Consider the following 249,600-nt stretch of genomic DNA (forward strand, 5'->3'; position numbering starts at 1 on the left):
TGGTCAGGGGCAGCAGCAGTGCCCAAAGCCCCCAGGCAGGTCGAGAGGGGCGCTCAGCCCTAGGGAGAAACACGGATGAAGTGCTGATACTCAGTGGCTCCAGCCTGTCCCCATGTGAAACCAGCGCACACTGACGGCGTGCACTGCAAACCTGGGCAGAAGCAAGCTGGCCACATTCCGGATCATAATTTGTCACATTTAGCAAAGGCATCTTTTTAAAAAATGTATTTACTTTGTTTGTGTTACTTTGTTCCTTTTAAAATGGTTATTGTTTTTCTCAGCCCCTTTGGATTTTGTGTTCTGAGCTCCTCACTGACATCCATGACAAAGTTTCAGGACAAATTCTCATTCAGAGCTGTCGGATGCCTGCAAGGGCCAGGCTGAAATCAGCACAGGTACTCTGCACACACACATCTCTGCAATACAGCCCTTTATTTCGCAATGTCCATCTCACCTGTACTGAGGGAAACATCAGGTATTTCTTGGTACCTCACGTTAAATCTGTCAGCTCTTAAATTCATTAGATGTTAAATTCATCAGATCACAACAGATGGGCTCAAAATACTAGAGACACTGGGCCAGTTAGCAGATTAAAGGTGTCCATGTTGGATACATCTGTGCTATACTGATGCTGCTTTTAAACAGAAAAAAATGGGAAATAATTCAGAATACCTTTACTTCTCTTAGCCTAGGGGCATAGGTCTCATCTTCCAATCATTTTCGGTTTTCTCTTTTTTTGCAATACAGGCCATGATCCAGCAGAACACCTTGGAACATGCTTTATTTTAAGATTCTGGATAATTGCTGTGCAATTGTACTTTGGGACATATGAGTGCCCTTTTGAATCAAGACCAAAGTCTTTTACTCCCAAACATACACACAGAATCCAGCATCAGAAGTTGGTGAATTCAGTTAGTAAGGAGGAATTTCATCTTTCAAAGTGTTTTGTGACATTTCATGCAAAGTCCTGCACTGCCAGTGACTTCACCACGTATTTTGCAGCTGTTCATAGAGAACCTCCATGCCCAAGGGGCAGATCTGGGCTGGGACAGACCAGAAACCCCCAGATCATGTCCAGAGGGGTTCAACACACAAAACTGCCTTCTTCCCTTCCTGTGGAGCCTGGAGAGGTCTGCTCCAAGACACATTTATGAACTCTCCATCTTCGGGCAGTGACCAACTCTAGTGCTGATGGCAGAAAAATAAATAAATAGATTTGATGTCCCTGTGGTGAAGAAAGTCTCTTCTTGGTGGCACAGAACATACCTCAGATACAACATTTTGCTTCCCCTGTCCCAGCTGAGGGCATGGATGCACTTGGAACAGGAAAAGCTACTGATGGTCCTGTCAGTGGGAGCTGCTGTGCTCCTCTCATGGGTGGCTGCACTTCAGCAGAGCATGAAAACACCTCTCTTGTCACTCAGCCCAACATGCTTCACTGGGTGTTCTGAGATCTGCAGCTCTTGGGTGGCAGGAACAATTACTCCAATTATCTGCCCTGTGACCCTGACTACCCCAAAACGAGCCACACACTCTCCATGGCATCAAGTGGCACAAACAGGGTGCCACAGATTGCCTTGGGAGGAAGGTCAGGGTGAATGGTGTGATCATCAAATCAAAGAGCAAGACACCCATAAGCAGACATACATATCTAATATGTACAGTGGTCATGGGTGCATTTGCACCATGAAAGAAAACATCACATTTTAGACCATAGAAAATGATCAAACTCCAGAATTTTTTAGTGCCAGGTGTCTCTAACTTGCCAGCAAAAAGAGCAGGAAATGTCCAAATGTGGGCTGAATGATGTAGTGCAGATGTCAGCTGGGGTATTCTTCCCTTCTCAATTTCAGACACAAAATGCAGGAGCATTCTTTTATTTTCACTACATGCTGTGGACATAAAATTATCTCAGTAGTGTTTGGTTTGGTTTGTACCTTTTCTCTCACTCTTTTCAGCTTTTCCAATAGCTTCACTAGTACTAAAACATGGAGCTAAGTTACAGCCATGAATTCAGTCAGCAGAAATTCCCAAGCCTCTCGGTAGGAATGACACAGGCTTTTGGAACAGACTGAGATAAGGCAGCGGAAGGAAAGCTCTGAACCCACCCAAATGCTCTCCACGTGGTCTTCAGGCCGTGGTCTGTGGTTTTTCACAACTGTGTGGAGTACTGCTAAGATATCTCCAAAAAGTGTCTAAGAAAGTTAAACCTGTTACCTCTGAGCTGAAATTCATCACTGAGGAGGTTGAACTTCTGTAAGAGAACTACTGGGGGGTGCACAAGTTGTTAAGAGGAAGAAATTGTTAGAGCTGTTGAAAACCATTGCTCTGGTTACAGAATCAGACTGCCAGTGAGTCTGTGCAGCAACTGGATTCAAAACATTTACTGCCAAAATTCAAGGTAGGTAGTGATGTGAGCACAGGAACTTCCCTGGGATGCTGCACGCTGGTAAAAATCAGCTGGCCCAGACAGAGTGTTGGAGGACTCTGCAGTATTCCAGCTGCAGACACCCACAAACACTACATTGGGCTGTATTAATTACTGCCTTACCCTGGAGGCAAAGAAGGAACTTGGGAAAGACATGAAGATGAGGATAATCATCATCAATAATAACATCATCATCAATAATAACATCATCATCAGCAGCCGTTTTTTTCCTTTGCTCATGTTCCTGCCCCCTAAAAGTAAGATTCAGGCTAGAACTGGGCTTTGGAAAGACTCAACTATTAGCAAGACTGCCAAAAGAAAAGTGTGCTCCTGCCACTCCTGTAACAAGGACTGGGCTGCTTGCAATCCAAATCATTGAAAAATAAAAAGAGAGCTGGATGTTGGTGCTGCCGACTCCTCTGGTGCTGTCAGGGTGGGGAGTGCAGAACATCTTCCCAGCAGTGTGTGGGGCTGGAGAAGGGGCCACTTCAGAACATGCACATCACTGGGGTTGTGTCAGCCTTGGTCACAGAACACGTCCCCTGGGAGGTGCTACAAGATCGTGGCTCCAGCAGCATCTGCACTCCTGGGGTCCTTCAGGCCAATGATGAAACTGTTGGTTCTCCTGGCCCCGTGCACCAGGGACACCACTGGGACTTTATCCACCTGATAGCCCCTGGCCACGAGAAATTCAATATCTTCCTCAGGAAACTCACCTGCAGGGATTTGAAAAGAGGAGTTGGTAACTGAAACCAGCGTTTGATGCAAATGCTGCTGGGGTCTGCAGTGGGGGGAAGCTGCCTGCAGCCCCTGCAGAAGGTTCCAGCTGGGCAAGCCAAGGGCCAGGGGCCACTGCTTTGTGCTGTGGGCTATGGGAGGATCTACACCACCATTTAAAGATGTGGGAGATTCTCCTCTTTGGAAGAAGGGGAAGATACGTGGTTGACACCAATTGTAGTTATTCTCCTTAGAGAACACAAGGCAGTGCCCACTCTTAGTTACAAATAAGAGTATTAACAATTATTAGTCAAAATAAGATGCAAGACAGCTCAAAACAAACAACAGTGAAGCATCTTGCCAAATGACAAACTTTGTGCTAAGTGTCCCAACTTCCCCTGCGTGTATTTCTTAATCTTCCAGACCTCGACCTCAGGTTGCTGCTCTTCTGCTTTTATTTGGCTCATTTGATGGTTTATAATTTCTGTATGAGTAGAAGTGCCCAAGGCCCCGGAGCTGGGGGTGCAGCTGGACAAATGGAGCAGGGACACAGAAGCCCCACTGGTGTTTAAGCTTTATATGTTGTGTCTTAACATGTATCTTGTTGATGCCAAATGTCCAAACTCACAAATTAGGACCTTGTGAAGTTTTAGATTTAATTCCATTTTTGTTTCCAAGTCTGCAGGGCACACTGCAGGACAGACCCTTTTTAGACTTTCCTCTGAAATGGGAAAGCCCAGGAACTTTGGCTATTTGGTGTGGAATGAGAACCAAATTTCACTTATGGTTCACTCTGGTGAAGTTTGGGGTGGTGTGAAGAACACCAAATAGACCACGACTTACAGTAACCAGGACAGGAGCTGACAGTACAGACTCCAGAGTGCCAGCACTGATGCTGTGTTTTCAGAACTGTCAAGCTACAGGCCTTGCCATAAGCCGTGCCTTCTTCCCAGCTGCTGGAATTAAGGGACATGGACTGAAAAGTGAAGGAATATAATTTATGGCAGTGGGAATAAAGTGCAGGAAGCTTTGAGCACATGTCTGGGTGAAGTTGAGGCTGCAGTCTTGTTGATTTGGATATCCTCAATGGCATCTGATCTCCAGAGGGATTTAAGGACAGGACAAGGCCACTAGCAGGAGGTGAGCTGGGACAGAGGGAGGGCTGGGGAGAAGCACCTGAAAGAGCTTGGAGAGGTGGTGCCGGAGGGGTCAGGGAGCATTTCCAAGACAAGAGGGATAGGATACGGCTCAGCACAGACTCCAAGCTTTGAAGAAGTCGAATTCTGATTTTTTTCTTCCCCAAAACCCTCCACACCCCTGGGGACCCTAGAACATGGTGACCTGTGGCACTTCCATTGCAGAGTACTAAGAAAATCCTGCTCTTTTCCTAAACTTGCTGGATTTGTAGGCTGCGCCCCACCCAGTGTCCATACTCACTGTCAACCTGCAAGGTGTTGGACTGAAGCTGGGGGTGAAGTCGACCAAGGGACAAACTTTCACTCAGATTCTTGTTAAATGTTAAAACATTTACCAAAACCTGCAAGAGAATAAATTATCCTCAATAACACAAGAAGTGATGAGAACAGGAGAAGCCAACTTCCTGAGCATCCCCCGAACTGGTGGCTTCAGCATCTGCACATGCAGCAGGCAAAGGAGATTTTGAACCATTTACTGAACTGCATGAATTACTGCAGGGGTGTGCACACACTGAGGTCCTTGGAATATGGCCTGTAAGTTGTTGGTTGTAAAGTAGGACATTTTCAGGGTAGCGTGGGCTTTTTGTCACATAGCTCTTGCTAAACTAGCAGAGTTGTGTGTCTGGAACACGATGTGAGCTCTAAGTAAGTGTTTGTCACAGCCAAAAGCTCAGCACATGACTTCTCCCAACAAAGCACTACGAAGCAGTTCTGGGCTTTGGTTTTGCTGAGTAATGCTTTCCAAAAGGTAAGGAAACTGGGACCCCTTCCCGTGCTTTTCTTTTTAGCAATCCTTTACTGCTGTACATGCAATCAAGCCATTGGCAAGTACTTCTCTTCATTAAAAACCATAAATTAAGAGGAACTGCCCAATTTATATCCAGTGTTGAGCAGGAGGAATTCAGTTGGGAATGCCCTAAAAGGAGCTTTTCATACAGAAAAGGGCCAAAGGGCTGCCAGTTTCCTGCAATTTTCTGAATAACAAAACGTTCCTTTTTTTCTTAATCATCCTTAAGATGAGTTTTGAACAGGTATTAGAATGACAAAAACCATTGTAGATTGTGCCAAAAGGCTTCTCCTCTACAATTATGAGTGGTGTCACCAGGAAAGGTGCAAGAAAAGTAAATTGGTAACCCTTAGAGATTTGAAAACACCAAAGTGTGGAACTGGTGACATCAAAGATTGAACCAGTAACCTGTGGCCACCAGTTCTGACCCAGCGTGGGCCAATTAGGAAGGGAAAGGAGGGGACCCTACTCAGCTTTGAGCTGAGCAGCTGCTCTGGGAGGACACAGCGCTGACCTGGACAATGCTGCTCAGGGCTCTGTCCCCGTTGCTGGCCCCCAGACACAGGTAGGTCCCACACATCCCCTCGGAGGGCCTCACGACGGTGGGCAGCAGGAAGGACCGCGGCCGCTTCCGAGGCTGAAGGAGGTTTTGCTGCAGTTGAAGAAAAGTCACACCAAAAAATGTCAACAAGCCAACTCTCCCACAGAAGGAACATGAAGCTCATCAGCCTCTTCCAAAGAACCACCCCAGCAAAGTGGGGTGGGTTCACAATGCATAAGGCAGCACTGAGGCCACCAGGGCAGGTCTGTATTCATTTCTTTCCAAGACCTGAAGACATTTTTCCTGCTACCTGTTACTTTTTAACCTGCAGAGCAGCAATTCATGAAGAGAGTCCTTAATACAAGTCCACACTTACTTAAAGTGCATCTGGGCTGCAGTGTTGTCTGATAGTTCTGCATTGCAATAATAACTGCTGGACATGGAGCCCTCTGTTTTCTCACTTTCAGTGGCTCATATAATGAAAAACAGGAACTTCCTACAGGCTGTTGTCTCTGTTATTAATAAGGCATTAAATTGCTTCCCTGTTGTGAAGATGAGAATAAAATTGGGGAAAAAAAAAAGGTAAATAAAGAATTTGTCATGTCATTCATTACCAGCCTGGGAATGGAGTGGTTCATTGTTTTATTTTGCCAGGAGAAGTCCAACATCTGGCTGTTCAGGAGGATTCCAGATGGTGTTATTATTCCACTGCCAAAGGGACGATTCAAAGAACTGAAAAGAAACACAAAGAAATTTCATCAAAATCATCCCAGAGATTTTTGTACACCTTGAGGCTTTCAGGGTTCCAACTTTCTGTGCCACCTTGTTTTGATAGAGATTCTTTGGTGGTTCTCTAGGGCTGGTGAGATTGAGAAGAGGCAGTTTCCATGCACTAAGGAGCAGGAGCCACATAGGCCACAGCAGCTCTGTCCCTCCCTGTGTTTGAGCATTCCTTTTGCTGTGATGGATCTGCCTCCATCAGTCCGAAATTTGCCATCACCTCTCCCCCAGGGAGCAGATACAGGCCACTCCAGCCATGTTTCATTGTGAGAGGGCTCCAAGATTGCACAGGGCAGAGCAGCAGCAGCCCACACATCTCAAGCCCATCTCTCCCATTCCTCTGCTGCAGGACTGACTGGGACAGAGCAGCCCGGCTGCTCCAGGTCCGGTGCCATCCTGTCCTGCTGAACCTACTCCCTCCTCCCTGCTCCCACTCTGAGCTCATTATGGAGGGAAGAGGCCAATCCTTTACCTCACCACGGCGACGATGAAGTCGTCGGGGCCCATGACGAGGACCTGGCTGGCGGCGGTCCCGCTCCCCAGGGGGAGCTGAGGCACGCGGAGATCGGACGGGAAGGACTGGGAGTCATTGATCAGCTGGCGCAGGGAATTGGCTTCTGATTTACTTCAGCAAGGAGGGAGGGAGAGAGGAAAGCAAGCAGTGAGCCTGGGGAGCCGGACATGTCCTGGTGTGTCTACACAGCTACGGCCAGGTGTCCCCGAGGGGCTGCACGAGGACAGGGAGCTGGTTTGGTTCACCCCAAGGAAGGAAGGGGTGACAAGGTGGCTCAGTCTGCACAGAGAGGCACTCAGTCTGCCATGGACCTCCAAAGGCTCTGTCTACTCCTGTTTGCCCTCACCAGGAGTAAACCCACCCCCAACAGCCAAGGTGACAACCCCAGCTGAATGCCAGGAGGAGGAGGACAAGTCCAGCCCAGCCCGGCCACCAGCCGTGGCTAAACGTGGCTCTGAGGTGGGAGGCTGGGCTGAAACCCCAGGCCCGGCCTCTCCTGCAGATCTGGGTGTTCTGCAAGGTCCCGAGCCCCACAGTGGGGCAGGGAGAGGCAGAAATGGCACATGTGGCTCTGCCCACAGGGATGGCTGTTTGTCCAACCCACACAAAGGGAATGTTTAGAGGAGTGGCAAAGTGGGAGGAACCCTCAAGCTCAAGCTGGCTCCAGGAAACCTCTGAGTGAGGACATCCTGTGACCCACCCCCAGAGCCCCGTGGTATCAGCTGTGATCCTTGTGAAAGAATGAGCCCTGGGAGGACACTCAGGGTCTGACCTTTCCTTCATAAAACAGAGGGAGAAAAAGCTCAGGGCAGAGCAAACCCGGGAATGATATCCAACCCACATATCCTGCAACTGCCACCGTGCCTGTCCTCCTCAGACATACCTCACCATGCCTTCTGCTGTGTGAGTGACAGACACGTCACCAGATGGATCTCCCAGGTTGCTCACCAAACTCAGGGCTATTTTTAATGTCTAAAGAAAGAAGGGAAGGAAAGGAGAAGAGGAAGAGAGCAACAAAGAGGAGGAGGAGAAGGAGAGGAAAAGAGAGGAAAGGAGAGGAGAGGAGAGGGGAGGGAGAGGAAAGGAAAAACATTTATGTGGCCCTGGAAATACAATTTCTGATACTCCAAACTGGAAGAGGTATCTGGTGTCCTGGTGTGTTGGCTAAAGCTTATGAAGAAAAATGACCAAAAGCCTGGGTTCTGGGAATACCTCAGTGCAGAGGGCTGCCACATGTGGGTATGGGAACCAAAGAGCCTCAGTCTGGCATGGCAAACTGTGCTGGGGGAGCCAAGCGAATCCAGCAGCATTTGTACAATCACAGAATCACAGAATGGTTGGAGTTGGAAAGGACCTTAAAGCTCATCACATTCCATCCCCCTGCCATGGACAGGGACACCTTCCCATGTTGCTCCAAGCTGCTCTTGAACACTTTCAGGGATGTGGCAACCACAGCTTCTCTGGGCAACCTCTGCCAGCAGCTCACCATTCTCACAGGGAAGAACTTCTTCCCTATATCCCATCTAACCTTGCCCTCTGGCAGTGGGAAGCCACAAGTGCAACGTGCCTGGCAGGAGCTGATGCCCAGCTCAGTGGTTCAGCTTCATCACCAGCTGGCAGACAGGGTCTCCAGGATGCCATTTACTTTCTATTTCCATTCCTGAGTGGTCACCACAAGAGCAGAGATCAGACTGAATCCCAATGGGACAGTGGGTGCTGGGCTCGCTGCTGCCTCGGAATCCCAGCTCGGCTGGCCCAGCACCAGTGCTGAGCAGAAATGAGCTGTTCTGCTCCCCAGCTGCTGCCCAGCTCCTGGCTGTAAACCATCCAAAGGGTTTGAACAGAAAGCATCAGTCCCAGCACACATCAGGGAGTGATGGTGCAAAAGGAGGAAAGGATCTGGTTTCTCAAACATGCAGAATCCTGCCTAAGTCCATTGAAAATGGGAAGGTGCAATTTCAAAGGACTGGGATTACAGCACAGCCAGGGCAGAGCCACAAGGAGAGAGAGAGAGCTGCTCCTCAGCCAAGCCAGCCTGTGCCGAGCAGAAACACACTCAACGTTCAGCTTGCAGGTCGAGCCATGCTCATTCAGGACTCAGAACAGCCCACTCCCCTGCAGGCAGCCAGTGAGATGGCACTGCTGGTCTGGAATGTGCCACACAGCAACAGCTTCTCCTTGGTTATCAACTGTGTGGAGAGTAGAACATGACAAACCTCTGGAGAAGGCAGCATTTCCATGGAGCAGTATCCACTGACCACCACACCATGGCGGGGGACAAGGGCTTGGTGGTCAGGGAAGAGCTCCATGGAAACATGCAGAGCACTTCCACCCCTGAGGTTAAGGACATCTTGGTCCTGGTTGTCCCAGGGCTGGATACCTGATGCTGCCCTAGCACTGTGATGCCTTTTCCAGGTCTTAAAATCAAGAATCAAACATGGTTAGAAGGGAAAAAGGGGTTTTACCTCTGTATTTGCTTTAAGGATCCTTAGGTGCACACATCCAGGTGGAATGTGCCAAAATGCACCCTGCAATGCCCACCCACGATAGATTGGGTATCACATTATAGGTGTTACTAATTAGCATATCTATCAAAGATTCCCCAATGAGAGGCTTGAATGAGCCCCTCTCTCTGAGGAACCTTCCCCTGGATGGTTCTATCTTAGTTTACAGAATATGCTCTGGAGGGGACCTTGGGGTCCGGGGCTTCTAAGATGTTTAGTCTCCTAGCTTAACAAAATAAGTCTAAGAATGTAGGCTAAAAACCACTAAGAATACAAAAAGCTATAAAAGGTATATAAAAGGGGTATCAAAGAAAGGCAAAGAATCACCATGGCATCAACTGAGCCTCAGCAACATGTTCAGCTGTGGGACCCAGGCAATCAGGGTTACACATCTCCCGAAGTGACTGCCTTGGAGCTGGAGGTTGCTGCTCCAGGATAACCAACAGGTGAAACTCTTGGCAGAGCAAATAGACTCACCCAAAGCTTCCTGAAGAGAGCTCAAATATAACTCATGTGAGTCAACCTTCTGTGCCTCTGCACAGTGTGCAACTCCTCCAGTTGCTGCATTTTTGCTGAGACACTTCCAAGCACCCATTGTCCTGTCTGCTACAAGGATGTGGTTAAATCCCCGATTAAAATTTCCAACTCGTAAACCCCATCTGTGGATCTGTGGAGCATCTAAGAGCATAACTCTGCTTACAGAGCAGGAGACAGAGCACTTGCTCAACCTCCTGGGAAGCTGCAATGTTTTTGGTAGGACAGTCTAAATGCTGGAAAAATTCTGGACCACAGAGATCAGGAGGTGGGCAAAAATGTGTTTTTTTAAAATGTGGAGTATTGGTCAGTTTTCCTTGTCATCACCATGTAGAGGCTTTTGCTTGCAGCACACCTTGCAGTGCCCTTGGGTGCTCTGCAATGGCCAGGGCCACTGGAGCTCAGAGGTGGAGGAACTTGATGAGACCACCCTCAAGTGCTGTGGGGTCATTCTGCAGAGATGACTGTATACGAGAAATGGACAAAAGCAACAGTTTGTTCTCAAAAAGCTCTTCCCAAGCAGGAAGGATCCTCCTGCTCAGCCTCTGAGACAGCAGCACTGCTCAGTTTTACACCTTAGCAATCTATTTGCTCATTCTCCTCTGGGAATAACCTACAAACATTTTTGTACAACCACAAAATAAATAAATCATTCTCTAGCAGCACAAGCAATTCAGCCAAATGTTGAACTTCCTCTTACCTCTGCAATCCAGTGCAAGATATTCCCTCTGGATCCTTGACTTGTGATGTTAAAGCCCTCAAGGATGTTCAGTGCTGCGATCAGGGCAGGACCTGCATGTGGAGGTGGGGGAGTGAAAACAAGGTGACCTGTGGAGGGAAGAGGAGAGGAATGAAGCTGCTTTTGTCAGACACCATCCAGTGAGAACACTTGTCCATGAGTTGTGTCCTTGAGGACAGGGAAACCCTTCCAGATTAGAGGGGAAATAATAGAAAGAGACACGATTTGAGAAGGGTTCCCCAGAACATCCCTGTTGTATCTTTCTGTTTCTTCATGAAGGATGAATGAAGCCCAAACAGGGATGCTTTTTCACCTCTGAAATTCAGTTCTTATTGGTTGGCTGTTGGTTTGTAGACTGCAGTATGGAAGAATGGAGATAGAATCAGAGAAAACCAGAATAGTTTAGGTTGGAAGGGACCTTAGAGGTCATCTAGTCTCACCCCCTGCCATGGGCAGGGACACCTTCCACTGTCCCAGGCTGCTCCAAGCCCCGTCCAACCTGGCCTTGGACACTTCCAGGGATCCAGGGGCAGCCACAGCTGCTCTGGGCACCCTGTGCCAGGGCCTCACAACCCTCATAGGGAGAAGTTGCTTCCTAACGTCTAATCTAAATCTCTTCTCTTTTAGTAGAAAATTATCCCCCTTGTCCTGTCACTATCTGCCCATATTAAAAGTCACTTTCCCTTGTTTTTATAAACCCTTTTTACATACTGGAACGCCACCTAAAAATGAGTTTGCAACATTACAGCTACAAGGAGGGTAAATACAGGGACTGCAAGAAAATGATGACATTTTAGAAACTTCTTGCATAGTTAGCTTTTCTCCCTTTGGGAACTGTCTTTAACTGTAGGTCCAGCTTCTACTGAGACGTTGCCTCAAGATGTGACCATGTTGCATCTTTAGACTTTCAAGGGAAAAAACATTTCAAACTCCTGAAAATTTTCTGAACCACCCATGACACATCAGTGTCAGCAGGGAATAGCAGGAAACTCCCTGGAAAGCCTTTCTGCAGACATCTCAGCACAGCTTTGACTTCAACTCTTGTTCAGTGCTGTTGCCACCCCTTGTGAGGTGAAGAGAACTTTTCCCTGGAGCTGCATTGCAATGGGTGAGGGTGTACCTCGATAGATTGTGTGCACAGGATCCTCCACAGTGACACTGTAATTGCTGAAATCTTCCTCCACCAAGACTCCTCCGTAGTTGTGGACCTGCACGAGAGCAAAGCAGTGCACACTGAACAGGCTGGGCCAAGGCTCTCTGTGCTCCTCGTGCTGGCCCAGGGGAGCACACCCCTCACTGTCAAACACACTCCACTGAGATTCCTGAGCCAAGTGCCAGGTTCCTTCATCTTCCTTTCTGTGCTTTCACAGCCCTGGTGACCTGGCTCATTGTTCAGCATCGCAGGAAGGCTCTGCACTCACCTGCAACAGCTCACCCACCCCAGGGGTGCTCCCAGGACATTCTGTCTGCCTGGGAAGGTGGGGATTGGCCCTGCCCTGCAGCCTTCCCTGCCCTGGCTGGCAAGCAGGAGTGTGTTAAGGGGTATTGAACACTGCCAGGATTATGGATCCAGGAGATATGGAGTCCAGGTGTGGCAGGTGGCCATCACTAGAAATTTCAACTAAAAAATCACTGTTCCCACCCTATTTGAAATGATTTTAGCTGACAGTGGGTATGCTGTAGCCTTGGTCTTCCTGTAAGACTCCTGTCAGAGGTACAATTTACCAGGGTTGGTAATTTTCATGAACACAGGAAAGACGGGTGATTCCCTCCACGCAGGTCTTCTGTGACTGAGTCATGATGGAGATGGGGGAGGACCATCAGAGGGTGATTTCCAAACACAGAGCCCACAGATGTCTGAGGCTTGAGTGGAATGAACACATTAGAGATTCTTGATGAACTATTGAAGGAGCATCATTTGAACCACGGTGGCTCAATAAAATGGTGCCCTGACCACCCTGACTGCAGCCACACAGAAGAAAGTTGTTATGGTTTGTTGGGGGCTTTTTTTACCAGAATTACTTTGGTTTTGATATTTTTTCCAGAGCACCTGTACCAGGAGTTAAACTAGGGCAACCCCAAGTGGGACCAAGCCTGTCTAATCCTCTGCTTTCAAGATTCGCAGGTTTCTTTTTCTAAACCATCTTCCTGGAGTCTGTATCCTGCAGTTCCACTAACCACAACAACTTGTTTCTCAACAGCCTCTCATTCTGGGGAAAAAGGCTTTGTCACCCAAATGAACAAAGCCCAGAGGGGGCTTCAAACTGGTTTTTGTTTTCCATCCAGACTGTCCTGGTTATAGAGGAAATGGACGTTTCACTTCTGTAGACGGTGGGAATGGGCTGTGTGTCACTGACACCACCGCAGGGACAGGAAAGGAAAAGGAGGCCTCTGTCCCCATCATTGTGCTGGCACCTGGCTTATCCCCCGTTTGTCACCTTAAGCAGGTGGCAGCCCCAGCCTGGCAGGTGACAGGGACAGTCCTGGCTCACCTCGGAGATCATCTCCTGGGTCAGGTTTCCGCTGTAGAAGGCTGACACCCCTTCTGCCCCCAGCAGCTGCAGCACGGCCGCGAGGTCCGGCCGCCGGACGAACATTCCAGGCAGCAGGGGCTGCCCATCGGGCAGGAAGAGCTCGTGGAATCGGTCAGAGTAGTTCAGGTCCTTCAGCTCACTCAGGGCTTTGGCTGCAGGTGAGAAGGGGAAGGACATCCAGAAAAAGCAGGGGTCAGGAAGGCGCAAAGGACCTGATGGGGGCGTTGGAGGCCTGCTGCTGCCTCTGGCCCTACTGCAAAACTAGAGGGGAGCTGGATCATGGGTCCTTTGGAACTGGCAAAGAAACCCAAAGAAACCCCAGCACCCCTCCCTGTCTGGCCCTGGGCACTGCCCAGTGTGGCTGCTCTGCCCTGGCTCTGCCCAGCCACGGCAAAGGGCTCCAGTTTGGCTGCCACCACGCTGTCCCCTGGCAGACTGTGGCTCACACATTGTTCAGCTCCCAGTATCATCCATCTCCAGGAGCACAAAGCCCTGATTTCCCTGACTAACTGTGGATAGTAAAAAGCTAGGAGCAGAGGAATTTTCCAGCTGCTACATCTTGTGAAGTTTTTCTTTCTCATGCAAGCAAGCTGAAAACAGTTTTAGGATTTTTGTAAATCAAGACTTTATCTTGCACCTGCAAACTTGTTGTCCAAGTTGTTTTGGTACATTGGAGAAAATATTTTGAATGGGCGTTGTGGAACCTCCACCTATCCTTCTAGAGGGTGGGTGGTCAAGTGACCAATGGGGTCATGCCACCCTTGCAAATGAAGCTATATAAGCTGATTTATATCATTAAATATAGCCATTTTGGCCACTTATCCTGAAATTGGACTCATGTTGTTTTTCACTGTTCTCAGTACAACAGCAACAACTAACCACCTACATGCCCAGCTCCCTGCACAGTGAACTGCCCTGTACTGGGCAGCTGCCCACCAGGTACTCACCCAGGTCGTGTGTGACATTAAAGCCGTTCTGGGCGACACCGGCCGTGAGGCCCAGCAGCTCTGACCATGGGAGTCTGCCAAAGGAGAGAGGACAAGGAGAAACGGGCCTTGGAGGGGTGCAGTGGGGCAGGGTGGTAGGCAGCAAGCACAGGGCTCGGCTCTGCAGTCAGGGGCTCCTGGAAGACCAGGCTGTGGGGCCAGCAGGGGCGAAAAGGAGCACCGAGCTTTCAGAACTTGTGTTTCTCCTTAACAGGATCATCTCAGTGCTCCAGGATGTGCCCCAGAGAGGAATGGCAGTGCATGGATGGGGGAAGGGGCATCTCAGGAGCAAAATCTCAAGCCAGGCTCCGGTCCTGAGCAAGTCATTCAGTTCCCTCCCTATCCCAACAGAGCACCAAGGACAGGCACACCTCTTAGGATGCAGCTAAAGAGAGAATGAAGAAGCACAGACATGAGAGGCAACGTGCTGCACCCCTAACAGAACACTTATGGTACATCTTCTTAGCCAAAATCTCACTTTGCAGAAAACATGACCTGATGCTGAATTTTGTCTTTTGTACATGAAATACCAAAAAATGAACATCTCTTTCAACACAAGCCTCCCGGTACTTAGCTAATGGTTTTGAGTGGTGGCTGAGAACATGGCCTGATGGCAAGGGCTCATGGGGACCCCAGGGCACAGCCTGTGCCTCGTGTCTTACCTGCCATGTAACTGGTGTGCCTGGTGCATTCCTTGGATCATGCCTGGCACCCCCACGAGCAGACCTGGCTGTAAAATAGGAAGGACAAAAAGGAAGAGAGTAGTCTCCTTTCCACGAGGACACGGTCCCCAATTGCAAGTCAAGGAGGTGCAAGTCATGTTTACTTTAGAATTACCTGCATAGTTAGGAGAGGGGAAGAGGTCTGTAGCAAGCCACTTTACTATGGAATAAAAGGTTTTGAAAGGAGAGAGGCAAATTCAATCTTGTTTTCAACCCAGTTTGGTCAGGAGAAATAACTCAGCAGAACAACCTGGGATTATGCTCCTTCCTGGGGCTCTTGTTCTCCCAGCACCCTGCTGCCACAGGGACACGCCTCTTTACTCCCTAAAGCTCTGCAGGTATTTTGGGGCTGATAAAGAAGTATTTCCCCTAAATTCTCCATGTCTGTAGGGCCTAGGATCTCCCATGATGAGAGAGAGACCTCCTGTTACTTTGCTGGGCATCTGCCCTTTGGCCTGAAATTTGGAGGCAGGAGAGCTGGAGACAACAGCCCTGGAGGCAACGGCTGTGGGATACTGGTTCTCACCTTGGTGTCCTGCAGCAGGTCCTCTTCCAGTGGGATGCCCAGGGGAGCCACCTCACGGAAGTCGATCACCCAGCTCCTGTTCTTGCGGATGTCGTGGACCAGCATCACCCCGCCCCTGTGGCGAGACAGCGTCAGGGCACGGCCCGGCTGCTCCTGCAACAGCCGCTGCCGGAGAGCTCGGGCGGCACTGCGGCCAGGGCTGGTCCAGGGTGACGAGGGTCACTGTGGCAGGTCACCAGCCGCAGCAGGGCCCCGGGGTGGCTGGAAGAGCAGGAAATGCTGCCGTCCTTCCCTAGGGCATACACCAGGACAGCCACGGCAGGGTCGGTGTGGGACACAGGCAGCCCTGTGCTGAGTCTGGTGAGGCTGGAGCAGTCCCTGCCTGCCTGACCAGGGAGCCACTGGCTCTGTTCCAATGCCAAGGTGGGACCATCTGGGATTTTCTTTCTAATCTGAGCAGTTTTGCAACAAAAGAGGGTTTTTGCTTACAGCAGCAATGGGTGGTGCAGCTGGAGCAGTGATCAGGTGGCTGCGGTTTATGCAACGCTCCTGAGCCCTCCTGCAGAGCCAGGAGCACCAGGCTGACGTGGATGCCACCCCGGGTGTGAGGGCTGGGAGAAAGCCACCCCCTCCCCCCCCCCACCCCCAGCAGCTGCCTGGAGCTGGGCTCGGGCTTCAGCCTCAGGAGCAGAGCTTCTGGAAGGCAGGACTCAGGCTCTGGAAACACTGGGACTGAGGCCGGGGTGTTTGCAGCTCCTGGCACACTCACAGCAGAGCTCACCAGCCCTCTCGAGCCTGGGGCTTGGATGATCCTGGCAGTCACTACAGCAGAAACAAATTTCCCTGCCTGGGGGTCTCTGTCCTGTGCTGGCAGCACGGTGCACAGGAAGGGTCACTATGGCAGACTGTGGACACATCACTGCCTGATGTCAGAGCCCTGGCACCACACCCTGGGCCTGGCACTGCCACGGAGGCATTTCTCAGCTGCAGAGGGACTTTTTACAAGGGCAGACAGTGACAGAACAAGGGGGAATGGCTTTACACTGCCAGAGGGCAGGTTTACATCAGGTATTTGGAAGAAATATTCCTCTGTCTGAGGGGGAGGTGGCAGGGGCACCATGCTCTGGTGCAGGCTGCCCCATCCCTGGAAGTGTCCAAGGCCAGGCTGGATGGGGCTTGGAGCAACCTGGGATAGTGGAAGGTGTCCCTGCCCATGGCAGGGGTGGAACTGGATGGGTTTTAAGGTCTCTCCAACCCAAACCATTCTGGGGTTCTGTGAAACCACTCACTTGAGGACACCTGAAGACAAGAGCAGGGGCGAGTGCCCCACACTTACCCTCCCAGCCCCGAGGTGTGGGGGTTGACGATGCCGGCGCAGAGGGCTGAGGCGATGGCCGCATCCACCGAGGAGCCGCGCCTGGCCAGCACCTCGGTGCCCAGCGCGGTGCAGCGCGCGGCGTCCGTCACCACGGCGCCGCGGTGGAACAGCTGCCGGACAGGAGAGGGTTGTGCTGGGCTGTGCTGCTGGTGCTGCCCAGATCTGCACCCACCAATGTGGGACCTGAAGCCTGGGGCCAGTGCCGAGGCCGTGGCTGATCCAACAAATGGCAGTGGGAACCGTATGTCCCCTGGCACATCCCCGCTCCAGCGCAGCTGCAGGTAGCCACGGCCACCATTTCAGACAGCTTTCCACACTCTGTGTGCCACTCTAAGCTGGGGGCCACGTCTCTCTCTGCCCCTCACAAGCCCAGAGCTGTCCCTGTGCTGCAGCCAGGCAGCCACTGGGAATGGGGATACAGCGGCAAAGAATGCAGCATGCCCCCAGAACCACAGCCTGTTCTCATCCTTGTGCCAGTGCTGTGCTAATGCAGTCACACGATGTTTTAAAGAGTTGATTTCATCCCTGTGGCACAAATTGCAGCATCTCAACATGAGCCAGGCCTGGGGACATGCACAGACAGAAGGGCCATGGCAGCACACGGAGATGGTGATGGTGACTCCTGGCTGACCGTTACCCCAGCAGAGGTTCTGCAGGAGGATCCAACCCCGTGGCCATGCTGCCTTGGCTCTGCAATCAATCACTGGGCCGTGGGACAGATTAGCAGGAGGTTCACCTCTGTTTTCAGCTATTTCCCTGCTTGGTCCTGGATGAATCTTCCAGAGGTGAATCTGGGCATGTATGCCCATAATCCATAAAACTCTGTCCAAGTGGACAAGATGCCTACTGTTTAACCAAGGATTATTTTCTGAAAGCACTCCCATCTGGCTCAAGCCACAGCTGGAGTCACAGCAATGGGGCTGTCTGTTCCCCACTAGCAGCACCCCCAAACCCTGGCCACGGGGCAAGCTCTGAGTCCGGCTTGGCTCTTCAAGCACAACCTCCAGGCACAGGAAAAGGCTTGCAAGCCAGTTTGGGGTGGAGCTGGGGGAGACTGAGCACCCGTGGCCTCATTGACACCAGCCATGGCTCCCCAGTACTCCCCTTGCCGAACTGCTAACCAGGAGGAAAGTTAGGGAGCTCTCCCATCTTTGGAGCCAAAGCCCAACCATAAAGCCACTGTTTTGTCTTACCTGAGGGTCCCCAAAATAGATCTGCATGATGAGGGCCACGGTGACGCCCGTGGCGAAGGTCAGGCAGGCGGTGATGATGACAGTCAGCCCGTCCTGCCGGCAGCTGCAGTCTCCGGAGAAGGGGTCCTTGCTGGTCTCCTGCAGAGGGGACGCGTCCTGGCTTCCCATCTCCGAGGAGGACGAGGGCAGGCGCTGCAGGCGCGCAGACTTCAGGAAGGAGTCTGGGTCTTTGTGGGCAGCAGGGAGGAAACAAGTGTGAGTTATTGAGCAACTCGGGGCTCTTATTGCAGTGTTTATCCAGCACTAACATTACACTGAGCCCCTTCCAGCATGGCTATCACCTTCCCTATTGATCCCAGCTCCCAGGAGCCTTTCTGGCTCGGATACTGCTTTGGGTCATTTTACTGATCCCTTCCTTTAGCTCTAGTTATTCCAAACTGACTTCCCTGGAGATTAAGAGAGACAAAAACCCCCTGAATTTTACTCCATTTCAGTCCATTCATCAGTCTTCAGTGATAGGCCCACTCCTGTGCTCCATTAGGAGGGGTTCTTAACACAGCAAACAGGTCTCTGAAATGCAGCGAGACTGAAGAAGAGGAAATTAAGATATTAAAAAAAATGCAGCAGCTTTACTTGGAGCTGTGATAGAGCTAAAGCATCTGAGCAAAACAGAGGTAAAGCAAAACATTTGGCCTGTGCACAGAAAATACCTCTAGGGAAGCAAGGGCAGAGAGGAGCAAACCTGCAAACCAGAGGCCTTGGAACATCCACTCGCTCCGCTGCAGGAAGGACTCTGCTTTAATTCCTTGCTTCCTCTGGCAGATGAGGCCCACTGGGAAATGAAGCCGCACACTGGACACCCGGCTCCAAGATGGCAAAGCAGTGGGGCAGGGGTTTGCTGGGCCTCAGCAGGATGAAAAAGTCTCTTTTTTTGCTCTGAAAGATGCCTTGAATCTCTGTGAGTGTCAGCTGCTGCCCTTGTGCTGGGAGGACACCGGCTGAGGATGCCCTGCCCGTCCCAGTGGCTGCCAGGCACATGGAGCTGCTGGGGCAGCTGTGAGGTCGTGCCCATCTCTGCTGGGCTCTGAAGTGGACCAAGTAGCTCAGGGCATCATCCAGGGCTCCTGGAAGAATTTTTTCGGGGGCTGCAGTGCTCTGTGCATCCACAGTAGGAAAAAGAGGAGCACCAAGTGGAAAAGACAAAATGAGAAGCTTGTCCCTCCATACAGGAGATGTTTCCTGGGTTTGGAAGGGGAGAGGGGAGTGAGCAGGAAAGCCCACATCCCCCATCAACTGCCTGTCCCTCTGCTCTGGCAGGTGGTATTGCCCTGGGCACTGTCAGCCCAGTCCTTGCCATGGCATTCACATGACCTGGCTGCAGCTCTCCTGCTGCTCCTGGGAATTTTAATTTCAGTGATGCTGCAACCAGGAGTAAACTCCCACAGCCAGGGAATCCCCTCAGGGTGAATTTAATCTCGTTTGTGCTGTGGTGGTTTAGGAGTGGGACTGGGAAAGGCTCGGCTTTTCCAGACTGAGCCTCTGAGCACACACTGAGCCCCTCATGGGCTCTTCTGGTCTAAGTGAGCTGGACTGAGTGGGAGGACTGGCTGGTAGCCCCGGTGGGGGCCACAGCTGGCCTGGCAGGGGCTGCCATTGGGGTGGGGTGTCACATACAGCCCCTGGCACACCCAAGTAAGGGCCCAGCCCCACCTGCAGGGAAACAGTGAGCAGTGAGTGGACTCCTCTGCCCAATCCCTCCAGGACACCATCCCTCCCCTCTGGTGACAGGCCAGCCCAGCACAAGGGGACATGAATACCTAGGAAGCAGCTGTGGAAGAGGGCAGACCACGGCCCTCCCACCACGAAGTACCTCCATTCTCTGCTACAGACATCCTATTTTCAGTCTCTGTGACCACTGGTGTTGCAATAGGGACAGCAGAGCTGTGGTTTGGGGATGGGAGCAGCTGGAAGGGGTCACTTGGGAGCAGCAGGAGCCAGGAGCAGCCTGCACAGCCAATGCCAGCGGCCCATCCCACCATCAATGTGCATGCTTTGAAAGAGAAGCCACCAAACCCCACTTGGCTTCCGTGGGGCCATGAAGGAGACGTGGCTTCATGGGGGAGCCAATGCTTTGGAGAACCAGGGCCACCTCAGCTCTGGAGCTGCAGCAATGAGACAGCAGAGACTGGAGCTGCTGGGGGGCTCTGCAGGTGCTCCTGCAACAAATGCCAGGAGAGCAGCAGCTTCTCCAGCTGCCCCACCTGCATGCATTGGCACAGCCAAAACTCCATCAGATTCTGGGTGTGTGACAAGAGGCCTCGTGCTTCTAGGAGAGTTGTTCCCACACCCCTGCAGGCAGCGGCTTCACCTCGACGGCCAGCAAAGCACAGGGTGGGAATGGGCAATGGGAGCTTCACCCGTGGGCACAGTGGGACAGGGCAGAGGGCAAGGGGTGCCTGGGGCTGTGCAAACTTGGGCCTGGGGGCTGACAGGCACCCGGATTGGGAAGCAGCCCCGGGGGGGAAGGGCAACTCCGCTTGAAGAAACATGATGTGGGGGAGGAACAACATTTCTCTCAACTATGGAGGAGGAAGCAATCAGTTAAAAATAGGCAGAGGATTTTCTCAGGGATCAAATGATCACCTGACTTTATTCCAGCTGAGCACCGGAGGGATGGAGCATCCCAAACCGAGGGATGCTCGAGGAGCATCCCGGATGGAGAGATGCTCATAGAGCATCCAAGGAGACCATGCACAAGTGGTCCAGGCTGGAAGGCCAAGCTGGCTGTGGGAGAGCACATTCCAGGCTGCCCTGGGAAGCTCTGTGCCGAACCCCTGGATCTCTGGCTGCCTTCCGTCCCTCGGGGTGAACGCGGGGCCGGGGCACAGGGACGGCGGGAGCCCGGGGAGCCTCGCTCCGGGCGCGGGGCCGAGGGCCGGGGGGTGCCGGGGGCCGCGGGCGGGCTCTGCCGCCGCCCCTCACCCGTGTCCTGCTCGCCCAGGAACGCGTCCTCCTCCTTGCGGGCGCGGAGGCCGCTCTCGGCCGCGCCGCTCGGCTCCTCCTCGGGCAGCCGCGGGAAGCTGGTGATGCTCATGTAGTCCACGGGCGAGCCGGCGGCCAGGGCCCGCTGCCGGCCCGGCACCGCCTCAGCCGCCGCGGGCACCGCCATCGCCGGGTCACCCCGAGCCGAGTCACGCCGAGCCGGACGCCCCGAGCCGAGCGTGTCCCACAGCCGGGCCGGGCCGGGCCCAGCGCTCCCGCCCAAACGGAGCCGCCCCGCGCCGGGCCGGGCGGGGCCGCCGGAAGGGGCCGGGCCGGCAGGGGCGGCTCCTCCCCGGGGCTGGCGGGCGCTGGCGGGTCCCAGCTTCGTTTTGTCCTGGGTGCTGCCGGGGGCAGCCAGGACCGGGACCCGGGACTCGGGACCCGAGGCGGAGGGGAAGGGCCGGGCCCGGCTCCAGCCGGGGCTGCTGCGTGGCCCGAGCTCCCCTTCGCCGCTGACCCGCACCGGGCGGATCAGCCCAGCCCCACCGCACCGGGCGGGTTCGCGTTCCGGGCCGAGCCTCCAGGGAGCTGCATCCGAGACTCCTCAGTCCTGCCTCCCGAAGGCTGAAAGAGTTTTCCAGGAGATGTGCATGGACATGATGTCGCCGCCACAGCCAGCCCGTAGCAGGGGGCTCACATGTCACTCCTTGTCGCGGGGCACGGGGGCACCCGGTGGGACCCTCAGCGAGCGGTGCCGTGAGAGAGCCGGGTGTCTGCTCTGCCACAGCCGTCCATCCTTGGCTGCTCGTGCGTGTGGCCCTCTGGGATGAGCGCCGCAGATCGTGGTCCCCTCCGCAGCACAGCGGGTTTGGGTTGGTGTTTGCAGGTGCAGCTGGCCAGGCTCACCTGGCACTGGTGGCTCCCTGCTCCTGGCTCCAGCAGCACCGGCACAGGTGTCAGGAGGGGCTGAGGCTGCTGGGCAGCACAGGGAACCAGCACAGAGCCGGGGGGAGCCCAGATGGGGGCACAGGACCAGCCATGCCTGGGGCAGGCCTGAGCTGTGGTTACCAACAGCTCCCTTTTGGCAAAGAGTTGTGGTGGACATACATGCGGGAGTGGTATGCGGTGTGGGGGTGGGCTGGTTTACATGGATGTTTCTGAGATCAAACTGGCTGAAACATTTATTTTTTCCCACTACACTTCTTTCAGAGATTGACCTAAAAACCACCAGTAAAATAACTGGAAGATGGAAGATGTTGTTTCTTATCATGGTCCAAAAAAATGGTGAAAATTCCTTATCCCTGCAACAACACTGGGCTCTCTCTCGACTTGGCACATACACTTGGTTCTTTGGCTACCAGATCTGAAGAATCCATCTACTGCCCCTATGTATCCTGGACATCTGTTGTTTTGGGAGGCAGAGCATGCGGAGTGCTGGGCTGTTTGGCTCTGGGGAGGTCACCTGACAGGTATGTGTCCTACTTTCTCATCCTCCAATGAGCCAGCTAATCCCCTGCGTGAGCAGCTCCACTGGCTCGGTGTTCCTCAACGCAGGGACTTGTAAATCTTCCTTTGCTGTGGCACTGGCAAGGTTTTGGTTGTGCCTTCAGCAGCCCGAGGGCGTCATGGCCATTGCCAGCTATAGTAAATAAATAAATAGGAATAGGGATAGGAGTAGGAGTAGAATAGTTTGGCTTTTGCAAGCCAGTCTCAGCCTGCTCCACTTTCAGGCATCTCTCCAGTCTTCCTATCCCCAGCAGCTGGAGGGGTCTCTTCCCCATCACTGCATCTTCTCCAGGGCCAGGAGCTATGTCCACACTGCATCCTCTTCCACCCACTGCCTGGCAGAGGATCAACCCACCAACCCAGCCTCTGCCTCTGTGGTGTTTATGACAAACCCAAACCAATTGGCTGTGGCAGGAGCAGCCACCTCAGCCCCTGTGACCTGCCACCCCTTGGTCATGTCACGGCTGGCTCCAGCCTGACCAGCCCCTGCGGCTGTGGTGGGGCAGAAGGTCAGAGCCCTGGTCAGGGAGGGTTAATGTGACTCTGTCCCATTAGATCAGATCCCACGAGGCTCTAGAAGGAGCCACGCTGGGGGCAGTGGAGTTGCTCCTGAGAGCTGCGGGTCAGCAGGGGTCAGCAGGAAGCTCCTCGAGGCTGAGAGCCCTCAGCTCATCGCGTAGGGATTGTGCATTCCAGGGTACCCTTCTAAAGTCTTGAGAATTCTTACAGTCAGGTAGTTCCAATTCTGTTTCACAGCACGAATCTGTATTCAAATGTTGGCTGAGGTTTAATTGGTTTATCTAGTTTAATTGGTTTATAAAAGAAGTTTATTTGAATGTTACAAGCTTTGGGACAACTGTGGGCAGCTGAAAGCTTGGAAATCGAGCTGGGGAACTGCAGAGATGGTGACACCCCGTGAAGGGGACAGAGACTCCGTAGGGGGTGCTGCCACCCCAACAGGCACTGCTCGGTGCCAGTGGCAGGTCTGGCTGGGCTCTGACAGCTGGGATTGGCAGGACGTGAGATGCCTGGGGGCACAGCCACCCTCCAACAGTCCTTGGCACCCACCCCAGTTTTCTCCCTTTAACACCCACAGTAACTTGCATTAGTTGTAGCACATCCTGTGCCTGGAGCCCAGGGACCACCAGAAACTCCTTTACCATTTCCACCCCACAAAACACTTGCTGCTCGCCTCTCAGCAAGGCTAGACCAGGGGATACCTCTCTCCTTCCTGCCAGGGACTGGCTGCTCTTTGCTGAAAGCCAAGGTGATGTTCTGCAGGGAGCTCCACTGTGGGCAGTGCAGCCTCCTCTCTGCACCCCCGTGTGAGCTCCGTAAGGATACAGCTCCTGCTGGAACTGTATCCCGACAGCTGGGGCTCCCACAGCCCAGCTCTCCAGTGCAGGAAGGACCTTTTTCTCCCCAAGCTGAGGCTCTATGGTAGCACTGACCCCCTCCAGCCATTGGCTCTTTCCCACCAAGGAGTGGAGAGAGCAGAGCAAGCTTGTTGCACCAGGGCAGAACTGTGAGGGCAGGGGTGCTGCCCAAGCCCTGCCCTCCCACAGCGTTCCCTGCTCCTGTCAGCCACTGCTCTCCTGTCCTCCCAGCACCAAACCATGCTCTCTGCTAGACCAAATCTCTGCAACCCCCCCCCCCCCCCACTGTATTTACAGTTCTCATCGTTTGCAAGATGCTTGGCTCCCATCTCCTGGCTGCCACATTCCCTTGAGCTTCTTAAAATTAACTCCTTCCTTTGTGAGCAGACACCAAAGCCTTAGTTCTGTTGCTGACCAGCACAGGGGATACCAGCTCCTAGCCCCTGAGGCACCCCTTAAAACAAGAACCTGAAGAGATAAAAACCTGCAGCTGAGCAACAGCAATCAGTAAATTCTTTACAAGGAGCCTTGAAGAGATCGAGAGGCCAATGTCTGTTCATGGTCATGATCCTCCTCAACAGAGAATCCCCCTCAGCTCAGGTTCAGCTTCCAGCCACTAGAACTGCACCGAACTGTCCAAGGAAGTGAGCTGGTGGGAGCACAGGGAAGCAAGGAACAGAGCAAAGGGGCAGGGAAGCAGCTCTGCACTCTCTCTGCATGTGGTACAGCAGTGCTCCTAGTCCTGCTCCAGGCCACACCTGAGCACTCTAGAATGAGCAGTGGCACAGGGCAGGGACAGTCACTAAAGGAGCAGAACAGCTTGAACAGGCAACACTCAGCTTAGCCTGCTTAGCCGAAGCATGGATCTAAGCATTAGCTACCACTGCAACTGCTTCTGGCCTCTTCTCCAAGTGCAGCACAAGAGACCTGAGAATCCCAAAAACTTTACCAAAATATCCAACTCTGAAAGGAATCCCACACTCCTACCATTTTACAAAACATCAAAGACCAGAGGACACAGAAGTTGCACAGTGGATTATTCAGGCAACATTTATTGGAGCATTTCAAGTATACAATGGTTTTACTGATGGCTGTGAGCAGCTAAGATGCAGACAGATGCCAGCAGGAAAGGGTGACCTAGAACTAGCAGGCTGTGCAATTCTCATGGGAAGTTAATGATTTCAGCTGATAGGAGAGGAAAAGAAAGTAGCAGACTAAAAGTTTGAGCAAGTTTGGGGATAGGGAAGAGAAAATAAAGTTTTTATTTGAGATCATTTACTTAAATTGGCCACTCACAAGTAGCAGAAGCTGTCTGCTATTGCACTCGTCCCTTGGCATCCCAAGGACCTAAAATAACCAGGGCTGTTTCTTCCACCAAGAACAGACAGATTTTCCCTGGTAAAAACGGAGGCTCGCTCTGGCTCAGCACTTGGAGATTGAGATCCCTGGCTTTGCACTCCCAGTGAGAGCCAGGCTGTGGCACTTCCACCAGCGAGGAGGCAATGCAGGCTTGCAGCAAGAGCACACTAAACTATCAACCCCTCACTATAAGGCAGCAGTAGGTCAGGACTCTTTCTGGGTGCCTGAGCTGTTTAGAGAAGCAAGGGCCATATGGCAACAAGACTACAAGGTCCTCTGACAATAACAAGGACTGTGCGTGTTTCCCAAGAACTATTTCTGAAAGACACGTTCTTAAAAAATATCTTAAAGCAGAGACTCCCCACTGATGCACCAAAAGGGCATGGCTAAGGAGGGACTGAGCTATGAAGTGATCAAGCACCTCCCAGACCAGAGGTTGTGTACTCTGCCCAATTTGCAAATTGGTACTTCTGCATTTAAGATAATAGCTGCCTCGATTGTGTTTTAGTCTCCTGCATTTATGAACAAGGAGCAGTTGAATTCAAGAGCTTAAAACCAAACTGAAACGCTAACATTTAACAGGGTATATCCAGAATGACTCCTTGGAGACTACGAAGCTCTGAGGTATGTGATGGCAACTTCATAGTCAGGCTGGCAGAGTGCAGTGGAGCTTCTAAGCCTCCTGAATACATCTTGGTTCACCAAATGGAGCAATTCTTCCTAGCAAAATCACTTAAAAATTTGTCTTCAGCAAAAAGCATTTAAAAATTCTGATCGACAACTGATTTGCAAGTAAAACAAAAAAATATTAGAAATGGTAACAACACAGTCTGTTTAATCAAATCAGATCTGGTTACTACAAAAACATGCTAAGGACGGCCACCAGCTCATGTCCTGGGTACTGCTGGGCCTTCTGCCCACGTATCTACAACTGCTTTTGAAACACTGTTTGTCTAAAGGACAACCATGGAAGACAAGTCAGGGTTTAATGACAGATTTCGAACAGAAGGGCATACATACATTAAATTAACAGAATTCAACCTTCAGCACACAGGAGTTTGATAGAGTTACTGGCTAGAGTCACAGGAAGTTCCAAATTTGAACAGTCTTGAACCACTTCCAAAAATTCCAATGGCTTTTTAATAGTTCCAATAATTCACAGGTGTATAAAACGGAGACAGGCTTCTCCAGCAGAAGAGTTGGGGCTCCTCCAGGCTACCCAGACCACTGGTACAGAGGAGAGCTGGTTTAACTTCCCCACTTTCCCACCAGTCCACTAAAGACTAGGATTTATTAGAACCTTCTCTATTTACTGACGACTGATTTGACAGGCAAATGCTGCAGACTGTGTCAATCATAGTGGATGGCAGTATAGAAGATTATCCAAACAACCTGTGGGAAGGAAAGGAAGGGAAGGTTATTTGGATGCCTCTGGAGAGGGCTCAGACACAGCAAACGAGCCTCGGGCCTTGCTCTCACTAGGGGACTGGGGACTGAATTCCAGCTTTGAGGTGGTCCTGGAGAGATCTTAGGATCACCACGTGCCACAAATGGTGGCGTTCGACTTATCTGCTGCCTGGGGCGCCCAGCCTTTCCACATTAAAATCCCACCACAGCTCCTCCAGTGATTTAGAAGCACCAGCAAATCAAGTGCTGTGATCAGAGACTTCGGGGAGGGGAGTAAGGGAAAAACAAAGACACCCAAAACACCAGTCCAGGTGTAACTAGTTCGAGATGGGATGGAACTCCAGGATATCTGGGACAGAGGATGGGAGTGGTTGATGCATCCTTTCCTACAGAGAAACCCCAGGTGTCAGCACTGTATTTCACAGGCAGCAGCCATTAGATTTTGAGATTTTCTTTCCCAATCACTGCCACTTATTCAATGGTGTTAACACAATCTGTCTTCTCTCACCACTTCACCTGCTCTTCTTCCAGGTCTTCAGAAAGTGCACCAACACAATTCACAGATCAACTTAAAGAAAGCAAGAGGCATTACCAGAAACAGTGCAAAAGATGTCATGAATCCCTCCTTCGTCAGCTCCCACGTCCCACCATACTCCTCCTCATCTATCTGCTGGAAGCTGCTGAAGTAGAGGTACAGAACACCAGCATTGATCAGGCAGAATCTGCAGGGAAGAGGTTAGGAACCATCATTCAGTGGCACAGGCTGCAGGTACCCCACATACCATACAGTGAAATATCCTTCATCAGCAGACAGGAAGCAAAGAGAAATTCTTTTCCTGCAATGCTTCCCAGGCAGCTCAGTCACTTCCTTGAAAGAGCCCCTGCAGGCTATTGAGACCTTGGCTAGGCAGAGACATTTGCAAACAGAGACTCCCAGAGCAGATCCAGCACCTTCCCAGAGCCAGTGTCCAGAGAGCAGGGCTGTGTCCCCACCTCTGCTGTCCCTGTTCCAGGCACATGTCAGGGCCAAACAGATTTTCAGTTCATAACTCACTGCAGCCTTCAGACACCTCTGGGGAGGTGACCCAGCTCACATGTCTTGTGGGGATTCAATGCACACACCCCCTTCCAGGCACTGCCTTCCCCACTTCAGCCCTGACTGGCTGAAAGAGCCACGTCAGGAAGCCAGGAGTGCTGCCGGAGCTCTGCCAGTGCCACTCTGCCAGGGCCACTCTGCCTGCTTGGGACCTGTGGCCTCTCATGTTCTGAGCAAACCTTTTCTTTCACGGAGCAGCTGCCCCTCTTGTCTGCTGATAGAACCTCCTGTCTGAGCAGGGCTCCTGGCTCAAAGCCCAGGAGGTGCACACCTTCCCCCCATGGATCCTTCCTGGGTGATCACACCAGGAACCCCGCTCCCAGCCCTTCCCACACACGCAGGACACACATACCAGGTAACTGAAACTCTAGTTCCCTTCTTCTGCCATTGCCCTTTTTAACAACAAAACAAATAATAATTTTAAAAAGTATTAATCAGGCTGAGGAGAAAGAAACTGATGGACATGTTATGATTTGGATGAATTTCATGGCAACCAACAGTCTGGAATGCAACGTTGGCTGTGAGACCCAGAGCAGGCAGAGCCTGCCTTTAGCCAGCCCACTGTTCACAGCACAGCCTCAAACAGGCTCCCAGGCCAGGCCAAATGTGGGAAAGTACACGAGACAGAAAAGGAAATAAACCTTACACTGCTATTCCCACGAATCCCTTCAGTGGAACTACTCCCCAGATGATTCCCAAAATAACCGCAATGATCTGCCGGAACCAGTAGATCACATCTAAAAACTCGTCCTGAGGAGATAAAGCACAAGAAAAACGTTGGCATTTATTAAAGCACCACACAATTAACAGGTGAAAATTCAGCATACTTGGATCCCCACTCAGAGTATAAAATACTGCACTCAGAACAGATAAAGCAGCTTAGGGCATCATGCACCCTGGACTTCTCAGCTTCCACATTAAACACACAGCTTTGTCCTCCGACGGGCCAACTGCATTGGCAAACAAGTCTCTAGTCCCCTTATTTACTAAAGGTGCAATAATAATCCCCCAGAATAAAAGTTTAAAGAACTGTTTATGCTTTAAGACTGTTCCACCCACTCTGCCCCAGGCGCTCAGGGCAACTCCAAAGCACAGCCATACCTCACTCACACCACGAGAACTGCTGTGCTTCCCGAGCAGCAGGGGTGTGCTCATTCCTTTTAGTCCAAGGCCCCACACTCCTGCAGCTGCTGCAGCCCAGCAGTGCTGGCTCACACTTTAGTAAGATTCACTTCAGCTGACGTCTCTTTCCTCAGCCTCCCCAGGACTGGGATTGTCTCAGCATTCCCCCAAACACCAAAGCCCTTGTGATCCCACCTAAGCCTGTGGGATGTGCCAACTGTTCCGCTCCGTGTGGAAGATGTGGATCCACGTCAGATACAGACATTTCTGCTGGTCACTGAGCTTGTCAGGCAGCTCAGCCTTCAGTTCACATCCTACTGTGTCAAAACATTGGCACAGCTGTCCCTGCTCCCCTGCTGACTGAAATTCCAGCTCCATCTGCCAGAGGTGAGGGGGCAAGGCCACACGAGCCCCACCAGTTCGGGGAGCAACAGGTAAGGAAAAAGTGACACAGATTCCTGCCTGTCCCCCAAGGAAACAGAGCGTGCGCCTTCCCCACGCCAAAAGGCACAGCCAAAGCCAGGGAGCAGAGGCCCTGGAACACGCGCTGTGTGCCCAGGCCGGGCCAGGGAGCCGGCAGGAGCCGCGCTCCAGCGGGAGCTCCGGGCAGCTGGCGGCTGTGCTGCTGGGAGGCGGCAGCAGGGAGAAGCACTGAGCAGGAGCACTGCAGCACACGGGAAAACTTCGGCAACTGGATTCTATTTCCTCTTGAACTATACAAGGGCAATTTTTATTTGATCCAAAAAGAGTTTTAAACCACAAGCCAAAAGTAACTGAGGTGTTTTAACCCTGTGTTTGCCTTGGCTCCACGCCCGAAGAGCTGGGCGTGCTGCGGCACCCGGGGCACCGGCCGGGCCACGTGCGGGCACGGGGGACGCGGAAACACGGCCCCGGTTCTCGGTGGGGCGGCGGAATGCTCGGAACAGGAGCATTCACCCCCCAGACACCCCGCCGCTCACGGCGCTGCGGGCACCGGGCGCCGGCGAGCTCCGCCACAGCCGCGGCACGGCCCGGGCGCGGCACCGGCTCAGCCCGCCGGGTCCCCGCGGAGGCTTCACCCGCGCTCAGAGACGACGGCTCCTCCGACACCCCCGCGGGACGGAGCCGCCGCGCCGGGCGGGTCCCGGCCCCTCCCCGAGCCCGCAACTCAGGGCCCCCTCCGGTGCCACCGCCCCGGTCCCACCTTGTCGTGCCAGGCGGAGTCGCTACGCAGCGCTTTGCCCCACACGGAGCCGCGCCCGGCCGCGCCGCCGTTGGCCACCGCGTGGTGCTGCGGGTGCGGCGGCTCGTCCCGGCGCCGCCCGCCGCTCATCCCGCACCGCCGGGATCCCGCACCGCGATCCTGCGCCGGGATCCGCCCGCCCGGCCGGAACCGGCCCCGCCCGCGCGCCGCCAATCGCCGCGCGCCTCCGGGACACGTGACTGGCGCGGGGCCGCCGCCCTACGGCGGGCGAGAGGGGCCAAGGCCGGGCGGGGCGGGGCGGAGGGGAGGGGAAGGGAGGGGAGAGGCGAGGCCAGGCCAGGCCAGGCCAGGCCAGACCAGACCAGACCAGACCAGACCAGACTAGACTAGACTAGACTAGGCTAGGCTAGGCTATGCCAGGCCATGCCATGCCACTCCCCAGCGAAAGGGCCGGACAGCAGTCGCAGTGTTACTGGGTGGGAGAGGGGGCAGCCCTTCGCACCCCTGCGATGTCACTGAGCCTGCAAACACGGCTGCCACGTGGGGATCTCGGTTCACAGCCAGGCTCTGGAGGCTCCACAGTTGCTTCCTGGGGCCATAGGGCCGGAGGGTTGGGAGTCCTTAGAATACTCGCGGTTGTGCAGCTTCTTACCTGGTTATTCATCCCCCCTTAGAGCAGCTGAACATATGGGGGCTGTGGATAGAGTTATCACATGTGCACTGCTAAAGATTTGACTCTTTTTTATATTCTTGCCTTCCAGCAGCAGTGGTACTCAAACCAGTTGCCCTCCTCATGGGAACGACTCCTGCATGGCGTGGGCAGGGTGTATGGCTGGGTCTCACTCTCTGTTACCCTCCTCAGTGTGTGATTATGTGTGCAGAGAGGGGCCTTACTGACAATATTCCAGGTGCCCTTGGGCAGCTGAGCTTGGCAGTGCTGGGGCCACTCCAGGCACTGCTGGGAGCCGTGGATCCTGTGGGGATCCTCGCCAGTGCCAGTGGAGCTGAGTCCTGCCCAGGTGCCCTGTGTGAAGCCCTTCCTCCCTCCCCTGCTGTGCACATCCCACTGGCACTGGCACACCGTGAGCTTCACTGTTCCTTTTTCCCCAGTAATAAACCCCAGGCCCGAGGTCCTGCATTTCTTTTTGTCTCACAGATCTGTAAGCACGACATGCTGAGTGTCTCCAGAGCCTGACTGCAGCTCCAAATGCTCCAGCAGCAGCTGCTTTGCTGCCAGCAGGACCTGGAGCCCGTGGGTGCAGGCTGACCCTGTGTGGGGTCAGCACAGAGGAGAAAACAGGCAGAGGACTCCCTGTCCCAGACCTCTGATCACTTCCAGCCAGGGCCATGTAATTTAAATACAGATTATGCAAGATACTTATGGACTTAACAAGTATCTTGCCCTGCTCCTGCAAGGCCATCAGGCCCCTGATCACCTCTAGCCCCTTGGGCATTTGCCAGAAGCCAGAGGCTGGTCCAAGCCAAGGGACCCACGTGGCATGACCAGGAAGGGGACATGCAGTGCAGGGTCATCGCTGTGTCTCTGGCAGATCCTTTGCCTCTGACCCCTACACCACGGCAGGGCCAGGCCGGACATGTCCTGGCTCCAGCCCTGCTCCCAGGACACTCCTCTGGTGCTTGCGGAGAGTGGAAACAGTCACAGGGCTGGAAACGCTTGCATGGTGATGAAGACACTTGGTCAGGGAACTGACCTAAAATTCCTACTCTTAAAAAAAATGGCTTGCTTTACTCCATTTCCATTGCCTGATCCACAGAGAGAGAGAAGCAAATTAAAATTGGGCTTGGAAGAGGGAGGCAGGAGAGGTGCCAGAGGGTACAAACAGGCCGCTGGTAAGGGATGTGTGTTGGCAGACACGAGGATAACATGAGCAGCCCTGGGCACAGGCAGGGGAAGGCAGGCAGGGCTGGATGGGGCTCAAGGGACAGCTGTGAGGAGCTGCCACGTGCCTACAGCCCCTCTTCACCAGCTCCCCTTGCAGGGGTCAGGCTGGACACTTGCCCAGTGGCGAGAAAGCAGGGCTCAGTGACGGACAGCAGCCACCCCGGAGAGGCTGGAGGTGGCTCCTGGGCTCCTGCTGGGCTCCTGGGAACACCTGGACCCTGCTGAGGCTGGGCTTCTCCAGCACAGAAAACTCTGGGACCAGCCACAGGGTGGCAGCTCGGGCTGGCTGACTCCTGGTGGATTTTTGGTTTTGTTTTGTGGTTTTTTTTTTTTTTGTTTTGTTTTGTTTTGTTTTGTTTTTTTTTTTCTTTTTTTCTCTCTTTTCTTATATTTTTTATTAAAAAGACAAACCTTCTGGGGTCCCCCTGTCCAGCTTACAGGCATGACAAAGGTTCTGTGCTTTCCCTGACTTGCCTCTGCCCTGGCATAGCATCCAGCAGCATTTTCAACTCTATTCCTGCATTTTGCTGGCTTCTGATCCCACAGCCTGGCCTTTGGAGGGGCTGCAGGCAGGACGCCTGCTTCCAGTGAAGGGTCAGGAACCTCTGTGGCTCCCCAGAGGAGGCAATGCCCCTGCACATTTCATCCAAGCAGCACAGGGACATGGGTAGGATGTCCCCAACTTGGGCAGGCTCTTGGCAGAGCAGGTCACTGGTCTTCTGAGCCAGTGGGAACAAACTCTGTGCCCTGGGCAGGGTCTGGCCAGGCTGCCAGAGGGCACGGCCACTGCTTCCATGTCAGGGTTGAAACAGGATTTTTTTTGCTTTTTAGCTGTTGTTTGCAGTGATGCCCTGCAGGAGAATGGCAGCTGAAGATTAGTTTGTGTCATTGCTCATTTCTGTTCTTCATCTGTGTTGCTGCAAGTGCAGCCTGTGTGCTCCATGCTGTCCCCTCAGCACCTCTGATCGGGGTCTGGTCCTCACCCTCAAGTTCCATCTCCATGGGCAGCGATGGAGCTCCTGGGAATGCTTAAGCAGAGCAGTCCTGCTCTGGCTGCCCACTCAGGGTTGGGTCCCCAGAACACTCCCTCTCAGAAGTGTGCCTGGTGTCTCCCTCTCCCACCTTCCTGCTCCTCTGCAGGCTGAATTCAGCCCCCAGTGTTGTGGGACCCCACAAAACAAAGACAAATCTCCTCTGGGATGATGTCTGGAGGGGCATCACCCTCCCAAGGGGGATCCCACAGGACCAGGAGCTCCTCTTGGTGCCTGCAGGACTGTGATGAGGCTCAGGACTGCTGATGGGAAGGAAATGTGAGCAAGACCTGCTGCCCTGGTGTCCCAGGACCAGCATGTGTGCTGCCTCAGGTGAAGGCTAGAAGCTCCCCAGCCCTGTTTCTCCAGGCTTTGGATCCCTGCTTGGGAACGGGGCAGTTCCCCAGCTGTTCTCTGCTCCAGGCCACTTTTTAGAGGCCCTTTGAGGGGCTGCTTGACCCTTCCAGCCACTGTTCCCTTTGCGTGGCTACAGGGACCATTGACAGAGGCCACCCGTGGTGCAGCCTGTGGACACTCTCTGGCCTCTCCACGGAACCCCAGGGGCCCTGGTCCTCCATGCCTGCCAGCCGGGACCTGCCGCGCCGCAGCCAGAGCTGCTCCGGGGAGCTCAGGGCGAACCACGGCCCGCGTGTCCCCGGCAGCGTCACCCGCGGGTGCCCGCGGCTCCGCAGGGCGCGGCATCCCCGGTGCCGCCGGGCGCTGCGCATCCCCCGCGGGCCGGGGGCACGCGTGGGCCGCTCCTTACGTCTATATAAGGCCGTCCCGCCGCCCCGGCCCCGCCGCCCCGGCCCCGCCGCATTCTTCTGCCTTGTATGGGCCGGGCCGGGCCGGGCCGGGACCCTGAGCCCGCCCGCCCCGCGGAGCCGCGTCCCGCAGAGCCCGCAGCTCCCGCAGCTCCTGCAGCTCCTGCAGCTCCTGCAGCTCCTGCAGCTCCTGCAGCTCCCCGCTCCGGGACAGGTGAGGCGGCGCCGCCGGGACCCGCCCCGGGACGGGAACGAGCGGCCGCGGGGGGACACGGGAGGCCCGGGCGGGATGGAGCGGGAGGGATGGAGCCGGAGGCATGGAGCCGGAGGGATGGAGCGGGAGGGATGGAGCCGAGGGGAGCAGGGGGAACAGCCCCGACCGTCCCGGGAGAGCAGGGGGAGTTGGCCCGGCTGCCTCGAGGAGCAGAGGGAGGCAGCCCCGCCGTCCCTCCACCTCTGCGGTGCTGGTGCCAGTGCCGGTGCCGGGGTCAGCCCTGGGAACGGGGCGAGGTGGCAGGCGGATCCCCGGCGTGCCCTGCCGGTCATCCTGTACCCGGGCAGCCTCTTGCCAGGCCCAGCAGGAATGTCCCGGTAAGGGCAGGCGAGGATTGGTCCTGAGCCAAGGTGTAGGTAACTGTCTGCAGTGCCTTGGAGCTGGGACATCCTGGCTTCCCCGGGAGTGCAGAGCTGCAGGAGAGGATCCTGCTGCCCATAGCTTCACCCACCTCCTGATCTCTCAGACTGTTCCAGTCTGGAACATCTGCTTTTGCTCCAAGTCCTTTTGCTGATGACCACAGCCAAGATCCAGATGCATGCGTGATACTTCAGATATCTCCCCGGTGACCTGGGAGCAACTTCAGGCAATAAACTTCTGTAAGGCAGAAAAACTTTATTTAGCTCATTTCCTTCAGCCTTAAGCACAGAGGGATGTTGTGTTTTGTTTAGTCTTTCCCATGAAAACTTGAGGTCCTCTTGGCTTCCCTCCCAGCGTGCCCTTTTGGTACAAAATGTTTCGACTGTGATAAAAGCCAGGGAAGCTCTAAAACATGGATGTGTAGGAGAAGGCGGTGGCCGGAGCTGAATTCTTTGGAGTGGAACATCCGCAAGTGTCAACAACCACCGCTGCTGACCAAAGATGGTCGGGTTCCTTCAGTCGCTGGAATTTTTTTCCTCTCTCCCTGGCAGGCTCTGTGCGTTTGTAGGAGGAGTTTGCGGTCACCTCCCCCCTCCGAGGCGCTGCGGCCACATTCCCCCGCCGAGGTGAGCCCCTTAATTCCCCTGGGAAAACGGCAAACCCCGGCCAGGGCACGTTATGCTGATTGCCCGAGGCCATGAAGACCTTGTGCCGGTGGTCCATGTCCCAGCCTCCCCGGGCATCGGAAGGTGCTGGGTGCTTGGCACACCAAGGGTGTCTGTGCCAGGGCTCCTCGTGGAAGGCTGCGGAACTTGTGCTTTGGAAGGGTTTGCGTGGGTCACATGGTGAGGTCCTTGTCTCCTAAACTTGGTGGGAAGCATCTAGTCCAGAAACCATCTGCTGAGCTTGCAGCCGAGCCCCGCAGCTGTGCGTGGGCCTGGCCAGGTCCCCAGTGTCTGGTGGAAGCTGGGGGAGGGCTGGGATGAACTCTGCATCCCCGGGGTCGCTGCACACTTTGCTCTGGCTGCCTGATGCTGCCCTGCTCCTTCCTCCCTGGAATCTGTGCTGGTGGCTGTTGCTGGACTGGAGACACAGCCCAGGGCTCGGGTTCTGCTTTCCTCTCACCTCCAGGCTCCCTTTCCCATCTCCAATAAGGCCATAAAAGGAGCAGAAGGGCAGCCGCCTCCGTTCCTGCAGTGCCGAGTGGGCTGCTCCTCCCGCAGCTCTCGGTGCCTCTGGCTGGCAGTGGGGCTCCCCTGGCACCAGAAACCCGCGTTGGTGAAGCTGAGCAGTGCCACATCCCACGGGCATCCTGAGCAGGGCTGTGCTGGAGGAAAGGGATGGTTTAACAACAAATGAAGCAGGGAAGATGAGCTGCTCCCTGCTCCCTCCTCCAGCGTGACACCCCGTGCTGCGGAGCAGCCCTGGGGCTGGGAGAGGAGCCTGCGGATGGCAGAGCTTTGCGGGTGGAACGATGTCCCGGCTGCTGCACTGCCCTGCAGCCTCCTGTGCCACCTCACCCCGCTGGCCCTCGTGCCACCCTGGAGGAGGGATGGGACCTGCTGCCTGTGCGGGGCTGCCGGGTGGCCGTGTGTGGTGGGGGGCCAGTGCTTGCCCACCAGTGAACGTGGCTGCTTCATGCTCGCTGGTGCTCACAGCTCACTCTGGGAAGTGGCTCTGGGCAGAGGTTTAACCACAGTCCCCATGAGGAGCCAATGTTTGCCCTGCAGGAGTGTCCCTCGGGACAGCCCACGCTGTTGGAATCACTCTTTCCCTCCCTGGCCCAAAGCATCCAGCAAAGGTACATCGTGCCCCTCGCTGCCAGAGTCTGGTGGAGGAGCTGCTGGAGCAGATGTCCCTGCCTGGCTGTGCCAGGGATGGCAGGGCAGCCCCACTGCAGCCTCGTCAGCACTTCCAGAGGTGGCTCCTGCTGGAGCAGCTTCTGAGGAGCCACCCTTGGGAAACCCTTGGTAGCATATCCCGGGAGATCATAGCTGCTGGATACGTGTGAACATCTCGGGGACGGGGATAGGCTGCTGCCTGTGCCAGAGGAGCTGCCCTGTCCCCTGCCTGCCACTCCTCCTTCGTGCCACCCATCCTGTCACAGCCTCCTCAGCCCAGCAGTGAGCTCCCACTGGGAGAGTGAGCTGGAGCAGCACAGGAGGAGCTGCAGGGGAGGGTGGAAGCAGGCAGAAGGGAGAAGGACGGGGCTGGGGCTGCCCTGGCAGCACTGCCATGTCCCTTTGGCTTGTCCCACCCTCCCCAGCACAGCCAGGAAGCAGCACCAGGATGGAGTTGCTTGCTTGGTTTTTACCAAGGAGGAAACACATGGCAGTTTATATTTCTGATAACAGTGGGTCCTTTCCTCTTTCAAACTAAACTATTTACTAATTTATGAACCCTTTAGGTTAGCCCCATGGTCCCTTGGGCCTGGCTCTCAGGTGGGGGAGGCACAAGCCCAGTGGGAGATCATTTTGCCTCCACTGCAGGAGGCTGGGAGATTGTTTTGGCAGGAGCAGTGGCAGAAAGACAAGGGAATGAGGGCAGCTGGTGAGCTGGGGACCAGATCAGTTTGTGACTGTCATGGTGTCACCCAGCACTGACCTCCTTGGCTCTGCTGCCCAGGATCCACAGTTCCTGGGCTGGAGCAGTGCTGGGATGGGCCTTTCAGCGGGCGGTGCCAGCAGCAGGACCGGTGTCCGTGAGTCTCCCTCTTGCTGAGGAGGAAGCTGGAGGTTTGGTGGCTGCACCACTTGTCTGAGCCAAGTCCACCCCAGCATGCAGGGCACGATGGCCAGGCATTCCCTGCAATGCTCTGGGAGCCAAGTTTCTGGGAATCCCAGAAAGCATGGCTTCGAGGACCAGGGCAGCGTGGCCATCAAGCCCTTGTGCAGAGCAGGGACTGCTTGAGCTGAATCAGGTCTTGCTGCAGATTCCTGCACAGAATCCATGCACAGGAACCTTTCCCCACACTGACTCAAAAATCTCTTCCCAAGTCCCAGGCAGCCCAAGGCAGCTGTCAAACAGCAGAGGTGCAACGACTGAGCTGGACCTTGGGACTGAGCATCTTTCCAGGGCGCATTCTGGATCAAACTGCAGATCCATCTGCTGTCAAAATCGTACTTAATGCTGCTAAGGAGCACTGTCTCTGTGGAGAGGCTGCCAAGCCATGCTGCTGCTGGTCACAGTCAGGGCAGGGTAAATATTTGGATAATATCAATTCATGCGGTGAGAGCAAAACTCCTGCTTATTTCTATAGTCTTCTGCTAATAATTCTGCTAATAATTTGATGTGCTTTGAAAGCTGAGCCCAGTGCCATGGGCCAGCAGCAGAGCTTTTATTTCTGGCTCTGACTCGGCCTGGTGGAGTTGTGGTGTTGAACTGAGCCGAGGGATGTCAGCAGCACGCGCTGCCTGGGGTGTCACTGCTGCTTGGCAGGGCATGCAGAGAGGGGCTGACCTGCTGCAAAGAGCTCTGTGGTGCTGGAGGAAGCAGCAGGCAGAGATGGACCGGGGAGGTGAGGTCTCCTGCTCACCCAGTGTGGGCACAGCTGGGCTCCCCAGCCCTGCTGCTCCCCTTGGCTGGCTGGTGACAAACATCTCTTTCCTGGGGACTGGGAAGGGATGGAGGGTTCGGGGGATGTGGGAGGATTCGGTGGCTGCTGTCAGGTGCTGGGCTCGGCACAAAGGAGGGAGCTGAGGGAGGTGTGGATTCCATCCTGGAATGGGGGGCATATGGGGGATGAGGGAGGACTCCTGGGGACATGGGGGATGTCCCCTGCAGATGAAGGGCCTTGCTTGGACTTGGTGGGTGCTCCCACAGTGGGATGAGAGCATTCTCAGGGTGTGGGAAGAGTGCCCAGCCCCCTCTGAGCTTGGCTGGTCACCATGGTGTGTTGGGCTGTGATTTGGCACTGCCTGATGCCCCTGGAATGTCCTTCCAGCACAGCCCAGCTCTGGGAACCTGGAGACCACAGCAGGCTGAGGACCAGGCTGGTGGTCCCCTACCCCAGCCTCTGCCTCTGCTACCCCTTGAGAGAATGATAGCAGGAGGGGAAGGAGAGACCTGGAGAGTGGTTCTGGTGTGGGGAGGGCAGGGGAAGGCTCTTTGAAGGCTGTTTGCTCTGCTCTGGTCCATGCCAGCAGCAGAGGATGTTCCCCAAGACCCCGTGGTCCCCCTGGGGTCAGCACTAAGGACCCAGCTGGGAAGCAGATCCCAGAGCAGCCCAGTCAGGGTGTCCAGCCCAGCAGGGACAGTCCTGGCCTGCAGCTCACTGGGGTGTGTCTCCATGAGATAGGATGTGGCTCCTGGATTGCTCCATCCCAGGGCACTGATGAGGAGCTGAGGTCCTGCTGCCCACCAGGCACGGGGCACACAGAGCACAGGACTGACACTCTGCTCTTCCACCAGAGAATCCCTTCAGGGCCCGTTCATTTGCCATTGCCCCTGCAGCTGCTCCCCAAGCCGGGCGCTGGCCTGGAGGAGGCCCAGGGCTGTGTGTGAGGGAGGAATGGCTGCGGCACAAACACGAGGGCTCGGAGCAGTGTCCCTTCCCTGGGCTGACCTCAGGCCAGCCTGTCCCATAGGCCAAGCTGGGCTTTGCTGCCATCCTGCTGGGCTAAGCCTGGCAGGATTCCCCTGGGAGAAACCTGAGCATCCTCCTGTCAGGCAGCATGGTGGGCATGTTGAGCTCCCATGGAGCAGGGTGTCCCAAACCCTGGCTGCACCCCCACTCTGCCAGCGTGGGGATGCCACCGACCCCCTGCTCGGAGACTGAGGGGGCCTGGATGCCATCCTGGGGTGGGAGTGGGCTCTCTGCTCCAGCCCTGTTCCTGCTGGGGGCCCCAGTTCTGGCTGGGCACAGGAACCCCCACCTTGGAAGAACCAGGTTTTCCTGCTGTCGTCCTGCCTCGGTGGTGCTTGGGGTCCGCGTGGTCCCTGTGCCATTCCCCATGGGACACACACTGCCCCAGCTGTGTCCCCAAAGGTGGGGCTGTCCCACTGCTGCCCCCCTTCTCCTGGCATTCGTCAGCACCATCCTCAGTGCCCTGCGGCCCTGGGGCTGCTTGGCTCCTCTCCCGGCTCTGCAGCCCGCCGAGGCCAGTGGTCCCCTCTCTCCTCTGCCTCGGGGCCCTTCCCATGGGCTCCCCGGGCAAGGTGGGGGGCACCTGGACAGGGAGGGCAGCAGCAAGAGGTCTTTGACCCACTGGGAGGTGGGATGGATGGATGGATGGATGGACAGACAGATGGAGGGGCATGGGAAGCAGTGGTATGTGAGGAATGTGCCTGGAGCAGATAACCCCTCCCTGCTGGCTGCTGGGTGCTGGGGCTGCTTCTGTGCCACAGCATGGAGGGTGCGAGGCTGACCCACCAACCTGGCAGCTGGGCTGGGCCTGGGAGAGCCTGCCAGAGCAAGGGGAGACTGGAGGGGCATGGCCACAGTGCCGGAAGTGTTGAGACATCCATCCCCATGTCCCCGGGACTGGCACCCAGCCCCGTGCTGGGCTGAGCATCTCTCCCTGTGCCCAGACATGCAGAGAGGACAGGCAGTGAGTGGGTTTGGAGGCTGCCTGCAGCCCCTGGGGGACAGTCCTGGGGAAGGGGAGCCAGTGAGCACTGCCTGCTCCATGACTGCCCACGGAACTCGTCAGAGCTCAAGTCCTGCCTGTCCCCATGTCTGACCCTATGACCACCTCATCTCCCTGTGTTGTCGAAGTGTGTGACAGCTGGGAAACTGAGGCACAGGACTGGAGGTGCCAGGGGCAGTGTGTCCCTGTCCTGGCCCCCCAGCTCAGCCTCCTGATGCTCCTGCCCCCAGGTAGCCCCCCAGCCACCAAGATGTCCAGCAAACGTGCCAAAGCCAAGACCACCAAAAAGCGCCCCCAGCGCGCCACCTCCAACGTCTTCGCCATGTTCGACCAGTCGCAGATCCAGGAGTTCAAGGAGGCCTTCAACATGATCGACCAGAACCGTGATGGCTTCATCGACAAGGAGGACCTGCACGACATGCTGGCTTCCCTCGGTGAGGACACTCTGCCCTCGTGCCCCGTGGGCCCCTCTGCCCCCAGGAACACCTCAGCAGCGAGGAGAGCTGCAGGGTGACCTCGTGCCCATGCCCAGTGCTGGACAGTGGCTGTGCTGGGATGCTTCAAAGCCTGGGGGAGGATTTCTCTGCTCCACCAGCTGAGCACAGATGGGGTGTTTGTGAGGCATCCAAGGGCAGGCAGCAGCTCTGTGTGCTGCTCACAGGCGCACTCAGGAGAAGGGAAGAGACCCTCGGGGCTGGAGAAGCTCTGCCCTGGGAGCAGCCACCAGCTGCAGCCATGGAGTGTGCGAGTAGTCTCACCCCAGAGTGTCACTGGGGCTGTCCCCTGTGGAACAAAGCCCTCCCGTTGCTCTCAGCTGGGGTGACACAGGCTGGTCTCTGTGCTGGTGAGATACCTGGACTGGTTGAGACTTGCAGGTCTGTGCCCACTCCCTGCCCCAAGCCATTCTCCTTTGCTGCAGACCATGGCTCCCTCCTCCCACTCCCGGCGGTACCTCCATTGCGCTTCGGGAGGTCTGTCAATGATTGACCTGGCAGCCAAACCTGTTCTGGAGGTCCTGCCCGACCATGGGAGGGATCTCGCTCCTCCTGGTGAGCCAGAGCTCTGGGAGCAGAGAGAGGCCGGTGCTGGGGGCACGGACCTCAGCAGAGCAGCTAAACCATCCCTGGTGCACCCGTGGTGGGAGCAGTGCCAGGGACATCAGCAGCATGAGGCTTGTGTGAGGAGATGGCTGCCCCTCTCCTCGGAGCTGCCAGGGGAAGGAAAAGCCATGGGTTTCATTCCAATAACTGCAAGTTAATAACTGCACCTCCCCCGAGGCAGAGCTTGTTCCCAGGTGTGGATGAAAGCATTGGGAGAGGTGCTGAGGGGAGAGCACTGGGCGCTGCAGAAAATCCATGTTCATGGGGTGGGTGAACAAGAACCAGCAGATCAATTTGCAATGGAAAAAAGCCCTTCCAGCTGTTTGCATGGGCTGAGCCCAGGGATGGGAGCTGGGGGAGCAGGGCCCTGCATCCACCCCCTGCCTGTGTCCCGCAGGGAAGAACCCCACTGACGAGTACCTGGAGGGGATGATGAGCGAGGCACCGGGGCCCATCAACTTCACCATGTTCCTCACCATGTTCGGGGAGAAGCTGAACGGCACCGACCCCGAGGACGTGATCCGCAACGCCTTCGCCTGCTTCGACGAGGAGGCGTCAGGTAGAGCACAGCCCCTCCGCCATGCAGCCAGTCCGAGGGCTGGCCAAACCCTCGGGAATGGTCCCCGAACAGCTCCAGAGCGGGGTCTCTTTGGGACAGGTGGGGAAGGGGCCGTGCTCAGCCCTCCTCCTGCCCCCTGCCAACGCCGTCCCCTGCCCTCCTTGCAGGCTTCATCCACGAGGACCACCTGCGTGAGCTGCTGACCACCATGGGGGACAGGTTCACCGACGAGGAGGTGGATGAGATGTACCGGGAGGCGCCCATCGACAAAAAGGGCAACTTCAACTACGTGGAGTTCACCCGCATCCTGAAGCACGGGGCCAAGGACAAGGACGATTAGAGCCCAGGGCCACTCACCCCTTCTGCCTCATCCTGTGCACACTCCCTGCCCCTTGTCCCCCCCTTGCTGCCCCAGATTCCTCCCAGGAAACACCTCCCAGGACCATCACTCTCCATCAGGACACGCTTGGAGGGGACACACTCCCATCACTGTGTGCCCATCCAGCCCTTCCCTCCCATCACGTCTCCCACCCACAGGCTCACCCACTGGGCCCCCCAGCCTGGCTGTGACCCCTCCCCCCCCTAGCAGCCATTGAACCCCTCAAAGCCACCATGCCACTGGTCCCAGGGCTGGGGTGAGCATCCCCCGCTGGTCTGCTGGGATTTGGGCTGGCTTGAGCCTGAGCGAGCCCAATTCAGGGCCATAGCACAGAGGAAAAGCATCTCTTCCTCTCCTCCCACACTCCCCTTTCAGGAAAGAACCCCCACTTTGTTCCTCCTCCCTGGCTGTTTTATGGCTTTAGAGCCTGAGATCTGAGGGATTCGGGAAGCTGAAGGGGTGTGTAAAGCCTGAGGGGTGTGACAGACCTGTGCTGTGTGTGGCTCCCTCGTGACCAGTGCCGTGCTGTGCCTGGGGCTTTGGGAAGGTGGGTTTGGGCACTGCACCTCCTCACCTTGCTGCCCTTGTCAGTCAGGGCCCCTTCCAGTGGGGCAGCCTGTTTTTGAAACCAAATTGCTCTCAAATGATGTAAAGTCAGCTTGAGCATCATTTTCTGCGTTAGCTGGTGGGCTGAAGCTCGTTCTGCTTCGCCCTCGTGTCGGGATGGGCTGAGACACTTTGGCAAGGTGCTGACCATGCTCCCCACATCAGCTGATCCAGGGTCCCAGGGGCTTGGCTGCCTTTCTGTGTCACCCTGGGTGGGTGGGAGGGCAAGAGACAGAGAGGGTAAGAAATGGGGAGGGGGTTTGTCCCCTTGGTTTGGTTATTTGTCACCACCCTGACAAGGGTGTGGGAGCATGGGGCGCTCCCACCTTGTGAAGCTGTGTTTGTAAAATGCTGCTTGAAGCCAGCCCATCTCCCTGCCCTGGAGGGAGGGATGAGATTCCAACAATTCTTTATCCAAAAGGGGGGACAAAACTACAAACCCTGGTGAGGGCATAGTGCATGGCAGAGATGCTCCCAGTGCTGGGAAGGCTTGGGTAGGGTCTGTGGGAGCTCCATGGGCATATGCTGGGATCAGAGGCATCAGAGACTTGCCAGGCCCCAGATGATGCTCTCTCACCTGGGAGATGATCCATGAATGAAAAGCTTCTCCTTGGCCCCAGTGCTTCTATTTTGTAGGCACTACCAACACAGGAAAAAGGAACTAAATTGTCAGATATGAAGGGCTGAACCTGTGATCTCCAGGGAGATCCCCAGGGTCAGGGCTTGTGCTCTGCAGCAGCAGCCCCAAACCAGCCCACCTCCAGCCTCATGGGTACCAAGCTTCTTCCCTAATTCCCTGCTGTGCTAGGGAAAACCTACAGTTGTCCCACTTCCAGAGAGAATTCCCAGGCCTGAAGGCTGCTGGAGGGTGGGATGCTTTATGAAACCTCCTTCACTGGGACACCCAGCAAAGTGAACATCCCACAGACATCACTTTGGGGCAGAGGAGCTGATGCTGGAGCTGTGGAGAGATCGTCTCCTGGGGCAGCTGCATCCAGGAGTGATTTCAGCCCCCCTGACCCCAAGGGATCACCTTGTGTGACCAGCCCAGATCCCCGCAGCACCAGGAGTGGGATGGACTTACTGCTGGTCCCAGCTGGGAGCTGCCACAGGCTCCAGCCTGCAGCTGTCAGAGGTGCTGCCTCAAGCAGCTCCCAAAACTGCTCGGTCTGAGCTGCCCCTTCACTGCCATGGCTGTGGTGGCACCGTGGGACTTTCAACCCTGAGGCAGCAAAGCAGAACAAATTTGTTATTGGACACTGGGGTACATGTGGGAAGAGTAAATAAACTTATTCCACTGGCTCAGGTTTCCCAGGCTGCCCCACCCCTGGAAGTGTCCAAGGCCACGTTAGACGGGACTTGGAGCGAGCTGGGATAGTGGAAGGTGTGGAGTGAGATGAGCTTTAGGGTCCTGTCCAACCCAAACCATTCTGGGATTTGATGGATCTCTGAAACCCCAGAACTATCTGGGCTCATGTGAACCTCATGAAGTTCAGCCAGGCCAAGTGCAGGGTCCTGCACCTGGGCCAGGGCAGCCCCACACCAGCACAGGCTGGGGCTGCTGGGTGGAGAGCAGCCCTCGAGAAGGACTTGGGGGTGCTGGTGGTGACAAATTGGATGTGACCCAGCCATGGGCACTGGCAGCCCAGAAAGTCAGCTGTACTTGGGCTGCATGAGAAGCAGCAGAGGCAGCAGGTGGACCAGACCTGACTCATTTCAAAGGTATTAAATAGCAGCAAAATAAAGACATTCATTTCAGAAGTGTTCGCTTGGGGCAGGAGGACACCAAGGTAGGCAAATAACCCCCTTTTGGTCAGTCTAGAAGAGCTGCTCCCAGTGCAGAAGTGTGTCCTGAGCTCGGAGGGCCCCTCCTATGTGTCAGTCTGTGCCCGTGGCTCCTGGGGCTGTCCCTGGCCCCATCCCCTCTGCAGCCTCCCCCCGGGTATTTGTCCACAGGGAGGAGATGCCCTGAGCCTGCTCTGCTCCAGGCTGGGCAGTCGCAGCTCTCTCAGCCTCTCCTCATGGCAGAGATGCTGCAGTCCCTCCATCACCTTGATGGCCCTGTGCTGGACTGTCTCCAGTCTGTCCCTGTCTCCTGTACTGGGCAGCCCAGCTCTGGGCCCAGCACTCCAGGGCTGCCCTCACTGGTGTGGAGCAGAGCGGAAGGATCCCCTCCCTCCGCCGGCTGTGACACAGCTCCCAGTGCAGCCCAGGACCCCCTGACCCCAGAGTGTTTGCTGTTCTCCAGTGCTGTGAGCTCCATCCTGGTGTCCCCACAGCTCCTCTCGCCATGTCCAGAGATGTAGGTTAGAGGAAAAGGGCACAGCAGTGCCTGCTGAGAGAGGGTCTGTCCTGCCCTACAGCCTCCAGAAAGGAAACAGAGCAGAGCTTCCCCAAGGGAAGGGGCAGGAGGAGATGGAGGGGCTGCAGTGCCCAGCTCCCAGGACCAGTCCTACTGGGGGAATCCCAGCCTGCAGCAGGTGCAGTGGCCCTGAGCAGGGAGCAGGACCTGCTGCTGGAGCAGTGGCCCCAAGGGCAGGGTGGCAGCAAACAGCCAGCACAGCCAACCACAAATCCAATTTTCCTTGCTAAAAATGCAGATTAAATATCAGAGGGTGGGCAAAGGATGGAGAGAGTCCTGTCTGGGAAGGGTCGGTACCCTGGGAGGCTGTCTGGGGATTCCATCATCCCCCTGGGGTTCCAAGCACCCCCCTGGGAGTTCCAGCTTCCCCTGGATTTCCAGTGCTTCCCCTGGGAGTTCCAGCTTCCCCTGGATTTCCAGCATCCCCCTGGGGTTCCCAGAATCCCCCTGGGTTTCCAGCATTCCCCCTCAGGCTCTTGTTGGCTGATTGTTGTTCAAATTGCTGAAGTTTAATAGTATTATCATGTCAATGGGCCTGGGCAGGGCCCAGCCTGGACGCGTTCGTGATGGGAAGGGCAGGGAGATGCACCACAGCCCCTTCCCTGGCCCCTCATCCCCGAGGCTCCTCACTCCCCATCAGCTGGGCGCTCCCCGGCTCCTGTGCCAGGCTGGGCTTGCCCAGGGATTTGGGCTCCTCCCGCGCTCCACTCTGGCACCAATGGGATTTTTCCAAAGCTGCTTCCACACAACCAGCCCGGGGAGCAAGGGGGGGTGGAGGGATGCGGGGTGGGGGGGGACTCGTGGCCCCGTGGGCGGGTGTTTGAGCCCAGGGACCATTTCCCGGTTGTATCAATTCGGTGGAAGACTAAAACAGCGTTTGCCAAAAGGTGGGAGCAAAAGTAGCCTGCTCAGGAGGACAGTCTTGCTTGGGCAGGACACAGACCCTGGGCAGCGTCCACGGGAGTGCCCGGGGGGGTCTGGGGTGTCACACACCAGGAACGGGCTGCAGAGGGAGCAGAGTGGGCAGGATGAGCCCACCCTGCCCGCTGATGGTCCGGAGTGGGCAGGAGCCAGCCTGGCGTGAGAGGGCTGGAGGGCCAGGGGATGCTCCCTGCCCCGGGGTGGCCCTGCAGAGGGTGGGATGTGCTGCCAGGGCCCCCACACCCCACCTGTGCTTCACCAGCCCCTGCTGCCTTGGCATGAATGCAGCAGTAGCAGGTCGGGGCACAGTTCCACTCAGGTCATGGAAGATTTAGAACCAACAAAACAAATGCTTTAAGGAATTCTCCTTTTTCTTTTGCTATTTAATCCCTTATTGCACGACACAATCTGCTTTTCCCAGACCAAAAATCAACCATAAAAGAAGGTTTTTTGTAGCTTTTTTCAATACATGAAGGGATTTCCATCTTTTACCCTGCGAGCAGCAAAAAGGGAAGGGAGGGAGGGAGGGAGGGAGGGAGGGGAGCTGCAGCACAGCCTGCAGAGGTGGTGGAGCCTGGGAGGAGGGAGCTGCCTCTGAAGCAGGGTGACATCAAGCCAGGTCTTCGTGGGGAGAGGTGGAGCAGGACCCGGTGGCCCTCGGGGTGCTGTGCCCCAGCAGCACACAGGTCACTGGGGGATGCACACGCGTGTGCTCAGCTTGGCAAGCACGAGCATGGATGTGCCCAAGACTGGGGATGGACATCCCGGGAAAGGACATCCCCAAGAGATCCCCCCCAGACAGGGGTCTCTGCGGGCAGGGCTCTGGGCTGGCTCCAGGACAGGGCCGTCTTGGCTTCCCATGGTGGCACCTTCTCCACCACAGGTGCTGGGATGTGGCACCACTGCTCTGAGCAGCTCTTCTCTCTTCTTCCCACTGATGAAGACACCGCTCCAGGGGACCCACGATGGACACATTCCCTTGGGCCTCACTGAGCACCTGGCAGAGGGTGACAGTGCGACCCAGCCCCACATCACAGAAGGGCACAGAGCTGTGCTGGGGAAATTCCATGCTCACCACACCTTGGACCAGCAGCACATAAATGGAGCAATTCGGTCTCCAAAACTCCAAAGGTGACCTTGGGCTCTGCTGGGATGGTGGAGAGACACAGGGAGAGCAGAAGAACTTTCAGAGACCTTGGCCAGCCTGATGGCCATGGCACAGTGATGGTTCCACCTGGTTCTTTCTCGGTCACCACCATTGCTTGGAAACACCTTCCTCTGTCACGGAGCAGTGATGTGCTGGGCTTCTGATTTCCCATCTGGCAAGGACCAAATGAAGCACTGGTGGAACTTCAGGGTGCTCTGAGGTCCCCAGGGCTGTCACCCACACCTGCCCCTGCACCTCCTGTCTGAAGGCCTATCCCTGTCCCCTGCCCACAGACACCAGTAACCCCTGGGGCTCAGCTACAGGATTCAACCAGGGGGAAGGAACTTGTGCAGTGCCCTGTGGGGTACCCCGGCGTGGATGCTCCTGGGTGGGAGTCCCAAGGTTGGTGTCCCCGGGTGGGTGTCCCCAGGTGAGCATCTCTGGATGGGTGTCCCTGGGCGGGTGTCTCCAGTGGGTGTCCCTGGTGGGTGTCCGTGGGGGGAATGTGCCCAGGTGGGTGTCCCCGGGACTGGTTGTCCCAATGTGGGTGCCCGTGGCTGGGTGTCCCCGAGGGTGCCCCTGTGCGGGTGCAGCTCCGCGGGGGGGGTTCCGCGGGGCCAGGCGGGTGCGGGGGCTCCGGGGCTCCCCCTGTCCCTGCTCCCTCCCGCCGGGGGCCGTGTCCGGGAGCGGGGCCGAGCCCGGGGGTGCGCCGGCGCCAGGTACCGGCCGGGACTCCGCGGGGCGGGGGGGCCCCGGTGCCCGGTGACAGCCGGGGGCGGGCGGGCCGGGGCCGGGGCCGGGGGCGGGGGGCCCGGCGAGTTCCTGCCTCCTCGGGAACAAAGGGAACTCTGTCTCGGCATCTGTCACCGCCGCCCACCCAAAACTTTCCGCCGCGCCCGGCTGCCCGCCCGCCGCCGCGGGACGGCCCCGCACCGGCCCCGGCACCGAGACCCCGGCGCGGCCCATGCGAGCGCCCAGGCGGCGGCGGCGGCCCGGGGGTGAGCGCAAAGATGGATCCCGGGGGGCGCGGGGGGAGCCTTTGTGCGGGACGGAGCGGCCGGGCCGCGCCAGCGCCGCCCGAAGTTTGCGGGAGCCGCGGGCGGGGGTCCCGCCCGCCCCCGCTGCAGCTCGGAGTTACGGCGGAGTTTGCGCGGCCGGGGATAACTCGGGGCCGGCGGCGGAGTGCGGGGCCGGGGCCGCTCTCCGGCCCCTCTCTCCCCCCGCCGCCCGGGGCCCGCGGCTGCCGCTGCCCCGCTTTGTGTCGGCGGCCCCGGCCCCTCGCTGCCTGTTGCGGCCGGAGGGGCCACGGGCCCGGCCCGCACCTCCCCGCACCGCCGGGCCCCGGCCCGCACCGCCGAGCCGAGCCCCCGGCCCGTGACAGCCGCCCCCGCCTCCATCCCCGCCGCACAATGACCCCGCGTGGTTCCTCTCCCACTCTCCAGCTCCGGCCTCTTTCTCCTGCTGAGATTGTTTTTGTTTTTAACTTCCCCTCCTCCCAACCCACCCCATGCTTGATTTTTTTTTTTTTTTCCCCCTTTCCCGCTGCGGTGCCCCCCGAGCCCCGAGTGCCCCCGAGCCCCATGCCGTGCGCTGGGCTCCTCCGCACCCCCGGGGCTCTGTTTGCTGCCCCTGTTGTCCCGCCGGTGCCGGTTGTTTGTGTCTCCCCGGGGGTCTCTGCCTCTGGATTCCCCCCCGGCCGGGCCCAGAGGGGTTGAGACCCCCGCTGGAGGCGGGGGGAGGTCGGTGGGAGGCCCCTTCCCCTCCCCCGACCGGACACCGCCTGATGCTCCATTCGGTTCCCCCTCTCCAGGATTCGGCCAGGAGGGTCCCGCGGGCAGCTCCACCATGTCGGACAGTGAGCCGGGGGACGAGGACGGCGCCACATCCCCCGACCCCTCGCAGTGCAAGAGGAAGAGAAGGGGCAACCTCCCCAAGGAGTCGGTGAAGATCCTGCGGGACTGGCTGTACGAGCACCGCTTCAACGCCTACCCCTCGGAGCAGGAGAAGCTCAGCCTCTCGGGGCAGACCAGCCTCTCCGTGCTGCAGGTAGGAGCCAGCCCCCAGCCGCTGGGGACAGCGCTGGGGACACTGCCACGCTGTGTGGGACAGGAGAACCCCACTGAGGATCCCAAAGGACTGGGCAGGCTGGGATCATTTGCCACTGAAGGGCAGTGAGGAGGCGAGGGAAGGGATGTTGGGGGAGGAAAGGCACCTGTGTGAAGGGAGGTCTCTTTGGGGAGCCGTCTGAGCCCTGGGGACCAGCTCTGCTGGAGCAGAGCATTCTGGCCAGCCAGAAGGTGGAGGGACTGGAGTGGGAGCAGGCTGAATACCCTGTTGTCAGTAAAAGCTGCACAGGTGGGAGGGTTTTGGGAGATGCTACTTTATCCTGTTCCCCTGAACACCCCCAGCAGAGGCCAGGATGACCACCCCCTGCACACAGAGCTGGGCAGAGGACAGCCCTGGGGCTGGGCAGGGCCAGGAGTTAGACTTGATGATCTTTGTGGATCCCTTCCAGCTCAGGATCTTCTGTGATTTTAACCAGAAGGGAGAGGCCGGGCTGGGCTTTGAGCCTTGTAGGCTGGTAAGTGCTGGCTGGCCCCTGGTCCCAGTTACACCAGCTGCATTAAGGGGAGCCCAGCTGGGGACTCCTGTCCAGGAGTCTCCCTGTCCTGCTGCTGGCTGTGGGCTGATGTTCTCCATGTGGCACCATGGCACAGGAGCCCTGGGCAGCAGGGGGGATGAGCAGCGCTCGTCCTTCCGCGCTGGCGTGCTCCCTGCCTGTGCTCGGGGTGTCTGGGAGGGCCTGCCTGTCGCTGCTGTCCCTGTGCTCCCTGCACAGGCCTGGTGCCCCGGGCCCCATCCCCCTCTCCCAGCCTGACAGGGTGTGGGCTTCACTCTGTTCTCTGCTTCTGGGGTGCAGTGGGGTGCAGGGCAGTGGGTTTGCTCCTCTCCTGGAGCTTCCTCTGTACCTCTCGCTCCTGTCCCTGTGGCTCAGCACAGTCCTGGCCAGCTGTCCCAGCCCAGACACCGAGTGTGGACAGGGGCTGTCTGCTTCCCCTCTTCCTGGCCAGCAAGGCAAACCTGCTCTTCCATTCTAATGTGTTTCTGGAAATGTTGGCTGTGCCACAGGTGTGTGTCCAGCAGCTGCTCCTGGACAGGCTGGAGCTCCTGGACAGGCTAAAGGCTGAGTGTCAGGGTAGCAGCGATGGGCTTGGGGCTGTGGGAACTGGACTTGTCCTGGCCCAGGTTGGCATGACAGTGCCTGGCACACAGGGGTTGCCCAAGGGCTCTGGTGGGACTGGCAGGTGCCCGGCTGTCAGTGCCCTGGGCCCCATGGGACCCGGGAGGAGGCTGGCACATGGGTGGGCTTGTGTTGAGGTGTGGCCTTGCTGTGTGCCAGCTGTTGTTTGCTCCAGGTGACCCCCACAGCCAGTGTGTGGCCCCTGTTCCCCCCAGGCAGGGGGTCCCAGCCCAATGGGTGGCATTTCCCAGTGCCATCCGAGACTGGGATTTCTGCCAGTCTGAAGGGATGCTGCAGGAATCCATGGGGATGCTCCCTCTGCCTGTTGGGGTGGAGGAATGGGACACTCCATGGTGTGGCCGTGGGTTTCAGTCTGTGGTGCTGATCTGACCCCTCCAAAAAGCCTCTGGAATGCAGGGCTCTGCCACAGCCACTGGCCAACCCCCCCAGTTGTTTCTCTGTGCACCCCCCTGCCCACTCCAGTGGCCTGGGGAGCTGGAGCCGGGCACTGGCAGCCAGGGAGCAGGGAGAGTGGGAAGCCATGTGCCTCCCTTGCAGAAATTCCAGAGCTAAGGAAGCGGCACCTGCTCCCACTGAGGCTTCCCGGACAGCAGCAGCTCTCCAAGCCAGTGCCCTGCTGCGGGATGGATGGGCTTTTCCTCCCTGTGAGGGGATGCTGCTCCCGCAGTGCTGGGGGGACAGATGCTGCCCAAAGGGACAGAGTGGGGTGTGCTGGTGGGGGGGAAGGGATGGCCCTGATTAAAAATCAATAAACTGCTTCAGAGGCAGAGCATGTCCCAGCTCTGTGACAGTGCCTGCTGTCACAGGGGCTGCGTGTGCCCGTCTCCGTGCCGTGTTCTCCAGTGGGAAGTGAATGCTGGAAGGAGCATGGTGGTGGGGACAGGCAGGATTTTGGGGGGTTCTCAGCACTGAGGAGTTGGGCTTTTTGTTGGGAGTCCATCTCTCTGGTTGGGGATCACAGTGGTGGATGGCCGTGGGATCACAGGATCATGTCAAGGGGGCCCAGCTGAGGCTTGCAAGGGAGGGGGTTTGGAACAGAAAAGGGAGTAAGACTGGTGTATTTGAGGGTTTTAATGCCAAATATTGTCTTAAAGACAAAAAAACGACAACTGACATCTTGCTGTGATTGAAGTTATGGCAAGTTCTCTCTCCCTGGGGGAAATATTTTCCATAGCTGTTGATTTAGGAAAGATCAGGCATTTTTTCCCTCCTGATTTATTCTCTTCTAATTGTTTTCTAGGAAGACGGGACTTATTTTAATGTAGCATTTTATATAAAGATGCTGAAACAATCCATGGCCAAGGCTCAATAATGGCAAAGGGCTGCCAGACGTGCAGCCTCTGTGCTGTGCAGATGTTTCGGGGAGCCTTTAGCGTGAGCTGTGACCCAGCTCATGGGCAGAGGCACGGGGAGGTGTCTGTGCTACCCTGTTCCCAGCCCTGTTAGGGGCTGAGGGGCTGCAGCTCCATCACCTGATGGTTTCTAGGGTTTTCCATCCGTGCTGTTCTCCTGCCATCCATCTGCTCTGGCAGCCTCAGTGCTCCCATTCGGGTTGGCAGCGCGTTGGCACCGGCAGCAGCGTGGAAACAGGGCTGCGCCCTAGGATGGGTCACCTGGAGAAGGAAAAACTGTCCCGAGCCTGGGGACCTGCAGGATGGGCTCCGAGCTGGCTGTATGCAATGCCACGGCCTCTGGCTGGGGAATGGCAGGAGCTGTGCTGTACCCGCCTGCAGCTGGGACCTTGGGGCTGCACTGGGGGACAGCACTGAGCCCCTCCTTCCCTGGGGGCAGCTCTGCTCAGGAGCCACCGCAGCTCCCGGGGCTCCGGGCAGTGGTGCTCTGGCTCGGGGGCGGCTTGGCCCCAGCAGCCCAGGCTGTTCCCGTTCCTGTGCTGCGATGGAGCGGGAGCTGTGGGGCGCAGTCCCGCAGCAGGGCTGCCAGGGCGGGGGGTAGCCGGGACAGCGCGCAGGGAGGAAGGGGCTGCCCCGGGCAGGCGGTGCCAGGCAGGAAGCAGCCGGTGTTGGGGTTTCCGTGGGTGCCAGCACTAGTTGTGCCCCTCTGGAGCCCCACGGGAAGGAGGTGCAGGGCTGAGGGGGGACCTGTGGTAGTCGGGATGTGTGGGAGCTGCTGCCGGTTCGCTCTGGGGCTGCAGCCCCCGCTGACCCTCTCTCCTCGCAGATCTGCAACTGGTTCATCAACGCGCGGCGGCGGCTGCTCCCCGACATGCTGCGCAAGGACGGCAAGGACCCCAACCAGTTCACCATCTCCCGCCGCGGGGGCAAGGCCGGCGACGTGGCCGTGCCGCGGGGCGCCGCCGCCGGCTCCGGGCTGCTCGTGGTGCCGCCCGTGGCGGCCGCGGGCTCCTCCAAGGTGCTGTCGGTGCCGGTGTGCCCGCAGGTACTGTGCCACCCGGCGCTGGCCGTGGTGAGCGCCCACAGCCCCGAGTGGGAGAAGCCCCCCGGGCCCGAGGCCGTGCCCAGGGCGGGCGCGGGGCCCGGCGGCAGCACCCTGACCCTGCTGGCGCGGGCCGAGGCGGGCAGCCCCACGCCCGGACTCTTCAACACGCCGCCCCCGACGCCCCCCGAGCTCTTCGGGGACGACTTCAGCAGCTTCCAGCTGCTGGTGGAGGTGGCCCTGCAGAAGGCGGCCGAGCTGGAGCGGCAGCGGCAGGGGGTGCAGCTGCCCCTGGCGCCGCACACCGAGCCCCCCGGAGCCTCCAAATAACGCCGGGCCGGGTCCCGCAGTGCCCTTCCCCGGGGGGGCCCGACCCTCCCGGCCTCTGCCTCACCCCCATCCCAAGAGCGGCCTCCTGCCTCCCGGCGGCTCCGGTCTCTCTCGGCAGCCAAGGCGGCAGAGGAAGGGCCGGCCCGGCCCGCCGGGAGATGCCCTGCCTGCCGAGGACGCTGCCCCGGCTGTGCCCGGGACCGTCGTGACCGGAGCTCGGCGCTGGCCAGAGCGGGCACTGGAGCTCCCCTGGAAAACCTGCTGATCTCTTCCTCTCCTGCGAACAAGGCTCCAGCCAGCGCCGTTTCCTCAGGGAGACAGAGAGAACCTGTTTTTTTAACGCTGGCGTCTATTTTAAGGACTGTGGATGACGAGCTTTGTCTCCCAAATCTCTGATCTCTTCTCCCTTTCCCCCCCGCCCCCCCTTTTGTTTTTGGGGGACCTTTCTGTTTCCCGGTGCTGGCCAGGGGCCCTACCTTGCCCAGGGAAGGGCAAAGGACAGATGAACTGGAAACATGGAGTCTGTGGCATTTTATCATGGAAAAAATAGAACCCTCCTCTTCCTTTTTAGGTTGTTCTGGATGCTGCCAGTAGAAATCTCTATGGTGCTGTTTAGAAAGTTTTTTGTTGAAACATTTTCCCTTTAATTGTGATTTGTTACATGATTATTACATTTTTTTTCTGTTTTCTTTCTTTCTTTCTTTTTTTTTTTTTTTAATCTATAAGCATTTCCACAACTTCCCCACGTTCCCCTCGAATTCATGCTGAATGTGTGCATGCTGTGCCCAGAGCAGTGAGCGCGTGGCCAAGCCTGGGCAGAGCTGAGACTGTGAATTTTGTACCCAACTTCCTTTCTTTTTCCTTTTTTTTTTTTTTTTTCCATAAAACCTTTGGAAAGAGGCGTGGTGCGGGCACGGCCATGTGCGTCCTGCAAGTGCAGCCGGGGGTTCCTGGGAAGCAGCGCTGGGAAGGCGCAGGATGGAGGTGTTGCTCCCGGTCCCGTCCCTCCCCGCCGCTCGCCAGTGCAGTGCTGGGGACCTCTAGTGACAAACTGGTGTGTGCTGGGAGCCGGGCCCGGGCGGGTCGGGGGCTCTGCGGCAGTTTTTGGGCTCCTGGCTGGGCGTCGCTCGCTGTCCCTGGGTGCGGTGCCGCGGTCAGGCACTGCTGTGCCCTGGGGGGGTGTCAGGTAATGACCGTGCCCTGCCCGAGGAACACCAATCCCGTGGGTAATTAGCCAGATGAGTTGATGACCAGAGGGGGTAAAGCTGCAGGACCGGGAGCTCTGCGACGCTGGGGGAGAGCACTGGAGGCAATGGGGCTAGAAGGGAAAAGCACTGATTTGGGGGACTGCTGTGTTCCCACCCCCCATTTCTTCAGAGGGAAGGTGCAGAGGAGAGGGTGCCGTGGGAAGGCTTCCCAGTAGTGTCACCTTGGCAGGTGCCCTGCGCAGTGCTGGGCCAGCTGGGGTGGGTGCTCCTCATGTGCCTGAGACCAGCCCCTCTCTCACGCCCACTTCCATTTCTGTGTCCAGCCTTCTCCCTTTGACACCTTTCCAGGGAAAGTCCTGAATTTTGGGACTCCCTCTTTCACCTTGTCAGCCCCCCGCAGCTCTGTCCCTTGCCCTAGGGGAGGGAGAGGCTTTTTGGTCTCCTGCTCTGGTCTTGCCCCAGTCAAACCAAAGTGGTTTCCTTCCCCCAGAGGTGTGCCTGCGCCAGGGGCTGGTGCTCCTGCCCTGGGATGGACCAGAGAGTGGGGAGGGCAGGAGTTATTGGAATTAAATTTATGGAGAAATAACAAACTACTGTAAATATCTTTTTGTTTGTTTTTTCTATTGTCAAATAAAAGTTTTTTTTAGTTTTGTTGGTTTTTTTAAAATATGAGCTGTGTGCCAGAGTGAACTGTGTCATTTGTGGGTGCCTCACTTGATTCTCCATCACCAGGAGAAACTCCTGGGCCACCCCGGAATAGCACCTGGGTGTCCCCCACTCTCCATGGGCTGCTGGGGCTTTGTGCTTGTGGTGAGAGATGTGGGATAGGGCACGTTCCCAGGGGAGTGGGGGGCTGGAGCCAGGGCAGGGTCTGCCAGCCCAGCTCGGGGGTCTGCTCTGTGCCAGGGGGTCGCAGCTGGGGACACCACAGCTCTGCTGCCCCTTCTGCAGCCCCAGGCAGCATTTCAGGGCTCCCGAGCTGCACAGAGGGGCCAGTGCCCCTTCGGACCCCCAGGCAGGTCGAGCAGAACCTCGGGGACCTGCTCCCCCCACCAGAGGCCCGCGGCTCCCGGGGGCTCAGGACACGGGGCCGATGGGCGGTGTGAGGGCACAGGGGTCACGCGGGGGAGGCACCGCTCTGACCCCCCCACACCCACCTCCATCGCCTCCCAGGGCACCAGCGGGGACTGGTGGTGCTGGGAGGGGTCCTCCAGTGGGACCCCCGGCCCTGTCCCAGCCCTGCAGCCCCCCAGGCCCTGGGCTCTGGCCTGGGCACACGGAACAGCCTCATTAATGTGACACTCTCCTGTGTCCCAGAGCAGTTTGGGTTGGAAGCACTTGGGCCCAGCCCCCTGCCAGGGGCAGGGACACCTTCCAATGTCCCAGGCTGCTCCAAGCCCCAATGTCCAGCCTGGCCTTGGACACTGCCAGGGATCCAGGGGCAGCCACAGCTGCTCTGGGCACCCTGTGCCAGGGCCTGCCCACCCTCCCAGGGAACAATTCCTTCCCAATATCCCATGTGTGTCCTTGATCTCTGTTAATGTGAAGCCGTTCCCCCTTGCTGTGTCACTCCAGTCCCTTGTCCAAAGTCCCTCTCCAGCTCTCCTGGAGCCCCTTGAGGCCCCGGAAGGGGCTCTGAGGTCTCTCCGGAGCGTTCCCCTCTCCACGTTGAACATTCCCAGCTCTCCTAGCCTTTCATGCTTCCCACGCCACTGCCGACCCTGCCCCCAAAATCCGCACGAGTGGGTGGGTGAGGCTCCGGGACGCCTCCGGGGCAGCTGCCGCCCATCGCTGGGGCAGGTCCGGGCTGTGCCCAGAACAGGGCAAGGAGCGGGGAGCGCTGCGCATCCCGAGGGACCCCGAGCCCCCGGGCCCCACCCCCGCCTGGTCCTGCCGGGAGCTGTGTCCGGGCCGGCCCCGGGGCCAGCCGCTGCCCCGCCCAGTGGGGGGATGCCCGGGCAGAGGGAGCCGGGCCGGGGCCGCGGGAAATCCCGCGGGAAGCCCCGGAAGGAGCCGGGAGCGGCTCCTGGTGCTGGGAGAGCGCGGGGCTGTAGCGCCCGGCCGAGACGAGGACACCTGGATCCCGGACACGGACACAGGACGGGGCCAGGGACCGGGATACGGGATACGGGATACAAGATACGGGACCCCGGCCCGGGCCAGGGACACCGCGCACGGCCGCGGGCACCGACCCGCCGGGAGCCGGGGTTGGGGCGAGCGGAGGCCACGCCCACCACCGACACAAGCCCCGCCCCCTCCCCGCAGCCTCACGCCCATTCGCCGCAGCGGCATGCACTGTGCTGTGATTGGCTGACAGGGCCATCCCGGAAGTGCTTTGATACACGGCCTCACCCCCTGTAGCCACTGGGGGCGGCCATTTTGTTTCACCCGCCATCTTATGGTAGGGCGCAGCCATTTTGTTAAACGTCATGCCGCTCTGTGATTGGCTGACAGCCATCTCGTGACACCACCATCCCCACGTGATCTCAGGCAGCCCCGTGATTGGCTGCCCGCGACCTTGGGGCTCAGAATGAACAGGTGGATACAAGGTACGGAGATGAAATTATTCATAAATGTGTTTGTGTTAAATATCTGTAACAAGTACTTCTCGGATTTATAAACGGTGTGTTTAAATATTTCTAACACATTTTTCTATGTGTGTTACACGTATTTATATGTATATGCATGTAGAATATGTAACTCTACCTCTATGTGTGTATGTATTTTAATATATGTAGGAGAATTTAAAATACTGTATTAATTATAAGATATAAGCAATATTAATTAATCTTTACAGCTTTGTAAATTCACTTACATGTTAAAATATATGCACATATATGTACAGAGAACATAAACATTACGGGCAGGCCCAGCCCAGGGCAGCAAGGATCGTTCCACAGCTCCGTAAGCAGCAGCTGGGAGGAGTAAATAATAAAAACAATAAGTTAACCCTCACCTTTCCTTGGTGTCCCCCCTTTCTCTGCCAGAGATCCCTAAAGCTGCATCTTTACAATCCGCCCCAAAACCCGACAGTGCAGCCCTGCAGTGTCTCTGCCCCCACGGAGCCTTGAGGTTTGGGAAAGGCCTCCAAGGGGAGCCCGGGCTGCTGCCAAAGCCCAACAGGCCCCAGGTGCCACCTGCACAGACCTTGCCAAAGCCTCCAGGGCCAGGGACTCCACCCCTGCCCTGGGCAGCCCTGGCCCCCTTTCCCATGCAGGACCTTCCCCCAGTATCGAACCTGAGGCTGTTTTTCCTTGGCCCCTGGGAGCAGAGCCTGACCCCAACCTCCAGCCCCGTTTGAATCCCAGCACAGCTGAGCTTTGGGAATTCTATGGTTGGGGGCAGAGACCTCTGAGAGCGGATTCATGGACAGCCCCAGACAGCACACAATGGGCAGCAGGCATCATTCAGGATTTCACTTTTATTTATTTTTTGCCTTCTGGATCACCAACACTCTCACTGAAACCTCTGGGATTCCACCTCCACCCCCATGACAGTAGCACACAATCTCCCAACTTGTTCAAACATGTGAAGAGGAAAAAAAAAAAAAAAATCCCCAGCGAGATCCCTCAGGATGGGACAAAAACCTTCAGTGTGAGAGGGTGGCAAAGAATCAGGGGGGTGGCAGCTCTGGCTCCAAGGAGCCAGACTGGAAAGGAGACCTACAAAGGGGAAAAAAAAATGGGCTAAAAAATATTTAGCAATCCTTCCTCTACCCAGAGAGCAGGGAGATAAGGAAAAAATAGTCATCTGCTTACACACAGGGTATATATTTTTACACACACTTGGACACACATCTAGATATAGTACATGTAAAAATATATGCTATACATCTGCCCACCCCCGCGGCGGCGTGGGCAGGATCCGTGTGTAGGAATTACTATACAGGTACTACTAAGTGTATATGTGCATATGTACACCCCCTCCTCCTGGACACGCTGAGCCCACAGCCGGGATGCTCCCGCAGCCCCCCGCTGCAGCAGCTCCTCTCTCCAGCAGCCATCCAAGGAAAATGGTGTTGGAAGGGGAAGAGGAGGGAAATCAAAGGGATGTGGCTCGTGCTCTGTGGTCCTTCAGCTCCGCTCCTGTGCCCGGAGCAGGGTCCGGCTCTCGGGATCCCCTGCGCCAGATTTATTGCACATTTTGCTTCTGGGCTGCATTTCAACCCCACATTCCACAGCCCCGGCGTCCTCTCCCTCCAACAAGCTGAGGATACGACCCCCTGTGCCCGTCCTCCCCCACCCCAACATTCCCATCCCAAGAACACAAAGCCCAGGAAGGCTGCTGGCTGGAGAGGGCAGCAGGAATAACACACCACAGGTGTTCTCTGCGGGGACAGCAGGGTCCGGACACGGGAACCGAAGCCATGCAAAGGGTGGGAGAACGGGAGCTGGAGGAGGGAAAAAATAAAGGATGAGAAGGGCAGAACAGATCTGAGGAGGAGGAAGAACACAGCATGGCAAGTGCTCAAGGCTTCGTGTTTTCTTGTCCTCTTCTTGTAAACAAGCTAATAATTCTCATGAGATAGAACAAGTAAAAAGACTGAAGTTCCAAGTCGAGGGGCTGGAGTTCCCAGGAGTCTGTCCAGTCCATTCAGCAACACCACAGCCGGGGAGAAAACGAGGGGCATTTTTTCTTTTTTTAAATTTTTTTTTGTTTGTATTTTTTCGTTTTTTTTTTTGTTAAAATCTTCATTACTTAAAGCTGAGAGAGAAAAAAGCCAACTCAGGAGCCCTTTTCAAGGATGGCTCATTGTCTCTAGACTGAATAAATCACACTAGTTTCGAGAGAACCTTTTTTTTTTTCCATTTAATGACTTATAAAAGCCGCGGGCTGGCCGTGGCCGGGCTCAGAGGCGGGTCTGGGCCTCGGGGACGTAGATCTCGATGCTGTCAGCGCTCTCGGTGGCCGAGTTCTGCCGCACGGACGCCGCGCGCTTGGCCGCCATCAGCCGCTTCCGCGCCTCCTGCCGCTGCTTGTCCGAGTCGGAGCCTTTGTCCCGGCTCAGCTGCGATTTGGACTTGGCCGGCTTCTTTGGCACTGGAGGGGGTGGTTTCTTCTCTTCCTTTAGGGAGACAGTAAGGAAAAACCCAGACCTGATATAAATGTGTGCAGCTGGGCGCCAGCTCGGCCCCGGCGGGGCCTTGCAGGAGGGGACTGGGATCATGTCGGGGAGAGCAGCTCTGGAGCAAGACACCCTGCAGCATCAGCTGCCCTGGTTTCTACAGTGAGCTGTTTGGCATTTCATGGAATCACAGAATGCCCTCAAATGGGAAAGGACCCACCAAAAGCATGGAATCACAGAATGGTCTGGGTTGGAAGATCATCCAGTTCCACCCCCTGCCATGGCAGGGACGCCTTCCACTAGACCCTGTCCAACCTGGCCTTGGACATTTCCTGGGATGGGCTGTGCACAATCCGGAGGTTGACAATCCACAACCAGGATCATCAAGTCCAACCCCTCCACGGACACACCTGCAGGACGCCCTGTGCCTGGCAGCGCTGTCCAAATGCTCCTGGGGCTCTGGCAGCCTCCGGGCTGGGACCATTCCCTGGGGAGCCTGGGCAGTGCCCAGCAGCCTCTGAGGGAAGAACCTTTTTCCTCATCTCCAGCCTGACCCTCCCCTCCATGCAGCTTCCATGGTACAGGGCTCTTGTGGAGTGGCCTGGAGTTCACAGACTGTCTGGTTCAGCTGCAGCTCAGAGCACAGCACAGGGAGTATGAAGACACAACTTAATGTGGAACTGCAAAATTTTAATCAGCCACCCTGTCCTGAGCCACAGTCCTCCCCTACCCTTATCTGCAGAGCCAGGACACCACCTCTCCTGCATTTCCCAAAGGTTCCAGTTGTTTTTTACATTACTTAGGCACCAGGGATAGTTAAACCCATCCACACAGTGCTGGGAACACTTGAGGCCCCTGCACCACTGCTCAGCACCCCAGGCTTCCTCCATCCAACACCTTTTTCCCTTGTACAAAACTGTTCCCACTATTACTCAAGAGGAATGGCCTTGGTGCCTTGCAAGGCTGTGAGGTGACTAGTGCAGGAAGGCCAAAGCCCTTGAGAGCATCTGTTTGCAGACAAAACCAGATCTCAGATACCCCAAATGTGTGCAAGGTACTCAGGCCACTTCCCAGTGCTCCTCACTCACCTTTCTCTCCGGTGTCTCTGCCAATTGCCAGCTATTAGCTTTGAGGTGGTACAGCTCGTCAAACTTCATGCTGATGTCTTCAATGGACAGCTGGAGGAGATCCCAAAATCCAGCCAAGTCCTGGGCTGTGGGTCTGGGATTGGCGTTAGGGTTCTAGAAGGGGAAGCGTTAAGAACACCCTTTCAGAAGGAACACACCCAGCAGAGCAGCGTGCACAGCACATTCACCCCTTTTACGTCTGCCTGCAAACAAACCCTGTGAGAACCCACAGGAGAAACCAGCCCTGAACATGGACACACAAAGCTGTCATTTACAGCCCACATTATTTCTGCCCAGCTCAGGAAGCAGGTCCTGACTGCACTTCTCTTACAGCAGAGTAATCCTGAACCAGACACTCAGTGCTGGCACTAACCCCACAGCAGGATCCAACAGCAGTGCCCAGCATGGGAATCAGAGCCACAACACTGGTTTCTGACACAGAGACCCTGATTTCAGGGTGGGAAATAATGGGAATGGACACCCAGCTGTGATACCTGGATCTGCAGCACTCCAAGGAGCCAAAGTGAGCTTTCATGAGAAAAATTATTTTGCTACATTTCCCCCCAAAACAACCTGAAAGCATCAGTACTTCTTGGGCTGGGTTGAAAAATTTTAAGTAGCTTGAATTTCTTCCAAGAACAGGATTTTTCCCAGTTCCCAGACAGCTGAACCACCACTGCAGGCCCTGGAAAGCATGGGATCAGATCTGAGCAGCTCACACAAAGCTCTGCTGGTGCTGCTGCTCAGCTGGGATCAGCACTTTATCTCCTCCTGCTTCTCAAGTCTCTCCAAGATTATTTTGCATGTAAGGAACTCTAAGGAAGTTTGCAAAATCCATATTACCATGAAGCCTGAGGGGAAAATCAAACCACAGATTCCATCAATCCCCATTAGCCCAGGTCAGCGCCGAGCAAGGGCAAACCCCTGCACTCCCTTTCAGAGATCAATTCCCAGTGACCTGGGGACAGTGTCACCAGCCACACACGCAAAGGGAGCATGTTTGGTCAAGAGCAGACTTTTCAAACAGTCCCCCCTATTTGGTCCAAGCTCAGGGGTTTGCCTCAAAAAGCCCTTCAGAAGCAGGAGGCAGCTCTGTGCTAACCCAGCCCTCCCCCAGCCCGGCACTGCAGGCTGTGGCTGCACTGGCTTTGTTTTCACAGGGACAGCAGCCTGTTAACACCTGACCAAGTCCCTGGAGTGCTGTTGAGAGGCACCCTCTCAGAAACCAGGAAGAAGAGATCCAGACTCACCAAGTTTTGTTCACAGAGGCCGTGGAATTGCTGGAACTTCTGTGACATCAGTAACTGTGCACTGCCCACTGCACTCAGGACTTTTCCTAAGACTGTGGGGGACAAAAAAAAAAAAGAAAATAAAAAAACCTGAGTTGAACAGACCATTAAATGTAGCAATGAGCTCCAGCATTCCTGGAGCAGAGAAACACTCGAGTCATCAGAAAAGCAGTTTCAGAGATCCTCAAGGCGCTAACTGCTGTCAGGAACAAAATGTTTTGAAACCACATTTGTCTGCCATTGCTCCTTCTGGCAGGCCAAACACAGACCTGTCTGAGGACATTACAACATCCAAGCTGGCAGAGAGCTCCTTAAACTGCCCTCAGCCCCTCAGAGGAGCCACCAGCACCACCTCAGCAAGGTCTGCTGGCACTTGCTAGAGATTGCAGCCTGCTCTCCCAGCCCTGCACAAGGGCAAGGTGACACAGGGACCACTCTCCAGCCTCCCTGTACCAGCAGGGATGAACACACAGGCCAGGCCTTTTAACACCCAGGACTTCATGGTGCTCTTAACAGTTTTTCCAAGCAGCCTCCGGGCATGAGCATGTTCCTCTGCTCACTAGAGGAAATACAGTCTGGGCTTTTCCCTTCCAGAGGCAGGCTCAGAGCCCCACAGCCCACAGTGCCTGCAGCTGCATCACCAACAGGGACCACCTGAGTCCCATCCCTGCTCTGCTGCTGCCCCTGAGCCTGCTCGGAGCGTTGGGAGCTCTTGGTGGGACAAGTGCACCCTGGGCTCTCTCACCCACCAAGGCTGTGGTTCCACAAGCAAGCAGCTTGCTGCTGGCAGTCACAGCAACAATGACATGCAGGTCTTGCTGTCTTTCCTTGCCACAGGTCAAGCCAGGCCAGCCCCGAGGCAGGGAGATCCCTGGCACAGCCTGTCCCCCTGGCAGCCAGGGCAGCACCTCAGGGAATCGGATTAGGGATTAGCTCCTGGAGCCCCAGCAGTGACAGTGAGCTAAAACTGAGCCTCACCTTTGTTTCACCTTTCTCAGGTTTTAAAAACATCAAGACCAGGCTCCACACAAAGATCCTGCCCTCTGCAGCCTCGTCACCCACTCCTGTCACTCTGTATTCACCAGAGGCACGACTCCCACTGCAAAAAGCTCAGGTTTTGCCAAGGCATTTGAAAATAAAAGAACAAGCCCAGCTGTTCCATAAAATCAACTGGCCTCATGTTCCCTGTTCCAGGCTTTTGGTGTATCCAGCACAAATTCAGTGAGGCTTTCCCATGTGAAGAAACCTCCTCTTTGCTATAAAGACAAGTTCATCAACTGAACTGAGCAAACAAGCTCCGAAGTCGTGTTCCTTCTGCCCCACTGCCAGCTAAGCTTTCCCCTGCCTGTTTGAGAGTAATGGGTGAGGCAGGGAGAGATCCCACAGCCTCCCTGAAAGCTTTTTCCATTTAACCTTTTTTAAGATTAAATCCATTTAAGCTTTCAGCAGTTTTGAGTGGTCAGAAGCTGCACCATCCCCTGCACGTCTTTTATGGTGCATCACAGCATTATTTCTTACTCCATTTGCTACAGGAAGTTTCATTACCCTTTCCAAGGAAAAATCATTCCTTGGCCCATCCTCATCTCCATGGTCTGGCTCTGTGGGCTGTCAGCAATTTCATAGAACCCCAGAATGGCTTGGGAGGGAAGGGACCTTAAAGCTCATCTCATCCCATGGGCAGGGACACCTTCCACTATCCCAGGCTGCTCCAAGCCCCGTCCAGCCTGGCCTTGGACACTGCCAGGGATATGGCAGCCACAATTTAACTGACCCAACTGCTTCTTGAGGGAGAAGCTGCCGGGCTGCTGCCCACACCCACCTTCCTCAGAGAGATTGTTCTCTTTGGTCTCCTGGTCCATCTGGCGGCACCAGCCCTCCAGGCGCTCGGTCTCCGCCTGCAGCAGCTTCAGGAACCAGAAGCCGTCCCGCCGGCAGGGCCCCGGCTGCGCCGGCTCCGACGGCGATGTGGAGGAGCTCTCGAGCCAGGGGTCAGGAGGAGGGAGAGAAGAAGGCTCCAGGGCTGGGTCGTTGTTTTCTCCATAGGAGAGGTTTCTCTTAATCTGTGAGGGCTTGGCTGGTTGCCTGGTGGAGGCATCAACACCAACAGAGTTGTTGTGCTGGGGGCACTCAGCGAGGCTTCTCTCAGATGATTTACAGCTGGAGTTATTGGGCTCCTGTGTGTCAGAGTCTGTGTCCTGTTTGGAGGACATGCTGCGAGAGTGGCTGTTTCTGGAGGGATCAAAAGCCATGGTTCAATAGCAGAGCTTGGCCTGGCTGGCCTCCCACACCAACAGCAAAATCCATGGCCACAGCAGAGCCTCTCCCTGCCCCTCCTCACACACAGACACACCACACACTCAGACAGACAGAATTATAAGGTTGCCTGCTTACTGCAATCGGCCGTTCAGACGAGAGGGCTGACGCATGTCTATAATTACAGCTTGGATTTTTTTTAATTTTTTATTTAATTTCAAGCTCCCATTGATTTGGCTGTTAGAGAACAAGTGCTTTTTGCAGTGGGTGTGTGCTGTGGAGGAAGAGCTCTCCGTGGGCCTCATTCAACACCACTCACTGGCACAAAGCAGGGAAGAAGGTCTAAGCACAAGTGGGGGAGGCACAATTTAAAATAAAAGGAAACTGCACAAGCTTGCGTCTCACTTACCGCCACTCGTCCTCTACCTGTACCCCGATGGACTGGAATTTGGTGGCTGGTGGAGGAGGCTCCTCTTTTGCCACTGGCTGAAGGCAGTCAACCTTATTGAACAAAAAAAAATACAGACAAAAACAGACACGAGAACTTGCGGCTGGAATCCACGTTAGTCGACCAGGAGTGTGCACACACACAGAGCATGCTGACACCACACGGGAGGGCTGGCTAAGGACAGGCACGAGGCTACTGCTCAGCTCTGCTCCCACCTCAGGATCAGGGCTGTGTCCTGCCAGGCTGCTGCTGCTGCCACCACCTGTGCCAAGAGCCCTGGGCTCTGCATGGCTGGGGCTGTGTCCCTGCGCCTGTGGCATCCCACACAGTCAAGGACCACGGCATTCAAGGGAGGACAGCGAGGTGATTGAGATTGACAGCAAAGCCTCTCTCCCAGGGATTGACACCCTGGATAAGAGGGTTAGAAGATTTTAGGAATGATATCCAGGTGACTTAGGAACCAACTCAGAAAAGGAAAAGGAGACGAACGCAGTCAGCCTCTCCAGTGTTTCTCTCCCCTCACCGCCCTTTCAGGTGTTCTGTCCCACCAGCCGTGCAGACAGGCCTTCACTGTCACCTGTCTGAACTGGCCTTGCTGTAAAGCTGATGGAGAACTGCACACACAGAGCAGCTCAAAGCTCAGATCCTGCCCTTGGAGCTGCCCAAGCTCCCGTCTGCTGGTAACCAGCACCTGGGACAGAACCAGAGCTCACAGCTACCTATAATTGAGAAACCTGTCCCAGAGGAGAGCACAGCCCCAGAGGATGCAGTTTTGCTGACTGAAGTATGGATTTACACTAGTCACTGGTTCTCGTTTGACTGCGTAATCAACAGCTCATTTGCATCTGCTCCCACAGAGTTAAATGCTTCCAGCAAGGGAAGCACCAACCTGCTGGGAACACTGAGCAGCAAGGAATTGCTCCCTTCTGCCTGCAGCCCTGGGACCATTTGGCACTGCAGCAGCCCATCCCACGTGGACATCAAGCAGAAGGGCCCACCTCTCAGGGGAGGCTTGTCCCAAGAACCATGGTGGGCAAGGAGCAGACTGCTGGGAAGCAATACAGAGTACAGGGCACAGGCAGACTGGCAGCAAGAGGCCTCTTCAGAGGGACTCATCCAGTTAACATGGCCCCTCTGCTCTAGAAAACATTTCAAATTTGTACTAGAAGAACTCAGTCCTTTCTGGGCTGTTAAGGGAAAGTGCTGCTGTCTCTCACCCTGGAAGCACTGGCAGTTACTCTGACAAGGCAGTGAGTGGCTCTTGCTATTCTAAGTGAGCTCAGATGCACACCCGGTCACAGAAAAGGCACACGCTAAATGGATGGGGTAAGGACATTCCTTGGGACGAAGGAGAACAAACTATTCCATACTTGTATTCCTATAGACGATAGCTTTCTTTTGGGGATATTCTCCACTTTAGGCTCTTCGTTAGTCAGAGTCCCTTTGTCACTTTTCAAAGTTGCATTTTTCTGAGGTAACTCTGGGGTGTCTCTGGCCGGAGTCACGACGCTGCCCCTGGTCACGCTGGGTGTCCTGGTGCTGTCCAAGCTGTCTGAGGAATTGCTGAGCCCCGACTGGCTGGTGACCTCACTCTTGTGGTCCTGGCTGTCCAGGTAGGTGTCCTGCGCCGACTCAGTGCTGCTCTGCACAGTGACAGAGATGAACGGCTTGGACGTGGTCCGAGGTGGGACGGGAGGTGGAGTCTTTTTATATGCCACTAGGCATGATGAACCTGCAGGGACGGAGGGGGGAGAACGGAGAACGCAGGAGACAGGTTGGAGGGAAAGAGATACAGTGAAAGAGAGAGAAAAAGCAGGTCAGTCACGACATCCAAGAGGAGCCTCCAAGCAGCAGCTGGAGGCAGAGGTGCAGAACCAGCCCACAGGCAGCAGCTCACGCTGGGGACCCACACCAAAGCATAGGGAAAGCGAAGGCAGAGCCAGAGCTAGCTTGCAAAAGAAGTCAAAAGGAATACCATGATGCGTGGAAATCTGGAAATGGAGAAGAGGGATAGAAAAGCCTCCCAAGAATGCTACAGGGTTTGGCAGGTGTAAGCCTCCACAGTGGGGAAATATTCTTTGGCTAAACCCTATGTTTTAGTATCCTAGTACGGCCAAGTGTCTCAGCTCTTTGTCCCATCAGTTGACAAGTTTCAGTGTCTGGATCAGGGTGATGGTTTTTCCTACAAAAATGGAAAGAAGCCATAAAATGTGTTAGATGTTGATGGCAGGAACACACATTTGAAACCCCTGACAAGCCCAGCTGCTTCATACCAGGGCAAAAGACCCAGGAGTGGTGAGGCTGCTATTCTGTGGCCCCAGATCCAAGTGGCAGCAAGGCTGGAGATGTGTGCCCAGCAGACACAGAACACACGTATCCCACACCAACCAGGACAGCAGCCACAGCCCCAACCTGCTCCTGTCTCTGGCTGGACAGGATGGAAACCCCCCAGCGAAAATACATGGAAAATACAAGTAAAATCCATGTGGATCCTGCAGCAGCCGTGTGTTTAGGCTCTCAGATTTCCAAGGATATACAAGCCCCTGAGGCCACAGTACCTCTCCAGCTGCTGTCCAGCCAGGACAGGCTGCACTGGGCAGGGTGTGGCCAAACACACTGACCAGCCACCTTCCTATACACAACTGACCCCCTTTATCACCCTACCCCTGTGCTCTTGGTCCTCCTCAAGTCACCAGACTCCCTTTCTTATCCTACCTTTGGTTCCTCCCATTAAGTCCTGTGCAATCCCAAGCTGCTTTTCCCCTGCACATCCCAGCCCTTGCCAGCAGCCTCCTTAGTCCCAGAGAGCTGCAGTTACTCCCCATGTCACACCTGCCTCACCATTTCCAGTGGAGCCAGAGCCAGTCCCAAGCATCCCTGGGAGCCACGTTCCCTGTGGGGCAATCACAGAGCTGCCCCACGAGCCTTATTGACAGTATGTGGACATGCCTGCATTTACACATCCTACTATTTACCATATTAAGAGCTAAAGCTCCACTTCAAAGGAGGAAATAAAAGGGAGGAATTACAGAGGAGGAGATCTGTGTTTCCAGCAGCATTTTTGTGCCCAGAGATGCTGAGCAGCACCTGGCAGAGGAGAAGTGAGAGGCCTATGCAGGGCTGCCAACCCAGCTGCCTCCAGCCTGGATGGGAGCTCAGAAAGCACCGAATGCATCCCAGTTCCCTCAGGCCACTGCACCAAGCCCAGCACAAACTGAGCAGTGTCCTGACGGCAGGAGAGCAGGACCCATCCCACCACCCGTCACTCTCTGACTCACATGGGTGAGGGGTGACCACAGTCCCCCTGCCAGAGCTGCCTGATGTGGAGCATCATCTCCAACAGCAATTCCTCGGCCCAGTCTCACGGCCTGACTCACACAGCCCATCTCAATGGGGCAGTGTAGGAGCAGCCTGACCAGAGCCATGGCAGAGGCAGCCCTGGATCAGCTGTGTCTACCCCCCAAAACAACAGGTTACTCCTGTTCCTGCACCAGGGCTACAGCAGCCACTGGCCAGGGCAAGCCAGAGCCACCCCAGCTGGCAGAGGTGAAAGCATGTCACATGTCTCTTCACGGACAGTTAAATACCTCCCCATGGCCCCTGCTCTTCTCCAGGGACAGTGCTCAGGGTGTCCTGCTACCCACAGCCCCTGTGACACAGTCCTGCTTGGAGCTGGACTGGCCACAGCCCTTGGTGGCTTGGCTGGCACGGTCACCAGGAGCTCAGCCCAGCTCCCCAGCTGCTGTGGCCACCACCAGGGCTGGGACTGGAAAGGAAATCGACGGCTATTTGACATTGAACAGCCCAGCCACGCAAAACAAGGGGAGGGCACAGCAGCACAGAGAGTTTCTGGGGCAGATCAGTGGTGTCCAGAGTCAGTAAGCCAGACCCAAAACCATTCTCCACTTACCAACAGACAGCACGGACACTGTGCTGCTCTGTTAAAGGGGAAAACCACAGTATCCCCCTGGCTTGTCCCTGGGAACCCTTTGTGCCACCTGGCTGGGCTGAAGGGCAGCACAGGCTTTGCTGGAAGGGAAACACCCGGGACCGACAGAACACACCCCTGCTCATGTATCTGTGCTCAAAGGGCTGACCACCCAAAAGTAAGTCTAAGGCTCTAAGAAACATTGCAAATGACAAACACAAAGGGATCAGGAGCTTTGAAGAACTGGGGATGCATTAGTTACTGCAATTGCAAATTAACCTCACTGAAGCCCGCTGCAAACATGAAACAGGACTTCTGACTGCCCAGAAAACTCAGAAACCAGACCTTGCAAGGACAGGCTTCAAAAGCCAAAGTCAGAGCAAGCCCACCCAGAACAGCCTGTCCTTGGCCCTCAACACAATGCTGAACTAAGCTTCAGTGCTTCCTGCATCTGTGGGAAACAAGAACACCCCAGTGTTTCCATAGGAGAATTGGCTCTGAGGCCAATCCCATCAGTGAGGAGCATTCCAGTAGCTGACTTACCCCTCCAAAGGGTTACAGCTCAGCAGGCATGGATCTGCTCGGGACTTGCTGAGGTCACACTATTTTAAAATCAGCTTGTGCTGCAATGTGGAATTACAGTTCCTGTGGGCACTGGAGCAGGACCTCACTCTGCAGGACCAGCAGCTCAGTTTGTTTGGGAACACCATCCCTGCTCCAAAAAGGTGTGGAACAACAGGAGAACACAGAAGTCATGCTTAAGCTTCCAGTTTTGCAGCACTAGGCTCTTCCTGCTCACACCATCTTCCACGGCTAATTTCAGCAAGCAGCTGGAATTCACAGCATGCTGTGGATGATTGATTTTGGGGAGGAGGATGTTTGTTTATAGTCTTTCTTCTGTAATTATTTTTAGAAAGCAGCACGTTTCCAAACTAGCACCTTGCACCTGCCCTCAGGGGCTTGGGCAATCCCTGGGCAGAGGAGCTGGTTGCAGAGCCTTACACTGGAGAGTCCCTCTGGACCCTCAAAAACCAGCTGGGCATGCTGGAATCCTCTCCCTCTCCTTACAGAGGCATTTGCTTCTTGGAAGACTAAAAGTAGAGTCATGAGGGAATGTGAAATTCAGTCCCTGTTCCCATCCCACCAGGCTGGTACCTGCTCAGTACCTGGCAGCAGCACCAGGAGCACAGCCAAGGTATTTGGGCACCACAATTGCCCTCAAGTGTGTCTGGCCTGAAGTGCCAGTGTTCTGCTGCTATTGCTGATTCAATACAGCCTGGTGACATTTCCAATCATTCCAGGAACTTCAAAGACCTACTCAAACGATCCTTATTTTTGTTAAATCACCTCAAAGGCCCCCAGCCACGGTCAGCTGTGGAGGCAGGTTCCCCTGCCCTCAAACATCAGCAGGGCTGGCTGCTATCCCTGTCCTGCTCCATGCATCCCCCTTTCCCTATGGGAAGGGCTGGAAGAACGACCTCATTTCCTCACACATGAAGCAGAACGCTCTGAAATTATCTCTCCTACAAGACAAGCTCATTTGCCTTTTAAATAGAACAACCATAGAATCATCTCGCAGCAAATGGCATCAGTGGCATTATCCCCTCGGAGATTCCAGCTGCAGGGCTTTGGGCTGCCCTTTGCCACAGGGTCTCCTGGCTGGAAGGAGCTGCTTTGGGAGGCAGTTTCCAATAGCAAAGGGAACTGGAACAGCCACATTCCAAGCGACCTGACCTCTGATTTTCATCAGCTCGAGGAACACTTCAAGGTTGGAGCTGTAGTGAACTGCAGGATGTTTTATTTGTAGAGAGTCCAAGTGAAAGTGAGCCCCAGTGACAATCTGCACTGAAGACAATCCGGACACATGGATTTTATGGTTCACAACTATTACTGTCCCTGTCTGGCTCTGTGGGGTCACATGCATGCACACACAGATGCACGGCTAGCTTCAGTATAAAGCCACTGACAAAGAGGCAGGAAGGCTCCTTGCGTGCATTCCAACAGGAGCATTTATTGCTTCCACACTGTTGAAGGCTGCAGAGGCAAATACCAACATGATCCCAAACCCCCCAGTTTTATCCAGGGGCGGGGAAAAGGCAGGACCAGGGAACGGGGACCAATGGAGAACTCTGGGGGAGTGATGAGGGGAAGAGGCTGACAGCCAACCGGGGAATCCAAATTGGGGTAGATTAACATAACAGAACAATGCATCCCAGGAGAAGCCTTTCTGGTCACCCTAACATGAAGTGGTTCTTGTGGTACTAGGGACTTGTCTTACTGAAAACTCTCTGTCCCTTGTAATGTGTGTTCACCGGCCACCACACACAACAATCACTTCAGACCTGATTTTTCTGCACACTGAAGGTCAAGATACCTGCACCAGTTAGAGGCACTGCGAGAAATCTACCCAAATTTTGTTAGTCAACAGGAAAATCATACAAGTCAGAAATCATAGAGGCTTGGGTTGGAGGGACCTTAAAGACCATCTTTTTCCATCCCCTGTCCTGGGCAGGGACACCTTCCATTATCTCAGGGTACTCCAAGCCCCATCCAACCTGACCTTGGGCACTGCCAGGGATCCAGGGGCAGCCACAGCTGCTCTGGGCACCCTGTGCCAGGGCCTCCCCACCGTCACAGGGGTGATTTTTTTCCTAATCTAAATCTCTCCTCTTTAAAACAATTTCTGCTTGTCCTATCACTATCTGCCCATGTGAAAAATCACATGGCTCCCATATATTTCCATCTAGACATGATGGGAAATGCCTGTGAAGATGCCACCTCTTGCTCTGACAGAATGACTGTCTTTAGAGTGCTGGAGGAGATTTAAAAGACGTTTTATAGTGGTTAAACAAAACTCCTGGAAAACAAAGTCAAGTGACTGCATTTGTTCAGAGAGGCAGTTTATGGAAATGCTATAAATACCTCCTGCCTCAGTGCCTTGCCTTTGTAAATCTCAGTAGCACTGATCTTTGAAAAACTAAAAGTCTCACCTTGGTACTACACAGAGGTAACAGACACCTGATGGTAACCACGAGTGGGCTGTGGGAGCCAGGGAAGGACCGTGGGCTCTCCTGTCAGTCCTCACTCCAAGCTGCAGGGTGACCCCAGGAGCAGCAGCATCCTGGCACAAGCAGCTCCCCACAGCACAGCCCAAACCATGTGCCACCTCTGTGGTGGTGCCCACAGAGCCCTGCAGAGTGCCCAGTCCAGCAGAGCCCTTTAACTCTCAGATGATCCCAAGAACACCATGAACACTTCACCAGCTGTTTCTGCTTGTCACAGAGCCCGTACACCAGCCAGGCTGTGCTTGTGAGTCAGGGGACAGAGAATTCCCCAGCAGCTCCTCCCAGGCAGCAGCACCAGGGAAGAGCCCTCTCACCTCTTGTGACAGCCCTGCATAAACCCAGCCTGGACACCCAAAGCACCTTGAGTACTTCTCGAGGAGGTCAGAGGAGAAATTCAACATTCCCCTTCTTATTGCCCTACCCATCCTCAGCTTTCATCCCCAGCACGGCTCAGGCAGAGCAGCAGTGCTTGGGCATGGCTGGAGTGGCAGCTGGGACAAGGGGACCACTGCAGGCTTGTCACTTGTCCCACCACATAACGCTCTTGTTCCCAGGACAGAGGGCCAGGCCTTGGGCTCTGTGCCACGGGACGCCCTCAGCCCAGCCCCGGGACTCCAGGCAGAGGCAGGAGCACCCCAGCAGTGTTAGGGAGCACAGCACAGGGCGGGTGGGTCTGCAGCAGGGACCAAGGAGAGGTGAGGGGCAGCGGGCTGGGGTCACACCCTGACACTCCAAGGCAGAAGTGTCCCTCTGACCACTGCAGCTGTTCCCGCCAGCAGCTACAGAAGGTGAGCAGCCCTCACTCAGAATTACACCCCAGCCACTTTTCCTGACCCATGGAAGCGGCCATTTCCCCCTGAACAGCATCAACTCACTTGTGAGGTAAGCACAGAGAGGGGAGACGCCCTTCCTGAGCACCACTGCTCCCACACAGGCTCCTCTGGGAGCAGCCTCCCCCCAGCCCCACACGTGCCTGACCCACGCTGCAGCTCCCCCTTGGCACAGCCTGCCCGGGTGTGCAGACTGCACTTCACCTATCTGGCATTTTGTTACACAAAGAAATGACTTCTCAGCTTTAAGCAAACGCCTTCCTCAAAGCCCTCCCTGAGCAGCCAGAGAGGCTGGCACAGCACTAAACAGACCTGTGCCAACAGCTCTTTGCTGCCCAGCTGGGAGACACTTCCAGCTGCTGCTCCAAGCGAGCGCACAGCTGTCAGAGATTTGTTACCCCCTGCTCCTGTTCAGGTCCAGCACACCTGTACACCCCAAAGGCTCTGCTGGCAGGACAGTATTTTATCACCCAAGTATCCATCTGGTACCTGGTGTTAGGAAAAAAGGGGCTGCCCTGCACTTGTCCGACCACTGCCAAGTACAGCAAGTTCCTGCATATCACTGAAATGAAAGGACTGGACAGATCTGCAGAAAAAGGACCTCAAACTCAAGGCAGCATCTCCCAAATGTTGCAGTCAGAAGCAAATACAGAAGCAAAGGGCTCTCTCTGAACATCAGCTCTGTGTGTGTAGACTACCAGTAGAGCTCTCATCCAGAAATGCACCACAAAATGCTCTGCACAACCATTTGTGTTCTCTGGTCAACTATGACTGAGATGCCCTTAGGGAGAGCTGCCACACAGGGTGACCAGGGACGCCTGGGGCAGGCACAGGGGCACTCAGGGCTGCATGAGCCCCAGCAGCCAGTTCTAACCATAGACCCAGTATTTTGGGAGGGAACATTTAACCAGAGCAGGAAAGGCTGATGGCTGTGAACTCTTTACATGAGGGACTTTGGATTTTTCAATATACCAGAAGTTTAAGCATCATGGAGAGGCTCCAGTTTCAAATTCCTGAGCACAGAAATGATAACGAGCACTGATACACTGAGAAATGTTATACTGGGAAGGCAAGGCAGGTTGCTTTTGTTAAAAAAAAAAAGCTTCTTGTAGAAGGTCACGAATTTAAAAGAGCCATGAAGCAACAGAAGACACCCTCCAAGAGTGCTGGGGTTAAAAACAGGGTACCTCACACTGCTGGCTCCTGGCAGCTCTGGCCATCCCTCTTTAGCACAGCCCGCTGCAGAGTCAGCAGGGCCACAGCAGATGCTGCAGGGGACGCCAGCCACAGACACTCCCAAACCCAGCTGCAGCAGCAGCTGACACTGGAGCTGCTGAGTGGGCTAGAGGAGATACTGGGATTTCTCCCCACCCTCCCAAAAGCGATTGTCAGGGGTTTTAAAGCGAGTTGAAGCCATGGTGAGCAGCTCCACCCTGCTCCAGCCACACATCCAGCCAGTGTCCTTCTGTCCTGGGGGCTCAGACAGATCTCCAACCCAGCCAGCACAGGGCAGCAGCCAAAAGAGCATTCGATGCCTCTCCCTGCCCCAGGGGTTAATTCACTAACAACCACCAAGGTCCCCAAACCCAACCATTCTGCCTCAAGAAGTCACCGAGTGCGAAGAGAAAAGCCAGAGCACGGTGCCAGGAGGAGCAGAACTGCATCTCTGATGGGTGGGGGTGCCTGATCCCCAGGGACGGGGTCCCTTGCCAGCTCACTGCCCAAAAGTGCTGGCACACACTTTTTCCACAGAGGGGCTGGACTGAAGGGATGGTCCATCAGTTCAGTGCTCCTCAGGGTGTGCTTACCCCCCCGCCAAAACCCTCACTAGTGAGGGCTGATGCTTTTCACACCAAAGAGGTGAAGCAGCAGTTAGTGGGAGCCCAAGCTTCCAGAGCCCTGGGGTCTCTGATCAGCAGCCACACTCCTGGTGTCCACCCAGCCCAGGACCCTGCACCAGGAATGCAGCACCAGAGTGCCCAGCAGCACCTGGACTGTCCTGCCAGGTGGGCACAACAGAGTCACCAGCAATTCCTCCTGTTGCCAGATCCTGCCTGGCCCCTCCAGCAGAGCCTGGGCTGCCAGAGCAGCTGAGAGCCCACCCAGGCAGGCCTGGAGCTCCATCCCCGTGGCCAGGCACAGCCCTTTCTCAGCCAGGCCCCTGGACACGGGCACCTTGTGGCACAGGGTGGTGAGCAGAGGTCATGGCAGAAGGGCCAGTGGCATTCCAATCCCATGGCAGGTTTCATAGGAGTGCAAGGCTCTGGGCAACAGGAGCCCAGCTGGGCTTTAAGGGCACACCATTTCTCCTTGCTGGCCTTTGTGCAGAGGATGCAGAAATGCATCCCACAGTGCTAAGGAGCCACCAAGCCATGAGGCCCAGGGCTTGCTGCATCACCCAGCAGCCTGTTTGCTACAGACACCTCATCCTCACTTCAGGACCTCCTCACTCACAGCTCCACAGGGCTCTGACCCTGGCCTGAGCCACGGCAGGCACAGTGGGAGGGAGCAGCTCCCCAGCTGCAGCAGAGTGGGGATGCCAGGATAGGGGCTGAAACCTTTCTGTGCACACAGGAACCAGGAACAGGGGAATAGGGAACACAGAGAACCCACACTGCCACTTGTCCTACCTCTGCAGAAGGCAAGGAAGCACTGCAGATACCCTGCCCACACATCTGCACAGAGCAGCCTGTCCTCTTCAGAGGGCCATCAGGAAGGGGCTCAGCTCTGAACTGTGCCACAGAGGACTGCTAGAGAGAGCAGGCACTTCCATCAGCTCCTGGCACTGGAACTGGTCACATGGACTTTCCTGCAGCCAGGGGCAGGTAAGAGAATGCAAGACTGGACAGACTGGAGCATACAGCACCTCACAGAGCCTGCCCAGCAGCTCAGCACGCCACCACTCCACTCCCAGGGCTCCAAGGGATACCAGGACCACTTCAGAACTGTATGGACCACAGCTTAGTGAGCACGTATCAGCCAAAAGCTCTTCAGACAGGGAGACAAGCTGTGCTGAAAGGTGCTGCCACAACAAGAGCAGCAATCTTTTCTGCTGATGCACTGAAGCATCATCCACTTCACCCTCCTGATGCAGAGACCTGTGCCTGCAGCATCTCACCCAGATGTGGCAAAAAAAGCTCAGCAGCAGCACAAGGAAATGTCCACTGGACTCGACCACACACACAGGTGGTCAGTGCAGCAGCACAACCACACAGTGCCCAGGGCAGCTCTAACACCATCAGCCAGCAGGTCAGAGACAAGAGGGGCCTGCTAGCAGAACAGGAGAGGGAAAACACAACTGCAGATATCCAGAGATTTGCATTCCAGAGAGTATTTCTCAGGAACAGCACTTACTGCAGGCAGGCCCCATCCCTCCTTGCTTTTAAACACTCACTGTGGCAGCCCCAAAATGCCGATTCCGCCGCCCTGGGACTGCAGGGTCTGTTCTGCCAACTGCACTCGGCAGCTTTGTGTCTGGGCTGGTTTGGGCTCTGCAGCCCTGAGTGTCTCTAGGAGAGAGGCATGGGACATCCCAGCCCATGGATAACAGGAAGAGAAGGGAAGGGAACTGGGCTGAACCAGGTGCCACAGAATTCCCATCCCACAGCAGTGACCAGTCCCTGCACCCCCCTCCCTGTTCAACGCTGCCCTTTCTGCAAGGTTTGCTCAGGGTTACCCAGCACAGACATGGAATTAGGGCACAGATGTAAACCAGACAGGAATTAGCCAGTGCCACCAGGTCACAGGCTGCTCCCCTTTCCCTCCTCCACATGGGATGTCATCCTGCTGCTCTGCAAAGCAGCAAACTGTGGGGAGTGGGGGATGCCTTCGGAGGACACAGGTAAGGAAGGATGGCAAACCCTCCATGCACCCACTGCTGTAGCCACTTCTAAGTGCACCGAGGGTATTAGCATTAATCATCAAGGTGTTTAGCATAATTAGGGAGGCCGATTTAGTTTTTCTCCAAGCTAGCAGTTTCTAGAATCTCCTGCAGAATTAAGTTCCACCAGCTAATGATGCACTGCATGAAATATCCTCTCCCTTCACCATCACTTCATGCACTGCCACATCACTTGGAAGATGGCATATGTGGATGCTTTTAACTCGCTTCCCTGCCACTGCAGAAGTCCAGGGAATCTCAACACACCTCCTCAAAGTCACAGCCAGTCAAAATCCATATGGCCAGAAATGGCTGGAAACCATGGCAAACCGAATCTCTTCTTGTCTGTGTCAGAGCTCAGCAGCTCAAACGGGCTATTTTAGGTTATGCTGATTGCTTGAAGCCCCAAATCCAGTCATTCCCAAGCATTTGCTCACGTGTCACAGGAGACACATCTCAAGTTCTCCCTGTACAGGCAGCAAGCTGCACCTTGAGCACAAAAATAAGTGCAATAACCCAAGTTTTGCCATCTCAGAAAGGTGAGCGCGTCAGTCCAGCACGGCACACACAGCACTGTGACCCTGTGGGACTCCCCATGTGCCTCCCTCTCAGCCCAGGGACCACCCCCAGCCCACCAGGAACCACTTTATCCAGGACTTCTTGAAGGCTCCAGGAACAGGAGTTGCTCCCCTACAGCAGAATCACACCTACAGCTCTGAGGAACCAAGCCCACAGCGTGGTCCACAGAAGGTTTTGCAAACACTGCCCAGTTGCTGAGACATTATTGGCACATTCCCACTGGTGGACAGTCCTGGAAGCTGGGTGGAGGGGTTACCATCATTTTAAGTGTGCCACTAAACACTGTTCACAGAAGAGCTGGCCAAGAGGGTGCTGAAAACACTGATGGCAGCCAGCAGCTTGTCAGCACAGAGTGTGATAACAGGAACAGGCCTGTGCTGATGGCAGCAATCGCCGAGTTCCCCAGCACAAATGGGGCTCCCAGGGAATTGCTCCATCCCCAAGAACAGAAGCAGCCAACAATTCTGTAGCCTACCTAAAATTTTGAGAAACTGCCACCATTGCTGCCAACAAAACCCCCCTCAAGGTAAGAATTAATTCCTCCATCACTTTGTTTAACATCAGGATTTTTATCACAATTCTCCGATACTGTATCCCAAATTTTACCTGATGCAGGATATCTGCTACTCTCCCTTGCTCACAGGAAGACATTCCGCTGTTTTAGGCAAGGGTGAGCACTCGGTGATGCCACCAGGAGCAGCAGAGGTGGTTTTCCCAGGACATTATGAAAAACCCTCCCCACACCCAGATGACGAGGGATTCTTTGTAAGCTGAAAACAAACCCCACCCTGTAGCCATAGGGCCAGGGAAAGCACATGTGTCAGCAGCTGGGGAGACAGCACTGAACAGGGAGATGGGAAGGCATCAGGCTGGACTCATCTCCCAGTGAAAAATTCCAGCCTTTAGCCAACACTCTTTCCACTTGGACAGTGGCTGTCAGACAGCCAGCATCGAGATTTACATCTTCAAAGCTACAATCATCAAGAGGTTTTAATAGCCAGATTCAATTGAAGCTATTTCCTCCCTTAAGTATGTACAAACCAAGATGTGGCAACACTATGCTAATACTGAAGAATCAAAGTCAAAATTGCTGGGAAACTTGTGTTGGCTGAGGCACAGGACAAGCTTTGCATGTTAGAGAAAGCTCCTCCATATTCTATTTCACTGTTTAACATGGCATTATCCATAAGATTTAAAAAAAAAAATCACATGAACAGACACAGAAAAGGCTGTAGCAGGCTGCTCCCTCTCCATTAGCATTAAATTTGACAGTGGTTCAGCTGTTGCAGCAGTCTGGTCTGTTCTGGAGAGGAAGGGAGTCCTCAGACACAGAGCAGGCAATTAAGCAAATATTCCAACCTTTTATTCCCTTTGGGTAGGGTGCCAGGAAGCTTTGGAAAGCCGTGCTCATTGCTTGCATTGCCGAGGGCTCCCACCTGAACTAACCACGGACCCTGCGGAGCACAGAGCTTTCCTCCCTGCTGACAGAGGCACACAGACGAGCAGTGCCATGTGTCCCCAGTGCCACTGCTCACACTGATCTCCCAGAGGCCAAGAGTCCCCAGCTCTGATTCCCTGAGAATTTCAAGTATCACAAGCACTCCCTGAACAATGGATACCCCAAGGGAGGGGGTATCCGGAGCAAACCTGGCACTTTTGGAATCCTTCATTTCAGGAATCGAGCAGGCATCTGACAAAAGAGCCACTGTGCAGCTCCAGCTCTGAAATCAAAGAGCACAGCAGATCCCAGGCATGCACCCAGAGCTTTCTCCAAGCACATCTGAGGCTCCAGTATCTGTGACCTACATAGCTTCCAGCCACCACCAAGTCTGCATCTTCACAGCTCGGTCTGCTTTTCCTGCAGGCTCCAAAACACCACGCTCCTGGTTCACAGGCCTGAAGAGTCCCCATAAGCTTTCAAGTTCAGAGCCCAGACCACCACTTAGCCACAAGTATGGGTAGCAGGTCTGGATTCAGGGGTGCAGGACCTGTTTGCCCACACAGCTGGCCCCTCCAGCCTGCAGAACCTGCCATGAAGATATTCCAAGGATCTGAGACTATGAACTAGGAAAGGGACACAAGAGAGGCCAGAGCACAGCTCTATTGACCACATCTAGTGAACTGATTCAGTTTTAGGCCACAGAGCTGAAGGCACTGGCTTAGTCATGCTGTTCCCATGGCACTGGGACCTACTCCCTTCTGTCCCGCTGTCTGGAATTCAGAATGTGACAATGACTCCCTGGCCTTCCAAGGAGCGTTATCAGCAAACCCCAGCCTCCAGCAAAAGCATTGAACGTCACCAGAGCATCCCCTGCTGCTTTCAGGAACCTGCTCACTGCGGAACAGACCATTTTCCTGCCTTGGAAGCTATGTGCCAAAAGCCTTCTTGGCTTCAGTTCCCACCTAGCTTATATTTATTCCTGTTTCCAAATTAGTGATCTCCTCTCCCTCCACTCCTTTGACCTTAGCAGTTGTATAACTCCAGCTACAAAATAAACACCATCCACACCAAATCCTGAAATCTTAGGGTGTTCTGCAGGATATTCCAAAATATTCCTCCCAGGACTTCACCTGCTAACATCAAGTACCAACCAGCAGGTGAAGCACATGCATTTTTGCTTTTCCTCATCTGTGGCTTGGCACTGGATGGTAGAGGGTGAACGGTGGGGTAGGGAGCAGGTAACAAGTGATTTAGAATGGCTTAAGAAAGGTGATGAGAATGATCCAGCCAGACTGTTTTGAAGGTATTCCTGTAAGAGACAGTTTACCAGAGGTGTCTTTGGAAGAAGCCACTTCTTGCTCAAGCACAGCAATGGGACCTTCTCACAAAACAGTGTTCACTTGTCTCCCAGAGCCTGAAGGGCCTCCAGAGCCTCCTGGAAAACACACCAGCCCAGCAATTCCATAGTCCAAGGAGCTCTAAACACATCATGAGCAGCCGTGAAAGATGCCTATCCACAATGCTCTGCTTTCCTGCTCCTCTTCAGTTCTCCCTGCCAGCACACTCACCACAAGGAGCACCGGGGCTCAGGAATGCCAAGCCCCTGCTCCAAACAAGCACCTTTGTCAGTTCTAAAGTGACCTAACCAGGAAGTGCAGCGGGGCCACAGCAAAACCACGGGATCTGCTGGACTCAGTCTAACAGAAAACATCAGTCCAAGTGACGCTCCTGACAGGAATTTATGGGGCTTTTGCTACAGGTCTTCAGAGTTACAACCCTGCCCAGGAGCTGTGTGCCAGCCTTTGAACACACCCAGAGGTTCAGCAGGCTGGTGATGTTCTAACCATGTCCGTACCCATCCTTCCCCTTGCTCCCAGCCCAGATCCCAGCTCTGGCCACAGCTCCAGCTCCAAGGCACACAGGGCGAGTTCTTCCTGCAAGGGCAGATGGAGGGAACAAATCAAACTGCTCCCTGCAGACACCTCCTCACCCAACCAAGGCCAAAAAGGGTTTTGGAGAACCAGCTCAAGATTTCTAAAACCTGACTACCAAGAGCTGACATACCAAGGAAATGATGCTGCCTTCAGTTCTCCGGGAAAAATCCCACCTCTACACTTCTCTGAAAATCCCAGCCAAACTGTGAAGACTGCCCAGGGCTGGAGTTATTCCTCCACTTGGCCATCTCCCCACACTTGGCCTGGGAACAATTTTAGACTTGGAATGCATTACTGCATTCAAGCAGCCACTCCTTGTCGTGCCAGTTGTCCAACCCCCAGACCAGCTGGAGGATGAAATTCCTAGGAATAGCGAAATGCCAATCTTTGGATGCAGGGCTTTCCAGGGCAGTCACCAGCACGGCCTCTGCTGTGTTCAGCTCAAAGGCATTGCTGAGAACAGCTACTGTGGCCTCCCAGGACAGAGTGACTGTGTCAGCTACTTGGCATTAGTCCAGCAAGTGCTTTCACCTGAAGTGGCCTCATGAAACAAGAACCACCAGCCAAAAATAACCCAACAGTGAGCACAGACACAGCCCCAGAGCAGCAGTGAGCTTGTGGGATACAAGGGTGGGATCAAGGAGCAGGTCTCCAACTATCTGCTCAAGGGGTTTGTTTGCCAGAAGTAATCCTCCATCAGCCTGTGGCAAAATACACCAGAACATGGTGCCATCAAGGGGGACACGGCTGGGAAGGACAGAAGGACACTGCTCTGCCCTTGTCACTCCAGGGTGAAGCACAGAGCACACCCAGGCACAGACCCTCAGCACACACAGTGGTCTCAGTGTCACCTGTACAGGGACTGTGCACTTGGGGTCACTTCTGATGCCGGTGACACCACACTGGGAACAAACCCACCCAACCCTTGCTGCTACATTTTCCTGGAAAGCACTTTCAAGAGAACACTGGGGGTGTTTACATAGCAGAGGCCCTGTTTCAGAGGAAGAGCTGCCCAGTCAGGTTTCTTGGATCTGGGCCGTGTCAGAAGCCTCAAGACACACGCAGTGGATACTGACTGAAGATGAAGGTCAGTGGAACAGGATGACTCCACCAGACATCTCCTCTGTAGGGCTCTGGCAGCCAGGCAAGATAAGCACTGTGAACTTGCTGTCAGCAAGAGACCGATCCAGCGGGGAGAAGTCCTGCCCAGTGCTGGAAATAGGGAGTGCTTTAACTCCCACTGCAGCCCAGGTTACTGGGGACCTGGAGCTCATACTGCAGGAATAATTGTCCTCCTCAATACACCTAAAAAAACCACTGCTCTCAGCTCTGTCACTGTATGATAGCAAGACAAAAAATGTCCTTTATCCCCCAACATCCTTTCCAAGGCCAAAAGCAACCACAAACACTTTTGAAGATAAATGAATGGTAAACTGCAGCAAGCAAAGAGGTGGGACAACAACGAGTAAGTGCCTTTAATTTTCACATCTGACTTCTCCAATGTTTCCAATGGCACAGAGCTGGTGAAGAGCTGGCAGCTCCTGCCTGCTCCAGCCTGTGCCTGGTCCCCAGTCCAAGGGGGGCTTGCGCACCCCAGAAACACGTGGGGCCCAAAGCGCTGCTGCCCTGCAGCCACTGCCCCACAGGGCCCCCACGCTGCTGCAGGGTGGGGCTCCACCTGCTCCAGGAGCATCCCAAACCCACTGCAGGTGCCAGCTGCTCTGGGATTAGCCTCTTGTGTCCTTTCAGGGAGGCAGGGCAGCTTGGCCAGCCCTTCCCACAGTGCCCATTCCCCACATGCTGTGGCTGGTGCCTCCAGCACCACCATCACACCAACAACGAATCCTGCTCTCAGGGGCATTTCTATTCCTGTCCCAGACATGCAGCAGACACAGGATGCCTATGAGATGACAGCAGACAAGCTTCATACCTACAAGCCCAAGGCTTGAGATGGGGAAGACAACTTTGCATTAAAGCAGCCATAGAAAAAAAGAACAACAACCTCCTTTTAGCAAGGGATTCAGTTCTATTCTTCAGCTGTAACCATGACACACAGCCCAGCTGAGGAAACAACACAGCAACACGTTATTTTGGATACTGCTTTGTAAACAGATGCGTGGCCAGTTATCTAATTGTGGGAACATGGATGTGAGTAGGCTTGGAGGGAGCAGCAGAGCACTTGCAGGGTTATTGCACTCACAGCAGTTTGCACCATCCATCTCCACCAGGAAATTTCCACGGACTGCAATGTCAGCAGCTTGTGCTGCAACACACCTGGGAGAATCTGTGAGGTGCCACCTCCCTTGGGTACCACAGCACTGTCCCCTCCTACTCTGGCCACTAACAGACACAACCACAAAGACAGATACAGGAGGTATTTCCTCAGCTAATTGTTAATTACATTAATTGACAAGACATCTGACTCAGCTGCTCTAGAGCCTGGTGGAAGCTGGGCCTCCTTCTCCCTGTAGCAGGAATGCCTTATCCGTGGGGAGAGGGTGTAACAGCAGTGAGGCACCTTACAGACACACAGGCCAGCCCTGGGACAGAGCTCAGGCCAGCACAGCCTCCTGACTGCAGGGGGATGTGCCTGCCCTGGCAGCTCACACCGGGCAGCCAGCACTGGCAGTGCTCCAGCACCACGGAGCCCACTGAGAGAACACAGGTGTTCTGCACAGGGTAACACAGCCAGAGCTCGTGTGACGGGATCCACAAACAGGGGACCGCAGTCACAGCTGCTGAGCTCAAAGGGAAAACGGAAGAGTAGCCCAGGACCAGGGTGGCACAGTACAGAACACTGAAGTGTGCTTGCTCTCCACACTGCCACACGAGTGTCACCGCCACAGAGCCGAGGGACAGCAGCAGAGCTCAGGGCTGGGAACAGCAGAGCCAGGGCCCTTTGCCTCCCACCTTCACCTGACTCCCTCGGTGCTGAGCTGCCCATGCCCAGGTGCCAGATGGGCACCCACAGCCCCCACCCCAACGCAGGGAGCTGGAGGGCTCAGGTCTGAGCTCTGTTACCATTCCACTCACAAAGGACAGAACATCCAGGTAACTTTTGGTTTCTCTAGGTCTGGAACCCATGCATGTTCCAATTTGCAATACAAATATTAGTATTGTGTTAGATTAAGTACCAGCTGTCCTGAGAGCCAGGATGACATCCCAAATCCAGCACACCCTCCCAGGCTGCTGTCTGGCAGGACACGTGCCTGGCACGACATCACCCCCCAGGACTATTCAGTTTGTTTCAGAAGTGCTCCCTGTTCAGAATTCAGGGACAGAGTTCAATGCTATGGCAGTGCTGAAGGAAACATCTTGATACAACTATATTGGGAGTTTTGGCTAAGCTGGCGAATTTTCCACAGGAGCACCAGTGCACCCCAGTTCTGCAGGCACAGATGTGCACACAGCATTTCAGTGAGTGGTCAAGAATGGACTGGGAGGCCGAGTACCCCCTTCTAAACTAAAAGCACCCTGGAATTCATCTTAAGGACTTCAGTCTGAGCTTTCTCTTTGCTCACTTCTGCAGTGATCTTACAGTATGAACGTGATTTAGAGGAGATTTTAACAGGGTATGAATTCACATGATCACTGGAAGCCTCGCCTCACCCGGCTGCCTTTTCTTCCATCAGTTCCATCCCAGGATGCCTGTCCTTTGCCTATCCAGGCAGCTGAGAAGTACTCCACCTCCTCAATACGTACAGCACTTCCTAAAGCTAGAGATGGGCTCCCTTGAGCAAATGATCCTGCAGTTCCTTATCCAGTCAGTTATCAGAGGAATAATGCTCTCAGGAAACTAAGGAGAGAACTGTGCCATGGTTTAATTCAGCAGCCCCTGCCAGAATGAACCACTGTGCTTTAGGCTTTGGTTCTTGCACACCAGATGTCAGGAGTTTTAAAACACTCAAGTTATTTGACACTTAGATTTCCCACATACAATGTATATTCTCTGTAAGGATCAGAACAGCCCTTGGTTACTGGCAGGCATAAGAGCAATAAAGCGCAAAGAGCAATGCCATGGAATAATAATTGCTTCTGCAGTTGAAAAGCCCTCAGGCCAGCTGGGGCAGGTTTAAGTCAGACTTTGTCCTGCCATGTCCCACCGGCATTTGGAGTGCGCAGCCCCTGGACAGAGGGATTGTTGACCTGTTGGCTCCCTGAAGGTACCAGGGAACAAGAAGACAAACTGAGCAAACCAGAAGGCACAACCTGAAACTCTGGAAAGAGACCACATGTCAAAAATCCCCAAACTAATACCAAGTGTAGGTTTCCCTACATTAAGATGACCCATCTGTCCCCCACTTTCCCACCCCTGTCCCCCTTCCTGCCAGTGAGCTCTGTGGGGATCTCTGTGCAGCCCACCAAGGTGAGCAACAAGCACCTGCTGCGCCTCAAGACCAGAAACACAACCATAAAGCACACACCATAAAGCAGCTGCACTCTGAGGAGCAGGTGCAGAGCTGGAATCACATCACTTGAAGAGTCATTTCCCGTATGTTTGAGAACACGGGCCCAGATTTTCACGCCCTGGTGCCTAACAGGATACCAGGTAGCAGTTCAGGTGTATTAAGCACTCTGCTTTATCAATACTAGAAAAATCAAACCTCCCAATCAGAAACTTCTTACTAAGGAAATTCACTTGCTTATCAGTGAGAGTTCATCATAAAGCTAGCTAAGGAATTTATTCATATATCTCACCTGCAAGAGGAAAAATGAGTTCTACCTTCAATTCTTAGTTACTGGAACATGCAGAAACTGTGCAGAGACCAGAGTTCCCATATGCACAAGTTCCACTGCAGAACATGCAGAGTTCCCCCTTCAGCAGCTCCCTGCTGGACTATTTCCTGCCTACATTTCTGACTGTAGTTGCTTGAAAACCCCAACTCTGACCTTTACCACTTAGAGATGGAGGAAAACAGCAACCAAGAGCTCAGAACTGCAGTCAGTGCTTCCCAGCAAGAGAACTCCACTGGCAGCCTTCCGAGCCTGTGCACTGGACCTCGACGTGTTACACATGGCCAGCTCCAAATCTAGGCAGCCATCAGCACCACGCTCCAAGAGCGGGGCCAGGTCTGGCAGGAATCAGCTGTGGTACAGATGGATGGCTCAGGGAACCTCAGTACAAGAGGCCAGCTGAACAGCAGCCACTGCCCCTTCAAATAAAGAAGTCTGTTGGTAACCTGAAGCCAAGTGCAAGAGAGAACACGTGGAAGAGGTGAGCTTAGGGGTGCCCACGGTGCAGCACAGCACACACAGGCATTCCCAAACCAGCACAGGCCAGCCTCCTCCTGAATGCATTCCCTCTCCAGGAAAACCTCAAAGGACTTGGAAAACCTGGGCATGGGCTTAAGCACAGGTTATGGCTTCTGGAGGTTACCTGGAATCCCAGAAAGATTTGGGTTGGAAGGGACCTTAAAGACCATCCAATTCTACCCCCTGCCACAGGCAGGGACACTTCCCACTGGCCCAGGCTGCCCTGCCTCTGTGGCCAGGTGTGCAGGCTTTCCAGTTTACCAGCCATTCCCAAGTTCCTGGCAATCCTGCCAACAGGATTAAGCACCAGCCAGCCTGAGCAGAGTTAAACTGCCAGCTCAGCTTTCAGCAGCAGGAGCACAGAGGTGCCTGACAGCACTGCCAGCTGTGCTTCCCTCCCAGCTTCAAAGTTTCTCACATCATTGCACAACACAGTGCAGCAAGGCTGCCTAAAATATGCAAATACTACTGACACACAAGTGATTCATAGCCCTGAGGTTTGTCCCTGGCTAGACAAGGAGATCTTTAAGACTGAAAGCAGCCAAGTGCCACCCTTGCCCACTCTGTGCTCACCCCACATCAGCACACAGAGTTCACTGAGTGTAAAGAGCTCAGGCACCTTGGCTCACTGAGGTATCCTCCTCCTACTGAGGGCTTAGAAAAGCACAGACAATACAAAGAGCAAATGCATTTCTCTCCAAAGCAGCAGGAAGGACTCTCTTGTCTTTTGCAACTCACTGACCAGCTACCAAGAGGTAAAGAGACACCAAGGGAAAAGTGCTGCCCTGTGTGGCAGCTGGCCCAGATGGGAACCTGAGGCTTCCACACATTGAGTAACTTCACTTTTCTACTCATCTGCTTAAGAGCATCTGCCAGCTCTCCAGCCTCTTCTTCTGTTTGCTTTGAGCACAAATCCACATTCGTTAACCTCCGTCTCTGGGTGATGCTTGCAGGAGCTGTCACCTGCATACGAGTACACCAGGCCATGGCTGCAACAGGATGAGGCAGCTCTGGTTTCACAGCCTTTATCAGAGATCACACACAACAATTTGATGCCTGCTGCAAGCCAGGACCTGGAAACAAGCAATCTGTTGACTTGCAGTCTGAACAAGCACTCAGTGTCACAACCCTGAACCAGCTCCTGCTGCAAGAATGCCTGAAACGTCAGCGCTGGGAAGATGCCCAGAGAGACTTGTAGCAATTTTCACTACTTTATCTTTCAGGCAGGAATGCCATTTCCCTGAATCTCGTATATTTTTGCAGTTACTCTGCAAAACTGTCAGTGTCCACTCACTCATTGGGACACTGCTTACCACCCTGTAGGTGACCATCTTCTGCAAAGACAGCTTTTAAAACTTTTTTAAATGACAGGTCTGAATTCCAGAGAACTCAGCAGGACACCACATTAATTTGCAGAATATTAGGTTTTATGTTTCTGTTCCCATCCTCAAGCACTCAGCCTGCCTTGGTTGGCACCTCAGCTTTTCCTTCTTTTCCTTTTTCAGAGGCCAACTGAGCTCACCTGAGGGCTTCAAGGAACCTGTAGGTTCCCAGGGAAGGGGTTTGGCACAGGGGCAAGGACATCACCCAATGCATTTGCACGGTTAAAACACTTGCACTGCAGCCCAGGGGGTCTGTGCAGCCCTGCAAGGGGAAGCAGCTATCAGTTAATCCTCTAGGGCCCAAATTTGGGGGGATAAGGAACTCCACAGAGTCTTATTCTGAGAGAATAAACCATTTCACAGTGACTTGCTCATGTAATAAAGGAATTTGATGAGGTTAACTGTTTAGACAAGCCCACGAGTAAGGACAGAAGGACTAGTTTCCTTCCAGGAAGCAACCTATTCATAGCCTTTAATGGAAATCTCCAAATACTTGGGAATTACTTGTTTTGCTGTGTTAAGGGAAACTTCATCTCACCCTTCCCATAGATATAGTTCTCTACACGCACTGAAAATGGACAACATGCTACAACACAGCTAAACCTCCACACCACGCACAGTTTGGAGGTGAGCTTTTAACTCCTTTCCTGAGCAGCCTCTGCCTGCCCACTGCAGCCATGAACAGCAGCAATCTCAGACCTCCATGCAGTTATTTTCTCCTCTACAGTAGCTGGAGTGCTGGAAATCAGAGCCAAGTAGCCTTGGAATGGCCTTGCAGCCACCAGGACAGATGTGACCAGTGTCAGGAGAGAATGAAAACACGTCCCACCCTCTGCTTTTTTAAGCAATGCTGGTTAAAAAGCAGATTTTAGTATCTTTAGCCAGACAGCAGCTACTTTAAAAACAGCAGCACTATAAATTAACATGATTCGAAAGCAACTGGCCTTTCAGCCACATTTTTCTCCTGAACAGGACTGCTATCAAATGTTTCAAGGAACAGACAAGGTGAAAAAAGCCTTTGTCTTCATGCTATAAGCTGTTGTAGCCTTTCATCCTGAAGACCTAGCAATCCAGAAGGGAAAAAAAAAAAAAAAAAAAAAAGATGAGTCCATCAGCAGAACTGCTGGAAAACAGTTTTGATCTTTTCAGGAAAACAGCCAAAATTTTCTCTCACGCTGAAAAAGTCAACTTGTTTCAGCTTCCACATTACATGAAGTTCTGTCCTTTTTGCCTGAATACAAGGTTGCTTAAAGCAAGCAAAGCTCAAGGGAGTTGATGTACTTGCCAAGGAAGTGTCAGCCCGGAGAGATGGCAACTTGGAGCAGCCCCAGCCAAAATGTGCAGGTGCCATGCACAAGGTCCCTGCTGAGCAGTGGGACCAGCATGCAGCACCAGGAGAGCACCCCAATCTCACCCAGAGACACCCCACAAACAGGGCAAACCCGCATGTCCATGCCCTAAAATCAAGCATTGCTGGCAGAACAGTCACAGGTCACAAGCTTCTGTGACAGGTATGACAAAGCCCCCTATCACACCAAGAAATAACTGCAAAGCATCAACTCCCTGCCTGCCAGGCCAGGCACTGCCACCACCCTGCCTCCCATTAATCAGGAGGAAGTTAATTAATATTTGAGTAGGCTATTACAGCTCGAGGCAGAGGATCGAGTACACTGTGCCATGCTCCCAACTAGACTCCTTACAAAAAAATTTAAAAACAATAAAGCTGAACACAAATGCACAGCAAAGACAGTACAGAACAGAATACATCCTCACAGTGTTCCGGTGACAGATCATGGTATTTCAGGAAATAGGAAGTCCCCATCGTTTTGGCAAAGGGTAGAACTAAGCCAAGAACTAAGCCCAATTCTCTGCTACATCCCCACCTCTGCTGAGCTCACACAGACCGTGTTGGCTCTCCTGGTCTCATCACCCAGCTCACCCCACCGGCTGCTCTCCACAGAGGAAACAGCTCTCTCAGAAGTGCTGCAAAGGCAGGAGACCCCAAAAAAGCTCTTCCAAGTCACACCCTGGTGAAACACCAGCTTTTGTGACTGATGTCAGGGCTGACAAAGCTCAGTGTACCTGTCCCCCAGCCCAGCAGCACCAATCCTGGTGCTGTGCCCAGGATGTGACCCAGTAGGTGCCTGGGTTTTTAGCACCACAAGCATTTGCCAACAGGGCCCAAGCACAGCAACTGCTGGACATCTGGGGCTTCCTGGCATTTAAGTGAGCTCAGCAACACACAAGGAGATGGAGACAGTTTTGAGAAGGAAGGTATATGAGATCTTTTCTGCCACCACCACTCTGGCAACAGCCTTCAAATCACAGCTGTAATTCAGGCTCATTTCAAAGCCCTGTATCTTCCCTGAAGTCTATTGAGCTGTTCTGCTTTCTACTCCAGCTATTGATTACCGGGGTGGATGGGGTGAGGGGGAACGTGACCGCTTTTCAGTGATGCCACATCTCGTGACATCACAACTGTCTCCATGGTGACACAGCAACACAACTGAATTGAAACAGGAGGAGGCCAATTAGAACAAGAAAGCTCTTTTGTGGCTGGAACCATAGTAATTAGCAGAAATAAGAGAAGCTGTTATAAAAAAGACATCGTTGTAACAATAAAACCCTTGCTTTTAGCTTGCTAGGTGAACCCCAAACTATATATATATATATATATATATATATATAAAATCCCTTGTAGACTGGAAAACCCATGATATCACTAGCTGCATTCCCAGCTTCACAGAATGCTGAGCACAGCCTGGATCCGAGAGATCACTTCTCATCTCCCCTCCTGTCAAGTTCTCCTCTCCACTGGAGCCTGCTCACATGCTTAGGAGGCTGCTCAGCCCTTCAGCTCAAGCAGAGCCCCCAAGCTGAGGTGCCTTTCAGCCTGCCACAATTAGCACACACACGTGTGCGGGGGCACACACAAAAGAAACCAACCCCAGGCCGCCAATCCACAGTGACTCACACCAGCTAAGGCTCCACCTTCAGGGATGAAGCACAGGGCCTGGAATGGATGATATGAACAAGAACTGGACCCTCTAAATATCTACGTTGTTTTGTTCTCAACCTCCAAATGAGAGACACACAGGAGCAATCTCAGCTAGTGCCAGTGCCAAATCCGCCTCCAGCTGATCTGCACTCCCCATCCTGGGGTGCACGCTGATCAGGAAGCACTTGCTGCAGTCCCAGAGATGAGGCAACTCTCTATTGCTCCAGAGTGGCCAGAAGCAACACACAGCTCTAGGAATTCCCCAGGGAGAGCAGCTGCTTGGAGTGTTCCACAGTCAGGCTCTCAGCCTGAGGCACCTCCACTTTGGCCATACATTCAGCCCATTAAACACCAGTGACACGCCGAAATCTCACCGTATTTTTCTTTTCTCAATCAAGCCTAAAAGCTGCAGCAGGCCAGGAACAAGCTGAGCATAAACTTCCCAAGAAAGGAAGCCTGAAGGTGTGAGGCACAGCACAAAGTCAGGGCACCTGGAGCGAGGAGAGCAGCACCCAACAGAGCCACTGGAGCACAGCAACTCTGCACACACTGGAGGTTAAACCTCCACGGGGAACGCTGCTTCCCACAGCTCCTGGGAGCGGCCCTGTTGTGCTCCTCTCCTGCAATTCCACGGGAAAGTGAGGCATTCACTGCTAGCAGGGCAGGCAGAGCACACAGGTCCCTTGTACTGGCACACTCATGGCATGTGGAGGCAGGGCAGCAATCTGCTTGGCAGCTGCTCTCTGATAAGAGGCACAGCTGCCTAAAACTGAGTCACCTTAGGGGAAAAAAAAAAAAAAAGATGCTGGAAAGCATCACACCGTAAGAATTAGGATTAATTAGATTTAACAGGTACCCTCAACCACAGCAGAAGCATTTTTCAGTCATAATCCATGCAAGTGAGCGTCTTTGTACACAACCCTTGTACCAGCCTCTGCATCTGTCAGGGGAGGTTATTTCACACTCAGCAGCAGAACATGAGGTAAGGCACTAACAGTGGCTGGGGTTCACCATTAAACATGAGCCATCCTCTGGCACACGCCTGAGGAACAGGACAATGGGACTTCCTCGAGCCACTGTCACCTCTGAGCACAGCTGGTTCAAAAAGCAGATACCTTCTGGCACACGGCTTCTGCAGAGCTGCACCCGAGTGGCTCCAACTTCCAAATGGTGGAGATTGACCCTTCAAAAGGCTCGTGTTCATTTTTTAGTACATTCTGGACTCAGTGTTCCTGCTCCACCAGCTCGTTCACCCAGAACTGCAATCACATGCACCTGCTGCCCGCACACACACCATCACCCACACCCAGAGCATGTTTGCTAACAGAGCAAGAACTAGCACAGAGCAGAAAACATGATTTTCTGTGTGAACCAGGCCTTGCAGCAGCAGAAAAAGCCATTAGCTACAGAAGGGAAAGAACCAGGCAGAGGCAGAAATAACGGCTTTGGAAATAACCAGCCTCTAAAGTTATTTTTAGAGCTGCCTCCCTCAACACCCAAGATATTCAGAGATGTTGAAAAAAAGAATATAAATCAAAGGTAAGCGCACAAATAGCACTGCCAGGAGAAAGCAGACAGTGCTTCAAAGTTACTGCTGCCACCAGCAGCGATGGCTGGCCTGGTTCTATTCCATTTGGAGCAGTCTCCTTAGCTTGGACTCTGCTGTGCCACAGAGAGCTCAGGGGACCCAACCCATGGGTGCTGGGCACTGCAGGATGGTGCCAGCTGGGCATTGCTACCTCTGGGACTGAGCACAGCCTGGATGGGGGAAAGGACAGGCAGTGCTTCCATTCCCTTTGGACAGCACACTGCTATCAATGAATCAATTAGGTTGGAAAAGACCTCTGAGACCGAGTTCAACCTGTGACCGAACACCACCTTGTCCACTAAACCACAGCTGAGTGCCATGTCCAATCTCTCTTTAAACATCTCCAGATGACCCCACCACTGCCCTGGGCAGCCCATTCCAGTACTTGACCACCCTTACCGGGAAGAAATTCCTCCTGATGTCCAACTCAAACTTCCCCTGGGGCAGATGAAGACTGCGCCCTCTCCTCCTGTCCCTGTTCCCTGGCAGCAGAGGCCGAGCCCGGCTGCCCCCTCCCCTTCAGGGAGCAGTGCAGAGCCACAAGGTGCCCCCCGAGCCGCCTCCTCTCCAGGCTGAGCCCTCCCCCGCTGCTCCATTCCCTTTCCCGGACAGCCTGGGGCTGTGTCCCTGCACACTGACAGAGCCCAGAGCGCTCTCGGAGCGCGACTCGGAGCTCTCCCAGCACAGCCCTGCCCCGGCCGCTCGCCGGGGCGGCGGCCCCGCTCCGGCCCGGCTCCCGCAGTGCCCCGGGGGCTGGGCGGCTCGCCGGGGGCGGCTCGCCGGGGGCCGGGGGCCCGCACAGGAGCGGCCCGGCTCGGCCCGGCCCGGCCGGCGCTCACCTCGCCCTACGGCCCTGCTGCAAAGCGCGGCGGCCGCAAAGCGCGCCCGGCGCCGGGCAGGGAGCGCCCGGGCCAGAGCGGGGCCGGGCCGGAGCCGCCCCCAACACCGGGACCCCTCCGGGGCCACCCCGCCGGCTCCCGCTGCGACCCCCGGAGCGGCACACTCCCCGTCCCGTTTGTGCACCCGTGCGAAATCCACTCTGAACGCGTCCTGCAAGCACTGGGCATCTCTCAGCTCCAGCCCAAGGCTCCCGGGGCCCAGCCCGCTCCTGCTGTCACAGAATCACTGAATCACTGAAAACACTTCTGAGACCACCGAGTCCAACCTGTGACCCATCCCCGCCTTATCATCAGCCCAGAGCACTGAATGACACGTTCAGTCCTTCCTTGGACACCTCCAGGGAAGGGGACTCCACCATCTCGCTGGGCAGCCCTTCCAATGCCTGACCACCCTTCCCATGAATAAATTCCTCCTAATGTCCAACCTAAACAGCTTAAGGACAATATCCTGTCATCCTGTTGCTGGTTGCCTGGGAGCAGAGGCTGGTCCTTGGTCCCTGCCCTGCTGCCCTGAGGATGCCACTCAAGGTGTTCTCCCTTCTATCTTTTAACCCTTCTATCTTTTAATTTCATCAGTCCTGACATGCTACAAACAGGAATTAAAGCTTCACACAGATGAACACCCAAAGCAGGGATCCCTTCTGGCCGGGGATGGCTGACAGCGAGCAGCATTCACAGCAGCAGGCACACAGGCATGGTCACAGCAGCCACAGCTCCATCCAAGCCTTTGTCTGCCTTCCCCAAAGCCCTGATTCCCCCAGTCAGCCTGGTTCAGTGTTTGACTCGTGCAAGAACAACTCCTGGGAGGGAGCAGGGCTTGGAGGGCTGCTCTGGCAGCCTCCCCTCAGCACCCAGCTACTCTGCAGCACTCATCTCCAGCAGGGCCCTCAACAGAGCAGTGATAAAAGTTAATGTGTGGCACCACACTGCTGGTAGTGCAGCAGAGAGGAGATTGCAGGGTGACAGCTGACACTGAACCTGTGCCAAGCACAAAGGCCAACAGCAGCAGCACCGTGGCCAAGGCAACAGGCTGCTGGTGAGCAGGGCTCTGCCTCCCAGCATCCAGGATTCCCCGCTCACAGCCTGGCTCGTGGCATGCTGTGAACCTCAGCACCACTGAAACCCAATACTTTGGAAATAAAGTAGCTGCTTTGTCCAGAACCAGGAGCTCAGGAGGTGCAACACCCCTGTACTTCCAAGGGATCAGATTAAACACTGGTTCAGGCACTGGGAGAAGTTCTCCAGCTCCATTCCACCAGCACTCATCTCCCCAAAGCCACCTTCTCCCCTGGGAAGTTCCAGCCCCGGCAGTACAAGGCTGGGCATCACAGCAGTCCTGCATTGCCAGGGAGCTTGCTGTGCTCAGAGCAGCAGTGCTGAGGGGCCAGAATTGCCAGCCTGGGCCTGCTGCTGGAGCAGCAGCTCAGGCTGGCAGCTGCTCAGCAGAGCGCAGCGAAGCCCTGAAGAGCTCCTGCACAGGAATGGTGTAACTCGGGTCCCTGTGTCTGGGGCACGCTGAGGGACTGGAAAGCCTCAGGGTTCAAACAAGGGGAAGGAGGGTTCCCAACACAACAGCCACTCCAGTGACCTGAGAGCCCAGGCATAGCGTGCTGGCCCATGACCTGTCCTGCACATGCTGCTCTCCCCAGAGCAGCACTGACCAGGCTGGCAGCCAAGCACGGACACGGCTCCTCACGAGGGCCTTCAGGAGGGTCGGGGGACTCCCTTGGGGAAAATTCCACAGCAGCCTTTGGGACACTTTCTCTGGCTTCAGACACAGGTAGATGGCTTACGTGTAAGGCCTAAGAGGGATGCAGCATCCATGCTTTAACTTCCCAATTTTAACTTCCAATTCAGTGCAGCTGTAGACATGCCCACTCAGGGTAGGAAGTTTAGGCTTGGAGATCCCTCCTGCACACAGCAAATGCCTGGCTGGGCTCTGTTCAAGTAGATCTCAACCACTCCCAGAATAGAAACAAAACAAGACAAATAATACTTAGAAGTTTGACTAATCTTATGAAAACAACTCACAATAAAAATTTCCTTTTATCAACTCTTAAATAGCTTTCAGCTTTCATCAAACATCACCTTGCACTATGACAGTGCATCAGTAGAAAGGCATAAGCAACTTCTGATCTCCACTTTAATTCCAGCTCTGACAGACCAGCACCACAGGTAAGAATTTACCTTTGAAACATTCACCACTCAAGTTTCTTGGTCAAACTTCAAACTGCAGAGACAAAACAGCAGCTTAAGCTTTGATCTCTTGGAACTAGGTGCAGAAAAGATCACCGCAGTGAAACCTTGATGTCTTAATGAAGAGCACTAAATAGGATACACAAGATTGATTGTCAACACATCCTTGATGCAAATACTAGTGCTAAGGTTTAAAACTTATGCACATTCACCGTTTCCTTTTCGAGCACTGCTGTCTGATGCACCGAGCTACAGTCTGGCTCGGGCGAGTTCCCTTAGAGACTGGTTTCATGTTCTTGGTGTTCCCAGAGGAGCTGACAAACTTGACCCTCTGAGACCCTGCAGAGCAGTGGGGATAACCCAGTTCCTGTGTGCCCTGTCTGCTCAGGTGATGCTGCAGCACCTATATGGGCATCGAGCACCCTGCCCGTGTCCCAGTAGGTGCACGTGCCCCTCTGCCTTCACCAGCAATTCACACTGCGAGTCTAAGCTCAGCACCAAGGAGGGAAGGAGGAGAGAATCAGAACTCAGCTGTGTTCCTAGATGTATAGAAATTTGGGAAGAGGCCTGGCAGTGCATAACCCACAGCCCTGTCCTCTATGGAAATCAAAGTGTCCAGTCCTGGGGGACCAGCAATGCTTGTCACCTTCTGTGACAGCAGACCAGCAGCCCATGCTGAGCCATGCAGACACTGGGACTGCCCTGCCTTAAGTTGCCCATTTAATTAGAGACCAGACTCATGTGGGCAGATGGATCTGAGCACTTACCTCACTGTTTTCAGTGAAAATCACAAATGCTTTTGCAATGGTGCCTTTTGCATTCACCAGCCAGACCCTGGCAGAGCAGAAGTGAAGCCCAGGGCTGAGGCCCAGCTCAGGACTTCAGCCGTGGGGCTGTTGTTCCTCTTGCTTCTCCAGGGGACAGAAGGTTGGTACTTAATGCACCCATCTGCACCAAAGGGCCAGCAATTAATTAATTCTGCAAGATAAATTGAAGTGGACAGAATTTCTAAATATTTTCTCCTCTCCTAAACTGGCCCATCTGCAAATAGTTTAACTTTTGACGGTTTAAAGGCAGCTTATGTCAAACCCTGGTGTCATTCTGCACCCCATTTCTTCCTCCAGGTGGGAGACCAGAAGAGAAGGGAAAGAAACTCATTTTTCCATGAGCTCTTCTGGAGAGACCCAAATTCACCATCCCCAACTCCAGCCACCACAGAACTTTATCTGACAGCCTGAACTCTAATCGCCTTTCACAGCAAACGGCAATCATACTTAGCACTGCTCCCCTCCCTTTTAAATCTGCTCTGATAGGAAACACACTGACAACTTTTCACTGCAGAAATTAAAGTGGATTTTTCTTGAACAAGGCCACCAGCCTGCACAGCCTTAATCCTTTCAACTCGCATATGTCCTTGTAACTTGCGCTGCTCTGAATCCAATTATGCCTCCTCAATCCATTAAAAAATATTTGAGGCTGTTGTGCAGGTTGCACAGAGCAGGAGTATCAGCTGAAGAGGCACAAACCCTGCTGCACTGAGGCTCTGCAGGCTTCCCTCTGCAGGTGTGCGTGAAGTGGGTTACAAGAAAAATTAAAGTGGCACAGAGTGACTTTCACAGAGTCCAGTGACTAGTTCACTCCAAATGATCCCAGTCTGGGCTCAAACAACAAGAAAATCCATACAGAGACAAGAACTGACACACAGCTGTTCGCAAACGCCTGACAGTCATTAGTTACCCATTAAAAGCTTTTAAAGTTCTCTTGCTCTGGCAGCATGCACAGCTAGGAACGCAGCCATGGAGCAGCAGAATAACCTGGAGCTGAGCAGTCAGAAGTGTCCACAAATCCAAACTGCACACACAGATTAAGCACCCGACTACCCAATGACTGACAGACAGAGCTGCGAGCAAAACAAGCTGACAACGTGTGCTGGGACACTGGCTACACTTCCACACAGGGACCTGTGGGGCTCCCAGCACATCGCGCTTTGCCAAATCCCATTGGATTTGACAGACAGACAACCCACATTTCACACAAACCAAGCTCTTCCATTATCACCTTTGCTGCCCAGGGTCTCCTTGTCCTTTCCAGGCTGGCACAGTGCACAGCAGTTACACTCCAGCACTTCCAGGGCCACACTACAGATCGTGGGGTCCCCAGCTGCACCCCAAACTTACACTGCCACGACAGAAGTGGGATGGAAGCAACAAGCTAGATGCAAAAATAGCATGTGGCAGTTCGGCATTTGCACCTTAAAGATGAGTTTTTAGGTTTTCCACACCTGCCAACAACAGACAAATTCTGCAGATAACCCTCCTCTGAATATCTGAGTACGGACACACATCAGTACTTTATCTGAAAGCCAAGCAGACTGAATTTGATCAATAGCTATGCTTTTCTTCACCCCTTCAAGAACATGTAACTTCATAGCACCAAACGCCTATTGGAAGAGCAATTACCAGCAAAGTAATTTGGACCCTCTGGAGTCAAGTCTGCCAACTTACACGACTTGGCAATCTGGCTTGTTATCATCCCACATGATCGGAATTTATTTTAGAATTCAATGCCACATGCTGTGGGGTTTTTTATTCTCCCTTTTCTTCTTTTCCTCCCGCAAGTGACAAGCTACAGCCTAGGATTCAGAGGTCCTAATTCCAGTCACATCTCAAAGACATTTCCTGCACACCCTGGGGTCAAGGTCTTTGCAGACTAACTAATATTAGTCCTACCAACAGCATCCTGCAAACAATCCTCCTTTTTGAGCCTCTTAATCAAGACCGGAGCGGAAATTAAGAGCTACATTTACTAACTGCTCACAACCAACCTTAACATTCCCACCCTCTTGCAAGGCACACCAACGCCGAGCTGCACCTGCGGTTAAATCCCGAGGGATTCAGCCTCAACTCCTGCACAGGGCGGGCGGCTCCAGGCTGGGCTACCACACCAGGTACCTTCAGCCAGGACCTGTTCTCCCAGGCTAAAAAAAAGAGACTTTTCAGAGCCAGCTCTGGCCGGGAGGTGCCAGCTCGCTGCGCTGCGAATGTCAGCCTTCAGCTCCGTGCCTCGCCCAGACAATTCCCTTTTCTTCTCCAGGGGAGGGAGAATCTGAACGCCTCTCCAAAGAAAGGGCCCGTGTCCCCCAGCGGAGAACGCATTTAGCGAGGCGCCGCTTCCTTCCCTGCGGCACCCAGGGACTCCTTCAGGGCCTGAAGCACCGGGCCGGGCACCGGCCTGACCCCGCACGGCCCCCGGGGGACGGGCACAGCGGGGCTGGCACCGGGGCAGCGCCCACCCCCGCCCGGGCCCGGCTCCCCGCGGCGCAGGCGGCATGCGGGGGAGGAGGAGGAGGATGGAGCGGCCCCCACACCCCAGCCCAGCCCCAGCCGAGCGGGGCGGCCCCGCCGCTCCCGCGGAGGCCCGGGACGCGCGTGGGAAGCGGAAGGGGCGGCGGGCCCGACAAGCGGCGGAGCAGCGGCAGCAGCGAGGGAGGAGGGGGCGGCACCCCCGCCCGCAGCCATGCAGGGCCCGGCTCGGCCCCCCGCTCGCGCGGTCACTCACATTGCCTCAGGAGCTCCAGACACAAAGCCATGGGAGACACAAAGAGGGGCGGAGGGGACCGGAGAGACGGGGGGGGGCGCGGGGCGAGGGCGCTCGGCCCGGCCTGGGTCCCGCGAAGGGGGAGGAAGAGGAGGACGAGCCGCCGGCGGGGCCGCTCGCGGTCCGGGGCCGCTCCGGCTGCTCGTGCGGCCGCCGCTGGAGAAGGGAGGAGACGCGCGGAGCCGCCGCCGCACTCACCGCGCCCGCCCGCCGCTCCGGCCGCGCGCCCGGGCGGGGCCGCGCATTAAACGGCGGCCCCGCCCCGGGACCGCCCCGCGCCCGCCCCCGCGCCCGGCACCGGCGCCGCCCCGAGCCCCGCCCCGCCCCGCTCCCACGGCCGCGCGGGGCCCTCCGCCCCGCCGGACACGCGGCGGCCGCGCTCGGCTCGGCCGGGACCCTCGGGACGCCGGGCGCTGCCGACAGGGGACGCGGGCGGGGACCGCCGCTGCCGCACCGCCGCTGCCGCGAGGGGAGCCGAGCGCTGCTGAACAAAGCGGGAGCCGCTCCCACCCCACGCGGGAGCTTTGTCTCCTTGTCGCGGTAGCCGCGGTGACATCTTCCCCAGCGCGGCCGCGGTCCCACCCACGCGCAAACGTGCGTTTGGCTGAAACATACCTCCCGTATCCCTCCCGCTCCAGCCCCCGGAGCGGGCGCGGTGGGACCCCCGTGGGCGGCGGGTGCAGGACCTCCTGCAGCATCGCCGAGAGGAACCCTCCGGTGCAGAGGGAAATACATGGGAAAGAAACAAGTGGGACGAAGAGGTTTCCCTTGTGGGTGTTTTCCCCTGGTCCCAGATTTGCTAGTGGAGTTCTGCCCCGCTGGGCACGGGGAGAGGGAGGGGAGCCTCAGCGGGTGCGGGCGCTGTGTTGGGGCTGTGCTTTGTGCCTCCCCTGGGGCTGCCAGAGCAGGGCTGGTGGAGAATGGAGGTGCGGAGGGGAGCAGGGCTGGCACAACGTGCGGGCTGCGGGAAGAACCTGCCGGGTCTGCACCCTGGGCACAGCCACGCAGAGTGCTGGAGGAGCATCCAGCTCTCTCCCTGAGATCCTGCGCCGGCACACGGAGCTGAGCGCAAGGCTCCCGTGGACCGGGGCTGGGAACAGCTCTGCGAGGGCAGAGCCACTCTGTGTGGCGGCCGGCCGAGACGAGCAGAGGGTGCCCACCAGCCCAGCGTGGCGTGGGCACTGGTGGTGCCCGGCCCTGGGCAGGGCTCGTGGCTGTGCGAGCAGCGGTGCTGCCGCGTGGCTCCCGCCAGCAGCACGTGTGCTGCCCCGGCCCCTCGCTGCTCCCATCACTCCTTGATGCTGCGATTTATTGATGGCTCGCTGGGCTCCCAGCACTCGGAGAAGGGGTGGTCTGCAGCAAGGAGCGATCAAAGCGCCGTGGGAAACAGCGCACTGAGCTCAAGCGCTGCCGGCTCCGCAGGCAGGGCTGAGCCGCCGCCGCCGCCCTCGGCATTCAGCGACCGAATTGCTGCAGATTTGCTGCTTCTGCTCTGGGAAGCAGCAGCACAATGGGGCTGAAGGACAATTTGATCACAGAGTCAGCCCTGAGCCTTGGGACCCTCAGCCTAGGGCCTCCCTACTCCGCTGCCTACCAAGGAAAAACGGAAACTTGTTTTCAGTTCAGGGTCTCCCAGGTAGCTCTGAGCTGCCAATCTCTTCCTGAACCCTCAGAAATACCCACGTCATGGCTCAGTAGATGGAAACGATAATGAGAGAACGTGAAGGAGAAGAAAAGCAACCCAAACCAAGACATACACAAAGAAACCCTCATTTGCCTGCACTGTCTGACATCCTGAAAATGCTCCAGGCTGTTTGCAGAGCCTCGATCAACCCCACCCAGCCCTGCTCTCCTGGCACACGTGTGTGTCTGTCTCAGCTAAGGCTACCGCTGGTTGCTGCTGGGCTGCCCCAGCGGTGGCACGAGCCCTGTGGCCATGGGAGCTGCAGAGGGGCTGAGCATCACCGACAGCGGGGACACAAAGGGGCACCCGTGACTGCCTGGTGTCAGGGCAGCTCTGTGCTCACCTGGGTCACAAGGATGGCCAGCATGTGGGGAGGCCACCAGGCCTTTTGACCTGAGGAGAGACCTCAGGTGTCTGTGTGCCTGGCACACTGCCCTCCAGCCAGCTCTCCTCACGGGCAGAGCACAGCACCGTGCACGGACTCCTGGTGCTGCCCTCCCAGAGGCTCTGAGTGAGCTGAGGCACCCCTTGGTGCTTTGGATTCTCCTCTCCCACGAGGACAGCACCAACTCCCTTTCCTGCTATCAAAACTGATAAAAGCAAGCAGCAAGGACTTGTCTTTCTGACCATACCAGCAAAGGGAAATGCTGACAGCTGCCTTTGTTTCTACTCCTTTGTAGATGGTCCCTGCTGGGAGCAGGCAGGCTTGGCCAGGACCTTGGAGCCGTGCTCACCTCCCCTGTGTCTGTGCCAGCACAGCATCACACAGTGTGGCTGCAGCTCCCCCCTTCCCAGGGACCTGGGGAAGTGGCAATTCTGTGGGCTCAAACCCGTTGCAGCTGCTTTTGGGTGCCAGACACGTGCCTGCAACAGGCAGCGAGCTCATAGCCTGGGTGCTGCCCGTGGGAGCGCTGAGATCTGGCAGCAAAGAGCACCAGGCACATAAAGACAGAGATGGTTTGGGTTTGGGGGTGGAGCCGAGAGCAGGGCTGTGCCCATGGTACAGCTTCCTGGGGAGAAGGGAGCGCTGGCTGGGCACAGGGCGGTGGTGGAGTTTCCATAATAACAAGGGAAAGATCAGAGGTGAAAAATGAACTGGCAAATGTGGACAGAAACAGCTGTCATGAATTTCTCTTTGTCCCACAGACACATGAAGGCATCACAGAACGTGCGTACGTGCCCTTTTTTCCTCTGCAAACACTGATGGAGCATCCAACAGAAATCTTTCCCTGGCACACACATACACACACACACTCTCCCTCTAATCCCTTTCCTGCTTGTATGTCAGAGGAAGCTATTTCTGGAACGTGAAATCTAGGTCAAAAAGAAGGAGAAAATCTGAAGGGAATGATAACAGTCCCTCCCAAAGGCCGTGTGGGGTCAGCTCAGGCCGATGGGATTAGCGAGGGGCCGCAGTGGTGCTTCACCCCTGGCTGGCAATGCCTCCTGGCCTGGTGTGAGCTCCCTGTGCCTTCCCATCACTGCTGCTTCCCCACACAGGAGAGAAGGCCATGACAGCTGAGAGGAGTGCAACAGAAACTGCCTGCCTACACAGAGCCCGGGATCACGGCACACAGAGGAGGAGAAGGAGGAGGAAGATACATGACTTTCCCAGAAGCCGTGGAAACGTCCCACAGTGAGCCAGCCCCTGGGGACTGGGCCAGCACAATGAGGGGTGCAGGCACTTTGTCCATCCTCCTAAGCACAGCCCTGCCGCCCCTGCAAGAGCATCAGTGCCAGGGGACTGGGCTGGCACCTGCCTTCTCCTGGGGCAGGGCAGGGTCCCCAGCAGAGCCATGGGCCCGGAAGCCAGCTCTCTAATTTAGTCATAAACAGGGAAACAAAAGCAATACAAAGAAGACAGGAAGCAGGTGAGAGGCAGAGGGCAGCTGTTCTGTCCTGACCTTTGGGAGTATCTCTCCCAGGTGGTGCTCTCCTGCCCAGCCTGGGCTTGGCAAGTTCTGGTATATGGATGGGCACAAGGTGTGTGCAGCCCTGGCCTCCCTGCAGCAGATCTGGACACAGGATAAAGAGCTGGACACCTGAGCTTTTTGGGAGCAGGATGCTCTGAGCAAGGGTGGTGTAACCAGATGGCACAAGGAGGACTGGGAAGAGCTTGGGTAGAACTGGCTCGGTGGGAGCTTTCCTGCTGTATTTGCTTGCTCACCTCTGCTTTCCTGTTTCCCCTGGACATCAAATATTCCACTCTGCATTACAAGCAGTCTATTAAACAAGCAATTCCCAGAGCTGCCTCTAATAAGCAGGAGCCGGGGCTGGGGAGCCCTTTGTGGTGCTCGGGAGCCGGCGCGGCTGTCACCGCACGCCTGGCAATTAGAGCAATAGGTTCCACTGGGGCTTTTGAGTCTCCGGCTGCGCAAGGCACAAAGCTTTGTTTAAGGCTGATCGAGGGCAGCTCATCATCTGTCTCGCTGGCTGTCAAATGGGAGCTAATTGCCTTGTAATGTGCCGGTGACACAGGCATCAGTGGGAGGAACTGGCGTGGCAGGGGTGTGACAGCTGTCAGGGCTCTCCCCCGTGCTCCCCACACAGCCGGCACGGAGCTTGCTGCCCCTCCTCCTGCCCTCTGACAGTGCCTGGATCCCTCTGCTTTAGCATCCAACCCCCACATGGCCCTCAAGAAACAAGAAGCCTGTGCTGGCCCCAGCACTGCTGCTGCTGGTGCCTCTTTAGGATGTGTCCCTACAGACACAAAAGCATGGTGGTCCCCATTCCTCTGGGCTGGTGCACGGATGCTGGAGGAAGAAAGGCGTCCCTGGGATGTGTTTGGGTGAGGGCTCTTAATTGTGTCATCCCAGAGCCCTGCATGGAGCAGAGGCCATCAGTGATCATTACACCTGCAGGTGACAGTGCACCCACTTCTCCCTGTTGGTCCAGGCTGATGCCACCGAGGTGCCACCTGCTGCTTGGGAGGCCCTTCTCCTACACCACCAGCCACTCAGAGCCTCAGAGATGCACAGAAAAGGCCCTGGGGGTGCTGGATGACAGCAGCTGAAAATGCACAGGTGGGCAAGAGGCCAAGGGTACCTGGCCTGTACCAGCCATGGTGTGGCCAGCAGGACCAGGGCAGTGACTGTCCCCTGCGCTGGGCACTGGTGAGGTCACACCTCAAATCCTGTGTCCAGTTCTGGGACCCTTGTGACAAGAAAGACCTTGAGGGGCTGGAGCATGTCCAGGGAAGGAAACGGAGCTGGGGAAGGGGCTGGAGCACCAGGAGCAGCTGAGGGGCTCAGCCTTGAGAAAAGGAGCTCAGGGGGGACCTCACTGTCTACAACTCCCTGACAGGAGGGGCAGCCAGGTGGGGATCTGGCTCTGCTCTCAGGTAACAAGGGGCAGGATGAGATGAAAGGGCCTCAAGTTGCACCAGGGGAGGTTTAGATTGGATATTTGGGAAAACCTCTTCATGGACAGGGCGGTCAGGCACTGGCACAGCTGCCCACAGCAGTGGTGGAGTCACCATCCCTGGGAAGTGTTCAAAAAACTCGTGGATATGGCACTTGGGGACATGGGTTAGTGGTGGGCTTTGCAGTGCTGGGTTAGCAGTTGGACTCAGTGGTCCCAGAGGGCTTTTCCAACCAAAGTAACTCCATGATTTGCAGGGGAACTGAGCCCAGATGGCTGATTAGGGGTGTGAGTGCTGTCCAGATGTGTCTCCTGCCTCCCACATCCTGTGCATGCACAACCACAGATGCTCCTCCCTGCTCCCCAACCCTCTGCCAAAACTCTTTCCCCCCACCAAGCCCCAGCAGCCAACGTGGAGGGCTGGGGGATGCTCTGGGAGCCAGCAGAACTGTGCAGGGTCATGTCAGAGAGGGGTGGCACCCATTTGGAAGCCCCCTCTGTGCTGTGCCTGCTGCTGCTGCCCGGTGTCAGCCTGGAACTGGCAGCACTGAGCTCAGCAGTGCTGAGCCAGCAAGGAGAGGGCTGTGGGACAGGGGCAGCCAGGTGGGAAGAGTGTGGGACAGAAGCAGAGTGGAGAGGGTGGCAGGAAGGAGGGACAGGGCTGAGCAAACAGCCCATTCATCCCAGGGGATCTCTTCCAGTTCCTGCCTCATCCTGTGGACCTTGACTGGGATGCCTCTGCAGCTGGGATGCCTCTGCAGGGAGATGTTAGGTCATGCCCATATCTCGGGGGGGGGAAGGCCTGGAGCCAGGCAGGAAGGCTGCCGGTGCCCCCTCCCCACTGCCCACTCTGCCCAGAGCTGGGATGTGCCTGTCTCCCACTGACAGTCCACCCCAGTGCTCTGCCAGCTTTGCCCACAGCAGATGAGCTGAGGCTGCTCTGAACTCCCCTTGGTGCCAGAGCTGGCACCGTCCCGTTGGGCCTGACCCCGGCTTCCCCATGGGGACAGGACATGCTGCCTGCACAGACAGCCCTGGGCAGGTGCTGCATTCCTCCTGCCTGCTCTGGCATCTGCCTTGCTCCATGTACAGGCACTACCATATCTGGGAACACCAAGGTATCACCTTTTCTAACCAGTTCCCAAAATTATCCCCAGGATGGCACCTCTCAGCTCCTCACACCTTGTGTTACACCTGAGCCTCACCTGGGGCTGGCCAGAGCCGGGAAGGGCACAGGCTGCCTTGGAGAAAATGATGCAAAGTGATGCAGATCAAGTGACCTGGAGCATCATGGAAATGCTGCCACGGCTCAGCACAGGGATGCTGGGGGCTCTGGGGCTTGAGAAGGCTCGTTAGTGCCTTGAAAACTCATGCAAGACCTGTTTGTACCCCAAAACTAGGGATGTTGGGGCCTCTCTATGTGTCATCACAGAGTCCCATAATGGTTTGGGTTGAAAGGGACCTTAAAGCTCATCCAGTCCCACCCCCTGCCCATGGCAGGGACACCTTCCACTATCCCAGGCTGCTCCAAGCCCCATCCAGCCTGGCCTTGGACACTGCCAGGGATCCAGGGGCAGCCCCAGCTGCTCTGGGCACCATGTGCAAGCACCTCACTAACCTCTAAGATCTTCCTGGAGCCTTCTCTTTTCCAGGTTGAACATTCCCACCTCTCTCAGCCTGGCTCTAGAGCAGTGGGCCTCCAGCCCTTGGAGCATCTCCGTGGCATCCTCTGGACTTGCTCCAGCAGCTCCATGTCTTTTTGTGCTGAGGGCCCCAGAGCCAGAGGCAGCTCTGCAGGAGGAGCCTCACGAGAGCAGAGCAGAGCAGGGGGAATTTGCTCCCTTGACCTGCTGGTCACACCTCCTTTGATGCAGCGCCCAGAGCCCGCCTGCCATTCCAGCACCCACATCAGCTGCTGCCCATCCTCTCGGGCACAAGCCCCCAAAAGTCATGGACAACCACGGCTGGGGATGCAGGTACCCGAACCCAGCGCCCCGCATGCTCGACAGCCCCCAGGCAGTGCCAGCAGTGTCCCCTGTCCCCCGCTGGCTCGCCCCGTGCCCCCCACGCCGCTGCACTCACTGCTGTTGGTGGGCAGGGTCCCTGCCTGCCGCTGAGGCTGGCCCGTGGGCGGCGGGGAGATGGAGCGGACGGAGCCCGTGTCGTCTTCCTGGGAGCAGCCCGCCTGGATGGCGCGGAGGTAGCTGTGGCTCCGGGATCGGAAGTAGCTGGGCAGAGGCAGGTCCAGCACCTCCGCAGCCGCCGACTCGGCCTCGCTGTAGGTGGAGTCGCAGACGGGCTCGTACTGCTCCCCCAGCTCCGGCTCGGGTGCCTGCACGGGGACAGGGGCAGCCCCAGTCAGCCCCCGCCTGCGGCCGCCCTTCCCTTCCCTCCTGCTCCTCGCCCTCCGGCCGCTCCTGCGTGGTCCCGCTCACGGCAGAGGGACGGGAGGTGCAGTGGTCAGTGGTCAGCGGTCAGTAGTCAGTGGTCAGTGCTGCTGGGGCACAGGGTACCCGGGGCTCTCTGCTGAGAGAGGGAAGAGGGGCCCCTCCTTGGAGGTGAGACACCGGCACAGTGCCTGTGGAACACCCCCTGTCCTGCTGCTGAGAGCACGTGTGGCCAAAATCCCAGTCCAGCCTTTGCCAGGGCCCCTGTCCCAGCACAGCTGGGACACCCCAGCCTCAGGTGTGAGACCCACCAGGGCAGCTTGCTCCTTGGGGGACAACACTGGGAGACAGCAGGGGAGAGGTGTGGGCTGGGGGACAGCCCCCACGCTTGCCTAGGCTGGTTCTCGGAATCCATGCCAGCCCCATTCCTGGTGAGGGCCAGGAGAGAGCTTGGCTGTGGCCAGGGGTGAGCTCTGCCACTGCCCCCACCTCCCTGCCCCCTGCTCACAGCTCTGCCTCACTCTCCTGTGGCAGCTGCTGGGCAAACTTGGTCTTGGGAGAGGCTCAGCCAGGTCAAACCAGACCCAGCCCAGAGCAGACTGTTCTGAAATACAGGTGAGATGCTGAGACTGGCCCTGTTGCCCACATCCATCTCTCCTGGCCCTTTCTTTCTCCTGGCACTCAAGGACATTGCTTCTGCCCAGCATCTGAGTCCATGAGGTTTAGCTCAAGAAGTTCATCTGCTTTCCCCCTAAAACTGACGGTCCCTAAGCCCTTGCTGGGCCGAGGACTCAAGCTCTCCAGCTGCCCTGCAGTGCCCAGGGCAGGAGTGCTGTCTCCTTCTCCTCTTTTCCTTCTCCTGCTGCTGGCCTGGGCATGGGCTGACCCCAGAGCCTGCCTCACACCCTGCTGTGGGTGCCCAGGCTGGCCCCAGAAAGCTCCGTGAGGAAGGATGAGAGAAATGCCAGTGGGACAATACCTGCTCTCCATGGGTAAATATCTGAGGGATAAGTGAGGGGGGTCCAAAGATCTGGAAGAAAGAGTTGGAGAAGGTTAAAGGCTAAGAACAGGGGAGCCCCTCACACAGACAGTCACTGCACAGGGACCGAGGACAAGGGGAGCGGGGCGCCCATCCCCTGGGGCCACCGCTGCTGACACTTCAGTACAAACTGCAGAGCTCGTAAGATGCCAAGCGAGGCCACACAGGCCCCTCAGACAGTGGCACGGACACGGCAAAGCTCCACAGGACACCTCAACCACGGGAGAAGCTGCTGAGCATTCGGCCTGCTGTGTGCACCATATATCCATGTATGCCCACAGGGGACACTGGGATCACACTGTGCTGGGACACCCCTCGGCACACAGGGGCAGCTGGACGAGGCGGCCGTGGCTCCCACGGAGCACCTCTGGGTAGCCCCCAGCGCTGGCCAGCACCTCACAGCCCACAGAGCCCGGGGCGTGGGCAGTCCGAGTGCTCCACGTGGGGGGAACTGTCCTTCAGCCTGCAGGGCTGGGCTGACCACCTCGCTGCTGTGTCCCCGCACCAGAAGAAGCCACACAGAAGCTGTTCTGCCTCCCCAGCAGAGCAAAGCCACGGCAGACACTCGGCAGACGGACAGACCCCGACAGACACTGCCCTGCTGTGGGAGCACGGCCGCCGCCTCCTCCTCCTCTCCGCCCTCAGGGCTCTGCCTGGCACCACCTGTCCAGGACGACCCCCTCGGGAAGTTCTAAGTGTACCTGAGGAAAGGGGCTTGGCTCTGGGGATGGGCCTGGCCCTCTTGCACAGGGCACAGCTCACAGTGGGGCTTGGCAGTGTTGGGGTCACCAGCTCTGTCCCCCTTGGTGTGACAGGGGGTACTGACACACACACCTGCTGATCCCCGGACTGCCAGAGGGCTGCAAGGTGGAGCTGGAGGATTTGTTTGTCAGAGTTGAGGTGCTTCCATGTGGGAAGACACTGGGGTCTGGCTGGACACACAAGGAAGGTGTTAGAGGTCACACAAAAGTGAGGGCAGGGCAGGAACTACCTCTGGCACTGAGATGGATGAGACCAGCATGCACTGGCGGATGAACCAGCTCCATCCTGGATCAACAGACGTGCAGTTTGTGGGAGGCCTCTCAATCCCAACCAGCTGCAGCTGAACTCTCTGGTTTTCAGGGGACAGTGGCAGAGTGCATGTGATGGCAGCAGCCCCACATGTGAGTGGGTGCTGCGGCAGTCGGTGTGCCCCCAGTATCCCAGTGCCACCAGTCTGGCTCTGGGCTGGCTGCCTGGGCAGCTCCTGGCACATGAAGGGCTGCTCAGACCCTTCAGCTCCAAGTCCCTCCTGATGTCTCCATGGGGGTGCTGCACTCAGCTCCTGGAAGCAGCTCTAGACATGGATAGAGCACAGACCCAGTCTCCAGCAGAGACCTGGCTTCAGCACGGACTGACACGCAGAGGACAAGGCCACAACAGTCCTGACCCCGCTGTGCACTGACACACCCAGCACATTGCTGCTGCTGCACGAGGGACAGGACTGACCACAGGGAACAGCAATGCCCAGCAATGCCCCTGCTCCCCCCTGGCTCCCCTCCAAGGGCTCCCACCGCTCTGGGGCACCAGGAGACTCCAGCCAAGGGGCTCAGAGCCCCCCACACCTGGATGGGAACATGGGCAGGACATGCCCTTTTACCTCCCTCACCCTGGGGCTCCTGATGCCCACCCCGCTGCTGTGCCCCCCTGCACACACAGAGCAGCTGTGTGGGCACATGTCCCCATGCAGACACACAGGGACAGACGGGACAGAGGCCCAGGGTGACTGAGCTCACTGGGCAAAGCTGTGGAGCCATTGCTGCCCCACGGTGAAAGGGCTGAGATGAGCACACGGGACCTCTGCAAAGGCTCGTCCCTGCACTGGTTATCTCCGGCCTGTGAGGCAGCTCCAGAGCAATCCCAGCCCTGAGGAGCTCCAGAGTAACCCACGACCACAGCATAGGGAGTTAGACCCATTTTGCATCGACTGCATCCCAAATGTTGGTCGGGGCATGAGCCCACCCTGTGGCAAGGGGTTTGCCACCCTCTGCTAGCACCTCACAGGCATCCTTGGCTTTGCCATGGGGCCCAGGAATATCCAAGAGAGACATCTCCAGCTGGCTGGCAGGACAGCCTCCCGAACTACGGGCACCTTGTTCCTGGGTCCAGTCTGCTGCATGAGGGGTGAGGTCCTGAGCTGAGCAGGGTGGCTGTCCCTGGTGACCCTGCAGGGTTCCAGGCTGCACACCACCAGGAGAGGTTGGCCCTGGCTCTGGACCCACCCAGTGGGCATGAGAGGCTTGCAGCAAGGTTGAACAGCCTTGCAGATGGTTCTGGGGGGTGACACAGTGAGACCCTGCACCCAGAGCAGCCCTGAGCTTCTCCCAGCACTGTGGGGCCCCCTCTGGGCTACCATACCTGTGGCAGAGGGATTTTGGCTGCACCAGCAGTGTGAGAGGAGGCAAAGCTGCAGGAAGGAGGTCTAATAGGAATCCTGATTAAAGAGCTGGCCATGACACTTTGGTAAAGCTGCCAGGAACAGCCTGTGCAGTTCCTGGAGCACAGCCAGTGCCTTGTTTTGAAGAGGGAAGAAGATGCTCCTTCTCCCCTGAGCTGGCCTCCTCCCTCGCTGGCCGTGCCAGCACAGTGGGTCAGCACTTCAGCACCTCACCTGGTTGATGCAGCTGGACTCGTTGACACTGTCAGAGATCTGGTTTGTATTCTTCCTCCAGGTCGGGAACTTCGGAGGTAGGAGTATCTCGACAGAGTCCCAGGCGGTCCAGGCTCCTGCCAGCAGAGAGAGGGTGTGAGGGTGTCCCCACGCAGGGGCAGTGCTGGGGCAGTGCTGGAGCAGAGCCAGACCACCCTGCTCATGGCCAGACCACCCCTGCCCACGGCCCCTCTGCCAGGCACAGGCAGCACGGAGACGATGCTGGGCATCGCGTCCACTGCCGGGCTCCTGGAGAAGGCAGCGCTTCCCCACCCTGCCGGCCGCTGGCTCGGGCGTGGCACACAGGGACAGGGCTGCGGGGTGCAGTGGAAGGAGAGGGGACAAGGTTTTGGGTTCTGCTGCCCCCAGGAATGCACTGCAGGTGTCAAGTCTGTCCAGCTGAGCCCCAGGGAGCATGTGGGATCTGTGCTGGCCTCCAGCCACAGCACCGCCTGCATTGCCGCAAAAGCAGGGAGAGGCAGGGTGAGAAATGACTTCTAATTTGTATTTTGTGAACTTTGCAACTGGAAACAACTGCAAGACACATATATTTACAGTTGTATAGAGGAACCCAAAAGATTATCTGGAAGAAGTCCAGTGGGAACCTAGCTGGAATGACACTGCTGCACGAGCAGGGGATCAGTATTTCCAGTGCAGCTTTCCTGGGAGAAACTCTGCCACGAGGTCATGGGGCACAGCAGCAGGCTCTGCACAGGAGGAGAGCAGGGCTCTCACTGAACCTGACCCAGCGCAGCCCTCAGCTGAGACCAGGCACACGGGGCTGGGAGGGATGGGGAAGGATGGGGCTCCCCTGGGGCTCTGTCCCACCACGAGACCGTGTGTGAAGGAGTGCTGGTCACAGGCTGGGTGCACACGGTGGGGGACATCATCAGCCCAGGACAGCTGTGGAGCCTCTCCCTCTGGAATTGCCTGTGATCCCAACAGAGGCCCTCATGGTGCCGCTTCCCCCACACCTGCCAGGGCCGTGGGTACAGAGGTCTGATCGTCACCTGCCTGGGGACAGCAGAGCTGAGGGCAGGCCACGCCCTGTGCAGCGCGTGGGCATCCCACAGGGACTCTGAAGTGTCCATCCCGGGATGGGATGGGATGGGAGTGGGGAATTGTCCCTTCTACCAGGGGACATGGAGGGGACACCCAGGCCACGCGGGGACCAAGGGCCATGGGACACCCCTCGCCCTATGCTCTCTGCTGACCGCCGGCTTTCCCTCGTGCTGAGGGTTTTGTCTGTGAGCTCGCACCATGAGCCAGCCACGTCCTGGGGTGGGCAGCGTCCCTATGCCACCCACCGGCCTTCACCCCGCCTGCCCACGGGGAAACCGAGTCACAGAGCGGCCGACAGGAGCAGCGGCCGACAGGAGCAGCGACCCTCGCAGAGGGACGGCTCGTGGCTTGCTCTGTGCCTTGCCCCGGCTCTGTCTGTCCCTGCGGCCGCCCCGTCCCAGCCACAGCCCGGGGTCCCTCGGCTGCTGGAGCCCGGGGCTGCGGCCAGGGCCGGTCAGCAGGTGGCGGCCGCGCTCCATCCCGCCGCTATCCCGGCTCCATCCCGGCGCTATCCCGGCGCTATCCCGGCTCCATCCCGGCTGCATCCCGGCTGCATCCCGGCGCTATCCCGGCTCCATCCCGGCTCCATCCCGGCGCTATCCCCGCTTCGGCTTCAGCCTGCTTATATTCCCGGCTCCATCCCGGCGGTATCCTCGACTTCGGCTTCAGCCCCGCTTTTATTCCCAGTTCCGGCTTTATCCCCGCTTTTATTCCCGCTCCATCCCCGGCTCCGGCTCCGCTCCCCGGCTCCATCCTCGGCCCCGGCTTCAGCCTCGCTTTTATTCCCGGCTCCATCCCCAGCTCCATTCCTGGCTCCAGCCCCAGTCTCGGCTCTATCCCTGGTTTCAGCCCCGGCTCCAGCCCCGGCTCTATCCCCGGATCCGGCTCTAGTCCCGGTTCTATCCCCAGCTCCAGTTCCGGCTGCAGCCCCGGCTCCATTCCCGGTTCTGGCTCCGGTTCTGTCCCGGGCAGGGTCCTGCAGCGGAGCCCCCTCCGCCCCGCAGGGTTCTGCCCCGCAGAGCTCCTGTAGGGACGGGCCCTGCCCAGAGCCCCCCGCGGCCGCATCCCTGCGGTCCCGCCGCTCCCCAGACCTTTCCCAGCATTGTCCCAGCTCTGGCTGCGCCCAGGGCTCAGGGCAGGCCACATCCCGATGGACGTGGTCTGGATGGACAATGCCCAGGGCAGAAGGAGCCCCAGACTCTCTATGTGGTATTTTTCACCAGAGACCCCATGACCCCACTCTGCTCCCCTGAGGTGGATGTGAAGGCTCGGAACAGGGATGGATCCAGAACAGGCATTTCCAGGGCTCCCCAGAGCTGATTTTGTCACCATCTCCCAGCAGAAAGCAGCACCTGATGTCAGTGTGAAGGCTCTGTGAGGGGTCCCCACACTGCCTGCATCCCACTTCCCTCTGTGTGCTGGGCCTCAGCAGTTCACCCCCAGTGGCTCCTGCTCCTTCCTGTCCCTCCGAACCACTCACAGCCGCCGAAGCTGCAGCATTCGGAGCACTGACAGCCCCCAGGTGCCTTGTCCCGGGATGTGCAGCAGCTGCTGAGGACAGAGCATCACTGCCCGGGTCACACAGAGCCCGTCCTGCAGGAGCCACCTCTGGCCCAGCAAAGCTCCTGCTCTGCTCCCCCGGCTTGGTCTGGTTCAAACCACTGTGAGTCTTCCTCCCTCGATACCTGGTGCCAAACCTCTCAGCTCCTCAGGATATCATCCAGCCCAGTGTGCCAACCTTCTGGCTGGTCACAGGGTCCCTGGAAACCTCTGGAGCAGAGCAGCTCCAGGCATAGCCCCAGCGGGCCGAGTGCCCTCAGCCATGCCCGGTGAGCAGCTTCCAGGTCCAAGTGGCATCTTGGCATTGGGATCTCTGCATTCCCCCAGAGCAGAAGATGCTCAGAGAGGAAATCCCCACAGCTCCATCAGAGGAGTGCTCTCCCCATGGCTGAAGGGACAGGGACCTGGAGCAGCTCCTAACACCAGGGCTACTGGGAATCACCAGGATGGGGAGCTCTCTCCGTTCCTCTGCCACATCTTCTCCTGTCCCGCTTGTCTCCTCATCTCTCTGTTAGAGCTGGGGTGCAGGAGCCCTGCTGGGCTCTGATCCCACACGGGGCCTCTGTGGGGTGCTGCTGCTGGCCAGACCCCAAGGGCTGCTCCAGGTTGGCCCTGAGGACCCGCACAGAGCTCCCAGAGGAGCTCCAGCGTTACCTTTGTGTGGTGCTCTGCTCACTCAGGGACTGTTGGGTGGCCTTGAGGTAACTCTGCCTCCGAGCTGCAGTTTTCGGGGATGGTTTGGGGCTGGTTTCTGAGTCTTCACTGTCGTCATCCCCCATGGCTTTGATGTAACTCCCGCTCCGCATGCGCCGGCACGGGATCTCGCTGTCCTTGTCCCGGGACAGCGTGTTGTTCCACTCCCCCTGAGGCACCTGCAGGAGGAAGAAGAGTGTGAGCAGATGTGAGGGATGGCACACGCCCATGATCCTGGGACCTGTAGGATCATGGGGAACTGGGGACATTGCTGGACCTTCCCCTGGAGTGTAGTGGGAATAAGCAACACAATTCCTTCACAGCCCTCCCTTACCAGTTCATGCCAGGCAGCCCTTGGCTTGGTGGCCTCTGTTTTAGCACATCACAGCCATTCCCCACCGCTGGACACCTCCATCCCAGACATGCTCCCACAGCCAGGACAAGCTGCACAATGCCAGGCATAACAGGGGGAGAGGGACAGTCTCACTGGGCCTGTGTGGGGCACTGGGACAGGGCTGGACGCGGCTGTTCATTGCACAGACCACGTCACTGAACATAAAGTGCTGTTGTGGAGCAGGGCTTGGGGGGTCAGAGCCCAGGCCTTCATGGGCTCTTTAAGGTTTCTGAGTTGAATGTGACTCTGAGTGGCTGAAATTACTTTCTGGAACCAAGTTAGGCTCTCACAAGTCCCTCTAGAGCAGCTTGGGCACACAAACCTTTTGCTGGCCTCTCTGCAGAGAGATGAGCAGCACCTTGGGCATGAAAAGCACTTCTAACCCCACCAAGATGACAACTCCATAGTTAATTTAAAGCAGACATGGCCTCTTGTTCCCTCACTAGAGCTGATGGTCCCACGGGAGGCTTGAAGCACTGAGCAGCCACAGTAGCCACCACCTCGCCTGCCCATCCTGCGAAGGGTTTGTGGTTTGGGGATTGAGGCAGAGCCAAAGTGCCCAGGACTGACCAGGACAAGGCACATGTGGTGTGGGACAGGTCAGGAGAAAGATGGGGAAGCCCGAGTTTCCAGGAGCAAGCCTTGGCTTTGTGGCTCACTTGGATTGCAGCTGGCCTTTGTCCGGCCCTCGAGGACACGGCCGAGGAGCAGCCAGGCCAGACGTGAGGATGCAGCAGTGTCCATGCCAGTGCCAGTGCCAGGGCAGCCCAGACTGCTCCAGCAGCAGCTGGGGATGCTGCAGGGAGCAGTGACAGGTCTTGTGCTGAGCACAGCTTGTGCTGAGGAGAGCGTCCACGCTGGCTGTGCTAAATGGAGCTGCTGGAGCTGCCCAGGGAGCCGTGGGACTGAGCAGCCACAGCTCACACAGGGCTCTGGGGACACAGGGCTGTGCTGCAGCTGCCATGAGCCACAGCCGTGTGGTGCCTGTTCCATCCCTGCTCCCAGCAGGGCTCCCGTGGGAGCCAGAGCCAGTCTGGGGCTGTGTGTGATGCTGCTGGGGTGCAGCACCTTCAGGTGAGGCTCAGCTCTGCAGGCTGTGTCCAGGTCAGGCTCAATCCACACACCACAGCCGAGGGCTTTCTCCTGCCCAAAGGAGCAGAGGCTCAGCCCATGTCCTGCCAGCCTGCCCCATGTGTCCACTCTGGAACAGACCCCAAACCACCCTTGGGGCTGCTTTGGTGACAGGCCCCCGCCTGGAGTGCGCCCATGACCCAGCACCCACATTCCTGGGGGATGTGGATCGGAGCCAAGGCTGACCCAGGTGTGTGAGATCCAGCTGGGGACCGAAGTGGAGCGAGTCTTCCACATGAGGCACGCACACTGGCCAGGCCTCCCTGGCCCACTTGCTGCTGGTGTGGATCTTGCCAGCCCTTTCCACTCTGCTCCTGCCATCTTCGTGCCTGGCCATGGCTCCCAGGCCGGCTGCTCACACAGCTGTCCAGCTCAGGGGCTGTGGGTGTCATCTGTCAGGTCCTTGTAAATAAATGCAAGAGCCGAGAACCCTTTCCCTGCCGGGTGTGAGTGCTGCCTCTGCCCCAGCCTCTGTCTGTACTGGTGGCCTTGAGGCCAGGAGGGGCCCTGCTGGCTCCAGCTGAGTCCTGCCACACGAAGGATCCCACAGGTCACTGGGATGCCTGGCTCCGACCCTTTCTAAAGGAGACAGGGAGCCTGAGAATCACTTTTTTATCTGTCACCTTGGTGTCACGGCTGGCTGGAGACTGCATTTTACTGCCTGCCTTCTCCTCAAGGTGAGCTGCAGCTCCTGCCTGTGGGGTCTGGGCCAGCATGGGGCTGGTGAAGGGCCAGGCAGGGCTGGTGAAGGGCTGGCAGGGCTGGTGAAGGGCCAGGCAGGGCTGGTGAAGGGCAGGCAGGGCTGGTGAGGGCTGGTGAGGGCTGGCAGGGCTGGTGAAGGGCTGGCAGGGCTGGTGAAGGGCCAGGCAGGGCTGGTGAAGGGCAGGCAGGGCTGGTGAGGGCTGGTGAGGGCTGGCAGGGCTGGTGAAGGGCTGGCAGGGCTGGTGAAGGGCCAGGCAGGGCTGGTGAAGGGCAGGCAGGGCTGGTGAGGGCTGGCAGGGCTGGTGAAGGGCCAGGCAGGGCTGGTGAGAGCTGGCAGGGCTGGTGAAGGGCTGGCAGGGCTGGTGAGAGCTGGCAGGGCTGGTGAAGGGCTGGCAGGGCTGGCTGCAGCCCCTGGCTGAGGAGGACAGGGCCAGCCAGCAGCCAAGTGGGCCATGCAGGACAGGGACTGCAGGACAGGGACTGCCCAGCTGTCCCTGTGCAGGGCCAGCGCTGGATGGTGTGGGGCAGTGAGGGTGCTGGGCTCAGCTGAGGACAGAGAGGGCTTTAAGACCTCAGGATCCTGCAGCTGCTCTGCTGCCACTGCTCGGGGGCACGGGCTGGGGGCTGCTCAGTTCTGCCATGGCTGCCGCATTTGCCCCCTGGCCTCGGACTCTCTGGGCACGGCAGCACAAAGACAGTCCCAGCGTGTCTCTCCCTGCTGGTGCAGCCCCAGCACTGCCTGCCCCACACGGACCTGTCCCTCTCCCAGGAACAGCCTCCCTGTGGCATCAGGACAGCGCCTGGTCCTGGCCAAGCTGCCTTAATCCTCTTTTCCCTGCCTCTCCTCTGCTTTGCCCCATGGCAAGGCAGCAGGACACAGAGCTGCTCTCAAGGTGCTCCACATTCCAGTTCAGCAGCCAAGGGGAAGGAATTCACCCTCTGAATCCGCTGCCCCACTTTGGAGCGTGTCCCACCTCTGCCTGCACAGAGTCCGCCGGGACAGAGTGGGACGAGTGTCTGTAAGTGTCACACCTGCAAAGACAAGCAGGTGCCCTCGGGGACCCGCAAAAGCAGTACAGGTCCTTTGGGTGCTGTTCAGAGCCCTCTGGGGTGCTTCTCTGCAGGAGGATGTGAGGAGCCCGTCCCATAGTCTGAAGCTCTGCGATGGGGATGGCGAGCCCAGAGCAGCTTCTGTGATCAAGGACAGACTGGACAGTGGCCAGTGCAGCCCCTCGGTGGCAGCAGAGTTCCTGGCAGGTGACACCAGGGGCTCTGAGCACAGCCTATGTGTCACGGCCAAGGGGGCATGAGGGCACCCAGAGCAGCTCCAGAGGCTCCTCACAGGCAGTGGGGCTCTGCTGCTGCCCTTCCTGCTGCTCTCCCAGGTGTGGCCTTGGCTCTGCCCATGGTGCTTTGGGTGGCGTGGAAGGGGGGGCACTAAGGGGATGCCCAGGTCTGGAGACTTCATGGGGACTTGGGGATGCACCTGCCCTGAGGCTGCACGGAGGTGAGGAGGGGGCAGCAGGGATGGTCTGCCAGGCTGCAGGATGTGGATCCTTCCTTGTGCCCAGTCGTGGTCCATGCGGTGCCAAGTGGTGCAGGGATGTGGGATCCAGGCACGTGTCCATCCCTGGAGCTGGGCTCCACTCAACCCTGCATTGTCCCCAAGGGCTGCCCAGTCACTGGCCAGCAGTGCCACCCAGGACAAAGAGGGGAAAGGGAAGGGGCACGGGGAAACGTCCCTTGGGCATCCCCCATCCCTGGAGCACGAACACAGCGGGGACTGGGGGAAGGGGAAAGCTCCACTCCGGGCTCTGGCAGGAGCTGCGGCGCTCCCTCCGCTCGGGGCACGTCAGGGGGAAGAGACTCAAGGAGCAAACGGGGTTCCACCACACAAGTGCCAGCTCTGCCATGCAGCCCAGCCCCGCACACACGGACATGCAGCACAGGAAGGCCCTGCTGAGCGCTCCAGGGGTGCATGGGCCATGCACAGGCTCCACTGCTGCGGGCACACTGCCAGGTCCTCGAGAAAGCAGGAGCCAGGCTGTCCCTCTGGCAGGGCACCCTCTGGGAAGGACCTGGGCTGTATTCCTGCCCCATGGCAGCTCGGTGGGGCTGGCGTGAGGTGCTCAGCATCGTGGAGCAGCTGGCACTGAACAGGCCACCCACTCTGGATTATGAATTATTGTCAGGGCTCCTGGGGGGTTAAGGATGCCCTGGTGTGGTCTGACTGTAGGTGGGGTTGGGGAGGCTGATCTGGATGATGCATCAGGTTAATGGTGACTGTTCCCTGGGAGCCCCCACACTGCCCGTCCCTTCGGTGCTGTCTGCGGATCCACAGCTCTTGCTCATTCCTGCCTGGGGCATCTCCCACCCCAAGGAGCTTCCCAGCCTCTTTCCTTGTGCTCTCAGCTGCATATGGGGCCCATGGGGACAGGGGGACAGGGGATGGGGAGCATGGCCTCCCTCCTTGGGGACTGTGCTCTAAGGGTGGAGCTGTGTCACCCTAGGGACTGATCCTGAGAGACCCCTACCCTGATGGGACAGGGCTGGGCCTGGAGATGGGTGATCACCAACTCCAACATCTGGGTATGGATGTTTCCAGGGCCTGGAAACATCACATGGACCCCCAACAGTTCCTGATGAATCCCCAAAATACCCAGACCCTTCAAATGGGGCAGGAGAGGTGAATAGCCCTGGGGGCTTACCCAGCCTGGAGGTTGCGGTGTCCTGTTTGTCTCCATCCCACTCCTCCTGCCCTCCCTCATGTCCCCTCACCACTGGGACCCACTGGGCATTTCTGCGTGGCAGCTGCCCCCTCTGCAGCAGGGCAGGGCCCCTGTGCCCCCCCAGGCACTGGGAAAGCAGATCCCTGCTGTTCCTCCCCACGGCACACGGAGGGAGTGGGCTCGCCCTGTCCCCAGGTGTGACCGGGGACATGTGGCCTTGCAAAAGGACGTTTCCCACTCACAAGCTCCAGAGGTGACTTCTCCATCACCCTTCCTGTGCCCAGGAGGGGTTGGGATACAACAACCCCATCCTCCCATGAGGTGCCTGAGCCCTGTGCCCCGATTTTGGGGCTGGCACCGGACACCTGGGGACAAGGTGAGCCCAAGCACCTGTGACCTGTCGGCTTGTGGGGGCACCGGGCACTGTGTTTTCGGGGCTGGGTGCCCGGGGTCTTGGTTCTGGTGGTGAGCTGCTGGTGAACTGAGCCCAGGGGCTGCCCCAGGCACTGGGGATGTTGGTCACACCCCGGTGTCCCCCAGTGCCCCTCCAGCCATGCCCGTCGTGGCTGTCGGCTGCTCCCTACCTGCTCCAAGTCCGGTGGCGCAGGCTGCTGCCCCTGGCCAGTGGTCCCAGGAGGATCAGAGTGGGAGGGAGCTGGGCAAAAGCTTCTCCTCAAAACAAGATCCCTACCTGGGCGCTGCCTGTGTCGGTCGGCCCGGGGCTGAGGGGCTGGTCCCACCTCCGCGGGGACTCGCTCGGCTGCCGCGGGGCACCCGTGTCCTCCCAGCCGAGCGGTGGGGCTGCCCAGCTGCTGGCCAGGCCCGTGCCACCCAGCTGTGCCCACAGCCCTGCGTCAGGCTGTCGAGAAACGGAGGCTCATTACATGGGGGGGAATGAGCAGGGCAGCCGTGCACCCCAGAGCCCAGGGGCTGTTGGGGCTGCCTGCCGGGCTCTGCGCTGCAGCCTGAGGGGAGCAGAGCCCTTGGAGAGCTTGGCTGCAGCTCTTTAACCTCAGATGCTTAACTGGAAGGAGGAGGGGCAAGGAAAAAGGAACCAGGCCAAGACGATTTTCCCTGCTGGTGTTCCTGATGCAGTCAGTTCAGTCCCGTGGAAATTTGATTTGCAGCCCTGGCCAGCAAGGTATTGGAAGCCGAGTGTGCTTCAATAATTCATCGCTTTTCAAAGCCTCTAAGCCCGCTGGGCACAGCCAGGGAAGCCCCTGGCACCTCTGCATTAAAAGGATGCTGGAGATTTACATACACAGACCAATCCCCTCCTCCCCCCACCCAGGCCTGGCTTATTTGTCTCCATTCCTCTCTCCAGGGCACAACCAGGTTCATGCCGTTCCAGCGCTGCTTTTGGAACCTGCCACAGCCCTGGAGCTGTCGGTGCCAGGGTTTCAAACCAGCATCAGCCATGCAGGCCATGCAAGCGGGGCTGGCAGTGTCCTGCTGCCCCAGCCCTGCCCCGCGGGCGAGCAGCGAGGCGCTGCCGGTCCTACCAGTGCTCCGGGGAAGCTGGGCAGAGCGGGGCTGACTGGGCACGCCGGCACATCCTTGCGATGCGTGGAGATAAGGGCTGAGTGTCAGTTAGTGCTGCTGACCTTCAGCCCCTGGGGGGTGGCACAGGGGTCTCCACGGGGGCCTGGCGAGCTGTGTCCGGTGTGAGAGGTGGCCCCTCAGCATTCCCGGCTGTGTGGGCACTTGGGAAACAGCCACACGTGGCAGCTACACCCCTGCCTGCCCAGGAGTGTCCCCCAGCACCTGCAGGGCCTGGGCAGGCAGTGGGGACACGTGGGGGGCCTGCAGGAGATGGGATCCCACCCAGCACAGGGGGTGGGGTGCCATGGCATGTCCCCTCCACCTCACATTGCCACTGTCCAGCACAGGGACTGGGGGTGCTGGGACAGCGCTGCAGCTGTGGGAGATGGACCCCATCAGCACCTGTGTCCCTGCAGGAGGAGTAGGGGTCTGTGCCCAGGGCCTTCCCCAGCCCTCTCCTGGCAGCGTGACCTGAGGTGGCAGCTGAACCATCTGGAGATGTTTGATAAGGTCACACGGGCGCCCACCGAGGGGATGTCCCTGAACTCCTGTGCTCTCCCTGCACGGAGCACCCCGTGTTCCCCCGCGGCACCCACCTGCAGGTAGTGGTAGGCCAAGTCCTGGTGGCAGGACTTGGATTTGAGCAAGGCTTTGTCGATGGTGGCGGAGGCCTTCTGGCACACCTCCCGGGCATGGCTGAGCGTCAGCGTGGACCAGGAGCCCCGCTTGATGTAGTTGGAGTCGTTGTTGATGGGGATATTGGTGCAAGGGGTGACCTTGAGGTCGTTATTGCTCTTGGAGGATTTCAGCATGTGCTCGCTGATGGTGTTGTAGGCGTGCATGAAGTACTTTGGCTGGCTGTGGTCGGGCTGCCGGCCCAGCGTCATCAGCCCCATGGGGTTGCGGTAGCTGCAGGTGTCGCTGTCCAGGTTGTCATCAGAGCTCCACCAGCCGGAGATGTTGGACCGGGTCCTGCGCTTGGGCTCGGAGGTCTTTGCCCGGTCCTTGCTCTTGCTCCTCCGGTTTTGCTTGGCGTCATCCGCCCCCTTCTTCCCGTTCACGTTGCCCTTGGTGGGGCCCTCCAGAGACTGGGACTTGGCAAAGAGCTTCTGCACGGAATGCACGAGGTGCCGGATGCGCCCCGGGCTCTCGCTCCGGTGCTTCGCGTCGCTCCGCTGGAACTGGAGGGTGCTGAAGCCGTCCCTGTGGATGGGCAGCTGCTTCTCAAACTGGTCGAGGAGGTTGGCAGGCAGGCGGTTGATCTTTGTGGCTTGGGCATGGCTCGGAAAAGGGTTGTCATCCGGGACCTCGAAGTGGGAGTTGTAATGGATGCGGGGGAAAGTGCTGCTGTTGGAGATCTGGTTGTTGAGTGGAAGGAGACAGTCCCCATGGACGGTGTTCTGGGCCGGGAATCGGGGGTCCATGGCGAAGGAGTCGGTGGGGCTGAGGAGATAAGGGTTCCTGTCCTGGGGGGCATAAAGAGAGTCTTGAGGGGAGTCCAGGTTTTCGGAGAGATGGCGGCTTCTGTTGTCTCCTAAGCCCTTCATGGTCCCAGGGCTTCCTAGACCATGGCTCAGGGACGGTGTGGCAGAGCCCTTGCAGACCTCCCTGCAGCTGGAGGAAGAGGACAGATGCTGAGAGCCCACGGGGAACCCCTCTGTCAGCCCACTCCTCAGCGGGAGCACATCCCCGTCCCCCTCTGAAAGCAAATGCCACCACGGGTAAGGGACAAAGGAGAGAAGCAGGATGGAAGAGGCAGGATGGGAGGGGAAGGGGTGTGAGACCAGGGGCTGGAGAGAGCAGGGCCCAGCAGAGGAGGAGGGGCAGGATTCACTTCCCACTGCAGCTGCAGCACTCGTGTGCCTCGGTGCCTGGCCACGGGCTGCTTCAACGCTGCTGCTGCTGCTCTGCTGCTGCACGGGGTTATTAAACAGCATCCCCTCCCCAGCAGCGTGACAGAGGCACTGCCAGCAGGGCCCTGCTCTGTCCCATCGGCTCAGGGGGCTGCAGGAAAGCCTGCTGTCAGAGCCCAGCAGCTCCTGGCTGAGCCCAGGCAGCCCAGAGCCGAGCACCCCAGCGCTGCAGGGTGCCCGGTGCTCCCGTGGTGGTGGATGCCGGGGCTGGCACCGCTCCCGCAGCTGTGCTAATGTGACACGATGGCAAACACCTCCTCTCCAGCCAGTGCTGCCTTCCTGGCAGGTTCTGCCCCGGAGCACGGTGTGTCAGTAGCTCTGTAAGAGCTGAGGTGTTTCCGAGCACTCAGAGCCTGACCTGAGAAGCTGTTGGCTGCTTGGCTGATGATTCCTGCTGTGCTGCACCACTCCTGGGGAGCTGTGCCACCTGTGCCACCCTCCGAGCCAGCCCATCTGTCCCCTCTGCCACAGTGAGGGGCTGGTGTTTCAGCAGGTACAGATCCCTGTGGGGTGGTGGGAGGGCAGCTGGACAGAGGGATCCCCCGAGGGATCCTCACTGAACATCTCCCCAGTGGTCTTGCCCCATCCTGCTCGGTTCAGAGGGATCCTCATCTTCACTGTGTTATACAGGGGAAAATGACAAACCTTTTGGGTTTGCTTAAAAGAAAAATCAGTGTACATTTGTATGAGTTGAGCTGTCAATCAATAAGTTGACTTTCCATACTTGAAACCTACTTGAAATCACGGAGTGTATAAATGAACTCCTGTTACCTGCTAGTTTAGTTTCTTAGTTCCTTTTTGGTTTAGTGTGAGTGTCACTTAAAAAAGAGAGTGACTTTTAACACATGCAGATGGCATGTCCCTGTGAGGAGCAGAGCTGGCAGTCTGTGCTCCTGGCCTCTCCCTTTCAGCCATGAATTGGTCTCCAGTCTTCTCGAGGAGCTTGTCCCCCAACGTGCAGCGTGGCCAGCAAGGTGGTGTGGGAGTGGAGGCAGTGACCACTGCAGGATGGCAGGAATCGACAGGCTTGTCTTCCTTCCTCACTCAGGGAAAAATGTATTAATAATGAAAAGCAGCCAGAGATTTAAATAATTGTTTGGAAGCACAGAAAAAAAAAAAAGAAGTGGAATTTATTCCATGGCTTGATGGGCTTTACAGTCTCCATTTAACTCTGTTGCTCCCAGGGGGTTGGCAGAGCCAAGCTGGGCTTTCTAAAGCTGCAGTGGGCACAGCCTGGGCTTCCCACCCTGCTCCGATGGGGACCCCACTGCCCCTCCCTGAGCCCTGCTCCCGAGGGTCCTGCCCACGCTGACCTCATGGGCACTGCCCACTGCTGCACTGGCTGCCCATGCGGGCATCCAGGGGGCCCCACACCAGGCTTGCCCAGTCCTGACCCAAGCCCTGGAGTGGCCCCATGGGGCGGCTCCTCCTCTCCTGCTGCTGAGTTGCTCCAGCTGCCTTCACCTCCAAGCTGTGCCCTGCCCCATGGTCTGGGCTGTGGTGCCCTGGGGGCTAAGATTTGCCCCTCTCCACCACACAGACAGTGCCCAGGCATTTTGGGGATGGGGACATGGCCTGAGCTGGGAAATGTTGATACCAAACCTGAACTTTGTGCCCGAACACCAAATGCAGCCTTAGCCTTGACTGGTGCCCAGCTGCTTCTGGTGGCTGCGGGCACCATCTTAATTCCTGCTGTGCTCTGCAGCAGCATCAGCCCCCCTGGAGCCCCCTGCCCATAGGACCCTCTGGGCTGGTGGAGCTGGGGTGGTGCTGGCTGGGAGGTGCCAGCAGGGAGGCTCCGGATGTGCCAGCTGGCACCCACAGCGCTCACAGAGCGGTGACAGAGAGCCGCAGGCGATGTTCCCAAAGGAAGCCCTCTGGGCACAAGGGAAGGTCAGGGTGTAGGACAGGCTCCAGGCTGAGCTACTGATCTGAATTCCAGGTGGCTTTGTACGGCCAAGCTCCACCTGCAAGCCTTGGAGGGGAAGCCCTGCAGGAGGCAGAAGCTCAAATCCTCCCTGAATACCACCCTGAAGCACCCAGGCTCAGCTCTGCCTGCCATGGTCACTCTCCCTTCTTTCCTTCTCCCAGCCCTGGAATCCCAGTAAAATCCTTCCCTTGGCCCAAGGCCATCCTGGCTCCGACAGCCCCTGTGCTTCTCCCATCACAGGAGTCAGGCTCCCTAAGGAGACACCACACCCTGATTGGATCACAAAGGGATGTCTCTGGATGTTGATCCTAAATCCACCCTTGCCTTCTGAGAGCAGTGGGTATTTGAAGCAGAAATCTCCTCCTAAGGCAGCCCGTGACTGCCTCGCGACAAAGCACCACTGCCTTGTGCTCACGGGGCTCCAGGTACACTCAAACTGCCTTAGAAATCAATAGAAAGAGGGAAATGAGATGAAATTAAAGAAAGGTAAATCAATGCCATGCAGTGAAGGTCTAGTGTGCACAGGAGGAGGAGAAGGGCCAGGGTCGGGCTGGCTCCGGGTGCTGGAGAGGCAGAGGGGCAGGGAGGAAACACTGAGGGGCTGGGGGATGAGTGGGAGAGGAGAGAAAGAGAAGGTTTTGGTGGGGCAGGGGCAGAAATGATGGGAAGGTGGGAGCAGGGGAGGGCAGGGAGCTCCCTCTTTCCCAGACTGGTTTCCCCCTGCCAAGGGGGGACACTGTATGGCAGAGTTCACTGCTCCCTTCTCCTGTGGGGCTGCCACAGGTCCTGATCCTCCTGCCTGTCCTGCCTGCTCCAGGATCCCTTCCCTTGCTGGCCAGGGAGGGGTGAGGTGCATCCCTGCTGCTGGGCATGTGCTGGTGCCCACCACGCTGTGTTTGCTGCCTCCTCTGTCAGCTGGTTTGCCTCTATGAGGGATTAAACTGTTTTCTTACATTTCAATTACTCTCTGCAATCCTTGGCACTTTCTTGAGACATGGGGTCAGGGAAGGGAAAAGTCCAACAAGATCTTCCGCACCATCTCTTAGATTTGGAAGGATGAAAAAAGCTTGAAACTAAATCTCTCAAATCCGTGATCAGACTGGGCAAGGGCTGTCTCCTAGGACAGCTGCCCAGTGTCCCCGCTGTGTCACCCAGCCCCAAGCCAGGCACCCCAGCAGGGGTGGTCAGCCCCGCCCCACAGGGGGGCACCAGGGTCATGGCAGGAGAAGACCTGTGGAGCAGAGGGTCACAGCAGGGGCTGCCAGGGCCAGGACAGGACGCAGAGCCCATGGAAAGGGACTGGTTTAACCCCATTACCTGTCTTCCCCTCAGTCAGTTTTCTCAGACTGCCCTTCCTCTTCCCAGTGGCTTTGCTGATGCTCAGACGTCTTGGAAGCAAAGGGGATGAACTGGCCTGACCTGACCTGACCTGACCTGATTTACGGCACTTTTGTGTCCCAGACCCCAGCCAGAGGCAGCTTCCTCTTGGGCCTGGCTCACAGCCTGCAGGTTTGGATGGGCTGCACCCAGCCCACCTCCAGCAGCCCCTCTGGCAGCTCCAGACACCGGGCAGGGGCTGGGATCACAGAACAGAATTCCTGTGTGGTTTGGGTTGGAGGAACCTTAAAGCCCATCCAGTTCCACCCCCTGCCGTGGGCAGGGACCCTTCCCACTACACCTGGAAAGTTGCTCCGAGCCCCAACCAACCTGGCCTTGGACACCTCCAGGGATGGGTCTCCAGCCATGGCAGGGACCACTGGCTGTGATCAGCTTCTGTGCTGGGGCTCTGCACCACAGGGGAATTGGGCAAACTGATGCCACTGCCCACCCTGCCCCCTCCTCTTTAACTTCTGGGGTGGATGTGGGTTTCAGGAGATGTTGCCCTATTTCTATTGTCCTAAATGTTGCAAGTCCACCTTAGATCAGCTTAGCCCGAGGGCACAGATAACAGGGCAGACTCCCTGCCCCCTCTCAGCAAGGAGGGAACAGCAGGAGGAGTCCCACAGCCACACCCCACTGCTGTCTGCTTCCATCTGTTCCAGGAGCCCTCTTTGCAGCTGGCTGGCATTTGCCAGCCCAATCCATGGCAGAGGCCCTGGGCAGGGCTCAGTCCTTCTCACCAAGCCTGGCAGATCCCAGGGAGCTCTGAGAGCACCCCACACTCATCCAGATTTCTGCTTCTTGTACGTGCACACTGGGACCGTAGCCAGAAGTGTTCCACAGGCATGTGGATGTGGCACCTGGGGACATGGTTTAGGGGTGAATGTGGCAGTGCTGGGTCAATGGCTGGACTCCATGGAGCCTTTTTCAACCTCACCGAGCCCATGGGGGCAAACACAGCTCTGTGTGGCTGTGGGGGTGTGTGTGACACAGTGCTGTGTGTGACATGCCCAGCTGTGTGGGCTGTGGGGGTGCACCTGTCACTGGGGTGCCCTGGGTGTTACAGGGCTCCTGCAGGACTGGGGAGCGCTGGGCTGGTGGCTCATTCCACCCGCCACGGGCAGCTCTGTGCTCCTCCCTCCCTGCCTTTTCCCCTGCCCTTGGCACACACGTGCCATGCAAGGGCTCCCTGTCCCCTCCCTGGCCACCCGGCTCTGCTGCTGCGGCTGAGCAATGCCTTGACCCAGAAAAGGGCACTTGAAGAGCTCTCCAAGTGGTGCTGAGGCCCTGGCACAGGGTGCCCAGAGAAGCTGTGGCTGCCCCTGGATCCCTGGAAGTGTCCAAGGCCAGGCTGGACAGGGCTTGGAGCAGCCTGGGACAGTGGAAGGTGTCCCTGCCCATGGCAGGGGGTGGGACTGGATGAGCTTTAAGGTCCCTTCCAGCCCAAACCATTCCAGAATTCTCTGGATCCCCGATTCCATGTCCTGCTGAGGCAGGGCTGGCCAGGAGCCACTTGGGTGATGCTCGGGAGAGGCTGGCAGCACACCAGGAGAAGCAGCAGCCTGTGAAATGGGACTGCTCAGAGCACACAACCTCCAGGAGGAAGCCAGCCCTGGACTGATGGGGCTGAGGGCACCCTTTGGGGTCAGCTGGTCCTGCCCTCTGCCCATCAACTCTTCCAGGGCTCCACGTCCCCCAGGCTCCCACGCAAACCCTGGCCCAGCCACCCAGGCTGGCTGCAAACACAGAGGCGGCTTTTATATCTGGAACCAGCAGCACGATAATAACGGGCTGGAATCGGGAGAGATGATTGGCAACCTGCAGGGGGAAAATGCCTCCCCTCTCCCTGCTGCAAGGAGCTGAAAGGATTTGTGTGCTGTGGTGTAGGTGACGTGGGCCTGCCCACACGCTCGGAGTCAAACGTTCCCTGAATTAGCAGGAGCTCTGGATGTGGCGCTGGCGAGGGGGCCGCCGGCTGCCAGAGCCCTGCATTAATGATGATTCAGAGTTCACAATCTGATCATGGCCGATAAAAATAGCTGGCTCCTGCTCGGAACAGTTCATTACACAACAGAACCTCCTCCCGCCACGCTGCTCCCGCTGCTGGCCCGGCAGCTCCATCCCGGGGCAGAGCCCATCCCCAGGGATGAGCAGGAGCAAGGTGCCCATCCTGGGATGGAGGCAGGGGCTCCTGAGCAGGAGTTAATGCCACCCACCGTGACAGTGTCACCAGGGGAACCCGGCACTCGCCGCACAGCAGTGCAGGGGACAGCGGCTTCCAGCATGCCAGGTGTGCCACCTATTTGGGATCCGTCCTTAGGAGATGGGGAATCCTCTAGAGCCTGCCCATTGCCTAGGGGTGTCCCAGGGCTCACCCAGCCCATCCTCACCGCCCTGCCAGGCGGCCATCACCAGGTGAAGCACAGCCCCGCTGGTAGCTGAGCTGGGCAGAGTCCGATCCCTCGGCCATGTCCCTGGGGAAGGATTTCCCCACATCCCTCCTCACGTGGGAATAAATGGCTGGTGCCCTTCGAGTGTGGGATCTGCACACAGCTCCTGAGGCCCCACAGGAGTCAACACCAGGGGTCTCCTGCTTGTTCTTCAGGCCAAGGGGTGTCTCTGCCCACTGGTGCACACTGGGGTGATGAGAGGGACAGGATCTGACTGGCACCATCCCAAAATGACAAGGAATAATTTATCTTACCTTAAGAGCTCTGAATACTACTTTTTTTTTAATCGACCAGCAAAACCAAACTCTGTGAAAGTCAAGGGCTGTGATATGACAGAGATTTTTGACTTCAGGTGTTGTCTAAGCTGGAGGAGCAGATGAACTCCTGAGAGAGACGGAGAACTTATTTCCACGTAGATGTCACGGGTAATATAATCAACTCTCCAGGGAGCAAAACCCCAGAAATTTTGCAACCTATTTGTCTGTCCCTAAATAGAAGTTTCTCAAAGTTCTCCGTGAGATAGGATTTGCTGTGAAGCAGGAAATGCAAAGCATTAAGTAGGTCAAATGAGGCAAATGAAACAGGTAAGAAAGGGAATTTTCAGGGAGAGAGTAGGACAGCTGATGAGGTGGCTGGAGTGGAAGGAGCAGGGCAGGGAGCTGGACTGCTGTCTTTGAAACCCACCTGCAGCCCCTGCTGCCCTGCAGAGCACTCGGGGCACAGGCTGGTGACCACATGGGCCATGTTCCAGCTTGGCTGGAAAAGCAGCTGATGAGAACATTCTGGCCCAAAGCTGACCTGCTCTGGCCAGTGCTGTTCAAGGGGTCTGGCGGGGGTGAGGCAGTGTCTGCACAGCCCCCATGGAGCGAGCGTGGGGTGCAAAGCCCTGGATGCAAAGCCCGGAACACGGCTGCCCTTGGCCTGCCTCTGCCCTGGCTCGCAGGGAGGGAGGTGTTCCCCCCTGCACCGAACCCTTGTGACCCAGGCAGCGGCAGAGACTCTGCCTGGCCTCCTGTGCTGCCACCCTGCCCAAAGCCCATCACAGAGAGCCCTCCTGCCTCTCTGTGCTGCCAGAGCCATCAGCAGCCCCAGCACCACGGCCTCAGTGCCCCTCCCAGGGCACAAAGACCACGCTGAGGAGGAGGAGGAAGTTCAGCCTGGAGAGGAGGAGACTGAGGTCAAACTTCACTGGAGTCTTCACGAGCGGAAGGCGCTGAGCTCTGCTCTGTGTGAGCAGTGACAGGAGCCAGGGAACGGCTGGAGCTGTGTCAGGGGAGGGTCAGGCTGGACATCAGGAAAAGGCTCCTCATCCAGAGGCTGCTGGGCACTGCCCAGGCTCTCCAGGGAATGGGCACGGCCATGAGGCTGCCAGAGCTCCAGGAGCGTTTGGACACCACACCCAGGCCCAGGCTGGGACTGTCAGGGTGTCTGTGCAGGGTCAGAGTTGGATCCATGATCCTTGTGGGTCCCTTCCAACTGAGCACTCTCCAGGATTCCCTGTCTCCTTGCCCTGTTTGTGGCAGAGCAGTCCCAGGATGCTCTGAACGGCCGTGGCTGTCACTGCTGCACCACCAGCTCTCTGCAGCTGAGCAAGGACGCTGCTTTGCTCCAGGGCAGATGTTCCCGTGTCCTAAATGTCCGCAGGGAGCCAGGCAGGGCCCTGCCTGCACTCGGGATACAGGATGGAGATGCTCTTTGGCACTGGGTTTGCTCAGTGCCTCAGACAAAGCAGCTCCTGTTGCCTGAGGGTCCCGGGGCAAAGAGGAGCAGGTGGGCAAAGCCAGCAGCTCCCTCTGCCATCCCTTCGGAGCCCAGGCTGGGCCCGTGCGCAGCTCCTGCGTGCTCGGAGCTCGGGAACACTTCCTTTGTCTCAAAGTGGGTCAGGCGGAGGCGTGACGTTACTATAGCAATGGGCAGCAGATTTCATAACTTTATTTTGCGAGGGGTGTGTTGCAGGATTCGCCGGGAGATGGAGGGAGGGCTGTCATTGCATCACCCTCGCAGCGTCCCTTTCCCAGCCCGCTCCTGCAGGAGCCCCCCCGGCCGGGTCTGTCCCCCCAGCCCCCTCGGGAGTCCCAAAGCCCCCCTGGGCCACCCCGTACCTCTCACAGCTTGCTGGGCTCGGGGTCTAGGCCAGACTCAGCATCCTGTGCACCGTGTGTCCCTCTGGGCTCCAGGGCTGTCCCTCATGAAGACCTGCGGGGCAGAGACAGAAGGGGACATGTCCTCAGGTCACAGGGGTCAGAGAGGGATCCTCCCGACCCACAACCCCGATGCTGCAAAGCCTCGCCAGCTCTGCCCGACACCCAGGCTGTGCCCAGCAAGGGGCAGACGGCAGACAGCGAGGCAGAGGCAGTGCCACGGGACAGGGAGAGATGTGGGAGTGGGTCCTGTGTCCCTCTGGGTGGCACGTGGACTGAGAGGATGAGCTGGAGATCAGCCAGGCGGGGAGGAGAACATCCCAAATGCTCCTTGCTGGGGGCTCAGGGCTGGGCAGAGCCCCTTTGCGGCAAAGGGCTCTTAGTCTTTCCTTGTTTCTTTATCATGGAATAGCCCCCTGCAGTCAGGAGCCGCTGACCTGGGCAGGGGGGACCCTGTCACTCTCTGTGCCTCACCCTGTGGGCTGTCCCCTTTGGGCTGAGCCCACGGAGGCAGGAAGGACAATCCTGGGGACAACCTGGCAGCCTCTGGTGTTGCCCTTGCTGTGTCCCAGCCACGCATCTGCCAGAGCCCGCTCGGACTCTGCCCTGTCAGCGCTGCTCACGGCAGCTCCCCCCAAACCCCTCCCATCTGGGCACTGGGTGCAGCTGAAGCTCCTTCCCTGCCACCCAACCACTGGAAAAATGCTCCCTCTTGGAAAGCCGGGTAAATAAATACGGGGAAAAACTCCAGTGTTTCTTAGCGTCCTCAAAACCCTACCGACCACACAGCGAGCACAGCCTGGGTTATCTAATCAGTGGCGTTAAATACTGCTTGGGGTTTGCATCGATGAACATGCCAGGCTGGTTTGTGTGCACACACAGCCTGTCTGCCCTGCACTGGGAGCTGCTGGGGCAAGCTGGGCAACTCCTGCTGCAGGGAAGCAAGGGGTGGGAATGGCACGGGAACCAGACAAGGAAACAGCCTTCCTAGGACAGTTTTTTCATTCCTAGTTGAATGGAGGAGGCCATCTGGGCTTGAGAAGGTCTGTGAGAGCTCAAAGAGGGGTGAAAATAGGTGAATCCCAGTTTCTTGGCTCGGATGGAAGTCTGGGACAAGGATACAAACCTCGGCAATTTTCTAGGAAAGCCAGATCTGGGTGCTGGGCTTGATTCCCACCCTGGTGATGCAGAAGATGATCAAACTGGTGCCCAGAGATGAGGCAGCAGCTCTTTGTCCCCAGAATGGAGAGATGGGCACTGCAGTGCCCCTGAGACCCCGCTCTGCCACCTGCCACCACCCAGCAAGAGGGGCTTTATCCCCAGGTAGCTCCCGCCTGGGGGGTCACACACATCCCGGGTGCCTGGTTATGGCACAGGCACTGTGTTCTCTCAGACACACCCTGCAGCCCTCCGAGAACCTGTCCCAAGGAAGCAAAGACTGGACAGGTGGAGAGGCACAGTGCAGGCAGAGAGTAAGAGGTCAGTGTTCCCTGCAAGGCCCTCACGAGGGATATCCCAACAACAGGAGAACGGAAAGCCTGGGCAGCTCAGCAGACTGGCCTCCTAAATTGGGTACAAACCCTCCTCACCGTCCCACCAGCCCCGTCCCCAGTGCTGCAGAGGGGATTGTTAAAGCAAAGGCACGTGTCCTGGGACAGCCAGGCAAGGCAGTCACACCTGTCCCCAGAGTTCCCCTGTCCCCACACCAGAACAGCCCTGTGGTGAGGGAGCTGGGAGCTGCTGGGAGCTGGGCTGTGGAGCCGGAGCCCGAGGCTGAGACAGAGGTGACGCACATGTGGCTTCACCCAGCCTGGGAGGCCTCTGCTGTGGCCCAAGGGACACCTCCCCACCCCAAACCCAGACACTGCTGGGCTCAGGGGTATCCCTGCGGTGGCAGGCACTGCTCTGTGTGACTGTGCCAGGATGAGCTGTGGCGGGGCCAGGTGCCACTGACTGCACTGCACTGGCACTGCACTGCCACCACCCTGCCCTCTCGCAGCCCTCTCCATGGGACAGGGAATTCCAGCTCCTGTGGGCTGGTTTGGGTCCACGATCCAGACAGCAGAGCCACCAGCACAGCCAGGATCCACGGCCAGTGCTGCCTCCAGTGCCAGCACCCACTTGTCTCTGTCACCCGCTGTCGCTGCCCTGCTCTACTGCCACCAGTGCTGGCATGGAGGGCAGCACCCTGGAGCCACTGATGGCCACCATGGAAGCCACCAGCATCTTCTAGGAATGCCCCCAGCACCCTCCTGGGTGTGCAGGTACCACCACAAGCACCCAGCACCCTGTAGCTACTGGGATGGAAGTGCCTGTCCAGTGCTGCCGTCACCCACCGTGCCTGTGCCTGTCACCAGCACTCCAAGGGTCCCCCAGGCCCCCAGGCACAGCCCAATCCTGGCACCCCTTGGCACATCCGATGGGTGGGAGGAGCAGTGCCCAGGTGCCTCCCGTCACCCAGCAGGTTCCTCCAACTAAGCAAGGCCATTGAAGCTCTGGAGGGAGAAGCGTTTTGGTGTGGAACACTGTTTTTCTCTTTGCATGCTGCTCTCACACTGAGAAAATGGCACCGTAATTGCTTTTAATTAATATCAGCATCAACGCCCAAGGAAATGCAAATGAACAATTGTGTCACCAGCACAGGCACCTGATGTTACCCACCAGCCAGACATCTCCATCATCCCTCTCTCCCTGCCTCCATCGTCCCCCTCTCCCTGACACTCTCAGGAGCAGGATGCTCACGGCTGTGCTGGGAGGGGGTGGGATGGAGCTGCTGCAGGGAAGGACAGGACAGGGGCTGTAAGCTCAGGGAAGGGGACTGCAGACCAAGGGAAGGGTGGGGAGCAGGGGCCAAGCTGGGGCCCTGATTTTCCAGGCAATGAGGGCACAGGATGCCAGAGGAAGCAGCCAAGGGTCCATCCAGGACCTCCTGCTCCCTGCTCAGGAGTGTCTTGCTGATGAACTGATGTCCCTTCAAGACAATTTTGGTGAACGGGGTCTCAGATGCTCTGCAGCCAAACCTCACTGGAGAATCAGCTGGTGATTTTTGTCCTCTTGGCCTAGGGGGGAGGCCACAGCCTGCCCTGCTGCAGCCTGGGTGGTTCTGTGGGGCTGGAGAAGGCCTTGAAGGGATGGATCTGGTGCTCCTGATCCCACCTCAGAGGTGGCTGCAGGTCAGGGATGAAATATGAATTATCCAGTGTCTGCTGGGGCCTCCTGAGGAAGGTGATGAGGTTTCAGCCGAGTGAGCAGATGAGGAGGGCAGGGAGGTCCTTCCCCTCCTGCCACTCCAAGGCCACACTGGTGTGGTCAGAGCCGGAGCAGAGCAAGGCCAGCAGAGCTGGGTGGGTGCAGGTGGTGCTGGGATCTAATTCTGGGGAAAATCCTGTGAAATGTTCCAGGCTCCAGCAGCAGCAGTTTGGGCTGGTCTCTGTGAGAAGAGAGGTCCCTCCCAGGCTGGGCCCTCACCTCCTGCTCCTTCCTGCTTCTCCTCCAGACTTGGAAGAGCCTCAGCAAACCACCCACAGCTGCTTTTGGTAAACCTGAGAGGAGATGAAGGGAACAAGCACAGTGACCTGGCAGCCAGCCCGGTGCTGGATCCAGAGCTCTGGGAGAAGGCTGTGAGTCCCTGTGAGATCCCACGAGCACGGCAGGGATGCTGCAGGGATGGGGGATGAGCAGGTCTGGCACAGGGGCAGAGAGGAGAGGGCGAGGAGCAGAGCACAGCCCCACAGGCAGGTGCCCAGCCATGGCAAGGGCTACTGAACACAGGGCTCCTTCTTCTGCTGTCACCCCTCCTGCTGTCACCCCTCCTGCTCTCGTGCCTGAACTCCTTCTAGCACCTGGATGTACAGACTCTAAGATCAGGTACAGACACTGCCAGCCCTTCTGAAACAGGCCATAACATCACAGTGTTAAAATCCAGCAAGAGAACTAAGGGAAATAAATAAATGTGGTCTCTGGTACCTCTAATCTCTGCACTGTTTCTCTGGGTAAAACAAACACATTCAGCTCATTTGGGAGTCCCAGAATCACCCGTTACACAGAGGATGTCTGGGGGCTGAGCTGGCAGCAGCACCTCCAGGGAAGGACAAGAGGCTGCTGTGGATAGAGGGGAGAGCACAGCTGAGATATGGCTGAGCACGAGGGGAGACATTTGTAGCCAGGATTAAGATCCTTCTGAGGAGGCATGAAAGGAAAACTACGTGTGTGAAAACAGCAGAGGGAACAATTGAGCAAAGGTGGGAAGAGTGGGAAGTCCTGCTGAGCTGTGAGGAAGGTGCTCCCTCCCCAAGGCCAGAAGGCTCCCACGCAGATGCTTTGTCAGCAGGGTCCTGTTGGGGCATGGGAGCAGGAAACGAGGTTATGGCACATGGAATGGGCCGCTCCTCTCCCTGCTCCCCTGACGGGAGCGTGTCCTGAACACAAGGACAACACCCACTGATCCTGCCTGAGATGGAAGGTGAAGTCAGCAAGAAGCTGAGGCAAAAGATCCACCCTCATGACTCCCAGAGGACAAACCCCACATCACTGTCAGCTGAGAGGGCCCTAACAGTGGCACTCCTTTATACACAGGGAGACCTGCCAGACCTCGGAGGCATCTCCTGAAGCAGAAAGACTTTGCAGAGAGTGACTCTGAGTGCCTGAAATCTGTTTCATTTGAAAGAAACATCACCCTCCCTTCTGCTAAGATCTTATATTAAATTTGCTGCCACTGATTTACTACATAAAGACAGAGATAACCTCTGCTCGACTCGACTGGTTCAGATCACATATTAGACGAAGTTGTTTCACTGGAAGAGTGGTCAGGCACAGGAACAAGTTGCCAGGGATGTGGTGGGGAAGTGTTGAAGAGCCACCCGGGTGTGGCACTTGGGGACACGATTTAGGGGTGTCTATGGTGGGACTAGGTTGATGGTTGGACTTGGTGGTCTTGAGGATTCTGTGACCTGAGATGGGAGCGTGGCCAGGCCAGCAGCTCCGGAGGGCAGGGGAGGGCACTGTGGGAGGGGTTACCCGTTCTCGGCATGGGAACAGCAGCAAACAGCCCCGAGATTCCCGGTGCAGGGCTGGGGGAAGGAGCTGGGGGGAGCAGAACTGAACTGAGCCTCTCCCTGCAGGCAGCGGGGGAACTGTGCCCCGGCAGGGAGGAGAGATGCTCCTACTGGGGGACTCCAGCAGGGTGGCACGTCCCCTCCTCAGGGCCCATCGTGAGGTGTGTGTAAAGCTGGGCAGCCTGGATGGTGAGGAGGGACTGTGCACTGACACCACACCCCGTGGACAGGAGCAACCAGTGACAGGGCAGGGCACAGCTGGGGCACAGCTGGCAGGGGCTGCGGGGACCTGTGAGAAGCTTCCTGTGGTGGAAGCCTTTCCTCTGAGGCCATGGGGGTGTGGGACAGACCCGACAGGACCTGAAACAGTGAGGGAGAAGGGCAAGCAGGAGGGACTGGGAGCTTTCATCTGCATGACATTGTGATGTAGAGAACATAACTGGTCCAGACAAGGCACTTGGAGAGAAGAAATTCTCAAAGTGTCTTCACTCCGCTGCCAGGGAGCCTGGATGACACACTCTGCTCACATATGGACATGGATTTGACCGAGTTGTGCTCCCGAAATCTGGCTGGGAGCGTCACATAATTGGAGTGTTACAACCAGCAAATGTTAAAATCAACAACTTCAGGGAGGAATGAGGGCGCAAAGGGACATCAGATGTCACGGCAGGCAAGGTCAGCAGTTTGAGTCATACCCACCTGTAAAGCTCTCAGATCTGTCCCAGCAGAGGCAGCAGAAGGTGCAGAATGCACAGGGCCCTCCCCAGCCTGGCAGCTGCTCTGCTGTGATCTGTGATCCGCAGGGAAAACGCGTTCCCTTGCTATGGGAGAGAGCTGTGCCGAGCACTGCATCCCAGCGTGAGCCCAGGATGGAGGTGCAGGACACGGTGGCTCAACAGCTGGACACATCTGTACAGAATGATGGCTAAAGCGAGACCCTGCCTCAGTCAGGGAAGGCAGCAGGAGCAGGGCTCTGGGGCACCCACGGTGTCTTACCAGAAAAGAGTCTGTTTATGGCAGCTCGGTGTCTGGGAGGATGCTCATAGAACCAGGGAGCCATTAAAACTGGAACAGCCCTCTGAGATCATCAAGTCCAACCCTTCACCCAGCACTGCCAGGTCCACCACTACGCCACGTCCCCAGGTGCCACATCCACATGTTTTTTGAACACTTCCAGGGATGGTAACTCCACCACTGCCCTGAGCAGCTGTGCCAGTGCCTCACTCCCCTTGCTGTGAAGAAATTTCCCCTAATATCCAGCCTGAGTGACTGTGGAAAAGAATGGAGGCGCATTGACCCAAATCCAGAGAAAGACTGATTTCCAGTCCTACAGCTGCGCTCACACCCAGCCACCGATGGTCACTGGCTCTGCTGGCTCTTACTCCAGCAAAGCCAGGGCACACAGGGCTGGGACAGCCAGCCTGAGCTGGAATGTGGCTGCAGAGTGAGGAGAAGGCCAGAGGTGCTGGCTCAGAGCCACCTCCTGTGTCCCAGCCTGTCCCCAGCCTGTCCCCAGCCTGCAGCCTGGCACAATCTGTCCTCACCAGGGAACCCCGGATCCTGCCTGGGGTCGGGAGGGGGACAGGCTGCAAAGTGCCCATGTCCTGACCGTGCTGGGAACCCAGCTGCTCTCCTCTGGCAGGAACACCTGAAGGATCTGTCCTCACTCCCTGTCCCCGACACTGCCTGTCTGCTGACAAGGGCCAAAGGGCAGATCTCTCACTGAGGCTGGGCACAGCCTGACATGGCCACACCAAATTCAGCAAAAAATCCCTAAACCAGGTCAGCCACACCACCACGGCCGTCAGAAAGCCTGACACCCGCCAGCACCCGGTGGTGTAGTTCTGCTGAGAAGCCCTTAACCTTGACAGAAAGGCTCCTGGTGTAACAGAGCCCGCATCACCCAGGGGTGCCACGGTGCCACCCGGGCGCCCCTGGGGCAGGTCCCTGCTCTGCGCTGACGGCCCGAGCCCTGCGCTGGCGTGGCCACAAGGGACGGAGCCTGGGGAGAAGCGTCTGAGGCACACGGGGAAGGGCAGCGCTGCCGGCTCAGCTGAGCTCAGCTGTCGGGGCTGCTCTGCTCTGCTCTGGCCGCTGTCACAGCCACGTCTCCGCCTGCCGCGCATCGACTCGTGGCAGCCCTCGGCATGCGCGGGGCTGGTGGCCACGGCGTTGGGCTGGTGGCCACAGGGTAGTGCTGGTGGCCGCGGGGTCGTGCCGGAGGAGGGGACACGCCGCGCCCGCCGGGGCTGCCCCTCGCCGCCGTCACCGCGGAGCTGCCGTGGCCCCTCAGCAGAGCAGTGCGGAGGATGCTCGTGCTCTGAGAGCAAGGAGAGCTCTGCAGGTGCTGCCTTGAACGATTACGATGAGTAATTCCCTTTCAGTCCTTTAATCAGTCACTTTTAATTAGCGTGCCAGTTGTTTTTTCCTTAGCAAACAGCTCTTTCAATGAGGGGTTTCGCTGCATCTGCTGGGTTGGGAAAACACTGCTCCCTGATGGGGCTGTGCGTTCATTCTTTGGCAGGAGCTTCCTCCTGTGCAGGCTGTGGGACTGGGCTCACATGCAGAGCATGGCACAGGTCCTGCTGGTCCTTGGGAAGGCCCTTGCTGCTGAGATGGAGGCATCCCTGGAGGTGCTCTGTGCTGGTGGCATCCTGGACATTACTTTTTCCAGAGGCCCTCTTGTAGGCAAGGACATCCTCCTCATCCTCACCCCTTTCAGGCTTTTCAATTTCCCCTTTGAAACTTCCTTAGCTCTGTGATTCTGGTATCTCAGGGCAGCAAGTTCCACAGGGGAATTCTGCCTGTGGAAAAGGATCCCACCTTGATTCCCACAGGATACTCTGTCCCCTGTTTGGGAACAGAGTCCCCAGAGCAGCTGCTTTCCCAGCTCCAGCCCCTCTGACAGACCCAGAGGTGCCCTCACCTGCAGAGGTTTGTTCCTCGTGCAGGTGTTTCCCTGCTGCTCTGGACACCTGGACACTGCTGGCTGTGGGTCACCCAGCCCCATCTTCAGAGCAAATACCCAGGTGCTGCTTCCCCTCCTCATCTCCACGTCACTGAACTCCTCCTGAGCTCATCCTACATCCATGTCAACATCCAGCTCTTGGGCCAAAAGCTCTGCTTTCATTTTCCCTTGAATAATAGCCTACTTTTGGGTGGGTTTTCCCTCTCCCAAGGTGGCCTTTGCCCTCTGCCCTCAGAGGACCCTGTCCCTGGCTCCTTTCCCCTCTGGAGCGAGGGAAGCTCTGTCTCTCCGAGGGGCTCCAGCCTCTTCCCTTTTCCTGCCCAGGGCGGGATGTCCAGGCTGGCCCAGCTTCCCGTGAGTCACCAGCAAATCCCAGCTTCCTTCTCAGGGCCCTGGCACCAGAGCCCTAATTACAGGGCAAGACTAGCGGAAACAAGCTTATTATTTACCAGGATAATGAAAATTAATCATGCCTCCCCCTCCCTTTCCTGGGAGAACAGTCACGGCCAAGAAAGCAGATTATAAAAGCATTATGGGCGACTGCTGTGCTGGGCTTTGGCACTGCCTGAGGGCTGTGGGCTGTGTTTGCAGGTCACCTGGAATCCAAGGGTTAAAGCTGCCCCCCGGTGCTGCCTGTTCTCCCTGCAGCCTGCTGCTGGGCACCGATGGAGCCCCGAGCCACGGCCAGCCAGGCTGGAGAGCCCTTCCCTGCTTTTCCAGGCAGCTGCTGCTTCTCCTGGAGCCTGGACCCCTCTGGCATCATGTGTCCTTGCAGAGAGCAGTGTGGGGTGCACAGGGATCCCAGCCCAGGGACTCCCAGCCCAGGGCAGTTCCCCAGCACAGCTCAGTTTGCTCCACACAGGCAGCCAGTGGCTCCAGGCTGCTACACAGGGCAGATGGAGGAAGACACAAGGACTGGTTCACGTTGCACAGATGTGGAAAACCAGAGCATCCTGCACCCACTGGAGCCACTGGTTCTGGAGAGAGTGCTGCAGCAGAGGGATGAACCCTGGCAAGTGCAAAACCTACCACCCTCGCTCAAACTATCACCCTCACGGAGGGGAAACCGAGGCATGGGATGGGGCAGGTCAGCCTGGAGGCAGGGAGAGTGCTCCAGCCTGCTGAACTCTGCCAGTGCCTGCCCCCGTGGTGCCAGCTGGGGAAGGAGGTCCCAGGGATGCAGCACTGCACACCCAGCATCTGGAGCTGAGCCCAGAGCTGCCCTGCCTGCCTGCCAGGCTGACCACAGCCCTCCTTTTCCAGGCTTAAAGATCTCCACATCCATGATCAGCCTCCCTCTCCCTGAGGCTGCACAGGCTGGGAGTGGGAAAAAGACAAGGAAGGGGCAGATTGCCTGGACCAGGATCTGGGATGGAGGGAGGGAGGTGAGGACCAGGTTCCAGGGCCAGGCTGGAGAGCTGCTCCCTGCCAGGCCTGTCCAGGGCAGCGCTGCTGGAGCAGCCCAACCCTCCTGCTGCCCACCACAATAATTAACTGTTGCTGTGGAGAAGGCAGGAAAATGAGCAGGAGGTCAATTTCCCATTTCCCAGTTGTGCACAACCAGTTCCAAGCACACAGCCTGAAAATAAATCTCCATCAGGCTCGTTACCTCTTAATTAACATCACCAGCTACAACATGTACTCCCCAGCCCAGGCACAGCCACTACTGATGTACAGCGAGATGGAGCCAGGGCTGGGCACAGCTGGTGGGAATTCTCCAGCTGGAAGTTCCAGCCCTGCTGTCCAACACGCTGGACTTGCCTCTGCTCCAGGATGGGGAGAGCTGCTGGATCTCCCCAGAACCGGCTGCGTTGGGGGCAGCTGGCACAGACAACTGAAAGAAAGTTGGTGAAACAACTGGAGTTTGTTCTCTTTTTGCATGGATTGGAATAAAGAAGAAAGGAAGGTCCTGTGGGTGAAACATTAGATTAGAGAGATGGAACCTCACCCGTGAGGAAAGGCTGGGAGAGCTCAGGGTGTTCTCCTGGAGGGGAGAAGGGTCCAGGGAGACTCCAGAGCCACATCCAGTGCCTAAAGGGGCTCCAAGAGAGCTGGAGAGGGACTTGGAACAACGGATGGAGGGACAGGACACAGGGAATGGCTTCCCACTGCCAGAGGGCAGGGATGGATGGGATATTGGGAAGGAATTGTTCCCTGGGAGGGTGGGGAGGCCCTGGCACAGGGTGCCCAGAGCAGCTGTGGCTGCCCCTGGATCCCTGGCAGTGCCCAAGGCCAGGCTGGACACTGGGGCTTGGAGCAACCTGGGACAGTGGAAGGTGTCCCTGCCCAGGGCAGGGGTGGCACTGGATGGGCTTTAAGGTCCCTTTCGATCCAAATTTTCCATGATTCTCTGGTTCTCTGCTTTTCGATCTCCTCCCCATCAGTGATTTCTCTCACAGGCTGTCCCCTCCCCTGGCCTGCACCTGGAGCAGCCCTGTCCCCACCAGGTGACCTGGCACAGGAAGGGCACAGGGGCTGCCACCATCAGTGAGGGGAGGAAGGAGTCAGGATGAAGGAATCCAGTTCTGCTCCTACCACCCTCCCACTTGGCACTTCTCTTCAAAGCACTGTGCAAACATTAACTAATTAATCCTCCCAGCGCTCCTGGGAGGAAGAGACATCGACAGGGCTCTGTTCTAGACACCTGATAAACAAAAAGGGGGGTTGGAGGAGAAGCCAGACAGGCAAAACCTGCAGGTCACGGTGGTTCCTCTGCTCTTCCTGCTGCTCATGGCAGGGCTGGGCAGGCAGGGGCTGTGCCAGGAATCATCCTGTGCTCCAGGATGAAGGAGGGGGCTGCAGGGCAGAGCAGGGAGGAAGAAGATGAGCCCTGTTGTCCTCACAGACAGACAGATTCTGTTTCCAACTCCAGCTTTGATGGAATTTTGTAAGCATCATGGAATTAGCTTAAATGGAAGGAAACCCTGACCTGGCTGTTGAGGTATCCTGGAGGGAAGTACTGAGAGAAAGCACTTTGACTTTAAAAAAAAAGGATTTTGACTTGCTCAGTTCGGCAGGTGAGTTCCCCAGAGGATCTGAAAACTCAAACCGTGGGTTTCCAGCCTGAACATCCCCAAACACTGCAGCAGTTCCCGTGTCCTTTAGCTGAGCTCTTTCTTCTCCACCCTCGTGTTTACCCAGGAATGCATCAATAGGCAGCTGCTGCAGCCCCTCCCTTTCCAACAAGCCAGGCATCCCCGGGGTTTGCAGCCTGGCTGGGATCCCTCAGGACTGGCCCCATTGGGATCCTGCAGTTAATGCTTCCTTGCCTCCATCCCTAAACCCTCCTGGAGCTCCCTGTGTGCCAGCATCCCACTCCCCGGTCCACGGGGTGTGCCCTGCGTTCAGCACTCCCAGCAGCCAGCTCTTGGGAAGGACCCTGGCTGCAGGAAAATCCCCGTGCCAAGGGATGCAGATCCATCCAGGGAACCCCAGCAGTGCCCACAGCCCTCTGGCCTCCTGGGCTTCTCCAGCCTGCCTATTCCAGGGGATCCCCAGGGGGCTGAGATCTGCAGGGCCCAGCCAAGGTCCTGCTGTTTCCCTGGGAGTTGAGTTCAACTGGTCCAGTCCAGCTGTTTCACGGAGAGGCTTGCCTGCTGTGCCCCAAATCAGAGCTGCTCAATGTTCAAACACAGCAGCACGTGAAGGCCGAAACCAGAGTCCAGGGGCTCTTCCCAGTCGCTGCCCACAGGTCTGGAGAGACACGGCCCGTCTGCCTTGGGTCTCAGTGCCCTGTGGGGTTTTCTGGAGGTGGAGAACCCTGGCAAAAACCTGCCATGGCACTGGCTGGATTTTGGGCTGGGCCTGGACCCACCTCACACAGCCAGACGCACTTGGCAGAAGGGGATGTGTTTTGTTCTGGTTCCCCTGCAAACAGCGGCAGATTCCAGGACAATTCCTCCTGGGGGCCCTGCACCAACCAGGCACAGCCCCTGTCCAGGGACACCTCACTGCTCCCCAGAACCACAGAGGGGTTTTCTTTGCTGGTGTTTTCCCCACGGGGCTGCTGGTCTGGTGCAGCACAGGAGAATCCCAGTGGGTACCAGAGGGGAAAGGGGAGGTGACATGTGCAGGGGTGGCAGGACAGCCCTCTGCCCAGGGTGGTAATGCTGAACATCCAACTTCCTCACCAAACAGAGGGATGAAACCCCAAATCCTGATGTTTCCAAAAAAAAACCCAGCCAGGAAGGACATCTGCCCCTAGCTGCCAGCACACAGGCTCCAGGCACCTGAGGCCCTTCCGGGGGAGCTGTGGGCTCTCCTCTTTCTCTCACAAGACATTTTTTAGCAGCTTGATCCCATTCTTGCCATTTGCTGACCCGAAGCACACCCACACCCAGCCATGGTCCCCAGGCACCAGCCAGACCCAGGGCAGCCCTTCTGTGTCCCCTGGGCAAAGCTCAGCCCCAGCACCACCACAGCCCCAGCACCACCATCACCCCAGCACCACCATCACCCCAGCACCGTCACCACCATCACCCCAGCACCATCATCACCCCAGCACCACCACAGCCCCAGCACCACCACAGCCCCAGCACCACCATCACCCCAGCACCATCATCACCCCAGCACCATCACCACCATCACCCCAGCACCACCACAGCCCCAGCACCATCATCACCCCAGCACCACCATCACCCCAGCACCGTCACCACCATCACCCCAGCACCATCATCACCCCAGCACCACCACAGCCCCAGCACCACCATCACCCCAGCACCATCATCACCCCAGCACCATCACCATCATCACCCCAGCACCACCACAGCCCCAGCCCAGCCCCAGGTCCCCGGGCTCAGACCCTGCCACAGCCCAGCAGCCTGGAAGTGCCAGCATCCAGGGCAGGCTGGTGGCAGTCACTGGTGGGCACTCAGCAGCCTGGAACAGTCACAAGGACTCTCCTGCAGCACTGGGCGAGGAGGGAGACGTGGCTGAGCTGCAGGTGGGAGGACAGGCTGTGGGATGCAGGAGGGATGCAGCTGTCTCAGCAGGCACACAGCTCCGTACATCACAGGGAATTCATGTGACCCCTCATCCCCAGCCTGTCCCAGCAGCTGGGGGAGGTTCTCCTCTCGGGGTGCTCGGCACAGTCCCGTAGAGGGACTCGGAATCCCGGGATGCAGCTGAGGTGGCAGAAGGGCTCCCTGGCTCTGCTGCTGCCCCAGGTGTCTGTGGGCACTCTGCACCCATCCCCATCTCCCAGGGCCTCAGGAGCTCCCTGTGCATCCTCCTCTACTCAGGCAAGTCCTCCCCGGGTCTGGGGGTCAGAGCACTGCTGGGGTCCCTCCCTGGACACTGGACAGCTGCTCCTGAGGTTCTGCTGGCATGAAATACCCGCCTGTAGACCTGGCACTGCTCTTCCCGAGCCAGGACATCAGGCAGGTGTTGGGCCAGCCCTACAAGCACAGTGAGTGACAATGGAGAGCCCCAGGCACACTGGGTCCAGGGACAGCACAGGACGGGGTGGTCAGAAACAGCCCTGGGCTCACCCCAACAGGGCAGGGACAGCTCCCACGGGCTGAGACACACCCGAGACACAGACTGCTCACAGGACAGGCAGGTTAGAAACAACCAAAGCCCTTTCACCCCAAATTTATAACAGATGTGCCTCAAATCCCTCCAGCAGTGCCTCAGAACCGGGATTCACAGCCCCAACCTACACTGCCACACCTCCTCCCAGCAACTCCCCCGCACCTCCTGTCCCCACTGTTGCTGCAGCACCTTCCACCTGGCCTTCAGAAAAAAGGAAAGGGAGAAAAGCAGCAGCAGAATTATCTTTTTTTGGGTTGCAAATTCTGGTTTGCAAAGCTGAGCCGGCTGCTGCTCCACAGGTGAGGGGGTACCTGGCCCATGGCCTGGAGCTGTTGGGCCTTGAGACCCCTCTGGATTCCCCAGCTTGGGTGGGGGGTGAAGCAGAGGGGGTGTTCTGTCACACAGCAACTCAGATCCAGAGGTCCAGAAGCCCCTCTGGAGGGGCACAGCATCCCCCACACACCCTGAGTCCGTCCAGAAGCTCCTCTGGAGGGGCAGAGCATCTTCCACACTCCCCGAGCCCAGCCAAGGGCCTCTCTCCAGCCAAGCTCCACATGCTGCGGGGCCACTTTGCACTTCCACAGGAAATTACCAAACCTTTTCCCCAGCTCAGAGCTCAGTTTATTCCTCCCCACAGCACTTTCTGGTGCATGAACACTCAGCGTGGGGTCACCATGCCCAGCTCCCACAGCACCCCAGCCTGCTGTCCTGTATTTAATCAGCAAAGCTCTGGCCTCCTGATCCCAGCATTCCCGCAGGGTGCTGAACAGCTTGGAAAATCAGAAGGCAGCAAATAAACCTCGACATGAGGTGTTTACAAATTCCTCAGTCTCTGGCTCTCCAGAAAGCCAAACGTGGCACCTGAACACCCAGCACTGATTGTCCTGCTCCCAAAACCACCTCAGTGCCCCTCTGCAGAACAGCTCCTGGCCTCCCAGAGCACAGCAAAGCTGGGCCACCGGGCAGGACAGAGCCAGGGCCACCTGCACGGCCGGTCCCTGGGGACACAGGTGTGCCGGGGGCGGCTCAGCCCCGCCCTGGATGTCCGCAGGGACGGATCCCTGGGGAGCACCGCCTGCTCCCTGTTCCAGCTGGGAGCCATCGCACCCTGCTCCAGGCCAGCCCCTCGCCCACCCCAGCCCTGGCCCGCAGGCACTGTGCCCTCTCCCGGAGCCCGGCACTCCCGGAGCAGGGCTGGCAAGGGATGATGCCGGGGATCCGGGTTCCAGGACTGTCCCCCGCCCCCGTGTGCTGATGCCCGCACACCCCTGCCCGCACTCACGCACAGTTGTGCTGACACAATTCCCCGGGCTGTGACAACGAGCCAGAGCCACCGCAGTGCCCAGGGGAAGGGGCAGCAAAGGAGAGGGAGACAAACCCCTTGGGAAGTCCCCAGGAGTGCTCAGGTGCCAGCAGCAGGCTGGGGACACGCAGCGTGACAGAGCCCCTGGCAGACTGGCTCCCTGGGATCGCTTGGGTGCCACTGATGGCAGCAGGACAGTGCCTTTCCTAAGCTTGGCACCGCTGCTGCCCCGTGGGCCAGTCCCTGTGTGTCCCTGCACAGGGCAAGGGACAGCTGAGCAGAGCAGGAGGAGACACAGATCCCTGCCTGGCCACTGTCCCAGGGGCTGCCTGCAGCCCACCAGCCTCGTGGCACAAAGGAGCTGGGGGCACACAGAGGAGTTGGGGGCACACAGAGGAGTTGGGGGCACCTGGAGGAATTGGGGACACCTGGAGGAGTTGGGGGCACACAGAGGAGTTGGGGGCACCTGGAGGAATTGGGGACACCTGGAGGAGTTGGGGGCACACAGAGGAATTGGGGGCACACAGAGGAGCTGGGGGCTCATGGAGGAATTGGGGGCACACAGAGGAGTTGGGGGCACCTGGAGGAGCTGGGGGCTCATGGAGGAATTGGGGGCACGCACAGCAGGGCTGGTAGCAGCAATTCTGAGGCTGCTGCCACCTCCCGCTTGTGCCACCCGATGTTTTTAATGAGGTGGACACTGAAAGGTCACACCTTCTTCCAGGGATGCTTCTGCACCTGGGCTCTGGAGATGTTCTTCTCCAAATCCCTTTTAAGTCACTTAAACCTTTTGGTGCCTCAATTCCCCATCGGTAAAGTGAGGCTTATCCCATTTCCTCTGCCTGGCTTACCGGGAGAGCTCATAAGCCCTGCAGGAGAAGAGAAGTCTGTGAATATGGATTTCTGTCTGCCTGGCACAGTGCGGCCCGGGCTCATTAGGGACTGACGTGCTCACTGTGCTGTATCTGGCAAGCAGAGGCCGATGTTGTGTGCTGTGGAGCTGGGAGGGGAGCAGGGGGGACACAACACACACTTCCCAGCCCCCTTGTCAATTTGATCCATTCCCATGTCACGAGGGTGGTGGGCTCAGCTCAGGCACCCACAGACACCAATTCACCTCGTGCCATTATCTGACAACAGACCTTTGCTAAGGGGCCAGGATGCGTGAAAAACACCCTTCCAAGGCAGGGTGGCTGCAGTACTCCTGCGTTCACACATACTTACACTGTGGAGAAGCACAACACCTCAAATGAAAGGGATGGTCACCTAAAAACACCCTCCTCTTGCACTTCCCCTGCTGCATCCCTGTGCCTGTCCTCCAGGGATAGCTGTGTGAGGATGGGAATAACCAGGGAGTGCCCTGAGGAAACGAGGTGGTGCTGCCCTCAGCTGCCCCTCAGACACCCCTGAATCACCCTAAACCACCACCCTCAGACCCTAAAAACTCTAAACCATCACAGCTGAACCCTTTGCTCCTCCCACCATGGGGGAGCAGCAGAAACTCTCCAAAAAGATGTGCAGGGTAATGGGGCTGCTGTGCCAAGGGCTCCTGGGGAAATCTGGGGATTGTGCAAAACTTGACAGGTGTGGAAAGTGAGGGATGCTGGCAGAAGGGGAGGAACAAGCACTCAGTCTGTCCTGCCTTCTTGTTTTCCTGTCTGGTGCATCCCATGCGGTGATCTGAGCTGGTCATGAACTGCAGGGCAGCCTGTGAGTGCAGCAGCCAGTGCTGGAGTCAGATCCTGGAGACACTGAGGGTCTGGGAACAGATTCCAAGGAGACTCAGGTAGGGATCTTTCCCTGAGCTGTGAGCCTTGGGAGGAGGATGAGCCTGTTCCTGCTGCCTCTGTCTCCCTCCTGCCCTGGCTGTGGGTGTGTGCCCAGCAGGGACCTGGCCACAGTGCTGGGAAGAGATTCCTTACCCCAACCACATCCCTGGGACCTACAGCCCACAGCACTGACTACCCAGAACAGTCCTGGCCAAGGACATGCTCAGAAATGATCCCTGGGGCAGGAGAGGCTGAGAACCCCATCAGTGCTGGGCTGGTGGGTGCTGTGGGAGTCCTGCAGCTCCAGGGTGTCACTGTCCCCTGGCACAGCAGCCCTGTGAGCAGCCCAGGGAAGCTGCTGCTCGAAGTGATGAGTGAATGTAAGATGAGGATTTATTGAGCTCTCCCTAGTCCTGCCTTTGTCATCAGGGCAGCTTGTGCCGCTGGCTGGAGTGCAGTGGCTGCCAGGCAGGGCGAGCTGACCTCGCCAGGAACTGCTCCAGAGTCAGGACAGCATCGGGATGCCACAGAGCACCAGCTGGAAATGGCTTCTGACCATGTCCTCCTTGCCCCTGTGCACACATGGAGGTGGTCAGGGACACCGGGTCCCTGTGGGAGCTGACGTGGCAGCTCATCACACGCCACTATCGAGGATCTTCCTTTCCCAGCTCTCCCACGGGGCAGGATGCTCCACCCTGCTTTCCCCAGGTTTAGCAGCAAGTGTCTCATTCAGGATTCTGCAGGAAGCACCTGGTGGACTTGGGAGGGCAAATTCATGTCCCCATAGCCAGGTCCAGCCCCTCCTCCAGCCTGTGGAACTGTGCCAGGGCTGATGTCCTTCTGGGAGCTGGAGGGGCTGGGACGGGGGAAGCTGCAGCTCTCTGCACTGATCCGTGTGCTCCTGGCAGTCCTGGGTGTCTGTGCCTGCATCTGCCAGAGAGCAGGACTGACAGCCAGCTCAGAACAGCTCCTGGAGCGTGGGCACAGCAGCCACAGTGTCACCTGCACGGCGAGACGAGGAGGTGATGCTGCTGGCTCCCACAGCCAGGAAAGCTGGGAGCAGGGCCCTGGGCCAGAGTGGGCATGGTGGGCCAGCATCCTGCTCAGAGGGTTGGGAAAGGGGTCTGTGCCAAGTATGGAGCCAACATCCCCCTCAGAGGGCCAGGAGAGGGGCCTGTGCTGAGTACAGAGCAACACAGCAAAGGTGAGAGGGAGGCCACACTCAGGGGACATTTCAGCCCTCGCCCACTCAGCAGCAGCTCCCCAGCTGTCCTGTCCTCCTTTTCCTGCTTCCTCTTGTGACCCACACATACCAAAGTGCCTCTTTGCAGACCTGCTACAGCCTGGGCTCCTGCTGAACGCTCTCACAGCCCACTGGGGACACAGGCAGAGGCTGTGGCACTCGTTAATGCAGCTCCTCTGCGGAAACACACAGCCAGGAATGACTGATCAGCAAAAAGCCCGAACAAACCCTCTGCAGGATGAGCGAGACAGAGCCACCCCCTCCCTCCACAGGGGACGCGTGTGCTCCATCCCCAGAACACGGGACAGGCCGTCCCCCCACTCGCCCACCCCACCGCTGCATCCCACTCCCTAAACACTGCCTGACTCTTGGAAGGCCTGTTTGGAAGAATTATTTTTCCACCAAGAGTAGGAAGTAGTTTTTTGGCAGTGGGGCCATGCACTCATCAGGGCTGCCTGGTCTCCTCCAGCTTGGGTGGGATGGAGAGCAGGACCAGGGCTGGGCAGAGCTGGGATGTCTGTGCTGGCAGCTGCCTCGGCTTCCCGGCCATCTGGGGTTAGCCAGGAACAGCTGTCAGTGCTAGGCACGGCCCAAGGCACTTGGAAGCACCAGAAGGAGTGTGGAAAAGTGCAAGGGGCAAGGACATGCAGTCATTCCCCCCCTCGCCTCCTTCTGCCTCCCCAGCAGCAGCATCCAGTCCTCAGCTCCAAGGGCTTTGGCCAGGGGCCTCTGTGACCCCCCTAAGCTGGGGGGTTTTTGAAGAAGCTGATGTTGGAAGTGGAGGCAGAGAAGTGACAGGGATGAACTCAGTGGAAGGCCGAGAGCATCATTTCTGGAGAGGCAGCACTGCCTCCCTCTGAGTCCAGCTGCACACAGCCCCCACTCAGGGTCCCCCACCCCAGAGCGACACCGGTGCCATATCTGACATAGCTGGGGCCTGGGTGAACACAGCTGGCCCTGGGCTTGGTGTCCCCACGACTCAGGAGCTTCTGGAAGCCCAGTTCATACATTAACATTTGCTCTGCTCTGAGGTCTCTGCAGGGCACAGCAGCAGGGCAGCAGCCACCCCCTGCTCAGAGCTCCAGTGCCTGCCAAGCCTCTGCCTTCACGGGGAGCTGAAGGGGATCAGCATCCCTGGGGAACAGCCTTGAGGCTCAGCATCCCTCGGGAACTGCCTTGAGGCCTCTCCTGCAGTTGCCCAACTGGCCGGACTGAGAGCAGGGTTTGAATGTGTGATTTGGGTCCCCTGAAGGCAGAGCCATCCCTGCCCCTGCAGCACCATCTCCTCAGGGCAGGACATTGGGGGTTACTGTGCCTCCTGCGCCTGAGCTGCATCAGAAGAAGCAGAAGGAAAGTGAACACTTCCCCCTCTCTCCAAATAACAAAAGAGCCCCAATTTTGGAAGATATTCCCCCCGAGGAACCTCAGCCCAAACAGGGTTTAATTCCCTGCTGACAACCCTGGCAGTGACTGCATCACCTGGCACCTGCAGGAGCCTGGATTGTCATTAGGGCCCCTGCACATGGTCCCGTTCTGGAGCTGACGCTGAGGTGCTCATCTGTCCCAATCCATGCAGCACACGCTCCTGGGCTCCTCCCCAGGATGGCACCGTGCTGGGACCCTCTGGGACACCATGTTTGCTGCCACTTGTGAGGTCCCTCACTGCCCCAGAGGGCACACGGACCCAGGAAAGAGTCACTGGGGCCACTGCCATCAGTCTGCCACCCGCACTGCCACCAGCCCCATCCCTGCCACCGGCCCCATCCCTGTCACCGGCCCCATCCCTGCCACCAGCCCCATCCCTGCCACCGGCCCCATCCCTGTCACCGGCCCCATCCCTGCCACCAGCCCCATCCCTGTCACCGGCCCCATCCCTGCCACCAGCCCCATCCCTGTCACCAGCCCCATCCCTGCCACCAGCCCCATCCCTGCCACCGGCCCCATCCCTGCCACCAGCCCCATCCCTGCCACCAGCCCCATCCCTGCCACCGGCCCCAGCACTGCCACCAGCCCCATCCCTGCCACCAGCCCCATCCCTGTCACCGGCCCCATCCCTGCCACCGGCCCCATCCCTGTCACCGGCCCCATCCCTGCCACCGGCCCCATCCCTGCCACCAGCCCTGTCCCTGCCACCAGCCCCGTCCCTGCCACCAGCCCCAGCACTGCCACCAGCCCTGTCCCTGCCACCAGCCCCAGCACTGCCACCAGCCCTGTCCCTGCTGTCAGGCCCAGTCCCTCCATCAGCCCCAGCTCTGCCTCCAGCCTCTCCAGCACACGGCCCAGGCAGGCCCTTTTTCTCCTGCAGACAAAGTCTGGCACCTCCAGGCTCTCAGTGGCTGAGCCCCGCCAGCCTCACATGGCCCACCCACCCCCTCCTCCCTGCCAGGGCTGCGGACATGGCCCAGCTCAGGCTGTCCCTGTCACTGCAGACTGAGTGAGCACAACAGAGCTGTGTGGGGAAAGGCTGAGGCTGGTCCTGCTCCTGGGGTCCCACGGCCGTTGTGGCACAGGCTGGGCTCCAGCCACAGCAGCAGAACACACCTGGCTGGCAGGGAGGTGAGTGATGCAGGGCAGCCCTTGGCCTCAGCTGAGAAACAAGGGACCAGTGTCCCGAAGAGCACAGGAAGGGATGGCTCCAGGGTCTGCTTCTTCCTCTGTGGGATCCCTGCCTGGGCCTGCTGTGATCCAGGAGGAGGAGAGGGATGGGAGAGGGTCAAGTGGCAGCAGGGCTGGGGAGGATGGGCAGCCCCAGCCCCAGCTGCAGCACGGAGCTCTCTGTGCCCTGTCCATGCAGGAATGCACAGAGCAGGTTTGTGGCATTGCCAGGGCTCGACAACCCTCACTCTTAAAGTGCTATTACAGGTTCCTTCTTGTAAAAAATACTTCTCTAGTACCAAATGTCCCTGATCCCTGTTAAGACGCCCAGTGCAGGTGGGAGGGTGGTGTCCCACAGGAAGCTCCAGCAGCTCTCCAGCCTGGGAGGCCAGCTCGGAATTCCAGAGGATGGTCAGGGGCTGTGTGACAGCTCTCTGGCTGAGATGCATCACCTCTGTGGGGGGGGCAGGAGAGGGGGACTCGGCGGGGATGGCTTGCCCTGATCTGCACCCCTGCCCCGATCCTGAATCCCTCCCCTGATCCTGATCCCTGCCCTGATCCTGCACCACTGCCCCGATCCTGAATCCCTCCCCTGATCCTGATCCCTGCCCTGATCCTGCACCCCTGCCCCGATCCTGCACCCCTGCCTTGATCCTGCACCGCTGCCCCGATCCTGAATCCCTGCCCCGATCCTGCACCCCTGCCCCGATCCTGCACCCCTGCCCCGATCCTGCACCCCTGCCCCGATCCTGAATCCCTGCCCCGATCCTGAATCCCTGCCCTGATCTTGCACCCCTGCCCCGATCCTGAATCCCTGCCCTGATCTTGCACCCCTGCCCTGATCCTGAATCCCTGCCCTGATCCTGAATCCCTGCCCCGATCCTGAATCCCTGCCCTGATCCTGAATCCCTGCCCCGATCCTGCACCCCTGCCCCGATCCTGCACCCCTGCCCCGATCCTGCACCCCTGCCCTGATCCTGCACCCCTGCCCCGATCCTGAATCCCTGCCCCGATCCTGCACCCCTGCCCCGATCCTGCACCCCTGCCCCGATCCTGAATCCCTGCCCCGATCCTGAATCCCTGCCCCGATCCTGAATCCCTGCCCCGATCCTGCACCCCTGCCCCGATCCTGCACCCCTGCCCCGATCCTGCACCCCTGCCTTGATCCTGCACCCCTGCCCCGATCCTGCACCCCTGCCCCGATCCTGCACCCCTGCCTTGATCCTGAATCCCTGCCCCGATCCTGAATCCCTGCCCCGATCCTGAATCCCTGCCCCGATCCTGCACCCCTGCCCCGATCCTGCACCCCTGCCCTGATCCTGCACCCCTGCCCCGATCCTGAATCCCTGCCCCGATCCTGAATCCCTGCCCTGATCCTGAATCCCTGCCCCGATTCTGAATCCCTGCCCCGATCCTGAATCCCTGCCCCGATCCTGAATCCCTGCCCCGATCCTGCACCCCTGCCCCGATCCTGCACCCCTGCCCCGATCCTGAATCCCTGCCCCGATCCTGCACCCCTGCCCCGATGCTGCACCCCTGCCCTGATCCTGCACCCCTGCCCCGATCCTGCACCCCTGCCCCGATCCTGAATCCCTGCCCCGATCCTGCACCCCTGCCCCGATCCTGCACCCCTGCCCCGATCCTGCACCCCTGCCCTGATCCTGCACCCCTGCCCTGATCCTGAATCCCTGCCCCGATCCTGAATCCCTGCCCTGATCCTGAATCCCTGCCCTGATCCTGCACCCCTGCCCCGATCCTGCACCCCTGCCCCGATCCTGCACCCCTGCCCCGATCCTGAATCCCTGCCCCGATCCTGAATCCCTGCCCCGATCCTGCACCCCTGCACCGATCCTGCACCCCTGCCCCGATCCTGCACCCCTGCCCCGATCCTGAATCCCTGCCCCGATCCTGAATCCCTGCCCCGATCCTGCACCCCTGCCCCGATCCTGCACCCCTGCCCTGATCCTGCACCCCTGCCCTGATCCTGCACCCCTGCCCTGATCCTGAATCCCTGCCCCGATCCTGCACCCCTGCCCCGATCCTGAATCCCTGCCCCGATCCTGAATCCCTGCCCTGATCCTGAATCCCTGCCCTGATCCTGCACCCCTGCCCCGATCCTGAATCCCTGCCCCGATCCTGAATCCCTGCCCCGATCCTGCACCCCTGCCCCGATCCTGCACCCCTGCCCTGATCCTGAATCCCTGCCCCGATCCTGAATCCCTGCCCCGATCCTGAATCCCTGCCCCGATCCTGCACCCCTGCCCCGATCCTGCACCCCTGCCCCGATCCTGCACCCCTGCCCCGATCCTGCACCCCTGCCCCGATCCTGAATCCCTGCCCCGATCCTGAATCCCTGCCCCGATCCTGCACCCCTGCCCCGATCCTGAATCCCTGCCCCGATCCTGCACCCCTGCCTTGATCCTGCACCCCTGCCCCGATCCTGCACCCCTGCCTTGATCCTGAATCCCTGCCCCGATCCTGAATCCCTGCCCTGATCCTGAATCCCTGCCCTGATCCTGCAGCCCTGCTCTCCCTTGGAGCAGCGCTCAGCCCCACTCCTGCCCCAGGATCTCTGGCATCCTGCTGTGCCATGGGCTCAGCACCGGTGCCATGGGCACTGCTCTGTGCCACCAGAGACTGCCAGGAATCCCATCCTGACCCCAGCACCGCCGTTCCCACCTGCATGGCACAGACGGACCACAGGAATGGGAACAGCCCCTGCAGCCCCCTCAGACCCAGTGCCCTGCTGAGGGGGTGGCTTTGAGCTGCTGAGGCTTTGGCCACAAATTCCCCCACAGCTGATGATTCCTTTCCAGTCCCACTCAGCTGCTCCTGAGGACCAGTCTCTCCTCACAAGCCCTGCTTTTCCTCATCCCCAGGAGTAACAGCCCCAAAAGAACAGTGCTGAGCTCCCTGTGGAGCTTGCTGGGCCCTGATGTTCGTGGAGCAGAAACAAGGGCTCCCTTCCACATGTGCACCACGCAGTTCCCCCTCACTGTAGGAACCCAGAGTGCCGAGAATATTTCTCTGCCCGTTTTTAATTAAAACAGACAATGGTCCAGCTTACAGAGATGAACCCTTGACACATTTTTGAAAAATTGGGGTGTTCGTTATGTATTTGGCATTCCTAATTCTTCTACAGGCCAAGCCATCATTGAGAGAACACACCATACCTTAAAATCCCTTTTGGATAAACAGAGAAGGGGGGAAGCAGAAGCTTCACCTCAGATGCGATTGAACAAAGCTTTGTGTGTTTTAAACTTCTTGAATAGCTCCCCCTTCTTGAATACTCCACCAATTATCAGGCATTTTTCAAATAGTACTCAGGCAAAATGGAGAGAAATATTCTCGGCACTCTGGGTTCCTACACTCACCTTCTCCACGCGTTCTCATGGCTCTTCCTGCTCACCTCTGGCTACTTTATCCTCGGTCCCCAGCCTCCCCAGCTGGTGTGGGCTGCATTCCTGAGCCCCAGCCCTCGGGCAGAGCCAGCTGAAGCCAGGACTGCCCAGGGCAGAAGGTGCCCCGTGCCAGGAGCAGTCAGAGGGGAGGGCACTGCTGGGAACCCACTCCACATGGACAGGGCGGCCCTGGGCTGCCCACAGCTCCCTGCATGGCCGAGGGGCTCCTTGCCGAGGCTCCCGGCCCCCGCAGACCCTGGCAGCTCCAGCTCCCTGCTTGGCTGCGTTTGGGAGCGTGGCCAGCTGCCTGCCCGCGGGTCCTGCCTGCCGAGCCCCCTGGGTGCCACCGTGCTCCTGCCAGCTGCGGGTCACAGCGCGCTCAGTGTCACCTTCCCTGCGCTGGGGCGGGCGGAGCTGGGGAGGCAGGAACGGCGCATCCGGGGGCGAGAGGTGCCGGAGGCTCTCGAACCTCAGATCCTGCACCAGCAGCAGCTCCAGGGACAGCTGCTGACATTCAGCGCCACAGGCTGGGATGCACGAGGTCTGTATTTGCACAGTTCGCAGCAGGGAGCTCGGGGACTTCTGTTTATTTTCACAAATGGGAAGAAACCCCCACATTTAGCTGCAGTCACTCCTCATTCCCAGAGCTGACCGACCAGGGAGCGGCTCCTTGGCTGTTCCCCATGACCCACGCTGCTGGCACAGCTGTACTCTGGTTGTAGCGATGGTGGTTCCACCGGGAATGCCCCTCTCTGTCCGTCCCAGCCCGAGCAGGAGGGGCTGTGGCAGTGGGAGCCAGCTGTGCTGTGTGATACAGAGCCCTGAAAGCCAGGACTGGGCTCCAGCTCAGCCCCTGCCCAGCCCGGAGTGGGGCCTCCCTTCCCCTGCCAGCCGGGGGGCACAGGGGTGTGACATTTTCATTATTATTATTTTATTATTATTTTTAGCTCCAGAGAACTAAAAATAACCACTCTGGTCCCCTAGCTCACACCACAACACCTTCACCGGGCGCCAGCCCTGCCGAGGGCTCAAAGCACTGCAGGAGCCAGCAGCAAACACAAGCAAACACCCAGGGATGGAGCTGGGGCGGCTCTGGCAGAGCCCTGCACTGTCCTGGTTTGTGGGAGAGCTCTCAGAGCTCCCCTGCAAGACTCAATCCCCACGAGATGCTGCTGATCAGGACTTGGCAGTGCTCATAAAACCAGCCAGCAAGACACCCAGGTGTCCCCAGAGCAGCCTGTGAGTGCCATCAGTGTCCCTGCCCACCATGGCCACTCTCCCTGCACGGAGGATGGAGGTGCTGGAGTGTTGCTCAGGCTCTGCCTTGATCTCCCTCTCAGGAGCCCCAGCTGATGGCAACTGTGCCTGGGCTCCCTGCAGCTCCTTGGGCTTTCTGCCATAACCCCCTGATGAGCCACAGAAAGTCCCCCCAGTAAGGAGAGCCCTTTGCCCTGTGCTCGCAGCTGGCCAGGGCCCAGGTGTTCCCAGGAGCCAGCCCACCCCATGGCACCGTGTCCCACGCTCCGTCCCAGCCCTCTGGGGGGCTGCAGGCAGGCACAGAGCCCTGCTGGGGGTCCCAGGTTGGGTTCTCAGCCCACACACCTCACTGAAGGATTTAGTGTTTTTGTATCTGGCCAACACTGTGGGATCAGTGGGATCAATGGGATCAGTGGGATCAATGGCAGGGCCACCACTGCTGATGGCTGAATAACATTACCTTACACAATTCCTCCAAAAATGCAGTTCTGCCTTGCTGTCTATGGGCAGGAATTTCACTCCAGGTGATTTCTCCCAGGGACTTAGCTTTCTTAGGTCTCCTCCATGAATCCACCAAGCAATCATGTCAGCAAGGCCCAGAGATGGCTGTGGCCATAGATCCTGCAGCAAATGGCCAGTAAACCTCTGCCCAGGGCTGTGTGTGCCCCAGCTACAGCAGGGAAAGGTTTAGTGAGAGCAAGGAGATGCTGGAGCTTGTGATTTCTCACGGTGTTTCACCACAGAAGAGATGAAGGACAAGAACATCGTCTTGAAGCTCTGGGGGAAATACACAGCTGGTAAACAGCAAAGGAAATGATCACCTATGGCCTTCATAGCCCTCGTCTCAGCAATTTCCTGACAGACTTGGGCTCATTTGTCCCTTCTGGTCGCTGTAAAATATAAGTATGAACCAAGCAGTGAGGGGAAGAGCCCTGGCACCACAGGCAAATGAGCCCTGGCACCACCACTGCCCTGGGCAGCGCCTTCCAATGCCTGACCACCCTTTCCATGGAGAAATTTTCCATAATATCCAACTTAAACCTCCTCTGGCACACTTGGGGCCGTTTCCTCTTGTCCTGTCCCTTGCTCCCTGGGAGCACAGACCAACCCTCACCTGGCTGCACCTTCCTGTCACAGGGAGTTGGAGAGAGCGAGAAGGTGCCCCCTGAGCCTCCTTTTCTCCAGGCTCAGCCCCCCCCAGCTCCCTCAGCCTCTGCTGATCAGATCTGTGCTCCTCAGGAGGGCCCTGATGGCTCATGCTGGACAGAACTCCCTCCCTCCGTGGGAGTCCTGGCAGCATTTGGAACCTCCAGAGCTGCCAGATGTGACTGACCCCTGTCCTGAACAGGTCCCACTCCTCTGTGTGCTTCCAGAGGAGCACAGACTGAATCACAAAATCACAGAATATCCTGAGTTGGACCCACAGGATCATCCAGCCCAGCCCCTATCCCTGCACTGACACCCCAACAACCCCACCCTGGGCATCCCTGGCAGCGCTGTCCCAACGCTCCTGGAGCTCTGGCAGCCTCGGGGCCGTGCCCATTCCCTGGGGAGCCTGGGCAGTGCCCAGCACCCTCTGGGGGAAGATTTCCTGATATCCAGCCCATGCCCCTCTGAGCTCCCCAAACTCCTGCGATCTATTGGGTCAGCAGCTGCTCAGAGCTGGCCCAGGGGGAGAGCTCCAAATTGGCTGGTGGTCAGACAGTCTCCTCCCTGGCCTCCTGTGCTCCCAGAGCACTGCCATGGCTCAGATGGCAGTGATAGATATTTGTAGATATAAATTTGGAATCAAAGACCCATGAGGTCATTAAAACCCCACTTTCCTCGCCTGGCTCTGGGCCTGCCGGTGCTCCCACCGCTCTCATCTGGGCAGGGGCAGCAGACGAGTTCCCCCAGCCCTGCTCTGCCAGCATGGGAAGAGGAAAACCTTGATTTGCAAGGAGAATGATGGATTTGTGAGGACCTCTGATAGCCTGGGGGACAGCGTGGCAGCCAGGGCCCTGCCAGGGGTGGCCACTGCGGGTGACAGGGATGGGATGGAAGGAGCAGAGCAAGGGAGGGAATGGCTCCCAAAGCTGTGCTTGGGGGCTGTATCTGGGGCTTTCAGAGCCAGCTGAACCTCTCCTGCCTTGAGGAGCAGCCTGCAGGCACACAGCCCTGTCCCTTGGGGCCAGACCTGGCTTTTGCTGCTCTCTCTTCTACTCTGGTCACCACTCAACCTGCCAAGCCCATCCCAGGAGGTCCTGAGCCCCCCCATCTCCAGGGAGCACAGGGATCCAGAGTGCCTCCCTCAGAGGGGACATTTGACTCCTTTGCCTTTACTACAATTTACTCGTAGACTCTCCCCACTTTTTCCCTCCTAGCTTGGTGTACCATTGCAGCTCCACAAGTACCAGCAGCCTTTGAGTTCCCACAAGATCTCAGAGGGACTCGTTAAGGTGACAGGTGAACTGTACCCAAAATGACCTCAGGACCAGGTGAAACAGTCTCTGAGGGTCAGAAACGTCCTCCCAACATAAAAGAAGCGTTGAGCACCCATTCTTCTTCCCGTGGGGTTCATATCCTGAGCATGTCTGTCATCTGTGCCCACTGAAAGGAGCAATACATTGTTTTCTCACTCTCTGTGGAAGTTGAAACCCTTTGGCCAGGTTTCCCTTATTTCACTCATTGTATTCATTTCTTGGACAATTTTTCAATGAAACCCTGTGCGTGCCTTGGCTCTTTGTGGGAAATGAGGATTTGGGGTTGGATGAACACTGAAAAGGAGGAAAAGAAAGAGAAAGAAACAAGAAGAAAGAAGAAATCTCTCACCATAGGGACCCTGTGCTGAAGTTATGTGTCATAAATTGTTGTGCCACATGGATTTATCTCTGATACAGGCAGTGTACAGCTTATGGATAAACAGGGAAATGTGGAATTAGGGGAAGGCTGAGCTCCTGCAGGTCACCACTGCTGCCAGGGCTGTTCCTGCTCCTGGACCCACTGTAGGGCCTTGCAAAGACTCTTCCCTCTACCACATCCTGCAGACAGGTCCTGCAGCCACTCCTGCTCCACATGCTGCCCTCTGGGAAGCAGCCCTTCCACAGGCCACCGTGTGTGGGGAATGCTCCAAGCAGCTGCTGCTGTTTCGGGGTTTCAGCAGAGACCTGAGATCCTGCAGCTCTGTCAGAGCTTTGCTGAAGGTGACCCGCAGGAGGAAGGGACTAAACATGGAACAGTGGGTGGAGGAGACAGGGGAGAGATGAGGGACGTGCTGGGGTCACGGTGACAGTGATGGAGCTGTCAGCAGTCTCCAGGCTGAAATCCCAACTAAATCACAGAACCACAGACCTTAAAGTTCATCTCGTTCCAAACCCCCTGCCACGGGCAGGACACCAGGTCACCAAGTGCTGTCAAACCTGTCCTTGAACACCTTCAGGGAAAAGCTCCAAGAATCAAACCTCAGTAACCCTCTGTGAACCTCCTTCCCAGGCAGATAAATGAGCTCCCTGTGACCCTTGTGCCTGGCAGGCTGTGTCCCTGTGCCCACCTCGGGGATGGGACAGGGCTGGGTCTTCCTGGGATGGGGCTGCACAGATCCCACAGCCGTCCTCACCATCCTCACCCACTCCACACAGGCAGTGCTGGAATGAATGTCCAACCCCACACAGGCAGTGCTGGGATGTCCGACCCCACACAGGCAGTGCTGGAATGAATGTCCAACCCCACACAGGCAGTGCTGGGATGTCTGACACCCCACACAGGCAGTGCTGGGATGTCTGACACCCCACACAGGCAGTGCCGAGATGTCTGACACCCCACACAGGCAGTGCCGAGATGTCTGACCCCACACAGGCAGTGCTGGGATGTCCAACACCCCACACAGGCAGTGCTGGGATGTCCGACCCCACAGGCAGTGCTGGGATGTCCGACACCCCACACAGGCAGTGCTGGGATGTCCGACCCCACAGGCAGTGCTGGGATGTCCGACACCCCACACAGGCAGTGCTGGGATGTCCGACCCCACACAGGCAGTGCTGGGATGTCCGACCCCACAGGCAGTGCTGGGATGTCCAACACCCCACACAGGCAGTGCTGGGATGTCCAACACCCCACACAGGCAGTGCTGGGATGTCCGACCCCACAGGCAGTGCTGGGATGTCCAACACCCCACACAGGCAGTGCTGGGATGTCCGACACCCCACACAGGCAGTGCTGGGATGTCCAACACCCCACACAGGCAGTGCTGGGATGTCCAACACCCCACACAGGCAGTGCTGGGATGTCCAACACCCCACACAGGCAGTGCTGGGATGTCTGACACCCCACACAGGCAGTGCTGGGATGTCCAACACCCCACACAGGCAGTGCTGGGATGTCCAACACCCCACACAGGCAGTGCCGGGATGTCCGACACCCCACACAGGCAGTGCTGGGATGTCTGACACCCCACACAGGCAGTGCTGGGATGTCCAACACCCCACACAGGCAGTGCTGGGATGTCCGACCCCACACAGGCAGTGCTGGGATGTCCAACACCCCACACAGGCAGTGCTGGGATGTCCAACACCCCACACAGGCAGTGCTGGGATGTCTGACACCCCACAGGCAGTGCTGGGATCTCGTGCTGTTGGCTGCCACGGAATCAAGGTGCAGGGGCTGCTTGCCAGGCTCTGTGGGGCGATCGCAGGCAGCCCGGGGTGAGATGGTCACAGAGGGACCCTGGCTCCTCTCCAGGAAGCTCTTCCATGAGTTCCTGGGGAGCAGTGTTCCCAGCGCCGTGCTCTGCAGAGCTGTGCTTGGCGTCACCAGGGCTGTTTGTTTCCCAGCGTGTTATTCACTAACTCCATTCTCCAGCCAAAAGAGCTTTGCAAGTAACAGTAAAAAAGGATGAATGGGATGGCGTGGCATGATTAACCAGGACCGTGAGAGATGGGCAGCACCTGGGCAGCACAAGCACCTGGCAAACAGGGCTCTGTCCCACATCCCATCCTCTGCTGGAGGGGCTGCCCTGAATCACGGAGTCATGGAATGGCTGGGGTTGGAAGCGACCTTAAAGCCCATCCTATGCCACCCCTTCCATGGGCAGGGACACCTTCCAGTATCCCAGGGTGCTCCAAGCCCCATCCAGCCTGGCCTGGGACACTCCCAGGGATGGGGCTTCCAGGGATGCCCATGGCTTCTCTGGGCAGCCTGTGGCAGTGTCCCGCCACCCTGAACAGAGCATCTGGCACCGACCAGCCCCAGCACCCAACAGCCCAGCAAAGCTGGGCTCTCACAGTCCCTCTTGTGTTGTTGTGTTCAGGTTTTTGATCTCCTTCCAGCAGAACCTCCCGGATTTATCCCTACTCTCCCCACACCTTGCCACGACAGTTGGGATTTGATGCAGTTCTAATCGTTCCGGACTATAAAAAACAAGCCCTGTCTTTCACTAGCATATGGTTCTCCCCGTACAACAACAGACACCAGAACTTTCAATTAAGTTTCTGGAAGCGGTGCTGAAGCACACATGACTCATTTCACAAGTGCACTAACGAGTGAAACGATCCTGCTTTTTGCCAGATCTCCACTCACCAGGAAACAAACAGTATCTGATGTCTTTCTTTCTTTATACACTGACGAAAACAACACTCTTCTCCGTCGCTGCCGAGCCCGGGTAGAGATCGCCCAGCTAAATATTCTAATATTTGATAACAGCCCTGCCAGCACGGAGCTGACTCATTCCATGGCATGTGCTGCTCCCCGAGGATTGCTCTCAGCACAGCGAACAATTAGCTGCTTCATTCATCCCAGCTTGAGAATGGCAGATAGTTACAGGACCACGGGCACGCTCCTGATGGGAGGGATTTATCAACACTCAGAGTTGTTGCTCCTGTAATTAATCTCACGCTATTTCCACACACACTCACTCACCCTCTGCTCCCACTCTGCTCCTGGCTCCCAAACACTTCTTTATGCTCAGAATGCCATAGAAATCATTTTGGTTTCTGGTCAGTGACATGGAAATGATCAGGCAAAATCAAGATGTAATTCAGGGGCTCTGCTCCCCAGCATTCCTTAAACCCTTCGGGGCAGAGCAGAGGGGTCCAGCCCCAGCCCCAGCCTGCACTGCCCGTGGGCCAACAGAGCCCTGTGACAGAGATGTCACACCCCCCTCCACGTGCCTGGCCCCGCAGCAGCCCAGGAACACACAGCTGCTCCATCCCAAGGGAGCTGCTGGCTCTTGGTGTCCCAGGGCTGCTGCCTCCTGCCTCTGGGGAGGAGCTCAGCATCCCTCTGGGCTGTGCTTCCTGGCTGGCTTGGCAATGGGAACCCCTGGCAATCCAAACCCTACCGTGCCCCTCCTGCCCGACAGTGCTCAGCAATCAGACACCTGCATCCTCCAGGTCACAGCGAGATAGCAGACACCAGGCAAAGCATCTCCGTACCCACATCCTTGCAGAACAGACAGCTCCCAGGATCTTCTGCCTCTGATTTTCTCCCTTCCAAGTCCCCAGACTCGGGCTCCAACTGGAGATTTATTTTATTGGCTGTTCATTGCTACAGTTATGGCCCGTGTGAGGATGGTGTCCTCAGCACAAATGAACACAGCAGAGTTCAGCATCCTCCTCCTTATAATTACTGCCCAACAGCTCGCCATGGAAACCAGGAGAAAGAGGGGATGCTCGGGAAGGGATGGGAAGGGCCATCCCTCGTGTCCCCAGGAATCACCCCAGTGGCTCTGAGGGTGGGACTCCAGGGTCTGTCAGGCTGTGAGGAGCCATCCCGTGGCTGCAGGGAGCTGGAACTGCCACCCCACTGCCAGGCTGGGCTGGCCATCCCCCTGGGACAGGGCAAACGTGTCCCCACAGCTGCCATTGCTGCTTTGGGGTCACACCCCAACCCCATGGAGGTGCTGCCGCCAGGGATGGAGCAGGGACACCTCTCACATCTCCATGGACACCATGAGGCCACCACAGAGCACACTGGCGTGTCACAGAACCCCAGCATGGTTTGGGTTGGAAGGGACATTAAGGCTCAGCTCATTCCAACACCCTGCTATGGGCAGGGACATCTTCCCTCAGGTGTCCAGCGCTGCCCCTGAGGGCACAGGCTGAGCCTGGCCCGGGCTGTCACAGCTCTGCTGTGCTCTCATCCCTTCACTGGTGGCTCTGCTTGTGGCCCACCCTGCCCTGCTCTCCCTGCAGCAGATCCCCCAGCCCCTGGTTGCACAGGCAGATATCCCTGATATCCACACTCCTCATCAACCATGCCAGCCAGGAGAGACAGGTGTCCCAGCAAGCTCCCAGCTGTGGCTCATCCATCCCAGCTTCCAGCACATCTTGATGTGTGCCAGGAACAGGGGCCTGGACAGGCACCAACCATTTGTGCTTCCCCATTTCCCAGATGCCACAGCCCTTGGGGCTGGCACTGATGTGCTGTGGCCTTGGTGCCCTGTGGCCTTGGTGCCAGGTGCCATCAGTGCCTGGTGCCATTGGTGCCCGGTGCCATCACTCCCTAGTTCTTGCAGTTTCTCTCCAGGGGCTGGACATGGACATGGGGCAGGAGACACCTCAGGACAGGACAGCTGGGGCAGTTCTCTCGTTATTACTGTCACTGGTGGGCTTGGCAGCGCTGGGTGATGGTTGGACTCGATGATCTTAGAGGGCTTTTCCAATCCTAATGATTCCATGATTTTGTGAGATGTTTTTGTAAGAGCTGCCCAGTCATGTCCCCACCACGTTCAGCCTTCAGCCCCCTCCTCCCAGAGCCACCACCACTCTCCTGGTGCTCGGGAGTTGGGACAAGGACCTTCTGCCTGCCCCACGGGCTGCCAAACCAAAGCAGCTCCCTCTGCCCCTCTCAGCACTGCCCCAGGGAATCTGCTCCAATGCAGGAGGGAAGAATCACAGAATCACAAACTCACAGAAACTCCTGAGCTGGAAGGGACCCATAAAGGTCACCGGGTCCAGCTCCTGGCCCTGCACAGGACACCCCCAGGACTCACATGAAATGATTCAGCTGCTGAGAGCTCTCCTGGGCCAGGGTGAGGAGCTGAGGTTTGGTGCTTGGCTGGAGCAGAGCAGAGCCCAGACAGTGCCCCTGCTCAGACCCTGAGCGCCAAGCCCGCTGCCAGCTCCCGCTCTCCTCCCCTGCACAGCAGAACCAGGGACCATTAGCACTGGATGAATGGGAAAGAATTGAAATCAGCTTGCAGACAATCCCCAGGCCGGAGCAGAGGCAGAATTAACCAGCTTATTATTTTTATTTAATGCCCGCATTGTGCCCCCAGATGAATAATTGGTGAGTGGGGCTCTGCGTGCAGGGCTGTTATGAAGTTTAATTCATTAGCGCTTGTAAAGTGCCTCGAACTCGGGAGATGAAAGGTGTCCTCAGAGCGCCAGGAGCTGTTCCAGCTCCAGCACTGCGGATCTTTAATAAGGATATTGAACGACTCCTCTGAGCCAGCACATTGCGTTTTAACTTCTTTATGGCTGTTTTTACAAGCAGGATCCTAGAGAGCCAAAAAAAAGTTGAAAGAAAAAGCCCCATCACAGTGCACAGAGCTGGCTCTGCACAGCCATGGACCGGCATGTGCCACCCTCAGCCCTGCCCTGAGGGACAGTCCCAGGGCTCTGTTCCCATCACCAGCCCCTCCACGGGGACTGGGAGCTGTGACACCTCTGGGGATGTCACTGGATGGGTGTTGAGAGAGGAAGGTCTGGGGGAGGCTGGGGGATGCTTGCCTGGTTTGCCTGCAGGGTCACAGCCCAGGGCCCTGGCCTGCGCTCCATGTCCTGAGTTTGGTGATGCAGGGGGAGGGGACAGTGGGGGCCACCTGGACATCCCTGCATCCATCCATCCATCCATCCCTCCATCCATCCCTCCATCCCTGCATCCCTGCATCCATCCGTCCATCCATCCATCCCTCCATCCATCCCTGCATCCATCCCTCCATCCATCCATCCATCCATCCCTGCATCCCTCCATGTATCCATCCATCCCTGCATCCATCCATCCCTGCATCCCTCCCTCCATCCATCCATCCATCCATCCATCCCTCCATCCCTCCATCCATCCATCCCTGCATCCCTCCATGTATCCATCCATCCCTGCATCCATCCATCCCTGCATCCCTCCCTCCATCCATCCATCCATCCATCCATCCATCCATCCATCCCTCCATCCCTCCATCCATCCCTCCATCCATCCCTCCATCCATCCCTCCATCCACCCATCCATCCATCCCTCCATCCATCCATCCATCCATCCATCCATCCCTCCATCCCTCCATCCATCCATCCATCCATCCATCCATCCATCCATCCCTCCATCCATCCATCCATCCCTCCATCCATCCATCCATCCATCCCTCCATCCATCCATCCATCCCTCCATCCATCCCTCCATCCACCCATCCATCCACCCATCCATCCATCCCTCCATCCATCCATCCATCCATCCATCCATCCATCCATCCATCCCTCCATCCATCCATCCATCCATCCATCCATCCATCCATCCATCATCCATCCATCCATCCCTCCATCCATCCATCCATCCCTCCATCCATCCATCCATCCATCCCTCCATCCATCCATCCATCCCTCCATCCATCCCTCCATCCACCCATCCATCCACCCATCCATCCATCCCTCCATCCATCCATCCATCCATCCCTCCATCCATCCATCATCCATCCATCCCTCCATCCCTCCATCCATCCATCCATCCATCCATCATCCATCCATCCATCCATCCATCCATCCATCCATCCATCCCTCCATCCATCCCTCCATCCATCCATCCATCCATCCATCCCTCCATCCATCCATCCATCCCTCCATCCATCCATCCATCCATCCATCCATCCATCCATCCCTCCATCCATCCATCCATCCATCCCTCCATCCATCCATCATCCATCCATCCATCCATCCATCCATCCATCCCTCCACCCATCCATCCATCCCTCCATCCATCCCTCCATCCATCCATCCATCCATCCATCCATCCCTGCATCCACCCATCCATCCATCCCTCCATCCACCCATCCATCATCCATCCATCCATCCATCCATCCATCCATCCATCCATCCATCCATCCATCCCTCCATCCATCCCTCCATCCATCCCTGCATCCATCCATCCCTGCATCCATCCATCCATCCATCCCTCCATCCATCCATCCATCCATCCATCCATCCATCCATCCATCCATCCATCCCTCCATCCATCCATCCATCCATCCATCCCTCCATCCATCCATCCATCCCTCCATCCATCCATCCATCCATCCATCCCTCCATCCATCCATCCATCCATCCATCCATCCATCCCTCCATCCATCCCTCCATCCATCCATCCATCCATCCCTCCATCCATCCATCCATCCCTCCATCCATCCATCCATCCCTCCATCCATCCATCCATCCATCCATCCCTCCATCCATCCATCCATCCCTCCATCCATCCATCCATCCCTGCATCCATCCATCCATCCATCCCTCCATCCATCCATCCATCCATCCATCCATCCATCCATCCATCCATCCATCCCTCCATCCATCCATCCATCCCTCCATCCATCCATCCATCCATCCATCCCTCCATCCATCCATCCATCCATCCATCCCTCCATCCATCCATCCATCCATCCATCCATCCCTCCATCCATCCATCCATCCCTCCATCCATCCCTGCCATCCTGCTCTGACCTCCTCTGGCACAGCCTGACACCTGGGGGAGTGGAAGATGCCTGATTTTCATAGAATCACGGAGTCATGGAATGATTCAGAGAAGGGACCTCAAAGCCCATCCAGTGCCACCCCTGCCATGGGCAGGGACACCTTCCACCATCCCCAGGGTGCTCCAATCCCTGTCCAGCCTGGCCTTGGACACTTCCAGGGATCCAGGGGCAGCCACAGCTGCTCTGGGCACCCTGTGCCAGCACCTCCCCACCCTCACAGGGGAGAATTCCCTCCCAATATCCCATGTAACCCTGCCCGCTGGCAGTGGGAAGCCATTCCCTGTGTCCTGTCCCTCCATCCCTTGTCCCCAGTCCCTCTCCAGCTCTCCTGGAGCCCCTTTAGGCTCTGCAAGGGGCTCTGGGTTGTCCTGGATCCTTCTCCCCTCCAGGTGAACACCCCCAGCTCTCCCAGCCCAGCTCCTGATGGTGTTTCCTGACAGCCCCATTTTTCTGCTCACTGCAGCCACTCGCTCTGTGGCAAAAGCCAGGCTCTGCCAAGGCCAGGAACACGGATCCTTTGGAACACGGATCCTTTGGAACACCTGCTTCTTCCACATCCATCTTCCTGCCGCTACTGCTGCTCAGTTATCTGGCAAGGAGCCCCAGCTCTGAGTGCACAGAAACCCTTCCCTGCCTTAGCCAGGCGGGAGAGCTTTCCTTGTCTGAGTGCCACCTATGGCATCTCCAGTTGCTGCTGCATTTCCCACCAGCTGCAACGAGCTTGGGAAAGAATCCTTTTAAAACGTCTCCCGGGGAGGAGAGTGAAAAGCACCAAGGAAGGATGCAGGACATGGCCGGGAAGGCAGTGACTTCTTCCCTTGAAGGAAAGATGGACCTGCAGAAGCGAAGGCCGTGACCTCCTCAGCTGCCTTCCACTCCTCCTTTTCCTAAGGCTGCTGCAGCCAGCAGAACTCTCCCGTTTCCCTGGGAGCCTGCGTTCCCAGACGGCTCCATACAGCACACAGAGCGCAGGGAGCACCTCCTGCCTCGGAACACTGGGAACAAGCCGTGGCCCTGCCCCTGCTCAGAGGAGAGGAGGACTCATTGTTTGCTTTAATTATCCCAAAGCCTCTTTACTTGGAGGAAAATAAAATATTTATCAGGGACTTGTGGCTCTGGCAAAGGAGATTATACTCAAATTAAATTTTTAGATGCCTGTAAAATTTAATTGGCCTTAGTGCAGGGCAGCTCCTGTCTCTGAGAACGAGAAGGGTTTCTCTGACCAGCACTCGGCCTTTGGAGATCTGACCCTTCCAGCATTCCCAGTGCTGCCCAGGAGTCAGCTCAGGCTGATGTGCCTGTGCCACCAGCTCCAGCCATGGCACAGCCCCTTCCCCATGTCCTGGGAGCGCTTGGCAGCTGTGGCACAGAGAGGTTGATGTGTGTGGGAGAAGATGGAGCTGCCCAGCGCAGCTGCCCAGCCCATGCCCAGCTCCTCTCCCATCACCTGATGGATGTGGCAGGTTCTCACGTGCCTCTGGAGGAGCTGACCTGGGAGATGTCCCTGGCTACTCTGAGGTTTTTCCACAGACAGCCTTTGGCCCTCTCCTAGTCCCCATTCCCTACTGAAATCCATCCTGTCCCCAAGCCTGAGCCCAGCTTGGCCCTGCCCTGGCAGTGTCCTCCCTGCCCAGGGTGATGTCCCTTCTGGGCAGAGGAGCCTTCTCCAGACATCTGGAGAAGCACATGGCCCGTGATGGGACGCTGTGGGGCCACCACGGTGAGGGGACAGGCACAGGCCCCCAGGGACACTGTCCCTGCTGGGAAGGGGCCCAGGGGCACAGGTCGGATTATAACGACTGAACCGCCTGCTATCCCACAGCAGCCTTGCAGGAAATCCCTTTTCCCATGTGTGTGGAGTGATGTGCTCCAGCTCTTCACTCCTGGGAGTGATGCTTTATGTACAAAAAAAGCCAAGGATGGCGAAACTGTGCTGCCAAAGGACGGAGAGCCACTGTCCCACTTGGGATGCTCCCGACAGATCTGTCCCTGTGCTGGGAACCCAGCTCTCCAGCCTCCTGCTCCTTGCTTTTCCCTCACACTGTGCTTTTCCCATTGTTGCTGACAGCTTTGCCGGAGCTTGGGAAACAGGATTTCATTTTGCTCTTATCCCCGAAGCAGAAACACACAAGTGCCACAGAAAGAAACCTGAACCACAACCTGGAAATCCAGAGGGAGTCAGGTCTGGCACGGCAGGGAGCACCCAGGAGCCTCACTGCCAGGTGAAATCCTACACTGAGATCAGAACCAGAGAGTTTGAAAACACATCCTACCCCCTTCGCGCTGTCCTTGGGCTCCCAGCCCCACATGTGCTCCTCCAGCTCCGCTGCTTTCCCAGTAGTTCAATGGTTTCCTTTTCCAGCCAGCTCTGTCCATGCAGGTTTTTCATTTCAGGATTAATGTCCCCAGCTCCAAAGGCTTCCCAAAGGCTTACCCAGCCATCGAGGGGGTAACCCTTCCCTCTCTGGCAGGCAGGGACCTCCCCAGCATCACTGAGGGAATTAAACAGAGACATCAAAGGCCCCGTCAGAGCCAGGGGAAGGCACAGACATTCCAAGTGCCAGCAGAGTGTCTGTCAGACTTAAAGAGAATAAATCCTGCAGAGGTTTCTCCTTAAGGAAAACGAGGATGGAAGCACGAGGGTTGCAGAGGGCTGAACAGGCAGAGTGCAGCAGGAGTGAGGTGGGGCTGGGGGCACAAAGGGCAGCACAAAGTCTGTCCCCACAGACACCCCAGAGCCACATCCAGCATGGGGGGGACCCTGCCGGCCCCGGGATCAGGCTGAGGCATCCATGGGGGACAGGCTGTGCCTGGTGTCCCTGAGGAGAGCCAGCTCCTGCCCTGGCATCCCACCAGAGCCCTCCTGCATTCAACCCAAGCCTCCAGTGCCAAACACACTCCATCCCCTTCCCAAACCCACACGTTCCATTGGATCCATCAGCCCATGGGTTGAATAGACGACACGAGGCTGTGGGTCCCTGTATACCATTTAGGGTATACAAGCTAGGCAGGCTCCAGGACATGAGGCTGCTGTGACAGGGACACTTCGGAGCATCTCACATAATTAGCACTTAATTGACTCCAACACCCTGACAAACTGTCCAAGCCCCTCGGTGTGTGTCCCTCGTGTCCCCACCAGCTTGGGCAGCTCAGACCAGCTGGGGCTGGCTTCAAGGGAGCTGCACAGGGAGCTGCATGGCTAACCTGGCCTCTGCAATCCTCTTCTCGTCCTCAGGGGAGCCTCTTGTCTCCATCCTTCCCAGGAGGAACACGTGGATATACCAGGGATGAGAGACAGTGACATGGTGGCATTTCAGGGGACTGAACACCAGAGACCCCTGATAGCTGCGGGGAGTGAAGGGGGTGGGGAGGGACGATGTGGGAGCTCAGGGCTCTGTGGAGTGGGATGGGGGAATGGGAATGGTGTGGGAGCCCAGGGTGAGGTGGGACAGGGGTGTTGGGAATGGTGTGGGAGCCCAGGGTGAGGTGGGACAGGGGTGTTGGGAATGGTGTGGGAGCCCAGGGTGAGGCAGGACAGGGGTGTTTGGAATGGTGTGGGAGCCCAGGGTGAGGTGGGATGGGGGATTTGGGAATGGCTGTGGCAGCCCAGGGCACTCAGTGCTGGGGTGGGGGGTACCAAGCCCTTCCTCCACGCCGGTGGTGAGTCCAGGGCTGCCCCTGCCAGGCTGGGCAGTGCTGGCAGGACCATGAATTCTGGTCATGGGCACCCTGAGCCTTGCCAGAGCCCTGGGACTCAGGGCTGTGGCAGGGGCTGAGTGTTGGTGAGCCCTCCCTGCCTGCTGGGAGCTGGGGCACCCTCGGAATAAGGGGTGCTCCCAGTCTGCGACTGGGGCCCCTCAGGCCCCACAGCACTGGCCAGACCACACGTCCTCCCCTGGCCCGTGGCTGTCCTGTCCGTGTGATCCACGTCCAGCCCCACACGGCCGGGGGGTGACGCTGCTCACGGAGGGGGGATGGGCCCGGTGGGCTGCGGGGCTGAAGGGAGCATGAAGGGATCCCAAAGGATGGGGGGATCCTCCCCAGTCCTGACCCCAGCAAGGGAAGGACGAAGGGTGCTAAAGATGGAGCCATCCCCCAGAACCCTCTGCAGACCCTGGACATCCTGCAGGCACCAACCAAGGGATGCCCGAGCTTGCACAGAGGGAAAGATCAGGAAGGAACAAGGAGACATCACGGGAGAAGAACAGAATCCTGCAGGAGGAGGGACAGGGACACAGTGGGTGCAAACCCCCAGCTCATCCCCTTCTCCAGAGCACCAGCCAAGCTCCCAGACAGCTCCCTGCTCCCCAGGAGCAGACCTGAGGAACGCACAGCCCGGCAGAATACACGGACAAACCCCAGCAATTATGGATGCAAGAACTGCAGAAACCTTTCTGGTTGATGGGAACCCCCAAATTTGTCCCAAGAGGTCACTCTGGTCACCACAGCAGTGGTGGCAGCCAGGATCTGTGCCAGGCAGGGAACTCTGCCAGCTCTGCTGCGGGCACCCCGCGAGCACAGGGCACTCAGCTCCGCATCCAGCGGAACACAGCAGCAGCAGCTGGAGATGGAATCCAATTTTCCAGGGAAAACAGGAACCAAATGGAACGTGGCTGCTGTGAGAACGGGCTCAGCCCCCGGTGAGCACTCGCTGGGCTCTGTGAGCTCTGTCACACCCCGGAGCTGGGGGATGGTGCTGTGCTTGCCCTCCTGCCACAGCCCCAAGCCGGCAGTGTGTGGCAGGGGCCGGAGCAGGAGTGCAGGGATCGGATCCCTGGGAGAGATCACGGATTGCAGAAGGACACAGCAAAGCACAGCCGGCCTCTCGCAGTCCTGTCTCCTACAAGCTCTTCCCCAAGTGCTTCCAAGCAAACTGTCCAGAACTGTGGCTCCAGGATGCCCCAAATCCCCCCTGGGTCACCCGGCCCGGGTTGTCCGGCACGAGGGAGGAGCCTCTTCTGTGCCCTTGGTGCCAGACACTGCCCGGGGGCACTGGCACACCTTGGTGACCGCTCAGGTGAGGGACCACCCCAGAGCCACCCGGGGCTGCCTCAAGCCAGGAGGGCATCCCGGGAGATCCAGGCAGGAATTCCCGATGGGTGCACACCAACTCTGGCATTCAGGGTCCACACCAAGACACCCCAGCCAGGGAGGAGGACAGACCCCACACCCAGGCCCCACTTTTCCCTCCCTGTGTCCCTTAACTCTGTCCCAGAGAAGTGGCAGGACATCAACAAGGAGGTGAAGTCCTGGCAGCAGCTGTGACACCCCAACACCATTGAGTGTCACCTGCAGGACCACACGGCCTGGGTGTGACCCGTAAGTATGGCATGGATGGGGGGTCAGGACCCACACGTGGGGATTTAGGGGGTGTTTAGACACATTAATGCGTGTTTGGGCCCCATAAATGGGGTTGGGGGAGCTGGTTGTGTTCATACATGGGGGTCAGGGAGTGTTAGGATCCGTAAGTAGGGAGTTGAAGAGTGTTTGGATCCTTAGATGGGGGTTTGAACCTCACAGATGGGGGTCAGGGGTGCGTTGGGCCCCACAGATTGGGTCTGGGGGGTGTTTGGACCCACAGATGTGAGGTTAAGGGGGAGCAGGGACAAATTGGCGTCAAACGGGCACTGGGCTCCATAGGTGTGGGTTTGAGGGGTGCAGGTGAGGGTTTAAGGGACACCAGATGTGGGGCAGAGGGGTTTTGTGACTCATTTCTAGGGGTCGTGGTGCACTTGGAGGGCACGAGGGCCATAGCCAGGCTCGGGGGCAGTTCTGGGGTGGGGCCTGGTGTGGGGCAGGGGCCACCGCAGGAATGGTGTGGGGCACTTGGGGCACATGTGGAGCAGGCAGTGACATCTCCCTGTCCAGCTGGTCATGGAGCACTGTCCGGGCCCTGCACCCTGTGGGGTGCCCCAGGATGCCCCAGAAGCTGCTGCAGGAGGTGGACACTGAGCCGTGCACGGCCAGCTCCGGAGCAGCCTCCAAGAGCTGGAAGCATCCGTGTGGGAAGGCAGCACAGAAAGGATTGCAGGTGGGAGCCCGGAACAATCCTTCACTGGACAAAACAGCTCCTAATCCTATTTTTATGCCGTGGTAGGAGCGTGCCCTACAATTCCCAGGGAGGCTCTTACAGGAGAGAGACGTCAGGCACGGAGAAGGAAAAAGCCGTCCCGAGCCCCGCAGCTGGAGGGAGGCAGGGCTGGGAGGATGAGTTACGGGCAGAGACTGAGGGAATTTAATTTGTGTGGCCTAGAAAGCCAGTGCTGGAGGGGGAACAGGATCACACTGTATAAATATCTAAAGGGCAGTTGTGTGAGGAAGGGGAAAAAAGTGACGCATGCGGCAGCCGTGGGAGGGACGTGATGGCCGAGCCGGGAACACTTCCCGAGGGAGCAGCGCTGGTGCAGCCTGGTGGGCAGCGAGCAGGGAGGGTGCCAGAGCCTGCCTGGGCTTCCAGGGCAGCAGCAGTGGGATGAGCAAGAAGCAGCCTGGCACAAGCAGCTGGTGGCCCTGACACGGCTGGGAGGCTGTGGTGGCACTGTGCCCACAGCCCCCGCAGTGGCCAGTGGCGACCAGACTTGCGAGGTGCTGCTCTGGCTGGCTCAGCACAGAGCTCCAGGTGCCCTGGCATAGCCTGACCTCTCCATTCCCTCTGCCACCACAGCTTCCCAAAGGATGGAATCATTAAGGTTGGAGAAGCCCTCTGAGATCATTGAATTCAACCCTTACCCCAGCACTGCCAGTGCCACCACTAACCCCTGTCCCCAAGTGCCACATCCACGTGGTTTCTGAACACTTCCAGGGATGGTGACTCCACCACTGCCCTGGGCAGCTGTGTCACTGCCTTTCCATGAAGAAATTTTCCCTATTATCCAATCTAAACCTTCCCTGGCACACCTGAGGACTGAGGCATCAAAAACCCGAATCCTTTCTAGCACGGAAATTCCCTGCAGAATTCCAGCCTGAGGCTGATCTGCTTCGCCTTGGCCATGAGGAACCTGCCCAGGCTGGTTTTGGGTGTCCTTGGAGCACACCCCCCCAGGCTGGGCTGTGTGGGACGAGCAGAAACCACGGTGGTGCCAGAACGGAGCGCGCTCCATCCCTGTCTATGTTCCTGCCCCTCTCCCCGCTCTTCCCTGCAAACTCGAGCTGCTTTTTACAATCACATTTGCTTTTTCTTCTTCAAAATAAAAAAAAAAAAAAAGGTTTTTCTCTCTGCCGTTGCCATGTGCAAACCCACACAAACACCAGGAAAAGCCGGCTCCGGCTCCGCAGAGCCCGCGCCCGCAGAGCCCCTGTCACACAGGCAGAGCCGGAAAACAGGAGAAAAATAGATTTTCCCTTCAGCCCTTCCAGACACATGACTGAGACTTATTATAGCAATAACAGGCACAGGGGGTTCGCAGAGGCCGTCCCTGCGTGTTCCTCCCCTCACTGATGAGCCCCTTCCTCCCCAGGGAAAATGGGGCAGGTTCTGTGCCAGCTGCCCCCAGAGCCCAGCAGTGCTCGGGAAGGATTCCCAGGGGAAGGAATCCCTCAGACTGGGGCTCCAGCGGGAAGGGAGCCATGGAGCAGAGCGTGAGGAGATGGTGCTCCTGATGAGGATGGTGGGGGTTGTTCAGCTTGGAGAAGGGAAGGATCCAGGGAGACCTCAGAAGCCACTTGCAGGGCGTAAAAGGGCTCCAGGAGAGCTGGAAAGGGATTTTAGATAAGGGATGGAGGGACAGGACACAGGGAATGGCTTCCCACTGCCAGAGGGCAGGGTTACATGGGATATTGGGAACTGGGAATTGTTCCCTGGGAGGGTGGGGAGGCCCTGGCACAGGGTGCCCAGAGCAGCTGGGGCTGCCCCTGGATCCCTGGCAGTGCCCAAGGCCAGGCTGGCTGGGGCTTGGAGCAGCCTGGGACAGTGGGAGGTGTCCCTGCCCATGGCAGGGGTGGCACTGGATGGTCTGTAATGTCCCTTCCAACCCAAAGTGTTTTAGGATTTACTGAGGATTCCCAGCTGGCTCTGAGCCTGGTGCACGTTCCTGAACCCCCAGTTTGCAACAACCCAGCACAAACCACAGAATCTGTGTGTGCTGGCACTGGCAGCTCTTCCTCCTCCTCCCCCTCCTCCTCCTCCTCCTCCTCCCCCTCCTTCTCCTTCTCCTCCTCCTCATCCCCTTCCTCCTCCTTCTTCTCCTTCTCCTTCTCCTTCTCCTTCTCCTTCTCCTTCTCCTTCTCCTTTCCCTCTTTCTCCTCCATCCCCATCCCCCACCCCAGCCCGGGGGACCATGGCCACACTCTGTCAGAGGCAGGAGCTCCAGCAGATCAGCCTTTGGGGTGATTATCCCTGTATCCACTTATCTCCAAAGGTTTTGAAACACAAGCACGTCTGGATGTGCACATTTCTGAGTGCATCCATAATTACCCAGGTTCCCGGGAGGAGGGGACACTGGAACTGCTGCCCAGCCAGCTGTGGGTCACCATGGACACCACATCTGTCACTCACTTCTTCCCAGGCCTGGGAAATAACCCAGCTCACCCAGCCCTTCCCCAGCGGGGTGTGTGCCCACCCTGAATTTTGCTCTGCCCCCTGCTCTGATGCCTGTGTACCCCCAAAGAGCGGCCGGGGCTGCCTCCCTTTCCAGCAGCCAGGGAAGGGGAGCACCCCCGTGCCTGGGCACGGCAGACAGCTCACAGCCCGCTGCTCAAGAGAACAGCAGTGACAGCAAAAAGACACAGGGCAGGTGTCAGTCCTCATTTAATCCCGACAGATCCGTTCCAGCAGAGTGGTAGATAACGCAGCTGGGAATGTCTGAGTGCCTGGGCTCCCACCAGCCCCGTGGCCCCAGGACTCAGAGCTGTGCCCCACACTGCCCTCGCACCCTGCCCTCGCTGGGAACAGAGCCAGGGCAGCACCCGCTGGGCACCACGGAACCACGGGATCCCAGAATAGTTTGGGTGGGAAGGGATCTTAAAAATCATCTCATTCCACCCCTGGCCTTGGACACTTCCAGGGATGGGGCAGCCACAGCTTCTCTGGGCACCCTGCGCCAGGGCCTCCCCAGCCGGGCACAGCTCCTGCCCTGCCCAGGGCACCCAGCCCTGCTCAGCACATCCCTGCAGGGCTGGTGGGAGGCACAGGCCTGACCAGGGGACTGGAGGCTGTTCCAAGGTCACTGCAGAGGGTGTAAGGGTGTGGGAAAATGAGGTCCCAGAGTCTGATCCACCCACGGGGATCAGCTGGACCCACAAAGTTTTTCTTGGTTGCACAGGAAGGGCTTCAGCACCTCATTCCCAGAGCCAGGTTACTCCGAGTCCCTCACTATGGAGCCAGGCTGGGAGAGCTCAGGGTGCTCAGCCTGGGGAACAGAAGGATCCAGGGAGAGCTCAGAGCCCCTTCCAGGGCCTAAAGGGGCTCCAGGAGAGCTGGAGAGGGACTTGGGACAAAGGGTCTGCAAGGACAGGACACAGGGAATGGCTTCCCAGTGCCAGAGGGCAGGGTTACATGGGATATTGGGAATTGGGAATTGTTCCCTGGGAGGGTGGGGAGCCCCTGGCACAGGGTGCCCAGAGCAGCTGGGGCTGCCCCTGGATCCCTGGCAGTGCCCAAGGCCAGGCTGGCTGGGGCTTGGAGCAGCCTGGGGACAGTGGAAGGTGTCCCTGCCCATGGCAGGGGTGGCACTGGATGGTCTGTAATGTCCCTTCCAACCCCAACCATTTGGGGATTCCATAACTCCATGACTCTCCACTTCCCTTTATCACTTTTCTGCACCTTTAACTCTTTCAGCCAACCTGAAAAAAGGGGAGCGAGCGACCTCGAGGTGCCTGCAGCCCCCTGTGCTGTGCTGGGGCTGTGGGGAGCAGGTCCCAGGGGCTGTGGGAGTGTCTGCTGCTCACCCAGGACAGCTGTGGGAGGTGGGACTGTGCCTGGTGGGACTGGCCATTCCCAGGGGTCAGGAGCTGGCCACGCAGGGCAGAGGGCAGGGGCCAGGCAGGGCCGCCCTGGGGGTGAAGGGTCCCGGAGGTGTGTGGAGGCTCAGGGGTGTCCCACCATACAGGGGAGGTGCAGGACAAAGGGATCAGCCCCAGGAGCTCTTCCAGGGGGTTTTTCTCCAGGGCAGCTGCCCAGGCTTCCCCAGCAGACATCAGCCCAGAGGAGCAGCCTTGGCTCCTCCAGGGCTGGGGCTGCAGCTGAATCCCTGCCCAGGTGCCTCCTGGATCAGGAATGATTTCTCCTGGCCTCAAGCCTGTCCTGAGGCACATGCAAAGCCCTTTGGCATGCCTGGCAGAGGTTCCTCAGCCAGGGACATGCAAAATTGGCCAAGATCAGAATCCTCCCCTTCCAGCCCAGCCTGGCTTTGGTTCCTGGCAGGGATTCAGCTGCAGCCCCAGCCCTGGAGGAGCCTTCCCAGCACGTCCCAGGATCCTGTGCACAGAGCACCCCAGGGTGCTGGTGGGGTGTGCTGGGCCCTGCATGGCCCCTGGTTCCCAGGCCATGGGAGGCGGTCAGGGCAGTGCTGGGTGTGGGACTGCTCCTGGCCAGCACATTCCACCCGCATGTCACCACGGAGCAGCGGGAAAGGGAGGAGTTCCAGGAGAGATCCAGGCACAGAGCTCTGTGCCAGCCCGCCCTGGCCCATGGGAGCGAGCCCTGAGGGGCTGTGGGGCTGGGCTGGGCTGGGCCAGGACGGCCCTGAAGGCCTGCACCAGGCACTGGGTCTGGATCAGGACCATGCAAGAAGCTCCAGCTCTTCCCTGCAATGGGGGATGCAGCCTTTGGCACCCTCGGGTTGATGCCATGAAGATTTTCTGCCTTTTCTTTTATACCCCTGTTATACCTTTTTACAACTTCTGTACTCCTACTGCTTTTTGCCTACATTCTTGGACTTGTTTGTCAAGCTAAGAGACTCAACATTTTAGAAGCTTCGTAGCTAGGGATCAGTGTGCCCCAGACCCCAAGGTCCCCTCCAGAACACATTCTGTAAACCAAGATAGAACCATCCAGGGGAAGGCTCCTTGGGGAGGGGGGGCTCACTTGAGCCTCTCATTGGGGAATCTTTGATAGATATGCTAATTAGTAAAACCTATAATGTTATACCCAATGTTAGCGGGGGGAGAGAAGAGAGACACGGACACAGGCATAGACTCAGTGGGGTACATCTCGATGCACATGACCTGGACGTGTACACCTAAGGATCCTTAAAAATAAATACCAAGGTAAAATCCCTTTTCCCCTTCTAACCATGTATGCCTCTTGATTTTAAGACCAAGAAAAGGAGGAGCCCTTCCAGGCAGGCCTTTCTCCAGGGCAGGACTGCCCCACTCACAGCTCCTGCCAAGAGCAGGAAGTGCTGCTCCCAGGGGCTGCCAGGCACTGAACAGGGTGAGCAGCCTGTCCCCAGCCTGTCCCCAGCACATCCCTGCACCCCAGTGCTCAGCCTGGGCAGGGGAGACATGAGCTCCCACCTCCTACCTGGGGCCAGAGGGATCTGTTCTCTTCCCACCTTAATTTCTTTCCCTGGCTGTGTCCACAGCCCCAGCACCCTCTGCCACTCCGTGTCCCCTGGTCCCAAGGCCAGGCCCCGCTGCTCCAGAGCCGGAGGTGAGCGGCCAGGGCGGTGCAGAGCCCCGGCCAGGAAGGGCTGTTTGAGCTGTTAATTAGATCCCAGGAAACCTCCTGGACGGCGAAGCTCCAGCCCTGCCACCCCCTCAAGACATTGTCCACGCCTGGATTGCTGCCTGATTCCCATCTACATAATTCACCCTCATCCTTCGGAGTGGCTCTGGCGGGGCTCAGCTCATGGCTCACTGGGTCTGATCCCCACTGCAGCGGCGCTAACGAGGCCGATGGCACAGAGCAGGGCCACATGGATGGCTCCCGGGCACGGAGTCCCCATTCATCCCAGCATATGTTTCCGAGCCGCTCTTCTCTTCCACCCTCACCCCAGTGCAGCACTGGGGGACACCGAAACCCATGGAAGGAAGAGGAGGGGAGGAAGGCTGTCCCCTGGGGCGGGAGGGCTCACAGCCCTGTGTCCCCTCAGGCCCCAGCTGTGGCCAGGGCAGGGATTGGCAGTGCTGGGGGGTCTGAGGGGAGCTGGGATTTTGGATGAGGGGAAGGGACAGCTCCTGCTCAGAGGCCTGGCACCTGGTGTCATCCCCAGGGACAGCCCATCTACCCCGACCCAACCCATGGGCACGACAGCAGACACCCCCTCCAAACATCCCGGAGCCTGGAGCCGCCCCATCTGCAGGATGGGGACAGGAGCTGCCCGACCCTGCCACACCTGCAGGATGGGGACAGTCCTGCCCAGGTCCCCACACGTGGAGCAGCCCCCCTCTCCTGCCCCTTTTCCCTGGTGGGCAGCTGGAGCTGAGCACAGAGCACCCAGCACAGCGTGGGGCAGCGCTGCCATCCCGACACTGCTGCCACTCCCTTGGGCATCCCCCAGCCCTCCAGCTGTGTGATGGGGCAGGAGAGGTGGGGGGACCCTAAATGCCCCCCAAGTGCCCCTGCACAGCCTGCCAGCCCTGGGTGTTGGGCAGAAGGAGGCAGGAGAGGTTCCAGAGGGGTTTCTGGAGAGCCCAGAGCCCGGAGGAGGACAGAGCCCTGTCTCGGGATGAGCCCAAGCAGCCACAGCCCCCTGTGCCTCCATAATGGGAAGACAGGGGCTCAGGAGAGCCAGGCACAGCCACCACCCTGAAGCCTGCTCAGCTTTAGGGGCTGCAGGAAAGGGCTTGAGCCATGAGCCAGGCCCCCAGTCTCTTGTGCCCCCCAAAGGCTGGTGGTGCCCATGGGAAGCAGCCCCTGCCGTGGCTCCTCGGGGATCTGCGAGCAGGGAAAGGTGCTCTGCAGAGGCACTCAGAGCCCAAATTAGCCACACTGGGCTCAATCTGAGATTCTGACAGCGGATGCCAAATTTATTTCCAAACGCACTGTGGAAATGTCAGCGTGCTGGTCGGAAGGAATTGGGTACATGCTCCCTTTTAAATAGCACCAAGCATATGGGAGGAGGATGATTAGATTGCTTCCAAGCTGCCAAATTTCTTTGCTGCAGCTAAAAATCTTCTCCAAAATGTCCCAGCCCACAGTGTTTCTCAGCACTGAAGTCTGTGCCGAGACTTTGCCATTGACAGTTGTGCTCTGAGCAAGAAAACACAGCCCTGCCGTGCAGTCCCAGGGGTCCCAGCTCTCCAAGGCTGGGGGGTGTTTCTGCCTCCTCTTGGAAGCCGGAAAAATTCCTCCCCTCCTGCCACCCTACCCTTGGGGAGGGGGCAGAGTTCCCTGTGTAGAATCAGAATATTTTGGGTTGGGAGGGACCTTAAAGCTTATCCCATTCCTGCCACATCCACGCAGTACAGAGGGGCAAAAGCAGCCCAGCAACTGCTGGCAAACCGGGAGAGCAGGGAAAGCTCCTTTATCTCCCTGGGCTTCCATGGAAAGGCGTCCTGCAGTGTCCCCAGCAGCTGGGACCCCAGTGCTCCCAGCATGGGTCCCTGCAGGTCCCACTCCGACTCGGCCAGCTGGGGAAGGAGCAGCGCACCCTCCACTGCCCAGGACGGGGTCAGGCCTCGTGCTCAGCTGGGTGTGGGGGAAATGAGGGTGGCAGGAGATGGGGATGTGCCCTGGGCTCCTTGCTCAACGCTGCAGAAGGGGTGAATGTCCCGTGTGGCCAGGACACCCAGAGCCCAGCAGTGCCATGGCATTCCCTACAGATCACCCCCTGCCCACCCTCAGCCTGGGGGCACACCCAGAGCCCAGCAGTGCCATGGCATTCCCTACAGATCACCCCCTGCCCACCCTCAGCCTGGGGGCACACCCAGAGCCCAGCAGTGCCATGGCATTCCCTACAGATCACCCCCTGCCCACCCTCAGCCTGGGGGCACACCCAGAGCCCAGCAGTGCCATGGCATTCCCTACAGATCACCCCCTGCCCACCCTCAGCCTGGGGGCAGACCCAGAGCCCAGCAGTGCCATGGCATTCCCTACAGATCACCCCCTGCCCACCCTCAGCCTGGGGGCAGACCCAGAGCCCAGCACTGCCATGGCATTCCCTACAGATCACCCCCTGCCCACCCTCAGCCTGGGGGCACACCCAGAGCCCAGCACTGCCATGGCATTCCCTACAGATCACCCCCTGCCCACCCTCAGCTTGGGGGCAGACCCAGAGCCCAGCAGTGCCATGGCTTTCCCTACAGATCACCCCCTGCCCACCCTCAGCTTGGGGGCAGACCCAGAGCCCAGCAGTGCCATGGCATTCCCTACAGATCACCCCCTGCCCACCCTCAGCTTGGGGGGCAGCAATGGAATCCACCACAGCTCACTTTTCCCAGGATGAGCAGCCCGAGGCACTGTGATGTCCCTCATCCCCACCTCAGGAAAGGGGTGACCTTAGGATCACCCAAACCTTCCCTGCCCCATGGAGGGACTGAGGAGGGCACAAACAACTGCTCTGGGCCTGGCAGGTGGGTGACACTGAAGCTTCTGCAGGGAGCAGAGCATGGTGGCCTTCCCAGGAAAGGATGTGACCAGCACTGGTTTCCAAATGTGGGGATGGTGCCTGCTCTCACCCAGCCTGTGGGAATTCCTGCCAGTCCTGAGTGGAATTCCTGTTCCAGTGAGGACCAGACACACACTGTCCCTCCAAAACCAACCTCCACGAGCCACCCTCACCCTCCCAGCAAGACCTGAGGGGACCAGGAGCCATGTCCTGCCTTTGGATGTGGGACTGACCTGCGACACCTCGGGGTCCTTCCCCCTGCCCAACACCCACCCACTGGATCACAGACCCCAAACACTCCCTGTCCTTCACCTGCGCTACCTCCCCATAGTGCTCTCCATGCCTGGGGCTCCAGGACAGGCTCACCGTGATGCCAGCCATGCCAGCCAGCCTGTCCTTGCTCAGGGCTGAGGGAATCCACCGTGGGAAGGAGGCAGAAGCCCCAGAGCAGTGGGGAGCAGAGCATCACTTCCACGGTCCCTGGGCAGAGCTCTGTCCTCGGGGCACAGTGCCCAGAGGGTCCCCACGATCCCACCTGGAGGGTGAGGGTGCAAGAGCTGGGAACGGCCCAGGATGTGCCACGGGGCAGGGGCAGGAGCGTGGAGCCCAGGCAGTGGGAGCACAGCTGCTCCCAGCTCCGCTCCCAGCTCCGCTCCCTGCCCACACGCTGCCGCGTGGCGGGTGGGAGGTTTTTCTCTGCATTGCAAATCCCTTCTTGTGTGAATGCTGCAGTGCTGCTTGGAAGGAAAACAACCCCTCTGGAGCCAGCCCAGGGGTCTGGAGCAGCCCCAGGCCCTTCTCCTGCCCCAGGCAGGCCCTGGTACCGTTCCCAGGGTGCCTGGCTTGGGAGATAAAGCCAAAGCTTCCCTGGCAGGCAGCCGGGCTGGAAGCAGCACCAGCCATTCCCATTTCCCTGTGCTTGTCTCTGGCACAGACAGCCCCAGCTGAGCTCTCCCTCCAGACCTGGGAAGTGGGAGGAGGAGGCAGAGGGAAGAAGGCTCCCTGGTCTGCAGCGGCTGGCTGGAAGCAGGACAAGGGCTTGGGAATGGGGGGAGCATCCCTGGGAGCGTGGGCCAGGTGCTGTGGGGGTGTCGGGGCCACGGGGATGTGGATCCAGGACTGGGGGAAGCCAGATGGGGGTGGGGTGATCTGCTCCATTTTGGCATCTGCTATCGGGCAAGCTGCTCACCTGTGCCTGGGCAGGGGCTGTGCTGAGCCCCAGGAACAGGGCTGCCCTTTCCCAGAGCTGTGATTCCATGCTGGAAGCCATCCACTGCCAATCGCAGCCTATTGATGCATCCCCACACCGCCAGCCCCTGGCAGCTCATTCTCCTCCCAGACACGTGGCATGGATGGGCTGGGGAGATCTTCCCAGAATCCACAGAAGAACAACCCCCACATCTGCTGGTGCACAAGATCCCCCATTGCCAGGGTTTGGGAGCCACCTGAACGTTTGGCACAACTCTCCAGGGAGACAGAGACTGGATTTGTGCTCCTCAGGGACTGGTGGATGGAGGAACCCAGGGACAGTGTCCTAGGGTCCTTTCAGGGGACAAGTCTTCGGGGGGTCAGCGCAGGGCAGGAGCACTGTGGAGCCCAGATTCAGTAACTGTGTAAGGAGCCCCTCAGGAGGAGGACATCTGCCTCTAAAATCCATGGCTCTCCTTGCTCTGGGCACTGGGACACTGAGCAAAGGGGATGCAGGGCAGGAGGGGGTGGCTCTCACAAGGGACAGAAAATTCCTGTAGGCTTGGCCCAGCCCACCATTCCTAGTGCGAATGTTCATGCTGATGAGAGCTGAGGAGGAGGAAGAATAAAACATCAAACCCTAAAAACAAGGGACAGCAACCCGTGGCAGCAGAGCCATGTCCGGGCAGGGTCCTGGGGAGGATTCCAGGCACCAAAGCTTCTGGGAATAGGCACTGAGGGATGTGTGGGGTTGGGATCCACCTGCCCTCAGTGCACCCTGTGGGTCTGGCTCTGCCCCATCCTCCTCACCACAGCATGCACCACCTCACCTCTCTGGATTGAGGCAGCTCTTTGGAACAAATCTGTCCCTCCATCCATCCATCCATCCATCCATCCATCCATCCATCCATCCATCTCTGCCTGCCCTCTGTCCACCAGCCATCCCGCTGCCCACAGTTTCCTCTTTTATCTCCACACAGCCCAAACCCATCGCCTGCCCGGATTGCTGTTATCCCAGTGAATCTCCATGCATCCACTCCAGTGTGCCTGGGGGTTCTCCCAGGGAAGAAGGGGTGTGACTCCTGCTTTGGGTTCAGCCAGAGGATGGATCTGCAGAGCTTTGCTTGGACAGACAGTGCTTTGAAAACGTGGCCCAGGGCAGCAGACACCAACCCTTAACATCCATCCTTGGCCTTACCCAGTCTCCAAACCAGGAAATGCCACCATTCTCACGCAGGGGGTGGCACAGGCAGGGCAGGGGCACGTTGCCATGCACACAGCCTTGGCCTGACCCTTGAGCAACACAAGCAGTGACATCTCAGGGCTCTCGTACTCTCACATCCCAGTGGAGAGGGATCACCACTCTCCTGGCCAGGAGCAACAGGAGAGGCTGAAAGGCATTGTGGAGAGAGCTTGGGGGGCACAGAGGAGAGAGGCTGGGGGGCACAGAGGAGAGAGGCTGAGCACACACATGCTGGAGGCATATGTGGAATTTTTTTTCCTCACCCTTTCCTTACAGGATAGAGAAGGAGGGAAAAAAAGAAGGAAAAAAATAGCAAAATAAAGCAAACCCAACAACTCCAATTTCTCTCTTAATGAATAAATGAAACGCATCCCAAGAGGCAATTAAGCGCTTCGAACCAAACACGTGTCACATACATTAAAAAAAACAACCCAGAGAGAAATCCAGCAGCTGCAGTAAGGGAAGGAGGCAGCTGATGATTGCTGGGGGCAGGGAACTGGGGCTGCTGCTCCCACTGTGGCGTTTGGGTCCCCTGGGAGAGGGGAGTCCCACCAAGGAGGTGTGGGGACCCCCAATGCCCAGGGACATTCCCAGAGGTTTCTCCCACCCTAAGGACATCACTGCCCTGTGAACCATTCACCTTTGTGCTACACGGGGACCGGGACCGTTTGCTTTCAGGTCTCCCTTCCCAATTCCAAAAGCAAGTTTTGTCTCACCCTCTCTCCTGACGTCACCTCCAGGGAACACCCAAACCCACCTGACCTCCTGTCCCTTGTCCCTGTCCCCGGTGCTGCCTGGAGTGTGGCCGTGTCTCAGCCTTCACCAGGCCCTGCCCAGCTGACACTGGTGGCCTTTGCTGCTGGGAGGAGGAGGAGGGCTGAGGAAGGGCTTCCCTGCAGTACAGAGGGGCTGTGACTGGGTTGGGCAGGATCTGAATCCTCACCCCAGCACAGCAGCCACCCCAGGGGCACAGCCCACCACCCATGGGTGGATGCCTGACCTCCATCCTCATCCCTGAATCTCCTTCACATCCCTGCACCACTGCCAGAGCCTCGATGTTGGGGAGAGCCCTCCAGAATCCAGCCTGCAGAGATCCAGGGGCCCCTTCTTCCACAAGGGCCCCAGAAGGCTACAAAGACCGCCTTTTATTGGCCCAAAGTGGGGCAAAAAGATCAGCTTGACTAAAACCCCCCATGGATTTTCCTGTGACACAACTCACAGCAGCAGCTGCACTGAGGAAGCCCCGTGCTTGAGGACCCCGAGCTCCCAACACTCTGAGCTCTTTGGAGAAGCTGTGTTTTACTCCTGGGTGGTGGCACAGCAGGGCAGGGCATCCACAGCAGCCCCTGCACCCCTCCCACCCCTCAGGGTCCCACAGCTGCTGACAGGCTGTGAAGGAAAAACCCCCGACAAGCTTTGGATGCTCACTGGGTTTTCTGACTATCTCCCTTTGGGGGAGACCCAGACCCTTTGAGTGTTTGGGTCTGGCTGGGCTGAGGGAGCCGGTGTCACATTCTGGAACACACTGGGAAATCTCTCCCGATGTGGGAAATCCATGGGATTTATTCCCCTGTAGGTCTGCCCTGCCTGCTCACCCTGCCTGCTGCTTCCAGGATGCCTTCCTTGCCCACGGACCAGCAGCTGCAGCAACGCTGGCCAGATGCAGAGCCCTGCCCTTGGCACAGCTCATGCCTCTCCCCGAGGGAGAAATACAGGCTGCCCATGGGCTGCCACGTTCCCTGCAGGAGCCTCCTTCTCTGGCTTGTCAGAGTGCTCCAGCCGCTGCATCCTGCTCGTGCCCACCCTGCCCACAGCGAGCCCAGTGTGTGGGGGGCACATCCCAAGCTGAGGGTGGGGAGCAGAGAGCAAACCAAGGCAAGGGGCGGCCCCACGGCTCCCAAGGAGCCCACGCCTGGGGGTGTGGGTCTGCTCCCCCCGGCTCATGGCTGGTGCTCCCTGTGGGCTTTGCCCCCGGTGCTGCTGGGCTCTGGCACTGCCCACAGCCCTCCCTGCCCCAGGGACACCTATAACAGTGTCCTCCCGTGTCCACAACAGTGTCCTGCAGTGTCCATAGCAGTGTCCTCCAGCCACCCTCTGTCCCCACGCTGGGGTGTTGCCAGCACCTCACACCAGCTCAGCCCTGCTCCCCGAAGAGCCCTGTGTCCCTGCCCTGGCAGCAGTGCCGCTGCTGCCACACGGAGCTCAGCCTCTCCCCACTGGGCAGAGAACAACACCCCAAGAGAGGACGCCATCCCCAGCACCCACAGCCTCCTCACCCAGGGAACCCCCGGAGCCACGCCGTGTCCCCGCCAAAGTCCTGCCCCGAGCACTCACAGTCTGGACGTGGCTCTCCCAGGTGGCACAGCTCTCCCAGGTGGCACAGCTCTCCCAGGTGGCACAGCTGCTGCAGGACGCTGCCGTCATCCGCGGGCTGGGGGACGCTGGCTGTGGCAGAGCCGGGTGGCAGCTTGGTGACCGCGCTCACCGGGGGCCTCGGGCTGAGGAGGGACAACACACACGTGAGCCCAGGGAGCTGTGGAGTCACCCCAGTGCCTTCCCTGGCTCAGAGCAGAGAATTGTTAAGGGTAGAAAAGACCCTTCAGATCACCAAGTCAGACCAGCACTGCCACCATGTTCACCATGAGCCCGTCTCCAAGTGCCACACCCACACAGCTTTTGAACACTTCCAAGGATGGTGACTCCACCCCTGCCCTGGGCAGCTGTGCCAGTGCCTGGCCACCCTTTCCATTAAGAAACTTGCCCTAATACCCAAGCCTCCCCTGGCCGAGCCTGAGGCCGTTCCCTCTCCTCCTGTCCCCGTTCCGACTCCCCCGGCTGCCCCCTCCTGTCAGGGAGTTGTGCAGAGCCACAAGGTCCCCCCTGAGCCTCCTTTGCTCCAGGCTGAGCCCCTTTCCCAGCTCCCTCAGCCACTCCTGGTGCTCCAGCCCCTTCCCAGCTCCGTTCCCTTCCTGCTCCCCTCCAGCCCCTCAATGTCTTTCCTGTCGTGAGGGGCCCAAACCAACCTGGGACCCCACCGAGCTGCTCTCAGGAGTTTGAGCAGAAATGTGGTTCAAGGCTTGAGAAGAGGCAGATGTGCCACCAAGAAGGGCAGGGCACGTCCCTGCTGCTCCCTGCCAGCCTGGCTGCTGCAGCAGTGACGGGCACATCTGTCCTCCCCGTGCACTTCCCAAGGAGCAGCTTACACCCGGATCAGATTAGGGGAAGAAAACTGCATTGCAATAAATCCAGGGAGGGAACTGGCTGCCGGGGCTTTAATCGGAGAGGAGCCTTCAAGATAAGAGCATTAAGTGGGGATGAAGCAGCCTTGGTGCAGGGATGGCCCGAGCTGGTCCCTGTCTGGGATTTGGCAGAGCGAGCCGGCTGTGCCGTGCCTGGCACCTGGGAGCAGCTCCACACGTCCTGCACACCCGAGCAGGCTCTCCATGGCTGCAGGACAGGGCACAGCACACACAGCATCGCTCCAAAAGTTCTCATCTCGTAACAGGAGCCTGGAATTCCAAGCGGGAAGGACAGCACAGTGCTCAGTGGGAGACCTTGCAGTAGGGCACGGTCTGTCCCACAGCCCCCGCTCCGGCCAGTGAGGGGACCCGGCCCCCCCCAGCTCCGACTGCACCTCAGCCCCAGGCAGCCACTGGGTTCCCTTCTCTGGGAATTCCCTCTCCTGCCTCTGGAATGTGGGCCGAGAGGCACAGAGCACTCTGCAGGGCTCTGCTCCCCCTCAGAGCCTCAGACTCCCTGAGAGCCATCCCCACGTGGCTGACCTCCAGCCCCGGGGGTGGGACAGGAGCTGCTGCAGCAAGGCAGGAAGAAGCCGCCTGCTCTCCAGCTTGCTCCTCTGGGAAGGGCAGGCACCTTTCCTGCCTCGTGTCCCTGTACAGAGAATCCCACAGCAGCACTGGGGGAGAGGGGAGATGGAGAAGTGTCCACCTGCAGCCCCGGGGAAAGCTGAGGGAGTTGCCTGCTCCCACACACCTGGAGCAGCCTTGTGTGGGACGGGCAGAGCCACCCGGGATGGGGTCAGCGCTGAGAGCTCAGCGGGAAGGCCCCTCCTGCAGGGCGACCAGTTTGGCACCAGTGGGGGCTGGTGATGAGGGGACAGTGGCTGGGGTAGCCCCTCCTGTGCTCCGCTGGCTCAGGCAGAGATGGATGGAGCCAGCCCTGCAGCCTGGTGTAAGTAATTGAGGGAAGAACATTTGTAAGGCAGGAGACAGCTGGATTAAAAAGGTGAAGCCCAAAAAGCAAATGAAAAGAGAATCACTGATGATGGATGGGAAAGCAGTGCCTGAGTCCAGCTTTTCCCTGGATGCGCTGGTGAGCAGCAGAGGGGTGAGGAGAGCTGAGATCAAACCACGGAAAGAACCTGGGCAGCCGTGGGGGCTGGGAATCACAGGTAAATAAAGGTTGGAAAAGCCCTCTAAGATCATTGAGTCCAACCCTTACCCCAGCACTGCCAAGGCCACCACTAACCCCTGTCCCCAGGTGCCACATCCACACAGCTTTTGAACACTTCCAGGGATGGTGACTCCACCCCTGCCCTGGGCAGCTGTGCCAGTGCCTGGCCACCCTTTCCATGAAGAAATTTTCCCTAATATCCAATCTATGGCCCAATTTGAGGCCGTTCCCTCTCTCCTGTCCCTGTTCCCCAGGAGCAGAGCCCGACCCCCCTGGCTGCCTCCTCCTGTCAGGGAGTTGTGCAGAGCCACAAGGTCCCCCCTGAGCCTCCTTTGCTCCAGGCTGAGCCCCTTTCCCAGCTCCCCCAGCCGCTTCTGGTGCTCCAGCCCCTTCCCAGGCTCTGTCCCCTCCCCTGGACCCAGAGCCTGTGCTCGTGGAGAGGTGCCCAGGTGACACTGCTGCCACCCCACACGGCCCCAGCACTGCCAGGCCCTGGCGCTGCCCCTGCAGAGCTCCCCAAACATCTGGTGAGTGTTCCTTGAGGGCACCCAGAGACCGCCCAGACACACCAGAAAGGTCATTACTGCAGTTTGCTTTGCTAATTGCTGCTGATCAGATGCTGCTTTGGCAAGGTGGGAAAGACATTTGGGTCGGAAAGAAGTCAATTGAGTTCGTAAGGCAGAAGAATTCCCAAATCCTCCCTCTGCACGAGGGGCTGAGCAGACCCAGCCCTCCCCAAAGCGGGGGCTGCTCCTCCAGGCAGCCTGGGCAGAGCCTTGGGATGGGTCCCTCTATGGTGGGGGACAGTGGGGGAGCCAAGGTGAGCCCACCTGAGGAGGGCCAGACCTGTCACCCCAGAGTGGCAGAGCAGGACATCACAGTCCCACCACCCCAACGTCCCCTCTGTGACTTTGCCCCTCCCAGCCTCACCCCGACTGTCACTGGAGCCCATCACCAGGCACAAAGGGCTGTGCCACCCTCTCTGCCGGGATGAGGCCACCACCAGGACACCTCCACACCCTCCTGGCACAGCCCAGGGACCATCTCCCCACACCCTGCTGCTTCTTCCTTCAGGATCCGGGCATCTCCAACAGGCTCCAGCTCCTGTTCCCTCATTCCCGAACACCAGCCAGAGCCTCCCATTCCAGCTGCCTCCCAAACCATTCCCTGCCAGCTCTGAAACTCAGCTGGCCCCAGCAGGTCACTGCTACTTGGACTGCATTGTCCTACTTGGTTTCCTTAAAAAACCAGTTTGCCCCAGTGCCCTGAACACCCCACATGCCCATAAGACCCCAAGCATTTTCCAGGAGGTTTCCCAGTCTGAGAACCGCAAGCAGATTGATCCCAGTGGGCACTCTGGGGACAGTGGCACGAGGCTGGCCCGGGGCTGTCCCCACACACACTTTAAGTGTCCCCACACGCTGCAGATCCCAGCGCTGCACAACACCAGCAGGAACACCTCCAGTATGCCCAGTGAGCCTTACATCTGCCTGCACCTGGATATCATGGGGCACAGAGGGGCAAGGCCTTGCCAAAGGGATCCCAGAGAGCCAAGAGAAGAGCCAGGGATGGTGCTTGGCTCTCCCAAAACCCTGACTCACGGCCCCTTGATCCCACACACGAGGACAAGGGGATGGAGCAGCCCAGAAGCCTCCATCTCACAGGGATGGGGACAACGGCTATGGCAGTGCCAGGCTTGCAGCATCGCTGCCTGGAGGAACACCCTGGATCATCCCCAGCACGATCTGGGCAGTGAGATGCACACCACAAGAAGCACCAGCCCCCAGCCAGCCGTGGAGGAGAGCTGCCAGGATCACCATGTCCAGGATCTCTGAAACACCCCCGGAGGACTGCAAATCCATGCTGGGATATTGGTGCAGGAGTCCAGTCACCCAGCGCACCAGGACAGCGGGACCAGCTGTCCCCAGCTCGGGGACACTGCTGCTGCTGCTGTCCGAGTCACCAGCTCCCCCCTCCAGGGCGGACACAGCCCCTACCCCTCATCCCAGTGGGAGCCCCCCCGGGCCAGACTCCCCCTCGGAACCCCTTAGGAATTTAACCAGGAGAAGGCTCAGGGCACAACCCTGGCCCCGGGGGCCAGGCAGCCCCAGCCCCAAGGGGCAGGAGGGCTCCAGAGCTGGAGCAGCAGCAACGCAGGGAACCACCAGGCAGAGACAGACCCGAGGCAGCTCCATGTGAAGGAGCAGCTCCACTTCTGCCACTGCCGAGGGCACTGCCATGGGTGAGGGCACTGCCATCATTGTGGGACACTGCCACTGCTGAGGGCACTGCCATGGCTGAGGGACACTGCCACGGGTGAGGGCACTGCCTCTGCTGAGGGCACTGCCATGGGTGAGGGCACTGCCATCATTGTGGGACACTGCCACTGCTGAGGGTACTGCCATGGCTGAGGGACACTGCCACGGGTGAGGGACACTGCCACGGGTGAGGGCACTGCCTCTGCTGAGGGCACTGCCATGGGTGAGGGCACTGCCATCATTGTGGGACACTGCCACTGCTGAGGGCACTGCCACCACTGAGGGCACTGCCATCATTGTGGGACACTGCCATGGCTGAGGGACACTGCCACTGCTGAGGGCACTGCCACCACTGAGGGCACTGCCTCTGCTGAGGGCACTGCCATGGCTGCCTGACTCGCCAGGCTGTTCCCTCCATCTGCTGCCGGCCCCAGTGCGGTTGTTCCGTGTTTCCCAGCTGGATCAGATCGACTCTTCCCCTTTAGAGCAACGAGGGCGCTGAGCTGGAACGAGCCCCGCCTGGCCGGGGAGGCCGGGCAGCGTGTGGGGACACGGGGGGCCTGTGGGCACCCACAGCCGGCACAGCCCCAGCGCCCGCCCACAGCTCACGCGTGCCCACACATCCCCCGCCGCTCCAGGGGTGAAGGCCTGGCATGGAGAGGTACCTCTGGGCTGGAGAGTCCCCGATCCAGGTATGGCTCCGCCGTTTCCCTCCTTTCCTTGCCCATTTCCCATGCTGCTTGACCGTCTTTCCAGCTAATTACCCCGCGCTCCTGCGGGCACGAGCCACGTGGCAGCTGGCATCTGCACCGGCTCCCAGGAACGACCTTGGCTGCTCAGAGGACAGCCGAGCCTCTCTGCCTCGCAGGCTTCCCCCGAGGCACACGAGGATCCTCCAGCAGGAGGGACAGCAGCACTGCCAGCCCCGCCGCTCCCCAGCTCAGCTCTGCCAGCTCCGGGGGCACCGACCTGCAGCTCCCGAGCTGGGACTCGCCGTCACCTCCTGCAGAAACTCCCACTTTCAGCCCTGGAAGTGTTTCTCCCGCAGTTTTCCACCCCGGTTTCATGGCAGCACAGCCCTGAGCCAGGTCTGGCTGCATCCCCGTGCCAGCTGTGCCATGGAGAGAGGACTCAGCCGCGCTGCTCCGGCGTGGAGAGCTTCGGGAGGAGCAAGGGCTGGATGCTCTGAGGTCCTTTAGGGAGCAGCCTGGGGGGTGGCAGCACTCCCACTGTCACACCCTGTCTTCCCTGGTGTGGGGAGAGGTGGAGCAGAGAGAAGGGACACACGGAAGCTCTCTGGGGTGGCAGCCCCTGGGAGCACCCGATGGAACAGCCCCCGGGACGGGAGGGAGCTGTCAGCTGGCACAGGGCTGCCAGGCAGCAGCCTGGGGCTGGAGGCAGGGCTGGCCGGCCCCAGAGAGGGACAGGGTGCAGCTGAGGTCATGGGCAGTGACGGGGCATTCGTGGGGACGAGCTGGGCATCCCCTCCTGTGCTAGAGGAGGGGGCGTGGGGATGCCTCTGGCACCTTGCAGCCTGCCCTGCTGGGAGGGAGGGCAGGCAGTACAGGCAGCAGGCAGGGCTGAGGGCTGGACACGCTGAGGGACTCCAGGGAGTGCGGGTTCCGGGGCCTGCTCATCCTCAGGAGCTGGGGCAGAGCCAGGTCAGTGCCTGGCCAGGTCTGTTCTACACCTTCCTGTCCAGACCTGGGTGCCAAAGGCTCACCAGATTCCCAAGCTCCTGTGGGACTGAAATGTCCCTTCCAAATGCTTGGGCTGCTCGGTTGGGAGCTGCTGAACTGCCCAGGAGCTCCAGCAGTGACACATGTCCCCACAGTGAGGAGCTCAGCGCCCTTCTGGCTGGGTGCTGGCTTCACCGTGAGCCCCGCCGTGGTACAGCTCTCTGTGTGTGTCCTTCAGCCTCCTCCCCAAACCCCCATCTCCCTCCACCTATCACATTTGCAGATTCCTTTGCCTTAAAATAATAACCAAGCCCCTGCTGTGAGGGGCTCGCTCCTGCCCTGCTGTAATAAAGAGGGAAGATGAAAAGACCGGGAGAAAATTTGCTTCTGTAGCACCTCTCTGTGCTCGCCATCCTTATTCCTCATTCTCCTTTCCAGGAGCTGTCTGTAACCCTTTGATAACACCCTCCTCTCTCCCAAAAGCTGGTGTCCCCTCCTGCCTGTGCCACCAGACGCGTCACACGCCCCTTTGATGTCAGGATAATGCACAGACGCAGCCCCGTGTTCGTGTGTGACAAACACAAACAGCCAGCTCTGTCCCAGATCTGCTAATTCAGGGAGAAAAGGGGGAAAAAGACATCTTAAAATGAATTCTTGCTGGCCAACACACAGAGCTGGTCTGGGCAGGCTGGGCCCCCAGATGGCCAGTGCCAGGGCTGTCCTGCTGACCCCCACTACTGAGCCCTGGGGACAGCCCTGGCAGGTCTGTGCCCAGAGGTGACACCCTGCAGCCTGGGCAGAGTGTGGGGCTGTTGCCAAGGTCCCCCTTAGAGCAAACCAAGCAGCTCCAGCCCCGGGTTTGGCCTAAGGCACTTTGAGGATGGATTTGCAGGGAGCCCTCACCCACTGGCAGGGCAGGTCCCAGGGCTGCCCTGCTGAGCCTGGCACCCCCCACACCCCATTGTCCCTTCCTGCAGCAGCCCCTCTGCAGCCCCTGCTCCGGGCTCACAGTGCCTGTAGAGCACCCAGAAACCTCCCACTGCTCCCTCTGTCCAGCCCCTCTGACTGAGGAGGGGTTTCTCTGATCCAAGTGAGCCGACACATTCCTGTTAGGATGGAGGGTGAGCCCCTGCCCTGCCCTGCCCTGCCCTGCCCTGCCAGCATGGGGGCAGCCCCTGACCCCTCCAATCCCTCACGGCTTGGAATGAGCACAGGCAGGAACCATCCCAGGAGTGGTTTGGATGTATCCAGCATCCAAAATGGATGGGCAGACAAAGGATTCTGTTCTCAGACCCTCGGGTGTTCCCCTGGCTCTTGGCCCCGGTGCCAGCAGGGACACATCCCGCTGCAGTCAGGGCATGGTGTGACCATGGAGGACGGACAGAGCAACCCAGATGGCCGAGGAGCCCCTCCAGCCCCCCGATCCCGTGGGAAGCAGCACAGCCCAGAAAGCAAGCAGAGCTCCGTGTCCTTCCCCACAGGGCCTCTCCCCACCTCTCACAGCCCAGCATCATTTCCATTTCCATCCTCACATCCTGCTCCTGCAGCAGCTTCACGACCAGCCCGGCACATCCCTGACTCCTCACATCCGCCAGGTCCCTCTGCAGGAGCCAGAGCTGAGTGTGCTGCCAGCACATGGAGGGAGCAGGGCTTGATCCTATCAAACCCAGTGCTAATGCTGGTGCCAACATTCCCAGTGCACGTGGAGCGGCTGGAGGGGAGGGCCTGTGGTGGGTCGGCCCCTGTTTGCCTAAAGCAGCCAGTGATGCCTGGGGCCACCAACTCGTCCCTGGGGAGCGTGACAAGCGTGGCAGGCTGGCAGGCAAGCCCACGGCAGCAATGACAGCTCCGTGTGACTGCCTCAGGCTCTTGCTCATCCCGGCTCCGTGACTCACAGCACACAGAGGGGCCGGGGGGTGTGGGGGACACTCACCCCAGCACGGGGGTCAGGCTGGGACCTTCTGCCATCAGCAGGAACAGCAGGTCCCACCGGGGGCACTGGGGGCAAGAGCAGGGCAGTGAGTTGGGCACGCTGTTGGGACAGGCTCTTCCAGAGAGCTGGAGATTGTTCCGCTCTGGATCCAGGCTCTGACATGCACAGAGGTCCTGCTCCATGGTCACACAGTGACCCTGCTCCACGTGAAGACTCGGATCTGCTCGGTGATCCTGTCCCACAGGGTGGCCCTGTTCCGCACAGTGACCCTGCTCCGGGGTGACCATGCTCCCCGTGAGACACCCTGCTCCGTGATGGCCCTGCTCTGGACAGTGACCTAGCTCCACGGTGGCCCTGTTCCACACAGTGACCCTGCTCCTGTGCTTTGTCCCCTGCAAGCCACCCATAGCCAGGCCTGACTTGAGGCTTGTACCCCCAAAGGAGCTCTCCCCTCCTGACCCAGAACTTTCTGTAAGAGCAGGGACTGCAGTGAGAGCAGCTCCTGGGGCTCCTCGCTCCCTGCTCCGGCCATGCTGCCCCTGCACCCCACAGACACCTCCTGCTGCTCCTCTGGGAGCTGGGGGCTCTCACCACCCCCACCACTGTCTCGGGGTGCAGCTGTGGGGGGCTTAGAAGAACGAGCTCCAAACCTGGAGCATGTGGCTCCTGAAGCCTCCAGCGACTCTGCAGCCTTCCCTCAAAACCACTTCCCTTCTCTTTTTCCCTCTGCTCTGCTGCAGACCCTCAGCATCGGGGGAGCCGGGGGGACTGGGACGAGCATGGACTAGATGGTGTTCTCCTCGTCCGTGCTGCTCACCTGCCCTCTCGGAACGCCCCAGACCGCTCTGCCCTGTTCATGGGAATCTGGGAGAGGCTGGGTTTGTCTAAGCTGGAGTCACCCGGAGCAGCGCTCGTCATTAGCGGTGAGTAAAGCGCGGTGAGTCACTGCTGCCATTACCCACACTCCGCGGAGGGCCGGGGAATGCAGCAAGCAGGGAACTGCTGCTCCTGGTAGCTCTTGCCTTCCCCCAGCATCTCTGCGCTGCCACCTGGGACGGCTGTGCCTCCCGCCTGCCCCACGGGTGGCTGCCCCCAGGGCCGTGTCCCCGGGCCAGGCTCTTCGCTCGGGGCTGTCACCCTGAGCCGCGCCTGCCCCACTCCCCCGAGCTTCCCGGCTCCTCCTCGTACTCCGGCGCTTCTAAAGGTTAATGCATGCAGGACACTTGTGCTTTTCCCCAGCTAATTGATGCTAAAGACACCACCAGCAAGGAGCTGCTCGGTGCCACCGTGGTGAGGGCAGTGTGACCCTGCCCCATGTGCTGCTGCCCCTGGGTCTGCCACAGCCCGATCCTGCGGGTCACCCCTGTCCATGGACCCGGAGCTATTTGTGAGCCCAGCTCCCGAGGCCACCCCACTGCCTGTCACCTTCCCCTGGCTCAGCCCCACCGCACCCCACGGCCACTGTCCCGCCCGCTGCTCCTGCAGTGCAGGGACGCTGCTGGGACCCCCTGGGACCCCCACCTCCATCCCCACCCCTGCCCTGCTCCTGTGCTCTGTCCGAGGGTCACACAGAGGCACTAGCACTTGGGATAAGCTGTGGCTATCACACCAAACTCCTGCTCCACACGCTGCCCTGGATGGCCCCGGTTCAGCCTCTCTCCCTGCCCATCACAGCCGGGGCTGCTCCTGCTCTCTGCCTTGTCCTCTGCTCACCTCACACCCTCATCCCCTCTTCCCTCACTTCTTGTTTTTCAGCTTTTTGGCTTTTTTATCATCCTCCTGCTCCAGGTCTCCTTTTATCCTCAGCACTGAAAACACAAACGCCAGCACACCTAAGGCCAGACCCCTGCTGGGATGGGTTTGCCCTGGGGGTCACCTTGGCCCCAGCCCATCCCAGCTCCGGTGTGGCCATGCCCAGCTGGTTTGCCAGTGCTGCAAAAGGGCCCTGGTGACCAGGTACTGCCACTGCCACCACCGCAGGGACAGCAGGAGGTGACCTGTAGCCCTGCTGCTGGGGTGCTCTGCTGGGTACCACAGAGAGAAATGAAAATGCCAAAACTGGGAAGAAAGCAGAGGGCTCATGGAACCTGAGAGGGGAGAGCAGTTCCTGCCGGCACCAAGAGGAGCCCTCATCCCTGCCCCAAGAGCTCTACTCCATGCTGCCACCCCTGTGTCCTGCCCAGGCTCCAGGGCGAGGCACTCAGATCTTCCTATTCAAACGGATTACAAATTACTGTCTGATCCACTAATTAGGACGGGAAGACGAGTGTGCTTCTGACCGTGCTGTTTAGCAGCCATTTAGAAATTGCTCTGAAGGCACGGAACGGCGAGGGGCCACATCTGCTCCAGAAGCCAGCCTGGGACCATCCCCGGGGCCACCCCGCCGGCCCTGCTGCCAGCAGCTCTGCCCGACCCCATCCCGCTCCCAGCGCTGGTCCTGCCCCGCTGCAGAGCCTGCCCGGCTCCCAAGGATGTCCCCAGGCCGTTTGGCTCCCAGCCCTGCTGCCATTACTTCGTATTTATTTAACAAAATTAAAACCTGCTTAGTGGGGCCAGCGAAGGCAAGGCAGACAAATCGGATCTGCTGCTGCTGCTGCTGCTGCCGGGGAAGGGCAGCCTGGCACCGGGCTGGGGCCACCTGTGCGGCCTTAGGGGCACATGGACCCTCCTTCCCGTAACTGGGAAGTCCCACCAGGGGCTGGGCAGCAGCACGAGCACCCCAGCTCCCCCTGACCACTGGTGACAGAGGGCTGGGTCCGGCTGGGGAAGGACTCCAAGAGGAAAGCCCTGGGCTGGGTTGGAGTCCCCAAGAGCCATGGGGTGCAACCAGGCATGGCTGTAAATCTGAGAGGAACCCCCTGCCCACCTGCCGGGCATGGGGGCAGCAGCCTGTAGGGTTTGGGTGATGCCAAGTGTGTGGAGGCTGCTCTGGACTCCTCCTTCAGGCATTGTCCAGGCACAGGACACTGCCCCAGCCCAGGAGGGGCCTCAGCCCCCTCCGAGCCCTCGCTGTCCCTGGCAGGGCCTCTGTGTCCCTGTGGCCTGTAGCTCCTTACAGGACCAAGCCCCTCTCTCCCAGGTGAGAAACCTCCTCCGGGTCAGGCAGGAGCCCAGGTGGGCCCAGGAGCCCCTCAGGAACAGGTCTACAGCCTTGGCCTTCCCAAAAGCCATCCTAGTGCTGGTCCCCATTCCCCAGCCTCACACCCCTTCCAAACCCACCCCAGTGATGGGCACAGAGCCAGGAGGCCCAGCTCCCTCCTGAAGTGCTCCAAGACTTTCCACGGGAGAGAGCACAGAGCCAGAAGCACAAACCACATCCCCAGGGCACCAGGGCAGGGATCCCCCTGCCCTCCAGGTCTCCCACCTGGGCACTGAGCCAGCCCTGGCACAGCCCTGGTCCAGCATCACCCAACACAGGATTGCAAAGCCACTGGGAGGGCAGAGGGAGGGGTGGGAAGCTTCAGCTACAGGTACAGGCACCCACAGAGGAGCAGCTTCACCACAGAGCCTGGCCCAGCCATTACTGGAGGAGTTACAGTGCCATTAATGAGTGCTTTCAATTTTAATGAAGTTAATCTACCTCTAAAAGCTCTTTATGCCCACAAACATATGATCTGAGAGAGAATAGGACCTGCAGCTACATTTTTACAGCACTTGAGCATGGTTTTTGCAGCCACCTATTTCCCAGCAGAGCAGCTGGGGGAAGAACACCCACTGACCAAACTGCAGCCCCTCCACTGTGCCAGTCACATGAGAAGGTCCATGGCCTTCCAGGAAAAGCAAGATTCCATGTTCCCATTATGACAAAACTTGGAAAACCAGCGAATTTCAGTGAAAAAATAGACATTGTCTTTTCTCAGCTGGGGAGGAGATGGTGCTGGCAGAACGAGGTGCTCAGGGAGCTGATGAGAAGTCCCTGCCCAGCACAGCCCCCAGGCCCCTGGGCTCTCCCTGTCCCCGAGTGGAGAGCCCATCCTGCCAGCCAGGCTCTCAGCAGGAGCTGTGCTGGGTCCCTGCCTGCTTTGCCAGCTGAGGATCATTTTTCTGACACCTGTTACTCCTGGAACAGGGTGCAGGTGTCCTGGGTTTGATTCTCTGGCTCCTTTCCAGTTTCCCCTTTCCCAACACTGGGGAAAACAGGAGAGTTGGAGCGTGATGTAAACCTGGGATGAACTCCTCAAATCCAAGGTCTGGATTTGTTGCTCCCTCATCCCTGTGAATCCTGTGAGACTGCTCTTCCCCAGTGTGCCAGCAGCCCCCAGGGCAGCAGCCCTGCAGGGGAGGACAAACAGAGCCACCCTCCCCAAAAACGTCCAGCTTTGCAGAAACCATCCCATGGCACCGGCAGAGCCAGGGCGGAGCAGGAATGGCACTGGAGGTTAGAACAGCTCAAGGGACAGGACAGTTTTCCCCCAGGAGAGGCAGGCGGGGCTCTGAGGGCTCCAAGAGCTCTGAGGGCACCGTGCTGGGCAGCAGCTGCTCTGATCCTCAGGGAGAGGCACAGGAGGGGTGGCCTGGATGAGGGATGGCCTGGGGCTCTCCCTGGCCACAAAGCCCCCACCAGGACCCCCTCTGAGGGGTGCCTGGGCTGGGCCCAGGGCAGAGCTGAGTCCTCTCCAGCCACAGTGGTGGTTTGCTCTCCACATTCTGCCTTTCCAACCAAAAATACCTCTCCCTCCAGCCTGCCCCAGCCCCTGGCAGCATTGCCAATGGCAGGAGATGCCCTGTGCCATGGGAGTCCCCAGCAGCACCCAGTCCTGCTGCCACCCCTGCTCCTCTTGCCCTGTTCCCACAGCTCTGTCACAGCCTGGTGGGTCTCAGGAAAACCTGGGAGGTTCCCCTCCTACACTGGGGCATCACCGCAGGCTCCTCCTGCCACCAGCTTCCCCAAAGGCCACAATGTGCTGTGACTTCTCCTCATGGAAATCCTCATGGAAAAGGTCCCCATGTGCCCCCCAGTCCCAGGCAACCCTTCGGGGGTGACTCCCTGCCCACAGTGGGGGATGTCAAAGCAGCTGCCCCTCTCCCTCTTGCCCCTCTCCCTGCCAGGAGAACAGCTCTGAGACCCCAGCCCTGAGCCCCAGGCACACGGCATATCCCTTCACACCCCTCTGAGACAGGGAGGTTCCAGCAGCTTCCCAGCTCCAGTGGAAGCCAGTAGCTCAGTGTAAACAGACGTTTGTGGAAATAAAACTCCTTTTATCTTTCTCTGAAATTTGCCTCTGTCCACAGAGCCTTGGCTGCTCCTGCCATGGGCTCTGGGATGCTCCTGGAGCACCCACAGATCCACCCCAGACCCAGATGGGAGCCTGCAGAGGAATCCTGATGGACCTGGCTTGGGCTGAGCCCATCCCTGTGGAAGTGGCTGGAGGAATGGGGATGCCAAACACATTCCTGGCTTCTTGGCAGGGGCAAAAATGGCTGGATTTGATGGTTATGAGGTCAGAACCACAAAGCAGGAGTTCCTACAGAACCACAGAATATCCTGAGAATATCCTATAAGGATCATTGAGTCCAACCCCTGGCCCTGCCCAAGACACCCCAACAGTCCCTGGCAGCGCTGTCCAAACACTCCTGGAGCTCTGGCAGCCTCGGGGCCGTGCCCATTCCCTGGGGAGCCTGGGCAGTGCCCAGCACCCTCTGGGGGAAGAACCTTTCCCTGATATCCAACCTAACCCCGCCCCTGACAGCTCCAGCTGGAAATTCCCAAACAGCTACAACTCATCTTCTTGGGGATAACCAGTCCTGGAGGGTCCAGCGGATCAGCCCGGGATATGTGGAATGCTCTGGGGGGCATTCCCAGGGGCAGAGATGCACAGCCATGCTGAGTGCCTCAGGCATGGGCATCACTGAACCTCAGGACGGGTGTTCAGAAGGACAGGGCTCTCCAGAGGCAGAGCAGATGCAGTTTGGGGTGTTCTCTAACGAGGTAAAGCCTGACTCAGAGGGACCTCTCCAATCCCTGGTTTGCCTGTGGCCTTCGGCAGTCCCATGGCCAGTCCCATGTCCTGCAGCTGTGTCAGGCACTGCATTTGGTCACGCTGTCCCACAGGGAAGTGAGATGAGGGGCTGGCCTGGCTCCTGCCACCATCACCTCCCTGACCTTCTCCTGCAGGTCAGCAAGGTCCCCCAAAGCCACCAAAGCCCCAGCAGAGGAGAGGACACGTGGTCATCCAGCCTGGAGACAGCGAGGGAGGAGCCCAGCAGGCAGGGCTCCCTGCTGGAAGTGGCTCACCTTCGCTGGGACAAGCAGTGCCACCAAAGTAGGGCTGCGAGGCTCCCGGGGCCGCGGGGCACAGCGGCTCCCTCGGCACGGAACAGGGCGTCTCATCTAATTATATCAGCTGTGTCCCACAAAGAGCAGCTGGCAGCTGGGCTGCCCTATTTCCTGAGCCCTCCTTTGGGCCCGGCAGCGCCGCGCTGGCACCGGCCCGGCCCCGGCCTGGCACTGGGATGGCCCCGCAGCCTCCGGCCGCAGCGGCTGCAGGAGGGCCAGCAGCCACATCTCCGCACCCAGGATGGCCCAGCACAGCCCGGATGGAAGCTTCCTTCTGGGCAGGAGATGCTTGCACGGGTCTGGGGCAGTTCTGATGGGCTGGTGGTCTCCATCCCCCCTCCAGACCGTGGCCTGGCTCATACTGGGTTCCTGACGGGCTGTGAGTGATCCCACCCTGCCACAAGGTCCAAACACCAGAGCGGCGTGCTGGGGACAGGAGCCAGCCCAGCAGTGCCCTCCCACAGGACTCTGGAGTTTGTGGCCAGGGCAGGTGTGTCCCCACTGCCCCACCTCCCACCGGCGCCCGTGCTGGAGCTGTGGAGGGCTCTGCAGCACAGAGAGTCCCCCAGCTCCAAATGGGTGCCATGGGCACCCAAACCTGACAGTGTCCTCACACCTCCTCCTGCCCCACTCCCTGCCCAGCTCCCACTTTCCAGCTCAGCTCAGCCCAGCCCCTGCCCCAGGAGATCCCATCCCCCTCAGGGCTGTGGTAGGATCTCAGAATCCCAGAATGGTTTGGGTTGGAAGGGATATTAAAGCCCATCCCATTCCACCCCTGCCATGGGCAGGGACACCTTCCACTGTCCCAGGTTCCTCCAAGCCCCATCCAGCCCGGCCTTGGATGCTTCCAGGGATGGGGCATGGATAGCAGCCCTGTGCCAAGATCCTCTGGAGGTGGCTGGAGCCATCAGAAGGTAAATGCCACCTCAGGCAGCACCAGGGCTCTGCCAGGAGCAAATTCCTCCTGCTCGTGATGGAACAACTGGAATGAGCACATTATACCGGGGTTATTCTCTGGCTTGGACAGTGCCAGGCAAGGGACTGGGCCGGAGCCAAGGACACTCAGAGCTGGTGGTGGAGGGGGTGACAAGGGGTCAGTGGGTCCCATCCAAAGTCCTCTGTGCTCACCTCCCAGAAACTTCCCTCTGGAGGTCCTGGCACAAGCCTCTCTCTCCTCATCTGGGATCTCTGGATGCTCCAGATAATCAGCAGCCTGTCCAAAGGGTGCCAGAGACCTGGCCCCTCTGTGCATGCTTGGAGATGCCCCTTGGACCTCCCTGGGAGCCGGTCCTGTGGGACCCCCTCCCTCCTTGCACCCAGCTCAGCCCTGGAGCCGCTGCCACTGGGGTGCCGGTGGCAGGCGCAGTCCCGCTCCAGAGGGCTGGCAGGAGAGGGCTCCCCCAGCCCCATCCCAGGGAAACCCAGGGGCTGGGGAGTGGCTGGGGGCTGCCTGGCCCCTGCCACCCAGGGGGATGATGGTTTAATCCCCGGCTTATTTCGGTTGCTAGGTGATCAAATCATCCATCTGCTTGTGACGGGAGAGCGCAGGGAGAGCGCCGTGAGTCAGCCCCTGCCACAGGCAGCAGAGGGGTGCACTCCAGCCCACCCCCAGCCTGGCCCAGGGCCCTGTGTGCCCACAGGGTGCTCTGGCAGCAGAGCCTGCCATGGACAGGGGAAACAGGTCCTGCCTGGGGAAGTCAGGCTGCCATGGGGCTGGGGGCATCTTCCCACGTGCTCCTGGAGGACAGGACCCCCACAGCATCGTGGAGAGCACCTCTGAGCTGTGTCCTCACTGCACCACCTTGCACGAGGGGTTTGCCCTATTGCACTGGATTTTTGGAAAAAATTCTTCCCTATGAGGGTGGGGAGGCCCTGGCACAGGGTGCCCAGAGCAGCTGTGGCTGTCCCTGGATCCCTGGAAGTGTCTAAGGGCAGGTTGGAGGGGCCTTGGAGCAACCTGGGACAGTGGAAGGTGTCCCTGCCCATGGCGGGGTGGCACTGGATGGTCTGTAATGCCCTTTCAACACTTTCAGTCCCACTCTGGGATTCAGTGATTCAATCCAGAGCAACTCTGAAGGATCAGATGAGCCCCACTTGAAGTATGGGCAGGTTTGGTGTCCCCCCCCAGCACAGTGCAGCCCCCCCAGCACCTTCCCCCTTCTGCAGGGACATCCCTACCCCAGCACACTGGGAGCTCAGGGAAAGCCAACAGGCTGCTCAGGAGAGCAAGGCAGAAAGGCAACAGTTTGGGAGAAAATAACATTTTCATAAAGTGTTTGAAGTCATTTGGAGGAGGAAAGTGGGAAGGGAGAGGAATCAGTCTCTGTGTGTGTGATGCGTGCGTATGTGAGAGAGCGACAACAGGAGCCTCCCTCTCCGCAGAGCAGAAACCATCTCAGTTTCTCAGGTTTGGGAGAGTGTTGAGACACTGGGAAATTAAAGCAGTGCCCACAGAATGTGTTTGCAAAGTCCAGCTTCTTTGGTGAGGCACCACGTGTAGGTGTCACACTTGTGCTGCCAGCGGGCACGTGCTGGGGACAGGCGCTGGGTGCGGGGCTGGGGGATGCCCAGGACCCCCGCCCTCTGCCACGTGCAGCCCTTGGGATCTGAAGGCCACCAGGGCCAGTGGACATCTCCTGTGAGATCCATGGGCCTCTGTGGGAGCATCAGTGGCCACCTCCTGCCCAAGGCAGCCCCGAAGGAGGAGCTCTGCACCAGGATGAGGAACACCATGGATGGCAGATATGGGGCAAAACCACGGCAGAGCAGCTGGGAGCTGCCCCAGGCTGCTTTCCCTGCCTCCTGTCACTGCATGTGGGCAAAAGACCCCCTGACTGTCCCCTCCCTCTTCCCCCACACCCCTCGTGCTGTGCCGGGGGCTCAACCAGCACCGAGGCAGCCCTGCAGCATCCCAGCCCCAGTGCCCAGCATCCTAAATCCCAGGAGCTGGGCTGGTGGCCTCTCCGCTGCTCTCCACAGACCTCCCAGGTCCCCTGGCAGCTATCACGACTTCTTAGTGCAAAGAGACTCATTAATGAAGCAGAAAAGAAGGAGGAGGAGCAGGCTGAACGGTCCGTCCTAAGGGACAGTGCAGCAAGCAGGAGGAGGAGAGCGCTCAGCATTGATCTCAGGATAAGCAGCCACCCGAGAGGGGAACGACTGCCGGGAAAACAGCGGGCTGGAAGGGCCGAGGGCAGGCAGAGGCAGCCTGGGGGTGGGAGCCGTGCGTGTGTGGGCAGGCAAGCAGCCCCCAGCATCACGGTGCCACCCGCAGCACCCTCTCCCGAGGCAGGAGGCACGGGGAGCCTGCAGCGCTGGGGGCAGCAGGGCTGGGCCCTGGGGACACCTGTGGCACCCACTGCCTGCCCTGGAGCTCAGGTGTGCCCGTCCTGCAGGGCACCAGCCCTTCGCTGTGGGCTGCAGCTCCCGCAGCAGCACCGGGAGGGCAGGAGGGAGGGAGGAGGGCACGCTGCGATGGGTGGGAAGGGCGTTTTCTGCGGCTCAGCGGTTCCCAGTTTCCAAGCTGGCTCTGCAAGGTCTGGCTGCCTGTGGGAAGCGCTGCCGGGGGGCTGAAGGCAGCCACTGACCCCCGGCCACCAGCCCTGGGCGGGCAGCAGCCCCAGGAGCAGGGCTGTCCACATCTCGGGTGGGCAGTGCCAGAGGCTGCCAGGGAGCCACAGGAGGGGAAGGTTTCCATCCCCAACTCACAGCTCCAAGCAGAGGACAGGAGGCATGAGGGCGACAGGGGCACGTGGGCAGCAGCTCCTTGCTCTTCCCAAACCTAGGGAGCCCCAGAGTGCAGCAGCCTCCTGTCCCCAGGTCACACAGGGGGCTCTGAGCCCACTTGGGCTGCTGTGTGGGCAGGGGAGAGCTGCTGTCCCCTGCTCAGGGCTGGGGACAGGACTCCTGAGCCTGGCCTGTCCCAGGAAAGGATTGAGGAGCTCGTGGGGAGCTTGGGTGTCCCACGCCTGCCCATCCCTTCTGCCTCATCGTGCAGGGCACACAACTTCTGGGAGCATCATCCCTTCCACGAGCATCACCCCTCCATGAGCATCACCCCCTCAGGGTGTGTCACCCCCTCAGGGAGCGTCACTGTCTGTGCTGAGCAGGGGCAGGACACACCTCTGTGCTGTGAAGGGCTGTCTGTCCATGTCCCTCCATATATCCAGTATCCTGCTTGGAAAGCACAATCCAAACCTTGGCCTGCCATGAAATTGGTTTTCCCATCCCAGAGGCTTCTCCTCACAGCAGGCAGGAGAGGCAGGGAATGGTACCAGTGGCTGTGAGCTGAGAGCTGAGAGCTGAAAGCCGCTCCCTGCTCCAGCCAGCTGAAACACCTCTGAACACATCACTGTCACTGGCCTTTGGGCTCTTCCCAAACCAGCAGCAGTGCCCAGCTGAGACGGAGGGAGGGTGGGCTATTTAGAAAATGCCAAACCAGCCCTTTCTGATCATTCAGAAAATCACCTCAAACTGTTCAGAATGAGAAAATCACTGGACAAAGGACCTCGTCCATCAGCTGGATCTGCTCAGTCCCAGCCCCAGCCCCGAGCCCTGGCTGCCCCAGTGGTCCCCAGGGCAGGGCAGCAGGTCCCTGCCCCACCTGCGGTGCCCATGTCCAGGGCTTGCCCAAGCCCACGGCGTCCCAGCTGAAGCCCTGGAGCAGCCATCCCATCTCCACCATCGGTCAAGGAAAACAGCGAGGGAGCGTCACCTTCATTCCCGCAGTGAAAACTGTGCCATTAAAATCCTCTCTCCTATGACACACACCGAGCCTATTTCCGTAATAGTTTGGCAGGGGAATAACATTATGGAGCCTATAAATACCTCGTGGGGTGCTGCTCTGCTGACGGAGCAGCAGGACGGGCCCCTGCCCGCCCCAGCCCAGCCACCACCACCACGGCACCGCGAGGGGGAAGGACAGGAGAGCACGGCAGGGCTGTCCCAGCCCGGGGGACAGCGGGTGCCTGGGAGAGGACCGTGGTCAGTGGGGACAGAGCAGGAGCTGTGCAGGACAGCAGAGGGGACGGAGCTGAGCCGAGGGAGCACGGAGGTAAGAAAATGGTGGAAAGCACTGGCACCCTGAGCATGTTCCCAAAGCAAGCTGTGAGGTCCCTGTGGCTGCAGCCGAGGACTCTGCTCTGACCCAAAGCAGGCTGGCACACAACCGGCTCCTCTCTGTCCTCCCCATGGGGACCCCAGGCACAGAGGGGGTCTCACACCAGAGCAGGCACCAACGGAGGCTCCTCAGGGCACAAGGGGATGCCCTGGAACATCCCAGGGATGCTCGCTGTGGGTGCTTCCCAGCTCACCCAGCGGAAGGAAGCTGCTCCCTGCGGAGTCGTGGCCGTCAGCTGGGCCACCCCAGGACCCAACATGAGGAATCAGTGACCACCTCCAGCACCTGCTCCTCTACCAAGGCCCGGAGGCACTGTGGGTGAAGAATATACCTCAGCCCAGCTGAGAGGGAAGCAGTGGGGAGGGGATCCAAGCCTCCCAGCCCCCAGCCAGGCTGTCCAGCCCCCCCTGGAATGGCTGGAGCCTGGTGCTGTCACCCGTCTGCCACCTGCCAGGGGAAATGGTGTGGGTGGTTCCTGCCCTGCAGAGACACACGGAGACAAATGGCTCAGGGATTGGGATATTAAACACTTGACATAAGGGGACTCTCACGATGCTCATCACAGGCCTTACCATTCCTCCTGAGCACAAGTGTCACCTCAAAGCTCCAGCAGAGAGATCAGCTCCTCTGAGTCCTCAGCAACAGCCCTATGGACAGCACGGGACATCCAGGGGACACCAAACCCAAAGGCAGCTGTTGGAGGCCTGAGGGAATGGGGTCCTCCCCTGTGGGAGTCGATCAAGGGATGTACAGAAGGGCCCACACATCCCAGGGACTGCAGAAGCCAGGCCCAGGGACATTTAACCATCCCACAGCCAGCAGAGTGTAGGTTTGGGGCTGCCTGTCTCTCTGACGCCCCATCCCATTCTCTCCCAGCGGGCATAAACCCACCAAGACCATAGAATCAGGGGATCAGAGAGTGGTTTGGGTTGGAGGGGACCTTAAATGTCGCCTAGTTCCAACCCTCTGCCACGAGATCTCCGTAACAGCTGTGGAAGCTGTGCTGTGCCTCCTTGCAGCAGCTCTGCTCTCTTGGTGAAGAGCTGCAGCCAGGCCTCAATTGGGCAAAGCTCTCAGGAAAGACAATTTTCCTGACAGCCCATGGTCCAGACGCACCAGGCAACCACAGGAAAGGCTGACATCCACGGGAGCCTTCCTGAGCAGAGCCAGAGCAGGCATGGGAGGGCTCAGCGTGGTGGGAACCTTCCCTCTACAACGTCTCTGCAGCAGGAAGGGGCTCAGCACCTTCTCTTGCACACCCAAAACATGGGGTCACACCCAGACACCACAGCAGTGTCCCTGGGAGCTGCATGGTTGGCATAGCCACAGTCTGTGCCCACAGAGGGACCCGGGTGGCAAGCGCAGGTGCTCCCAGAGCAGAGCTGTGAGCAGGTATGTGGTGAGGAACAGGCATCCACAATCCCTGCCACGGCGCTGCGAGGGAGAGCAGCATGTGCCAAGCCCGGGCTGCAGGAGGATGGTGCCAACCCCTGGAGCGTGGCTTCAGCTAAACTCTGCTGCGGGCACCCAGCTTTCAGCGCCTCAAACCTTGAGCCAAGGGCTTCCCCCCACACCTGAGCACAACCTTCACCTCTATTCTGCACAGAGCTAAACACACCCCCAAAACGAGAATAACAAGGCAGCCTCACTGCTCAAACTGACTGCCCCTGACCACCCCAGGGACAGCCTGACATCACCTGCAGCCCCTTTGCCTCAGTGAGTCTGACCAGAGCCCCCCTCCAACAGGCTCAGCCCACCGTGGGTGCCCAGCACAGCCCACCCCGCTCCCAAAGGGGCTGTCCCGGGCTGTGGCGCTGCTGTGAGGGGCTGCCCACCCCAGTGTGGCCGGTCCAAGCACAGCCAGCTGCGGTTCCAGGCTGGAACCAGGGCAAGAAAAACCCCGCCAAGCTCCGAGTCAGCTCCCTGAACCCCATCCAAGAGCAAACGGGAGCCAGCCCAGCTCCTGGCAGCCCGGCTCTGCCTCGCCTGGGGCTGGCAGCGCTCGGCACGAGCTGCCGGCCCCGGCCTGAGCTGGGCAGCAGAACGGGGGGCGCAGGTGGCTGTCGGGGACAGGGCCCTCCCAGGGCCAGTCCTGGTGGGCTGCTGCCCTGCTCCGCTGCCCTGCTCCGCTGCCCTGCGCTGCGGATGGCGAGGGGAGGATGCGGGCAGCGAGGAAGGCAGCTGCCATCTGGATCCAGGGCTCTCCATCTCTGCGGCGGTGGCAGCAGCGGCTCGGTGCTGATTGTGGGCAGATTAGAGGGGACACAGCGTGCTCATCCCGATCCTGCTGCGCTGCCACTAGCCAGGCTGGAAATAAAGCCTCGTTTTTCATGCAAAGATGCACAATGGTTAACAGGGAAAAGCTTGCCTGGGAGGCATGCAGGTAGCAAACCAATTTCCAAACGGGTCTCCAATTACTCCTGATGGTTATTCGATTTACATTTTTTTCTGGCTCACCAGATGTTGATGCTCCGAGGGTGAAATTGGGCCCAGCACGAGGGTGTGGGAAGGTGCAGGAGTCTTCTGCTGCAGAGTGGCACGTTTCCCTGGAGCTGCTCTGTTCCTCGCTGCTCGCAGCCGTGCTTCCAACCACACCGTGCGTCATGGACATGGAGAGGAGCGAGGGAGCCGGGCTGCTGCAGGCACCGGAGCCACATCTGCCAAGCCCACAGCTGGAAAAGCCCCATTTTCCTGCCGGCACAAGCAGCAGCCCCATGTCCCAGAGCAGGAGTGGCAGCTCCTAGCAGGCGACAGCTTCCTGTGAGAAGCCCTGAGCTGGCTCTGTGCTCTGCTTCCTCGGAGGAGAAGCAGCCGGAGGCGGATTTGCGAGGCTCCGAGAGTCCATTTTGCAGAAGTGCTCCAAGATGCCCAGGTCCTGTGGAGCGCCAGCCCCGCGCCTCTGCACGGACACGGCTGCTCCTGGCACTGCAGGTGCTGGCCCCACACCAGGCACGGGGTCAGGAAGGTCACCAAGGCTCTGCTCCTCAAAGGCATGTTGGTGCCAAACTCCAATGGAAACGATGGCAACAAGGCTCTAAATCCTGTTCCTGCCCGGGCCTCATCCTGGATTGGAGCTTCCAGAGTGCGTCATGGCAAAGGCCCACAGGAGAGTTTGTTATGTGGCACCTCTCTCCTGGAGGGGACTCGTCTGCCCTTCCAAAAGTCTAATGATAGTGCAATGACCCAACCACTACCCTGGGACTGATCCAGGCCCTTGCTGCAGCTGGAGGGGCACCGGGGGTAGCACACAGGGACAGGGACAGCAGGCACTGACCTGCCAGGCGCTGCCACTCGCTGCCAGCCAGCTCCATTCCCTGCCCGCTCCATTCCCCCCAGTCCCACTGGCTCTGGACAGCCTGGAGCACCTTTACACGGGAAAACCCGCAGGAAGAGGGGTGAGGGTTGGGCAGAGGGGTGAGGGTCGGGCAGCTCTGCCCGCAGCCACTGCCTGCACACTGCAAACCATCCCGGCTGAGGGGAAGGACAGGGCACATCCCAGGCACAGCAAACACAAGCCGGGGCCATGCTCAGTGCCGGTGGCCACTCGTGGGACGGGGCCAGGTGCCCAGAGACCGCCGGGGCTGCAGCCAGCTCACACAGCTCCCCACACGTGCCCGCTCCCTCCATCACCCCTGTGCGTTCCCTGGCACACACCTCCAGCCCCACGCCCTGCACACCGCAGGGACATCACCACCGACCGCTGCACACGCGTGTATGTGACACGCACCCCCGGCGGGGCACACGCACGTCCAAGCAAGAGCACACACGCATCCAAAGGGAGCACAAGCACATCCAAGGGGAAGCACACGCACGTCCAAGGGGAAGCACACGCACCCCGAGCGGAGCACACGCAGGCGCGGGCCGCGCACACCCGCACGCCCGGGCTGGGGCCGCTCTCCCGCCCCGGCTCGCTGCGGAGGGCACGCACCGGGAAACGGGGCCACCCTCAGCCCCACGCCGCGGGTCCCGCAGCGGGTCCCCCGCACAGGCGCCGGGCCGGGGTTCCCGCACACGCAGATATTTGTGCTGCGGGGAGCAGCGAGGCAGCGGCGGGGCCGGGCTCTGCCGTGGCTCCCGCACCCTGCGCAGCCGCGGCCCCGCCACGCCGCAGCCCGCACCGGCACCGGCCGCTGCCCCGCACGGACACGCGTGGGGTGGGCTGGGCCACGCCCCCGGGGTGCTGGACCTCACACACACACACACACACGCACACACACACACACACACACACTCTGAGCCCGGTTGCTCCGCAGCCACTTAACTCCTTGTTGCCCGTTCCCGCACCAGTCAGCCCAGCCCTGCACCAGCCAGCCCCTTCCCGCACCGTCCGGACATCTACCCCGCACCGCCCGGCCATCCACCGCGCACCGCCCGGCCACACATCCCGCACCGCCCGGCCATCCACCCCGCACCGTCCGGCCATCCCTCCCGCATCAGCCAGCCCATTTCCGCACCGCTCGGACCTTCAACCCGCACCGTCCATCCCTCCATCCCGCACCGTCCAAGCCGTTCCCCACACCGTCCGTACCTTGGCCCCGCACCATCCATCCCCGCACCGCCCTCCCGCCCCGCTCCCGGCGCCCCCGGCCCCCTCGCAGCCCCTCCTCACCTGGCCCGGCTGTGCGGGTCCCGCGGCGGGGCAGCGCCCGCTCCTCGCAGCGCCCCGGCGGGCTGGGCGGGGGGCCCGGCTCGGCTCGGCCCGGCCCGGCCCGGCCCCGGCCCCGGCCCCGGCCGCTGGCCGGCCCCGCTGCCCCCCTGCCCGCGGCGCGGTGCGGCCGCCTCGCCCCTATGCGGAGGCTCGAGCGGCACCGAGGCGATGCCCATTCATTCAGCTTGGCCCCCGCAGCCCTCCCCTTCCGCCCCGCGCCCCAGCCGCCTGCATGGAGGGGGCTGGCGATGCTGCAGCGGTACCCAGAGCCCCCGGAGAGCACAGTGCGGAGAGGAGGGAGGGAGAGGAGGAGGAAGGAGAGCAGAAGGAGGGAAGAGGAAAGAGGGAGAGGGAGATGGCTGCCCCCAAAACCAGAGCTGGATCTGGAGAAGACTCCGGGATTTCCACCAGGAAATCAGGGCAGGGAGTGGAGCGGGGCCGGCGCAGCACCCCCCGCCCAGCCCGTCACGGCAGCCCCCGCCCGGCTCCGGGGATGCCAAGGCAGAGGCTGGGGGCTGCGGGCGGTGGGCACGGCCCCGCGCAGGGCCAGGGCAGGGCACGGCCCCCCTGCAGAACCCAAATGTCCCCCCTAACCCAGGGCTGGCCCAGCCGGGGGGCACCAGCCACCCCAGCCAGGAGCTTGGCTCGAAGGGTATGGAAAGCTCGGGGGGCACCTTTTGATGGTGTTGCCAACCTGGTGTGCAGGGGCTGCAAGCTTGGCCCCACATCTGCCCTTTTTGCAGAGCCCAGCTTTGCTCTGATGGGGCCCTTCACCCTCACACACAGTAAGGACCCCCTCCAATCACTGGGGTCCTGAGCCCCAGGATAACATCCTGCACGCCACATCAAAATTTCTCAGCTTTTCCTAATCTGGGTCTTGCTTAACCCTCTGGAAAATAATCCACTGACCATCTGCCACGGTGAAATTCATTTACAGCCTCGCACAAATTAGGCTCAACTGTTCACTTCCTGCTCCTCTTCTGCTCAGGGCTTTTGGTCACTCTGGTACCTGTGTGTCTTCCTTCCCATGGGCTGGGATGTCCTTGCCATGGGCTGGGGGTGACCCTGCCATGGGCTGGGGGTGACCCTGCCGTGGGCTGGGATGTCCTTGCCATGGGCTGGCAGTGACCTTGCCAGTGCTGGGCTGCAGGGCAGTGCATGCTCCTGACATGATCTCGGATCTCAGGGTGCTTTGCTCCTGGCAGGATGGCATTCCCATGCCCAGCCTGCACAGGCAGGGCTGAGGAGCCTGTTTGGGGAACAGCCTCTCTCTCTGGCTGCCCTTGGAGGTGTGTGCAGGGCAGGTGAGGAGCTCTCATGGGTCCGGGCAGGACAGAGAGCAAGAGCTCTTGGATTTCCCTCTGCCAGGGATTCCCAGCCTGACCTCAGGCGATCCAGGTATTGATCCAGGTATTGGTGGTTTCAGAGGCGATTATGAATCCGTGGATTTTGCCGGTTTGGGATGCCTGGCCAGGGCTGCCCCATGGGTGCCAGGACTGCTCAGTTCAGTGAAACACCTCTGCAGTCTCTGCACCTGCGTTAGAGCCTGGCCTGAGGGGTGAGCACGGTGTGGGAGCAGCCACCATGGGGATTTTCCCATCCCTTTGCCCTGGTGCCGTTGCAAATGGAGAGCTGCCTTTCTGGGGAAGAAGCTTCATTCTCTAAGGAAAATGGAAATATACAGATTTTTTTTTTCCTTCCTGTAGCAGATTCAGCAAAAGTGCAGCTGCCTTCCCAGTCCTGAATACAGAATTGACCATTCAGTTCATCCCTAAGGGGAAATGGCCCAGCAGAGAGGAACAACGAGCCCCACAGTGCTCTCTGCACCCTCCAAAGTCTTTCTCAACCCTGGCATTTTCCTCTCCCAAATTCCAGGGGTGCCTGGCTCCCTTTGCAGGGCAGTGAAGGTTTTCCTCGTGCTTCCAACCCCCCTCTCTGAAAGCCCATCAGCCGCAAAATGTATCTTTTTTCCCCTTAAATTGCAATTTGACAGGTTATTTGCCCGTGCTGGCCTGGGCACTGGAGGCACTGGGACAAGCAGAGCAGGAGCTGGGTGAGTGACTCACTGAAGGGCACCCCAGTGGCAAAGGGCATTCCAGCCCAAAGGGATCCCAGAGCCCGGAATCTTTTGGCTGTGAGGAGCAACCCCTTTTCCATCATCCTGCCTGTTCCTGAGCCTTATGGCTGAAAGGACATGGAATGAAGGAATGAGTGACGATGTTTGCTGCTGATCTCACCGGGAGGGTCTGGGTGCTCCTCAGGAAAGTCACTCAGTGTCCTGAGCAGGCCAGAGCAGGTGCAGTGCCGGGGGGATGGAGCAGCTCTGGCAGGCTGCAGGAGCCCCTGCTGGGGTTTCAGTCAGCAGCCCAGCAAAGCCCGTGTGCAGGAAAGGATAAGAAGGGATATTTGGAATTTAGGAAGACATTTAGGAAAAAATTATTTTATAATATTTGAGAAAAAATTCCTCCCTGTGAGGGTGCTGAGGCCCTGGCACATCCCTGGGAGTGCCCAAGGCCAGGTTGGACAGGGCTTGGGACAACCTGGCATAGTGGAAGGTGTCCCTGCCCATGACAGGGGGGATGTAACAAGATATTCTTTGAGGTCCCTTCCAACCCAAACCATTCTGGAATTCTGGGATTCTGTGAATGAAGGGCAGCTGGGAAGGTGTGTCTGTGAAAGAGCCCAAAGCCTCATTTCTCAGCTGTACAGGAGTCAAGAGGGGGCTTGGACACCTGCAGGAGAGCCACAGGCAGCTACAGAGGCTTCTCCAAGTGAAGACAAATGGTTCTCATTCCTGGTGATCCAGGAGGGAGAATCACAGGGGCCTAGGAAGAGGTGACACATTCAAGGCAAAGGGGAAATGATCTCTCCAGGAGCTGGTGTGGTGAGCCCTGGGCAACTGCCAGGCTGGAGAGCTGAGGGCAGCCCTAATCCAGTGGAAACGCCCCTGAGCCCCGGGGAGTGCTGTCCCTGAGGGACTGACACACCTGGGAGCAGTGGTGGGGAGAACGGGTGGGACTCAGGCGCAGCTGGGAGCGGGAAGCTGAGCTCGAGGTGGAGGAGAGCAGTGTCTGCCCAGCGGGGATGGGGGAAGGCTTGGGACCAGGGCGAGGAACTCTGCTCCCCGTGTGCTAAAACTGGGCTGAGGGGCTGACCCTGCACCGGGAAATGCCAGCCAGGCTGGCTGGGTATCTGAGAGGAAGAGACAAGCGTGGCACTGCACGGTGGATCCGAGAGTCACCATAGTGATAGCGGCTGGAGCGGGTGGGCGGTGGGGATCAGCAAGCGACGGTGGGGAGCAGGCTGCAGGACAGCGTGCTCCGGGCACCCAGCAGGACAGGGAGGCAGGGGAAGGGCAGGCACAGATGACAAAGGCATGTAGGAAACAAGGGTAGGGCATCAGAGAGGCTTTCTAAGCCTTTCGAAGCGTGGCTGAATGTGTGGAGAGCAGGAGAAAGAGAGCTTTGAAACCTTTGGGAGGAGCCTGGGGACAGGACTCTGCTGGGCAGGTGGGACAGAAGGCAGGGACAGTGGGAGTGTGGAGGTGGAGGAGGAGGCCTGGGAGGTGGGGCAGCAATCCAAGGGGATTTCTCCAGGCTTAGAGATGGTTGTGCTGCAAACCTGAGGGGCCCTGGCACTGGTTGTGGGGACAGCAGAGCAGAGCTGAGGGAGGGTGGGATCAGGCTGTCCCCGTGGCAGGGAGCTGATGGTGTTGCCAGGAGAACCAGAGGGATCCAGAAGAGCCCCACCAGGGCAGCAGCGCACAGCAGAAGAGGGTGAGGGCTGACAAGTGATGGGCTCTTGCATCCCTGAGAAGGATGCTGTGTGGGAGGGCAGCCAGCTGAGAGGAGCAGGGTCCTTCAGAGAGGAGGAGACGGAAGCAAATCCCAAAGGAACTGTTTAGAGCTGAGGAGTTGCCTTGAGGTGGGGTCTTGCATTATGGTTTGCTCCATGGGCACACAGAGTGTGTGACCCCCCTGCTCGCACTAAGGCCCTTCAAGTTTCATCATGCCAGGGGTTTAGCTGGTGGTGGCTCTGCCGCCCACAGGACAGGCTGTGCCTGTCACTCTGCTCTTAGGCAGGAACAAGTCCCCTGGCACCGTGTTGCTGCTGTCTCCAGGGGTGACAGAGTGGGTCAAAGGTGACAATGGCCAGTTCAGCTGTAATGGGCCAGACCTTGCTGCCAAGAGGAGAAATGATGGGTCTGGCTCTGCCCAGGAAGCTGGGGAGGGACTGGGGGAAAATGTGTGGAGTGGAAGGTGAGAGGAGAAGCCACGACCAAGGAGGCAGTGCCCAGGGATGGACACAGTGCCCGGGGATGGACACGGTGCCCAGGGATGGACACAGTGCCCAGGGATGGACACAGCGCCCAGGGGTGGACACAGCGCCCAGGGATGGACACAGCGCTCAGGGGTGGACACGGCGCCCAGGGATGGACACAGTGCCCAGGGGTGGACACAGCACCCAGGGATGGACACAGCACCCAGGGGTGGACACAGTGCCCAGGGGTGGACACGGTGCCCAGGGATGGACACAGCACCCAGGGGTGGACACAGTGCCCAGGGGTGGACACAGCGCCCAGGGATGGACACAGCACCCAGGGGTGGACGCAGCGCCCAGGGGTGGACGCAGCGCCCGGGGTGGACGCAGTGCCCAGGGGTGGACACAGCACCCAGGGGTGGACACAGTGCCCAGGGGTGGACACAGCACCCAGGGGTGGACACGGTGCCCAGGGATGGACACAGTGCCCAGGGGTGGACACGGTGCTGAGTGCACTGAGCAGTGCTGGGGCTGCTGGGGCTGTGGGACGAACAACCAGGGCTGGCCCAGGACTGGGGGGACAAGGAGGAGTGAGTGAAGCCGGGTGAGGGCATTGCAGCTGAGCAGAGCCCAGAGCTCTCAGCCACACAGGGACAGGAACAGGGACATGCACTGACCACTTGGCACCCCCCAGACTCAGCAAGCTCTGAGCCCTTCCAGGGACATCCTACAACCTTCTGCACGTCAGGGTGCTGCAGATACCTCTGGAGACCGCTGAGGGGTGGAAGGGCAGAAAATCTGTGGTGGGCTGTGAGAGATGGGGGATGTGTGCCTGGCAGGTGCAGACATCCCCCTCCTCCCCACCAGGCACAGGACAGGCCTGCTTTGCTTTGCTCTCCTGCCCACAAATCTCTCAGAAGTCAACTCTTCCCCTCTCTGCTCCTCACTGAAGTCAAACACTGGTGAGTAGCAGCCTGTTAACGCAGCGTGGTGCCCAGAACCTCTGTGTCCCTCTGCCCCTGCCTTGCTCCGACGTGGCAGCCCCTGCAAAGCCTGTTTCACATCAAGGAACCCTCTGCCACAGCAGCCTCTGCTGCCCTTTGTCCCACAGCTCCTCCTGACCAGGTCGTGGTTCATTCCAGGCCATGTGGCTCTGCTGGAGGTTTGAAATTCACTCTGAGGACACATGGGGGTTTATTCCATGGGCAGCTCTGGGCAGATCAAGGGGCTCTTGCCCTGCCTAGAGGCCACCAGCACGACTGAGGACAGATGTGTTCCATGCAGACAAAATGCATCATCTACAGCTGGTGAGATCTTGGGATAAAAAGTGTCCTGTGCCCTATTCTTGGAGCACATGGAAATAGTGCTGAATACCCAGAAGGGTGAGAGAACTGAACAGAAGTCAGTCCAGCTCTCACGTGTGGAATGCTGGGTTCCATACATGATGAGCCAAGGAGCGAGCACAGGTGGGCTGGGAGCATCTCTGGTTACCTGCCAGGGAGGAGCACTGAGGAGGAACGGGGTAAAACTGAAGGGAAGAGCTCAGTGAGGTTCAGAAGGAAGATCAGGCACTTAGGGAGCAGAGGAGCACCTGCAGCCACGTCAGGCCCGAGGAGGAGGCGAACAAGGGACTGCAGCTCTCCTGCTCCAGCCGGGACCTGGCCCCTCAGGGCAGGGCTGCAGGGCTGGAACCCAGAGTCACGGAATATCCTGAGCTGGAGGGGACCCCCCGGATCATCAGCAACTCCTGGCCCTGCACAGACACCACAACAATCCCTGGCAGCGCTGTCCAAACGCTCCTGGAGCTCTGGCAGCCTCGGGCCGTGCCCATTCCCCGGGGAGCCTGGGCAGTGCCCAGCACCCTCTGGGGGAAGAACTTTAAGGGTGTTTAAGGACTTCCTTGGGAGTGTTTGCCATGAACCACCGTTGAACACGCAGACAGGGCACCAGTCTGTTCCAGCGTGATGTCTGCAGGTTTTTACAGCAGGAAACCATGGCCTGGGCATGAGGACACTGCTGGACATTGTCCAGCTGCTCCTCAAGAGCTGCCAGTGCATGTGGCATCTGCACGGCTCTGAGTGATATTCTGTGAGAAATGAGCCTGTACCAGAAAGGAAGAAGGAAATTAATAAGGCAGCTCCAATCTTCCCTCCACAGCTCAGGAGCTCCCGGTGCCGCCGTGCTCAGAGCACAGCCCGGGGGCTGGGGAGCAGCTTCACCGTGGAGCTCCAGCCCCTTCCCTGCCAGAGCAGGGCTGGGTGGCCCAGGGGCACCAGGGCAGGGCAGGGGGATGTGCTGTGCCCATCAGGATGGCCCTGAGTACCAGAGCTTTGCAGGGCTTTGTTCTTGGAGCCCGGCTCAAGGTGCTCCCCTCTGCTGCCAGCCTGGCCAGAGCACTGCAGGGAGGTGCTGCGGGCAGGGCAGGGCAGGGCAGGGCAGGGCAGGGCAGGGCTCTGCCAAGAGTGCAGCGGGGCAAGGGCTGATGTGAGGCAGGAATCTCTTCCAGAAGGAGGAGATGAGGAGGAAGGTGCTTGCTGAGTAGGGATGAGGCAGAGCAGCGTGGCAGGACCCTCCCTGCGCTCCGACTCCTGCCCATGTCCCCGCGGGCTCCAGGCTGTGGCAGTGCCAGCCCACACGCTCCTGTTTGCCCCCTGAACCAGGGGCCGCATCCTCAGGTGTGGGAATGCCGGGCTTGGCCCACAGGGCTCCTTCATGCAGTGACCAGACTGCAGCCCCAGAGCATCCCAATTCCTCTCACAGGGAATTGCATCCCCACGTTACTGAACTGAGCTCCTGCTGCTCCAGCAGCGCTGGGGTGATGGAGCCCTGGGTCACCACTGTGCCTTGGGTCCCATCCAGCGCCCCTGCCGGTGTCCCCTCGGCTGAGTGCCTGTGCAGGAGGGGCAGGCTGGCCCTTCCCGAGGCTGGGAACACGGACGCCGGGTCCCTCCATCTCACGGCGGAGATCAGCTGCTGGATGCTCGTTGCTTGGCAGCCACAGGCTTAGAAATGTCAATTTCTAATTAAAACCATGCACCCAAAATCTGCACACACTCCCCAAAGCCCGGGATTTTGTACCCTGTTCTCAGCTGCGGGGGGCACGGCAATATCCCCCAGTGTGCCAGCACCTGGGAATGAGCCAGGGTTGTGCCAGGGAGGAGCCAGGTGAGGCACAGGCACCAGCTGAGCAGGAGGGCATCCAGTTAAAAAAAGCAGATGCCAGCTGATAAGAAGGGAGATCAAAGATGTGACCCAGAAGCAGGAGTGAGGAGCAAAGCCAGGGTGCCAGGTGCAGAAATGAGGGCAGTGGGATGGGAATCCCGTGGGACATGGAAGTGCTGGGACCTGGACATGGGAATGAGGCCACAGAGGAGTGGGCAGCCCCCTCTGCCAGGGCAGTGCCAGCACCCAGGGCCAGCCAGGCCACGTTTCCCTCCCTTGGGGACATGTGTGTCCCTGGAGCCTGTGCTGGGCAGTGCTGCCTGGAAAGCACCAAATCCAGAATATTTTGAGTAGGGAGGGACCTTAAAGCCCATCCAGTGCCACCCCTGCCATGGCAGGGACACCTTCCACTGTCCCAGGCTGCTCCAAGCCCCGTCCAACCTGGCCTTGGGCACTGCCAGGGATCCAGGGGCAGCCACAGCTTCTCTGGGCACCCTGTGCCAGGGCCTCTCCACCTTCACAGGGAACAATTCCTTCCCAAAATCCCATCCATCCCTGCCCTATTGGGTTTCCTTGTGCAAACTGCTGTTTGCAGTGCTGGGATCTTGTCTCAGGGTGCCAGGCACCTGGTCCCTGGTTCTGCTTTGGGCAGGGACACAGCAAATCCAGCCCCTGTGGCTCCAGAAAGAAGAACGTAGCTCCGTGGTAAAGCCTAAGCATGAAAAAACTCAACCTCACTGAAAAGTGCAATAAAAGAAATCCGTGGTTTTTAAATCCATGTCATTGGATCACAGATTTGGAGAGATTAAAAATAAGAATTGTTGGCTTTATGGTGTCTGAACCTTTAGAGTTTGTATTTCTATGCTCTTGCTCCATGAGAATGACAACAAGGAGAGGGGGGAAACGCACTGGGACCCCCCAGTGAAGCCCCCCTGCCAATGAGGCCGTGGCCAGCGCTGGGCTCACAGAAGCAAACAGCCTCACTGGGGAAGGGATTTTATTTTTTGAAGTTTGCAGAACCTCTTTTTAGCATTTTCTCACGGAATAATTCTGGGTTTCTGCTTCCAAGTGACATTCAATTTCCACATCTGAGCTGGGGATAAAATGAATATTTTTACAACCTGACTGAATTCAAACCAAAATGCTCAAAAAATGATGAAACTGTCATCCGTGGAGCCAGGCAGGGGTGGGCAGGCAGCTCCAGCTGCTTGATGGCTGGGGGGGTTGGTTTGCCCAGTTCAGACTGGAGGACGCTCCAGTTTGCCCAGTTGGTGGCTGCCCAGTGCCCAGCCGGGGGTGCCCGAAGGAGATGGGCTCCGGAGCAGCCTCAGGGCACAGCCTGGGCAGGGGCTCTGCCCGTTCTGGGGGCTTTACCAGGTCAGATCCGCCGCCGTACCGGGCTCATCTCTGCCACCCTCTGCCTCCCTTATCTCCTTTCAGCTGATCTCAGGAGACATTTGATTGGCAGGTCATGCCAAACACATTTGCTTTGAAGTTTTCCCAGTTTCCTCGGAAGAGACTTTCTTATGAAAAGGCCCTCGCTGCCTGATTTCCCTCAGGGGGAGAGCAGAGCCCTGAGATGGGGAGGGCAGCAGATGCTTCACTAGGCAACCTGGGCTACTGCAGGCCCCGTGGCAGGGGGTGGAATGAGATGGGATTTATGTTCCTTTCCATCCCAAACCAGTCTGGGATTCTGTGCTAGATACATCAATAATAATAATACGTAATTTTTTTTTCCCCGGGGTCTCACATCCCCTATGCCATAAAATCATCCTTTAATTAGTGAGGCCAAAGGGTTCCATGGTTAACAGTGGGACCTTGCATAATGGACACACCTAATTAGTCAGGTTTGGTTAATCCTGGGTTTGCTCCACTCTCATCCTTCAGCATCTACTGGGCTTTCTAAAATCTCCAGATTCTGTCTCAAGATCCAATTCCTGGCTGAGGCACAGACAAAATAGCATTTGCCCCCTGTTTTGCAGGGTTCTTTGGGAAAAGACAGCTGGGAAAAGACCCAGCTTTTAGGAAAAATGCAACTTCCAGGTGTCAAGCTGGAGTTCCCTCAAGAGAAGTCGGATTTCCAGGGACTGGGAAGCAGCAAACACAACACGTGGGGTCACTGGGCTATCCCAGAGCAATTGGCTCTACACCAGTGCAGGGGGAAGGCTGGGAGCGTCGTTCCTGAGGATTTTGTTAGTGGGATGCTGAGGTGTCCCCCGGCAGGATGGGGTGGGGGGATAGGGCTGGCTCGGAGGTGCATCGTCAGCATCCCATAGGCCTGCAGTTAATTACCCAAAAAAGCCAACTCTAAGCTTCATAAAAGCCTATAAAGGCGTCATAAAAGCCTAATAGAAATAGAAATAGCTGTGCTTTGTTTTTAAAATCACTTACAACACGGATCATTATTAGTCTAATTATCTCCCTGCAGTGTGGAGATGCCTCGTTTGGGGTTTTTTTTTTTGTATTTTTCAGGCACAGAAAGCACACAAGGCGTGTTTTGGAGATGGAATGGGATGGAATAGGAAGGCCAAGCGGGAGGCAAGGAAAGCTGTGCTGTCCCAGGAGCCCAGGGCTGACTCCTGCCCCGGTGTCCAGCTCCCTGCTGCCCTCCCCACTCTGGATCCTGGATCCAACCGTAACAAGGTTCAGCCCAAGGCTGGGCTGAGGGGGGCAGAGCTGTGGCACCCCTGGCACAGGGTGGTGAAGGTGCCAAGAGTGATGGAGCTCGAAAGAGAAATGAGTGACAGCACAGCACAAGTAAGAAAAGTAAATAAATGGAAATGAATTAAACCCACGGGCACGTTACTGACCATCCACAGACCAGGTCTGTGGTGTGGAGTCCCTGAACGGAGCTGGAGGAGCTTTGGGGTCTTTTCCAACCCAAACCTTCTGTGATTCTGTTGTTTGTGAAATCCCCATTCTGCGTTCAGGGCACTGACACCAACAAGATACTGCAGCCAAAGGCCACAGGGGACATTCTCCTGAATTACTGTGCCACGTTTAGTGGCAGATACCCTTCTTCCCTGCCAGCCATTTATTCTCCTTTACTGACATTCCACCCCTTTCCTGGTGGCTGCTGCTCCCTGGGTGCATTAACAGCAGCAGCTCAGCACATCCCAGAGTCCCTCCTGAGCTCCTCGTGGAGGAGCAGTGCCTGGCCCAAAGCCCATGGGAGGTCACAGAGGTGGCACTGGGGGTGAGCAGCGAGGCAGGAGTGACCTGGCGAGCAGCGGGGCCAAAGGCACTTTGCACTGGGGCACCCAAGCGGGCACCATCCGTGTGCTTTGGGCACAGCCAAGGGCATCCTTCCACCCTCCAAGGGCACTGCAGGACACACAGGACTTCCCTGGAGCTGAGGCCACCGAGCTGGGATGCAGCCACTCCAACTGGGAGCCTGCCTGCTGCAGCCCCTCTCTGTCCATCTGCTGCAGATGGAGCCCTGCAGGCACTCCGTGGGCACAGGGATTGCTGCTGCCCTTCACGGGCGCCTGTGCAGGGACAGGGACCCTGCAGACACTCTTGCCAAGGTAGAGAGGTTCTTTTAGCATCGCTTCAAATGCCACGCTCCGAGCGGGCTGCTCAGGGTGTCCCTGTGCCCTTGGCTGCCCCTGCAGGAGCTCCCCGCCTCGAGCCAGGTGGGGGTGGGTGGGGGAGGTCAGGCGGGCACCTCTGTGGGTTGGTGTGCTGGGATCTGGGAGAGAGAGGAGGGCAGAGGTGGTGCCCAGCCTGGCATCCACCCAGGGAGGGCAGAGAGGGGGTTGGCTGGGCTCGTGTGCAGGAGGTGCAGCTCTACCTCCCTGTGTGCAGGGTCTGGACATCAGAGCTCTCCTCTGACACATTTGTGGCCTCTTGGCACTTGCCCAGCTCCAGGTGCCTCCAGCAGGTTCTGGCCCAGCCCTGCCAGGAAGGAGGGAGAGATCCCAGGCACGTGAGGATGGATGGGCTCTGTCCCCTGCCAGGATCACCTGCTCAGCATGTACATGGACACCCGTGGGACAGAAAACGCCAGGCCTGGCTGGTTCGGGTGCAGAGCCCACCAGCAAGGGCCTGTCCTGTGCTGGGACAGGAGCAGTGGCCACGGCATTGCTCGGGATGGGGAGAGTGACAGAGCTGTGCCTTGGGGGAAAACAAGGGACCCTGTGACTCTGCGGCCTGGGAATCCCAGAAGCCCAGAATGGTTTTGATTGTAAGGGACCTTAAAGCTCATCTTCTTCCAGCCCCCTGCCATGGCAAGGACACCTTGCACTGTCCCAGCTTGCTCCAAGCCCTGTCCAACCTGGCCTGGGACACTTGCAGGGATGGCACAGCCACAGCTGCTCTGGCAGGAGCTTTCCTGGATCTCCATGAGGCACCAGAGCAGCCAGGACAGTTAATGCCACACCACTCGCCCCAGCTGCCTCTTGCTCCTCCAGAACACGTGGAGGGGGAGCAGGTCCTCCCAGCAGCCGTGTGAGAGTGAGGGACACATGGCTCCCTCCTGCTCCCGGGGAGCTCTGGGATAACAGCACGGCCTCCTGATGGGGCTGGGCCTGGTGTCAGAGCTGGGGCCCAAAGGGAGCGGCAGAGGCTGGGCACGACTCCCTTGGATGCTGTTTTCCTAACAGCATGATCGGTCTGTGGAGAATCCCAGCATTCCCAACAGCTCTGGCTGCAGGAACCCCCTCCAGGGCTGGGCTGGGAGCCTGGGGAGCGCAGAGCAGCCCCTGGGGAGCGCGGAGCAGCCCCTGCTCCATCCCCTTGTGCTCCCACCCTTGCAAAGAGCGGGGAGGAGGGACCCCCCTGCAGCCCCTCTGTGGCAGGGGGTGAGGTGGTGGCAGCTGGGCACAGTCACGGGCACGTGCCCAGGGTACTGCTGACAGGAAGGGACATCCGCACCTCCTCTGGCCACCAGCCCACAAGGGACAGCAACGAGCAGCAGGAGGGGTGGCACCCAGCTGTACCTCAGGGCGGCTGAGACTTGGAAACTGCGTCTAGTGAGAAACTGCCACCACCTGAAAGCCGCATCAATGGCAGCTGAGGGGAGAACTGTCCCATAAAGAGAGCGCTTCCAGAATAGCTATAACTGGGGAAACGAAAGTGCAAAAAATAAAATGAACTTTTGAAGTAAAGTGCATGAAATTTAGGATAAAATACCATTTTTCAGGGATGCAAATGGTATTTCTCCCCACTTCTCTGACCCAGCAGTGCTGTGTAACATGCACCAGGCACGCGGTGTGGCAGAGGACTCCTGCTCTTCCATTAATTTATTCCCATTGCTGTATTTGTTTTACAACATTCAGAGCAGCTTTTACTCAGTGTTGATTGAAACATCTTATTTTCCAGATCAAAGTGCTGCTTTGTGCTTTAATGAAATACTTTGACACAATAGCTCTGCGTTTGTTGGAAATCATTATTGAATATATTGAGAGCTGCTGGTCCTCTCATTAACTTGCTGTGTGCTTGTCTTCCCGTCTTGTTCAAAGTGTCAAAACATTTCATACAGAACAATTCCATCAGGATACACCAGCAGTGGTTGCACACACCGGGATGAGGCTTTGGATGGGATGTGGGTGCTGGCCCAGTATCAAAATAATAACAACAGTGAAAATTAGAGGCTTGCAATTAAAATTCATTTTGAGTGTAATTGTTGTTTCCGCAGTGAAAAATTTTTACTCTTTGCCCAAATTCCGCCCAATTTCTCCCCTTTTCTGTCCCTCACCTGTCCCTTTTTCCCATACGTTCATTTCTCTGCATCTGTAAAAGTCCCCTTTTTTCCAGTCGGAGTGCCCAGCAGGGGCAGTGGAACAGGGAGCTGCTCTCTGCCAGGCTCCTCATCCCTCGTCAGGAATGCAGCAATCCTTCGATCTCCACAACACATTTGCAAAATCCTACAAATATTTTCACTAAAAACTGCCAGTTTCTCTAATCCCTGGGAAAAGTATAGGAAAGAAACAAAGAATTTAAAGTGTGATTTGAATTGTCCTCAGCCTGGAAATATCCATTTTGTGTCTCTGAGAGAAAAGGCTCAACTTTAAGAGCAGAAATCTCAGGAGTGGAGGAGCAGCGGCAGAAATTTGGGCTGTGCAGAGCTGAGCTCCGGCCCTTCCCTGCCCTCCTGGGCTCGGGGTTTGGTGCCACCTGGGCTCGGGGTTTGGTGCCGCTGCTTTGGCAGCGACGGGGACAAAAGGCTCGGGCTGGATTAGTGGGAGCGCCCCGGAGAGATGCTGCATCCCTGAGCTCCCGCAGAGCGAGATGTGCCCTCTGTGCTCACTTACTGCACTCCAGCTGACCCGTGAAAAGCTTTTGAATGCTTTTCCAGCCCGTGCCAGCCCCTGCCCGTGTTTACCCAGCCATGTGCTCCCTGGCAGCTCCCGGGGATTCGCTGGAGCCGCTCCCGCTGCAGCCGCTGCCTGTGCGGGCACAGCGGATCTTGCTCTGCGTGTGAGCTTGTGCCTGGCACACGGAGCTCGGGAAGAAACCCGATTCCATTATTCATCTTTTCTTTTTTGGCCGCTCTCGTGTCGCAGGAAGGCGGCTGAGGTGGCTCTGACGGGCTCGGGACAGAGCCGTTCCTCAGCCCAGGCTCCTGCCTCACCCTTTCCCCAGCCCCTCCGGGAGGGTTTTGTCCACTCAGCTGCGGAATAACCCAGGGCTGCGCCAGGGGCAAGGGGCTGGGGGCACGGGGGGGAGGGCAGGGAAGGGCTGGGCACGACCCCGGCACCTCCTGCGGGAAGGCATCCGGTGCTTCCCGTGCGGAGTTCTTAACCAGACCATGGACCACCCCCTGCTCCCGTGCATCCCCACAGACCCAGCGATGCAAAGGCTTTGTTCTGGGGGGGAAAAAAACCAGGGAATTGTCCCATCAGAAAAGTCCCAGGCTATGGGTGGCTCCTGCAGGGTCCTTGGGGCACCTTGGATGGGGACATGAGGGGACAGGGACACGAGGCAGCACTGGTGGTTCACTGTCTCACGGCACAGGAGCTAATCCAGCCCAGATGCTGCCACACAGAGGGTTTGAAACATGCAAAAGGCAGGATCTGCTGTAAATATGTGAGGGGGAATTATGGAGAATGAGGGAATTCGGGGTGGGGGAGGTCGAACATCCAAGGTGATGGTCTGCGCACAGCCCCAGCAGTCTCTGGACCAGCAGTGGCACCTCAGCGAGGCAGCTCTGGAAGGAGTTTGGGCTTGTCATGCTCCCAGCAATGCTCCCTCAGCATCCTCCGCTGGCCACAGGCTCTTGTGGCAGCAAAGCCTTAAAGTTCCTTTCCTCAATACCTCGAACACCTCGGGAACAGCACCTCCTCTTTTCAGAGAAAATCTATCCTAGAATCCCAGAATGGTTTGGGTTGGAAAAGGACCTTAAAGCTCATCCCATTCCACCCCCCTGCCCCCCTCCCTCTAGACCAGGTTGCTCCATCCAAGCTGGCCTGGAACACCTCCAGGGGTGGGAAGCAGGTACGGGCTCTGGAGCCCAGCCCACGGCCTGGGACAGTTGGATTTTGTGCAGGGTGTCTCTGTGCCCCTCCCTGTCTCTGAGCTTTGATTGAGAGGTGCAAGGCATGGCCATGCTTGCCCAAGCGTGCCTGCCCCGGGCTGCAAGTCCAGCCAGAAGCAGAGCAGGAGCTCTCAGCCAGGTGCACAGAGCCATGTTTCATTCACCTTAGGTACATAAAGCAGGGTTTGCCTCACTGCTCTGTTCATTCTGCACCACAGATCAAAGGAAAAGATCCCTTTCAGCGTGGCACTGCCTGCTGGGCCACAGCCAGGGCAGGGGGACATTGCCAGCAGGGCAGGGGCTTGTCCCCGGGGTCTGTCCCAGGATACCCGGGCAGGGGAGCAGGGCAGGTCCAGCCCAGAGCTACCATCACCAGGGCAAGAGGAAATGGCCTCAAGTTGGGCCAAGGGAGCTTTGCAGTGGATATCAGGGAAAATTTCTTCAGGGAAAGGGTGCCCAGGGCAGTGGTGGAGTCACCATCCTTGGAGGTGTTCAAAGAAGGTGTGGATGTAGCCCCTGGGGACAGGGCCTAGTGCTGACCTTGGTGGTGTCTGGGGTCATGGCTGGACTCGATGAGCTCAGAGGGTTTCTGTCCTTAGCGAGTCCATGCTGTGATCGGACTCCGGTGGTGGCACAGCTCCAGGGCCAAGCCGGGCAGGCGACTCCAGGAGCCAGGGCCAGGGTCAGGGGTGGCACCTGGGGTCAGCCCAGTGCCCACCCAGCAAACCCCCGGCAGGGCAGCAGCTCAGGAGCCAGACAGGCCCTGGGTGCAGGGGAGTGCAGTGCCAGTGATGGGATCAGCCCTCACCCAGCCCCTGCAGAGCTCTGGGACTGCACCGGGGGCCCCGAGGGACAGGGACCACCCTGGGGCCTCGCCAGACCAGCCCTCGTGGGGGGATGCTCTGGGGACCCACCCTGGGGGCGCTGGGTGGCAGAACACGACTCACCAGCCTGGCAGGGATGGTGGCACGGGCACCGCCAGCACCCAGGCGGCAAAGTCCTTCAGCTCCGGGGTCAGACAGCCTGTGGCAGCCTTGGTGGGCTGGGGTGAGGCTGCCCACCCGCCCTGTGCCAGCACAGGTACACAAACACAGCAGTGCCCCTGGCTGTCCCTGGGGCAGGGACCTGGAAATGTCACTGGGGTGCTCTCGGGAAGCCTCCAGTGCCCGTCACGGAACAGGGACGTGCCAGGGGAGCTGCTAATGGGGGGTACAGACCCCCTTCTCAGCCCACCTGCCTGTCCCAGGCTCCTCTGGGCTCTGGGCAGCAGGCCTGGCACTCTGCCTGTGTAACTCCCCGGGAGATAAACACTGCCCCAGTGGCTGTCAGGTAATTGTGGTTTTGTTTCCCGATAACCACTGCCCAGGGGAGGTGCTGGGGTAAAACAGCACTCGAGGAACATGTGCAGGAGCCACCTGGGAGGCAGCTGGGACAGGCTGGCTGCAGTGCAAGTTGTGGCTCATCCCCAAATCCCAGAGCTGGGCTGAGCTTAGGTGGGAACCAGAGTCCTCACTGTCCCTGGGGGTGGGGGACCCTGCTGTCCCTTCCCCCCAGCTGCCACGGACTGATTATCACACCTGTGATACAGGTATGTCACAAATGAGCCTGAGGACTTGTTCAGGACAGGACCTTCAGTCTTCCTCAAAGCACGAGAAGACACAAAAATGGTGGGTTTGTCCTTCTTTGGACCTTCATGCCAAACTCTGGTGGTTGTGTTTGTGCCCGTGGAAGACCGAAGTTTGGTCAGATGAAATGAACTGGTGACCACAAACCTCCCCTGAGACATCCGAGCACTGAAGTGGTGGAGAAGGCACAGATGGAGCAGCAGGATCCTGCTCGAGGGCATTGGGAGCAGCAGTGCGGGGTCAGGATCCATGGGGATGAGCTGGAACAGGAGCAGCAGTGCGGGGTCAGGATCCATGGGGAGGAGCGGGGGGTGAGCAGCAGTGCGGGGTCAGGATCCATGGGGATGAGCTGGAACAGGAGCAGCAGTGTGGGGTCAGGATCCATGGGGTTGAGCTGGAACAGGAGCAGCAGTGCGGGGTCAGGATCCACGGGGATGAGCTGGAACAGGAGCAGCAGTGCGGGGTCAGGATCCACGGGGATGAGCTGGAACAGGAGCAGCAGTGTGGGGTCAGGATCCATGGGGATGAGCTGGGGCAGGAGCAGCAGTGCGGGGTCAGGATCCATGGGGATGAGCTGGAACAGGAGCAGCAGTGTGGGGTCAGGATCCACGGGGATGAGCTGGGGCAGGAGCAGCAGTGCGGGGTCAGGATCCATGGGGATGAGCTGGAACAGGAGCAGCAGTGCGGGGTCAGGATCCACGGGGATGAGCTGGAACAGGAGCAGCAGTGTGGGGTCAGGATCCATGGGGATGAGCTGGGGCAGGAGCAGCAGTGCGGGGTCAGGATCCATGGGGATGAGCTGGAACAGGAGCAGCAGTGCGGGGTCAGGATCCATGGGGATGAGCTGGGGGTGAGCAGCAGTGCGGGGTCAGGATCCATGGGGATGAGCTGGAACAGGAGCAGCAGTGTGGGGTCAGGATCCATGGGGATGAGCTGGAACAGGAGCAGCAGTGCAGGGTCAGGATCCATGGGGATGAGCTGGGGGTGAGCAGCAGTGCGGGGTCAGGATCCATGGGGATGAGCTGGAACAGGAGCAGCAGTGTGGGGTCAGGATCCATGGGGATGAGCTGGAACAGGAGCAGCAGTGTGGGGTCAGGATCCATGGGGATGAGCTGGAACAGGAGCAGCAGTGTGGGGTCAGGATCCATGGGGATGAGCTGGAACAGGAGCAGCAGTGCGGGGTCAGGATCCATGGGGATGAGCTGGGGGTGAGCAGCAGTGCGGGGTCAGGATCCACGGGGATGAGCTGGGGCAGGAGCAGCAGTGTGGGGTCAGGATCCATGGGGATGAGCTGGGGCAGGAGCAGCAGTGCAGGTCAGGATCCATGGGGATGAGCTGGAACAGGAGCAGCAGTGCGGGGTCAGGATCCATGGGGATGAGCTGGAACAGGAGCAGCAGTGTGGGGTCAGGATCCATGGGGATGAGCTGGGGCAGGAGCAGCAGTGTGGGGTCAGGATCCATGGGGATGAGCTGGAACAGGAGCAGCAGTGTGGGGTCAGGATCCATGGGGATGAGCTGGAACAGGAGCAGCAGTGTGGGGTCAGGATCCATGGGGATGAGCTGGAACAGGAGCAGCAGTGTGGGGTCAGGATCCATGGGGATGAGCTGGGGGTGAGCAGCAGTGCAGGTCAGGATCCATGGGGATGAGCTGGAACAGGAGCAGCAGTGCAGGGTCAGGATCCATGGGGATGAGCTGGGGGTGAGCACCAGTGCGGGGTCAGGATCCATGGGGATGAGCTGGGGCAGGAGCAGCAGTGCCGGGTCAGGATCCATGGGGATGAGCTGGGGGTGAGCAGCAGTGCCGGGTCAGGATCCATGGGGATGAGCTGGAACAGGAGCAGCAGTGTGGGGTCAGGATCCATGGGGATGAGCTGGAACAGGAGCAGCAGTGTGGGGTCAGGATCCATGGGGATGAGCTGGAACAGGAGCAGCAGTGCGGGGTCAGGATCCACGGGGATGAGCTGGAACAGGAGCAGCAGTGCAGGTCAGGATCCATGGGGATGAGCTGGAACAGGAGCAGCAGTGCGGGGTCAGGATCCATGGGGATGAGCTGGAACAGGAGCAGCAGTGCGGGGTCAGGATCCATGGGGATGAGCTGGGGGTGAGCAGCAGTGCGGGGTCAGGATCCATGGGGATGAGCTGGGGCAGGAGCAGCAGTGCGGGGTCAGGATCCATGGGGATGAGCTGGAACAGGAGCAGCAGTGCGGGGTCAGGATCCATGGGGATGAGCTGGAACAGGAGCAGCAGTGCAGGTCAGGATCCATGGGGATGAGCTGGGGCAGGAGCAGCAGTGCGGGGTCAGGATCCATGGGGATGAGCTGGAACAGGAGCAGCAGTGCGGGGTCAGGATCCATGGGGATGAGCTGGGGGTGAGCAGCAGTGCGGGGTCAGGATCCATGGGGATGAGCTGGAACAGGAGCAGCAGTGTGGGGTCAGGATCCATGGGGATGAGCTGGAACAGGAGCAGCAGTGCGGGGTCAGGATCCACGGGGATGAGCTGGAACAGGAGCAGCAGTGCAGGGTCAGGATCCATGGGGATGAGCTGGGGGTGAGCAGCAGTGCAGGGTCAGGATCCATGGGGATGAGCTGGAACAGGAGCAGCAGTGTGGGGTCAGGATCCATGGGGATGAGCTGGAACAGGAGCAGCAGTGTGGGGTCAGGATCCACGGGGATGAGCTGGGGGTGAGCAGCAGTGCAGGTCAGGATCCATGGGGATGAGCTGGAACAGGAGCAGCAGTGCAGGGTCAGGATCCATGGGGATGAGCTGGGGGTGAGCAGCAGTGCGGGGTCAGGATCCATGGGGATGAGCTGGGGCAGGAGCAGCAGTGCCGGGTCAGGATCCATGGGGATGAGCTGGAACAGGAGCAGCAGTGTGGGGTCAGGATCCATGGGGATGAGCTGGAACAGGAGCAGCAGTGTGGGGTCAGGATCCATGGGGATGAGCTGGAACAGGAGCAGCAGTGCGGGGTCAGGATCCATGGGGATGAGCTGGGGCAGGAGCAGCAGTGCGGGGTCAGGATCCATGGGGATGAGCTGGAACAGGAGCAGCAGTGTGGGGTCAGGATCCATGGGGATGAGCTGGAACAGGAGCAGCAGTGTGGGGTCAGGATCCATGGGGATGAGCTGGAACAGGAGCAGCAGTGTGGGGTCAGGATCCATGGGGATGAGCTGGGGCAGGAGCAGCAGTGCGGGGTCAGGATCCACGGGGATGAGCTGGGGGTGAGCAGGACCCCGGCCAGGCTGGGAGGGGAGGCCTGAGGCTCCTCCAGCAGTGAGCCCAAGCAGCAGCCGTGCAGCTGGGACAGGAGGGCGTTGCACAGACTCCTGCAGGAACCTTGCACTGCTCAGGTCACTCCAAGCCTCCCCAGCCCCTTCTCCTGCCCGCTGCACTTTCGAGGCACTGACATTCCCTGCTCTCCCCTCTCTGGCAGCAGCAGCTCCTGGCAGAGCACAGCTCCTGGGGAGCTGATGGATCCTTCATGTGCAACCACCTCAGCCAAGGGACAGGGTAGGGCAGGGGCTGCCCCCAGCTCTGGCACCCCGAAGGGGGCTGTGGGGGTGGCACAGGGCAGCACCTCGGGCGGGGGGGGGGCATGTTTGGCAACGCACAGAGCTCGGGGTTGGTGCCCTGGCTCTGTCCTGCCCTTTCTGACTGCTTCACTGCCTCTTGATCCTGCTCCCAGCGAGCACCAGCCAGGAGAGGTGCAGGACATGAGGGGACATCCCTCAGGTCCCCACCCTCACAGCCTGGGGTGAACCTGCCTGCTCTGCCAGCGGCCAGATCTGCCCTGTGCTGGTGTCACTGGTGTCACTGGTGTCACTGGTGTCACTGGTGTCACTGGTGTTGGCCAGTGACTGCTCAGAGCCAAGTCTGGCCCCTCACTGTGCCCATCACCACCCCAGACGTTATTTACTGACTCCATCCTTTTCACTGCTTCATCTCCTGACTCTTCCCAAAACTTTATGGGGTGGTGTCTGTGATGGTTTCCCTTGGATTTAGAGGTCCCAGTGGAGCCCCTGGGCTCTGCCCTGCTCTCCTAAATGCACCATTTCATGTGAAGCCCCTCAGGGCTGACCACAGTGTCTGTGTCAGAGAAATCTCTTCTTGTGGGAGATTCTGAATCCTCAAAACCCTGTGCTCGCTTTCCCTGAGGGAATCTTCCAGATGCTGCAGGTACAGCCAGGGCATGAACTGATTTGGGGGCCATAGGGGGTGTGGAGGCAGCAGAACACGTTTTCTTGCAGAATCACGGTATTCCTTCAGCTCCCCTGGACCCCAGCAGTGACCAGGGGAGCGACACTGGCTTATCCCACCCCTCTGTTTGCAGTTTCTCACCCCTCTGTGCTGCTGCCTCAGTGCACGTTGCCCCCCTCCAGAGCCCTCCTGCAATCAAAGGCTGATCCAGGTCCTTCCTCCCCACCCTGAGCAGCTCCTCTCCCCCTTCCCAGCCATTTCCCATCCAACACTGTGACTGCAGCCCCTGCAGACCCACTCTTTGCAAACTCCCTCCTCGTGTCCTTTCCTGGAACAGCCAGATCCTCTGCCAGGGCAAGAGCATCAGGGCGACTCATGCTCCATCAGCCAGTTATCGTGTTTGCCTTTGGGGAGTGACTCCTGATCAGTTTGGGGTTCATTCTGTGTCCTTCTGGTGGCTTTCTGAGCTTTTCCCTCATCTCTGAATTGCTAAAAGTCCTCATCTCCTCTGAGGAATCCATCAGCCCTGGCAACTTTGCCCCCTCAGATTCGCAGGAGGCACAAATTCTCTGTGCTGATTTCTGTGCTCATTCAAAGCTGCTCCTCAGCTCCTTGGGTTTTACGAAGGGCACAGAACTCCTCAGTTTTCCCTAATTCCCAGTGATCATCATCTTCCTCTGCCTAGATTGATTGAGAGTACCACAAACATCCTGTGCTTCAGGCTCTGGGTGGGAGGCAAGGAGCCGCCTTCCCTCAGCCTTCCCTCTCCACCTTGCAGAGACCTGGGGCAGCACCCTGAGCCAGCTCCCAGCCGGCCCCTTCCCGAGGGGCTGTGCCTTGGGCAGGGCTCGCTGCTCCCCTTGGGGATGTCTCCAGGCTGGGTGTGAGCCGTGGGTACCAGGGATCAGCTCCGATGCCAGGCTGGGCACGGCACTGGGAGCAGCCTGAACCTTCCCCCTGCTCAGCAGGGCACGAAGGGTGATCCCACCTTTGCCTCAGTCCTGTGGAGCAGCCCCTCACTTGGGGCTCAGCCCCTTGCTTTGGGGGTCCCTGCAGTGCCGTGCAGCAGCAGCAGGGTTTGGGGTGGGCTGAGGGGAGCTTTTCCAGAGCCTTGGAAGCCCCATGCCAGACACTTAGATCCCTCTGCCAGCAAAGCCTCGGTCACTGGGACCATCCCTGCAGCCAGGGGCTGCTCTGAGCTCCTCCATCCCCACACCCCCAGAACAGCCCCTCGCCTCTGCTTGGGGTGGGTGGGGACTCTGAGGACCAGGACAGCCACATGGAGCAGAACAGTGGCACAAATCCCATCCCACAGGACTCACCGAGGTGCTGAGGTGACCACTTCGCTCCTGGGATGGATGGAGCCTGTTCCAAAGCCTTCCTATCCTCTGCCAGCTGGGAGGCTGAACGGTGCCCCTGCCCCCAGAGCCAGCGTGGGCACAGAGCGCCCGACGGTGTGTGGCGGGAGGGGTGAACTGGGAGCTGCTCTGGGGACTCGTGTCACCTGTCACTGCCCCGCTGAGGGGGCCAGCTGACGCCGGGGTGGGCAGGGCACATGGCAGTCATTGTGCAGGGGCTGTGAAGGAGCGGAGGAGCTCTCAGAGCCGTCACAGTCCCACAGTCTTGCCCAGCACTGGCTCCCCCAGAGGACACAGAACCAGCTCTGGGCTGCCACAGGCGAGGCTGAACCCTGGAACCCTCCTGTGCCCTCCTTCTGCAAGGTCACCCAAATCCCTGGAAGTCACTAAATACTGTGAATTGCTGTGATTAGTTGTCCCACGATGCATCAAACACCCATCACCACCAGTGTGCCACCAGCTCTCTCCACTCTTGCTTCCCCCAGAACAGCAAGAGAGGATGCACAGCCCGAGCAGGCCTCCTCCTCTGCCTTCTCCTCCTTCTCCACCTCCTCCTCTGCCTCCTCCTCCCAGCACTGCTGAGGAAGGCAGGTGAGGTCCTGCCAAGTGCAGCCCTCGCCTCATTCTGCCATTAAGCATCATGTCAGGGCAGTGATTACCTGCTGTCAGCCCTGCCTGTGCCTCCACACCGAGCACACGAGGGACCAGGGCCGCTCAGCACCCGCTGAGAGGTGCAAAGGTCCCAGGTGGCCTGGGGAGCCGGAGCCGTGCGCTTCCCCGGCCCTGGTTTGCTGCAGAAGAGGCTCGTGGGTCCCAGTTCTGTCAGCCCCATTTTCAGGCTTCGCTGGAGAGCAACGGGAGCAGCAGTGGCAGCAGGATCAGCACGGCTGCGTGGGGGACACTGGGGGTCTCCAGGGGGGAGCTATGTTAGCCTCGAATGCCCAGCTTGGAGCAGGAGCCGTCGGAGCAGCCGCTCTCGAGGTGCTTTGGTGTGGCTGGAGGAAGAGCAGGGCTGGCACTCGCCTGTGCTGCAGCCCTTTGTGCTGAGAGCGCCTGGGGGGCTGCACCTGCAGCCCGGCCCAGATGTGAGCTGTGGCACATCTGGGAGGAGAAAAGCTCTCAGGACATGGCCAGAAACTATTCTCCTTCTGACCTTTCCCTTCAGAGCAAGAAAAAGACAGTTTTGATCTAAATTGGAGCCTTGAGGAGCACAGCAACCTTTAACCTGTCTCTGCAAGCTTTTTCTTCTAAGACACCCAAGAAAGGGTCTGCCCCAGTAGAAGCAAACCCAACTCACTTGATTCCAGCGAGCCATGTGCTCCTGCCCAGCAAACAGCCTGGGAAACCAAACTCCAGCACCAGCCACGGACAGGAATTGCTAAGGAATGAGCCCAGGGGTCAGAAGGGCTGGGAGCCACAGCACTGCCTGCAGGAGCCCCAGCGTGTCCTTGGGATGGCAGGCACACAATGGGGAGAACACCCGTCTGCTCCCTCCTGCCAGGGCACCCCATGCTCCCTGACAGAACGAGGATGGGGTGGCATGGGGACTTTGGGGGTTTGGGGCCCTCCTTCCCCATTTCCCTTGGGAGGGAGAATGCTTTGAGTTGCGATTGCTTTTTTACATAAATCGTGGCTTTCTGTCCGGGATGTTTTGCCTCAGTCTCGGCTTTGTGACAGTGCTGCTGCTGGGCCGTGCCTGGAGCAGTGGTGGCAGGTGGCTCCGTGTCACTCTGTCCTTGCCAGGGCCCTGCAGGGGTGATGGGCACAAGCGCTGTGGCTCAGCTGTTCCTCTGCAGGGGGCCCAGCCTGGGGGCTCTGGCCCAAATCTTGCCCCCTGTCCTTCATCCCAGCAATCCTGGGGTGGCAGAGGGCGGGGCAGGGCTGGGTGTTTGTGCCCAGGGCTGGCAGCGTCCCTAGCTGTGCTCACAGCCAGCCCTGCTCCTCCCACCGGAGCCAGGGCAGACTCAGGCGCTGTGCTACCCATACCGGTGACCCTGCCACCCCTCCCTCTCCCCCGTCCCACGGAGTGCTCCAGAGCACAGCACCAGCTGCTCCGGCAGCATTCCCAGCCTTTGAAGTCTCGTCAGCCTGGACAAGGCTGCAGAGAAAGGAATGAATCGCTCCAGGGGCTCCTCTGCTGCTCCCGTTGCTGCAGCCAGCCAGGGGAGATGGCTGGGGGTGCTGTGGCTCTGCAGGGATGCGGTGAGGTGTGTGTCACCGTGGCCAGCAGCCCAGGACTGGCGCACCACAGTGCTCCCAAAGGCCTGGCAGAGATGGCATCAGGTGGCTGGAGGTGCTCAGGGAGGGCGCTGAGCCTCCGAGGCAGCGTCTGTACAGATCTCCTGGATAATTCCAGGACAGACTCGTAGACCAGGCAAACCCAGCCAGATCCAATTGGCAGATTGGGTTAGTGAAGAGAGATAAGCCGATCCACTTAGGGGCTTTGCCGGGCTGGATTGGCTAAACCAGATTAGGTGCAGCTGCTTGGGAGGTGGCCCAGGGCTGGGGGGCCAGGACACAGCACCAGGGCTTCCCTCCCGGTAATCTCCAGGGTCACAGGGGGAGAGCTGCAAAGTGGCATTAATGCAGAGCGATGGATTAAATGGGAGGCTGGCAGGTAGCACTAGGCACAAATTTCTGCTTTGGCTCACTCCAGACACCTCCCCCCAGCCCTTCTGCAGAGACGGGGGATGCACCAGTGCTCAGCCCCTCTGCCAAGTGCTGCCCTGGCACCCCTGGTCCCTTTGGCCAGGCTGCTCCAAGCCCTGGCCAGCCTGGCCTTGGGCACTGCCAGGGATCCAGGGGCAGCCACAGCTGCTCTGGGCACCCTGTGCCAGGGCCTCCCCACCCTCCCGGGGAACAATTCCTTCCCAATATCCCATCCATCCCTGCCCTCTGGCAGCGGGAAGCCATTCCCTGTGTCCTGTCCCTCTTCAGTGCTCTTGGAGCCCCTTTAGGCACTGGGAGCACCTCTCCCATGAGGAAGGGCTGAGAGAGCTGGGGCTCGGAGAAGAGAATGCTGCAGGCAGACCTCAGAGCGCCCTTGAAACCCGGGGAACTTTAAGATCCCTTCCAACCCAAACCACTCTGGGATTCCATGATCCATCCTTCCTCCTGTGATTCTCCCTGCCCAGCGCAGCTCCTTCCCTCTGCCCTCAGCCGCATCCAGAGGTGACAGGGAGCGGGCATATGCCGGGAACAGCTCCAGTGGAATGTGGGAGGAGCGGCTCCGGTGCACCTGGGGCAGGTCCCCGAGCCGGCCCCACTGAGGGCGGCAGCCGCAGCCCCGGGCAGGGACAGCTCCAGCGAATGAATGAGGCAGCTGATGAATATTCAGGATTGGCAAAGCAGATCGCTTTCAGCTAAATTCGATCACAATACAGGATAAATTAAGCCCCGGGATGAATGCATCTGCAATGAAGATTAAAAGAACTCTCTGTACAAAGTCAGGAAAGTAGGTTTAGCCAAAATCTGACAATGTACACAAACAGATAAAAATAAAGTTCCTTTCACTGAGCAAATAATGAGGTCGGGATCAGCCTCTCTTCAAGTTCCTATGGAAACATGGTATTTTTTTCTTTTTAATTTAAAAATAAAGGGGGTGGGGTGGGGGGAGAATGCCTGGGAAGCAAATGATGCTCAAAAGGTCCACGAATAGAGGGAGGTGCTCAGCACAAGTGGTATCTGGTGAGAAAATAACCTCCCCTCAGGGGAGGGCCGGCGGGGGCTGCCAGCCCCTGGCCCCCACACCCGGGGAGCTGCAGGACCAGCACAGCACCAGCCCCAGCACTGGCACAGATGGTGCCCAGCTCAATTCCAGCTTGCTGAGGTCCTGGATCAGGGCACCGGGCTCTTCTGGCAGCTGGGAGAAGAGTGAAGAGCAGGAGGAAGCTTTTGGGTTTGCCATGGGAGCACAGGACTGGAGAGCTGGCAGGAGGCTGAGGAGAGGAATGGGGGCTCACGTCACATCTGCTCCCAGGTTTGGAAAATTCAGATTATTGTGGGCCCCTAAAGCAAAGCCAGGGATGGCACAACTGGGGCAACTGAGGCAGGGAGCTGCAGAGCAACCTGCCCAGAGGCTGCCAGGGAGCTGGGTACCCACTCCCAGGCACGGGCAGGGTTTCCATCACCTCTCACTGGCGGTCCTGGAATTGGTGTTACCTCCCAGGGACCTATTCCCTCCCCGCCACGTGTGTGCTGGCCAGGCAGGACGGTGGCATCCCCACTGCTGGGCGAGGAGGAGCATCCCTGTGGGGTGGGGTCCCCTCTGCCAGGCCGGGAGCCCGAGGGGAGAGCTCCTGCAGGGGGTGAAGCCCTTTCCGAGCTCGCCGTGCCTCGTCCCTGCCGGCAGCTGGGGACGGCCCCGCCTGTGGCACAGGGCAGAGGCTGCTTGTCCCGAACCACGCAAAGGCAGGCAGCTCCTGCCGGGACCCCGCGGGCCTGGCAGAGCCCTGGCAGTGCCCTGGCAGTGCCTCCCCGCTGGCACAGCCCGCAGGAGCAGCAGGAAAGGGCTGTCAGCAGCTGACACGGCGCCTGTGAGCAGCCCCTGGCAGGTGAGAGGGAAGCATTAGCATGTGGAGAACGGGGGAGGAAGGCAGCGTGTCTGGCATTGTTGTGACTGAGCCGGCAGGTGAAGCCGGGGGGTGCTGGCCCAGCCTCAGACAGCGGGAGCTGCTCCCTGGGGCTGGGCGGGGCCGGGGGGGCCCCGGAGGAGGACCGGGGACAGGGGAGCCGCTCCCCCAGGAGCACCCTGCGCTGCGGAGGGCAGCCCGGGCCGCTCACGGCAGCACCGGGCTGATCGATGGCCGCCCCTCAGCCCTTGGCTGAGGAACCTGATACCCGCGGGCACCGTGACCCCCTCCTTGTCCCCTTCCCGCGTCCCCGCGTCCCTCTGAGGGGGAGTTACTGAGCCCTCTCTGCCTAGGACATGGAAAGGCCGCCAGCGCTGGAGCCAGGGTGAGGCAGGGCGCCAGTGACCCCAGGAACAGGCCAGGCCAGCATTTTCCAACGCCTGGAATCGAGTGCGTTCCAGCCGGGATTTGGAGAAAGGGATTTCCAGAAGGAGATGGGCACTTGCGTGGCAGCTGGAGGGGGCTGTGGGGGCAGCCCTGCAGAAGGGCACAGGGACAGGCGGGTGCCACCCCAGCACGGGCAGGGAGGAAGCTGATGGCCACAGCAAGGGGTGCAGAGAGCTGGGGGATCACAGCCCTCACCCCCTCCTTGAGGGTGCCCTCCTTGGAGCTTCCCTGCTCCCCTCTCCGCAATTGCCCACGCCAGGGAGCTCCCCAGCCCCGAGCCAGCTGTGCCCATCGCACCAGTGCCAGCCAGAGAGCATGAGGCACCACTGCAGGGTGGGCTGGAGGGGCAGGACAAGGTCTTGGTCAGACAAAGGGCTGTTAACAGCAATGTCCAGCCTTGGCCCGGGAAGAAACAGGGATTTGAGCTCCCAGGAGCCGCAGCCAGTGGGGCAAGGAAGCTGAAGGCAGTCCAGGATGGCTTCCTGCCCTCCACACATCCCCACCCCAGCCCATGGCAGACCTCGGGAGCCATGTGCTGCCTTTGTTGGAAACAACTGCTGCATCAGGAATATTTATTGAGGTATCTTTTTTTAGAGCTCAGGCTGGAAAAACAAAATAATGGTGATTTTGACCTTTTGGGGAGCTTTCCACAGGCAAGGAGATAGAGGTCAGAGGGTGTGAAAGGAAGGCCCATCTGCAAGAGGCTCTCCTCCTGCTTCCCAGGCTCTTCCCTGCTCCTCTGGGTTCCTTGGTGATGCCACTGTGCTCAGAGGGCCTCACCCCTATATCTTGTGCCCTCAAGGGAAACTTGTTTCTGTTCCTCAAATGCTAAATCCCTCTCTGTCCCCCACGTGAGAGCATTTGTGTCACATCCCAGTGCCCCAAGAGGGGGAGGAACCCAGAGATGCGGAGGCCTCAAACTGGACTCAGGGCCAGGGAGGGGCCAGGGGCAGCTCCTGGAGGGTCGAGAAGCCAAAAGTGCTTGCAGAGGTCCCCACCAGCTGCCTTCCACCAGTGCCACTGCCACGGAGTGACCTTCCCGTGGCATCCGAAGAGCTGGATGACGGAGCAGCCCTGCTCCCCTCCGCGGCCTGTCCGACCCTCTGTCCCCAGGGTCACGTCAGGAGCAGGACAGGGCTTGGGGAGCAGGATCCTCCCTGCGTGACCTGAGCAGCCCCGGGTCACCTGCAGGGCTGCAGTGACACGCAGGGGCTGAGCTGCTGCAATTAGTGGCACTCATTAGAGGAAGTGCTGCATTAATTATTGACAGGTGGCAGCTCAAGCCCCAGGTCTGGCACTCAGCAAAACTCCCACTTGAGTTGGCTCCCACTCCAGGAGCTCCCCAAAGCCCTGGAGTTCCGTGGGGATGTGGGGCAGGGTGGGCGCTGTCCCGGGGCTGCTCCCTCCTCCTCCCTGGGGTCTGGAGGACCTGTCCTGTCTGAGGGACCAAACTTTTGGGCTATTTGCCACAGGCCACCAGGGGCCAGACAGCTTCTCTTTTCCTCCCCCACTTCCCACCCTCTGCTGAATCCCGGGAGAGCCCAGCACGTCACAGCTCCAGAAGGAACTGAGGCCAACGGGCCACAGACGGTGTGGGGGGATTGTCCCCACAGACCTCCGGGGGCTCGGGACCAGCATGACCAGTGCCAGAGCAGCACATCCTCCCAAACCGAGGAGGCCTTGGAATGCATGAGGTGAGATCAGGATGGAGCAGCTGCAGAACTGCCTTGGCTGAGGCTGCCAAAGCCAAGGGCGTCCTGGCCATGGCCTGTGCCAGGTTTCCCACCTGTGCTGCTCTGCTCTCCTCCCAGGCTGGAGTTGAGCCCACCCAGCTCCCCCGTGGCTCCCCCTGCAGCCCTGCCGTGGGCCTGGATGTGAACCCCTCCTGCCTGAGGAGTTCCGAGAACACCCCTGAGCTCAGGTATTTTGCCCGAGGTTGATGGTTCTGAGGGATGGCAGCTTTTGGCTCTTTCTCCAATAAAGGCGTAGGGCTGGCAGTGCAAGTGGGAGCTGCAAAACCAGAGGAGTTTGGACAAATCCCTCTCAGCTCTGGCGCTCTCACAGAAGCCAGGACACAGCCCATGCTGGCCTGAATGACAGGAACTCTGTTCTGCTGCAAGGTTTGGTCTTTCCTGTTTCACGGAATTCACAGCTGGTGCCACATGATGGTGAGGGACCAGCGCCTTTCAGCTGCCCACAGGAACAGGACTCCATCTGCCACGGGCTGGTTGCTGTTTTTACACCTATTCCTGTGAGCAGCACCGGGACCAGGACAAGAAGTGTCCTTTAAACCCTTTACATTCGTTCCCCAACCTCACAGGAACAAAAAGGTCATCCTGAGTCTTGAGTCGGAGATTCTGAGATCACAGAATTATCAAGTCATGGAATAGTTTGGGAAGGGACATTACAGACCATCATATTCCATCCCTGCCAAGGGCAGGGACACCTCCCACTATCCCAGGCTGCTCCAAGCCCCAATGTCCAGCCTGGCCTTGGGCACTGCCAGGGATCCAGGGGCAGCCATAGCTGCTCTGGGCACCCTGTGCCAGGGCCTACCCACCCTCCCAGGGAACAATTCCTGCCCAATATCCCATCCAGCCCTGCCCTCTGGCAGTGGGAAGCCATTCCCTGTGTCCTGTCCCTCCAGGCCCTTGTCCAAAATTCCTCTCCAGCTCTCCTGGAGCCCCTTTAGGCCCTGCAAGGGGCTCTGAGCTCTCCCTGGAGCCTTCTCTTCTCCAGGTGAGCACCCCCAGCTCTCCCTGCCTGGGTCCCGAGCAGAGGGGCTCCAGTCCTGGGAGCAGCTCCGGGGCTTCTCTGGACTCACTCCAAGGCAAAGAGATCTTCTGCAACCAGCAGCTACTGCCTATAATCCCTGCCCCAAAATCAGGTGGAGGCTGAAGAAGTGAGGTGGTTTTGATGGAGTCACGGGCAGCGCGCTGCAGGTCACCTCCCACCCTGAACTCATCTTGCTGGATTCCAGTGCACTCCTTCCCAAGATCCCAGCCTGCCACAGATTTCTGCCTCGTTGTTCCCGAGATGTAGATGTTTAAAGAGCTCCACCCAGCCTTACTTAAAAGCCACATGAAATTTTCATGCTGTCAGTCTGCAGGGACGAGTTTAATGCTGTTTAATAAAGGCTGATGGCGCCTGAACTTCACAGCAGAGTTCCTTGGCAGACTCCCTGGTGGAGGCAGTGCTCATCCCCACTGCCTCTTTCACTTGATCTGTCAGCATGAGGAACGAGCCCTGGTGAGCCACGTGGCAACCATGCTCCTGAGACAGCAGAGAAGGCCCTGGGTAGCTGTGGGTATTTTGTGCAAATGCGTCAGCGTGGTGAGAAGCTGTGCTCTGGGTTTTACACACTGCCGGCTGTTGCTCTGAGCCGCGCCGGTCCGGGTTAAGGAGCCAGCCAAACGCTGTCCCTACTGCCCAGGAGGGGGCTGGGCAGAGGTGGGGAAAGGCAGCAGAGCTGGGCAGGACACAGCCCGGCGTGCTGCAGTGTGACACGGGCTGTGTCAGTGCTCACCTGGGAGCCCAGACTGCTGCACCTGGCTCAGGTGTGCCAGCGCCTGGCACTGCCTGAGCAGAGCCTCCAGCACGGGGACCCTGCCCGGAGCCAGCTCCAGGCTGGGGCTGCAGACCTCCCCGGCCCAGCCTGGAGCCAGGGGCACCAAAGAGTCCCTTACAGCCTTAGGAGCCCCCTCACACCAGCTGTGGGTCAGGCTCCAGCCCAACCATGAGCAAACGCTCCACAGCCACCCCAGGGCTGCTCCCAGCACATCCAGAGCAGGTTTGGAGCCTGTCCCAGCACATCAGTCAGACAGGCTGGGCTGGGGTTTTGGCTAAGGCATGGCAGACTCCCAGTCTGATGGGATCTAAGGAGAAGAGCCTCCCTGGGCACCTCACGTTTGAGGTCTGGGAGCCACCAGTAAGATCTGGGATCTCAGATCTCGTCTGTTCAGGAGGCTGGAAGCTCCTGGGGTAACAAACCCCACCCAGGGCTCAGATACGACACCAGGCTTGTTATTTCCAAATTGAGATGGTTCAAGCCAGATGGCAGGAGGGTGGGAAGGGGCAAGGCAATCATTTCTCTTCTGCAGCTGGAATCACAGCCCAAGCTGGGGGACAAGCCAGGAGCCAGCTTTGTGCAGTGCCAGGGGACAGAACAGACCCGCAGTTATTTAGGGACACATTTCCTGTGGGTTTATCTCTGTAGAGGAATGGTGGAACTCTGTGCAAACAGAATATCCTGCTGGAGTTACAGATCTTGAATTCAAAGTCCTCGGCTTTGAATGATGTCAATGGCAAATGCATCTGGGGGACAGGGCCAAAAGGCATCCTGAGAACGGCACGAGGCAAAGAAGCAGACATCTTAGACAGGGGCCCCAGGGCTGTGCCACCATCTCCCAGATGGACTGGGGGCATCTCCCAGTGTCAGCCAGAGACAGAGGCAGGAGGTCCTTGCTGAGGAATGATCACCCAGGGCTTCACCTGGGTCCCCTCCATGGTGCAGGTCCATGACAGGGACAGCCACGTGGGTGTCACAGCACACCCGGCTGGCACGTGCAGGAGGGACCTGCCCGCAGCTCTGCAGAGCCATCAGCACTCACAGCCTGCTGGTGCCCACCTCCCCTTTCTCCCTGGGCTCTGGAATGTGAGGGCACGGATGCAGCTCCATCCCTTGGAAATCAGAGCGGAAATAATCTCAGCCCAGAGAGCAAAGCCATCCCTGCTGTGTTCTGTGACAGGAACAGCTCCTGGGCTGAGCTCAGCCCTGGGGCAGCCCCAGTGGCCCCAGCGTGGCACCCCAGAGCCCCTCTGGATCCTCTCTGGAGCAGGAGCCGGAGCACCAGGCCAGGTCTGCACTTCTGCTGGGGTCTCTGAACAGAGCCCTTCAGCCACTGCCCAAGAGCAGTGGGAGCCACAGGTGCCCCTGTCCTACATTCAGAGGCACAGCACCATCTGGTTATTTTGGGTTGAGCACCTGCCTCCTCTCTCCAGCGACAGCAGCGCTTTGCCAAGGGCCGGGATGGAAGGGCTGCAGGTTGGAGGCAGCTCGCCAGCCTCCGTGCAGCAGGGCTGTCCTTGGCCTCCTGTCCCCTCACCTCTGGCCCAGCCCCACCTGCTCTCCAGTGCACCCATGAGATGAGGATGGTCCCCGGGCCTGGGGCGGCCGTTTGTCCTCTCCTGGGGCACCAGGGGCTGCAGCCAGAGAGCAGCTCCTGGCAGGACACAGCAGCCAAAGGAACAGAACAGTCATCAGCAGCTTGGACAGCCCTGGGCACTGCACAGACACAGTGCTGGCCAGGACATCAGGATTATCTTTCTCCATTAGCTAAAAGCACTATGGGAGTGCTGGCATCCACCTGGAAAGCCATCAGGGACAGTCAGGAGGAAATTTCTCATCAAGAAGGGCTGCTGCTGCTCAGCATTTGCTTCTGGGAGGCTTTGCCTTAGAGCCCTGGGTCCCCTTGAAATAACAAGCCTTTTCTATTCCATATCTTTATGCTTGGAAGGACGGCACAGGACTTTGAAGCTTCCCCAGGAAGTTCATTTGCACACTTGGCCTTGGCTCGCTCAGGCTGGGCAGTCAGAGCAGGGAGAGTTGAGGTGCTCAGACCACAGTGTCTGTGGCAGGGAAAGGGGCAGAAAGGCACAATAAAAGGGACTCAGGCCACCCTGATGCAGGTGACCCTTTCCAGGCAGCACCCTCAGTCCCCCTCTGGCACTGCATCGACTCCACCAACCCTTGCTGGGCTCCTGGTGTGTCAGACCCTTCACCAGCTCACACCACGGAGGAAAAACCTGGCAGCACCCTGGCGGTGCCAGGAGGAGCAGGAGGAACATTTCCTGCTCATGTGAAAGCAAACTTCCCTCTGCAGCAGCTCACGCTGGGCCAGGGGTGACTGCAGAACCACCTGCCTCAGTGCCACTGGGGGCTCTGGGGACAGCCTGGCAGGAGCAGGCACCTCTTGGAGCCCCTCCCAGTGCCTAAAGGGGCACATAAAAAAGAGAGAAAGCCACTTTACAAGGGCAGATAGTGACAGGACAAGGGGCAATGGCTTCAAATGGAAAGAGAGAAGGTTTAGATAAGATACTGGGAAGGAATTGTTCCCTGGGAGGGTGGGGAGACCCTGGCACAGGGTGCCCAGAGAAGCTGTGGCTGCCACATCCGTGAAGTGTCCAAGGCCAGGTTGGACAGGGCTTGGAGCACTCTGGTCTGGTGGCAGGTGTCCCTGCCCATGGCAGGGGGTAGGATGGGTTGATTTCAAGGTCCCTTGCAGCCCAAGCCACGCTGGGCTCCGGGGCTGTGTCCTTGCCCAGCCGGGGCTCCCCTGGGCAGCGTCTCTGCAGCGCTGCCAGCTCCAGGCTCTGCGCAGGGGCCGCGCTGCCCGCCTGGGGAGGGGAGGGTGACCTTGTCCTATATTTTAAAGGCCACTTTTCACCTACAAAAAGCAGCCAAACGAGGGCAGCAGCAGGGAGGAGAAGGATGAGCGATGCAGTGCGGCGCGAGGCACAGGCGATGCCTCCGCAGCCTCCGTCCCCTCCCTGGCACAGCAGAGCCTGGCAAGGGGCTGCCCAGCCCTGCTTCCCCTCCTGCCCTGCAACAGAGCTGTGGGGCACAGGGAGGGCAGCAGGGAGGTGCCCAGAGGGGCAGAGCAGGGGGTTTGGGACCCACAGCCCTGGGATGGGGTCCCTGAGTCGCTTCCAGCAGGGATTGGTGCAGCACCCTGGCACTGAAGTCACAGCCCCTGGTCCCGTGCCAGCCTTGCACTGGGTCTCAGACACCCAGGGAGTTCCAAACCCCGCCAGGAATGTGAAGCAGGACCCCAGCACATCCCACAGACATCCTGCAAGTGGCCATTCCTGTTTCCTCAGTGAAAGGTAAGAATTCTCTGCAAGGGAGCCAAGTTGCACCATCACACTCCAAACGTGTCCCTCAGCCTGGTCCAAAGCTTCAAGGCAGCAGTGGAGAAGCCCAAGTGCGTGGTCAGCTTTGCCGGGGCAGCACAAACCCGATGGTGACACACAGACACCTCCCCACCCACTTCCCAAGGGCCCTCCAGGGACGTGTCCTGTCCCTATCAGCAGCCTCAGGGGAAGGGCTGGACCTTGTCCCTGCCTGTCCAGGGCCTGGGGAAGAGGCATCCCGGCTGTCCCATCTGCTGGCACAGAGCTGGGGACGAGAGCTCCTCCAAGCATCTTGTGCTGCAGCTGTGAGCCCTCACTCCAGGCTCTGGAAAGCACCTCAAAGATATTCTTCAGCATTTTGCTGCTTCAGGGCTTTGATGATGAGTGCATCGCTTGGTTGGCAGGAGCCGGAGCTTCCCTCCTCCCTCGGAAGCATTAGCAGAAGAAAGAAACGCTGCATTAGGGGCTGATGGTCCCCAGTCAGTCTCCCATTTTCTGGGAGGAAAGATTGCTCGAGTGCAGCCATTAGAGAGGAAAGCAGGTGCTGCCTCCCAGCCCTAAAATTGGAGGGTTTGCTCCGGTTAAAACAATTCAAGAATTCCTAGGAAGAAAGGCTGAGGTGTCTGCAGAGGAAAGGACAGGGAAGGTCAGAGCAGGGGTGCCAAGGGGACACAACTTCTGCACCTTTAATCCAGAGGCAAAACATTGCTGTGCACGCAGGGCCCTGCAGGGCCCTCCCCGTGCCTCCCTGCTTGATGTGCAGGTGTGTGAAAGCCTGGAAGTGCTATTGGAGCATCAGTCTGGGATGGCCTCCTGCCCTCCTTCCCTCAGTCCCTCCCTCCCACCCACTCCTCCCACACTGCCAGCCTCTCTCAAACCTCCACGGTGCCACAGTTTGTGACACCTCTCCCTGCTGGGACCCCCATTCCTGGGAATGAGGGAGCCAGAGCTTTCCCAAACACCTGAGTGCTGCTCAGAGGTGCAGGCAGGGGGCTCAGCCAGTGAGGCTGTGGCTGCTCAGAGTTCCAGGCTCCCTGGAGATGCTCTCAGAGAAGTTCTCAGATGTTTTTGCCTCCAACAGTGGCCACAGTTTGAAGTGAAAAAGGGAGGTTGTAGCCACGGGGGGGGCTTGGGTTTTTCCCAGGTAATGAGTGACAGGACAAGAGAAACAACCTCAAGCAGCACCAGGGGAAATCTAGGTTGGATATTGGGGAAAATTTCTTCACAGAAAGGGTGGCCAGGCACTGGCACAGCCCTGGTGGGGTCATCATCCCTGAGGGTGTTCAAAAGCTGTGTGGCTGTGGCACCTGGGGACAGGGGTTAGTGGTGGCTGGGGGAACAGCTGAACTGCAGCATCTCAGAGGGCTTTTCCAACCAAAATGAGGGGCACTGTGCTCTGGTGGCACAGCTCTAGGGTCAGACTTGGACTCCATTTCCATGTCAGATCCTTTGGGATAGGCTCAGGGCTGTCGTTCATGAACGGAGCCAAACCTGGAAATGGAGGTTCCTTTAGGAAACACCAACCTCCTGTTAGTGCCGTGGGCACCGTGCTGTGCCCGCCAGCCAGCCTGGACAGGGACTGCGCAGGAACTCACAGGGGTGCCCAGCAGCACGGAGGGAAAGGGGCACCAGGATTAGCTGGAACCAACACGGAGATGAGAAGAAAATATAGTCACGAAGCCTGTTCTGTGAAAATCCCCCGTGTGTGGAGGAAAGGCAGGGCACGGAGTCCGGAGCTGTGCTGAGCTGCAGAGGTGCAGGACGAGCTCCTGGAGCCCTGCAGAGCAGCCAGGGGCTGTCCAGAGCTGCCTGGGCTGGGAACCTGGGCTGGGCACCCCAGCAATGCCCCAGTGGTGCTGGGAAGGAAACGAGGGGAGGAAACGAGGGGAGGAAATGAGGGAAGGAAACAAGGGGAGGAAATGAGGGAAGGAAACGAGGGGAGGAAATGAGGGGAGGAAACGAGGGGAGGAAACGAGGGGAGGAAACAAGGCCTGCAGCAGCCCCGGGGGCAGTCCTGGTGGAGCCCCGGGGGCAGTCCTGGTGGAGCCCCGGGGGCAGTTCTGGTGCTCGCTGTCTTTACCAGGGGTTGGGCTCGGTTGCTCATTAATGTTCATAGCTGGGTAAATGATGCACACTGTGCGTTTGCTTGTGGCATTCCCCAGCCATGCTCCTGCTGTCAGCCAACCTCCCCCCAGCACAGCGGCACCAGCAGCACCAGTGGCACCAGTAAGCCGCTGGCAGAGCCAAGGCTGCATGTCAAAGAGCTTTATTCCATTAAAAACACAGAACTCAAAGCAAACATGAGCACAGTCTGGCCTGGGGAGCCAACCCCTCCTGCCAGGGGAGGGACAAACAGCACTGTCACCTCCCTGCACGTGTGACAGGGGGGCCAAAGGGAGAGGCTCTCTGCCATAGAAACACAGGATGCTTTGGCATGGAAGAGACCTCAGGGCTCATCTCATTCCACCCCTGCCATGGCAGGGACACCTTTCACTGTCCCAGGCTGCTCCAAGCCCCGTCCAACCTGGCCTTGGGCACTTCCAGGGATCCAGGGGCAGCCACAGCTGCTCTGGGCACCCTGTGCCAGGCCCGCAGAGCTGGATGCAGTACTCCAGGTGGGCCAAGGTAGAGCAGGCACCTCCTGACTACCCGTCCTCTCCCCAGGATGGATCAGTCCCTTGCCCTGCCCTGGGGATATCAGTCCTATCACAGCCTAGATCCAGACTTCCCCATCTCCTTCCCACATCTCCCTCTCTATTTTTTTCTCACGAGATGCTCTGCTCCTCGTATTCTGCTGCTGTCTCTTGTCACTGCTGGTGTGAGCCCAGATCACATCATCCTCTCATTACCCAGCTCCTGATTTCCTGGTACACGCTGTCCCCGTCGAGAGGCGGCTCCGGCAGCCCAGCGCTCCCCTCGGAGCGAGCCAGGCAGCTCCTGTTGCCATGAGCAAAGCAGCATTCCTGTCTGTCATCTTCCGTGCTCCCAGCCCCCTGCACCGCACAGCGCAGGGGCTGCATGCCCTGGGGTTCCCCATCTCCCGGCCACACGCCCAGATTCCCCGTGGGCAGAGCTGCGGGCGCTGCTGCTCCGCTCCGTGTCCCGGGGCACAGGGCTGTGCTGCCCAGCAGCAGGAGCAGCAAAGGGGATTCTGCCCCTTCCACTTCCTGCCAGCGCTGTGACTGAGTCCCTGAGGGGCACCTGAGAGGTGCCATGGAATTGTTCAGGCTGGAAAAGCCCTCCAAGGTCACCGAATCCAACCATCCCACCAGCACTACCAGTGCCACCATTAACCCATGTCCCCACGTGCCACATCCACACCTTTCCTGAATGCTTCCAGGGATGGGGACTCCACCATTGCCCTGGGCACCTGTGCCAGTGCCTGGCCACCCTTTCTGTGAGGAAATTTTCCCTAATATCCAGCCTAAACCTTCCCTGGTGTGCCTTGAAGCTGCCAGAACCAGGACACACTACACAGAGAGCAAAGCACCCTTGGAACGCCCCACTGCCCCCCAGCACACGGAGCCAGGTTGCCCACCCTGCCAGGCGGCCCAGGTGCCACATCAGGGCTCTGGAGCTCCCTCCTTTGCCTGACCTGGGGTGAGGATGGAGGCACAGACAGAAAGGACCTCACGGCTGAAGAACTTCATGGTGCCAGTTCTGAGCAGGGACAGACCACGGCAGAAGCCTCAGGCTGTCCTCTACCCCTCACCTCAAATTCCCAGGGCAGTGCCAAGGGCCACACTTGGAGCACAAGCCCTTTAGCTAAAAAGTTTCCAACCTTGCAAGGAGGAAAGAGAAGAGCCTTGTGTGGGACAGAGTTATCCAGAAGAAGCTGCTCGGTCCCCAGGGATAAGGCAGCTCTCAGGCAGTCCTGTTCCTCCAGCTGCCCCGAGCACACGGAGCCAGGAGGGACAAGGACTCACCACGGCCACCTCCAAACCCACAGACCCCCCCGCACAAGAACAAGGCAGATGTTGCCCTCCTCCCAGCCAGCCACATCTGGGGCTTGCTCAGCCACAGCCGGTAGATATTTGCCCAATTCTCTTGGCAGTTTTCTCTCTCATAGCTCTGGTCTTTACAACACCCTGTGAGGAGCCGCTTCCCAAGCAAACCTGGGGCTGGGGGAAGGAGGCTTCGAGCAGCTCGATGGAAGCTGTCCCGGGTCTCAGCTCCCCTCCACACCTCTCTGGCTTCTCAGAGGCCGTTCAGCAGTGCCTGTTGTACCCGAGACACAGCACACCCCCTCCATCCCCGAACATCCCCCTGCGCCCCCCCCAGCCCCGCCTGGCACTGCAGAGCAGGAGCAGGGACACCGACACACACGGGGTCCCCTGGGATCGCAGAACACGTGGGCCCAGGGGGGGACAGACAGACAAACTGGCAGCACTGAGGGCACTGTCCAGGCCAGGTGAGTTACCTGACCAGCTGTGGTCACCAGAGCTCCTGGAGGACCAGAGTCACCAAGAGCTGAAATGCCGAGGTCCCTAGCAGGCCCCACGGAGGGCAGCTGTCCCAGCAGCCCAGCGCAGGGAGAAGGGGGCAGCGAGCCCTGGTCCTGCCCGTGCTGTTCCCCCCAGCAGCGGGGCCAGCCGTGCCCACGGTCCCCGGGAAGGAGGAATGAGTCAGTGCTCGAAGGCCACTCATGCACGGTGTGGGTGGAGCAACGCTGCAATCTCTTCCCCAGGAGATTGCACTCCTTGCAAAGCCTCTTTATTTACTTCTCCTCATGGAACACAGCAATCACTCGCTCCCCGACTCCTCCGCACCCGGGGCTGCCACACGTGGGCAGAGGACACTCACACCCCCCCAGTGTGCCAGGCTGGCAGCACAACACTCAGCCAGGGCCAGGAGCTCCTCCTAGGAGAGATGTGACACCGAGGAGTCAGGAACTGATCACCAGCTTCACCCCTGGGCCACAGGGCACCTGCACCCCCATTGCCACCCCAGTCCTGAGTGGGGCACCCAGAGTGTGGCAGCCAGAGGGTACCAGAGGTGCCCAGCAGTCAGACACAGCCTGGCTGGGGCACTGGGGGAGACACAGGAGAAGCCGGGAGGATGCTGAAAGGAGCCTCAGGGCTCCTCCTGGCTCTGTGGCAGTCTCTGTGCAGGCTGAGATGGTGTCACCCCTGTCCCCAGTGAAATGCAGGTGTAACTCACTGCCAACTGCAGACAAACAGAGCTTCTAGTGCTGGGGACACTCCACGACACTTCCCAGGGGCAGCTGCGAAGTCCCTGCTCTGAACAGAGCCCTGGGGCTGCTGACAGCCCCTGAAGGGGAGCAGCAGCTCCCCTGCCCCTGCAGGACCCCTGTCCTACCCTGCTGGGGTGGCCACCACCTCCCCCGGCTCTGCCAGCGCTGGCTCCTGCCCTGCCTGGGAGCAGGGCTCAGGGACAGGGAGGTGAGGGAATGTGCTGAAGGGCTGCCAGAAGCAGGGCTGGTCACAAGCCAGGCTGTCCTTTGGGGAGGGGACAGGGCTGAGGACAGCACCCAGCTCCAATATTAGAGCTGCCTTCAGTCAGCATCACAAGAGTCCAGGGCTCCTCCGGGAGCAGCTTCAGGTGCTGCTGTGAGAGAACGGAAAATCCAACAGGTGTTGTCCAGGCAGGCTGGAAGGAAAGCAGAACCACTCCAGGAAAGGTCACCTCCAGGAAAAGCTCCTCCTGTTGTCCTCTCCATGAGCTCTCCTTGCTTGGAAGGACACAAGAAGGATTATTTCTGAAGTCTTCACAGCACATGGCAGCTGCACTGCCTGGGGCATCTGCTGCCCACCAAGAGGGCACAGGGAAGCACCAGTGCCCCCATCTGCTGCCAGGAGGTGCCCCCCAGGGCAGCCTGCACCCCCCAGACCCAGCACAGCCTGTGGGACTGATGGGCTGTTGCTGCTTTGGTGCCCAATTCCTGCCCAGCACACAGCAGAGTCCAGGGCAGTATCGAGGTGTCCCCTGGGCAGGGTCACTCCTTACACACGTGTCACCCCCAGCTGTGGGGATGGCAGAGGGATGTCCCTGTGGCTCTGCCCCAGCCCTGGGGCTGCACACACAGCACAGGCTCCCAGCTCCCTCACCTTGCTGTGCCTTGGGGGAAATCCTGCCCCTCCAAGCCAAGCCGCCTTCCCACCAGCACAGTGTTGAACTGAGTCCTCCCATGGGCGCTGGCCCTGCTGTAGAGACCTTTCCCTGGCTGCTCACAGGGGTAGAGCCCTGTCCCAGCACATCCCAGGGAGGAGGAGCTGTGGTGTGGGAGGCAGAGACCGCCTTGTTCTGTCCCATCAAGACTCAGCCCTGTCAGATTTTGCTGTCCTTCCTCATGCCAGACACCACCTGCCTCGCCTCCCCCAAATCCCACTGTCCACACAGCTCCCCATCCCACCTCACACATCCCCCAAAACTGCCTTCCTCGTGTCTTCTTGCTAAATCCAAGCATTTGCATTCCACCTCCTCAAACCCACTCCTGGCTCATGTCCTGATGCCACAGGCCACCATCCGCACGTGGGAGGGTCTTCAGAGCAAGCCACTGCTCTCCTCCCCACATCTGCAAGGGCTCAGTGCTCTCCTGGCGATCCCACCGTGTGTTTGGGCTGCTGGTGCCACACAGGGATTCCAAAACTGGGAGGGAGCACAATCCTTCCAGCCCCTCCTCAACCCAGCCCGTGGTCCCTCCAGTCCTCAGCCACCTCAGCATCTCCACGCCTGCTTCACACCTGTGGTGAGCCAGATGTAATTCGTGCCCCCACCCCTGGCAAACCAGCCTCCATCCCTGCCTTTGCCTCCGCTGGTTCTCCAGGGCCAAGGGCTCTTCCACTGCTGCTGTGGCTCTGGAGGAGCAGCCCCTCGTGCTGGTCACACATCTGTGTCCCATCACACAGGACAGGCTCCTGTCACACCTCCTGTGCCAGGTCTGTGCCAAGCAGGGGCCAGGGGACGATGGCAGGAACCTTGGGCACCCCCCACGCACTCATTCCCATTCCCTTTGGGAAGCAACCGCGTCAGGGAGGCGGGAAAGGCACGCGGAGCTCTCCACCGCTGCATTTCCCTATTGATCCACAGGAGCAGGAGAGGCCGGGATAAGCAGCAAAGGGGGACACCAGGGGCGAGGGGAGGAGGAGAAACAGCTTCGAAACCCGGGCACGGACTCAGGGGATGGGTGCGCAGCAGTCGTCAGGCAGCAGCTGACCAGGAGCTCCCGTTCCTGAGCACTTCCCTCACCTCCACTCCTCGCAGGACAAGTGGAGCTGCTGCTGGTGTCCCTTGGTGGCCACGAGCCTTTGTCACGAGCACCACAGTGAGGGCGGAGCAGGTCCTGTCCCAGCAGCCGGGCTGGATGCGGCCAGCCCTGCTCACCCCCCAGAACAAGCCCACCACCTTGCCGGGGAGCAGCGCTGATTTGGGGACACCCAGGGGACACCCGGCCCGAGCCGCGCTCCCTGCTCCCTCCGCGGGGCACTCTACACCTGCTTTGCAACCGCTTTACACATTTGGGCAGCCCCCGAGCCCTTTCCCAGGGATTCTTCTCTCCAGCTCCTCCCCTCCCGCCCTGCAAAAGCAGGAACCGCTCGCCGCCAGCCCCCCATCACCCACCAGGGACAAGAGGGAGAGGAGAGGTTCCGAGGGGCGCTGGGAGGACCCAGGGAAAGAAGCCGAGCCCAAACCCGCCCGGCTGCCCAGGACCTGCAGCTG

The 249,600-nt window shown here is 58.3% G+C and overlaps 5 protein-coding genes and 2 long non-coding RNA genes across 12 annotated transcripts; 3 read left to right on the top strand and 4 right to left on the bottom strand.

Annotated features, from left to right (window-relative positions):
* Positions 1-413: 413 nt before the first annotated feature.
* GGT7 (gamma-glutamyltransferase 7) lies at positions 414-21,367 on the bottom strand. Of its 2 annotated transcripts, none has more exons than XM_032127107.1 (15): positions 21,062-21,367; positions 18,080-18,306; positions 16,845-16,996; positions 15,509-15,623; positions 14,923-14,990; positions 14,222-14,295; positions 13,233-13,426; positions 11,861-11,948; positions 10,702-10,829; positions 7,847-7,935; positions 6,922-7,074; positions 6,284-6,401; positions 5,643-5,780; positions 4,583-4,682; positions 414-3,144 (listed from the first exon to the last, which is right to left on the bottom strand). In XM_032127107.1, exons 1-15 carry the CDS (start codon positions 21,246-21,248, stop codon positions 2,981-2,983), a joined length of 1,995 nt encoding a protein of 664 aa, XP_031982998.1. In that variant the 5' UTR covers positions 21,249-21,367; the 3' UTR covers positions 414-2,980. The 2 variants fall into 2 exon arrangements, with proteins under 2 accessions (XP_031982998.1, XP_031982999.1); XM_032127108.1 differs by lacking the exon at positions 21,062-21,367 and adding an exon at positions 18,822-21,032.
* A 40-nt stretch (positions 21,368-21,407) lies between these two features.
* Positions 21,408-28,849, top strand: LOC116452513. 3 transcript variants are annotated; one of them, XR_004243521.1, is made up of 3 exons: positions 21,408-22,014; positions 22,271-22,530; positions 27,241-28,849. It is a non-coding gene; the product is annotated as an uncharacterized LOC116452513 (long non-coding RNA). The 3 variants fall into 3 exon arrangements; XR_004243520.1 differs by having other exon boundaries at positions 21,408-21,933; XR_004243519.1 differs by having other exon boundaries at positions 21,408-22,530.
* On the bottom strand, positions 24,968-30,301 carry RAB5IF (RAB5 interacting factor). Its single transcript, XM_032127088.1, has 4 exons — positions 30,111-30,301; positions 28,452-28,555; positions 27,302-27,431; positions 24,968-26,694 (listed from the first exon to the last, which is right to left on the bottom strand). The coding sequence occupies exons 1-4, from the start codon at positions 30,237-30,239 to the stop codon at positions 26,653-26,655; spliced, it is 405 nt and encodes a 134-aa protein (XP_031982979.1). The 5' UTR covers positions 30,240-30,301; the 3' UTR covers positions 24,968-26,652.
* Positions 30,302-33,986: 3,685 nt separating this feature from the next.
* On the top strand, positions 33,987-42,715 carry MYL9 (myosin light chain 9). Its single transcript, XM_032127008.1, has 5 exons — positions 33,987-34,022; positions 34,994-35,068; positions 40,261-40,464; positions 41,528-41,689; positions 41,857-42,715. Exons 3-5 carry the CDS (start codon positions 40,281-40,283, stop codon positions 42,027-42,029), a joined length of 519 nt encoding a protein of 172 aa, XP_031982899.1. The 5' UTR covers positions 33,987-34,022; positions 34,994-35,068; positions 40,261-40,280; the 3' UTR covers positions 42,030-42,715.
* Positions 42,716-46,359: 3,644 nt separating this feature from the next.
* On the bottom strand, positions 46,360-48,921 carry LOC116452459. The gene is made up of 3 exons (XR_004243501.1): positions 48,711-48,921; positions 47,038-47,276; positions 46,360-46,954 (listed from the first exon to the last, which is right to left on the bottom strand). It is a non-coding gene; the product is annotated as an uncharacterized LOC116452459 (long non-coding RNA).
* On the top strand, positions 47,642-54,967 carry TGIF2 (TGFB induced factor homeobox 2). 3 transcript variants are annotated; one of them, XM_032127005.1, is made up of 3 exons: positions 47,642-47,823; positions 48,915-49,150; positions 52,545-54,967. In XM_032127005.1, the coding sequence occupies exons 1-3, from the start codon at positions 47,646-47,648 to the stop codon at positions 53,088-53,090; spliced, it is 960 nt and encodes a 319-aa protein (XP_031982896.1). In that variant the 5' UTR covers positions 47,642-47,645; the 3' UTR covers positions 53,091-54,967. The 3 variants fall into 3 exon arrangements, with proteins under 3 accessions (XP_031982896.1, XP_031982897.1, XP_031982898.1); XM_032127006.1 differs by lacking the exon at positions 47,642-47,823 and adding an exon at positions 47,906-48,102; XM_032127007.1 differs by lacking the exons at positions 47,642-47,823; positions 48,915-49,150 and adding an exon at positions 49,157-49,685.
* Positions 54,968-57,701: 2,734 nt separating this feature from the next.
* On the bottom strand, positions 57,702-207,947 carry DLGAP4 (DLG associated protein 4). Its single transcript, XM_032127407.1, is given in 15 exon segments — positions 57,702-59,363; positions 60,452-60,604; positions 61,741-61,832; positions 63,599-64,008; positions 64,442-64,533; positions 65,851-66,212; positions 105,177-105,426; positions 106,461-106,511; positions 109,171-109,207; positions 109,209-109,286; positions 112,486-112,703; positions 119,619-120,636; positions 128,798-128,891; positions 183,921-184,084; positions 207,875-207,947. Coding segments are annotated over 12 exon segments (2,910 nt in total). The 5' UTR covers positions 120,570-120,636; positions 128,798-128,891; positions 183,921-184,084; positions 207,875-207,947; the 3' UTR covers positions 57,702-59,147.
* Positions 207,948-249,600: the final 41,653 nt, after the last annotated feature.

This window comes from Corvus moneduloides, chromosome 17, assembly GCF_009650955.1.
Source record: "Corvus moneduloides isolate bCorMon1 chromosome 17, bCorMon1.pri, whole genome shotgun sequence".
In the NCBI taxonomy this organism is placed as follows: Eukaryota; Metazoa; Chordata; class Aves; order Passeriformes; family Corvidae; genus Corvus; species Corvus moneduloides.

Excerpts from the sequence above, each read along its gene's own strand:
- GGT7 (XM_032127107.1), bottom strand. The coding sequence starts at position 21,248 with ATGGCGGTGCCCGCGGCGGCTGAGGCGGTGCCGGGCCGGCAGCGGGCC. Across the intron at positions 11,949-13,232 it reads CCCAGGAGATGATCTCCGAG|GTCCACAACTACGGAGGAGT; the intron begins GTGAGCCAGGAC and ends GCTCTCGTGCAG. Across the intron at positions 7,936-10,701 it reads TCTTGCACTGGATTGCAGAG|ACATTAAAAATAGCCCTGAG; the intron begins GTAAGAGGAAGT and ends TTCTTTCTTTAG.
- RAB5IF (XM_032127088.1), bottom strand. The coding sequence starts at position 30,239 with ATGAGCGGCGGGCGGCGCCGGGACGAGCCGCCGCACCCGCAGCACCAC. Across the intron at positions 28,556-30,110 it reads ACTCCGCCTGGCACGACAAG|GACGAGTTTTTAGATGTGAT; the intron begins GTGGGACCGGGG and ends TTATCTCCTCAG. Across the intron at positions 26,695-27,301 it reads CATCTTTTGCACTGTTTCTG|GTTGTTTGGATAATCTTCTA; the intron begins GTAATGCCTCTT and ends TCCTTCCCACAG.
- MYL9 (XM_032127008.1), top strand. The coding sequence starts at position 40,281 with ATGTCCAGCAAACGTGCCAAAGCCAAGACCACCAAAAAGCGCCCCCAG. Across the intron at positions 40,465-41,527 it reads CGACATGCTGGCTTCCCTCG|GGAAGAACCCCACTGACGAG; the intron begins GTGAGGACACTC and ends TGTGTCCCGCAG. Across the intron at positions 41,690-41,856 it reads CTTCGACGAGGAGGCGTCAG|GCTTCATCCACGAGGACCAC; the intron begins GTAGAGCACAGC and ends CCCTCCTTGCAG.
- TGIF2 (XM_032127005.1), top strand. The coding sequence starts at position 47,646 with ATGTGGGTGCCCGTGGCTGGGTGTCCCCGAGGGTGCCCCTGTGCGGGT. Across the intron at positions 47,824-48,914 it reads CGGGGGTGCGCCGGCGCCAG|GATTCGGCCAGGAGGGTCCC; the intron begins GTACCGGCCGGG and ends CCCCCTCTCCAG. Across the intron at positions 49,151-52,544 it reads CCAGCCTCTCCGTGCTGCAG|ATCTGCAACTGGTTCATCAA; the intron begins GTAGGAGCCAGC and ends CTCTCCTCGCAG.